Source organism: Uloborus diversus, chromosome 3 (genome assembly GCF_026930045.1).
Source record: "Uloborus diversus isolate 005 chromosome 3, Udiv.v.3.1, whole genome shotgun sequence".
Lineage (NCBI taxonomy): Eukaryota > Metazoa > Arthropoda > Arachnida > Araneae > Uloboridae > Uloborus > Uloborus diversus.
Window position 1 is genome coordinate 78,592,711 of NC_072733.1, and position 288,358 is coordinate 78,881,068.

Consider the following 288,358-nt stretch of genomic DNA (forward strand, 5'->3'; position numbering starts at 1 on the left):
TTTATCCTCATCAGAAGCTGATTATTGACCTTCAGGTAATTTGCATTTTTAAAAAGTCTGCTCGATAAGTGACTTTTTTTTATTTGATTGAAAGATTTCATGATATTTATACAAAAAATCTTCATGTGATATATTCTGTCAAATTAAAAATCTTCGTAGGAGAGAGAGAAATCTTAAAAATGACAACTAAAGATGACGATGGCGGGATTACTCCTGTAAATGCTGATGATGCAACATGGATCCTTACAGCATCATTCGTGATTTTTACAATGCAAACAGGTAAGCAATCCGTGCTGCAAGCATCTGCGACAGTCCTGGTCCGACACAGATTTTTTTTTATTTTGCTCTAGCTGCTGCATTCTGCTCTGCTCAGGTTTAACTTTAGAATGTCAACCAGAAGAGATGAACAAAAAATGAAAAAAAAAGTCGTTTATGCTTGTAGTTCTGCCTTAGCCCCAACTTGAGGGAGATAACGTAGTGCTTATAGGCCAGAAACTGTTTCAGAGGGTGTAATTTTCATTGTTATACATTTATTATGGACAATTTATTTCACAACTTTTTGTTTAAATCAAGCCCAATACAGGGTTTACAACTGGGACTGCTTTCTTAATTTGTAACTTTTAACAAAAAATCAATTTAGAGCCCCCAGAAAATGATATTTTTAGGCAATAATTTATATTTCTCGTTTCTTCCAAAATTACAAATGTAGGGCGCTGGTATCATTTGAATTGCTATAGAAATACGTTAAAAACAAAATTATTTTTAAGAACAAATTGGTTAAGCTCCTGAGTCTGTGTCTTCTAGTTTCAATAGTTTAATTTTCAATGAAATGATCCGGAGTAAAAAAATCCAATCAAGCTCTACAATTCTCCTCAACTAATTTTTAAAGTAATTTCTGTATTACTAATAGGTTTTGCACCTGTGAAATGTTTTAAACTATTTGTTTAAATTCTTGAATGTATTCATTATATCTTAACAGTTGTGATACCTCAATGTGTCACGTCCTATACTTCATTTAACGAAGTTTGAATGCCATAACTAAAAGTGAAAATATAAACTGCAAAATATTTTTCAGGTTTTGGCCTTCTAGAATCTGGAGCAGTTTCCAAAAAGAATGAGGTAAACATATTGATGAAAAATGCAATTGATGTCGTTCTCGGTGGATTGTCTTATTGGATGTTCGGGTACGGTCTGCAATACGGACGAGGCCCTGGAACATCTGCCTTTTGCGGAATTGGATCTTTTCTAGTTGATGCTGATGATGACGATGAGGGAGTTTTCGCAACCTTTATCTTCCAATTGTCTTTTGCAACAACGGCAACAACTATTGTCTCTGGAGCTATGGCAGAAAGAGCCAACTTCAACGCATACATTATATTTTCCTTTCTGAATACAATAACCTATTGTATTCCAGCAGGATGGATGTGGGGAGAGCATGGATTTCTAAAAAAACTGGGTGCTATTGACTTTGCTGGCTCTTGTGCGGTTCATTTGACCGGCGGTGCTTCTGCGCTTGTAGCAGCATGCTTGCTGAAACCTAGGCTACATAGATATGATAAAGGTATCAGCTCATTGGCTTTGGGGGGTCCTGGAAATGCCATTATTGGAACGTTCACATTATGGTAAGTGAATTTGGAATTTAAAAATAATGAACGTGTTCTGACCAGATGTTTAACATTAATTATTTTTGACTTTCATGAGCAGTCAAATGGTGAGTAATTAATCGAAAGAGTAATTGCATCGTTATAGACTATAGCAGTAGTAAACAACTTAAGCGTTCAGGACAACAGCACCAGTACATTATTATCATAGTTTGACCTTTTTTATTCTGTATTTGCTGCTGCGTCCAGCTCTGCTTGAGGAAATTGTTCCGGTTTTTTGAACTTTTGCAGTTTTCAAAACTTTTATTATTAGCTTGATTGCATTTAGATGTACGAAAAGTAATTTAGTTTTTAAAATACTCATTGCAACTAATACTGAATTAATCAAAAGAAGTAAATAAATTAAAAATAAATTAAAAAATGAATGAATAAAAAATATTTTCTTTTTGCGGAAGTGGAGGGGGATGTAAATAGTGCACAATGAATCTGACTTCTTCGGAAATTAATGCGATTTTTTTGGAATGTTACACTAGTTAGAGACTTCCTAGGAAAATAATCTAAGTTCTAATTTATTTCATTCTAGTTTGAGCATTTCTCGTTTGAAGCCACTTTCACCAAAGCGCTGCTAAAAATATTTTCAATTAATTTTCTTCTGTATTGTTTACCGTCGAATTATTACTATTATTATTGCTATTACTTTTTCGTTATTATAACAGTTATGTTATTATTTTTATTATTATTGCTTTTCCTTTTTTTTTGCGCGTAACTATAAACTTATGTAGTTGTTATTGCTTCTCTTCAGATTTAACACACCTGATATGATATTCACATTGTATTTTATGAAATATTTGATGAACTAACTTGCACCACTTAAATGGAAAGAAGACAAATTAAATAGTATGAATTTTACGCGATGCAATTTCTCATGTATAATTTAGAATATATAGTGTGCAAAAAATGTGTATTGAATGTGCAAATGACTTTTGATTTGTGAAAAACTGTCAATTTGATTTTTATTTTAACAGGTGGGGATGGCTAGTATTTAATACAGGAAGTAGTTTTGGAATAACTGGTAACAAATGGCAATATTCTGGAAGGTAACATTTTTTAATCTCATAAATACTTAAACTTCAATTCATATTATTTTCCATTTATATGTTAACTCTCTATTTTTCGGACAATGAATTGAAGTACCATATATCATGCAAAATGTTAAATTAAATAAAAATTAATCATTTAACAATGAGATAAGCAGATATCTTCTCGTTGAAGCTGAAATTACCTTCATACTAGTAGCTAAAAAAAATTTAGTGCACCAGCAAGAATCCGCAAGTCACACCATCCGTTTTTTCCCTCAACGAAGCAAATAAATAACAGTTAGAATTTATGATAAAGTTAATGCAATTGATTTTGAAATTTGTTGCGCTTACAAAGACGAATTGACTACACGCACTTCTAAATAAAGTGCTCTATAGATTCAGTTGAGTATTTAAAATTCGAGTAAAGGCTGTGCATGAATTAGTTTTACAATAGGAAAAAATAAAGAAAAATTGTAAACAAATGTTTAAAAATTTATTGTTTTTCAGAGCAGCGATTAACACAATTAATGCATCACTTGGTGGAGGGGCATCAGCTTTAATAATTACGTAAGTTTTCAAAATTATCTTTATTTAAACGATTCAAAACTTGGATTATCAATTCATAAACAAACAAATAAATAAGTGTTGTGTGTGTGAAAATTTTGCTTGATTTGTGCATTACACCTAAAGGAACAGACTGTTTGTGAAGTTTGAAGCTCTAACGCAAGAATTGAAAGATATTCGTAAAATATTTTATGCCCTTTTATAGTTAGCCGAAAAACACAAAGAAACTGTATTTTCATAAACGGTTCAGAGAGTCATACATTTTTAAATAGCTAGCTGCGTCGCCCGGCGTTGCACGGTCTGTCTGGAAACTAACAGCGACGCCAGGTGACGCATGTTCAATCCTGATGGTGTGAATACAAGAGAAGAAATTTAAGGTGAAATTTCCATTTACACAATTACGACAACAGTTCCTAAAAAATCTCATTGTAGTAAAGACATTACTCCCGCAAAACTGCCCTTTGAATAAGGACATTAGTTCCTAAAAGAATGAGGACAACAGTTCTAAAATAAAGTCAGCGCTGCCTTTAAAAATCCCAACGCTATCAAAATGTGCTCTGCAGTGCTACCTCAACTGTTTCACCATTACTTGAAGGGGAAAGGAACTGAGCTGACTGACGACGCATGCCTAAAATTTTCTCTTGAATAAAAAAGGAGAAATATAACCAACACATTGTGATACAGTCGGACCCTGATTTAACGAATTCAACGGGACCAACACTTTTATGCGTTAAATCGGGGTTATTCGTAATATCGGGGGGCGAAAAAAGTGTATAAAAAGTGCACTTAGGGGAAGACCGCTTATATTGGACCATTGCTTAAATTGGATCGGGTTCTTAAAATCTAGCGTTCAGTTCTGCGCTACACTGTACCGGTAGAAATACTAAGATTTGTGTCTTTAACCTTTGAAGATGAAGTTTCGTCACATTTCGATCTGCATAGCTTGAGTTACAATGTGATTTGTGTTGAAAACGTGTTTGATCTAATTTTGAGAACTTGTATCCAGTAGAATACTACTAAAATTTGTGAACTGAAAAAATTTCTTTTATAATATTATAAGCAGTATTTGATGGGGGTTACAGCAATGTATTTACATGCACGATTGGGAAACTTGTTGACAAAGAATAAATAAAAGAATAAAAAATGGCGTGTTATCCTTTATTGGACAGTAAAAGTTTTCCTATATCGGACCGATGCACAGTGGGGCGAAAATGCCGAAAAGCGCTTAAAAGTGTTTTTAAACCTCTCTCGCTTGTTTCTTTACACAGGCATGTTATTATGGAGTTTTTCCGATTTGTTTGGGTTATGGATCCAAAGTTCGCAGGCTTACGCAGCTAATTCCTTTTCAGGGTCTTTCTACAGACCATTTATGACTCATTTATATTAATTTCTAAGAGGACATAGGAGGACATTTTTTTGTAGAGTGTTTTGAAAAAAATAACTTTGAATTCCAAAGTTTTCGGTGCTAATCAAAACCGATTTTCGGTTTGAGAATTCGATAACTCATTTTCTTCGTCCTATTACTATCGTTGAATACGAGAGAAATTAAATATACCCGCCTTTAACAAGAAAATATATATACGACTGCTTAAAATCAATTTTTGTAGATTCCCGTACTCATGGTTTCCTTCAGCTTTATAGTGACAAAGGGCGCTAATATTCCAGTTTTGATTGCCTAAGAGGTAGGCCTGTGCAAATTTATTAATCCTCAATTGTTTTGATATAAGAAAAAAAAAAACTCATTTATAAGAGCTTTTTGGCATTTTCGCCCCACTGTGCGATGGTCTAATTTAAGAATATGTAATTAAGCAAGCCTTTTTACTTATCACGTTATAACATAAGTTATTAGTGTAACTTAATAACGTAGTAGGGTTTATTTTGAAATTATTTTAACACTAAATAAGGAAATTCATTTTCAATTTTTGTTTTTTTCATGCACACTTTCTAGAAGCTCCCATCCATAAAACTAGGTGTTTATCCAATAAGATTCAATTTCAGTTTTGTTAAATATAGTTTTGCAATTTGACTGAAATTTGTGCTTGTTCACGATGCTTGTTGACTGGTTATTTTATTAATTACAAGGACCGGTAGTCCAGTTTAAGAAGATGAAATTCAAACAAACTTTTAAACTTTTTATAGAAAATAATTTAGTGGTGACATTTATATGCGCATTTAGGATTACTTAAAGTATAAATTATAAGGCTTATTAAAGCATTCACCCTGGTTTTTATTAAGTAAGTTGCTTAGAACCTTCAACCTCATAAAATAGATTTTTTGTCTATTTTTTTTAGCCAGAAGCTTCAATTTCAGTTCTGTTAGATAACATTCCTTAAATTTTTTTTTTTAATTTGACTGAAATTTGTGCTCATTAACCTTTTTTTAATCTAATTTCTTTATTAATTACAAGATACGTTAAATTCCATCATTCTTGGTTTTAGAAGATGTCTAAAAGGGGAAATGTGGTTAATTGGCGGGAAAAATAATGGAAACAGCCTTAGCTGTTCATAGGCATGATGATATGGGGCTATGCTATAAACTTGGCTAACGATAACGGTGCAATAATACTTTCTCTTCCAGCACACACTAAGCATCGTTTACAGCCCTTTAACGTGGCCTTTTTCAAGCCTCTGTCCATATATTTCAATCGAACCTGTGATACGTGGATGCGAGAACATCCAAATTAATGTATTACCCAGTATAAAACGAGAGAACGGTTAGGTGACTCTTATGAACAAACTGCCAGCGTGGCCAATATTTTGTGAATGGATTCTCTAGAACAAGAGTTTGACCTATTAGTTATTATTGTGTTTAATGACAGCAACTTTGTAGCAACCGAGTCAGAAGTTTGTAGTCCAGATGAGACTACCAAAATAAGCATGCTACATGTTCGGTGTCAGCTGTTCAAGATGCACAAGAACAATGTACGGATAAAATTAACACAAGTTCCGAGGAATCAGTGGTTAGTTTTTATCAAGTTATGATCGTCGGATCTATTGATGATTTTGTTAAGATGACACACACATTACCTTTGCATAAAAAATGGAAGGCAGAAGAACGAAACCTACTTCGGCAAAACGTTCTAACGTCATCGCCACAGAAAAAGGATACATAACAAAAAAGACCGCAAAAAAAGGAGCAAAAAGCCGCACAAAACAACTGGACATGAAATATTTGCCATAGAGATGAAGTGCGAAGCATGGTTTAGTGTATGAAATGTCGTCAGTGAGTTCATCAACATTGTGCCAAGTTAGCCCAAAGCAAAGAAAGAAATTCTATTGAAAATCCTGTAAAAATACTGTACAGTTCAAATGCAAGTTATTTTATCATTTACAATGATTACATTTTTCATCAATTTAGGAAGCGCATGATTCAGTATAGGCGCATATATTCCTAAATTGTTTTTCTGCAACTTTGTCAAAAAAAATTTTTTTTTTTTTAATTATCGTCATATTTACAGAAAACGGAAGTATCTATGGCTGTACCTAATTAAATTTAGCTTCAAATGTCCTATTTTTAATTTTTGTATAGTATATAAAAGTCTTAATAAGCAACTGCACAAACATATTCATAATTAGAAGGTACACTCTTTTTATTCAACGTTCCGGGACTTATTACACACTAGTTAATTTGAAATTTTAAAGTACTGACAATTTCCTTGGTATCTACCTCGAAATAGTTCTCTTTCGACTTTATGGAGAGAAGAAAATACTGTGTCATTTACATTCTGCAGCATGAGATATGTTTTTAGTTTCCAGGTCATGTAAACATTAGAAAAAATATGTTTTAATGGGATTTCAATTATCGCTTTCTGCATCAGAATCGCTGTTCATTAGCTGCCCCCTAACCCGTCTCATTCCAAGAAAAGTCTTTTTCTGCTTCGGACAAAATCGATGTATCATTTGGAAAACAATTCAAAATTTTTTAATCATATTAACAAAAAAAAAAAAAAAAAAAAAAAATGCTGCTAAAATAATTCGTTAATTCGGGGTTTATTTTTCGGTAAATAGGAGTTTTGCCTTCATTGTTGTCGGGGAACAAGAAAAATTCGCTAAATCGCGGAATTCGTTAAATAGAGGTTCTTTAAATCGGGGTCCGACTGCACTAGTAAGTAAAAACAACAGTCTTGAAATATCGTCAACTGAGCCTATGAATATTTTTTGGGAAGATGAAGTACAGCAGTCACCAATAAGGAAACTCCCAAAAATTCTCGTTACTGAACCAACATTAGTCTGAAAAAAAAAACCTCATTAGCGTGAGACAATAAATCCTAAAAATTCTAATTGGATTGAGGGCAATTATTCATAAATATAATCGACGGAAAGAATAATAGAATCTGATAAAATAAGAGTAAGTTTTCCAATAAAGTCAACCATCGCTTCAAAAATCTCTACCGAGATAGGGAAAATAGATCCAAAAATGAAATTTAGAATTTAAAGAAAAATCCGAAATAGCATCAACAGTATATCTAAACGAAAAGAAGAAAAAACATTAGGATTGGAAAAACAGCAATAAAAATTCCCTTTTGAATGAGGACAATATTTCACAAAACACTCCATTGGAGTGAAGACATCAGTACCTCAAAATCCACATCAGCTTAGACTATTTTTTAATAACATTCAATTTTAGGTCCCGATTAGATTAAATACAGCATTAAAAAACATTTCAACCGCAAAATCAAAATAAAATTTTTAACGATCGTCTCTAGACTGCACACCCAAATAAATGGACTTTAAATGACAAAAAAATAATCAAAAGAAAAATTTCTCCCCCTCCTCCCCCTATAACCAGAAGCACCTAAAAACAGTTGAAGAATTTAATTATCCCACTCTTGAGCAAAAATAGCAACACAACATGGCATTTATTCAGATAAAGTCACGCGGAGATAAAGTCGAACTTTGATTTTCCCTTACTTAAAAACGGTTCTAACTTTTTTGCTGATTAATTTAGATCCTCCTTTCCTTAGGACCGTAGGTAGAAATTTTTCGAAAGGGGTATTTTTTCTGGACGCTCTAATGATATTAAAATCGAAGTAATGAGATAATAATTTCTTGTGGAAAGATACATTTTTGTGTCCTAAAAGGAAATTTCGAATAAAAAATGAGCTATTCATTGATTTTTGTTTTCAAAACGGTCTATAAACTTTCCCAGCATTTATCAACACAAAGTTAGTGTTTTATTTATATAAAGAAAATTTATATTTTATGATGTTTACGAAGATTTTGTTTGAAAATTGTAATTCAAATTGCAATAAAAGCCATTTTTTTAAATTGCCGGAATAAGAATTGCATACTGTTGGTTTTTACGACTGCTTATTACTTCGTCCTTTAATATTCGAATGATGACTTTGTATCCCTGTGATACACATTGACTCCTTAATCTATTTTCAAGCGCATCTGTAGACACCTACTTATTTTTCTTAGTAAGATTTTTCTTCTCATTTTGATTTTTTTTTTGCAAATAAGAATATAAAAGGAGATTCACTTTTAGTTACCAATAAAGTTAGATTACCTACCAGCAAAGGATTAAATACAGGTCGCACGTTAAGCTAAATGCTTTTTATGTTTTCAGGTATTGGAAGAATCGTTACTTTGCTGTTAGTGATACAGTTAACGGGATACTTGGAGCTTTAGTAGGCGTTACAGGTAAGAACACTTGAAGACCATCAATTTCATTGCTTTTTTAGTTTTTCCCATCCATCCCGAAATATGTATGTACTTACGTAAATAATCTGTATAGATTCAGTTTAACATGTTTCTTCTTTTCGACAAATTTTTATTTCGACAGAGCTCAGCTTACGACCAAACGGCACGACTTTGAGGGTCACAGATTTGGACAAAATTGTAGATATAAGTTCATCCCCACTAGATATAAGCCCAGGTAAAGCGGTTTGACTGCATAGGACCTAGTTTGGATGAAACGTGGATCCAAAGTCGCTAGTTTGGTCCCAGAAATGCAATGGAGTTTCCATTGGAATTTCAGATTTCGACACTAAACTGGTGTGCAAAAATTAAGGACGAAGTCGAAAAATTAGCATATCAGCTGAACGAAGAGGCAGAGTGGACAAAAAGACCAATCAGGAGACTAAGTAAGGTGATGTACCGTAGCACATGCGCAGATATGCAGGCAGACGTAATGGGGGAGTGTCTGAGTAGTATAAAGCATGTTGTCGGTGTAAGATCAGTATTTCTGGCAAAGAGATTGCACGCCGTATAGCAGTTAAAATCACACCGAGTTGCTGTCTCAGCGAAAAATGGCGAATAATCAATCTGTTAGACGACATCTGGATGCTTTTACCCGAGGTCGAATCATTGGGAAGTTGGAGGAAGGCCGCAGTGTGACAAGTGTGGCTGCAGAGTTCGGAATTACTCACAGCATCGTTTCACGACTTTGGAGACAATTTCAAGTTACAGGAACAGCTATCCGGGGGTTCAGTAGTGGTCGTCCACGAGGAACCACACCCGCAGATGACGGGTATATTGTCTTACAGGCCAGAAGAAACAGGCGGCAGACAGCGGGAGAAATCGCTAGACACACGACACAGGCGACTGGACAACCGATATCGCGTTTTACCGTGGCCAGAAGACTGCACGGTGGTGGTCTGTTTGCACGACGCCCTATACGGTGTATACCTCTAACGCCTGCCCATCAGAGAAGGCGTTCTCTGTGGTGCCGGGAACACCGGAATTGGAGAGACAATGAATGGGGACGAGTACTCTTTACAGATGAGAGCAGATTCAGTCTGAGTAGCGACTTTCATCGCATACTCATCTGGAGAGAGCGGGGAAGCCGCAATCATCCCTCGAATATCATTGAAAGGGACAGGTATGGAGGTCGCGGTGTTCTCGTTTGGGGAGGCATCATGCTTGGTAGTCGTACAGACCTTCACATCTTCGACGCAGGTTCAGTCAACGGGACTCGTTATTGTAACGAGATTCTTCTTCCATATGTGCGTCTTTTTAGAGGCGCTATGGGTCCGCAGTTCCTTTTCATGGACGACAATGCACCATGTCATCGCACAGTAGCTGCCGAACAGCTTTTAGAGAGTGAGGATATTGAACGTATGGATTGGCCGGCACGATCTCCGGATCTCAATCCCATCGAGCATGTATGGGATTTTCTAGGCAGACGCTTGGCAGTTCGTACCTTACCACCAGTAACGATTCGGGAGCTTCGATTGGCGCTGCAAGACGAATGGGCAGCAATGCCTCAACAACTCATTGACACCCTCATTCTTAGCATGGGCAGACGCTATGAAACCTGCCTAGCAGTCGGGGGAGATCATATCCCCTACTAAAGACCGGATGTTTCTTGCTGGACACTCATCACAGGAATGTTTCGGCCTTCAGTCGCATTGCGCTCCATGCTACTTTTTCAATAAAGCTTCTTTTTATCCCTCTGATTTCTCTTTTAGTAAGTGTTGCTTACATTACACATGTCCTTACGTATTGGGGATCTTACGGTATTAAATGTGTTGATTTGGAAAGCTTTTGTACAAAGTTATATTGAAAAAAACCGTCTCGTCCTTAATTTTTGCACACCAGTGTATGTTCGATGTCCCAACACATTTGGCATCTTTTGTTAGTACAACGAGTGGAAGGGAGAACAACTATTTATTTATAGGCATTATTGAAGTTACTTGAAAAGTCAAACCGATCTTTTTTTTTAATGGGCAATAAATTAAAGCTTTTTCTCCTCTCCCACTTTTTGCTTATCATTGTGGAATATCTTTGATAGCAGACGATAAATATCCAGTTAAATTAAATGTTTTCATTAGCAAACGATAAATACTTGTTGCTAGCAAAGAATTAATATAAGACGAAAATAATTAGTTTCATTTGCAAACGATAAATAACCTATAACTATGTTATTTTGGCATTCAAGTTACTGAAATTGAAAGTAGTCTCCAATTTAAATTTGAGAACCACTTATTAAAAATTATTATTCAACGTAATTAATTCAAAGGTATGTGCATGCAAATGTCTCATACTGCAGTACAATAGCAGAAAAGAAGGTAAAAATGGAAATTCAAAAGAAACTCCATTGCAATTCTTGGTTCAAATGGTTAACTTTGGACCCCGTTGCAGCCGAACTAGGGCCTGTGCAGTCAAACCGCTTTATCTGGGCTCATACCTAGTGGGAATTGACTTATATCTAGGATTTTGTCTAAATCCGTGACCCTCAAGGTCACGCCGCTTGGTAGTTAGGTGAACTCCAAATGGGGGGGGGGGGATAAATTGTTTTCAAAAATTATGAGAATCGGCAAAATACTTATGGAGTTTGGTGACATCGCCTCTGATAATAACGACTCGTATTTTCAGTTGAATAATTTCCTAATTTTTAGTTAATTATTTGTGCTATTTTATTCATTTGAAATCAATATTTCAATTCAATATTTGTAGTTCGAAGCAAAAATTTTAAAAGAAGTTGAATCTATGAAAAAGCTTTTGAGCGTTCTTGGAGTGAGAAATCTTGAAAGTTGTATCACATGCAGTGTTAAAAATCTAAAATGTTCATAACTTTCAACAGCTTTGTTTTATTGTCAAGCAGCTGCTTCAAATTTCACTACTTTCTAAAAATGTTATGTAACTTTTTTCAGCTGGTTCTGCCTTTCTTCGTCCATGGGAATCAGTCCTTGTTGGTGTTATTTGCGCCGTTGTAGTGAATGAATCTGCTCCTTTCCTGGACAGACTAAAGATTGATGATCCGGTAGGAGCAGTAGCTGTTCATGGAGTTGGGGGAATTCTAGGAATGATTGCGGTGGGATTGTTTGTTGAAAATGATCCTCTGCTTAACATGACAAATGGAAAGAATGGTCTTTTTAAAGGAGGTGGATTCTATTTTCTTCTTGTACAACTGTTATCTTGCTTGTGCACCGCATTGTGGAGTATGTCCTCGACATTCTTACTTCTAAAAGTAAGTCCAAAAAATAATAACTATAATAACTATCCCTACAAATCACAATTAAATTGAGGACAATTATTCATTAATGAAATCAATGGTTTTGTTAAAAACTTTCGTCTGAATAAGAACAAGTCTCAGAAAAGTCCAATTAGAATAAGAACGATAGTCCTTAATACTCTCTACTAGAGCAACTTTCCTGAACGTCTCCATTAGAACTAAAGTTGGAACTAAAATTTCTCCCTTAATGTCCCCATTGGAAACTAAATTTTGAACTAAATTTCAAATTAGAAAGTAAATTTGATAACCCAACTCGATATAAAATAGACCGATCAGTGAATGAACACACCCCAGTGGTTGAATAGCTCCTAATTTATAAAGAAAATAAGGTTTCAATATTTTTCTATAGATGAATTGGCAGTAGTAACTTTCAAAATCCTGAAAGAATACGACTTGAAAACGCTGCGCTTGTCCACTGGTTATATATGAGCCAAATGGTAGTTTAAAACAGCCTTATAATTTTTGAAATTGATATTACGCTAAAGTGTTAATTCACTAGTGGGTCTAACCTACTACCTACCAAATGTATTCTGAAACTCTGCTGAAGAAATGGACCAGGCATTTGACACAGTGTTCTCTTATAACAGGAATTAGTCCAATCAATGACTCAGAAAATCCTGAAGCAAAGATCTCAAGTCACATGGTTTACACTGGTGTAAGAAATTAAGAGAATTTTCAGATTTGATCAATTATCTCCAGAACTACTGGACCGATTTTAATGAAATTTGGCATGTACGTACATTGAAACAATACAAAACAAATAACCATCTAAAATTTAAAATACACAAGCATGATCATAAATAACGCTCGTTAGAGTCGGATGGTATGAAACAGGAATTGCAAAATTTAAAAAACACTGGGGTTAGTAGGGGGTACGGTTCACTTCTAACAGACATATAGGCCTCGCAGTGTGACTCCATACTTGAAATAAATCAGTTCATGGGATCCTTAAGCAATTATTTCCACTCGTTCCTCAACGCCATTATTAGGCTATGGATGGTCACCGGAGGGGTGTTGCGAGTTGCTATTGCCCTCTTGAGAGCGTCCCTGACATGCTCTACAGGATTGGAGTCTAGAGATCTACTTGGCCAATATATCGAGTGAATATCCTCCCCTTCCAGAAATTCGTCGACCAGAAGAGCTGTATGTGGTCTTGTGTTAACATCCATTAAAACTAACTCGGGGCTAACAGTGCCCCTCAAGAGGGAATATTATTGCTCCAAGATCACATCCCTATGTCGCGCAACTGTCACAGAGTCTCTCTCAAAGACATGGAGGGTTGTGCGGCCATCCAACATGATGTTATCCCAGACCGTCAAACCACCATTGCCAAAATGGTCGATTTCGCGGATATTGGAAGGCAAATAGCAAGTCGTTTCAGCTTAAACGACTATTCTTGTCCTACGTTTACATGGATAGACGCAGGGACCTGCTACCTGCCCTCCAATATCGGCGAAATCAACCATTATGGCGGTGGTGGTTTGGCGGTCTGGGCAGGCATCATGTTGGATGGCCGCACAACCCTCCATGTCTTTGAGAGAAGCTCTGACAGTTGGAGGACATAGGGATGTGGTCTTGGAGCAATAAGATCCCCTCTTGAGGGGCGCTGTTAGCCCCGAGTTAGTTTTAATGGATGTTAACACAAGACAGGGGTGATTGTGAGTTCATCAAAAAATACCTGAAAGTTTCAAAGCGAGACCATGGGGGGGGGGGGGTAATCTTTGACCCTTATTACTTAAGTGCACATTTGCCATAGTATTAAATAGTTCTGAGTCAAAATATTACAAAGTTACTTTTGAGCTGGTGTTATACAAATTATCTTGACATTTATTTGTCCATCTTAAGGGATAGGTGTCCGTCTTAAGGCTCTTGCAGGTATATTTGATGAGTATTATATAATTTTAAAAAATTGCGGAGGTAGGGAGATAAAAGCATAACAAAAAAAACATAATTCCGGTATTTTCGGACATAAAAATACCGGAAATGCGTCCGAAAATACCGGAAATTCGGTAAAATACCGGAACACAATCACGCCTGACAAGACCACATACAGCTCTTCTGGTCGACGAATTTCTGGAAGGGGAGGATATTCACTCGATGGATTGGCCAAGTAGATCTCTAGATTCCAATCCTGTAGAGCATGTCTGGGACGCTCTCAGGAGGGCAATAGCAACTCGCGACACCCCTCCGGGGACCATCCATAGCCTGAGAACGGCGTTGTGGAACGAGTGGAAATAATTGCTTAAGGATCCCATGAACTGCTTTATTTCAAGTATGGAGTCACACTGCGAGGCCTACATGTCTGTTAGAGAGGACCGTACCCCCTATTAACCCCCCTTTTTTTCTATTTTGCAATTCCTGTTTCATACCATCCGACTCTAACGAGTGTTATTTATGATCATGCTTGTGTATTTTAAATTTTAGATAGTTATTTGTTTTCTATTATTTCAATGTATGTACATACCAAATTTCATTAAAATCGGTCCAGTAGTTCTGGAGATAATTGACCAAATCTGAAAATTCTCTTAATTTCTTACACCAGTGTATTTCGACGAATGGGAGACACGTTATAAGTGAAACTAGTGGAGGAAGCCTGATGTTTTCCAATACTTTACTTTCAAATGTATCACGTGACTTGGAATCTTTGGTTCGACAATAGAAGGCTTCACTCTCTCCACCTTTTATTCTTTCTCAATAGGTATGCTACATGATCTAAAGAGAAATGCACTGATGAACGCTTGGAATAACTTCACGTACGGTCGTGAGCGAGTATTAAATGGATGCCTCACTTGCCAAATCGATTAACTCTATTAAACAAAAAGTCGAGAAAATTTATGAAGAAAACATTGTTGTCCATAGGAGTGAATAGGCTCTCGTGTTACATTTCCTGCCATCACATGGTCAGAAATGAACTGAACCAAAACTTTAATATAAATTCACGTGCTAAGCACCATTAAAGCAGAAATGAGGATTTTTTTTTAAGTGGAGTTAATCGATTCATAAAAATAATTCAAAATTTAATGTTGGAAAAATAAAAAATTTTTCTTTTTTTTTTCTTTTTCTCCTTAGTCTAGCAATTTCAGTGACTAAAAGTAGTACTTTTGACTAAAGGAAACATCCTCATTGTAAAAAATTTTGAAAAAAAAGCGAAAACGAATAACAGAAATAACAAGGTCAAATTTAGTCTTCAATTTTAAACCATAGGGCTAGTAAAAAGCAAGCACAAACCTCTCCTACTCAAGAGAAAATGATGTTAGTATTTTAAAAGTACTGTCTTTCAGAAAGAAATTACAACCAGCTATAAATTTGAAAAAATAATAATATTCGCAAGTACAAAAGATACACACATACAACGATTTATCAAAAAAATAACACGCAAGAGACGGAATTACTTGAAGATGAAGGACTTCTAGACAATTAGAGAAGGTGTATCGCGCATTGTTAACAGTACCACCGACCTGCTTGAATTCAGAAAGATTATTTTCAACAGTAGGAAAGTTGAGCACTAAAATGAGTTCCAGGCTTAGAGACAATTCAACAGATTCATTAAGTTTTTCACTATCATCAATTTTTTATTATGACATTTGCTCCTCCATTTTACGTTCGTTCACATGACGTTTTCGTAAGTAATACAATTTTTGTACAAAATTATTAAATGTGGCAACGAAACAATATGTTTTCATGCATTTTTTGAGAAATTTCGAATACCGATATTAATACCGGTATTCCGGTATCTCGTTTTAAAAATACCGAATACCGGGATTGAATTTTTGGTCCGGTATTGCAATCCCTATTAACATAGCCTATGCTTATTGTTGTGTGCTACATTACATGTTATGTACTTCGTTACAGCTCATATTTTTATATGTAATGGTGGAAACAAGAATTTAATACATATTTACACTTTAACAACATCACTATCAGCAAGAATTATTTAAGCAAAAATGTCCTTCTAAAGCATTCAAAACATTTAACAAAATGAATTTGTAAGATGATAAGACTCTGAAAACATTAGACTGTTGTTGTAACTAAGTCAAAAAAGAAAACAGAACAATGACTATGTGTTCGCAGTAGCTTATCTTTTATTGAAATACAAGAGATTCTGACGCATTTCATAAACTACAGGTATCCGTCATATAACACGGTTATTTCGTTTCGTGTAGTAACGAAACCGTGTTACACGAGAGTCTTTTATAAAAAATTTTTTAAACCTAATTAATCATGTACATATCATAAATCATGTCAATGTGTACCGTGTTATATCGAAACCATATTCCGTGTTATATCGAAACCATGTTATACGAGACCTTGAGATAATGTTAATCAAGGAATGTGCACCGTTTTGCATCGAAACCAAATCATAAGGTGCAAATTTCATAATAGCTGAAATTTCGGCTCAATAGAACATACAAACGAAAACTGGCCACCAGAACATACAAACACCCACTGATTTAAAAATAAGAGTTGTTATAAACGATAAAACTTAATTATTTTACATACCTCAAATTAAAACTGTTATGCACAACAAGAAAAAACTTTATCCGCTTTTCTTTCTGAACTAAGAACAAAACGCATTCCATAAGGAAAAAAAAAAATCTGAGCTTTTCTGTAACAATAAAGTTCGTCTGAGCAACAACAGCAAAACAAAATTTAAAATAAAATAAATAGAATCATTCTATTTATTTTATTTCATATTTTGTTTCGACTACATTTTTTATTTATCGTTTGCCAAATTTAGCTTATGTTTAATCCTAATGTTATTTTCTTACAATGTATTGGAAACATAATAATATCCACCTTTTTACTTTTAGAACACTGATGAGAAAAACCAAACTTTTGAGCCCAAGACAGACAATTTTTCGTAAAAGTTTCATAAAAACAAAGTAAAAAAACTTATTACAGTTGTTATACATTTTTTAGCAGTGTAAGGAACAAAAATTAAATTTCTTCTTTTAAAAGTCGAGTTACATCAAAACCGTGTAGTTATAGATTAAAGTTTCGTACCGTGTAATATCGAAACCGTGTTATACTAATCGCAAATTTGGTACAGTGTAATATCAAAACCGTGTTGTAGAAGTACCTGTTATACGAGGGACGCCTGTACATCTGTGCAGTGAGAAGCAAAGGGATGTTAGTAGACTTTTTAAAGTTTTGAGAATAAGGCATTTGAAGTTCAGATCCTTGACAGCTTTCATTGATTTTTTTAAAAAAATCCTGCTGTATAGCAGCATCTACCAGGGATACTAATTAGATCTCTTGCACCGACTGAAAACAGAGGTTCTCCTACCATTTATACATGTTACCTCCAAATGTTTAGTTTTGGCATTTACATCCCTTTCTCACTGCCTCATATTGACTTTTAATTAAAATTCTTATTCCTGCATACTTTTAATAATTAATTGCTTGAAATTCTTTCAGGTAATCAATTTTGTTATTCCAATTCGAATGAGCAAGGCTGAAGAAATCCTGGGAGCTGATTTCACTGAACACGATATAAATCATGAGGGATATGATTATAAAGGAATGATATCAATTCTTAATCAGCAAGGAATCTATTTGCACGCCTCACGGCCCTTTGCTCCTCCAAGAAGTGACTGGGACGATTATTTGATGGGGAAATATATCAGCAATCGAAATATACGAAACAGGAATGGTTGGATTGATAACATTCCTGATGAACGGAAAAATAAAATTATCGTTAGTATTACAAATGTAGAAAAACAATTAAAGAGATTGTTTGAAAAATGGACTGCTTGTTAAACATTTTATTAGAGAGTGTGCTATTTATGAATTTCGAAAGAATGGTATTTTGTAAATAAAAAACAAACTTTAGAAGTGCAACGCCATTGGAATTTAGCATTGCTTGCCTTAAGAATGAAAAATGTTTCTACTCATTTAAAACTCTTAACCTTGTTATTCACCTTCTTTGTTTTGCAGTGTTAAAATGTTATATGATGCTACCTTTGAACGAAAATATAAATCAACAAAGACATTAAATGTGATAAACATCAATTTATTTGTAAAGTTTGCGTTGGTGTTTCTTACGTCTCGTTTTCTTAAAAATTATTTATTGCATATTTTGCTTTACAAATAGCGTTTTCATAATGCAATTTTCTTTCCTTTTTTCTCTTCCCTTTATACGAGTATAACTAGACATGTGCTTTCTTTACAACATTCTAGGTAAACGTATTGTAAGTAATGTTACTAATAATAGTAAAATTAAAAATTTCTATAGTTTTATTAACGTTTTCTAATAGTCAGTTCATTATTTTCATATAAATTATGATAACGAGCGAATTTTTTATCACATAGTTTGTAAGTTAAATAGTTTTTTATTTTAGGTTTAGATTCAATGAGCGATTTAGATGCATATGACTCCAAAAAAAAGATTATACAATTTTTGAACATTGATGTAAAATACTGTTTCTCTTGCCAAATCATTCATATGAATCAAATACACTCAAACCTGTTTTTTTTTTGTGCGGTACATGAAAATTATTTATAAAACGAGCGGAAATTATTCCTAAAACAAGTGCGAGGTAGTATCTTCAAGTGACGATGGGGCATCCCGATGAGAAGTCACTGTGACCTCTCCTTATTCGGGAAATTTTTCTGGAGTCGGCAACATTTTCATCACTTGATTTATTTTTATTTCGTTTTAAGAGAATTGTTTGAGTTATTTTCTACGTGAGACTTTTTTTTTTTTGTGTGCGGTCCCTATCCACTGCATTAAAAAATATTTTTAACTGTGTTGCGAAAACAACTCGTGAAGTTTCAAACATTTTTTTTAATACGATTTATATTCAAATTATAAAAACAGGTTTGGGTGTATAGTAAGAGCATAAAAAATGCCTATAAATCATTCTTCTGGATTTTTTTTTTATATCCCATTTTTGCCACTTCCAAAATATTACGTTTCCTTACCAATTGATTTGTGTTTTTTTATGAATTAGGAGTTGTATCAAAAGCATATTTCTCATAAAAAATGTATTTAAGGAAATTAAAACGCATTTCATTGAGTAACATTTTTATCGAATTAAATGAATAGAAAGTTAAGTTATAAAAGTCCTCTTACTCTTGTAACTTATTTTTTTATTTTAATCGAAAATACCCATATAAGCAAAATATTACCACACTTAATGTTAGTGTTATGAATAACTAATAGGTTGGTTCGAAAAAATCAATTTTTTTGTTTCGGAATCGCGTTACCTCTCAAAAATTGTTTAGTATCCTCAATTGGGGAAAAATAAAAAAAAAATAAAAAATTCTAAGTTTTAGTTCGCACATAAGGCTGAAAGTTTAAAAAATGTGTAAAAAATTTAAATTTTCAGAAAATAATAAAATTAGTTTTTTTGTATTTTTTCAAAATTCAACAGCCATAAATTGTCAGTATATAGCGTAGTTTGAACCTAAAAAATATTTTATAGCTTTTACATAAGGCCTTTAGTTCGTGCATACGCCTTAAATTGGGCATTTTATTTGGGCAGGAGATTTTATCTCAATTTAAGGCGCATGCGCAAACGAAAGATCTTATGCAAAAGCTATAAAATATTTTTTTAGGTTCACACTACGCTATATACTGACAATTTATGGCTGTTGCGTTACAAAAACATAAAAAATCTAATTTTATTATTTTTTGAAAAACTCAATTTTTTAGCATATTTTCCCAAACTTTCAACCTTCTGCGCAAACTGAAGATGACGACTTAGAATTCTTTTTATTGTTTTTCCCTAATTGAAGATACAAAACTATAACTTTTGAGAGGTAACGCGATTCCGAAATAAAGGAAAATGCTCATGATGCGCTATTAAGGCAACTTCCGAAAATATTATTAAAGTGAAAATCATGTAGACATGCCATGGAAACATGGCAAATTATTAAAAAGAAGTTTTAATTTTATGATAACTACCTAAGAGTAATAAATTAACAGATTAGCTGCGTAATAATTGATCTTTCTGGCGGGATGACCATAATCACTCACCGTTAGACTCCTAATACTATTACGAAAATATTAGAAATTCAAGCTCATTACCAGAAGGACAAAAAATACGGTTTAAGTAAATTAAGTAAAATTGAACATCTGAATTCACAACCAACAAACTTCTAAACTCTTAATTCAGTAAAAAATAAATAAAATGCACGGAAGTAAGACACAAAATGTTACTATTTAATCTTCATTTTACTATTTTTGTGCATTGAAAACTATTAAGATTATAGGGTCTGGTGGGGTAAAGTGGTCATAAAATCGTATGTTTTCAACTTAGGTGGATAATAAATGCAACAAATTCTTTAAACACTTCAACTTTTTTTGTTGTTATTTTACATTGCATTATTAAAGAACACGGTACATTAAATTTTAGGAAGAAAAATATTGATTTTAGTAGTTTTATAGAACTTTCTTTTCCCTATGTTTTTATGACCACTTTACCCCATGGGGTGGGGGAAAGTGGTCATAGCATGGGGTAAAGTGGTCATAGTTAAAAATAGTAGCAAAACCATTATAAAAAACCCTAATACTTGTATATTTCAGTTGTTTTTATAATTACAAGTATATTCACGAGTACATGTGTACACGAATATATACGTGTTGTGTTATACACGAGTAAACACGTTCCTATATGAGTAGATACATGTATACATCAGATACATGCATGCACGTGCCTACTCCAGTATATACGTATAAATACGAGTATATAAGCATGTATACTTGATTACCTACAGGAGTCTATACGTGTCTACATAAGTACATACGTATCACATGTATATACGTGTCACGTATATGTACGTGTCACGTGTATATACGAGTATATACGCGTATAAACGAACATCATATGCGCGTATGCACTTGTATCTCGAGAAAATACGTGAATACTTGAGTATATATGTGTATATTAGAAGTATATACGCATATATAAGTGTACGTACATACATATACGGGTGTACACGAGTTAATTCGTGGATACATCCAGTGCGTCTGTGTGTCTACTCACGTATATATAATATGGAAGCACGAGTATATACACATGTACACGTGTACACACGATTATATACCTGTATAGACGTATATACGTACATTATCGTGTATATACAAGTATATGTATGTGTACACGAGAATATACGCTTATATACATGTCGGCCTACAGAGTGAATCTAAGCTCTTGGGCAAAAATCAAAGGGGTGTGAGAGGGGAGGATAGAAAGATAAGAAGCAAAGAATCATAAGGAAGTTATAATCACTGACGGGCTACATGCACACAAAGCCAGGAGGCAAAGCAGGGCACAAATTTGTTGCACACAGATGATTTTACCTAACATTTTAGTTTTTAAGAAATATTTAGAGCAGTTGTTGAAAGTTACGGTCCGTAGTAGCTCTAATACACGCATCGCAACAAAAGCGCAGCGGCTGATGAAAAATTTTCAAAAGTCTCGTTTTTGCAACAGAGAGGGATCTGTAAATGCGACGCATGATGTTTTTCAGCTAAAGGCCGTAAATTTCATCAATCGGTTTAAAACTTTCTTAAGTCCTAAAATGTTGTGTAAAATTGCATTTGTGTAATATATATATATATATATATATATATATATATATATATATATATATAGAAATTTGTGACTTTTTTTGCATCCATCAATTTCTCACTTTGCGTGCATGTAGCACGTCAGCATTGTGTTTGTGACCATATGTTCCTTATTAACTCTTGCTTCTTCTCCTCTCCTCTAACACCTTTTATTAATTTGCTCAAGAATGCAAACTCAACCTGTACACTTTTATATCATATGCTTGTATGTAAGTGTCTACTCGAGTACGTACGCGTATATACGTGTCTACCTGAGTATATAAGTGTTCTTATATATACGAGTATAAGCAAGCATATACGTGTATAGTAGAATGTATAGCTGTGTGGATAAAAAATATTTGCAGATACCCATATATGTATTCATTGGCGCATTTATGTGAATACGTCTATGTACATGTCTACACGAGTATATATGCGTATATATATACGCATATACTCGTATATTTAACCCCGTTTACTGTAAAAACAATACATATTGAGTAAAATTAATATTTAATTTGTATCTGCCTTATACCTAAAGATTAAGTGACATTAGAAGAACAATATTCGTTAAGCCTAATATTATGACCACTTTACCCCATCTTACTTAAATTGTTCTAAAAAATTATCTAAAATAGATTCAGCTAACTGCTAATGAGTAAGAGTTCTTGAGAATTGTAGGAAGCTTCTTGTACAGTCAATCTGTTCCTAATTCTAACAAACAAAATTTCCCAAGGATGTTAAAATAGGTGTTTAGATTTTAAAATTTTTCATGTTCACGCAAAATATTTTTTTTTACCAAATAAAATTTTTCCAGTTGTAAAATTTTGTATTCAAAATGTAGTTTCTAACTGCTTTACTCTAAAATAAAAGTTTCACATTCATTCGAACGTTTATTTCCAAGCTATAGCCATTTATTTGACGTATGACCACTTTACCCCATTGACCACTTTCCCCCACCAGACCCTACATTTCTTAGAAAAAACTTTCATTTTTCAAAAGAAGAATTATGATATTTTTAACAAAGTAATGTTTTTATCAGAACATTCTATAGAATTACACAAGCTTATAATTGGGAACAACAGTTGAGGGTGATTTTGCACCACGCTATGTGTGAGATATTCTTCCTGTGCTATGACATCAGAAATTGGTTTCTTTAACCATTGACTGAACGTAGTATTACCATTATGAATTGTGCCTTAACTATTCATTTGTATTCGATGAAATGCATGAATCACTGAATTATTCGATTATTCAAGATATCGATGGTTTTTGGTTGATGTCTTAGTAACATCGATGTTTTTGCCGTTGGTGTCATAACTCTGTAAGAACAAAGATGAACAATTTAGGAGTTGAACATATATTTAAAGCCCAAAAAATGAACTTGTGAAGTGAGAGTATTTTAAGTGACCAACAGAAAAAAATAATACTATAGTTAGTGCAGAGATAACTTGTCAGCATTGTGAAAGCTACACGAATTATCACACTATTACGTAAGCTGCCAGGTTATGTTTGCCACAACCATTGAATATACAATATGGTCAGGACCGTCCAAAGAGCTGATGGCGCGTGGGGTGAAAGTTTCCGGGCGCCCCCCCCCCCTTTACGCACAGAAAAAAAACAAATTATTTATACCACAAGTGCATCATAACCGTAAACGCGTCACACTTGCATTTTTTAAATATTAAATGAACAAAACAATCAGAAGGCTATGGATAATACCGATTAAAACACAAGTAATGAATCTGTTTCTGATATTTATTACTAGCAGTAGCCGCACGGCGATGCCCGCGCTGAAAACTTAAAGGAAGTTCGTTGATTAAAAATATACACGATCCCTTCTATCCTTTTTGATGTAAAATTATCATTTTTCTTCAACTAAAATGCGTACACACATTTTCAAAAACCTATTAGAGTAGCTTTGGAATTTAAAACTATTTGCCAAAACACATAAAAAGATTAACAGTAGTTTAAAACTCAAAATAATCCTTCACCTGAATAGTTCATCGCTTAACGCGCCAAGCAACCACGTTACCGTAACCCCGCCCTTTAGCGAGTGAAGCGGTTTTTTCTGCAATTAAAAATGTTTCGCCAAATAAACAATACTATAATAAAAACGTTACAAACAAAAATACAATTGAATAATAGGACAATTCAAATTACTTACTTAGATAAGTAACTATCTTCAACTACAACAACAAAAACAAATGTTGAAAAACAAAACCCCATAGAAAAATCCTACAAAATCAAATTATGTACCTGAATATCGAAAAAAAAAATGCATTCAAAAATCAGTTCGCTGACCACAACAGTTCCACAATAGCGAAGCTATCAACACTGTCGGCCAGCGCCCACTCGAGTTAACTTACCCCACCATCTATTAGGAATTCTTAGAGCAAAATTTATCTTGTAAAATGTTACCCCACAAAATAAAAAATGTTTTTTAAACGTCACTTAAAAAACATTTAAGGGGAATAGCCCCTGAATATAAAACATTGCTTAAGTTGTTTGAATCATAATTTTGAACAATTTTCCAGGGAAGCGCTCCAGATCCTCCTTCCTGCAAAATCTTCAAAGTTTGTCTAAAATTTTGGAGGTTTGAAACCTCAATTTCGAAAACTTGCAGAGGGGAGGAGGAATCGCTTCCAATCTATTTTTTTTAAATCGATCGGGGGTAACGTCAATAAACATGAACTTATTTTTTCTTTATTTATTTATTTATTTATTTATTTATTTTTTTTTGAATATGCCCCCCTAAAACTTTTTCCTGTTTACTTCAGTAAATGCAGGGGCAGAATTCCAAGAAATTTGGTGGTAACGAGACAAAGGAGAACTGCCTTTTGTTTGATTTTAAACAGTTATATTCTCAGAATTTTTATCTGCTTCAGTGATACAAAGGGAAACGAATGTTTTGGAGACTGAGAGAGAGGAATATTTTCGTACTCTAGGAAAAAATAGAGAATCATCGCAATAATTCTCTATTTTGTGTGTGACTGTGCATCTATATGATACACGAAAGAAGGGGACGCCGCAAGGCTCCCCCTCACTTCGTGAAGCCCGGGGCGATTGCCTCGCTTGCCCCCCCCCCCTCTCCTTCGGAGAGCCCTGAGTATGGTAAGGGGTAGAAGACTTATAGTACACACAACCAAAGTACAATAATCGGAAAACCTGAACATTAAGTGCTTTGAGATGAAGTAAACTAAGTACTACTTTTTCTTATGTTTTTTTTTTTTTTTTTTAATTTTTTAAAGGTCCATGCGATCGCAAAATAAAAACTAGCTTTAAAATCCGATTGGCGCAGCAACTAGTATACCCGCCTACCACGTCAGGTTGCAGTTGTCAGCTCTGAGCTGTTGCAGTGAGTACGCAAACACACTTCGAACAATAGAATCTCCCACGAAGTGCAAATTTCATGCTGTTTGTTGCCATTCGATTTCTGCATGTTGAGGGATTCAATGGTGAAAAAATTCATCAATAAATGCGTAATATGTACGTGAAAACTTTAATGAGTAAGAACAATGCGTGGAAGTTGTGTTGAAACTTTGAAGAAGAACGTACAAAGATGTTCATCATGCATTATGTCCGTCCATCACAGCCTGGAATAGGCTCTTTCAGATTTCCATTTTTTTTTTCCTGTCATAAAAATTTGGCTCGGAGGACAAAATTTTGGCTCAGACCAGTGAAGAGAATTTGTTGCAATTCCAGCCCGCTTTCGTCTATGACGAGGGTTCGGAAAAGTGGGAAGAACGCCATGCCAATTGCGGCGTACGTCAGAGAGCACATAACCTAACTTTACCACCGAATCTTGAGCTCCTTTTGGTGCAATGGTTAATCATCATAAAGGTCCGTGGTTCAAATCCCGACCCGGACAATCATCGTCCACGTAATGATGATCTGTACGCCTCATATTGAGGGACATTTCAATAGTTTACAGGTAAAAAATATCCGAATTTAGTATTTTCTTTCTTGGGGCAGATTAAAAAGATCTAGAAAAATACACCCTATAACAAAAAAAAAAATCGACGAACCAAGAAGAAATTATCAGAATGAAATGAAATTTTATATACGTGAGGACAAAATTCATTTAGGAAAGTGATTTTAAAATGAAACCAAAATAATCATATACTACATTAAAAACCTCAGATGAATCAAGGTTCTAGGGTTCTGTTATGCCACCTCTAACATTAATGCACAATGCGATACTGACGAAGATCTGACTTTGAAGTATCGTAAGAAAAGATGTAGTACGTCATTTCGTTCCCTATTTACTGTAAAAACGCCACTAATTCGATCAGGCACATAGACTATTCAACTTTAAAATGAATTCCAGATGTGCTCGAGCTGTGACAAATCAAGAGATCTAGCAGGCCAGAAAAGGTGATAATGTAGAAGAGACCCTTGTGCTGACACCCTTGCTGTGTGTGACTGAGCAATGTCCTGTGCAAAAATGGTTCTTGGGAGACGTGCCATGATTGCCACAGTCGTCCGCTGTGTGCCACACTGTCGTCGGCTGTATGCCACAAGCGTGCTGTTAGGCTGTCGTGTTAGGGAATAATATTATGGGATGCTTTGTATACGATAGCACCCCATAACATCGTCCTAGCTCTAGTGCAATGTGCAGCTGAAAAGCAAGGCACTATAAAGATGTTCACGGTGGGATCTCTGCATGTGTATTAGATTGTCATTATTGCCCTAATTAGATCTGGATTCCCCTAATATTAATTCACAACACCAGAACTGGCAAACGGCACTTTTATAAAATGCTTCAATCACATGTGTTGGGCTATAGCAGGGCTTGTAAAAGCCATTTTTTAACAGAACAATGCTCAGTCAACAAAGGGGAATCAAGAAAGGGTGTCAGGGACTTCCGTTTAAACATTATCACCTTCTCTGGGCTTCTCGATCCTCAGATTTGTCACAGATCGAACATATCTGGGATCACTTTGAACGGTAAACAGGACGACCTACGAGTTTGATCGAACTAGTAGAGCATTTACAGATCAAGATGACGTAAGACATTGTACAATACTTTTAAGCCTCAATCCTCACCAGTGTCGCAACGTATATTTATACTAGACGTGTAGACGTGACCCAACGCCAAATTCCCTCGCACTAAAGAAACGGAATGCTTGCTGGCTGACCTTCAGTTCTGCTTCGAGTGGAAAAGTTGACCTTTGGTGAAAAATTCTTGGTTCGAGCAAAAGGGGATCATAAGCGACGCATGGTTTTATGTTGCGGTGCGACGAGAAATAAGGTACTGCTTATTAATTAATGTACCGTCGCAGGCTGTAACAGGGGGAGGGCGAAGCCCTCGAAGCACACCACCGAAGCAAATTTCACCAACCCACCGTAGAGTGCTAATCAAGCTGCTCTGACGTCTAGTCTGTGCTATTAAAACCTGTGCATACCTGTCCGTCCGAAACCTCATCTCCGCAAGAACCACTGAGAGTTGAGAGTAGGACGAGGTTCCGATTATTTAAAAGTTTTAAGAGGATCTCATCTCGCTTGATCTCATCTTCGTCTAACTTTAATTAGCAGAGGTATTAATTAAAACGTCAGTTCTTTTTTTGCTTACTTACGAGTTTTTAGTGGCACGAAATACACCACAGAAGGCGGTGTACACCAACCCGCCGAAGAGAGGACCTGATCGGGGGTGAGCTGTCGTAGGTGGCGAGATAGTCATCACTGGCGGCGAACGGGTGCTGGTGACTGAGGTGGGCAGGGGTGGAGCCATTAGCCTCTGCTACTAAAATATGTGCACGTCTGTCTGTCTGAAGCCTCATCTCCTTGAGAGCCGCTATAAGTTGAGAATCAAACTAGGCACCAAAAAGTTCAAAATTTTATGAGGAACCCATTTCACCCGGTCTCCTCTTTGTACGACTTTAATAAGCAGAGACAGTAATTAAAACATCAATTAAAATTCTTTCAGCTGAGTTGGTCACCAAAGTTAGGAAGAAGAAATTCGTGTTTTGTCCTGATAGGCGGGTCGCCGTAGAGGCGAGTTAGCAGCAGCAGGCTGCAAAAGGGGGTTGGCGAGTGAGGTGAGCACGGGATAGAACTCCAACGTTATTGATCATAATATGGTTAATAAATCCTTTCTGAGTTTCAGTTAAGACCTCAAAAGTCTTCTCCAAAGCCTTCTTAACAAGCAGCTGATGTTAAAAGTGTCATTTCACTAAATAGCCGCCTTTTTCTGCAAGTGACAGCACTTATATTTCATTAAAAAGTAATAATTTTAAAAGGTAATGAAAAACATTTTGTTTAAGAAATCACAGTTACGTTTGTGATTTTTTAAGCTACAAAGTTTTGACAATCTATCTAAATTTTTATTTTTAACGATATATTCGAGCCGTCACGTGTGGAACAAAATGTCCTTTTTTCCGCAGAATGTACTAAAAGGGTTTGATATAAAATTCAATATTATCATTATATTTAAATCAAGTAAGTTTATATTTAATTTTAGTTAGTTAATTTAGTAAGTTAATATTTAAATCAAGTAACAGTCACAAAAAAAAAAAAAAAAAAAAAAGATTTTCGGTGACTTTTTCTATCCGTTTGGAATAAAATATAGTTTAAACCAAGCTATTCTTATGTGAGAATGGATATCAGAGATGTATTATAATGCAGATGAACTCAAAAAAAAAAAAAATATTTTACGAGTGATGAGGATTTGAGATTTTCTTTTTTAATGCCCATTTTTGAAAGTCCTATCAAAAACAATTTTTCTATTTTTGAATCATTTCAAACTGTTCAAAGCATATTGTACTTAATTAGGTCACTATGTCAATACCTTTTCTATTTTTAAGCAGCATTGAAAAAAGGAATCTCCCTTACGACATCCTTTCAATTTTCTCATTTTGCGTCACAGCCATTTCAGGAGTAATTACAAAATGGATGAGATCGAACCAAGCAATACCTGGTACCAGATATAAAAACGAAGAACTGTGCATGTACTAGAATACCTCTAACAACGTTCAGATTTACAGAGCATGGAAAAATCTAAATCATTTGCGTGAGCAAAACATCTGGTCAGTGGAACAGATAAAAGATCAATAGCATGAATATTGAATTACAGATGCTCGTTAAGAACAACAGATGGTAAAGAGTTGCTTTTCTTTATCTTTCAATGCCTTGTTTGAAGAACCGATATTTTGAAGTAGCAAGAATGGAATTTATATTATTATTCTTGACACAGAAATATCAGCGACATTTTTACTAACAAACAATATCCATCGAATTAAATTCCAAATTCATACCGAATTTAGGTAATACGTTTCAACGAATATGAAGCCCTCAATCTTTTTAAAGAGTTATTAAATATTTATGACTGTGTGTGCAAGTGTTCTACAAGAGGTGGTGAAAAGGTGGAAAAGTTGACTGTTCTCATTAAAGAGTGCACGAAGATAAATGTCTTACAAACCAAATCTGCCAGTGTGCAACGGAACTGTTGGAGTCTGCCTTAAAGTTACTAATGGAACTGAAAGAAAAATTACATATGACGACGCGACTTGGGTAATGACGAGCTCTTTTATAATCTTTACTATGCAATCAGGTAAGTGTCTTAGGTAGCTTGAACAAGTATATTTCTCTCTACTGATACCTGAAATTTTCAAAACTAGAATTACGATGTTCTTCAAAAGCAATGCAATCAAATTCTGTTTTTTTTTTTTTTTAACGAGGTAGTGTAGGTCGACCAGAAACGAACACACCCCAATGAATGAAGAGTTCGTTTTTTTTTTTGTTGATAAAAAATAAAGTTTTTTTTTTTGCTTAGATGAGTTCATATCAATAACTGCCTTCCAAAAAGCCAATTCCTTGCAACTCCAAAAAGGAAATAACTAGAAAATGGTTACTTTGTCTACGGGTTACTTTTCTCCCCCTTTACCCACATTTTAACAAGAAGATTTAAGTCGTGACCAAAATGTACTGGACGTTGTCATTTACTGTATGCCGCAACATTTTTCATTTAAACATTCAAACCCATCTTTCATGGTTCATCTGAAGCAAAGGCTTAAAAATTCTCAAATGTTTTTAAAAGTAGTTACACACACAAATGAAAACATTTTTAATTTCGTGAACGAAATATTCTTGAAGTTAAAAACCAAATGTTTAACGATATTATAAATTTCTGAAGATCAAGTTGTGCTTAAGTGTTCAGTTACTGATAAAACTCCCATACTCAGTAATAACAAAAGTAATGTTTCATACTTTAGCCAAATAAAGGAACTGCTCGAGATTCATATAATACGCATGCATTCGCTTGTGTAAAATGACGGGTGCCTGTACCCTAATAGTATTGTTTTAAACATTTCATTAGGTAATTTTAGATTACCAAAATTTATTTTGGAAACGCTTCAAAACGTTTTTTCACTAACGTCCCAATCCTTTTGCCTTAATTTTTACTTAATCAAAATAGAAGTAAGTTACATAAAAATGAATTGTAGTATAGAAAGTATGTGATACAGTGAGTAAGTAGAATCGCTCAACAAATTACTCTCATTGAAAAAAATTCTATTAAAAAATTATGTTAGACTTCCCTCTGCATCTTTCAATTTCACATAAAAAAAAATCTAACGTATGCTCTTTAAGGTTTTGCTGTATGTGAGCTCAATCATTATACTTCTGATGCATGAAAAAGCTCTTTGCTCTGATACAAATAAAGTAAATAAAAAGGAGTTTGAAACTGAAGCACAGAACAGAGAATAACAAAATAGAATCAGTGAAATTAAGGCATGCCTTTACATAAATACTCGCTCAATTAGGCATCTCACTCAGTTTACTATCGATTTAGGTTTAAAAATTTAATAAATAAAAAAATTAAACGCAACTGATAACCAAAATATATAAACTAAAAATAACTGCATGTTAACGATACTGTTACAAATTCTGTAAATAGTAATTATTGTAGGAACGTAACCTGTAAATAGTTTCCCGTAATGAATATACAACCCCTTTTTCATTCGGCTAAAGTATACGCCCCCTATTTTCTTTCTTTTCATTGATAACGGTCTACTACTTTACAGAAGCGTGTGGAATATTTGAGAAATTTCTTTTCGGTGTTTATAAAAGCCGTTGGCAATGGATAAACATTTTAGTTTCGATTGAGATTTCGAACTGAGTGCATTTTTGCTCTGCTTATTGCGAGGCATTTCGCTGTGTTGTTTTCGTATTTGGAAGTAAATACGTGTGTAAACGTTGAGTTTACGGTGTTGTGTGATAATTGCTTAATTGCTGATGAATAATTTAGCAGTTGTTGAAGATCTTTCCTGTACATAGTGTAAATAAATTTCCTGTGTTTTTATCAAGAACTGTGTCTTCATTTCAAGAAAGTGGAAGTCGCACCGAATCCGTTACAATTTGGCGCCCAACGTGGGGCCACTTCAGGACTTTCTTGCAGTAAGTGTGACTTTGGACATTTTTTCATAAAGACTTTTTAAATTTGGACTTTAATTTTATGGTGATTACTCGCGCAATGGATGAACAATTAAAACAACTGCTTGATGCAATCAACTCTGTGAAGAGTGATATGGCGGCTAATCAAGAACAATTAAAAAATGATATGGCGGCTAATCAAGAACAATTAAAAAATGATATGGCGGCTAATCAAGAACAATGGAAAAGTGATTTAATGGTGCTGAAAAAGGATTTAGCTTCTAACAAAGAGGAAATTAAAAACGATCTTACTTCGGTAAAGACTGTGATGGAAAATAAATTTAATGAGATAGAGCATCGAGTTGATGCTATTGAAGGAAAGTTTGAGGCAGTTGAAGGCCGATTCATCGCAGTGGAAAATAAAATCGAAGAGAAATTTGAAGAAAAATTAAGTTCCGTTGAAGACCGATGCAATGCTGTAGAAAATAAACTGGAAGAAGAAGATAGAAAATTTCATCAACTTAAAGAAGACATCTTTAAAGACCTGGAAAGGAGATTTGCGACCGCGGAAAGCAGCTCTGTACAGTTTGGCGCTCCCACATCGGTTGCTCGACCGTCCATTAAACTTGCCACCTTTGATGGGAAAACTTCGTGGCAGGTTTACAAAACTCAGTTCATGATAGTGGCGGAAGCGAACGGATGGGACTCTGCTACCAAGGCCTGCCATCTTGCAGCATCCCTGAGAGGTGACGCAGCGGACATTCTTCAGACCCTTCCGGACAGCCAGCGCCTGGATTTCGCCGCCCTCACATCTGCGTTGGAGCTTCGCTTCGGTGAGAAGTGCCAGAAAGACTTCAGCCGACTCCAGTTGAAGTCCCGTTTCCAGAAAACCGGGGAAACCCTGCAAGAGCTAGCGGCGGACGTCGAGAGACTGTCTCATCTTGCTTTTTGCGACTGTCCTGCGGATGTTCGAGACAACCTGGCACTCAACTACTACATCGACGGGGTTCGAGATCCGGAAATCCAGAAAGCTCTACGGATGGCGGATGTCAAAGACCTGAGTTCTGCTGTTGTGTATGCGATGAGATACGAGGCCGCCCAAGAAGCAACCCGTGTGGATCGCCATCTAATCCGGACTCAGGAAGCTGATGAGTCTGATTCCAGGTCGTCCCACCTCGCTGAACTTGAGCGACAACTCGGTGACTTGACAAGACATTTGAGCAGCATAACAGCCCAAAAGAAACAAGAGCAGAAGTGCTGGAAATGCGGTAGTGAAGGACACCTGCGAAGGAGTTGTCCGGCTCGCCAAGCTACGCGAGGGAAGGAAATCACCACCACTAAAGCTCTGCAGATTTCCTCTTCTGGTAGTGGCAGTGATGGACTTTTCACTTACGCACATGTAAATGGGAACCCCTGCAGACTGATTGTTGACACTGGAGCCAATGTGACAATCATTAGGACAGATGTGGCTCGTGAATTTGGATTGAAACTGCTGTGGACATCGCCACGCGTAAGTCTCCAGACTGTGACAGGTGACAAAATTGAGATTGACGGTAAAGTGGACTTGGAAATAGTGTTTGGGAATGCCACCTACCATCATACGGCATTCGTCGCTAATATCACGGACCCCTTCATTCTCGGATTGGACTTTTTGAAGAAATATGACTTCACTCTCGACTTCAAGACTAATGAGCTGCACTCGATGAGAGAAGACATAGCCGTTTTCCCTGCAGAGAGTGATGTAAAATCCGCTCATCAAATAATAGCTCAAACAGATTTATCGATTCCCTCAAGGTCAGAATCATTAATACCTGGCTCCCTTGAAGAAAGCAACAGTTTTCGATTTGGACTCATTGAATACCCTAACCTAAGCAATAACCTAAAAGGAGAGCTGGTAGCATCTACGCTTGTGAACCTTTCCAAGGATGTAATTCCTGTAAGAGTCGCCAACGTGAGTGAAAGGCCAAGGAATATTCGGAAAGGTGAAGTGTTAGCAACTTGTACTCCAGTAAACTGCATCATTAGAAGAATCAATTCCCCCGAAACTGTGTCTTCTGAGTCCTTGACATCGAAGTTAATTGGGAGTGCACCCTTATCGAAAGATCAAAGAACTGCTGCGGAACAATTGGTGGACGACTTCAAGCATCTGTTTTCATCTACATCGGAGGATGTTGGCCGTACGAATTTAACGCAGCATAGGATCTACACTGGAGAACACCCCCCTATTAAACAGCATCCAAGACGACTACCGTTCGCCAAGAAGGAAGAGGTTGAGACCCTCCTGAAAGAGATGAAGGAGAACGATGTAATCGAACCCTCATCCAGTCCTTGGGCGTCTCCCATCGTCTTAGTCCGAAAGAAAGATGGCTCCACCAGATTTTGTGTCGATTACCGACGACTGAATGAAATCACCAAGAAAGACAGTTACCCTCTTCCACGGATAGACGATACCTTGGACACTCTTTCCGGACACAAGTGGTTTTCGACCCTGGACTTGAAGAGCGGCTACTGGCAGGTTGAGATACACCCTGAGGACCGAGAGAAGACAGCGTTTACAACTGGACAAGGCTTATGGCAGTTTAAAGTGATGCCCTTCGGCCTCTGCAATGCACCAGCTACGTTCGAGCGTCTTATGGAGACAGTGTTAAGAGGACTCTCTTACGAATCCTGTCTGGTCTACTTAGACGATATCATCATCGTGGGACGCAGCTTCGAAGAACATCTGGCAAATCTTAGGAAGGTGCTGCAAAAGCTTAAGGAAGCCAATCTGAAGTTAAGCCCGTCCAAATGTAATTTGTTCCGCCGGGAAGTGAACTACCTTGGTCACATCATCTCTTCTGAGGGTGTACAAACCGATCCAGAGAAGGTATCTGCGGTCAGGAGTTGGAGTCGTCCCGAAAACATCCATCAGTTGCGAAGTTTCCTGGGGCTCTGCACGTACTACAGGAAGTTTGTGAAGGGTTTTTCCAACATTGCACGACCTTTGCATAAGCTGACGGAGAGCAAGCAAAAGTTTGAATGGACCAAAGAATGCGAAGCTGCATTTCTACGACTGAAGGAGGCTTTAACATCAACGCCTATCCTCGCCTATCCTCAGCCTGAAATATCCTTCATTCCGGACACTGATGCGAGCAACGAGGGCATCGGAGCTGTTTTATCCCAAGAAATTGACGGAAATGAACATGTCATCGCTTACTGGAGCAAATGCTTATCAAAGTCGGAGCGAAATTACTGCGTCACCAGAAAGGAGTTACTGGCCATAGTGAAAGCTGTAGAACACTTCCATCATTACCTCTACGGCCGAAAATTTCTGCTTCGGACAGATCATGCCTCATTAACTTGGCTTTTGAACTTCAAGAATCCGGAAGGCCAGATAGCCAGATGGATACAGCGGCTCCAGGAATATGACATGGAGATCAAGCATCGAAAAGGGTTATCTCACGGTAATGCTGACGCTTTATCAAGGAGACCCTGTCCTGAGAACTGCCACTATTGTTCCCGAATCGAGAAACAGTATGGAACGACTATTCCTACCGCCTATCAGGTGACAGTGACTCCAACATTATCAGAACCTGATCCATGGAGTGACGACCAAGTTCGAAAAGATCAACTTGAAGACCCCGACATAAAACCAATTTTGGAGTTCATGGAAAGTGACAGTCGACGCCCTAGCTGGCAGGACGTTTCCATCTTCAGTCCTGCAACAAAAAGATACTGGGCTTTATGGAACTCACTCCATTTACGGAACGGCGTGCTACACCGGAAATGGGAATCTGACGACGGCAAGACATCTAGGTGGCAGTTACTACTTCCTCGATCCAGGATTTCAGATGTTCTGAAAGAAATACATAGTAGTGCGACTGGAGGACATTTTGGTGTCTTGAAAACTCTCAATAAAGTTCGGGAGCGCTTCTTCTGGAGCAAGGCGAAGGATGACGTGGAGAAGTGGTGCCATTCTTGTGACGCCTGTGCTGCTCGTAAAGGACCGAAGAAGAGAAGCAGAGGGAAGCTACATCTGTACAACGTTGGAGCTCCTTTCGAACAAATTGGGATCGACATCCTGGGTCCTCTACCAAGAACTGCTGATGGGAACAAATACATTCTTGTTTCCATCGACTACTTCACCAAATGGCCGGAAGCCTATCCCATTCCAGATCAAGAAGCTACCACCGTAGCAGAGACTCTAGTCCAACATTGGATCTCGAGATACGGAACACCTTTGCAGATTCATTCCGATCAAGGGAGGAATTTCATCTCTGCTGTGTTTAAGGGCCTATGTAAAATTTTCGGAATTGAGAAAACTAGGACAACACCACTACACCCACAATCGGACGGCATGGTGGAGAGATTTAACCGCACAATCCTAAATAATCTCTCGCTTATGGTATCCAGAAATCAACAGGATTGGGACAAGAAGCTACCTTTGTTCCTGCTGGCCTACCGCAGTGCTGTCCACGAGACTACCGGATATGCCCCATCTCAGATGCTCTTCGGACGAGAGCTTCGGCTACCTTGTGATCTCGTCTTCGGTCGTCCTCCGGATGCGCCTTCATCGCCTGAGGAGTACATCCAGGATCTCCAGGCCCGGTTGGAAGACGTTCATAACTTCGCACGAGAGCGAATCAACATCGCGGCGGAGAAGATGAAGACCCGATACGACACAAGGTCTACTGGACATGAATTCAACGAAGGCGACAAGGTTTGGTTATGGAATCCCATCCGACGGAAAGGTCTTTCACCCAAATTGCAGTCGCATTGGGATGGACCCTACAAAGTCGTTAACCGACTAAATGACGTCGTAGTGAGGATCCAAAAGTCACCTAATGCAAAACCTAGGGTTGTACATTATGATCGGTTAGCCCCATACTATGGCCATAGTTCACGAGTATTACGTAAACAACCATGGTTGATAACATAAAAGTTGTAGATAATTTTTGCTTTTAATGTTTAGTAATATTTCTTGTTATTATTGTGTTTTCTGTATCTGTTAGTTATTAATTAATGTGTATATTTGTAAACTTTTGATAGAAGTTTGGCACCCTTTCTGGGGATTGTACTGCCCGGGACGTGCAGTACTTAGGAAGGGGGCAATGTTACAAATTCTGTAAATAGTAATTATTGTAGGAACGTAACCTGTAAATAGTTTTCCGTAATGAATATACAACCCCTTTTTCATTCGGCTAAAGTATACGCCCCCTATTTTCTTTCTTTTCATTGATAACGGTCTACTACTTTACAGAAGCGTGTGGAATATTTGAGAAATTTCTTTTCGGTGTTTATAAAAGCCGTTGGCAATGGATAAACATTTTAGTTTCGATTGAGATTTCGAACTGAGTGCATTTTTGCTCTGCTTATTGCGAGGCATTTCGCTGTGTTGTTTTCGTATTTGGAAGTAAATACGTGTGTAAACGTTGAGTTTACGGTGTTGTGTGATAATTGCTTAATTGCTGATGAATAATTTAGCAGTTGTTGAAGATCTTTCCTGTACATAGTGTAAATAAATTTCCTGTGTTTTTATCAAGAACTGTGTCTTCATTTCAAGAAAGTGGAAGTCGCACCGAATCCGTTACAATACAATCGATTAACCGATAGCTATATTCAAGCCTATCAATCATTATCGGTTTCTTGAACTATGAATCGTTCAAGAGTAACTAGTAACACATTTACCGAAAATATGCCTGACTAATTTAGTTTTCTCACATATTACAAATATAAATACAAATACAAATGTGACAACCAGCAACAGGTTCTTAGCATTGCTAGGCTGGTCCTAGTCAATTTATTAGTCCCCAATGAAGATCAATGGCCCTCTTAAAACTATCCACCTCCTTGCTCATTACCACCGCTTCCGGGAAGCTGTTCCAAGTGCCCACAACCCTACTAAACTAGTAGTTTTTCCTTATTTCCAGGGTAGCTTGAGATTTGAATAGCTTAGAACAATGACCACTCGTCCTGCTTTCGGTGCAAAAATTTAATCCATTAACATTCATTTGGATAAATTTAAACAACTGAACCATGTCCCCTCTGATCCTCCTTTGCTCCAGGCTATACATATTAAGCCTTGTATCATAATCTAAATCTGAAAGTCCCCTTACTAGTCTAGTTACCTTTCTTTGGACCCTTTCCAATACACAAATATCTTTCCTTAGATAAGGCGACCAAAACTGCACAGCATATTCCGAATGGGGTCTTACTAAACTCCTATATAAAGGCAGAAGAACCTTCTCAGATTTGTTTGAAATAGCTCTATTGATAAACCCAAGCATTTTGTTGACTTTGGTACTTGCAATGCTGCACTGTTGACTAAACTTGAAGTCCTGATTTATTGAGATACCCAGATCAATAACATTTTCTGCCTGACAAATGATTGAACCCTGTAAACGATAACTTGTACGCTTATTTCCATGACCTAAGTGTAGCACTTGACATTTCCCTACATCAACTGCCATACCCCACTTATCCGCCCACTTAGTAATATAATCTAAATCTTCTTGAAGCTTTTTTATCTGTTCCTCATTTTCTACAATCCCCATAACTTTTACATCATCCGCAAAACAATTCATGCTTCCAAAAATATTCTCATTGATGTCATTCATAAAAATAATAAACAAGAGAGGCCCTAAAACGTAACCCTGAGGAACCCCGCTTAAAACAGCACTCCATTTAGAATGATTTACCCTCACAATTACTCCTCGTTTCCTTCCAGTCAGCCAATTTCTAACCCAAAGTAAAGTTTTTCCTCCTATTCCTATATCAGCTAATTTGCCTAGAAGAACAACATGCGATACCTTATCAAAAGCTTTTTGAAAATCAATATAAACAACATCCACACACTTTTTGTAATCTAAAGCCAAGGTAACCTTGTCGTAGAAATGTAATAAATTAGTAGCACACAATTTACCTTTCCTGAACCCATACTGCAAACTAGTCAACAGACTATTAGTTTCTAAGAAATTCATATTTTTTTTTTGATCAAAGTTTCGAAAATCTTACAAACCACTGAAATCAGACTTACAGGTCTATAATTTCCAGCAGTACCTTTAGTTATGTTAGCCAGTTTCCAGTCCTCTGGCATTGTCCCTGAGTTATAAAAAGCATTGAAAATATTTAAAATAACATCCACTAATTCCTCTGCACATTCAACTAAAAGTTTTGTATAAATATTATCTGGTCCCGGAGCTTTAGTTGCGTTTTATAGTTACTAATGAAATAGAACCTCCTCTCTTGAAAACAGCAAAATCCTCAAACTGCATAATAGCTTGTGTCTTACTAGTGTCAACTGTTAAGATACAGTTATCGTTAAACACACTGAAAAAAAAGTTATTAAGAACATTTGCAATATCCCTATCGTTTTGGATTAAATTTCGATGCTCATCAACCAATGGTCCAACTTGACAATTTCGAGCTTTCATAGAATTAGGGTAAGCAAAAAATCTTTTAGGATTCCCATCTATGTTATCTGCTAGCTTTTGCTCCAATTCCCTTTTCCAAAAATCCGTACCAAATACTTAAAATTTCGTCTTGCCTTACAATACTGGAGCCTATCTACACTCTGACCAATTTCCTTAAACTGACGAAAAGCCGCTTGCTTATAATTTAGAGCTTCTTTAATCTCCCTGGAGAACCACATGGGCCCAATTTTAGTACTAACACCTTTTCTCCCAAACAGAACATAATTCCTAACCGTTTTTGCCAGTTTTTCCTTATATCCCGTCCACTGCTGATATACGTTTCTATTTTCCAATCATGACGAAAAAAACCTCTTTCAAGCTCTGCCTACGTGCAACTAAATCAGTGTTTCGGAAATTGAGAACAAGCATAAAATTTTCATCTTTGTGCACTTCAAATTCAATCCAGAACCTAATGCTGTTATGATCACTATCTCCAATATGGTCCCCTACACACAACTCCTGAACAGAACTTCCTACGTCACAGAAAACTAGATCCAAAATCGCCTCCTCTCGAGTACCCTGAGTTACAGTTTGATCTAAGAAACAGTCACCAATTACTTTTAAAAATTCATCTTCTCTGCCATTACTAGGATAAAAATTATTCCAATCAATACCCGGAAAATTAATATTTTCTGGGTATTGATAGGAATAATTCCCCCCATTATGATAACGGATCCCTTACTGCACATGTCACAAATAATACAAAACATCTGTTCATCTTGTCCCTGGCTTGAATTAGGTGGCCTATAAATGTTTCCAAAGCGCAATTTTTTGCCCTTATTGCTCATCAACTCTAGCCAAACCATATCAATATCAGTAGGTTTATCATTTATGACCAATTCATTGCAAATGAAATTGTCGCTAACATAAAAGAAAACCCCACCACCTCTTTTGCCTACTCTATCTTGTCTAAACAAATTATACCCAGCAATATGTAATAAATCTACATCAAATTCGGTAGCCCATGTCTCTAATTCCAACAACATCCAACTTCTCATTTATAATTGTGCTTTTCAATTCTTCCGTCTTGTTCCTAATGCTGCGAGCATTGGTATAGTAAACTTTAAGCATGCCCAAGTTGCTTTTATGTAACACCCTGAAATTTCCTAATTCACAATTGTTAAAATTACTACTCTTGTTCGACACTTTATTTCCATTTCTAGCAATACTCAAAAAAAATTCTTGCTCTCGATACCTGATGCTGGAACCATGCCCCCCTTCAAATTTAGTTTTTTTTTTTGACTTCGAAGCTCCTAAAATTAAAATACTAACCATTTTGACCCCTGTAGAGCTCAGATGCAGGCCATCCCTAGTAATCTAATTCCGTTTACAATGACGTCAATGAACCTGAATCTACGCTTTTCGCAAATTGATTTAAGTAGCAGATTCATACACCTAGCACGTTAATTTAGCCAGCTCCTATGCACTCCACATCTGGAAAGCAAACCAACCACTTGGACATTGGTCAAACAGTTGTTAGCTTTGGCCAACAGGGACTCCCATTCCTTTGAAAACTCCTCATTTTTACTGTGGCCTACATCATTAGTTCCCACCCACAAAGTAACCATATCCTCCTTATTTAATACCCTCTTCTTTTCAGCAATCTTATTAACGTCTTTCACCCGAGCCCCTGGTAAACAACACCTAGCCACCTTACGCTTAACTCTCCCAATTGTATTATCCACCTCCCTTACCATCGAGTCCCCCAAAATTACGCCCTTAGTTTCTCAGTCTGGCTCCTTATTTGAAATTTCCCCCTTTATCTCTGGAATATTTTACAGTACCCTTTACAACTCGCCTACAACCTAATGCTAACTGGGCTTCCAAAGTTGGCATCCTAACTCTTAAGTCTGAGAGTTCAGCACATTTAGTGCAAATATGATCCTCCTCAAAAACAGACTTATCCTCCCCCTTATACAGGCAGAACATATGACATAAATCACAAGAGATTCACTTGTCCCCCTTCCCACTCTTTAACTTTTTCATAATACATATAACACCCATTTCTACTCAGTGAATACTCCAAAAGACACACCAGAATGATAAAAATGCAAAAGAAACACAGAATAACAATACAAACAGCAACTATAGCATTAAATAAATAGAGTTACTACACCCAAAAAAGCACACAAATCAAAAAACTAGATCACCTCATCACACTATTGAGCTCCGAATTGACTAAGAGGCATTCAGAACTGCGAAACTGTGTTTACCCTAAAACAGAATTCAAAAATTTCTACTTATGCACTGCTCATTTAGTTCTTACTTGCATTTGATTCCAGTTCAAGGAATATTTGATTCCGTTTATTTGTTTAGTTGAATTTCATTTAAAAAGCTTGTGTATTAGATAATTTATGTTTTCCTTTCCTTTAAATTTGAAATTAGACGCATTAACAATGCTATAAGATAGATTGTTGCTTGAAACTTCAGTAATTAATAATCAAACTAAGATATTTATTTCTTTTTTAACATCATAGTCTGAAAAACAAAAAACAATAATAGAAGGTTTACATTCTCTAAACCTGTTTCAAATACTTTACCTGATTTGAATAAAGAAAAAAGGTTCAATAAATCGCAGAAAATATCTTGTTGATATGATGTCTCAGTATTAATTAAGAGCAGTGCATGGGGTCTGGGTAAGATGATGTTTAAAGATACGGGGTGGCGGACGCAAAGTAGAAAGTTAGTGTTTGGGGGGGGGGGGGAGACAACAAATAAGTTTATCCTATCAAAAATTAGTTGAATTAAAAGATTCCCTACATTTTTCTCTCTCAAACAAACAAACTGGAAGTTTGTTAGTATGAGAGAGTTAGTTAGTTTGAGAGAGTTGTTAGTTTGTTAGTTGCGCTACAAACTGGAAGTTTGAGAAAAGTATTCATTTATATATATATATATATATATATATATATATTGTTACATATTCTACATTTAAGTACTTATTTAAGTGCATTTTTTCCAAACATTTTTTGTAAAAATATTTTTTTTTTACCAATATAGGGTCGGTTACTAGATCATACACTAATAAATCAATTCGTGTACTGAAAATGTATGCTGAAAAAATATTTAAGTTGAAAATATTCTGTGCATGTTTTATAAAATTCATCTTTTAACTAATAGCTATTTCCTTTTGGGTTCATGCAATGGAATGATAAACTTAGGAGAGGTTTTCCAGCAATATCATTGACATAAAATTTAGTTGATACGTCTGTTTTAAGTCACCATAAGGTTGTTTTTGTATGATCAAAAAATCTTTACATAAAAATCATTAAAAAATCAAATATAAAAAGCTTGTAATATCGAACGAATTTGGAAGGAAAATGCATTTTTGAATGAATATGAGTTTTTGGAACGTACAAATCTTTACATTTTAAATAAAATTAGTCATTACTTCTACGTTCGATAGTACAATTGATAGTCAAAACAACTCTCAATGAAGCTCAATAATCGGAAACTGTTGATAAATTTACAGTGATATCTACAAATGGATACCATCATACTAAGTTCTCTCATTGGATTGTAGTCCCAGTTCCTCCTTCAACTTACAATTTGCGCCAAAAAGAAAGTGAAAAAGGAAAATGTATTATTTTTTCTAGTTTTCAGAAAAGCATTTGCTAATAATTTAAAATCAGACGCATTTCATTACAATAAAAAAGGTAAATTTTTTTATACATCATTGTGTTGAATGACAAAACTTATGGAACTGAGAGAATTATTTTTTCAGGATTTGCTCTACTGGAATCTGGAAGTGTGAATCGAAAGAATGAAGTAAATGTAATGATGAAAAACATTGTGGATATGGTCTTCGGCGGACTGAGTTACTGGATGTTTGGATATGGAATGAGTTACGGAACAGAAAAAGGAACAAATCCATTTTTTGCTGTTGGTAGTTATTTTGTAGATACCTACGAAATTAATATGGGCTATCTGTATGCCACGTACATTTTTCAGTTATCTTTCGCATCAACTGCCACAACAATAGTCTCCGGAGCAGTTGCTGAAAGATTCAACTTCATCGCATACTGTTTATACTCTTTTCTGAACACATTTGTGTACTGTTTACCTGCTGGCTGGGTATGGGGTGAGCATGGATTTCTCAATCATCTAGGTGTTGTCGATATTGCTGGTTGTGGTCCTGTCCATCTAGTAGGAGGTTCATCAGCATTAGTAGCCGTTGCTATGGTAGGTCCAAGGAGTCATAGATTTGAGGAAAATTACTCGCATACTATTAGCTCTCCGATTAATGCAATGCTTGGGATGTTCATGCTTTGGTAAGATTTTTAATTTTTTCAATATTTTTCAAAATGTATGCATAATACATTCTATAATAAAACTATGAAGTTTGCATTGCAAAGATACATAAAGATATACCTCTATATAATATTTAAAAATGTCTAACACTACAGAATTATTTACCTTTGTATGCTATGATCTATCCAGTATATTTCTCACCAACGTTTTGCTTGACATGCTTCAGACTCCTTCAGAAAAAAATTGAGCAATAAAAAAGGCTGAGGGACCTTAATTGAAATGCTGGACAAAATTATCTTCAATATATCACGTTCTATAAGTCTGTAAAATAAATAACAGTATTTACAAGTTTTCTCTGTTTTGCTTACTGGGCGTAATTGAAAGTGGGGGTAGGGGAAATAGCTCAAAGTGGATTAAAGTGATTTATTATAATTTTTCCAAATCCAAGATAATTGACACCAACAATATCATATATGGTTTGTCAGCAGTTGATGATGCTTTAATTTTTGTATGAACAAGTTTGCAAAAGTATTGTAAACAAAAACTCGTGCAAGTAAAGAACGTGTGTTCGATTTTCTTTCTTTTTTTAATTTTTACTATCATAGTATATTAATGAAATATTCTGTAATAGAAACGTTAATGATAGATATGAGTTCTTTTTAGGATTAGTAAGGAACAAGTACATAAAACAGCCAAAAAGCATGATAGATCATCTGTCGGCAGTAACAGGTTTGCAAAAGTATTGCAGACAAAAAAATAACAAAAGTAAAGACAATTTGATACATTTTATATAGGAATTATTGTTTTTAACTCAGATAATACTTATAAAATATATCGTAATGGTAGTATATGAATTATTGCTATTATGGGTAAGTGTATTAAAACACTCAAATGTGTGATAGGTCGCTTTCTGATGAATCTAAGTTCATTTATTGTAAATTTAGATGACACTTTAGTCGTCACGTTCGAGCAAAATGTATCATTGCACCTCTTTGCTCAACAAAGTATAACATTTATTTCATAAAATTACACATTGTAAACTGTTCGTGCTTGCTGAAGTTATGAAAATATTACCACATTAATGTTAATATATGTGCTAGGTCAAGCACACTATAACCAAGCAAACTGTAAAATTTTGTACTTATGACATAATGAGATTAATATATATATATATATATATATATATATATATATATAAAGAAAAAAAGGTAACTTAACTTTAAAAACATAAAGCTATGTGAAAAAAGGATGGAATGCAAAACTGAACTAAAAATGATTTATTTGCTATTTATGTCAGCATATGGCATTGTTGATTGAAAGCAGTGTAACCAAAGATGACCAATGATTTATAATGTCCAGTTGGATTGCTGAATTACTTCTAAAAGAGGTGCAGGAATCTTCAAGGCACAATCCGAAAGGCTACTAAAGACTACATTGGCGACTTTCAAAGCAAGATCTTAGCAGGATATTAAAGCAAACATATCTTCCAGAAACCATGTTATACTGAATTTTTCTAAACTCTGAAAAATGCCTGGTGCTTAAAATTATTTCCTGGTTTTTAAGATTTTACGATTTCTTTCGTCATATTATATATATATAGTTTATAGAGTTTAGAAAAATTCAGTATAACATGGTCCCTGGAAGATATGTTTGCTTTAATATCCTGCTAAGATCTTGCTTTGAAAGTCGCCAATGTAGTCTTTAGTAGCCTTTCGGATTGTGCCTTGAAGATTCCTGCACCTCTTTTAGAAGTAATTCAGCAATCCAACTGGACATTATAAATCATTGGTCATCTTTGGTTACACTGCTTTCAATCAACAATGCCATATGCTGACATAAATAGCAAATAAATCATTTTTAGTTCAGTTTTGCATTCCATCCTTTTTTCACATAGCTTTATGTTTTTAAAGTTGTTACCTTTTTTTCTTTTTTTTTTTGGTAGGATCTTATAACTTTTATTTCATTTAATCGAACTAAACGATCTCAGATTACATATTTGAAGCAGTCTTTACAGCGTCAAAATGCTATGCCGCTTTCAAAATTTATGTAATAAAATAAAATATTAGAAAAAAAAAAAAAAAGCTGGTAAAGGATCATTTTTTTTACAAGGAGCATTGTTCCAAGTTTGAAGGAGACTTGATCCTGGGAGGAAAAGTCCCTAAAAAGTGTTTTAAATACGAGATAAACATATATTAGTGTGTCATGGTTACTATGTACTACTCACAAACAACCAAAACTGATTATGTCAAATTAAAAAATGAAACAATCAAAACACTAGCTATTAATGTTAATCTATAGCTATCAAATTCAACTCTCTGATTGGAAATAGGTGGCACTGCTAAAGAAACTCATTTTCACCAGTCTTAATTAGGTATGCAGGGAAAATGAATAAATAAATATTTTTTAAAAAAATATTTAACCTTTAACGCTTATACTCGCACTATTAGTGACGAGCAAAATTGGTGTTTTAACGTCATAAACTATAAACATATTTAGAAAAATTTGACCCCAATAACCAGCTGAAATCAATGGTTCAAAAAAAAAATATAGATATATATTAATTTTTGAATTTCAGAGAGATTTTGGAAACTTAAAGCATCCGATAAGCTTAATGGTAGATTTAAAATTATTGTGGGCACTTTTTATGATGTGGTAACGAGTCTCCCTAGTCAGCTTTCTTTCTAGGCTGCCGTTATTAATAGGGGATTTACTTCAGCTCTAGGCTATATTTTTTAAGGCAACGGCATTTATGTTAAACCACAAGTAAAATAAATAGCATATACTTAAGTGTATGTTCATATTAATGGAAACTTCCTCTCGAATCATGTTACATTGGCTCGAAAGGATCAAGTATCCTCAGGTATACTTTTCAAACATACAGTCGAGTCTCGACTTACGCGAGGGATGCGTTCCAAGACTCCTCGCGTAAGTCGAAATTTCGCGTTGTGAAAAAATTTAGGGATACATTTTTTAGGAGCATACCAAATTATTTTAGACACTTATAAACACCCCTCAAACTGCTTTGTAGCATTCCTCAACTGTAAATTAGTTTCTTACTTAAAGAACTAAACTTTTACTATATTTGAAAATAAAAATAAGCTGTTTTATTCAACATGAAATACTTAAAAAGTGCACAATATGAATGATCAAAGACTTAAATGATGAAAAATGCTCTCATGATCAGATTAATATCTAATACATTTTAAAATACGGTTGCTTTGCCTTTTCTTTAAAACGTTTGATGACAACAGTTCATCTTCCTATTATCTTTAAATCACAATACAAGAGCAATTTCCATTTTCATAATCTTTACTTTGCTTAGACATTACTTTGCAAACTTCAATATTGAAACTAAGTTCTGAACTTTTACGGGTATCTTTTTGTTTCGACTTTTTAATTGTATGCAAGGTAGATTCACTCATATTTGGGTCGTGCTATCGTTGAAGTTTGGTAGTTGTTCAAGCATATCGATAATCTAAACCCTTTTTTTTTTGTCACAGAAACTTTGTTTTTCATCCCATCTTCAAAAACTTTAGATGCAACAGCTCACTTCCACCAACTTTAAAATTTAGAATGAAAAAAAGATAAATGAAAAATACTGAGCAGTTATTTGATGCACTAAAAGCGCGATGTGTAGACTAGTTTGGTGTGGGAACTTTCGCTGTCAATGACACTAAACGTATGTAATAATATTCACGAAATTTGTATTTAGTAGCCAATAACTCGAAGCCGATACTTCCTTCAAAATTAATTCGTGTTGTGGACGATGAATTTGCGTTAGCTATAAATTCCAAAAATTCGCGTTATAGCCATTTCGCGTAAGTCGACTGTAGTTCCAAATTACAAATTGGCGCAAATTGGTACTTCTCACACTTGTAACATTAATTCGGATCTTCTGCCGTACCACAACAGCAATGTATTGCTTATTTTCTTCAAGAAAGATAGAGATCTCTGATCCACAATCCAAAAAATAATAACAATCTCACCTTTAAAAACTGACAATGAAACATAACCTTATGAGCATGTGCAAAACAGATCACCTGACACTTGGAGATATAAACCTATCATGGCTGATCTGTAATATTGCCAATATAAAATTTTGTATTGTTGCAGTTTCGAGGTTTGAGAGGATGAATAAGACTTCTAAAGGATCAAGTGTCCCCACTCTCCCCTATGTCTCTAATATTGAAATTTGTAATGAATAGGCATGATGTTAATAATTTCATTTCTCTTTATACACATAGCTTAATCTAAATTAATAGTGCATTTTCTTACTATGTTCTAATTAATAAATATTTCTTTAAGGTGGGGATGGCTTGGATTTAATTGCGGTAGTACATTTGGGGTTACAGGAGCCAAGTGGAAATATGCTTCCAGGTAATCAAAAGTGAAACACCTAGATGGTCAAGTTTATTTTAATTCTTTTTAATCCTACTATCAATACATAGAAATGTAGATAGTTAATAAGCCGAAAATAACAAATATATATGAAATACCCAAAGGAAGGTTTAGCAGTTACTCTTTTTGATAATAAAATGCCTTTTACTGAGTTTCTAGTCAGCCTCACTACATTAAACTAGTGGATCGTCTGTATGTAATGTACGAAACAAACGGAAAGATGGTTGTTTAAAATAGGACACTTATTTTCGAAAAAAAAAATCCCGTTTCTGACGTAATCAGTTTTTTATTTGTCCAAAATACCTTTAAAACAGAATTAGAATAGCAAGCACGCAATTCCTTCGCAACACATAAACATTCATAGGGAAGAAAATGTCCTTGTAGATTTATGAAATAGCATTTAGTATTTATTTGAAACATAGTTGTTCACTACACATGATGAAGTTTGTTCGTTATGTGAAGTTCAGCATGTGAAGTTTTTCATTACACATGACAGAATTTTAATAAATATGATTACTTTGAGAAAAATTTTTATTTTAGTACTTACAATTTTAAAAAGATCTTCATTGCAGACTAACATAAACTACCATGTTTTTGGTATTTTTAAAATTTTTAATTACTAAAATAAAATAATTTCTTCAAAGTTACCATATTTATATAGTTTTTTAAAACTATTTTAAATGTCAAAAACATGATAATTTATTTTAGTCTGTAATAGAGATGTTTTTAAATAGCTACTAAAATAAAATATTTTCCTCAAAGTAACCATATTTACCAAATTCACGTCTTCACATGCAATGTACACGTACAGCCACATTTCAGATAAATATTTTAAGGCTGCCAAGACTTTTTCTTCTCTATAAATGTTAGTTTGTTACGATGAAATTGTCCATAAGTAAAGAAAATATTAATATGATGTTAAACAAATTCAAAACCTTAGAAATATTCTTTTAAATGCACACGGTCCTTTTAAACTAATGTGAAATTTTACTTTAAGTACTAAAGTTTGGAAAACGAAGAATCTTTTGAGGTAATTATTTTAACGGTTAGAATATATCTACTCTACTGAACTAGTTTTGGCACATTTATCTTCCGGATCAAAAAATGTCCTTAAAATAAACAAAATACAAAAAAGTTGTTTTTACATAATTTGTGTCAAAAGTTTTTTCCAATAAAGATTGCTCAAAGTAAATACATATCACTTTAATTTAGGATTTAGAAAATATTTTTTTTTCTTTCTTAAATTTTTTCTTACGCACTAACAGTAATTCTTTTGAACTCTTCGCAAAAATTCCTGATAAAAAATCAAATCAACAATATCTTTCGTCTACATTCTACGACAAACGTCCTGTCCAATTTCAAACAAATTCGCCTTTCAGTTTGAAATTTATGTATGCATTAAATTTCCCCATAAGCGCAAATATAAAATTAATAAGAACTGTTCAAAATTGAACAAAAAATTCTTAGAATAAAAAAATAAGCATGAGATTGATGTCTAGGCTGACATATTTTAAAGAAAAAATTATATTCAAATTCAATAGTCCCTCAAAAGTTATTAGGGAAGGGCAAGGGGAATAGACAGACCGAGCAACAAACATATTTATCCCTACTTTCACACTCTATTTCTCAATATTTAGTAAATCATTTTGTTCATGTTTTGTCTTTTAACAAGACTTTTATGTTAACTTAAGCCTTCTTTCATATTTTTATATTTTCTTTAACTTTTACTGGAAAATAGGCTAAAATGTACCAAATTGCAACTGCGTAATCTGTTCATCATAAAACAACTATCTAGAAGATAATTTCTATTTTAATGAATCCCACAAATAGAATGAATTCCAATGAATCAAACGCATCGACAGTCACTGCATGAGACTCAGAAGTGCCAAAGCACTAGAACAATCTGAATAAAAATTGCCACATCTCCGCAACAGAGAAGCCACGAAGGAGAAAACATATGTACAGAAAACTGCGTCGAGCAAATGAGGAACCTGGAAGCTGCTTGGGTTGGGTAATGAGTAATCGCGGAATGTGGATAACTTTGGAAATGAATATAGAAGGCTGTTTGAGCACTAGGGTGGGCAAAAAAAACTCATTTTTTTGTTTCGAAGTTGTAATAGCGCGGAAAAGTTGCGAATTACTAAGACAAACAAAGGAAAAAAAGGAATTATGGAAATTGATAGACATCTTCCGTTCGCGCATGGGGCCTAAACTTTGACAAAATATGAAAAAAAAACATCATTTTTGAGATTTTTTTTTAAAAAAAAAGATGTTTTCTTAATGTAATAGTTTGTAACGTCTTTAAACAGAGCCTTAAAACATTGTGTTTAAATTTGGTTTCGATCAGCTAATATCCTTCGGCCGCGCATGGGCTTCAACATTTTAAAATAATGAAAAAGTTACATTTTTATGGGTTTTCGGTATTTCATGAATAATCAGTATTTAAATATGATAGACGAAGTGTTTTTTCAGTCGAACTGAAAATGAGATAGAAAAAAACTGTAAGGTTCAGTCAGTGTTTTCCGGTAGCGCAAAGCCTTAGAAACTCTCCTGCGCAAACGTCGGACAGCAATCCAGACAACGTCACTTGCCTGGCTGGGGGCGCTCCCCTCCTCGACATCCCCGCCATCCTAGAACCACGTTAGCGCTCTCCCAACATTGTTTTTTCAGTCTGCATCTGTCAGTAGTGATCTCAGTAAACTATTATTTAGTTCAATCCTTCTGCTTTAGTTCTGCAACTCTTTTAGTTTTCTGCCATGATATATGACTGTGCATTGAACAGTTTGTCTCTTACATCTCAATCAGTTGCCATTCCACCACATGTTTCAGCTCTTGGATGGCAAGACAACGGAGTCTAGCGCCTCTAAAGGGCCAATCGGGGAAAAGTTAGTTGACTGCCAGAATCTTCCGGTAGTTAACTTTCAGAGTATTGATACCCTGGTCCCAGATATTGACCAAAATGCGTTCAGCCAAGATCAGCATCATTAACTTGATATTTCAAAGGCAATTAATTGAATTCTCCGCGTTTATCGCAACAGGTTGGTGGTGGACCAACCTGTTGTTGTGAGCTGCTGTGGTTGGAGGTGGTTGACAAAGGCAAATAGAACTCTCAGATTGTGTATATAAGTGAAGAAAGCATCGCATCTGAACCTCAAGAATTAATATAGTTTATATTGAAATCATTCATGCCAATGTGATTTTCTATCAAACCATCTTAAGACGACCCAAAACTTGTTTGCCAAGCAATACAGTATATCAAGTACTTGCCAAAACCTTTGCTTTATGTTTTCAACCCTGCGATTGAACGGAATGGTTTTTTCGCTCACCCAGAAAACTTACTGTTTACCCATGACTCAAGATGACAATAAATACATAAATGTTCGGGATTAGAAGAATTCTGAAGTCAAGACAGATATATCCAAGAAGGAAAACAGTTCGAACATTTACGCAAAAGTCTATTTCTATGTGGAAAAATACTCAGAAATCGTCAACTGGATGTACTGTGAATGATCTTCTTCCCCATTGTTGGTACAAATCAGTTACGACGACGACCCCCGTCGAATCACACACCGACTCAATCCCTGACTTTGAAGACCTATTTGCTGGTGTAGTTAGGCATGAATTATCTGGACAGTAGGGTGGTTCTTATAAATCCGTCTCGAGATTCAGCTCCACAAACTTTCCTGAGACTACCGTGACGAGTTTTAAGCAGCTTTCAATACTTTGCGTGTGCACTGGGGATTGCTTGAAAGTAATGTTCCAGACAGCCAATAAACTTTTTCACCAAGACCAGTTGGCTCTTTAGAGGTACTGGACTCCGTTGTCTTGCCATCCAGGAGCTTAAACTTGCGGCGAAATGGCAACTGACTGAAGTGGAGGAAACAAACTGCCCATTGCACAGGCATATCATAACAGAAAACTACAAGAGTTGCAGAATGAAAACAGCTAAACCGAACTAAATAATAGTTTTCTGAGATCACTACTGACATATGCAGACTGAAAAAACAATGTTGGGAGACCGCTAACGTGGTTCTGGGATGGCGAGGAAGGGAGCTCCCCCAGCCAGGCAAGTGACGTTGTCTGGATTGCTGTCCGACGTCTGCGCAGGAGAGTTTCTAAGGCTTTGCGCTACCGGAAAACACTGACTGAACCTGACAGGTTTTTTTTTTCTATCTCATTTTCAGTTCGACTGAAAAAATACTTCGTCTATTATATTTAAATACAGATTATTCATCAAATACCAAAAACCCATAAAAATATAACTTTTTCATTATTTTGTGAAATTCTGGGGCCCATGCGCGATCGAAAGATATTAGTTGATCGAAACCAGAATTAAACACAATGTTTTGAGGCTCTTTTTAAAGACATTACAAATTATTACATTAAGAAAACATCTAATTAAAAAAAAAATTTTAATCTCAAAAATGATGTTTTTTTAATATTTTGTCAAACTTTAGGCCCTATGCGCGAACGGAAGATGTCAATCGATTTCCATAATTCTTTTCTCCTTTTGTTTGTCTTTATAATTCGCAACTTTTCCGCGCTCTCACAACTTCGAAGTTAAAAGATGAGTTTTTTCGGCCCACCCTATTGAGCACCTAAATAAGTCATAGGTGTGGGGTTTATTGAGACACAACCTCTTTCCCGCCCCCCCCCCCCCCGGAAAATACTACAAATCTAAAAAAATGTTGTTAAATGTCTTATTTTTTATCTTGTACAGGGAAATTTTACTAGATAAATAAAATTTAGTTTTTTAGCATTACTCCACTTTTCTAAAATTGTTTTTGAAAAGTTAACAATCAATAAATAATAATAAAAGTTTTGTTTACTTATTTTTTAACAAGTACTATCCGTATCTTTCAGGTCTGATTTATTAATAATTAAATTACAAGTAATTTCACCTATTGTGCATTGAAGTTACAACCAACTTCATTTCTCTGTGTGTATTGAAGAGGGGGGGGGGAGGAGGAGGCATCTCATTATCGTTCGGCCCTGGTTTTGGACGCAGAAGTTAAATCAGAATAAAGTAAAACAAATTAATAAATGAAGAATAGATTAATTTATATTGTAGCTACTTTCAAAGTTTGTAATTTTTTAAATATTTTTTGAAGCAAAATGGAAATATGATGTATAATTTCAAATTTTTGGGAAGTAATTGTTTTTTTAATGCGCTTCCTTCTCATTTTTTTATTATTTCATTCTCAAGTATTTTATTCATTTATTATTATTTTAATTCATTCATTTTTGTTTACTAGAGATGCAAATAATTCAAAACTCCTTCAATTTTAAAATTTTATTTTTTAAAAATTACTCAAAATTGAAGTCTAGAATTTTGATTTCACTTAATGTTTTGAATGCAGAAATTTCAGCAGAACAAAATTAAATAGATTAATACATGAAAAGAAAATATTAATGAAACAATGTATTGATAATAGTAATAACCTATATACGATTATCTTCAAAGAAAATGAAATAGTTTCAATTCGAAGAATGAAAATAGAAAGAAGAGTGATCTAAGATGCCTTTCATAAGCATTGTAATTAAACATAATGAAGAATTCTTGCAGGGAAAGCTTTAGTAAAAATCAAAACAATCTTATGTAAATAATATACAATAAAGTAAATTACCCTAAAATAGTTTTCGCAGTAGAAGAGTGAAAAGGACAGCTTTCAGTTTCTTTTCATCACACTTGATGGTTTTGCAACATTTTCATCCTCTTCTTTAGGTGCACTAAAATATATTTAATTTGGTGTATTACAACGAGTTACACTATAGCACTTGCAGTCCGTGTTCAGAGTCATCTTGAGAATACTAGCATTGAGAGTGATAGCAGCAAATTAGGGAGTGGCCTTATCGGGCGATGTTAAATATTAATTACAAAATGACTAGAAACCCAATTGAACTGAAATTGGTGTCTCTCGCCATAAAATGGGAGGAAATTTCATTAAAAAATATTTTCAACCAGGCATGCTGGTTCCTTGTTTAAAAACTCAGAAAGAAAAATGTACCAAAATAACTATTCTAAAGGGAGAAAAAAAAAACGCGTAAAATAAATACATTTAATATTATTTTTTAGATTTCCATGTTCCTAATCTAATTCTTAGATTAGAATTTTACATCAATTTTAGGGACCACTTCTTGCGATACTTATACAGGGTGTCCTAGAATTCTTTGTACAAACTTGCTGGAGGTGTAACGGTGTAAGGGACCTGCTGACGATTCGGAATCGCATAGTAGTACGGGATAGACAAAAAGACAATAGCTCTTTCATATTGAGTCCGTTGAGGGTTTTCTGCGAAAGTTCGAAAACACAAAAAATGTCCCCTAAGGTACTAAATGGTTAAAACAGCGGTTCTCTACCTGGGAGGCGTGGAAGAATTTCAATTGAGGCGGGAAATTCAAAAAATAAATAAAAAGAAAAAAAAAGCAAAGCCATCTATAATTTGCTCAAATTAGTGTTCACATTAAATGTTTCCGACAGTATCACTTTTCTTTTTAGATTTTTATTCCAGTTTTGATATTCAACATTAGCATACTTTAAATTAAAATATCGAGCAAGGCATTTCTCCACTGCGGTACTCTTTATTACAGTTACAAGCTAATGTCCAAAAACTTATTCAGGACAAAATTTTGGCAGCCCTCCCATTAATACAATGTATAATGTCTCATTGCATATAAGGGAGTGTGCTTTTCGGACACAAACAGAGGTTGTGGGCAAATGTTTCGAAATATAAGTCTCAAAAAGACAATTTTGGGCTATATTTCGTCGCTTAAGGGAGTATGTCATCCATGACCTATCCCGCTCAGGTTCTGCGTCTCTATTAATACATGTGTTTTATGAAAGTGAGTGGCACTATATGCTAATCTCCCCTGATCCTATATTACCCCGAATTAATGTATTTAGTTTTTTTTTTTTTTACTCTTCCAGATCTGTTCTATTAGTAATATGTTCAAAAAAAAAAGCGTTGTAATATTAGAATTTGTATACGAACTAATCTACATTTTCATTTAATAATCAGGATACTGTTTTTCCGATCGTACTACTTGCATTGACCGCATGTGAAGGGGGAAGGGGGGGGGGGAGAGGCGTGACCTCAAACTACTGTTGAAAGGGGGGCGTAGAGCCTGAAAAGTTGAGAGTTGCTGCTTTAAAAGAAATTTCTAACGTTGTTAAACACAAAATTACAAAATTGGTGCACATGCATACAGTAGACCCTCGTTTTACGCGGGGGTTATGTTCCACGGAAATGCCGCGTAAATTGAGACATAATAGTAGTGTCAAAATAGGGGTTTGGTTCCGTAGATAACAAAATACTTTATTCTAGTGATGACTAATTGTATAATAAGTTTAATGTGTACTTATATCGACTTTTATGCACAACATGTATAAAGAAAACAAATTAATTTCGTGTCCTGTTTATAAAGAAGAGCTGGCGGCTATGATAGTCTTCTGGCAATCATTAAGAATTTTTCTCTGTAGTTCTTTGCAGAGCATTAACGCATCCATGATCACTTGCATCATTTCCATGATAGAATCTTCCTTCACTAAAAAATCATAAAGATAATTTCTTTTGTCTACGAATGCCTCAAAATTTTCAATGTGAACGTTTTTGGTTGTGTGTCCCCGATGTCGATATCCTCGTTGGTTTTGTCCTCATTTGTCACTCCTGAAAGCTCTTCTTGCAGTGAGTTCTGAACTATGTGAGTGTAACAACTTTACTTTCGGAAAGAGCTCTGGAACCAATCACATAAAATGTCTCCAGTGGCCTAAGCTCGATTATTAGATCGCCAAAATGCAGTTCATAACGCGTAATCAGCAATCTTTATGAATTTGGATTTTGAAAGAGGGGAAAATTTTATCAGTTTGCATTGCCGCATCCGTGTAAAACCGAAACACATCCGCGTAAAATAAAATAAAGGTGTCAAATCTTAAACCGCGTATAATCGAAACCTTGTACAATAAACCAGCGTAAAACGATGGTCTACTGTACTTTTTTTTTACCAATGGAGAACTATTTTCTCATTGAAAAAACAAAAATCATGAGCTTACGACTCTTAGCGGCTTTTACCAAAGAAGAATGCTTGTTTTCAAACATAAAGAAAGATTTTACAGCCTTTGTATTATTTAGCAAAAAAGCTACAAATGGATTAAATCAAACTTTTTACACGCTTTCAGTATCAGGAGAGAATCTTTTTGTTTTTCGAACTCCCGTAGAATACCCTATACTGCATGAAGGAGCTATTTCCCACCCTGCAATGCTATTTGGTTCCAAATCGCCAATAGTTCTAATGGATACCTAAAAGCACAGTGTTTAAAATCTAAATGTTTATTCGTTGCAAAGTTTCCTTCTTTCTTTAACTTTTGTCCTAAAGAAATGTTCTTCATGAACGCTGTATGTCTATTTAATGTACGATCTACTCTACAGCCTCTACATGGTCTTACTTGGATATAAACCTAAACTTAATTCATATATTTTTTTTTCAATGCAGAAGCAAGCAAAAGCGTTAGATAATAAAAAAGAATATATAGTTCGGGTAGACTATACCATTCTCATTCGAACTATTTCTCATTCTAACTAATCCTATTGACCCTGAACATTCCTTATAAACAATTGAAAGTCACGCAATTTAGTAAAATGTTATTGCAGCGTTTCAAGCATTTAAAACAAGTTTAAATATTTTCAAAAAAAAAAAAAAAAAAAAACAAACAAACAAACAAACAAATATGGTAGACCGATCAGTGAATGAACTCCCCTCCTCTCTCCCCAGTGAATCAACAGTTAGTAATTTCTTTTAGTAATAAGTTTTAAAAGTTTTTTCTTGAATGAATGAACTGTAGAAATTTCCACACTATTAATTCTCAAAAAGAAAACGACTAAACAACTAGAAAATGCTGTATTTAGGGGTGTTTATTCACTATGTTGGTGCACTTTTTTTTTACTTCAATCGCCCCCCCCCCCGCAAAAAATAAATAAATACATAAAATGAAGCAAAATCGTTAACGTTGATCCCATATTTAAAAGTAACTATATATATATATATATATATATATATATATATATATATATATATATATATATATATATTTTACTGTCGCGTGCCAAATGCTAGTTATAAACTTACTAAGTGAAGAAATTTTGAAATTAAATTGTACTTTAGTGTCCATTCATTGGTTGTCTACCCAATACTATAAAATTACTTAAAATAAAATTAACTCCAATTTTGAAACAAATTAAATTGCAAAGTATTTATGTGATTATAAAATAATAAATAACATCTGTTGCAATCATACATACAGTTCAGTTTCATTCAAAAATAACATTTATCATTTCAAAATAAGAATTTTTGTTTTTCATTTTTTTTTCCAGATCTGCAATCACGACAATAAATGCTTCATTAGGAGGAGGACTGATATCGTTGCTATACTGGTTGGAAAACCTTTTCTTGTCATTAATATTTTTATTTAAATTCTATTTGCTTATTATAATAAATTCTTATTTATTTGTTTTCAGTACCGTTTTTCACCGAAAGAAGTTTCTTATTTCAAATCTAATCAATGGAATTCTATCATCATTAGTTGCTATAACAGGTAAGAAATTCATGCTGTTTACATTATAACCACTGTAGAAATAATGTAATTTTATAACTAAATTGATCACTAAAAAATTTTATTGTATCTCAACACCAAAAATGATGGCAACTACTTTACACCAAGTGTAGTGTTGTGAAACACCACAGATAATTCTTGGGGTTATCAAACTCCAAGAAGAATTCTTGGTGTCTGATAAGACCCAAAATTCGTCTTGGCGTTTGCTTACACCAAAAATTACCTGTAGTATTTCACTACACGACACTTGGTGTAAAGTAGTTGCCACCATTTTTGGTGTTGAGATAAACTAAAAGTTTTTTTACAGTGAGCTTATTATACAAGTTTTAATTTCCCAATTGATTATTAACAACAAAAACATGGATAATTGTTTTGTATATGAGGATTCAACTTTTATTTTTAATACGAGGAATGGACATTTATGCCTATAAAATGTTCAAAAAAGTAACTTTTAAAATACGTAAAGAAACTAAAATTATCTGTATATTAGAACAATAAAAATAACACTTTTCAAAAGGCAACGTAAAAATGGAACAGTTTAACATTTCAATCAAATTTATTCAAGATTTCTGAATCAGTCTTAAAAGTCTGGTATATATAAACACAAACCAGTAGAATATAAAATTTTCAAAAATCACGATAAAATAACGATAAAGTTTCTCGCTCCCCAAAAAATTTTTATATTATAAAAAAAAAAATGTTTACTAGGCTTTGCCGTTTTCCCGGGAAGCGCGCCACACACACACACAACATAATACATATTTATATTTACATACCATAAATCTTTCCGTAAATCTGCCATGTTGAAAATGGCTGCTAAAGTTGTAACGATCATTCATAAAAGAATATATTCATCAGTTTATCTTTAGGATGGACTGAAGATTTTTCCAACAATGGTGCAAAGCAGCTTTGGTTTACGGTACTTAACATTTCTCATTACAAATAAAATTTAACATACCTTTTTAAAACTTAAATTCCATGCACACGACGATTATTTGCTGACGACGTTGCAACGTGCTTGAGCCTGATTAATGTTTTGTTGCCACCGACTGATTTCTAATCGTACTCCAAAATAGGTGTTAACGGGGTCGAAAATATTCCTCAAATGGTGTTTGCGCATGTGACGTTAGTGTAAGAATTCACCAATATCGGTGTTCGGTTTCAATTACACCACTTTTAGTGTATGGATAAGCTAGATATGGTGTTGACTTGAAATAAAACGTTAATTTGCACAATTTTTTGAATTGCTTAACACCAAACTCGGAGAATTATTACGCCTCAGTTTTTACAGTGTAGTGTATTCGTTCATCCAGAAGTACTTCAAAATAATTTTAATATCTTAAGAAAAATTTAAGGGGCATTTCCACTAGTTTACATAAATTTGCTTCTAATATATTTATTAAAGTTAATAAGCTTCCTTCTAATAATAAATGATCATTTTGTTGTTAATTTCTTATATCAATGCTATCCTTATGAATGTAAATTTTCATTTCATTCTGACAACTCCTTCTAGGTGCGTCAATTTTTTTGTTATAGAGTGTAGCTCTAATAATTTAGCTGTATGTATTGTAATGTTTTCTGTTGGTACATTATTGAAAATATTTAAATGAACATCAGTCTTTATAAGAATAACGAAGCTATAAGTAAGTATTTATAATACAATAGGATGCAAGTACGGGTAAGAAACAAGGTGCTTAACTTTGTACAGAAAAAAATCTGATAAAGTTGATTTATAACAATGCAAAATTATTGCAATCATGTGTATCGAAGTTAGAAAGAATCTTTTTTTCAATGCAAACAGGATTATTAGCTTTTATTACTTGACTAGCAGTACCCGCAAGGCAATGCCTATGCTAAGAATTTAAAGGAAGTTCGTTAAATAAAAAAATCCATGTCTCCCCCTCCCCTTTCTGATGTGAAATGATCATTTTTTTCAACTAAAATGTGTATACTTGTTTTCAAAAAACCTCTTAAAGTCTCTTTGGAATTTAAAACTATTCGCCAAAACACATAAAAAGATAAACAGTAGCTTTAAACATCAAAATAATCCTTCAACTGTATAGTTCATCGCTTAACGCGATAAGCAACCACGCTACCGTAACCCCGCCCTTTAGCGAGTGAAGCGGGTTTTTTTTCTGCAATTTAAAATGTTTTGCCAAATAAACAATACTATAATAAAAACGTTACAGTGAGAAATACAATTCTATAATAGGACAATTCAAATTTACTTAGATAAATAACTATCTTCAACTGCAATAACAAAAACAAATGTTGAAGAAATAAAGAAAACAAAACCCAATAGAAAAATATTAAAAAATCAAATAAGTACCTGAATATAAAAAAAACGCATTCAAAAATCAGTTTGCTGACCACAACAGTCCCACAATAGCGTAGCCGACCGCGCGTCTGAGCCAGGCAGCATGGACCCTCGCAGCTATCGACACTGTCGGCCCCTCTCGAGGAGCTAACTGACCCCACCATCTATTAGGATTTCATAGAACTAAACTTACCCCTCTATCTATTATGGAATTCATAGAACTAAAATTTATTAAACATTAAATTCGCATTAAATATAAATTAAATATAAACATTAAATTTAAATTAAATATATATATATATATATATATATATATATATATATATATATTAAAAAAAACTATAGCCATCCTCAATTAATGGAATATTCAACACAAAAATAATTTTTCAATTTAATAATTTTTCTGAGATTAGCGCGTTCAAACAAACGAACTCTTCAGCCTTATATACGAGTAATTAAAATAGATATAATTTTCAAAAATAAAGTTTTGTTTAAAAAAAAAACTTTTTTCTGCTTCTGACTTAAGAGCTTTTGAAAACTGAAATCTCCTTTACAAAAAAATGAAATATTAGTACAGTATGTTGGTATTTAATAATTCTATACTTGTCAACTTTACAGTAACCGTAATGTCAAATATGTACCTGAATATCAAAAAAAAAAACGCATTCAAAAATCAGTTCGCTGACCACAACAGTCCCACAATAGCGTAGCCGACCGCGCGGCCGAGCCAGGCAGCATGGATCCTCGCAGCTAACGACGCTGTTGGTGCTTTCGGAGTTCATACCATTAGATTTGACTTAAATGAAACAATAAAGTGTTAGTAGGTTCATGAAAAAATTTTCAATTAAGAAACAAAAAATATTTGTCTTTCTTGTTTTCATCCATAGCTGGATGCGTTTTATTCCATCCCTGGGAAGCGCTACTAATAGGTATTATCAGTTCTTTGACGACAAATGTTGCAATGCCAACACTTGATAAGCTGAAAATAGATGATCCTGTTGGAGCTATTCCTGTACACTTAGTTGGATCTGTTTGGGGCATGATTGCTGTCGGTCTTTTTGTAGAAAAAGATGCATTGCTACATTTAAGTAAAGGGCAGGCTGGAATACTTAGAAGAGGAGGATTTCATCTACTTGGAGTTCAAACGCTTTCAATTATTGTTCTAGCTGCGTGGAGTGTTGTCACAACATATGTTCTCCTATGGGTAAGTAAAATCCAACTTACGATTTATTACTTTAAGTAAAAACTTCGAATGTAGTAAGAAAAATAGGAGTAGTTATAGAGTTAATAAAATAATACTTGATTTTTTTTTTCGATGTTGAAATAAATACCCTAATTTACTAACACATATATCGGCGATACTCTAAAAAAGTGCTATTTCTTGTCCGGGCTCTTAGAAACCTCAGAAAAGTGTTTTCCATTTCTTTCTGTTTTATTTTTCACCTTCTTAAGAACAAAAAGAAAAAAAACGGCATTTAACAGTGCTAAATTATATTTGTTTACGTGGGGGCTGAAAATTAGTACTAAAGTATGATTACCGTTCGCTGTCCCTGATAAAAAATTTGTCTTTTGTGGTTTGCCTAGAGAGCAAAAAAAAAAAAAACTAAAATATTAGGGTAAATGTCTAGTTATGGGCACCCAACAGGTAAGGAGCAGTTTTGTCTTGTATTGCCTATTTCAAGTTAATAATGAATATTCCATTAACACCATCAGTGGATTCTCAAAATAATATCTTTTACGAAAAAAAACCCAACTACATTTTTTCCAAACATTAGTGTTTATCTACAGTGTGATGAATTATTTTAATGCTTCTCAAGCACCTATAGTGGGTTTTCTTTGCATTTAAGTTTTTGAAGGACTTTTTTCTTATGGACTGACAGGATTAAGGCTTTTTTTCATCAGATTGCAGTTCTATTGCTACGTACTCATTCTTTAGCTTTTCCTCTTCCAAATACGTATATTTTTGCTATTAATTAAGATAATTAGATCTTTTCAAGCTAATATACCCATAACTAGAGATCCTAAATACGGAGAGATTGAACAACTTCAGAGCGCGGCCATCGTATGTCCAAAGATGCTCACTGCCCGTAGACCGTAATGCATCTTCTGCCCCAAATATCACTGTACATTGTATCGAAAAAATTAGAGGCTAGTTTTGATATTATGAAATGAAATGTGCAGATTACAAATATATCTTTGTTTTCTATCTTTATGAACAAATTTTTTTTCTTTGTAAGCGCTATGACGATACGAAACGATTGGCGACGGATTTCCAGACTTTGAACTCACTTAGTTAAATGAAAATACGAGGAGAAAAAAAATAAATCTTTACTTAAAAGATTTAATGTCCTATTTTCCGTGGGAAAGCTAAAAAATCACACAGCGCAGCATTTCGAGGAACTGACAACACTTGAACTAAACATGGCGGATAGCTGCGCGCCGTTGTCCAATCTCTCCGTATATAGGATCTCTAACCATAACTAGTCAATTAAAAGTGAGTACTATAGTTATGGACATATATGACGATTAATTGCACTCCACTCAAGTTGAATAAATAATAGATTGAAAATGCAACGTAAAAACGGTAAACTAACAAGTAGTAAAAATATAAAACTAAAAACAAATATATAACAAATAAGGGCTAAAAGTTATAGAAGTAGAAGAAACAAGTCACACAAAACAAGAATGCACGACGTGGTAAAAAAGAAACTATATATGAATCATAGAACAAAGGAGTAACTTAAATTAATAATTGAAAACAAATAAATACATAAATATAAACTATTCAAAACAGCAACGAAAGGAATGAATAAAGAAATGAAAAGTTCAGTAGAAAGAGCATCAACATTACGAAATTTACATACCTATTTGTTTTTCAATATACAGTGGCTCCCAAAAGTCTTCGTACACCTACGACTTTCAACGAAATAGGCCCCAATCCATTGGTTAGAATTAATATTTCGGAACAGGTATTTAATTATAAGATCTATGATTAATTTTTACCAAAACTACATGAAGAGTTTTTAAAAAATATTAAAACTTAATTTTTAAAAAATCAAAAACCAAAGAGTGCCGGAAATTCTATGTCACAAAAGTCTTCGTACACTTTATAAAATGTCTATTTATTATTGAATAATCTAACTTTTTATTAAATTATTAATTAGTAGAATATCATACAGTATTCATAACACCTTTTAAACGTCTGGGAATAGATTTCATTCTTTTTCCTTCTTTTCTTTGCGTAATTTCTGAGTAAGTGTTCAATCACACTTCGAGTCTTACTGTTTCTAGCTCTATTTTCATTTTAAAGCCGTATTTTCGTAATCTAGCCTATAGATATTTCTAAATACGTTACATTAAGTTCAAATCTGGAGATTGAGGGGCTTTTTTCTGAATTTTAGGACGATTTTTGAGGCACTAGACGCAAACGTTGAAAACCGAGTGCTTCATATCGTTATCTTGATAAAAAAACAAAGTTGTTTCCAATAACCAAATTTTTGGTTAAGAGTTCAAAATTGGTTTTTAAAATATTTAAAGGAACAGTATGATTCATTATTTCATCAAAAAATTCCAAACTACCAAGTCCTGATGCTAATATGCACCCTCACACTAGAACACCTTTACCGTAGTGATTAACTGATCCAACTAAGTTCTTAAGATTAAGTTCCTAATTTTTTCTTCTACTTACAATTATGCAACAATTTAACCAAAAATGTTAAATTCATTTTTATCTGTAAATAACACGTAATTCTAAAACGTTTTTAGCTTATTTATCCTTGATTTTGTGACGAAAAGCATAAGCTTTGTGTTTTTCGTGCAAACAAGAAAATTTCTGCGGGAAGAGGCCCCATTTAATCCAGCTAATCAGAGAATTTGGCGAAGAATTTTAGGAGAAAATTAAACGTAAAATTTTTCTTTTAACTCTGTAGAAACTTTTACATCACTCAAATGTGTATTTTTTATAATTTTTTCAACCTTAAATCTCCGATCACGTTTTGTCAACTTTGCCGGTTGACCTTTTCTTACCTTGTTTTCGGTTCGATTCCTTTGTTTAAAGCATTTTATCAAGCAATCTACTAAACAAACAAATAAATTAACTAATTTAGAGTCATTTCAAACCAATTTAACGCAACTGTGGGAAACAAATTTCAATTTTGAATGGTGTTTGCGGTTTTTTTACGAATACCAGCGATTTTATAGCAATAAGCACAATATTAAGAAATAAATAAACAAAAAATTAAAGCCAAATGACTTATAAGGCTCAACACAATGCAAAATTAATAATAAAACGGCATATGATAATTTTAATCATGAATTTATTCGAAAATATTTGAGTGTACGATGACTTTTGTGGCGTGTTATTTCTTTGTCTCTTCGTTTTCTGACCCATTTCAAAAAGTAGATCCGTTAATATTTTGAAAAAAACCAATGGGTTGTATTTAGAATGACATAGGAATGATGTGAAAAAATATTGGACTCCATATTTGAATTCAGTTTCGAGTTATTTTGGTTTTACTAAAAAATTTCAAAGTGTACGAACACTTTTGGGAGCCACTGTACGTATAGTTCAAATTACGAAAGGCTGATGTAGGTTTAGTTTTGTACCACCAGCACATCCAAGTGAGATTTTCTGTTGTGGAGGTGATATGATTTGTTTTTTTTTTTTTTTTTTTTTTCTGTTCATATTAGTCGTTATTTTTCCTCAATTTACAAAACAATTCTTTTTTTTTAAAAATGTTCTACCTGTATTTTGCAAAGCCTTTGTAAGTCTCTGCTTACATCGCTCAACTGTTTTGAAACTGTTTCCATGTAAATACTTATATTTAGTGTATTTTTATGAGTACAAATAAAATCAGTATAGTGAAATACTTTAATAGCAAAAGGAGATGCATTCAAGAAGCAAAAACCATAGAGCAGCTCTTTCGAAATGAAAACAAGATTCAAAATATGTCACTTTTATTCACAGGTGTTTCCATTATTTTGAAAACTACCTGTATATATATATATATATATATATATATATATATATATATATATATATATATATATATATACGAGGTATTAGGGTCAAAAAGTTCCCGGAATTGGTTAATACAATTTAATTGAAAATATATATTACATTCTTACATTATTTTCCTTCAAAATACTCTCCTCCTGCATCCACACACTTATTCCAGCGTTCGTACAATTGTTGGGAACACTCCTGAAAGTCGGTTTTTGAAAGTTCTTTCAGCTGCTTCGTCGCATTTTCAATCACCTCCGATGAATTAGCAAAACGACGTCCCTTCAATGCTAATTTCAGCAGTGGAAACAGGTAAAAATCTGGTGGTGCAAGATCGGGAGAATATGGTGAGTGTTTCAGAGTGGTAACATTGTTCTTAGCTAAGTACTGTTTCACCAATAGAGAGCGATGTGAAGGGGCATTGTCATGCAACAAAAACCAATCATTTTCTGCCCATTTTTCAGGTCTTTTTCGTCAAATTGAATCTCGTAACCGTTTTAAGATCTCTCTGTACATTTCTTTATTTACTGTTCTCCCTTCAGGAATAAATTCATAATGAATCAAGCCACGGTAATCAAAAAATACCTCCAACATTACTTTACCCCGGCTTCTGTCCAAGCGAAATTTTTGTTTTCTGGGTAAACTTTTTGACTTCTATTCAGCAGACTGCCGTTTCGTCTGAGAGTCGTAAAGAAAGCACCAAGTCTCATCACCTGTTATAATTTTGCGCAGGAAGCTGTCGTCTGCATCAGCCATTTCAATCAAGTCCCTAGACATGGTCACTCTCATTTCCTTTTGCTCAGGGGATAACATTTTCGGAACCATGTGTAAGCAAACACGATGCATGTTCAAGTCATTATGAAGAATGCTGTGAACACTCCCATGTGAAATACCAAGTTCGGAGGTAATAGTATCGATGTTTGTTCGCTTGTCCGCAGGCACAAGTTTTCGAACGCGCTCAACATTGTCATCTGTAGTGGAAGTGGAAGGCCGCCCAGTCCGAACAGTATCTTCAATTGTTGTGCGACCGCCAAGGAAACGCTTGTGCCACTCGTAAACTGCCGATTTCTTCATCGCAGAGTTTCCGTATGCTTTTCTCAGCATCTCAAGAGTCTCTGAGGGTGATTTCTCCAGCAACACACAGAATTTAATATTGCTACGTTGCTCTAATGACGACATTACACAATTCGACGAAAGAGAAATCAGAGACTACAATATTAATACACCGCATGCACGAGACTAACAACATCTGCCTGTTGAACCTCATGTGACCTTCACTAGCAGTGATGCCAACCTCCTAAACACAAATTTCCCTTCCAGCGAACAAATACTTGACTGTAAGCGACTATTCCGGGAACTTTTTGACCCTACTACGTATATATATATATATATATATATATATATATATATATATATATATATATATATATATATATATATATATATATATATATATATATATATATACATACACTGGTGTGCAAAAATTAAGGACGAGACGGTTTTTTCAATATAACTTTGTACAAAAGCTTTCCAAATCAACACATTTAATACCGTAAGATCCCCAATACGTAAGCACATGTGTAATGTAAACAACACTTACTAAAAGAGAAATCAGAGGGATAAAAAGAAGCTTTATTGAAAAAGTTTCATGGAGCGTAATGCGACTGAAGGCCGAAACATCCCTGTGATGGGTGTCCAGCAAGAAACATCCGGTCTTTAGTAGGGGATATGATCTCCCCCGACTGCTAGGCATGTTTCACAGCGTCTGCCCATGCTGAGAATGAGGGTGTCAATGAGTTGTTGAGGCATTGCTCCCCATTCGTCTTGCAGCGCCAATCGAAGCTCCCGAATCGTTACTGGTGGTAAGGTACGAGCTGCCAAGCGTCTGCCTAGAAAATCTCATACATGCTCCATGGGATTGAAATCCAGAGATCGTGCCGGCCAATCCATACGTTCAATATCCTCACACTCTAAAAGCTGTTCGGCAGCTACTGTGCGATGACATGGTGCATTGTCGTCCATGAAAAGGAACTGCGGACCCATAGCGCCTCTAAAAAGACGCACATATGGAAGAAGAATCTCGTTACAATAACGGGTCCCTTTGACTGAACCTGCGTCGAAGATGTGAAGGTCTACCAAGCATGATGACTCCCCAAACGAGAACACCGCGACCTCCATACCTGTCCCTTTCAATGATGTTCGAGGGATGATTGCGGCTTCCCCGCTCTCTCCAGATGAGTATGCGATGAGAATCGCTACTCAGACTGAATCTGCTCTCATCTATAAAGAGTACTCGTCCCCATTCATTGTCTCTCCAATTCCGGTGTTCCCGGCACCACAGAGAACGCCTTATCCGATGGGCAGGCGTCAGAGCTACACACCGTATAGGGCGTCGTGCAAACAGATCACCACCGTGCAATCTTCTGGCCACGGTAAAACGCGATATCGGTCGTCCAGTCGCGTGTCTAGCGATTTCTCCCGTTGTCTGCCGCCTGTTTCTTCTGGCCTGTAAGACAATGTACCGGTCATCTGTGGGTGTGGTTCCTCGTGGACGACCACTACTGAACCCCCGGATAGCTGTTCCTGTAGTTTGAAATTGCCTCCAAAGTCGTGAAACGATGCTGTGAGCAATTCCGAACTCTGCAGCCACACTTGTCACACTGCGGCCTTCCTCCAACTTCCCAATGATTCGACCTCGGGTAAAAGCATCCAGATGTCGTCTAACAGATTGATTATTCGCCATTTCTCGCTGAGGCAGCAACTCGGTGTGATTTTACTGCTATACGGCGTGCAATCTCTTTGCCAGAAATACTGATCTTACACCGAAAACATGCTTTATACTACTCAGACACTCCCCCATTACGTCTGCCTGCATATCTGCGCATGTGCTACCGTACATCACCTTACTTAATCTCCTGATTGTCTTTCTGTCCGCTCTGCCGCTTCGTTCAGCTGATATGCTAATTTTTCGACTTCGTCCTTAATTTTTGCACACATATATATATATATATATATATATATATATATATATATATATATATATATATATATATATATATATATATATATATATATATATATATAATTTGAATTCAAATTATGTTTTTCGCAATCACGAGTTCTGACAGGATCCTACTGATTGGGGGCTATTGTTTCTAGAAACGGCTCATGTCCTCCCAAGCCTGCCCCTCCTTCTGGGCGGTTACGTGTGTGTATGTGTGTAAGGACGTGTTTGTGTATAGACGTGTGTGCATGTAGGAGTGTGTGTATGCAGGACATGGACGCCACCGCCTAGGAGGAGGGGATTCCTGTGGACAGTGCTGCTAGTGGAGCAGCTCCGTCCCCCGTGGACGGCGGTGCTGCAGAGGCCCCTGATCCATTCTGAAAAAGGAACCGGACATCAAGGACGGTCAAATGAAAACAATAAGCAATCGTGATTGCTCAATAAAAAATATATATTACTTTCAGTTTTTGATCTCACAAATATTCTGTTAAAGTTTCAATGAAATGTTTCATGTAATCAACAGGTGATAAATCTCTTGGTACCGTTACGGATGAAACCAGATGAAGAAGAAGCAGGAGCTGATGTAGTCGAACATAACGTAGAACATTACCTGTATGAAAAAGATAGACAATTTTCAGCTGCTACGACTACAAGATTATCTTCTACATCATAATCCAATTATTTCATTTACTTATAAGTACTAAAACTGCTCAAAGAAGCGCTCAAACTCATCTACCTAATTGAGACTTTTAAATAAACATATTTCATTGTCATTCTATTAGTAATCTTTAATACAAGAACATGAAATGCTTGAAGAATGTTATTTATTGTCAGACACATAAAGTATGCCAAATGAGCAGAAGTGTTGTGTGACACAAAAAATAGATACAAATATTTTGTTGAAGTGTCCTCTCCATACTACATAAAAACAAACTTAAAAAACTCATAGCTTAAAAATATACTAAACATTTCTATATAATTGACTACCTGACCAGTGCGAAGCATTCGCGCTCGACAGCAAGTATTCAGGCCCGACGAGAGGCCACGTCAGCCTAGTTCGAAGCTGGGGGGCCGGGCCTTGTGTGGTGGGGGGGGGGGGCGACGACGCAGTGACGCAAGAAAAACCAGCTGATGTATGCATCACATGACTTCCTTTTACTCCAATTTAATGTCATTTTCTCATTATTGGCTGTTTTAATGTGATTCAATAGTTTAATATCTAAATATCAACAACAGTGCCCAAATTGAAACCAGATTTAAGATTTTTTTTATTTAAATCGAAAAAATTTGTCGCCAAGTTGACGACAAAACTTGGCGAACAAAAGACTGGCGATATACCGCCAAATTATAACACCACTTGAGTTTACATCGAAATTAATAATGATTTCCCCCAAAAAAGAGGCAAAAGATCCCCTTTGGGGCATTCGAATGCAACCAAAAAGGGAGGTGCACAACTAGACCCCACTAGGAGTCTACGTACCAAATTTCAACTTTCTAGGACATTCAGTTCTTGAGTTATGCGGCATACGTACATACAGACGTCACGAGAAAACTCGTTGTAATTAACTCAGGGATCGTCAAAATGGATATTTCGGGTGCCTGTACGTTCCTAGACATATAGTCACGTGTGGTTGGGTTGAAAAAAAAAACTCAACATTAACTCGGGGGTGATTAAAATGGAAATTAAGGCCGATTTTTGAGTGAAAATTTTTTCGCGAATAGAATACTTCCTTTTTTGTAAAAGGAAGTAAAAAGAAATAAAAAAAGGAATGAAATAAAAAAAAGGAAAAAAGAAAGAAAGGAAGAAAGAAAGGGGGCGCGCTCCGAATAAGAGAAAACGTAATGATTAAGTAAAATTTAATTTTTGGTATTTACTGTTGTGGCACTTAAAATAGAGTTAATTGTTTTTTAGTAAGCAGTTTTGATTTTTTTCTCCTCCCCCCTCTTCTTCTTTTCCCCTTTATTCTTCTTTTCCCTTTTTTCTTCCTTTCTTTTCTTCTTTTGTTGGGGGGAGCTAGGCGGGAAGGGCCCGACGACATACCTGACAAGGGACCTGCTTGGCTTTCTGCGGCTTTGCGAGTATTCACAACTGAAGTTTTCGTGAGTGTATTTTTTTAAAAGGTTTTCGACGCTTATTTTTCGCCAACAGCAGAGAAAAAAAATCTTTAAACTGATGCCTTACTTTTGAAGTTTGATGAAGTATAGTAAGTAAAATGGTGCGCACTCAAAAAACGTTAAAAAGCACCCCTTAGAAATACAATACATGATTCTTCGATTTACCATCTCAAAACAAATGATTCTTTCCTGATTTTAATGCAACACCAGAACGAAGCCCGGATCTATAAATTTTATCCCCTCCCCCGCCCCCTGCAAAAAGTCAGCCGAGCTTCTAAACGCCCTCTATAACGCATTCTCTTTCCTAGACTAACGAAGTTTTTTAACGAGTGATTTTAGTCTCTTTTGAAATGATTTAAGATTTCTACATAAATTTTGACTTCGTTTGCTGAAATGCTTTTATTTATTAATTTTTGTTATTAACTTAAGATTTTTTACTTACTTGTCTAAGCGCTTTTAGGCTAATTGTTTTCATACAATTCAGCAAGTTTGTGATAACTTTACATTGCCCGAATTTCAACCAATCTTTTAATTCAAATCCAAGTTTTAACTGTTCTCCCATGTAGATCTTGGTTTTGAAAGGATTTTCATTTCATATGAAATCAACTTCATTTGTTAAATGATTCAGCATTCACTCCACATTTCTTACGTGTTTTTGCGAATTGCAGGTTTTCTTTTTAACATTTTCTTCGTTGTTGCCCGCTTTTTAACTGCTTGAATTTTTCTGCGGATTCATTTTTGTGTTTTTAATTAATTTTATTTCATTTGTTTCAATGTTAAAGTCTTTTTAGATTTTTGTTTTGTGACGAACCGAAATTTATAGGATATTTGTTCATTCGAACTGGTCAAAATCTTTTTTTGGAAAACACTTTTCTACCTGTTTTCTAGACATTTCTGGGGAATTTTGTGAATAATTTGAATCAGTTTTTCGAATTTCATGTTATTCCTTAACTTAAAGTTATTTTTTACGTGTGTTCTGAGGTTTTATATTTTGTCTTGTTATTCAGTGTGCTGTATTGTACTTTGAAAGATTTGTTCCCATATGTTTAGTTTTTATTATTTAAATAGTTTTTATCCTAATTGTTCAGTCTCGGAATTACAGGAAATATTTTACTTCCCTTGTTACTGATAGATCAAACCAAGGATTTTGCATGAATGAAATTTTTAACTTTTTTTTAGAATTTCATGATTTTAATAATGGGGATTTTATGTTTGTAAGAAAAGCGCATTTGTTACATTTTTAATCATTTTCCTTTTCCTGATTTTATTTAATGTGCTCTTTTTCTGTCAAAGTCATTAAATCAGGTAAAAATTCCTTCGGACTGCGGAGGCGACTTCACTACGACTTTTTTAAAAATTCGACTTCGTTCCTTTATTTCATTTGTTAGTTGTTTCGCAGAAGTTTCCCTATTTGTAAATGAAAAAAGAAATCTTCTCACGTTTTAAAATTGTACGTTGATCGAAACCCTGGTTTAAAAGTATAGGCCTACATTTCTGACTAAAAGTAAACAGAAAATATGTTTTGAATAAGTCTTCAAGAAGAACGAAATCGGGTCGGGTTGAAACGCAGATAGGGAGAGACATTAAACGCGTAATTTGTGGAATTTTGACTACAATCGGGACTAGTATTAATTATTTTGCAGCATTTCATTGATTGCTTGTCTGAATTACCAAACAGATTATGAGTTATATTAACTAAAAGCTATGAGCAAAAATAGCAGGGTTGCGGAGTCGGAGTCGAACTGATTTTGTGGAAAAGGAGTCGGAATTAAAGGAGTCAAAGTTTTAAGTGTCGGAATCGGTCATTTTCCCTCAAAATCGGCAACTCTACCAGTGGTTGCGGAGTCGGAGTCAGGGTCCGACTAGTTTTGAAGTAAAGGAGTCGGAGCCGGTCATTTTCCCTCTGATTCCGTAGTCCTGGAAAATAGTGTCCTGATTTTCACTAAATACCCGAATTTATGCTACAAAAATGGATGGCTGCTTTGTAACGGCACAGCACTACATCTGACATTCTTTTTTTTAATAAAGGGAAAATATTTGTCTTATTTGCTTTAAAATTTTCAGAAACGTAACATACTATTTTGGAAGCAATAGTGTGACCTTTTGAAAGAGTTCAAAGGGAAAAAAACACTGATTCAAGCTTGAAAAATACCAAAAATTACGTTAGAAAATCAAAACAAACATCGATTTAATGAGCTCTTTCTGATATATATGGTGCATTAGCGCTTATTCTGCTCTCAACAGATGCTAAACAAATAAGAGAGGAAAATGTGCAGAATAATGAGAAAGAAATAAAATATGTTTTTGAACGATCTTCAAGGCGCAGCGTTTTCAACTCAAACCTTTCAGAATTCGGACTACCCGTTTATCAAAGTTCCTGACTAAATTCTCAGGAACATTGAAAATAGCGCCCCAAGAAGGAAGCATTGGATTGAAGTGAAATTTAATGTACAGAGTAATACAGATGAGAGGTACACTTGATCCCAAAATTATAGACAATTAACCAAACACAGGCTAAGAAATGAGATAAATACAGTGCTATTTTAATAGCGCGTTGGATCACTTTTTTCCTGCAATACATGCAGCAATACGGTCCGACATTGAGCTAATTAAACTTCTGATGTTGTCCTGAAGCAGATGGACCCCCAAATTTTGCACAGCCACTTTTAAATCTTGCACAGAGTAGCACGGAGACATCTGGCGTTTCAACTGATCCCATACATGCTCTTTTGGGGACAAGTCTGGGGAACGGGCTGGCCATGGAAGAGTCTCAAAAGGACGTAACAAGTCTTGAGCAGGGCCGGATTAGCCATAGAGCAGAAGTAGCAAATGCTACGGGCCCCGCGCCATGAGAAAAATATTCCAGAAAAAAACTACTTTTCCTACCCGTTTACATTTTTCTATTTAGATCTAACTTTTCTAAATGTTCAGGCAAATTAAAAATTTTATATTTTTCATTAAAGCGCAGACTCATTATGGAATAATACCATGCTGATCAGTATCATCGGTGCAGAGAGGAAAGCGGGAGGGGGGAGGTGGGGCTTTTTGCGTCATTTTGAGACGGTAGGTAACACTCTTTAATCACGTCAGAGGAAGCACGAAGGGGATGTGGGGGATCGCTGATTGCTTTCCAGAAATTTCTCTTAATTGAAGTTTTAAAACGCAATTTTAGTTACTCTTTCTTAGAACTAGGAGAAAAAGCTCAGTTGGGTCAGAAAATTTTAAAAACTGACCAAAAAATTACAATTTTAGGCAATGTTTGGTAGTTTTAGGAGAACGGATAATAGGGTTTTCTCTTAGATTTTTTTTTTCCAAAAAGGTATTTCATTAAATTCAAGGGATTTAGGGATCCTTCCTGAAATTTTCAGCTGTTCAAGCCTAAAAAATGCAAATTTAGGCTGTTTGATTAGAGTAGAGGAAAGGGGATGGGGTTCTTTCCTGAAATTGTGTTCAAAACTGAAGTCAATTTCAAGTTATCTTTGGGAAGAAAGGGTTTGAGGGACCTACCTATTATATAGCTCAAAACAAAGTTTCAAGCTATGTGAGAAATTTAGAGAAAGAGATGAGGAGCCGGAAAAAAATCTGACTTAAATTTTCAAATCGCGATTTTGGATTATCACTGGAAATGTTATCGGGCTATCTTTGGGAGGGGGGGGGGATACGGATTTACTTCTCAGAATTTTGGAAACTGGAATCTTCAAGACGCATGTTATCTTTCGTTCTAACTTGAGGTAAAGAGTTATGGTTTGGATCATTTCCTCCGAATGGTGATAAGCTAGGGAAATAGGTGGCTATAATTTTTTTTTTAAATCGAGACGGTTCTAGGATTCTCTTTGAAATTTAGTGCCTAAAATGCAATTTTAAGCAATTTTTTGGGGGGAACGCAGGAGGAAGAGGATTTTGAAATTCCCCAAGCACAAATCCTAAAAACAGTCTTTGGGACAATATTAGACAAGGAGGAAAGAGTTACCATCCAGAAAATGTTTGAAAGTGTCTTTCGTCTTAAAGCTTTCGAAATTGGTGTCCTCAAAAGGTAATAATTAGTCATCCTAAACTCTTTGGTCGCTTAACTTCATGTCAGTTTGTCGCCCTCAAAAATTGCCGCCCGCGACACTACAAGGAGCAAAATGAAGAGATCATGACATAAGAGAAGAAAAGATTCTTTGACTGTTCACACGTATGCTGAGCAAAATAAATAAATTGTTAATAGAGTATAATTTGTTGAAGAACTAAAATAATTGTGTGTAGAAGAAAGACTTTAAATCTCGTTTTTAATTTTTTTCCTCTGAGTGGGAGGGAACTAAAAAGCTGTCGCCAATGCCCCGAACCAAACCTATTTCTTTTGAATCACCAAAGGTAGCTGAAAACTTTTTTATTCGAACTTAAATTTCAGATAATTTCAGGGATAAAATTATTTAACATAATCGAAAACCGCTAAAACTGCTTTCTGGAACTTCAAGTTTTGAAAAATGTCCATGGGTGAAATCCCAAGCTCGATCCCTTCCTATAACATCATCTAAGGTGGTCTAAAACTGCGTATTTTGGACTATAATTTCAAAAACTTTCTTTGGGACTGTACCTCTCCCATTCCAACATTGTTCACGATGGGCTAAAATGTAATTTTAAGGCTTCAATTCTGTAAATTTTCCGGGTTGCGTTGGAGAGTGCCTGAACTCCATCCCATACTAAACGTAACCAGCGATGGCCTACAATGACGTTTTCAACACTTCGATTTCAAGAAATCTCCAGGGGATGACTTTCGTGAACTCCCCACCCCGCCCCAAACTCAGCAAAAATCGTATAAAATTACCATTTTAGAGTCTAAAAATGTTCTACCTAAAACTGTGTTTTTAGATTAATAATAGGTTATAAATTTGAAAATTTTCCAATGGGGCTTCCTTGAACACCCCTCTCTCTCTACAACATCATTAAAGATAATCAACAGTTTTCTTTAAGATTTCAATTTTAAAAATTGCATGGGGGTGTCGCTGTAAATCCAAATTTTTCCGTTTAATTTTACCTAAGATGGGATGCAATCGCTTTTTTTAACTTCAGTTTCAAAAAATCTCCGAATAAAGAACTCTGAACCTTCTCTCTTCCAAATGTCATCAGAAGTCGTTAGAAATGAGTTTTCAGAATTGAAATATCGAAAATTTTTCGGGGGCAAGCCTACGAACCTCCCCCCCCCCCTTTTTTTATATATCGTCCAAAAATTGCGTTTTTGGAATTTAAAGCTAAAAACATGTAGTGATGGGAAAGACGAGGGGCAATATAAGTCGAAAAAGGGTTATAACAGTCGTAAAGCTCAAAAATCATATCCATATTTATGTATTCATGCGTGTTATAAATCCACCTCCCGTATCCATGAAGAAGTGCACAATTTTTACTATATCATGTAAAAACGAGGGCCCCTTGAAAACATTTGCTACGGGCCCCGCGCTGGCTTAATCCGGCACTGGTCTTGAGCAACTCTAGATGTATGCAGATGTATGCGGGCGAGCATTATCTTGTTAAAAAATTGCTCCTGGGAGGCCATTTAGAAACGGTCCTAGATGTGGTTGTAGAATGTCATTAACATAACGCTGGCCCGTTAAGGTTCCACGTAACACAACTAGAGTGGACCGGTTATCATAGGCTATAATACCCTCCCAGACCTCTATGCCCGCTTTGCGGGCAGTGTGTCGTGCGACAGAATTGGTGGAGTGGCAGCTTTCTCCAGGGCGCGGATCGGATACTATCTGACCCTAAAACGAATCGGGATTCATCACTGAGCACCACCTTTTGCCAATCAGTGGCATCCCACATCGCTCTGGCATCGCACCATTGCAGACGGGGTTACCATGTTTTGGTGTTAAAGGGAGTACTCTAAAAAGGCGCTTGGATGGAAGATTTACTTCTGCAATACATTTAGAAATGCTTCGGGGAACAACTGCTACCTCTACGTTTGCTGGTATGGTGAAACGAGTCACTGTGGGATCCACGAGCGCTTGCCATACGATCCTTCCATCCTCTCTCTGCGTGGTCTTCTTGGTCGCTCCAGACCCGGTTTTTTGCACGTGGGTACCATCTTGTGTCTAATGCCTCCAACAGTTTCTAACGGAAAACTCTGAACGGTTCACCTAGGCAGTAACACGGCTTGTCGACCAGCCTGCAGTTTTCATGCCGATTATCAAACCTCTCTCAAACTCGCTTAACTGTGAGAAACGCTTACTAACTTCGTCTACCTGGCATCCTTCACTCATTAAGGTTCTCTGACAATCCGGATGTAATTGTAACATTTATAAATCTTAAATTATGCACTGGTTTTTATAGCACTTTTTTCCCGATTTCACCGATACTGTAGGGTAAACGGTCATGCGCATTGACACCAAACTTGTATCATTTGCATATCAGATGTCACTCTTCCTATATGCAAAATTTCGCAATTGTATCTTTCGTTTTTCTTGAAGCACTATTTTCAATGTTTCTGAGTGTACATTCAACATTCACCTGGACATGGACTCACACCGAGACCTGGACAAAGGCATACAGGGCATTTTATATCCATAGAGATGCAACGCATGACCTTCAATTCAATTCAATTTTTTGATCAAGTTAAATTTTTGTTTTCACCCTTCAAATTTTTAGAACTGAAGTGACTTTCATTACGATACTTTCAAACTTTGAGGATTCTTAATGCTTTCTGCACATAAAACTATTTTTCTTTCTTCAAAAAATTTGTTTGAAAGTCTTATTCTGGTAAGTTATTTCTATCAATTAAGACTCTCAAATGTTCTTCAGTAATATTTGTTGAGTTATTTTTTCTCAAATTTTTACTTTTATATTACAAAAATATTTTCATTTTTTTTAAATTTGAGATTAAGTTTTATATACATTCTAAAAAAAGTTTTTTTTTTGTTTTGTTTCTCTGCATTGCGGGATCAGCGGGTACGTAGATCCGGGCCTGTCTTTCAGAATCCTATAATGAATTTAGATCAGTGGTCGGAAACACTACTTTTTTTTGTAGCCAGCTATAACTACAACTACTTGATTACAAATGTAGTTAACTACAACTACCTTTTTTCAAATGTTGCGACTACAAACTACGTTTGAAATGTCGTCACTAATTCGCTACTTTAAAAAATAAATAAATAAAAAGCATACACACGCGCGTGCCTTTTGAGGATTGAACGAAAAAATTCGAAATGTGGTTTCAATAAATAAATTAGCTGATTTGAACAATGGAATATTACAAAGCATTATCGATTCTTTGAGGCCAATTTGTCATTCTAAACCAGTTTTCACGAGTTTTACGAATATTCGCTGCAAAAAAAGGATTGAAAAGTTTAAGGTTGACTGAATGCAAACTTCAAATTTTTAATGATATCATGACAGTGAAAGAAGTGCTAGAAACTTATCAAATATTTATCATTTTCTAAAGTACAGTCGAACTTGCTTATAACGAGCCCTGATTTAACAAGAACTCGGCTTTAACGAGGAAATCAGAAATATTTGGTTGGTGCAATGGTTAAATCTATGGGAGCAAAACTCGCTTTTTAACGAGCAAAATTGGCTTAAAACAAGCATTTTTTTTTTTTGTGATTCATAAAATTTCCATTGATTTCCAGCGAAATGATGAGTATTAAATCCTTAAAACAAGTCATTTAAAAAAAATGCAGTAAGAGAAGCATTGAAAAATTATATTTGCTCACATCAATGCAATCACTTCCGATTATATTGTAGCTCAAATTCAAGATAATACAAATGAAAAAATCAATGAAAGCGACGACGATAGCAAAAATAGTGAAGAATTTGAAACTGAACTACCATCAACATACTCAATGTCTTTTGATATGCAGAAAAACTTAAACCATTTAAGTCCGGGGTGAAAATGACGATGTTTTGGTCAATGAACATTCCTCGAAAGATCAATAGGAATTAACCAACTTTGCCAGTGTAAAGAAATTGAAAACAAGCAAAACCAAGTGTAAAAATTTTTAATGATTTTTTTTCACGAGCTTGTTTTTTTACAAGCACTCGCCTATAACGAGCAGATATCATGGTCTCTTCTCTCTCGTTATAAGCGAGTTCGACTGTATTTAAAGCTCGTTAATTCCCTTTAAGTAATCTGCATCGAGAGTAACAGACCTAAATATGTTCCTCTGAATTACAATTACAGTCGAACCTCTATTATATCGAACTTCCATACATCAAACTTCCACATATCGAAATTTTCTAGTATGTATCGAAATCCCAGCAAGTTTCTATGTTCATTACATAGAAAAATTGTTTCTATGTATCAAAAAAATCTCTATATATCGAAAAAAAATTCTAAACATTCGTAGATTTTTTTTCCATTTTAGACTGTTTGTCTCATGAAAAATGAAGCTTAGGGGAGATAATTATGTCCACTAAAGGTTGATATGAAACTCATAAGGAATCTGGGGGTTGAGGGTGTGTAGATAGGTCGTTATTCCCTTCTGGAGTTCTTAAACTCCCACAAGTTTATTTTAAATCTTAGTTGTAACCAGTAACGCTGTAAAATCGGTTTCAAGTTATCCCTTTTGTCAGTTGATTATCATTCCTAGTCTTTTTAGATTCAGTAAAAATCATTCAAGTTAAGTAGATTGATTTTTTACTTTTCTGATTTTTTACTTTTCTCTCGATTACATTGTCAAAACAAAAATCCCCTAATGTTGCGGATCAAGTTGAATTACTGAAGAATGAAGATGTATGAAGGATGTATGAAGATGAATTCAAAAATATCCTTCTTTTTTTTTTTTGCATTTTTGGGGCGATTTTGGAACTCAAAGATATTATCCTAGGAGGCTAAAAGTTTAGGGGTGATCTACTGATGCTAAAGGCAACTTTTGAGACCCCAGGTGTTTCGAAAATGGAAAAAAAAAAGTTTTTCACTCCACCCTAATGAGCAAGCGGTCAAGGTTTACTGCACATGTGAACTTGCTGATTATACCTATTACAAAATGAAATGTACCATTTCCGTTTCAGTTCATCTGCGAGCTTTCCGTGGTGAAACTTCAAAATTAAGGATGTTCAGAAAAAAATCGGGAATGCTTTGTCTCTATTTTTGGAAATAAAGTTTTTAAAAAGAAGGAAAATGAAATTTTAAAGAAACAGCTGAACATAATAACGGTTAAATAAACATCAAACAATAGTAAGCTGATTCAGCACATTTCAATTTCATAAAACTTTTTCCAATATGTTGGAAAACCTTAAGGGCTAAAACATGATCAAATGCATTTACTTAGAAGAGATTTTTATCACATTTCAAAATACCCTAAAGCTTTAATCATTTTTCACACTGAATTATAAACCATCACTTATTTCCAAGCAACCTTCCATACCACAGCATTGCTATTGAACAGGCTAACAACGTTATGTTAGAGAGCATGCAAAAGGTTGAGTTACACTTAAAGTGACTAAATTTTTCAATTGCAAAGTGGGGACAAATCTGTACAATGTCCTCACTTTTGAAATGAGAAATGGGGACAAAAGTTCTAATGAGCAGGCTCACCTACAACCACTGGCAGTGGCACATCAAGAATGTTTTCAAGGAAAGGTAATTTGCAGGGTTAACATAGGAAGTGGGGGGGGGGGGGGGGAGTTTTCACCATGACAAAAATGTAAAGTGGGACTCTTGTAGGAATTCCCTGAAAATCGATTTTTGTTTATTGCGATTTGGAAAACAAAGTTAATTGCACAATGCTGTATCTTAATGCAAGCCCTATGGATGGGGCAAAGGTGTGGGAGGCGGGGGTGAGCGTATGAAACAAATATTTGCATACAGGCATGCACATATACATGAATTAAATAGTAGTAGATAAAGATACAGTGCATCATGAATCTGGTTCGCTTCCTCCCCCTCCCCCCGGATTGCAGAAGGTGTGTCCCGTCAGGACAGTGCTACTTGAAATATTAGACTAGGACTTATGAACCAAATCTTCAAGCAGAGCATAAAACATTGAAACTTAAATATTTAGCTATCTTTGGATTCAATAGAAAAGGGGGGGGGGGTGATCTTGTGAGAAATACATATGCAGTACTTTATTTTCCAGTTTTTTCAAAATCCGCATGGTATTTCAAAATACACATGGTAAATCTTTCAAAGCCAGCTGGAATTTGGCTATTAATGCATTATTTGAACCAAAAGGATTTCAGTATACAGTTTTGTTTTCAGTAAGACATAAAAAATAAGTGTAATGTGGCTTACAGAATATACTTCAGAAACAAAGTGGTTTGTTTGTGTCAAATGGAGTTACCACACCCAATTTAAAAAAAGCATCGACACAGTATTATGTTTAAATAGTTCTTTAATTTCAGTTTATTAAGTAAAAATAAAAGTACTATTGCAATGTTGTTTTTCTGCATTATTGTTCACATAAATTATTTACTGATGGGAAAACTCATACAATCAATAAGCTCATATAATGCTTGTTACATATAATGTAAAATATAATGAATCATGCAAATTTAACAAAATATTTGTCTATTATCATTATAAGTTATACAATAATTATTGGCTGTTATGCAAAATTTCAAGAGACATAAAATTAATTATAATTTTGCATAATCATATGCATTAATATTGCACATTATACTGCTTGCATAAAGTGTTAACACAATTACATATTTCGTTCCATTTCATATTTAACACATAAAATAAAATTTTAGTATTATTTATGTGTAAACTGAAAGTAAAATATAAGCAATATTAAAATGTAACAATAAAATATGATGGGCAAAGAATTCTTTTTTTAAATTGTCACTTATTAGTCATATGAACAATTTATATTGACTGTCCTGATTATTCACCCAAGTCATACAACATTGTCTGAACTGCAAAAGATAACAATATTAAAGTTCATTAATAACAAATTATATTTCAATTTTTTCACCACATTTAATGTTATTTCTTTTATATTAGAAACAGCACTTTTTCATATCACTGAATGTATCTGCATGGGAGAGCGGGGATGGAAACAAAACAATGAAACACTGTAGAAGCAAAATTACTTCACAACAATTCTTCCCAGGAATAATTTAACAGACTTACTAAATTGATACTAAACTCTTTTGAATTTATCCCATTGGGCTCCCCCCTCCCTCCTGTAAGAAATACATATGCAATATTTTATTTATTAGTTTATTCAAAAATTGCATGGTAAAACTTTTAAAGATATCTGAAATTTGGCCAACAGTGCGTTATTTCAACCAAAAGGATTTCAATATTTAGTATTGTTTTCAGTAAGACAGTTGCCAAGAGTTGCTTACAGAATATAATTCAGAAACCAAGTGGTTTGTTTGTATGTCAAATGGATTTACGATACCCAATTTCTAAAAAAAACATTGGTAGAATATTACACTTAAATAGTTCTTTAATTTCAGTTCATTAAATAAAATTAAAAATATTGTTGCACTGATTTTATAAATTATTGTTTATATAAATTATTTCCAACAGAAAAATTCGTACAATCAATAAGTTTGTGTAATGCGTGTTACATATAATGTAAAATAGAATGAGACATGCAAATTTTACATTAACAAAATAATTGTCTATTCTCATTATAAGCCAAACAATAGTTATTGGCTGTTATGCAAAACTAAATGGACATGAAACAAATAATTATTTAATTACTCGTATATCATATGAATTCATATTGCATGTTATACAGTTTGTATAAAATGTTAACACATTGTTAAATTATACATTTAGTTCCACTTCATGTTTCACACATAAATTAGAATTAAATAATTAGTCATGAGCAAAAAATAAAATAGTGTAAAATAAGTACAATATTAAAATGCAACAATAAAATGTGAGGAGAAAAAACTATTTTGCTCATAAAATAGTCACTTATTATTCATGTGAACAATACTTATTGACTGTCTTGCTTATTCACATAAGTCATACACCATTGACTGAACTGCAAAATCTAAGTATTGTAGAAGGAATGTGAAGAAAAAGGTAATAATATTAAATTTCAATGATATCACATTGTGTTTAATTTTTTTTAACCACATTTGATGCATTTCTAGTATATTAAAAACAGCACTTTTTACTAACATTGAATGTATTGGGGGGAGGGGGTGAAAACTAAGCAATGAAACACTATAAGAACAAAATTACTTCACACAATTCTACTGATGAAATATTTAACTGACTAAGTAAATTGGTACCAAACTCTTTTGAGTTTATTTAATTGGTATATGTTTATATTCAAATTGGGCATTACGGAAGCACTATCATGTGGGCAAATGAAAACATAAAATGGAAGGCATATGTAATTTACACATATACTATATTAGTAGTATATTTTACGATAGACAAATTAGCATTTGTAACTAAAATTAGTTTTACAATAATACTTTTATAGACAATATAAGATATAAGTTTATAATCAAAGGCATACTTTTGTAGCTTGAATAGCATTTTGCAGTACAAAAATCAAGGCACATATAAAAAGCAATCATAAAACTTAATGAGGCACATTTATTGAGCTAAAAATACCTAAAATATTATGTAAAATACTGTTCCAAATGAGCATTACAGGAAAGGTACACAAGAAAAATTATAGTGAAAATCTGGAAAAATTTGTTTACAAACAAATTACTAAGCTAATTCAAAGATAAAACAATTTTGCAAATCGAAAACAAACTAAATAATAACTACAAAAACCACTAAATAAATTTAGCTCAACCTGCTGAAATCAAATTAGTATCTAAGATTCCAGTTCACAGTATTTTTTATTTCATCACCATCAATGTAATCTTTAACTTTTTTGAAGAATTCTTTTGCTACCTACATTAAAAATGAAAGGAAAAACATTGAGAATCAGAAAAGAAGTTTTAGATGGTACATAAGTTAAAACCATAAACTGATTTTAAAAGCCAACAGAAAGAGTATTATAATACAACATTTTTGCAAAATTTTAGAGATTAAGAATTACTATGTGTCCAACTGGTTTTAGTAAAATACAGCTGAAGAAAAAGAAATAAACAGTAAACCAAAAATTTTGTGCTCAAGCATATTAAAAATTTTAACAAACTATAACATAAAGGATTCACACTTGAGGGAAAAAGTAAGGAGATACTTCTATTTTTTAAAATTTGCTTGAATATTTGACAAAAATATGTATTTGAACAAAATACTTGCAATTCATGTAGCACAAAATTTATTCAATGCGCAGAGCATCGAAAGAGAACGTTTCACTTATTTAGCGATATCAACTTTTTTTTTTTTTTAAAGAAAGATTAACATTAAAGATTCTCATGTCTGTTACATAGGTAAGATTTATTTTTTTAAATAAAGTATTTACTAAACTTTATGCTAACCAAGCATTCTCAAGTGTTTAAAAAATGAATCAATACCTGCAATACAAAAATAAAAAGCGGAGAAATTGATGATCTTGCTAATGAAAGCAGTTTGGGGCAGCTTTGCACAATATGGCTTTAAAAATACAGTTTGTATGGTGCAACTAAAAGCAGAAGATAAATTCTAAGTTGTTAAGGTGTTTGAGAATTCAGTAAACCAAAAGAATAAAGCTCTTATCAATTTTTTCTTCCGCTTTCCTTATGGCTAATTACACTAGATCTCTCTATTCAGTTATAATTAGATGGCTGTTAAAAACTATTGTAAGTCATTCCACTCATTCTGGCAGCCTTCTCAAAATAAAATAGCAATGTAAAATGAAAAACTTCGGAACCAACGCATGTACAACAATTGTGAACAGCGAGTGAAGGAATTTTTATTGAGTGTGGTCTTGGGGAAAAGTTTCGGGAATCCCATAATCTCATGCTGTATTCTGCTGTAGTAAGCACAAAAGTTGTATCTGCACTTTTTTATCCAAATTGAGTTATGGTTGAGTTGAGTTTTTTCAAATATTTCACCTAAATGCAATGTTTTATGGTCATTTGTGAATACGAAATATTTTTTTTTTAATTCTGAAAAAGTTGCCATTAGTATCAAATACATGGAAGCACACAACTTTAAACGGCAGTTTCTCATTTTGAACTCAGATGCAGATACAACTTTTGTGCTTAGCATGACTGTATTGCTAGTGCTGATCTTAAATAAAATCAAGGACTTAAAAATATATTTAACCTTCAGAATTAGAATTCAAAGTCCAACCTTTTCAATATCTGTTCAGCTACAGCTGAGTAGTTATAGTATCTTTTCTTGCTACTTCTGCAGTTCAATTTTAAAAGTTATATATCACCCTCTTTTACAAGAAATACAAAGAAAACTTATCATGCTTCTCTCGTGCTCAACTAAAGCTGAGAACTTCAAAGAAAACCACAACACAACTTTACATTCTTTTCAATTGTCCCTGAAATCAAAAGCTCAGATGTGTCACTTTCAGAATTTATGTACATTAACCCTGGCATTAGTTCTTGATGTGTGCCATGCATGAGTTATAACATGAGTACCTTATTGCTTGTCAAAAATTCCTACAATAAACTTTTGCAGATATTTTCATTAATGTATGAAAAATATTACAGTTGAAATGAAAATTTTGGTCTCTTCTTTTCTGCCCAAAGGGTAAAGCTAATCAGAGTTTCACAATAAAAGACTGATAAAAAACGAAGTCATGTAATATTAAGATTAGTAACCAAAAATTTTGGACTTCGAAAAAATGATGTGACTTCTGGAGTGTTGTAATATGTGGATGTCAGGAAATGAGGTTTGAATGTATATAAGCATAAACAAAATAAATAAAAAAATAAATAAACACTAACATGTTCCGGCTTAGATACTGCAGCAACATGAGGAGTAATTGTAACCTAAAAAATGAGAAAAATGTTAGTTTTAAAATTAGTTCTTGTGAAACACTTCCTCATCAACAATCAAAGAGATTGCCAGCAAAGAATTGTTTAATGTGTAGCAAAGATTAAATTGCTCACGGTTTTCAAAATTATAATTGGCAGTAAAAATGAACTACACTGGTGGATGGCAATAGCAGGGTTAGAAACCACAAAATGGAAGGCAAGGAAATATGGAAATAAGCATAAGTTCAGGACACAGTAAAACATGTTGTGAGTTTGCAAATTTTAGATTCACGACGTTGCTGGTCACCTGATAGCGCTGATAAGCAATATAAATGATCTGGCGCCTGATGAACATTGTTGTTCAAAGGCAAAGTTTGACGGGAAGGAATCAATTGACGAACTTGCATTTTTAAGGAATGTTTCCCGACATCCCTTAGATGATTTTATAGGTCACCGTGTGGTTGGCAACATTGAAGAAGGGCAGAAAAATTTAGATGTTGCTAGGGAATTCGACGTCAGCCGCAGGGTTGGAAATCATTTCAAACAATGGAATTTGTAGCAAAGGTATGTAGTTGTCACGGGGGAAGTCGTGCACTCAATAGGACGTCAGCAGAAGATTGATACTTAGTGCTAGCAACGAAAAGGAACCAGCTCAGCACAGTTACTGAGGTAGCAAAGCAGTTTCCTGCTGCTACTAGCAAGCAAATATCCTGAAAAATCAGCCAGACCTTTGCACACAGTAAGACTATATACCCGTCAGCTTGTTTTGTACATCCCATTGTCTACAAGTCAATGTTTTGCTTCTTTGTAATGATGTCTTCAGCATCGCAATTGGAGAGAAGTCGACTGTGCTTGTATACTATTCTCAGATGAAAGCAGGTTCAATCTCTCATCTAATTGTGGACGACAACTAACCTGGCATGAGAGTAGTACAACATACAAACCGGCAAACATAAAAGAAAAGGATCATAAAAGGATCATCCTACAAGTTGTGTCGTGGTATGAGTAGTGTTATGATCAATGGCGGTATGTCGCTCATGTGTTTCCAAACAAGGCTATGAGGGCTGCCAATACATTTATGTTGTTCTGCTGCTTCATGTTCACATGTTCCATGGTGCTGTGATCGATAAATTCATTTTCATGGATGACAACGCAATATTTCATCTAACAATTGCTGTCCAGGAGTGCCTACCTCACTCAAAATATGCAACCCATCAGATGGCCAGCACGTTCTATAGATCTGAATCATATTGAAAATGTTTGTGATGCTTTGGGGAGCAGTCTTGCTGGTCGACAATGCCCTCCAATAAGCAAGGACACCCTTATCCGTGACTGACAGAAGAATGGGATAAATTGTCCACTGCTGCTGGATAATGTTGTGTAAAGCATCACATGATGTGTAGAAGCTTGCATTGCTCTTCATGGTAGCCATATCCCATATTGACATCTTACAGTAAAACGCCTGGGGGTGGTAATTACATTTTTTCACTTTTACATAGTCATCCCAAAATGACCGTTTTATTCTCTGAACACTTTTCAACGCCTCTTGGATTTCAGAGCACAAACAATTATCATCATTGCAATGTTCTTGAGTTCTGGTATTAGTTTATTTCACTCGGCATCAAATTACACTTACTCTTTTACGCGTTACATAACAAATTGGGACCCGTCCTTAGCAATAGTCCACTAGTGTATATCGAGGCTATATCTAAATCTATTTTTCAGTATGTAATACTATTTTTCTACAAAATTTTAATACTTTAAAAATAATATTCATAAAACAGTAGCTGATGCTAATTTTCTTCTATCAGCAGATAATGAAATTTTTAATAAATCAATTCATAAGTCTTCAATAACTAATCAGTAATATTTTTCTGCTCTGAAGTGCCTTATTTAAACTTTGAATATAAATTAAGATATTTATATCCAACTTAGAACTATGATCTTGATCGGCTATATTAAAAGCATTGTTAACCAGACAAAAAGTGATACTTAAGCATTTTTTCAAATTAAAGATGAAGATTATTTTCTTTAAAAGGTGCCGTTGACAAAAGTAATTGTTTTATGACTGGTTGTGTTTCTTGTATTCATAATTTTTGTAAAACAAAATTTTGGATTTGGATCAATGGCATTATTGCTCCAGAAAAATTTGCATCAACAAGAAATTCTAAAAAAGGTTATTTTCTGTAGTTACCACTAAAATGCTTATGTGGCATCTTTGTTAGATTTTCACTTGAAATATTTTTAGATTACAAAAAGTGACCTTTATGTAAAAAAGTTCATACTTTCTTCTAAACAGATCAAAAGCAACAATCACACACACAATAATTTCTAATAATCTTTTGCACGTTGATTCATTTGGAACTCTGTATATTTTAAATATATTTTCTCAACAGTTTCATTGACAGGGACATATTTGTGTTTAAAATTGTCTTGGGCTGGTGAAACTGGTCACCCTCTTATCTATTACCATACACAATAACACATGTAATATGCATATGATTGCTCAAACAAAAAACGCTTTCATCCTTTTAGTTGAAAATAGCAGAAATCCACTAATTAGTGGAAAATGCTTTATTTTGCTTATAATTCAACAGTAAGGAAACTAACATATTTTAAACGAATATCATTTTTCTAACACCAGATTAGGAGCGGCTTACTCTAGGTTTAATTTTATTATTAATGGTTAAAATAATTTTCAAATTTTGGTTGACTCATAGTGCATCTACATTTTTAACCTAAAATTTAAATGAAAATTTAAAAAAAAAATGTAACAAAACTTGGAAAAATGCTGAAACAAAAAAATAAATAAATACAAAAGTGACGACCAGCAACAGGCTCTGGGCCCAGCTAGACTGGTCCTAGTCAATTTACAATCCCCAGTGAAGATCAATGGCCCTCTTCAAACTGTCTACTCCTTTGCTCATTACCACCTCTTCCGGTAAGCTGTTCCAAGGTTCCACTACCCTGCTAAAATAATAATTTTTCCTAATATCCATGTTAGCCTGAGATTTAAATAGCTTAAAACAATGACCCCTTGTCCTGTTTTCAGTGCTAAACTTTAGCCCCGTAACATCTTTCGTTTTAATAAATTTAAACAGCTGAATCATGTCCCCTCGGTCTCTTCTTTGCTCAAGACTGTACATTTTTAGCCTTCTAAGCCTGGAATCATAATCTAAGTGGGAAAGTCCACTTATTAGCCTTGTAGCCCGCCTTTGAACCCTTTCCAATACATTAATGTCTTTCTTAAGATAAGGAGACCAAAACTGAACAGCATACTCCAAATGGGGTCTTACCAAACTTCTATATAAGGGCAGAAGAACTTCTTTGGATTTATTTGAAATAGATCTATTGATAAACCCAAGCATCTTATTGGCTTTGTTGCTAGCAATGCTGCACTGTTGGCTAAACTTTAAATCCTGACTTATTAGGACCCCCAGATCAGTAACTTTGTCTGCCTGACTAATGACTGAACCTTGCAAATAATAACTTGTACACTTATTTCTATGCCCTAAATGTAGCACTTGACATTTCCCAACATTAACAGCCATACCCCATTTATCAGCCCACTCCGTTATATGATCTAGATCCTCTTGCAGCTGATTTGCTTGTTCTTCATTTTCTACAGTCCCCATAACTTTGACATCATCAGCAAAACAATTCATGTTCCCAGAAATATTTTTGTGAATATCGTTCATAAAGACAATGAACAAAACAGGCCCTAACACTGATCCTTGAGGAACCCCGCTTAAGACCTCACTCCAATTAGAATAATTTCCCCTTACAACTACTCTTTGTTTCCTTCCGGTCAGCCAATTTTTTACCCAAATGAAAGTTTTCCCTCTTATTCCTATATCAGCTAATTTGCTAAGTAGAGCAACATGCGGTACCTTATCGAAAGCTTTTTGAAAATCAATGTAAACAACATCTACAGGCTTCTTATTGTCCAAAGCCATGGTAACTTTGTCATAAAAAAGTAATAAATTAGTTGCACAAGATTTACCTTTCCTGAAACCGTACTGAAAACTAGTCAATAGATTATTAGTCTCTAGAAAATTTACTATCTTAATTTTCATCAATGTTTCAAAAATTTTGCAAACCACCGAAGTTAGACTCTGTTGGGTAATGTGTATTTACCTTAAGTTCATAGAACTAAATAAAAGGTTAACAGAACCCCATCATCAAAAAGCCGTGCAGTCTGCCAGTAAGAAATAAAACATACTCAAAATAATTTAAATAAATAACATTTATTAAAAATATCACAATATACAACAAGAAAAATTTGTTAAATACCAAAATTAATTTAGATTGTAAAACCCCCCAATTATCACAGAAATTTCAAAGTTAAATTGTTAAACAAACACTTTTAGAAAAACGCGAAACATTTTAGAAAAATTGTAAAATGTCACCTTCCTGCGCTAAATGCGCATGTTTACATTGCTGAAGAATTCTGGACAAAGCGTAATCGAATTGTAGATTCATCAAACTGTTCCATCATTCACCGGCCGATAGGCTTGCTTGGTTCTAGAAGAACCTTTTCATATACCGGAACACCAACTTGTGCACACACTGGAATACCACCGGAACCTTCAGGGAATATAGTTGGAACATCCAGGAAATCCAATCGGGAAGGTCACTCTGTAGGACATCGATGATTTCAAACTGATGACAGTTCCATTCCACCATAAGAGCACCGGTAAGTCAATCCAGGTATAGGCCAAGTTATGAATTAGGCCTAGTTGCAATGAGCTACATCTTTTGATAATCTCCCGCGAACACTTTCAGCAATGGTGACATTTTCCCTCCACAAAAAGGAGTAATTTAAAACATTTTAAACAACAATTAACACTGAGTAAAACTTATCACAAGCCCTGCTTGAATTCAAAACGTTGCTTCAACAGCGGCTCGAGCACGCCGCAACTTCCATCAACGACAACCAAGTACTGTTGCCAAACCGTCAAAGACCAATCCCTGATTGGTCAACAAAAATGGCAAGATGCCAATGGGGAGTAAACACAAACAATCAAGTGAGCCCTGAAAATATTTCGATCAATCTATTTATACGTTCCATGACCGCGATACGTCATCCCATGACACACCCTACTTTGCATTGGAGATATAAATCTCAACTATTCCTGATTAATTGATTTAACAATCTTTCTATTCATTCTTTCGGCTCAAAGTAGCCAAAAACATCTCAACCATCGGGTGTTACGTAATAGGATGATTCCGATGTTGCACGATCATGCCCGAATCAATTTCAGTTATCCGCCGCTGGGACACAGGACGCGGAGTGGCAAAAACATATCGGAGGTAAGTTTCAAAAAATACTTTAACATTTGTAATTAAATTAAAAGCGCTCCAAGATACTGAATAAAGGCTTTTAAGCCCAACATGTTCCCCCCTCTTGGAGACCTTTTATTAATTACATACATGATACAATTTAAATACTATATACAATATAAACATACACATGAGCTTACAATTTGAAAAAAAAAAATTTAACTTTTACATTCCACCCCCCAATTAAAAATAATTCTTCATAAGGAGTTTAGACTATATTTAGATAATGGCTTCGTGAAAATGTCAGCTATGTTTACATTAGTCCTAACATATTCAATAGAAAACAATTTTTGTTCAATTAAATTTCTCAGAAAATGATATCTGACATCTATGTGTTTAGTTCTCGAGTTTTCAATTGGGGATTTCGAAAAATCAATAGTTGCAATGTTATCACAAAAGATTACAGTTTCTTCGAGTTGAAAACCTTCAATTCCTAAGTTGTTGATCTCATCAATTATTCTTTTCAACCAGACTATTTCTTTAGCCGTTTCTCCCAATGAGATGTATTCGGCTTCCATGGTTGATAATGAGACACATTTGTGTTTAAAGGTTATCCAACTTATCGGAACTTTATCAATGCAAACTATTGAACCCCCCATTGTTACTCTATCCTCACGATTTGCAGCATAATCAGAATCTGAAAAACCTTTAATTCTAATACTGTTAATAGCACTTAAATTAAATTTATAGTTACAGGTGTATTTCAAATAGCCTAATAGTCTTAAAAGAAAATCCCAATGTTTCTTACCTGGATTAGCCTGGAATTGTGAAAATATATTAACTGCATATGAAATGTCAGGACGAGTTTTTCCGGCAATGTAAGCCAAGCACCCTAGCAAATTCCTGTACGGGAGTTTCTCCATCTCTTTGATTTCGTACTCGGTCTTAGGACAATCATCCTTGGACATAAAAAAATTTTGAAAAAAAAAATAGAACCGACTTCAAAATTGCTCTAAAAAGTGAAAAATAATTTTATTCTTTAAACACCATCGATAATACTTTTAAACATAATTTTTGAAGTTGGCGCAAACACGATAGATAAAATCATTCACAGCCATAACTCAACTACAAGTATAAATCTAACCAGGTCCAGTTTCTTCACTACCACATGCATTACGCATTGATGACAGCATATTTGAGTAACGATATAAATGTTTCGTTCCTAACTTTGGATGATTTTTTGATAAAAATATGAACGAAGCATGGTTACAATGGATTTTACTTTTTGTCTTTGCGCCAACTTCAAAAATTATGTTTAAAAGTATTATCGATGGTGTTTAAAGAATAAAATTATTTTTCACTTTTTAGAGCAATTTTGAAGTCGGTTCTATTTTTTTTTTCAAAATTTTTTTATTTCATTCTTTTTAGTGTAAATGCAGATATTTCAGTAAAAGTAAGAAGTTACCTAGTACGAAGTTCGGCTCTATATCACTGTATTGCTTTAGAAAAGCCTTTATTCAAAATCATCATTACAATTACTATTAATGTTACCTACTGTTATATGGCACCAAACTTTTATAACAATGAGTTTCATATTGTCGCGTAGATGAAGATAGCGAAGACAATGTGAAAGCCAAATGAAGCGAGTACTCGTTAGTCTCAACTCGAGATCTTTATTCAGAACCACGAATGAGCATTGCATCTCCTTATATACAACTTGAGAAAGTGCTGGAACTTTCCAGACTTGGAAAGATACAGAAATTAACTAGTCCACCCGTGCGGAACTCCGCACTGTACTTCAAATCGTTTCATAAGGCATTTCGCTCTTTAAGAATAGGGAAGTATTCGATTTTCTAATTTTATTTTTATTTGATAGAGTAACATACATGAACATCATCTGCGAAAAAATTTTTACGATACGACTAATACTTTTTTTTTAAATAATTTTTTAAAGTTCACGCGCGAGTGACGTCATTTGCTTGTAAGTCCTTTGACTGACGTCACTGCCGCGCTGCGAGGCGGCGGGGTTGGCTAGGACAAAGAAGTGCTTGGCGATCTTTGGGGGAAGGCGCGGGAAAACAAGAGCCTTCTAACAGCAGCGCGCATAAAAGGCTAGTGAAAATCCTTTGCTGTCTGTAGGGTTTAATGCATTCTGCGATTGTTTTTAATTTGATTTTCTTTGTCATGGCTAGTAGAATAAATTACAAGTATTGCTTCGTTCCTGGATGCGTATCTACATCTAAAAAAACTCCTCACAAGCGATTTGCATTTGTTATTGTTCCGTCCCATCAGGATCTTCGAAAGAAGTGTTTTCAAGTGTGTTTATTAATTAAAATTTGAAAATGAAAATTTGCACTTCATTTTAATTAAAAACTATGTCAAGTGAGAAATACAGTTTGAAATATATGTTCACAACTGTTCATAAATAAATGTTTAATAAGCATATGAGATATTTTTAAAAAAATGCAAGTAAACCAAGGAATTTAAACCCTGCACAATAAACTTAAATAGAAAGTAATAGATGCATTACTATTTCCATTTTGATAACAATGCAAAAACTATTAATACTTTCTTTTTAACATTCAAACTATCTTCAAATTTTAACTATTACAAATTGATAATTTAAAAATACATTTTCAGTTTATCACCAGAAGCGTTTCTATACATACAAGACCTTTCTCACCTGCAAAAAGGTACTTATTTTATGAAATGAACACCATTTTCAAATTTATTATTTTTATCAAAAGAGCAAAAAAATATATTTTTCCTTTTTTTGCTAAGTTGCACAAAAACTCAAGGATAATTAACATGTATTAGTGGATTTAAAACAATTTTCCACAAAAAAAAGCAGATCAACTTTTATTGCCAACAAAGCGAAAAATTTTCATGCAAAAACTGCTCTAAAACTTAGTACTGGAATCACTTGCAGTAGGGTTGTTACAAAATGCGCGCCTCATTAAAAGCCGCCAAGTGAGAACTGGAATAGCGCTCTTACATTGTAATTTATATATTCAGATAAAAAAACCATCGACACACAAATGGAAATGATCAATCTTGATAAGGGAAACTAATGCGAATAATATGAACTGCAAACATAGACGGATATGTACGTACAATTTTAAAGAATAACAATGGTGAAACTTTGTTAACTCACTCCCCGTACTTCTAGGACATTAAATATCTCGTCCTTTCGAAAAAAGTCAAACACCATGAATGACTTTACTTAAGGAAGGTTATTGGATTAACCTTTCGTGAATCCTAGCCCCATGATGGAAAAAATGCTGGTTAAATGCTTTAAAAAGGCTGAAAAAGACAGTGCTATTCACCTCCTGGTAGGCGCAACACGGCATGGAAATAAAGCTCTGATCGGAACAGGGAAATGACGTCAGCTGCTGACGTTTTAGGCCACACCTCTTTTTTGCGCATCGCTCTTTAAAAAATTCATAAAAAATCAATCGTTGGTTTTAAAAATCCGGCCATGGTGAATTTTTGTGTTTTGTAAGCCTGTCAACATTGTGCAATAGTTAAAATTGGAATATTTGATAGGTTGATACTTCCCTATTTCAAAGGAAGAACATTATGAAGAAGAACCGAAAAAAAAGTAAGCGCAGAAGAGAAGGCATGTAATTTAAAGACATCAGTAACAAAACCTCGTTAAATACAACGTTGTGATAATTTGATCATAGCTCCCCTTTTAATCGTACATACTTTCAATGCAAACATAAATGTCATTAAAAGTGTGGCTGAGTGGTGGCTCGTGAAAAAGCAATAATTGTGCATGTGAAAAAACAGGTTGTGGCAAATACAGTCCTGCACATGTCAGCATCTGACGGGAAAAAAAGAAACATTAAAGAGATATTTATTGGCACGTATTCGAATTGGCGCCATTCTGACTAACAGCCCGACACCCCAACAAACCTAGCAATTGCGCCATCCTTTTCGAAAGCTATTCATTGAAGGAATGCGTAGTAAAAAACAGCAAAAAAGCTTTTTGCCAAAAAAAAAAATAATAATAATAATAAGATCATGCATCTGTGTTTTGTCATTAACCAGCATGATACGATTTAAAATTATTCGCAAAGCATGGAATTTGATTAAAGAATGACGAAGATCTCACGTAGCGATTGAAACAAACATTCTAGAGAAGTAATAAATTTGATTGAAAATAAGTGTTTTTATCTTTGAATATTGAACTATTTCACATAGAAGGTTGCTTTAACCGTTACGGCTTAAATGCCCTCACATGTTTCTCTTTTAATCGAACACTTAAAATTCAAAACCAAAACCAGTTGAACTGAGTCCGTTCTTCAGTGTAATTTTTCGAACGTAGACAAAATGTATTTTTTTTTTCAGCAGAAAGCACAGGAGTAGAAAATAATTTCTTGCTAATGAAGTTGATAATACTTTTAATGCTTTATATCGTATTCGCGCGAATAAAAAATTAAAGGTTTACTGAGTGAAACTCGTAGTTTTAATCGGGCGTAGTATTTTTTCATTTGTACAAAAGGTCGAACACTGCTATTAGAAACATCTACATTTTAGCATAAAATAAAAATGTTTTTCTGCACAAAAGGATTTCTTTAGGTAAATCTAATACTTTTTTATGCTTACATTATGTTCAGTGGTCTGGATGTAGACAAAGAACACAGTTCGATTAACAATCAACTTATCCGAATGATAACTGTAGCCTGCATAAAGGAGTCGAAACACCAAGTAGCATTCCCACTGCATTTATTTTATTAGGTGTGTATGTTATGAGCACATGTAATGCGTAATACTTATATAAATTTGATATTATGTCGGACAGCCCAAGCTTGCCCGAAGTTCAGATAGTTTATAGCCGAACGCTCTACCGAAAAAAACTTATCAATTAAACCGAACAACTAAGTCCAGTGCTGTTAAGCTTTATTAAAATATAAACACACACAAGGGCTTTTTTTTATTTTTGCCGAAAGCGACGTAAAAAATGGAAAACTGTATTAGAGTTTTGCTTTTAAAAAATGCATAAGAACTACAGGCAGCATCAAAAATTTGAAACAGCAAGGGGCGTTTTCGAAAAGTTGATTTTTCGACCGTAAGTCTATTTTTCTTCATTAGCCAGCCTGATACGTTTTAAAAGAAGAGGGGATTAATATATAAGATAAGATATTGAAGAAAAATGTTTTTATTTTTGAAAATTTTTACAATTTGTTATCGCAGGCGGCTTAAACCGTTATAACTTAGATGGCAGCACTTGTTCATCATTTAACAGCACGGTTAAAATACAAAATAAATTGAACTATGCTCTTTTTTAAGCGTAGCTTTTCGAATGTAGTAAAAATGTGATAAGCTATTTGTTTTTTAGCAAAAAGAAGAAAAAATATATATTTTACCCTTCAAATTGAGGTAGTATTTTATTTATTTGTACAAAGAGTCAAAAACTCATTAGAAGAATATATATTTCAATATACGATTTATTACTTTTTTTTCTGAACAAAAAACAATTCTATTGTGTAGTCTGAAATCTTAAACCTGTTACTTATATTTTCGCTTACATTATGCTTTAATTTTCTTTCCAGAGCCAAAGCTTCAAAAAAAAAAAAAAAAACAAACACACGTGCAATTTCGAAGTAATTTAGCACAAATTCACTGAATGTTTTCATATCAGCAAGGAGCATTTCCTTCTCATTTATTCTATTCCCTCATAGTTTTTATTCATTTAATTCAGTGTTCATGTAATGCGCGATATTTCTCTAATTGTTTTTGTTGCAGATTGTCCGGACGTGGGCCCGAACACGTAATCTCCTGGTTACGAAGAGAACGCTCTGCCGATCAAGCTACACAGCTCTGTCGGTCATAGCGCAAATTAAAGTTATAAGTTTGACCGAAAACCTTATTCTGGTTCTTTAAAACAGGTTTTTCGGCTAAAAGAAACAATTTTTAGACCTTGGGTCTATTTTTCGTCAGTAGCCAGCACCATAAGCTATAAAATTAGCCGTAAATCAAAGAAATCGATCAAGAATTGAGGGAAATTTGGCGTAGAAACCAAAAACAGGCTACAGAAATAATATATAAGGATAGAACATTCGAGAAAATACGGGAAACAGTAGAAACAAAATTTAAGTAAAATTCACTTTGTCCTAGTCGGGATTTAAACCCGGGTCGCCCGGGTGGAAGGCGAGAATTCTACCACTGAGCCACCGTTATCCACGGATAAAAAGTGCGAACTACAATATCATTTTGATCATTTAATAGGGAAGTTTACTGTTTTTTGCCCATAACTTTTTTCCTAAAGAACAAATATGGTCAAACAAAGTAATGGGACCAAGTTGAGCCATCCCCTATCCATTAAAAAAAGAATCATCAAAATCGGTTCACTAGGTGAGACGCTATGAGTGGACAAAAAAAAAAAAAAAAAAAAAAAACATACATACGGTATGAATTGATAACCGCCTCCTTTTTGAAGTCGGTTAAAAACCGTACCTCTTGAAATTGGAAGGGTAGATATAGGCACATTATACTCAGAAAAAAGGTTTAAAATTTTGGAAATATAAAAAATCTGGTGAATGAAAATTTTACCATCATTCTCAATAAATTCAATTCCCAACAATTTTCTTGTTTTCCCCAGTTCTTTAATATCATATACAGTTTTAATTTCATCAATTACATTTTTAACTAAATTTTTATTCTTGGCAAATATCAAAATATCATCCACATATATTAATAGGAAAATTTCACTGTTCCTCACGTAAACACAATTACATCCTATTATTCTTTTAAATTGGAATTGCTGGAGAACACTATCAATTTCATGAAACCAATTTCTCCCGGACTGGTGTAGTCCATATAAGGATTTCTTAAGTTTACATACACAGTTAGGATGAATTTTACTTATGAAGCCTTCTGTTTGCCTCATAAAAATATTTTCTTCCAGGTCAGCATATAAATATGCATTCTTGATATCAATTTGAAAATGACACCATTTTAATAAAGACACAAAAATTGTGAAAAATAGTCTTACTAAAGAAAATTCCACCACCGGGCTGAAGACCTCAGAATAGGACTCGCCAGGGATCTGGCGATTTCCGCCTGCAACAAATCTTGCCTTATATCTTACAATCTCATCACGATCATTTTTCCTCAAATCATACACCCACCGGTTTCCCAGAATGGGCTGATTCTTAGGTGGAGGTACAAGTTCCCACACACCTCTCTGTTCGATGACTTCTAGTTCATCTTCCATAGCAAGTCTCCAGTTCTTCAGCTCGGGGGTGGATAAACATTGTTTATAGGAATTGGGAATTAATACTTCAACCAAACTAGTCTCAGGGACTTCTTCCTCACTTTCATCAGAAGTAACAATTTCTTCCTGGGGTTGATCCCCATTAGAAACTTCCCCACTTACAGGATTTTTGGAAGAAAAGTCAAAAAATTTGGGGTCATATTCTATTTTGTGGTCATCACAATATTTTAGTACTTCCTTTGGGGATCTCAATCGAACTTTCTTATTCCCCGCAATTGTGTAATAATAGATATCTTTTTTCTTCCCCGTTTTTCTCTTCTTCACTTCCCTAATCTATTTAACCTTATTACAAGGAGTTCCCTGAGTAATTTCCTTAATTCTTTGATCCAACTCAATTTCACTTAAAGGTTTGATAAAATTAAAATTTCTTTCTGCTTTGGATCTATTTAACGATCCCCCCCCCCATTTGACATTCTCATTAAAGTTAACATTCATGGTTTCTGTTATAGTTCTGGTGTTAGGATCCCAAATCCGGTATCCTCGGGTCCGAATGGCATATCCCACCATTATCCCCTTTTTAGCTCTCATATCTAATTTCCTTAAATTAGACTTTGGCAATCCTATGTTGGCTAAACAGCCAAATACTTTTAAATGTCTAACAGAAGGCTTATTCCCACAAAAAAGCTCAAAAGGGGTTTTCTTTTCATTTCCGACTACGGTCCTGTTTCTTACGTAATTAAAGCACATAGCTGCTTCCTCTCCTAGCCCGGAATCTCTTAACATTGCTCTAACACCATTCATAATCGTGAGATTATACCTTTCTACAACGCCATTTTGCTGAGGCGTATAAGTGTTAGTCCTCTCAATTTTTATTCCCTGGCTAGTGAGATAACTTTCAAATTTATCATTAACGAATTATCTCCCGTTGTCGGAACGAACAGCTTTAATTTTCCTATCAAGAAACCTCTCATTTCTTTTCTGAAAATTCAAAAAAAAAAACATTGAATGCCTCGTCTTTACTCTTTAAGAAAAATACGAAAGATTTACGAGAAAAATCATCAATTAAACAATAAATGTATCTTTTCCCCCCTAAGGATTCAGTCTGAAAAGGACCGGCCAGATCCATGTGAATTAGATCAAGAGGAACTTGTGACCGACGCTCAGGAACAGACCTAAAAGAGCATTTTCTCTTTTTACCCAATTTACAAGGTTCACATTCAAATCTGGGCCCCCTTTTAATTTCAAGACCTTGGGTGGCTCCTAACTTACTTGTTAAATTAATAGTGTCCATATTTGTATGAGCAAAACGTTTATGACACAGCTCCATATCTACATTCACAGCATTGGCCCTTTCAAAGTGATTCTTAATAGTAGGGGTATCAACATAATTGGTATTTTCACAATTTACATAAAAACTTGGTTAAACATAATAAAGTTTATTAATTAAGACTGCAGTAAACAATTTAACATTTTCTTTATTAAAGACACAAATTTTACCCGGATACCATCTTATTTTAAAACCTTGTCGGTCAATACATGATCCGGAAAGTAAATTGCGGCGCAATGTTGGAGCATAGAATACATTATTTAAAGTTATTGTTATCAGCTTCCTATCTGACTCTATTTTGAAAATTACCCTACCTATTCCTTCTACTTTACTTTTAATATTACCAACTGCCACCTCCATTTGGGTATTTTGAACAGGCTTTAATTCTGTGAACAAACTTTTGTCCCGGCAAAAATGTGCCGTACTCAGGGCCCGATCAAGACAAACTGGTGCCCAGGTCCTGAGAAGAAGATGGTGCCCCCCCCCCTCCCCCATGAGAAAATCAGCACAATTTTAAAGTCAATGTTTTATACTATAAATCTAATATACTAGAAACCTACACATTACGACAGAAATCTAGGATTTGAATACCAAACACTTGATAGTCACCATACTAATCATAGTTGGTGAAAATGAGTTAAAAAACAATCAAACACTGCAAAAATAGCAAAAAAAAAAAAAAAATCTAACTAATTCTGACATCAAGCTTTAAAAAGGCTTCTTTCTGGCTTTAACAGAGGCAAATGTGTCGATCACATCATCGAAATCTAATTTTGATGTCATTGAATTTTCAATAGTCACACACACAATAAGGAAAACGCTTAAATTATCCTGAGAAACGCAGCTTCGCAAATGATTTTTGATTCTTTTCAAAGCTGAAAAGGAACGTTCACTGGAACAGAAAAAAAAGGAAAGAAGTTAATTTAGGCTATTTTAGTGCCCCTAAATTTGTGGTGCCCAGGTCCGCGGACCCGCCGGACCGTGCGTTAATCAGGCCCTGGCCGTACTTCCTGAATCAAAAAGCCAGGAATTTTCACATTTTGGAATAGTAGAGTTAGCCGAGATTTCGTCAGATTCTTCCACTGAACAAAACATGCCAGCAGCTTGAGCGTCTGATTTAGATTTATTATTTACATTTTTATTTTGACTATCTTTATTCCTGCTCCAACACCGCGAGGCAATATGACCCTTTTTCTTACAATAATGACAAATTTTGTTTTTAAAAAAAGGTTTACTCCTTTCATTTGCCACTCCGTGTCTGTTGGGTTTTGAAAAAACATTCATTGCCGAATTTGATGTATCAGGTTCTTTAGTCAAATATTTGATTCTACCCTCCTCGGCTAATAACTCATCTTTTACTTTGGAGAAGGTAAACATGCTTCCATCCCACCGGTAAATAGCCTGGACAATACTGTCAAAGTTGGAGGGCAGATACCGAATCAATTGAAAAGTCCGAATCTTTTCTTCCATGACATAACCATTATCAACAAGTTGTTTATGGATTCCCCTCAACCTTGCAGCGAATAACCCAATTGATTCGTTTTCATTTAGTTTACATGAAAAGTAGGACTCCCATAATGTCGCCATCCTGGCCAGAGATGGCGGTTCAAAATTACCTTTCAGTGTATTCCAAGCTTCGCTTGGGTCTCCTATGTCATCTATCAGTCTTTTTACGTCGCCTTCTAAATTTAAATAGATTATTGCCAAAGCTGGACCACATCTCTTCCGGTCAAGTGCAGGAATATTTTCCCCCTCTAATTTCTTTTGGGTTACTTCCCATAAGTCTCCTTCAATAAGGACCATCTTCATATCTCTGGACCAGGTAGCCCAATTATGGGATCGCAACTTTTCTATATTTCTATAATCTTTATCCATTATCAAAAAATATTTTATTTCCCACGGGCAGACCAAACCACGCACTCTGCTACCACTTGTTGGGTAATGTGTCTTTACCTTAAGTTCATAGAACTAAATAAAAGGTTAACAGAACCCCAACATCAAAAAGCCGTGCAGTCTGCCAGTAAGAAATAAAACATACTCAAAATAATTTAAATAAATAACATTTATTAAAAATATCACAATATACAACAAGAAAAATTTGTTAAATACCAAAATTAATTAAGATTTAAAAACCCCCCAATTATCACAGAAATTTCAAAGTTAAATTGTTAAACAAACACTTTTAGAAAAACGCGAAACATTTTAGAAAAATTGTAAAATGTCACCTTCCTGCGCTAACTGCGCATGTTTACATTGCTGAAGAATTCTGGACAAAGCGTAATCGAATTGCAGATTCATCAAACTGTTCCATCATTCACCGGCCGATAGGCTTGCTTGGTTCTAGAAGAACCTTTTCATATACCGGAACACCAACTTGTGCACACACTGGAATACCACCGGAACCTTCAGGGAATATAGTTGGAACATCCAGGAAATCCAATCGGGAAGGTCACTCTGTAGGACATCGAAGATTTCAAACTGATGACAGTTCCATTCCACCATAAGAGCACCGGTAAGTCAGTCCAGGTATAGGCCAAGTTTAAGAATTAGGCCTAGTTGCAATGAGCTACATCTTTTGATAATCTCCCGCGAACACCTTCAGCAATGGTGACAGTTTCCCTCCACAAAAAGGAGTAATTTAAAACATTTTAAACAACAATTAACACTGAGTAAAACTTATCACAAGCCCTGCTTGAATTCAAAACGTTGCTTCAACAACGGCTCGAGCACGCCGCAACTTCCATCAACGACAACCAAGTACTGTTGCCAAACCGTCAAAGACCAATCCCTGATTGGTCAACAAAAATGGCAAGATGCCAATGGGGAGTAAACACAAACAATCAAGTGAGCCCTGAAAATATTTCGATCAATCTATTTATACGTTCCATGACCGCGATACGTCATCCCATGACACACCCTACTTTGCATTGGAGATATACATCTCAACTATTCCTGATTAAGTGATTTAACAATCTTTCTATTCGTTCTTTCGGCTCAAAGTAGCCAAAAACATCTCAACCATCGGGTGTTACGTCATAGAATGATTCCGATGTTGCACGATCATGCCCGAATCAATTTCAGTTATCCGCCGCTGGGACACAGGACGCGGAGTGGCAAAAACATATCGGAGGTAAGTTTCAAAAAATACTTTAACATTTGTAATTAAATTAAAAGCGCTCCAAGATACTGAATAAAGGCTTTTAAGCCCAACAGACTCACAGGTCTATAATTTCCCGCACTCCCTTTAGACCCTTTCTTGCAGAGCAGTGTAATGTTAGCTAGCTTCCAGTCCTCTGGCACTGTCCCCGAATTATAAGAAGCATTGAAAATGTTTGCGATTACATCTGCTAATTCCTCTGCACATTCAACCAAAATTTTCTGATAAATATTATCTGGTCCCGGAGCCTTAGTCTCTTTAATTTTTTTCAAATGAAGTAAGACGTCATCCATGGAAAAGAAAAAGTCCTCAAGCTGTACTATAGCTTGTGTCTTGTTGGTGTCAACTGTTGAGATACAGTTATCGTTAAAAACACTCGAAAAAAGTTATTAAGAACATTAGCAATATCACTATCGTCCTGAATTAAAATTCCGTGCTCATCAACCAGTGGCCCAATATGACTATTTCGAACTTTCCCCAAATTAGCGTATGCAAAAAACCTCTTGGGATTCCTGTTTATGTTATCTGCCAGTCTTTGCTCCAACTCTCTTTTCTGAATCCGTACCAAATACTTAAATTTACGCCTTGCCTTACAATATCGGAGCCTATCTGCACTGTGACCTGTTTCTCTAAACCTATGAAAAGCAGCTTGCTTGTAATTTAGAGCGTCTTTAGTTTCCCTGGAGAACCACATTGGCCAAATTTTAGTGTTGACACCCTTTCTCCTAAAAGGAACATGATCCCTAACCGTATTCGCTAGATTTTCCTTAAACTCTGCCCACTGAAGATTCACATCGCTATTGACCAATCCAGAAGAAAAAACTGCTTTCAAACTCTGCCGAAGTGATACAAAGTCAGTATTTCTGAAATTGGGCACAAACCTAAAATTCTCTACTTTGTGCATATCAAATTTAATCCCAAACCTAATCAACAGAGCCTTCCATGTCGCAGAAAACTAGATCTAAAATCGCGTCCTGTCGAGTACCCTGAGTTACAATATAAATAAATTGATTCTTGAGCGGGATCTAGAAAGATTACACTTGCCTGCAGGTATATATGTTTTTTTAACAGCATTTCTGAAACTCAGTAGCTACTCTAAACATCTGCTTCTGGCTTTCTAGATTAATTATTATTTCCCTTCAGGGAACAACATAAAATATGCTGAACAAAAATATAAAGCAATATTTCATGAGCACTGGCCTTTTGTTATCTACCTGAGAGGTGTACCCTACTAGATGGGTGAGATAGATTGAAAGAGGGGGGAAGAGCATAAGTTTCAGTGAATTTAAATACATAATTAACTTAAACCTTACTATTTATTTCATACTGAAGGAAGAACTTCACGCCATGCAATTTTCTTGCATCATATAGCCAAATTTAGTTTCATCAAGATAACCAAGCAATGATAAACAGAGTTCCTTGGCACCCAAATCACCTATATTTTTTGCTTGTAACCAGGGATTAATTTGCATGGGAGCCCAGCGCCAGTACTTAATTTTACATCTGAAATAACATGTCAGTTCAATGCATCTGCTAAAATAAAGTGTTTAGTTCTGCTTCTGCTCCATCCTTTTGAACGATACCATTAGAAAAGGACTCAAGAGTGTTGAATACAAGGGGGGTCTGATTTAAGAAAAGAACTTTACATGCTTCTTCTCACACACTATTACAAGTCTGACTTAATGGTTCGAGTGTTAAGTACTGTAGGCAAAATTACAATAAAAACAAATTCTACCTCTGTACCGAAACTGTGAAACAAAACTTAAATGCTCTGCAAGAGTATCCAAGATAAATAGATTCAAAAGAGGACACTCAAGGAATCTTCAACACCAATTGGAGCTGGGTTGGAACCCACAACCTTGGGTTCAAGAGACTTATGCGTAACCACAATACAGTCCTATTCGTTTAGGTTATGTACATAATCAAAAGCAATAGTATCCGTCAATAAATCAGTTTTCTTGTCTTTCCAAGCAAGATGTTTTAAGATAAAGCAATCTTGATCACAATAAAAATAGTTTAATCACGTAAAAAACATTTCAGCTTACAGTACTAAATGTAGTTAACATTCATTTTTGTTGAGATCCATCTTTCAAAGAATTTTTGTTTGAATCTCCTATGAAGTTTGGAGATGTAGTGGCCACAGCTAATATTTTTTTCTATATAAATTTGATATTGAAAAATATCAGCTAGTAACTTCACTATAAACTTGTAGCTAAAATAAGTAGTGCAACCAATACTGAAAAACAGCTACTATACTTAAAGCTCTTCATTTTATTTGCACATTAGAAAGTGTGAGATAAAATAATTTAACTTCAGTTATAATTAAAAAACACTCATAGCTAATTTTTGAAGTTTTAAATGCACAGTATTTAACATATTGATCTAAATTTCATACGCAATTAATGCAAGTAACTTTGAATACTCATCTAATAAACAATGAAAATAAATTATACACTTAAGAGTGATTTTCCAATAAAGGAGCTATAAAAATAACCTGGGGTATTTTCCATAATTGACTAGACTCTGGTAATGGTTCTTCTTCAAATACATCTAGCACTGCTGCAGAAATCCATTCATTGCTGAAACAATGAAAATTGGTATTTTTATGTAAGAAACAAATTGAAAAAAAAATTTAATTAATAGCAATAATTTCGTATACCTAAGAGCATGTACCAATTCATATTCAGATATCACATCTCCTCTACCAACATTGATGAAAACTGGTTTCTAAAATTATAAATGCATATAAATCTAACTAAATAATAAAACTTTAGTAGTGGCAAAAGAATTTCATATGCATTCACAATTGAGTTGATTGTTGCAGAAAGGGCATAATTACATTTTTTTCAAATTTAAGTTAGCTATGGTTTTCCCATATTTGTATGTAGAGACACGGACTTGTGTAGCAGGGAAGTCCCAGACTTATGCCCTTTTTGCACTAAACGCAAAGGTCGAAATAGTAAGGCGCAATGGCAAGATCATAGAAGAACTAGATTTTTTAGCAGTGAAGTAAAAACAAATAACTCCTTTGATCTGGCATAATTTCAGTAATGGTAGGTTCGTCAGTTCGGAGGATTAGGTAGGGGATTTGAAATGTACGAATCCAAATGACATTCACTAATTTCTCAGGGGTTTTATTGACATAACTCTAGGAACTGCAAAAAAACCATATGCTTTCAGGGAGATATATGCTGATCAAAATAAAAACAACACACTGCAGGAGCCTTTTTCTAGAAATAACACTGAAGAAATTTAAGAAGATTGTTGATGAAAATCCTCTGAGAGGACATTTGTTTGTCCTTTGCGACTGGGATGTTCGGACAGTAAAGAGAATGTTAAACAGATATGACAGAAAATAATCATGTGAAATTCAATCTCTTATGAGTAAAATCCTGAAATTACATCAAGACTCACCGTCAAGAGAATGAAACCTGTAACTGCTAAAATAGTACTCTTCATTTTTTAAGAGGACTTATCTCTCAAACTGAGATTTTGAGAAAATATTCTACTGGGCAACAAATGTTTTCAATTATCAACATTAATGATGTTTATATATTCGATAGAACGTCAAAGGAACGATTTCAGGCTAGCTATTTTATAGACAGTTTTCAAGAGAATACCTCAAAGTAACGCTTGTCGGCTAAACTACCTTTGCCAATGTTGAGTATAAAGGGAAAATTTTCATATTGTTGGAAGAAATAAAAAATATCAAGATGATTATTCAGAGCAATTTTGAGCACAGTCATACTAATATGTACATTGAACTTGGACACAAAACTAGACAAGAGAAGGATAAAAAAATATTTCAATGGAGGATGTATTTGATGAATATGAATATAGTTTTATACACATGCAAAACTTTTGCTTTTTGCCTCAGTTTGATAGTTTTTGTGTGTGTTTTTTTAAAAATTTTTTTACACCAGACTTGATTATTTCAGTAAGTTAAGACAAGAGAAAAAGGAAAATACACGATTTATTATCTTAAGATAGTGAATTTATGAATACAGACTTCACTAATTATTTTTGTCACTTTGTTATATTATTTTTTATTATCATAAATCAGTTTGAAACAAATCTGTTTCACTTGATTTACATTTTCATCGCTCTAAACTAGTCTTTCAGGATATTTATTGCAGAAAGGGCATAAGTCCAAATCAAAAAAAAAAAAAATAATAATAATTAATTTCAGTGATGAAATGAAACGTAATTTAAGGTGAAGTAATGATCCTACTTGTGGCTAGATTAGTCATAAATTTTTTTATAGAAATTAGTTCATTTCTGAATGAAATACAGTCAAACCTTGCTTTCTCGAACCTCCTTATCTCGAAACCCTTGATATTTTGAAAAAAAGTTTTCCCCCTGAATTTTGCATAAACTCTCAAGTGCTTTCTATAACAATAACTTTTTTTTAAACAATAAAATCCTACACTGTTTGAAAAATGTTATTTTCTTAAGTTTAAAAAAAAAATGCGTCTCTCGAAAAAAGTATTTGTTTCAACTATTAATAACATGTTTGGTTCAAAACATTCAAAAAGAGTGATGGCAATATGCAGGGTTTTCAGATAATGTATAGCCAAATTTCAGAGGGCTCGGAAGTAGAAGTGCAAGAATGGGACATCAATGTCAAAGTTTTCGAAACATTGATGTTTTTACCATCAATGTTTTAAAATCGATGTTTTTTCTAACATCAATGTTTTGTTCGATGTGTTGTTATGATGAAAGCTTTATCATTAATTATTAATTGCAAGATCTATCCCCCAGGAAAAAAGTTTCTTATTATTAGTCAACAGAGGTCGACTTAAACTGCTGAAAAGTTACCAATCATTTTTCCAACCCACTGTTGGAAAGAATATTGAGTGTTTCTATGGTTTTCCCCCAAATATAAAATTGAGTTTTTTATTTTATATTTGGCTGTAATATAATAGGGCTAAAGCACATAATTTTATTGATATTTAATCAAAATAAAAGCAACAAGTAACAGAAATCGTAACAGCGGAATCAAACCCTTTACAAAAATCGCGATTGCAGAAGTGAACCTTTTTCGAGCAAAAGAATCATAATCGGACGTTTTTTAACATAAAAATGTTAATTACATTTCAATTTCCTCCTTTTTATAATGTTTACATTCAAAATTAATGGCAAAACGTTCCCGATTTTTTCAGAAAGTAGAGGTTTGACTTATACACCGGTTTTCGATTTTTTCCGATTTTCCTCCTAAAAGTAGGGGGTTGACTTATACGCGAGATCGACTAATACAGTATATATGGCAGACAGGATCAAAGTCTCACATTAAAAATTAGAAACAAGAGCTTGAAAAGGTAAGGAAACACGATACAAACAGCTGTAATAAATAATACAAACCACAGCAAGCAGAAGAAAAAATTGTACACCTCCTTTTTTTACTTAGACCCAAGTAGGATAAAAAAAATTGTGATAAAAACTTATCTGTTACTTTGGCGGCATTGAAACTTTGTGAGATACTACAGAGGGAGAAGATGCACCTGATAAGCCCCCCCCCCCCCACCTAATCTTTCTAGACAATATTCAGAGTTTCAGGACCAACATCTGTAGCACAACCGTGTATGGGTAAAACAGCTTCCCCTATATATAAACTCGCTTGTTACAGGTAAAATTTAAAAAATATCCAATTATAGCAGCCACAGTCAATAACATAACGAAATCTTTCACAAATCAGTCCCGAAGAATTTCAATCAAATGACTACATTCATGTTTCTTCCAATTGCCTATTTTGTTAACTTTCCTCAAAACGTCTGTATTTCAATAAAACCTCATATTAATACACATTTAAAACTATATTTTCAAGAAAATGAATTTTTTAGTGAAGAAAAAAAAAACATATGCATCAATGCAGTTTAAATTGAAAATTTAAAAATATATGTATATAAATGAAATAAAGAAACATTCCATGTAATTCACAAAAGAAATTTACCTTAGAGCAGTGTTTAAGCATACACTTATTTAGAATCCCTTTGGTAGAAGGAGTACTTGGGAGAGTATTAATAATATAATCACAGTGTGGAAGTATTTCCTCTAGATGGATTGATATACTGAAGAGATACAAAACATGTGGTTAAACTTTATAAAAATTTATTGAAAACAACACATTATTCTTAAAAATAATTTAATACAACATAAAATATTAACAAAATTACAATAAAACAATTTGAATGAAAATAGCTCATATACATTTTCCTCCTAAGTGCCTAAAAATTTAAATATAAAAGAGTAAAACTTCAAATTAGCGTCTCTATAAAAAAAAAAGAAACAATATTTGAAAATCAATTTGAAGAATATTAATGTATGGGACCATAAATCCTGAATGCTCAAGATCGGAACCTTTTTGGATTTTGGAATGTTGTCATTTCGGATTCTGACTCAAAAAATAGTGGAACTCTCTTGCTTTGCGGGTATTAGTCATGTTTTTCATGGTTCGGCTAATGTTTGCCCCAAATTTTTCTTTTTTTTTAATCAATCTGGATGAAAGTATACTTCACTATTCTAAAACAAAAGGGCCATTGCATGAAAAAGTCAACCTTTTGTCCCACAAATGATGGTTCACATATTTCGTTAAAAAGTAACAATTTTGAAGGGTAATGATCAAATATTTTGCTAAAGAGACACATAAATTTGTAATTTGTCAAGTAGAAAAAATTGTTCATTAATATTTTAAAGTATTATTTTTAATGACAGATATGAGGTCTCACATGCGGGACAAAATGACCCTCTTCCATGGAATGGTGCAAAAGTCAGAGATAATTTGCAGCGGCATATTATCTGCAGACAATGTGCCAATCAATTCAATAAATAAATCATATTTTTACGAAAAATGATTTTGTACTTACGTACAATAGGCTTTGTATTGCAAACTTATGTAAAGAAATTGAGAATTATCCTAACCGAAAGTCAGCAGCGGATTGGGAGAGGGGGGGGGGGGGGGTTCTTAAAAGTTATAAATTAACTATTTTATTTATTAGTTTTTAATTGATTTTTCTATAAGATTTATATTTTTTTACAGTTATTTAAAAAGAATGCAACACAAACAAGCATATTTGAATACAAGCATTTTGGATTGCTAAAGAAGTAATACTGGAGTGGAAGAAAACAATAGTAACTTTAGTAATATTGCAATTCGTTCATGTATTCTTCTTTGGTGGAATCAATAATTAACATTTAAAAAAAAAACGTAGGCATCCTAGAAGAGGCAATTCGATCTAAGAAGCTATTTGCGAAAGAATAATTCTTTTTCAGCTTATAAATAATGCAGAGTGAAAGACATCACACAGTAGTTTTTTTGGTAAAAAAATAATATTAATGGAAACGGTATTTCATATCAAAATGTTTTCTCAACCGTATCATGGCTTTAAGAACAAATTAGCAACTGTTTTGAAATTCACAAAGAAATAGTTTATGAATTCTTATATGAAGCTAATATGTTATGAAGTTATGATATTCTGAATAAAATAACATTTTATAGGTAAAATATAAATTAATTTATAAAACTCAAAAGTGGCTTAATTACCTTACCCTCGTGTTATTATCATTATGACAATATTCCTTATAAAAAACGCTAATTTTATAGCATATTAGAGAAATGATAAAGAGCTTAGTATTCAATTGGCTTTAAATGTTAAAGATATTATGCTTCCACATTCAAAGTATATAAATGCATAGTATTTACATACTTAAAGTAGATTACCTTAAAGGATGCAAAAAAAAAAAAAAAAAAAAAAAAAAAAAAAAAAAAAACATTTTTTAAAAAAGTCATGAAGACATATAAACCATTGTATGGGGGCAGGAGTGCGCTTTTCAATTTCCGGTCCCCTCCAAAGATTATTTATGTATTCGCCCCTGCCAAAAGTGAATGTTAAAAGATTGCTGCACAATTATATAAAAACACTTATTTATGCACAACACGTGGCATCTAAAAAACGTTTTAAAAGAAAGTTGGAACTGAAAGTACTATGTTTTCAACAAGTACTTTTAAACTTTTGAAACTGGAAAAAAAGCATCTTTATATACATAATTTTTTAAAAAGATTTAAAGGAAAAAGTTCCAGATTACAGGTTTTCCGAATTTCAGGATTCCAAAAATCAGGGTTTGTGCTGTATATATACATTTTTATATAAGAATTAAATAAATACTGTTGTACTGAAAAGTAAGAGAAAATAAAACAATGTTAAAAAGCACAAATTTGTAGGAAACTACAGACATGCATTTAGGTGCAAGGAACCTTTTTTTTCAATCAAAAGAAGGAGTTTCGTGTATTTCTGAAGCAGGTATCTGCAGTTTCCTGCAACTTTGTGCCTATTAAGGTAGCAGTACTTTCTTTTACAGAACTCTTCTTTTTCTTCTTGGATTGTTTTTTTTTTTTTTGTTGACAAATGGACTGAAAATTATCAGATGGACACTGGTTTAGTTTTTGCTTCAGTCATAACAAGTAAGTGCTTTTTCTTGGATAGTGAGGTGGTGTGTGGTTTATTGGAAGCTTTGCTACATTTTTGCTTTTGGATGTAGCAAAGCGGACAAAACCCCCCACTAACTAAAAATGAATGCAGATTTTCGGAACTAAAACCTGCATTCATTTTTCACATGTGGTGCTTTTGCCCAATGTAATCCTGAATGTTGACTTTTTCGGAATTGGACATCCTATTCGTAGTTTTAGTATTCAAATTTTTGGTCTTTCAACCATAGGATGAAGTTTCCACTGCTGAAGAGTACTGGCTTCATCTCTGTCATTTATCTGTGTTGTAACCTTGTCTGTTTATTGTTCTATTGATATATATATATATATATATATATATATATATATATATATATATATATATATATATTGTTACAAATTCTGTAAATAGTAATTATTGTAGTAACGTAACCTGTAAATAGTTTCCCGTAATGAATATACAACCCTTTTTCATTCGGCTGAAGTATACGACTCCCTATTTCCTTTTCTTTTCATTGATAAAATTCGATAACGGTCTACGCATTTTGAGAAGCAGTAAGAATGTTGTGGAAACTTTTTCGATGTTTATTAAAGTGTCCCGCGTGATAAAATTTTAGTTTCGATTGAGAATTTGTACTGAGAGTGTGTATTAGCTCTGTTTATAGCGAGGCATTTCGCTGTGTTGTTTTTGTATTTGGAAGTAAATACGACTGTAACCATTGAGTTTACGGTGTTGAGTGATATTTGCTTAATTGCTTAATTTGGGTGATTATTTTAGCAGTTGTTAACGATTTCTCCTGTACATAGTGTAAATAAAGCTCCTGTGTTTTTATCAAGAACTGTGTCTTCATTTCAAGAAAGTGGAAGTCGCACCGAATCCGTTACAATTTGGCGCCCAACGTGGGGCTTCTTCTGGACTTTCTTGGAGTAAGTGTGACTTTGGACATTTTTTCATAAAGACTGTTTGAATTTATAGACTTTGTTTTTATGGTGATTACTCGCGCAATGGATGACCAATTAAAACAACTTCTGGAAGCAATTAATGCTATGAAAAGCGACTTGACTGAAAGTTTGGCGGCTAATCAAGAACAATTAAAAAATGATATGGCGGCTAATCAAGAACAATTAAAAAACGATATGGCGGCTAATCAAGAACAATTAAAAATTAATATGGCGGCTAATCAAGAACAATTGAAAAATGAATTGGCGGCTAATCAAGAACAATGGAAAAGTGATTTAATAGTGCTGAAAAATGATTTAGCTTCTAACCAAGAGGAAATTAAAAACAACCTTACTTCGGTAAAGACTGTGATGGAAAATAAATTTAATGAGATAGAGCATCGAGCTGATGCTTTTGATGAAAAACTTGACACAGTAGAAAACCATATCGCAACAGTTGAAAATCATGTGGATGAGAAAAATAAAAACATGGAAAGGAGATTGGCGACCGCCGAAAGCAGTTCTGTACAGTTTGGCGCTCCCACATCTGTTGCTCAACCGTCCATTAAACTGGCCACATTTGATGGGAAAAGTTCGTGGCAGGTGTACAAGACCCAATTCATGATAGTGGCGGAAGCGAACGGATGGGACTCTGCTACCAAGGCCTGTCATCTTGCAGCATCCCTGAGAGGTGATGCAGCGGACATTCTCCAGACCCTTCCGGACAGCCAGCGCCTGGATTTCGCCGCCCTCACATCTGCGTTGGAGCTTCGCTTCTGTGAGAAGTGCCAGAAAGATTTCAGCTGACTCCAGTTGAAGTCCCGTTTCCAGAAAACCGGGAAAACCCTGCAAGAGCTAGCGGCGGACGTCGAGAGACTGTCTCATCTTGCTTTTTGCGACTGTCCTGCGGATGTTCGGGACAACCTGGCACTCAACTACTACATCGACGGGGTTCGAGATCCGGAAATCCAGAAAGCTCTACGGATGGCGGATGTCAAAGACCTGAATTCTGCTGTTGTGTATGCGATGAAGTTGGAGGTCGCCCAGCAAGCAACCCGCAAGGATCGTCATTCAATCCGCGGCGTGAAAACTGATGAGCCTGATCCGGTTTCGTCAAGCTTTGCTGAACTGGAAAAGCAAATAAAAGAAATTGCAGGAATCCTCAAAAGGACTTTGGCTCCCAAGGACCAAAATGGACAATCACTTAAGTGCTGGAAATGTGGTGGCGAGGGTCACTTACGAAGAAACTGTGAAGCTCGCCAAGAAACCAGAGGGAAGAGCACCTCTCCCTCGCAGGTCCAGGAAAACTAAGCCATGGCAATCTCGCGGGGCGGAGGTCGCCAAATTGGAATGAGCCCCATCTTAAAGTTTTTCAGATTTCATCGACGAGTGGCGGCAGTAATGGACTGTTTGTTTACGCATATGTAAACGGGTTTCCCTGCGAACTGATTATTGACACTGGAGACAATGTTACAATCATTAGAACAGATGTGGCTCGTCAATTTGGACTCAACATTCTATGGACGCCGCCCTGCGTTACCCTCCAAACTGTGACAGGTGACAAGATCGAGATTGAAGGTAAAGTGAACTTAGAAATTGTGTTTGGAAATGCCACTTACCATCATACGGCATTTGTTGCTGCTATCACAGACCCCTTCATTCTCGGATTGGACTTTTTAAAGAAGTATGACTTCAACCTCGACTTCAAGACTAATGAGCTGCACTCGATGAGAGAAGACATAGCCATCTTCAACGCTGAAAATGATGTAAAATCCGCTCATCAAATAATAGCCCAAACAGATTTTTCGATTCCCTCAAGGTCAGAATCATTAATACCTGGCTCCATTAAAGAAAGCAATAGTTTTTGATTTGGACTCATTGAATACCCTAACCTAAGCAATAACTTAAAAGGAGTGCTGGTAGCATCTACGCTTGTGGACCTTTCTAAGGATGTAATTCCTGTGAGAGTCGCCAACGTGAGTGAAAGGCCAAGGAATATCCGGAAAGGTGAAGTGTTAGCAACCTGTACTCCAGTAAACAGCATCATTAGAAGAATCAATTCCCCCGAAGCTGTGTCTTCTGAGTCCTTGAAATCGAAGTTAATTGGGAGTGCGCCATTATCGAAAGATCAAAGAACTGCTGCGGGACAATTGGTGGACGATTTCAAGCATCTGTTTTCAGCTACATCGGAGGATGTTGGCCGTACGAATTTAACGCAGCATAGGATCTACACTGGAGAACACCCCCCTATTAAACAGCATCCAAGACGACTACCGTTCGCCAAGAAGGAAGAGGTTGAGACCCTCCTGAAAGAGATGCAGGAGAATGATGTCATCGAACCCTCGTCCAGTCCTTGGGCCTCTTCCATCGTCTTGGTCCGAAAGAAAGATGGCTCCACCGGATTTTGTGTCGATTACCGGCGGCTGAATGAAATCACCAAGAAAGACAGTTACCCTCTTCCACGGATAGACGACACCTTGGACACTCTTTCTGGACACAAGTGGTTTTCGACCTTGGACTTGAAGAGCGGCTACTGGCAGGTTGAGACACACCCTGATGACCGAGAGAAGACAGCGTTTACGACTGGACAAGGCTTATGGCAGTTTAAAGTGATGCCCTTCGGCCTCTGCAATGCACCAGCTACGTTCGAGCGTCTTATGGAGACAGTGTTAAAAGGACTTTCCTACGAATCCTGTCTGGTCAACTTAGACGATATCATCATCGTGGGACGCAGTTTCCAAGAACATCTGGCAAATTTTAGGAAGGTGCTGCAGAAGCTTCAGGAAGCCAATCTGAAGTTAAGCCCGTCCAAATGTAATTTGTTCCGCCGGGAAGTGAACTATCTTGGTCACATCATCTCTTCTGAGGGTGTACAAACCGATCCAGAACAGGTATCCGCGGTCAAGAGTTGTAGTCGTCCCGAAAACATCCATCAGCTGCGAAGTTTCCTGGGGCTCTGCACGTACTACAGGAAGTTTGTGAAGGGTTTTTCCAACACTGCACGACCTTTGCATAAGCTGACGGAGAGCAAGCAAAAGTTTGAATGGTCCAAAGAATGCGAAGATGCATTTCTACGACTGAAGGAGGCTTTAACATCAACGCCTATCCTCGCCTATCCTCAGGTTGAAAAATCCTTCATCCTGGACACTGATGCGAGCAACGAGGGCATCGGAGCTGTTTTATACCAAGAAATTGACGGAAATGAACATGTCATCGCTTACTGGAGCAAATGCTTATCAAAGTCGGAGCGAAATTACTGCGTCACCAGAAAGGAGTTACTGGCCATAGTGAAAGCTGTAGAACACTTCCATCATTACCTCTACGGCCGAAAGTTTCTGCTTCGGACAGATCATGCATCGTTAACTTGGCTTTTGAACTTCAGGAATCCAGAAGGCCAGATAGCCAGGTGGATACAGCGGCTCCAGGAACATGACATGGAGATCAAGCACCGAAAAGGGTTGTCTCACGGTAATGCAGACGCTTTATCAAGGAGACCCTGTCCTGAGAAATGCAATTATTGTTCCCGAATCGAGAAACAGTATGGAATGACTAGCCCTACTGCCTATCAGGTGACAGTGACTCCAACATCTTCAGAACCTGATCCATGGAGTGACGACCAAGTTCGAAAAGATCAACTTGAAGACCCCGACATAAAACCAATTTTGGAGTTCATGGAGAGTGACAGTCGGCGACCTAGCTGGCAGGACGTTTCCATCTTTAGTCCTGCAACAAAAAGATACTGGGCTTTATGGAATTCACTCCATTTACGGAACGGCGTACTGTACCGAAAATGGGAATCTGATGACGGCAAAACGTCTAGGTGGCAGTTACTACTTCCCCGATCAAGGATTTCAGATGTCCTGAAAGAAATACATAGTAGTGCGACTGGAGGACATTTTGGTGTGTTGAAAACCCTCAATAAAGTTCGGGAGCGCTTCTTCTGGAGCAAGGCGAAGGATGACGTGGAGAAGTGGTGCCATTCTTGTGACGCCTGTTCTGCTCGTAAAGGACCGAAGAAAAGAAGCAGAGGGAAGCTACATCTGTACAACGTTGGAGCTCCTTTCGAACGAATTGGGATCGACATCCTGGGTCCTCTACCAAGAACTGCTGATGGGAACAAATACATTCTTGTTTCCATCGACTACTTCACCAAATGGCCGGAAGCATATCCCATTCCAGATCAAGAGGCTACCACCGTAGCAGAGACTCTAGTCCAACATTGGATCTCGAGATATCGAACACCTTTGCAGATTCATTCCGATCAAGGGAGGAATTTCATCTCTGCTGTGTTTAAGGGCCTATGTCAAATTTTCGGAGTTGAGAAAACTAGGACAACACCACTACACCCACAATCGGACGGCAAGGTGGAGAGATTTAACCGCACAATCCTGAATAATCTCTCGCTTATGGTATCCAGAAACCAACAGGATTGGGACAAGAAGCTACCTTTGTTCCTGCTGGCCTACCGCAGTGCTGTCCACGAGACTACCGGATATGCCCCATCTCAGATGCTCTTCGGACGAGAGCTTCGGCTACCTTGTGATCTCGTCTTCGGTCGTCCTCAGGATGCGCCTGCATCGCCTGAGGAGTACATCCAGGATCTCCAGGTCCAGTTGGAAGACGTTCAAAACTTTGCACGAGAGCGAATCAACATCGCGGCGGAGAAGATGAAGACGCGATACGACACAAGGTCTACTGGACATGAATTCAACGAAGGCGACAAGGTTTGGTTATGGAATCCCATCCGACGGAAAGGTCTGTCACCCAAATTGCAGTCGCATTGGGATGGACCCTACAAAGTCCTTAACCGACTAAATGACGTCGTAGTGAGGATCGAAAAATCACCGAATGCAAAACCTAGGGTTGTACATTATGATCGGTTAGCCCCATACTATGGCCATAGTTCATGAGTATTACGTAAACAACCATAGTTGATAACATAAAAAGTTGTAGATAATTTTTTTGCTTTTAATGTTTAGTAATATTTCTTGTTATTATTGTGTCTCCTATGCATTATTGGTTATTATTTAATGTGTGTATTTGTGAACTTGTGATAGACTTGTGTTTTGCACCATTTCTGGGAATTGTACTGCCCGAGACGTGCATTCCTTGGGAAGGGGGCAATGTTACAAATTCTGTAAATAGTAATTATTGTAGTAACGTAACCTGTAAATAGTTTCTTGTAATGAATATACAACCCTTTTTCATTCGGCTGAAGTATACGACCCCCTATTTCCTTTTCTTTTCATTGATAAAATTCGATAACGGTCTACCCATTTCGAGAAGCAGTAAGAATGTTGTGGAAACTTTTTCGATGTTTATTAAAGTGTTCCGCGTGATAAAAAGTTTAGTTTCGATTGAGAATTTGTACTGAGAGTGTGTATTAGCTCTGTTTATAGCGAGGCATTTCGCTGTGTTGTTTTCGTATTTGGAAGTAAATATGAGTGTAACCGTTGAGTTTACGGTGTTGAGTGATATTTGCTTAATTGCGGGTGATTATTTTAGCAGTTGTTAACGATTTCTCCAGTACATAGTGTAAATAAAGCTCCTGTGTTTTTATCAAGAACTGTGTCTTCATTTCAAGAAAGTGGAAGTCGCACCGAATCTGTTACAATATATATATATGTATATCCATTTATGTGTCCATAAACACCTGTTTCTGTTCATTTTATCTGTTCTGCCACCACTAACACAATTGGAAAAAAATTCAGTGTTTAACTTGAATTTTATCTTAAAAAGATTTTAAACCAACTTAAGCTCTGTCAAGAAAAATGGTATTGGATAATTGATAACAGCAATGATGTGATCAAATTACATAATATGCTCCACATCTTTCATCAAGAAACTTTTGATTTTGAAAATCTGTTTACCAACATTCTACACAATGAACTGCAATTTATAGTTACTGAACTTTTTTAAAACTGTCAATACTTCACTCAATATTAATGAGGATTTTTTCTCAAACTTTTTAAATTTTGCATCTTCAACAACTGTTTCAAAAATGGCAATTCTTGCTTTCACCAAATGGGTGCTAATTTGAGTTCTACCCTAGCTAACCTTTTTCTTTTGTTTTTTGAAAGAAAATTTTCTATTGATAATTCTAGTACTACACTTTTTTGTTGCAGATATATTGATGATTTATTATGTATCAACTACTCCAACTTTTCTGAACTCAGCAAAAATATTTATCATAACTCCTTCACATTAGAAAAGACTAGTTTTAATAGTAAAATTTTTAACTTCCTTGACATTAAAATTAATATTGACTTCAACTGTGAAACCACTATTTATGATAAAAGATGCGAATTTCAATTCAAAGTTAACTGTCTGCAAAGTTTTTCTTTCTGCCTGTGTAAAAAAGTTTTTATTGGCATCATTGTTTCGCAAGCCATCAGAATTAAACGAATCCGCAACACGGTTACAGCATTCAACCATGAAATTAATCTACTTAAAAATAAACTACTTGAAAACCATATTTCCCAAATAATCTCGTATATAATATTTTCTCTAGTATTGCCTTTAATCGACACTTCGCTTCACTGTAAACATCTTACTTGTCACATGTATGATTTTTTCTAGAGTAAACCAAATGTTTGGACTCCAGTTTATGTGAATTAGGTTTTTCGGTCGACCCGGAATGTCTTTGGAACTGTTTTTATGGATGACACACTTATTTATTTAGTTTTTATATTTATTGGATTGATTTTGCTTTTATTTTGATTGACTGGCATGGAAATGGCCCCGATGGACGCAGATTTTACTTTTACACCCGGACACATAGGTAAGACTTTTTATTTTTGCATGGCGGTACAGTGGAGGGACATTATTGATAGCCTTGGATTCTAATGTCTGAGACGAAACCCCAGTGCTTAGTTTTAGGTCTTAGTTCCAAAAATCTGCATTCATTTTTCACATGTGGTGCTTTTGCCCAATGTAATCCTGAATGTTGACTTTTTCGGAATTGGACATCCTATTCTTAGTTTTAGTATTGAAATTTTTGGTCTTTCGACCATAGGATGAAGTTTCCACTGCTGAAGAGTAATGGCTTCATCTCTGTCATTTATCTGTGTTGTAACCTTGTCTGTTTATTGTTCTATTGATGTTTATATTTATCTGGCTTATTTGTTTAGCTGCTTTGTGCATCTTTGTGCTTCTGGTTTATGGTATTCTAATTTTTTCTTATTTAATACGTTTTCAATATATATATATATATATATATATATATACATACATATATATGTACACACACAGGGTGTTCCGTTTTAAAATGCAAGACCTTTATTTTCACAACCGTTAGTCGTAGATGTCTAGATGCATACTTCCAATTTCAAAAATGTTCAAAATCAGATGCAAAGTTAAGATATTGAAAGTTTGAAGCGAAAATAAAATATGTCAAAAAATACGAAATTTTACTTTATTATGCAGGCCCCAGGTCTCTATTTTATATGTAAGGGAAATAATCTCCATTGAAAAATAATTCCAACACTTAAAAGTTTGAAATTAGTACGACCAATATTCACTGAGAAATGAAACACAGCGTTTTGTACACCACTTTTCACTCGCTGTCAATAACGCCTTTTGGGGGGAAAATACAGTGGTTAACAAGTGTTTTTGAAATTATACGTGTGCATTGAGTGTGGTTTTTTAAAAATTGTTTGAGGTTTTGTAGTGTGTTTTTGTATATCACGGCATAACATTTGCAGTTATTTTTGAATAACAATGAAAAATATAAATACCTTACTTTTCGTACTTTGACGACCTGTCATAGTGACTGGACGATAAGTTCCAATCTCGTCTTCTGTATGGCCTTTTTAAAATTTTGAACTGGAATATCTCCTTGAGTTTTGGTCGCACAAGTGTCAAGTTTTTTGTGTCAGTAATGGTTTTCAATGGAGAATATATCTCTAAATATTAGTTAGGGGACCTAGGGCCCATATAAAAAGTTAAATTTTGTATTTTTGACTCATTTTTATTTTCGCTTCGAACTTTCAATATCTTAACTCTGCATCTAATTTTGAACATTTTTCAAATTGGAAGTATGCACCTAGGACTAAAGGTTGTAAAAATAAAGGTCTTGCTGGTTAAAGCTGAACACCCTATATATATATATTTATATATATATATATATATATATATATATATATATATATATATATATATATATATATATATATATATATATATTTATATATATATATATATATATATATATATATTTATTTATATATATATATATATATTTATATATATATATATATATATATATATATATATATATTTATATATATATATATATATATATATATATATATATATTTATATATATATATATATATATATATATATATATATATATATATATATATATATATATATACACAATACATAAAACAAACAAACAAAATAAATATATATACACTGGCGGGAAAACAATCCCAACACCAAAAAAGACTTGTGCTAGATAGAAGTAATTTGGTACAAGTGTTTATAGATCTGGAATAAGAGATGGATTGAAATTTTGGGCTTCCCGCGTAAGTGTGGAGTTAGTAGCACCCCTCAGATATCTAAAATTAGTGTTGCTTTGAATGTGCGCTGCAAAGTTCGTGAGCGTTATTTTTCTGTGAAATTCGACGTATTGAGTTGATGTTAGACAAGAATGCCTTTAAGAAGCTGAAGAAGTCATTACTGCCGTGTGCAGGTAAAGGGCAGTAACTGCAAATTTTTCATTTTTTTGCATTTTTGTCATCTACTGTACGTTATCTTTATTCTACAAGCTCGCTTATTTGGTTTCCGCTGAAAAAAGGCGTGAAAAAGACGTCTAATTCCAACATTTCCCTATTAGTATTAAATCCAAAACGCGTTTCTTCAAATGTCTCGAAAACTCCTTTCTGCAGATACTGCCGTTTACCTGCACATGGCAGATTATCAACAGCTCACCAAATTTGATTGAGGTCCTGTATTAGGGCTATGAGATGGTGGATTTTAATTCTGCAATATTGCATAAAGAATTTGCCGGAATGTACCCATTGTGCACGATTGTTAAGAGCAGTGGTCCAGGAATGGTACTGACTCAAAAAGATTTAGTTCTGGGCGGCCATGTGGCCCTTACCAGGGCCGGATTAGCCATAGAGCAGAAGTAACAAATGCTACGGGCCCCGCGCCATGAGAAAAAAATTCCAGAAAAAAACTACTTTTCCTACCCGTTTACATTTTTCTATTTAGATCTAACTTTTCTAAATGTTCAGGCAAATTAAAAATTTTATATTTTTCATTAAAGCGCAGACTCGTTATGGAATAATACCATGCTGATCAGTATCATCGGTGCAGAGAGGAAAGCGGGAGGGGGGAGGTGGGGCTTTTTGCGTCATTTTGAGACGGTAGGTAACTCTTTAATCACGTCAGAGGAAGCACGAAGGGGATGTGGGGGATCGCTGATTGCTTTCCAGAAATTTCTCTTAATTGAAGTTTTAAAACGCAATTTTAGTTACTCTTTCTTAGTACTAGGAGAAAAAGCTCAGTTGGGTCAGAAAATTTTAAAAACTGACCAAAAAATTACAATTTTAGGGTATTTTTTGTAGTTTTAGGGGAACGGATAATAGGGTTTTCTCTTAGATTTTTTTTTTCCAAAAAGGTATTTCATTAAATTTAAGGGATTTAGGGATCCTTCCTGAAATTTTCAGCTGTTCAAGCCTAAAAAAAGCAAATTTAGGCTGTTTGATTAGAGTAGAGGAAAGGGGATGGGGTTCTTTCCTGAAATTGTGTTCAAAACTGAAGTCAATTTCAAGTTATCTTTGGGAAGAAAGGGTTTGAGGGACCTACCTATTATATAGCTCAAAAAAAAGTTTCAAGCTATGTGAGAAATTTAGAGAAAGAGATGAGGAGCCGGAAAAAATTCTGACTTAAATTTTCAAATCGCGATTTTGGATTATCACTGGAAATGTTATCGGGCTATCTTTGGGAGGGGGGGGGGGATACGGATTTACTTCTCAGAATTTTGGAAACTGGAATCTTCAAGACGCATGTTATCTTTAGTTCTAACTTGAGGTAAAGAGTTATGGTTTGGATCATTTCCTCCGAATGGTGATAAGCTAGGGAAATAGGTGGCTATAATTTTTTTTTAAAATCGAGACGGTTCTAGGATTCTCTTCGAAATTTAGTGCCTAAAATGCACCTTTAAGCAATTTTTTGGGGGGAACGCAGGAGGAAGAGGATTTTGAAATTCCCCAAGCACAAATCCTAAAAACAGTCTTTGGGCCAATATTAGACAAGGAGGAAAGAGTTACCATCCAGAAAATGTTTGAAAGTGTCTTTCGTCTTAAAGCTTTCGAAATTGGTGTCCTCAAAAGGTAATAATTAGTCATCCTTAACTCTTTGGTCACTTAACTTCATGTCAGTTTGTCTCCCTCAAAAATTGCCGCCCGCGACACTACAAGGAGCAAAATGAAGAGATCATGACATAAGAGAAGAAAAGATTCTTTGACTGTTCACACGTATGCTGAGCAAAATAAATAAATTGTTAATAGAGTATAATTTGTTGAAGAACTAAAATAATTGTGTGTAGAAGAAAGACTTTAAATCTCGTTTTTTAATTTTTTCCTCTGAGTGGGAGGGAACTAAAAAGCTGTCGCCAATGCCCCGAACCAAACCTATTTCTTTTGAATCACCAAAGGTAGCTGAAAACTTTTTTATTCGAACTTAAATTTCAGATAATTTCAGGGATAAAATTATTTAACATAATTGAAAACCGCTAAAACTGCTTTCTGGAACTTCAAGTTTTGAAAAATGTCCATGGGTGAAATCCCAAGCTCGATCCCTTCCTATAACATCATCTAAGGTGGTCCAAAACTGCCTATTTTGGACTATAATTTCAAAAACTTTCTTTGGGACTGTACCTCTCCCCCTCCAACATTGTTCACGATGGGCTAAAATGTAATTTTAAGGCTTCAATTTTGTAACTTTTCCGGGTTGCGTTGGAGAGTGCCTGAACTCCATCCCATACTAAACGTAACCAGCGATGGCCTACAATGACGTTTTCAACACTTCGATTTCAAGAAATCTCCAGGGGATGACTTTCGTGAACTCCCCACCCCGCCCCAAACTCAGCAAAAATCGTATAAAATTACCATTTTAGAGTCTAAAAATGTTCTACCTAAAACTGTGTTTTTAGATTAATAATAGGTTATAAATTTGAAAATTTTCCAATGGGGCTTCCTTGAACACCCCTCTCTCTCTACAACATCATTAAAGATAATCAACAGTTTTCTTTAAGATTTCAATTTTAAAAATTGCATGGGGGTGTCGCTGTAAATCCAAATTTTTCCGTTTAATTTTACCTAAGATGGGATGCAATCGCTTTTTTTAACTTCAGTTTCAAAAAATCTCCGAATAAAGAACTCTGAACCTTCTCTCTTCCAAATGTCATCAGAAGTCGTTAGAAATGAGTTTTCAGAATTGAAATATCGAAAATTTTCCGGGAACAAGCCTACGAACCTCCCCCCCCCCTTTTTTTTATATATCGTCCAAAAATTGCGTTTTTGGAATTTAAAGCTAAAAACATGTAGTGATGGGAAAGACGAGGGGCAATATAAGTCGAAAAAGGGTTATAACAGTCGTAAAGCTCAAAAATCATATCCATATTTATGTATTCATGCGTGTTATAAATCCACCGCCCGTATCCATGAAGAAGTGCACAATTTTTACTATATCATGTAAAAACGAGGGCCCCTTGAAAACATTTGCTACGGGCCCCGCGCTGGCTTAATCCGGCACTGGCCCTTACTGAGAGGGAAGGTGGTCGTATTCGGCGTACCGTTGTGATGCATCATACTGAGTCTATGGCAGAAATTCCAGATGCAGTTGGTACCACAGTGACACAAGGAACTGTCAGAAATCGGTTCCTTCATGGACAGTGCCAAGTGAGGTGCCCTGTAGCGTGTATTACACTGATGCTAAGACAGTGTCGTTTGTGACACCAGCTGGTTGATTGGTTTATTTTATTTTTATGGCGAAAGAGGCCTTGAGGGCTATACTGCGCCAAACGAAATTTTATTACATACTATTAATTTTTCATTCAAGAATAAAGTCAAGTAAGTAAAAGTAAGCATGTTTTGAAGAAGAAAGCATAAAACTTCAAGTACTAGTATTAAAAAAGGGCAGCCGATAAAAACATATAAACGTTAAAAACATTTAAACAAATTGAAGATAAAGAAAAAATGGAAGGAACAAGATCTTGAAAAATATGGAAAGGAAGAAATCACATAATGACGAGACAAACACTAAATTAAAAAGGAGAATCTCCTGGAGGAAGGAGTACAAATTGCAATGGGGTGGCTCCCCCAGCAGCTCCCTCAAAGATGGGTTAGAATTAATAAAATATTTAAAATGTATTTGATTAAAAATTGGGCAGTTGCATAAAATATGCAACACTGTCTGATTTAAATAACATGAAATGCATGTTGGAACTGGTTCACGACACAAGAGGTATTTATTGCTGAATCTAGTATGTCCAATGCGAAGTCTAGCTAATAAGACTTGTTCTCTCCTGGTGATTTGCAATGATTCAAAACCTCTAGTCAAGGGCTGAATCAAATGCAATTTATTTTCGATTTCTGATTTCCAAGTCTGCTGCCAATACGTGTTAAGGCTTACAACAATGGCCTTTTTAATATCATCAAAAGGGACACTATTATTGACCAGGATACTTGCAGCTCTGGCAGCTGAATTGGCTGCCTCATTGCCTGCAATGCCCACATGACCAGGGATCCAACAAAAGTTAACATGGAAATTATTTTGCATAAGGTTTTTGTATAAAAGATATGACTGGATGACTATAGGATGGCTATTATTATTGCAGTGAGTGATGGCTTCCCCTGAACTCTTTGAGTCGGCGTAAATCACCCACTTTTTGTAAATGGATAGGGCTATTGATTGTAGAGATGAAAACATAGCTTTTATTTCTGAAGTAAATACCAAGCACATTTTTCTGCTGTAACTTGATCATTAATTATTGTGGAAAAGCCGACGTGATCGCTCGCTTTTGATCCATCAGTGAAAATGTGTTTATAACCAGAATAAATGCTTTTGATCTCATAAAAGACTTGTTGATAAACTGTATCGGCAGTAGTTTGTTTGGGAAATTTTGAGAAGTCATTGATTATAGAAGGTATTACTTCGCACCATGGTTCAATTTCATTTATTGTGATGACAGTTTTGAAATCTGATAGCTGCAGGTCTGAGAGTACCCGACGCATTCAGATCCCAAATGTTGGGGTCATCGAAAGACTATGTAGAAATAAAACAACATTAGATGGATTAAAAACATGGAGATGTAGTGGGTGATTAGTGCAAGGTTTTGTTCTGAAATAAAAATTTAAAGAAAGTTTAAGATGTCTATTGTTTAAAGATTGTTCATGTGCAAGAACATACAAACTTTTGATAGGAGAAGTTCGGAAGGCTCCTGTGCAGATGTGCAGTGCCTGATTATGTATTGAATCCAGGGCTTTTAGATAGTTTTTCGATGCAGAGTCATAAATTTGATATCCATAATCAAGTTTTGAGCGTATAAGAACCCTGTAAATTCTCAACAGAGACTCTGTATCAGCACCCCAAGAAGTGTTTGCTAAGACTTTAAGGATATTTAATTTCAATAAACATTTTTTTTCTCAGCTCTTGTATGTGCGGTATAAATTTAAGTTTTTTATCAAGTGTGAGGCCAAGGAATTTTCCTTGATCTTTTAGTTAAAGGTTGATAGTTAAGGAGAAGATTTGGATCAGGATGAAGACCACTTTTACGGAAGAAATGAATGCAGAATGTTTTTTGAGCAGAGAAAGTGAAGCCATTTTCCTCTGCCCATTGTGATACTTTATTGACAGCAATTTGGAGTTGTCTTTCAATGATACTCATGTTCGATGAAGAGAAAGAAATTTGAAAATCATCAACGAACATGGTACCTTTTACAGTGGGGGGCAATTGATCAATTAAGCTATTGATTGCTATTATAGATAGAGTTACGCTTAGTACACTTCCCTGGGGTACTCCCCTCTTGAACGCCTTCTTGAATGAAGGTATCCGACAGAACAGACTTGACACGTACATGAAAAGAAAGATGTCTCAGAAAATTGGAGAGAAAGATGGGTAGATTACCTTGCAACCAGAGGCGTAGCTAGACCCGACTTTCGGGGGGGGGGGGGGGGTTACTTTTCTTTTATATAAAATATATATATATATATATATATATATATATATATATATATATATATATATATATATATATATATATATATATATATATATATAAATTTTTTTAGTATTAAAAAAAAATAAGAGGGAGATGAATCTTACATACTTTGGAATGGGGTGCCCCAATTCCGATACTTGTGTCAAACAAAACAAAAGCAAAGAATTTTTTATTTTTTATTTTTTTAATGTTATGGAAAATTCAACTTTTTTTTTCTTTTCCCTCCATTTAATTTAAAGTAAAATTTTCTAGCAACGTCTTGTCAAAACCAGTCTATCCAAATCAGGGGGAAATCAAATATCTCATGAGCGTGTTCCATTCATTTCAGTGTGACTGCTTAATTTAGAGGCTAACACACATCTACAAAAGCTGACATCGCTGAAAGGTAATAAATACTTCCATTTCCGCCTGTAAACTGGATGTTTGACTTTCAATCTCATCGGTGGTCAGACTATAAAGACTATTTTTACTAACTTGGTTTGCACTAAAAGTATGAAATAAAATAAAAAAAGACTTCTTGAATTATAACCCGCAAAAAATGAAATTGCTTTTCATATCGTTATATTTATATGTTGCTTTTTATGTTTTTACATTTATGCTAATTCTAAAATTTGAATAAAAATAGTCAGGAAAGAAATATTGGCGGTGGAAAGTTATTCGCTCAAATGCGTACCATCTGTTCTCCTCTCAAGCCTTTTTTTTTTTAAATTTTATTAGCTGCTTTAGAATTTACATAAATATCTATTTGAGAGAGCAACAGCAATTTTCTAGTATTATAAACAGAAGTATTTTTTATTTTCTACTTTTTAATGCGAACCAAGCTAATAGAAATAATCTAGATTCATTTCGTTTTTAAACATTTTATTCATGTAATGCTATGCAGTTTTTCTTTTAAATTAAAATAAAATTACCTTCAGAAGGATCCGATGGGACTAATGCTGCTTTGCAGACTGTACTTCGATTTCTTCAGATAACGTTAACTTTCCATTTTTAGAGCAATCCTTTTCGTCGTTTTAATTTTTTTCTTTGGGTTTAAAAAAGCTTGTTATCGGTTTTGCTCGCTTCATTTTGCAACAACTTTCACTTAGAATGTACTATTTTAAACAGACTGCACGTTTCCAAAAGAATACGAAGTAAATACTGGCTGAAAAATCAATGTGATTGCAATGGATACTCTGGTTAGCAAAGGTCGTTTTGACTATGACCACCTATGACACACACGAGAAGGCTTTCCAGGAAGATTAACCAAAGGACAGTCATTTCGCGCACTTTCTTGGAAGAAGAGTAAAGGGGTGAAATTCACAGCTTTGACATGTAAGATGAACATTTCAAGTTCATGGTTAAAGGTCATTCAAGTCACTCTGTTATCGGGATTAGTACTGTTCTTTGGTTGCTCTCTTTCTTAAAATTGTGATTCCTTAGAAAACATAAATGATAGAAATGAAAAGAAAGTTAGATTTGCAGCAATTGCTAAACTCAAGAGGATAAATAATGAACCCAAAAAAAAAAAAAAATCAGGGACCAAAAAGCAATAAAAGACTTTTTCTTGAAAAAGATATGCTTAAAGTTTCTTTTACTGTCAAAATGATTCCTTAAACTCGCAATAAAGCACTTAATAATGTAATAATAGAATAAATACCTAACAAAACTAATAAAGAGGAATTTTAATCAGGAGCCCATATTGTCTTTAGTATCAATTTCAAATTTTCCCCATCATATTTCAAATTTCTATAAAAAGTTTCTTAAAGCCCCCGTATCTCAAAACCTCTTTATCGCGATTTTTTTTCTTTAATGTGAAACTCGAAACATACAGATTCTACTGTATGCAATATTCCCACTGCGGGGCTCATAAAATTAAACATATTTAACAATTTGCAGAATCTATGACAAAGATAGGCTGCATATACGTGGATTTAACAAATCAATCTTTTTTCTAAAGCGAAGTGTTAAATGTCACTCAATTAACAAAAAATTGTCGCAGCAGAGGGAGGCGTCTTTATGCTTGAGGGTCACACATGGAGTAAATTTCAATGGCATTTGGGGGGGGGGAGCGAAGTGAATTTTTGATCTTTGTTACTTAGAAAGAAGTCGTTTTGATTTTTCTTTTTCTTTCTCTTCTCTCTTTTTTTTTGAGACTAACGTTTGGGGGGGGGGGGTTGTCCCCAAACCCTCCCCTTAGCTATGCCCCTGCTTGCAACCCATCTCGTGCAGGGTTTTGAGGATCCCATACCTCCAGGTACGGTGGTATGCTTTTTCAACATCGAAAAATATGCTCACAAGATGTTTTCGTTTGACAAATGCTTCCCTTATTGATGTTTCGAGAAGCAGTAGGTTGTCTATGTTGCATCTGCCATGCCTGAGTCTATTTTGATATGAAGATAGCAGATGGTGCGACTCCAAAATATACATGAGTCTGGCGTTGACCATCCGCTCAATAACTTTACATAGGCAGCTTGTGAGAGCTATAGGTCTATAACTCTTGGGATTATCAGATTGTTTGTTTGGTTTGGGAATAGTAATTACTATTGCTTGGCTCCAGAATTTGGGGAATCTGTGTTCAGAATAGATTCTATTAAATAATCTCAGAATATTTTCTAATGAAGACCTGCTTAGATTTTTCAACATGCTATTGTGCATTTCTTCAGGCCCAGGCGATGTGTTTTTTGATTTTTGTAAAGAAATATTTAGTTCTTGAAAGATAAATTTTGTGTTGTATTGATTAAAAATGTTTGAAATAAAATCTAGAACTCTTTGTTCCTTGCGTGATTTGGTAGTTAAAAATTTTGGGCGATAGTTATTTGCACTGGAGACTTCTGCCAAGTGAGTCCCCATGCACTCAGCCACTTCTTTGTGGTCAGATAAAATTTAGCCATTTTTGTCCAGAATGGGAGCACAAGATGAACTGTAGTTAACAGTGATTTTTAAAATTTTACCCCATAATGTCTTAGATGGGGTGGACATCGTGACTGCGTTGACATAGGCCTGCCATAAGTCCCACTGGCTTTTGCGTCAAATCCTCCAAGCTTCAGCACAAGGGCGTTTAAGTGCCACAAGATTTGGTGTGGTTGGATGTGGACAAAATGTGTTCCATGCTTTTTTTTCCCTTCTGAGCTTCCTGGCAAGCAAAGTTCTACCAAGGCTTAGGAAATTTGATCCTACCTTTGGTGGTTCTTGAAATTGCAATGTTCGCTACCGTCAAGATAATGTGGGTTACTCAGCTTACCGCTACATCGATATCAATATCAATCACATCTTCTGATTTAATTTCTGCCAACTGGGTAAATGCTGCTCAATCAGCTTGATCAATGTGAAGTCATGCTTGATGATGCTGCTGATGGCCACAGTGTCCAGTAGAGGTTATCCTGATCGGAAAGTGGCCACTGGTGTAGAGACCACTCTCCACCTGGAAATCCCAACGTGGCAGAAAAGAAGGTGAGCATATTACAAGATCAATGGCATAGTAAGTCTGGGTAGAAAGATGAAAATAAGTGTTTTGACCGTTATTAAGAACGCAAAGGTCACTGTCTTCAATAAAATTTTCTATTATTAAACCTCTACTGTTGGAGTCTGGACTCCAACAGAGAAGATTATGGTCATTGAAATTCCCCAAGATGACAAATGGGGGAGGAAGTTGATCAACCAGTGTTGGTATGTCTCAGGTAGCTACTATAGGTAAACAGTGAATTGACAGTTACAGTTAGCTATAACAGTGAATCATTTGAAAATTTAGAAATTAGAGTATTATTTGACCTCTTTTAAGTCTTTAATTAGTTTGTGCTGTAGGAAATTGTTCTTAAAATTATATTTTGCTATACAACTTGTGGGATTTACTGAAATCAAACTCTAGCATATCTTTCCCCATCCACTCTCTTCAACTCAACTCTGCACTTGTTGGTCTGGGGGTGATATTTTTGGAAAGGGGTTTTCTTTGGTGGCTTGGCAACAGAAGTAAGGAGGAAAAAGAGAAAGTGAAGGGGAGGCTGGAAAAAGTAGAGAAGAAACGAGGCAGCCATGTGGAGAGTGAGATGAAAATCCCAAGGTTTGCAAAGGAAGTGTCCTACCAAGAAAAATATGGAAGAGCCTAGCATATACAAGGCATTAGAAGGTTGAATAAGAACCAGAAAGGCTCCCTTGAATTAGTATTATCCTGATGCAGTCAGATTACAGAGTGGAACGTGGAGCTAGGGTGGCCATTGTGTGGAAAGTCACACAGGAAAGTATTCTGGTGTAACCTGCCAAGTTGCCTCCTTACCCAAGCAGAACCCTCTTCATAAGGTATGTCATTTACAAATCATAACCATAAGAACAACATGAACTGCCAAAATGACTGAACTGCTATAGATGTGAATCATAATTTATGTACCCCCTTGTAAATTTGTGTAGGGTTGAGACCTCTTTGTCACTTTTTTTTTATTGAAATCAATGTATGCTGGATAATAAATGTTTGATGGATTCCCTCACCTTGCTGAACCTGTTCTTTTTTTTAATAGTGGAAACACAACACAGTTTTTTTTTTAAATTCTAATATACATTGCTTAGAATTAGAACAAAATGGTGCCGTGTGACCAGGATATGGTGAGTGAGTTCATCAAATGTTTTGTATAATTGGTGGTAGAAGGTGACCAAATTTTGATAATTATTTTTATGCATACAAATTGTAATAATTTTCTTGAATCATGTCTGTAAATAACACTGAAGATAATAATTCTGTAATTGAGACGCCTGGGAATGACCAGGTACTGCAAAATCCTGGGCTGATAGCCTTGTTGCCTGATCTTACCTAACAGAATGTATCAGATTTTTTCTCTAAGCTTGATATTTTCAAAAATTTAGCCAAATGGAATGAAGTACATCTAGTAAATATACTAAGATTGAAAGCTGACATAAATGTGAGGCTGGTACTAAATTCAAATGAATTGTGGCTAAGTTTAGTCAATTATGAGGAGTTAAAGAGCAAACTAATTGCTCATTTTAGTACAGATAAGTCTGGTGCGGATATCCTAAATGAGTTTACATCTGCATGCCAGGTGCCGGCTGAATCGGTACAGGATTTTGTAACTCGGGTGGAGAGTTTGGCTTTAAAATGCTTCAAGAAAGAGGACGGGGAGGATGTAGTCACACCGAGCTTTAAAAGCAAACTGCTTCTAAATCAGATAATTAACGGGGTGAGGCATGACATAAAGGCAGAATTAATAGTGCATAACCCAAAAGATTTCACACAGGCCAAAGAACAGGCCTTGCTAATCGAGAAATCCCTAAAGTTGCAAAACTCTCACATTAATGTGGTTCAGGGAGCAGAGATTGGGCTTACACATGCACTTGTCGAGCACACATCTAAGTATGCTCAAATTGTTGAAAATCTTGGTAAGCAAGTTGAAGCACTGCAGAAGCAGTTTCAAGAATTTTCTGTGGGTAACCAAGGTGCTGGACAACAGCAGAGTTTTTGCCCAACACATGGAGGGGATAACCGTAGATTCTATCATAAACATGAAGGTCAACGAAGGCCCATAGTTTGTTACCGATGTAACCAGGAGGGGCACATTGCTCGTTATTGTAATCAACAGCATAACTTCAGGAGGGATCAGGAAATGGATAGGGAATTAGAAAGAAATAAACCAAATTTAAAACATGTAAAGGGGCAAAGTGGTGGAAGACAGCCAGTTTTGGAAGAAACCCCATATGTCTTCGGTCTTTTCGACGAAATAAGTTTTTCATTGCCAATAACTGAGTTAGAAATAAATAAGTATAGTACCAGAATTTTATTGGATAGTGGGGCAAGCAGAAGACTAATTGATATGGAAACATGTTCTTTTTTAAAATTAGAAATTCAGAGAAGTGGCACAAATAATTTGACTGCAATTGGGGGTATGAATATTAAGGTTTGTGGAAAGGCCAGTTTAAAGATGTACTTACAAAAGAAATCTTTTGAAATAGAAGTGTATGTCTTAGAAAATAAATTCTCCCGTTCGTTCAATGTGTTGCTAGGCATTGATTTTCTAACAAAATTCCATTTCGTACTGGATTTTGAAAGACGGGTGATGACGGACGGGGATACTGAAATTTCCTGGTCAGATGAAAATAGAAGCCCTCGGTTACATGACCTAGTAAATTCTAATTCTCATCAATATAATACTGATATTTTTGGCATATTGTTTAATAAGGTTGAAATACCACCTAACTCAGAAAAGGTGTTTTCGGTTAGAATCTCAAGTCCGAATATTTACAACAACAAAAAAGAAATCTTTATAGAGCCAAATGATAATTTTGTTAATAAAAATATCTTGGTCGCTAATTCCCTGTCAGTCATAACCCCCGACAACACATGTTTAGTGCAAGTTATAAATGTCTCAGATGAAATGGTGGTCTTAAATAAAAATTTAAAATTGGTGAAGGTAATACCTGATATAAATGAGTCGGTTATTAATCATATACTTGAAAATGATGATAGTTTAGAGCCTGATTTTACGGCTTCGGGAGGCAGTATAGATTTATCTCATCTTTCCTTATCCCAACAACAAGATATAAATAACCTTTTGGGGAAGTACACCGATATATTTGCGAAAAATGTTTCAGAGCTTGGTTGTTGTGACTTAATCAAACATAGAATTAGACTCACTGACGACATTCCCATCAGGCAAAAGCCATATCGTGTTCCGCACCATTTACAAACTGAAATGGCTCGTCAGGTCAATGAACTATTAGAGGCGGGTGTTATTGAGCCCTGGACGACCCCTTATGCCGCGCCTATATTAATGGTGAAAAAGCCAGATTCATCGTATCGACTTGTGGTAGACTTAAGAAAACTAAACGAGAAAACCTTGCCTGAAAATTTTCCCTTACCAAATGTGAGTGAAATGTTAGATATGTTAGGAGGGGCAAATTTTTTTTCAACACTTGATCTCACTTCTGGGTTTTTTCAAATGAAACTTCATGAGGATGATGCTCATAAGGCAGGGATTGTGGTACAAAACATGGGCAGCTTTCATTTCTGCCGACTTCCCTTTGGTTTAAGGAATGCAAGTTCGAGCTTTCAGCGCCTGATGTCCCTTATTTTGGCAGGCCTTTCCCCTTTTTCTACTGCTGTGTACATTGATGACATAGTAATTGCTTCAAAAACCTTTACTGAACACGTAGAAAGGCTTGAGATGGTTTTCCGCAGACTGCAAACCCATAACCTTAAATTAAAGCCACAGAAGTGTTCTATTGCAAAGTCGGAAATATCCTTTTTGGGGCACAAAATTAAAGAGGGAAAAGTTTTACCTGACAGGAAAAATGTGCAAGTGGTACTTGATTTTCGAACACCCACCACCAAGAAGCAAGTAAGGGCATTTTTGGGTTTAATGGGTTTTTACAGAAAATTTATTAAGAATTTTGCTGAAATAGCCCTACCTTGACTAAGCTGATTAAAAGTGATGTTAAATTCCACTGGTCTAGTGAAGCTGAGGAGTCCTATCGTACTTTGAAACAAGCCTTGATATCTGAACCTTGTTTAAAACTGCCCAATTTTGAGAAACCCTTTTCAATTGCAACTGATGCTAGTGCTTATGCTCTTGGTTGTGTACTTTTGCAGGAAGATGATTCGGGATTTCAGCATCCCATTGCATGTGCCTTTTGTAAGTTAGCCCAGGCAGAAATTAACTATTCTGTTTATGAAAAAGAAGCCTTGGGGGTAATCTTTGGTGTCCATCACTTTAAACACTACTTAGTGGGAAGGCCATTTACTATTTATTGTGATCAAAAATCCTTGTCGTATGTATTTAGTTTAAAGGATTCCTCTTCCAGAATAGCACGTTGGGTACTTTCTCTGCAGGAACATTCATATATCATAGTTCATAAACCGGGGAGGTTGAATCAATTTGCAGACCATTTATCAAGAGAGGTTGTCAATAGTAATCCTGATGAAATTATTTCGGTCGTAAATGCTATCTGGGAAACAGATTTTGGTTCTATCGATAATGACGAAATTCGTAAGCATCAAGAATGCGATGAGTATTGCAAGAACATTTTGGAAAACTAGAAAATAAGGAAGACACGAGTGATTTGAACCCTAAATTTAAATTTTTCAAGAACCACGACAATATTTTAATGTGTCTTCCCAAAGGTGCTAGGTATGATACGTACTACAATAGAAAACCCAAGTTGGTTGTACCTGCATCCTTAAGATATGAAATTTTCTTTTTATGTCATGACAGCAAATGTGTAGCTTATCCGGGGTTATCTAGAACCTTAGGCCGGATTAGACAGTCTTTTTATTGGCCAGGCTCCTTCAATGAAGTCAAGAGCTATGTGGCATCATGCCATTCTTGCATTTGTCGGCGGGGATTTAAGCGGAACCAAAAGGCTCCCCTGCAGCATATTCCTGTGCCAAATTGTCCATTTCAGAAGGTCTCAATGGATGTGGTTGGTCCCCTAGTGACTTCTAGCCAGGGTAATAAGTGGATTTTAGTGTTAACTGACTATTTTACGCGTTGGCCAGAGGCTTACCATGCACCTGACATAAAGAGTAGCACTGTGGCTAAGGTTCTTATTGATTTCATATCACGTCATGGGATAATGGACGTGCTTTATATGGATAGGGGACAGAATTTTATTTCTGAAGCAATGTTAGAAGTGTGTAAGGTGTTGGGAATTCAAAAGAGACAGACTGTTAGTTACAACCCGCAGGGAAATGGGGTGGTTGAAAAGCTAAATGCAACGTTAATTAATAACCTTTCTCATTTAGTGGAGAAAAATCAGGCGGACTGGTGTCAGTGTCTTCCACTTGCACCTTTTGCTCACAGAACAAGTAGACACAGTGCACTTTCAGATAGTCCGGCATTTGTAACCTATGGTCGGGATCTGAGAACTCCATCGCATCTGTTGTTAAATTCACCGATTAGGTCTTATTCTGATGTTCAGACGTACTCGCAGGTTCTAAGTAATAGATTGTATTCTGTGTATGGTAATATTAAAGAAAATTTGGAAAATGCTGCCAAAAAGTAGGAGGAGATATCAAATGCAAAGGGTTCCTTTAAGAATATAGCAGTAGGCAAATTAGTGTATCTTCACTCTGAGGTAATTCCGGTGGGTCTTTCGAAGAAATTGGTAAAACAAAATGTAGGTCCTTATCGGGTAATTTCTCAAAAGTCTCCCGTTTTATTTGAAATTGCCCTACTTGACAATTTAAAGAAAGTCCAAACAGCTCACATGAATCGACTCATTCCATATGCAAGTCGTAACAGTTATGACACGACAGCACCTTTAGTTGTAGATGCTAATCAAAATTTGTTTGAAAGGAAAAGTCCTGTCGAGTCTGACAAGTCAAGTATAGTGTCCAAGCATACTGTACAAACTGGACCTTCTGTAGATCTTTTTCACCCAATTTGGTCAAATGATAACTGTGCTCTACCTTCATCGCAGACTGTTACAAACTATCAAACTGGTGAAAGTCAAATAGACGATGACTTAAATGTAGGAGCAAATGTAGAGGTATCTACCTCTTCTGACAATGACATGTCACAAGTACGTAACATGCGATACAATTTGAGGCAGCGAAACAATCAAGGATTCGTTGCACACTCTTGAACTGTCCTAATTGTATAGTTTCTCTGTTTATTCGAGAATTATGTTGCATTCTATTTGGTAATCCATATGTATTATTCATCTTACTATGTAAACTCTTAGTGTTTATCCTTATGATATTGTCTATTTGTATGTATATTTGCTTGTTTGGTAATTTTGGAAATTGGTTCTGGCTGGTAATATTTTTGTGTATTTCAACAAAGCTCAGAGTAATAGAAGTGCATCTTATAAATTGTTGTGTTCACAAAATAGAAATATGTGACCATGCTGTACACGGTTGTCATGTGAGGTTATTACTTAATAATTAAAATGTTTGTTGGTCACTTTTGCCACTGATCATACTATTTCAATCAATGCCACATTTGTGCCATCTTTCTTGTGTTTTTCATTTTTCGTAGCAGGTTAATTTCTCTTGCTAATGTATTCCATTTTGACGTAGCGTGTTTAATTATGTTCCGCGACGGTGTTTATCATGGGGCCCTGATTTTCACTTTGTGGTGTTAACGGCAGTGTGAATACATGCTTGGTGTTCCATGTTGGGCTGGTGTTTAGCTTGCTTGGAATCCTGGGTATGTGCTTACTTTGTGTTTGATACTTCCGCGGTTAAATTTGGTTATCTGTTTCTTTTTTTTTTGGAATTTTATTCAATGGGGAAAAGATTTTGTGTCGAATTTAGTACTAATTTTCTTTACTGGCTTTTAAAATTTTTGCACAATGAAAGACAAATTCTAGCATATCTTTCCCCATCCACTCTCTTCAACTCAACTCTGCACTTGTTGGTCTGGGGGTGATATTTTTGGAAAGGGGTTTTCTTTGGTGGTTTGGCAACAGAAGTAAGGAGGAAAAAGAGAAAGTGAAGGGGAGGCTGGAAAATGTAGAGAAGAAACGAGGCAGCCATGTGGAGAGTGAGATGAAAATCCCAAGGTTTGCAAAGGAAGTGTCCTACCAAGAAAAATATGGAAGAGCCTAGCATATACAAGGCATTAGAAGGTTGAATAAGAACCAGAAAGGCCCCCTTGAATTAGTATTATCCTGATGCAGTCAGATTACAGAGTGGAACGTGGAGCTAGGGTGGCCATTGTGTGGAAAGTCACACAGGAAAGTATTCTGGTGTAACCTGCCAAGTTGCCTCCTTACCCAAGCAGAACCCTCTTCATAAGGTATGTCATTTGCAAATCATAACCATAAGAACAACATGAACTGCCAAAATGACTGAACTGCCATAGATGTGAATCATAATTTATGTACCCCCTTGTAAATTTGTGTAGGGTTGAGACCTCTTTGTCCCTTTTTTTTATTGAAATCAATGTATGCTGGAAAATAAATGTTTGATGGATTCCCTCACCTTGCTGAACCTGTTCTTTTTTTTAATAGTGGAAACACAACGCAGTTTTTTTTTTTTTAAATTGTAATATACATTGCTTAGAATTAGAACACCAGTGTCTGTAACTCCACACTTCTCAAGTTGTAAGAAGGTGGAATATATACAGAACAAACTGAACAGGGAGTGAAGGTGAACGCACACAGTTACTGCTTACAGGGATGTGTTGATAATGAACTGGCTAGCTGCATAATCATTAGAGATTAGCAATGTCACTCCTCCACAACGACGGTCACCTGATAAGCAGTCCTTGCGGTATATGTCAAAACCAATTCAACTTTGGTTTATCAACGGGTGATAGGAATGTTTCCTGCAGACAAAATATGGCCGGTTGATGATATTCAACAAGATCTTTGACATCCCTGACATTACCCGAGTAACTCTGACAATTCCAAGAAAGAATGCTCACGGTCATGGAGAGAAAAGGAAGGAGAAACGGCCGGAAGAAGAGAGAGCACCTCATGAAGGAGGATGGTCCATCCACACTTCAACGTCCGGTGGCGGAAGATCTTCAAATTCAACATCCTTGTCCTTCTCTTGGTAAGGAAGTTGTTGGGAATTTGTTAATTTAACTTTCTTGTTTGAAAGCAAACAATTCTCTTTTTTAAAATTATAATATTTTGGGGGCCTCTGTTTAGTGGTCACCCCAATTTTAGCACGCGTTTGCATGATTTTATTTTTTTCGACAATTTTTTTGTATTTTATGTGATAAATTTGTTTTCATTTACACTACCCGCTGCAGTATTAGTTTTTTTCACTTGTTGATTTAGATTAGCTTTTTTAAGAGAAAAGTTGGGGCTATTGATTTGTTTATTTGATTTGGGTGTGTTGACAGTTTTGGTATTAGTTGAAGTTTCAGTTTGGGTATCTGTTTGTGTGCTTGCAGCCTTAAATACTTTTTTAACGGCTGTTGCATATGAAAGACCTGTTGTAGGTGTGCGAGATTCAACTAATTTTCTTGCAACTGGATAAGATATTTTTTGTGTTGTTTTAATTACCTGAATTTCTCTTTCTGTGAGCCATTTTGAGCATAATTTGGAGTATGAAGAATGATCCCCTTTGCAGTTTACGCATTTGTAGGTCTTGATACATGCACTACTATCATGACCGAGTTCTGCACACCTGGCACAGGTGTCAGTACCAAGGCACGAAAACTTCGAATGTCCAAACCGCTGGCATTTGAAACACCGGAGCAGATTTGGAATATAGGGGCAAACTGGACACGAGAGATAGACGGCTTTAACAAGTTGAGGTGGGACGGGTGTATTAAATGTCAGAATGACATGTTTGGTGTTCATCATTTCCCCATCACGTTTTATGGTGATCCTTTTTACTGCACTTACGTTTTGGTCCTTCATACCCTCCAAGATTTCCTCCTCGGGTGTAAAGAGAAGGTCAGCTACAGAAATGATTCCCTGTGAAAAATTAAGAGTTTCATGTTCTGAAACAGTTACAAGAGATGACCCAATTTGTTTAATAGCCATTATAGATTAAATTTGTTTTGTATCTTTAATTTCAACTGATAGTTCACCGCTGCATAGTTTTTTACCAGACTGGTATTCTCCTATTAAATGAGTTAGTGCTTTATTAATCAAAAAGGGGGAGACTTTGCTTAAATTTAGGTTTGGGTCATTGCGCTTAATTATAAAAAACTAGCAGTACTTGACAAAATGTTCTGACGCTCCCTACAAGGGGGAGAAGGGTTATTTATGTTATCTTCCATAAATGAACCTGGGAACTAGGGTGAAAAGTGGGGTCTAGCCCCTGTGTAGCCCCCCTACACAGAGGTAAGACTGCGTACCACAGGGTTTGCCTGCTATCCCTGAAGACTCCCATTTGAGGCACCGACTACCCCCGGTACCACGCAGCCATCGGTGGTCGACACACTTTGGCTTAGGTTTTTTTTTTCCAAATTTGGTAAGTGTGATGAGGGAAGAAAGGGAACAAAAGTCCTTTCCCACCAATATTCTGTTTGAGCCCAAATGGGGGTCACTACTCCGCCCAAGAGCTTGCCCTGAACTCACCACACCGCTAGTCCCCCACCACTGTTGGCATAAAATATTATTTTATTTTTATTCTCGGTCCACAGCCGATAATTTAATGAATATATTTTAAAGTTAATTGTTACCTACTTTAAGCCCAGTCTGGTAAAAGTAGAATTCAACTAGTTGGTGCTAACACTTCAATCGACAATTCCCCCACGCCATAATTAATGGCGACTGTTTACTAAAATCATTGAAGATTGTATGTCTCGATGTGTCGATTCAGAAAAAGTTGAGTGTCACCTGATTGATTCAAATTAATTCCACTTGTTGTCCGCATGTGCCATGGAGAGGAGTACGAATATTCGTGGCAGTGGAATAAACAAATGAGTGATGGTTGAAGTAGAAGTTAGTGTGGTGACGTCATCGAGGCATGCAATCTCATTGGCTGATGAAACATATATATTGAGGCGAGTGGCAGCACTCTCTCTCTCTTCACTTTTCAACGATCCCCAGTTTTGTTTTGATCGTGAAGCCTAGTTCGGCTCACATGTGGGGGGGTTTTCCCCGCGGTGCTAGCGGGGTTTTTAGTGGCGTATAACCGGTGATGAAGATTCACCTTGCTTTACAAGTATTGAAATTTTCCAAGTCCTGGAATTAGAATGAGTCCAGGTGAAGAAACACTTGTGTTGTGTCCGGTCAATTGATATTGCCGGGGAAGTGAGTTCCGAGAATACTACCGGATATGCTCGCCGAATCTTCGAACTGTCTAATGTTGCCTACCTGCTAAGGGCGTTCCTGAAGAGTGACCCGGGAGACTTTTTGCGTTCCTAGATGTCAATCCTTCGGACTGTCCAGTGACTACATCGACAGATTGGTGACATTTTTCTTTTACTTATTGGAACCGCTTTTGTTGTGATATTTTGGGGGTGTTCTTTTATGGGTATATTGTATTACAGTTCTAGTCATATTTAATAAATGTATTTTTCTGAAACATGTTTTTTGCTTGTCTCCAACTTGACATTACACGACCAGTTAATGTTGGCTTAGTTTAAATCTCTTAAACTTTGGATTTTTAAACTTAACTTTAATTTGCCAACAACCACGACAAGGAAAACGGACATGGGGGGGGGGGGGGTGACACCAGCAGTGTCAAGCCAGTCCTCATTGGAAGATGGAGTGGAGATCTATTGTGTTTTTTGATGAAAGCAGATTCTGCCTTGGTGCCAGTGGTGCCCGTGGGTTTTCAGAAGGAGGCCAGGGGTACGGGTGTAACCAAACTGTCTGCAGCCTCGACTCACTGGATATATACCTGCAGTCATGGCCTGAAGAGCAATTTCCCATGACAGTAGGGGAACTCTCCTGGTTATTCCAAACACACTGACTGCAAATTTGTACTTAGTATTGCCATTCAGGGACCACACTCAAAGGCAGAGTTTTCCAACAGGATAATGCTCACTCTCACACCGCTGCTGCAAAGAAACATGCTCTACACATTCTCACACTGCTGTTGCAATGTCACATGCTGTACACAGTTGACATGTTACCTTGGCCTGCAAGATCAAAAGAACTGTCTCCAATTGAGCGTGTATGGGATATCATTGGGTGACAACACAAGCAACACCTGCAGTCAGCTTTGACCTTCCCAGTATTGACGTAACAAGTGCAACAAGCATGACTTCATATCGAAAGTAACATTCGGCACCTGTATGACACAATGTATGCAAGCTTGCAGGTTTGCATTCAAAATTGTGGAGGTTATACTGGCTATTAATGTAACAACATTTCACATTTGAAATGCATTTTTTTGAGCTTAAACTAACCCTGATCTTGAAAATTTAATCAATTAAACATGTTAACTAGACAAATGCATTGCCCAAATTTCATTGCTCTACAGTAAACTTTTCTTGGTGTTGGGATTTTTTTTCCTTAGTGTATTTTAACTTCTATCAGTCAGTGGCATGGCTGCCATAAGCATTAGATAGGCTGCCTACAATTCAGACACATAATAAAAATAATTGGAAGCACATCAACAAATCCTGTGCATGAGTTCACATGACCCCACTGCCACTACCACAGATCTTGGTAGGTCAGCTGAAATGGAGCTTTTTAAAAGGGTTTCGCAGAACTTTCCTTTAACAGTGGTCTAAATGATGCTACGGTGGTAGGTCCTGGCTCTTGGTTTAATGATTTTTTAAAATTTGGGGTGCGGAGCAGGAAGATTATAGTAAGAAGAACTAATTCTCTACCACCCATGGTTTTGAAGCAAAATGTGAGAAAAAAGGATGACATATTTCGTGAAAAAAAAAGAGTGCAATCAGTCATTTTACAATATACATTCATGCCTCTATATGAGAAATGGATATTTTGAACATCTTCCAATGTAAACTTTTACAAATACACATGTTCATGTTTCTAGTAAAAGCTTTTTACTCATATATTGAACATGAAGTCATACTTTCTCTTGAGTTTTTCTTGAAAACCATGGGTTGAAAATATGAATTTCAAAAAATGTTAAAGAATCTTTCCAAACTAAATTAAGAGAAATTAAAAGTCAGTGCATGCATGAATAGAGGGAATCATGCTTTTTTAAAACTATAAAACAAATGAAAAAATTTCCTATGCAAGTAAAGAAAGACAAAGATTTAAAAATAATTTGAATAATTTATTTTGTTTTTTGCTGACAAAATGTTTTAAAAACAGTTTTAAAAATAACACAAGGGTACATTTCACTAATTTAAAAATATGTCTTAACTAACTGAACTTTTATAAATTTTAACATTAAAAGAATAGAGCCAACTAAAACAATACCTTTTAAAATAGTGATCAAATGAGGCACGTTGTGTTCTGCAAAATCCAAGCAAAGTAGTCCCACGAGGTTCTAGAAACATGGCAACTAAAAAAGCCCTAAATTTTAATAATATGTATTTGGATGTAAAAAATATCATGATTTTTTAAACTTAAAATCTGTATTTTAAAAAATTTAATTAGATTTTACAAAAATATATCAGACATTTTAAATTTTAAAAAAAATTTAAGAGTTTATACTAGGGTCCCTTATTTTTCACTTTGTTTAATGAAGCAAAATGCTGCCATAAGTGGCAACTCTCAATGGACATTTTTTTTTCTCAAATAAAATATTACCTTCTGTAAGTATGGTATCAAAACTTCAAAACTTTGAGCAAAAACACTAAAATGTTAACAAATTTTAGCTGGAGGAAAATAGTCACATTTTTGCATCAGGAGATGTCAATTGTGATGAAATTTGATGATCAAACCTCAAAAAAGCAGTTAAATAGTCTTAAAGAGGTTAAAAAAAAATGCATCTTTTGGAGCTTGAAATGTGTTAGTTAAGTACAAAAAGCATTTTTTTTTAGATTATCCATACGAGAATTTTCAGACGATTCCTATTTGAGTTATAAGTGTAATCAGAGTCACACATACAATGGTTAGTTAAGTGAATGATACATGACTTAACTGACCTTTTGAAGCTTGAGCGTCAAATTTGATCATTGTAGATATCTCCTAACGAAAAAATATGACTTTTTTTACAGAAACTTTAAGTAGTAAATAGCTTAGTGCTTTGGCTCAAAATTTGAACTTTAGAGGTCATACTTCTCAGACAAGACATTATTTGATGCAAAAGCAAAGTACATCTATAGTGTCAATGGGTATTGGCCACTTTTTTCAACCACTATATTGTGCTCTAGAAAAAAATTGCTAAGCAAGGCACCTTAGTGCATAGGTTGAGGTATATCCGTCTTGTCTCTTCTTGCCAGGCTTTGAAGGATGTGTGTGTGGGGGGGGGGGGGTGCTTTGCCAGTATAGCTATTGAGAGATAGAGGAGTTGAAGCTGCAATGAAATGTGATCTGCTTTCACTAATAATCCATACAGAAAACAAATGAAAACTTTTATATCACAAATCTAAACCATTGCATATTGTACTGAATTTCCACCCTAATTCTGGCATCAAAGGAAGTATTTTTACTCTCGAAGAATACTCAACAGAGCTTTTGAGGTTTTAGCTTCAAATTTCATCACAGTTGACATTTCCCATTGCTAAAGTATGATCACTTTACAGTAACAAAAATTATTGAACGTTTTAGTGTTTTTGCACAAAATTTTGAGGCCATACTTTTAACAGGATTAGAAAATATTTTTTTATAACTGTAACTTCCATGAAAATTGGCCACTTTTGGCATGTATTACATTTTGCTCCTTATACTAAACTTGTGATCCAAAATAAAAGTATATTTCCAATATGAAACTGTTCATTTAATATTTGAAGGCATTTTTTAAGCTGCAACGGCCAGCAAATGCTTTCTTTATTTCTTTATACAACATACTTGTTTATACAATTAACCAGTTCAGGACCAGCGGAAAGAGGAAGAAGCACTTTCCCAGGCCCACATGCTCTACAGGGATCCGTGAGCACGGGACTAGGCAGTTCTCATAAATAATTATAAGTAGTAGTATTTTTGATTCACTATCATCAATATTCTCTGAATACATTCCAGCAAAATTTTCATCATATTAAAGGAAAAAAACTGAATTTTGAAGGAAAATGTTTTTTTTTCCAATAAAACAAAAGACTATGTATGTACGTGGGTTTTAAAAAGTTATAAGTTTGCATACAAGCATTCAAAATACAGACAAAACATTAGAATATATATATATCTTTACTAATATTATAACCAGAGAGGACGAATTTTTGTGTGTTTATATGTTCGAGGTAATTTTCGGAACCACTGCACCTATTTGAAAAATTCTTTCACTGTATGAAAGGTGCCTTCTCACTGAGGAACATAGGCTATAATTCGAAAAAAATCCTATAGTTCTTTTTTTATTCCAATTTAGACCCAAATTTCACGTAAATTGCCCATTATTGGCTATTAAAGGGTAAAAAATTACTTGCACATATTAATATTATATATCGTTGAAAAGGGTAGAATTTTCCGCGTTCTAAGCAATTTGCTTCGATGCTCTAACTTCATTACGACAGGAGTAATTTGCGTTTTCAGCTCGAACTTTTTTAGGCTTAGCTTAAATTTAAGCACTACTTTCTTCAATAAAACTATCTATAAAAAGTGAAGGAATCGTCCCACAGTTTTCTTTTTGACACCATTGAAAAGAACGACATTTTTTACTCCAGAAATATCTCGACCTATGGTCGAAAAAAAAATTAGCTTCTATCTTCAAAGGAAAAAAAGTTACAAGCGTTTTCAAATCAATTTCGAAATACAGTGAAACCTCAATAAGTAGTCGACCGGTTAAGTGGTCACTCGGTTTAAGTGGTCGTTTTTCTTTGGTGCCAAAAAGGTCTCATTCACAGTAATGTAAAATGATCCTCCTTTACTGGTCACCACATTTCATTTTACCCGGTTAACTAGTCACTCAAAAATTGTTTTCTAAAATTCCTTTTCCTTATCGGATCTTCAAAAATAGTGTCGAACTTAGTGGAAAGGCTGTTTGATAGTCATTTTTCCATTAAATCTCGATCCTCCATTCTGGTCGTTCAAAGCATACTTCTTGCTGTGACTCTACCGAGTGCCAAGAGTATGAATCAGACTCCTTTCAGCAAGACATACGAAATCTAACACCTGGAGAAAGTAAGCCAGTATTTAACATCCGTTCAAGGAACTACAAACACAGAATTTAAAGCTTGATGTATGTTAGAAGAGATCATTCTTTTCCGTAAGAACAACTTCATGAGTCAACATTGAACGATTGTATTAATGTACCGTAACTACATTAAAATAAGTTGTTGTTATTTAGTAATGTGTAAGTAAGAGAAAATAAAACAAAGTAACTGTCATTAGTATTTTTCCCCCTTTTTAATATTTCCACTAATTTATAGACATCTACTGCCATTCATGAATACTATTTGTAAGGCTTTTTTTTTTCTTCCTTAATTTCCCACTCCACATAAGTAGTCACTCCGCATAGGTGGTCAAAAATTTTTGGTCCCTTGAGTGATGACTTAACGAGGTTTTACTGTATGTCATTTTGATTCAGGTTGTCAACTATTTTATTTTCACGTTTCCACGGTTACGCTTTTTGAATCCATTGTTTATTTATTTCAGGTTTTATTTCATGTTTCCATGGTTACGCTTTCAAAATCCATCTTTCGCATTTTAATTTCTTAAAAGTATTTTAACATCTGTCGTCAATGTTTGGAAGGGTAATTTTGCATGGTGTTTTTTTTTCCTTTTATTTAAGCCTGATTGTTGAATATATGTCACTCGACACAATTTTTATTCTCAAGGTAGACCGGGCAAAGCAGGGAAATGTAGCTCTTAACATGTAAAGATGTGAAAGCTACTGTTAATGTGATCATATACCTTTTTGTTTATTTGGCGAAACATTTATTATTGCCAAAGTAAAAACATCCGCTTCACTCGCAAAAGGACTGGCTTCCAGTAGCGTGATAGTTTGGCACGTTAGGCCGTGAGCAGTTCAATCTACGATTATTGTTTTAAGGCAACCGTTAATGAAATTCATTGTTTTGGCAATTTGTTTTGAAATAGAAGAAACTTTTGATTTGTTTATATCTGAGTGAAATGCACGACATTTTCTTTTTTTTCTGACGATTTTTAAATGGTCCACGGCATGTTTTTTTTTTCGTTAGACGTATGGATTATGATAGTGTGGTTGCTGAGCAAGTTTGGCGATAAACAATAGAGCTATGGAATTATTTTTACATTTGAAAAGAAATAATTTGATGTCTTTTTTTGTTTATTTGGCGAAATATTTTATATTGCAGTAAAAAGCGCTTCACTCGCTAAATAGAGTTTTAAAGCAAATGTAAATCTAATTTAATCATTTGACGAAAAGTTTTAAATTCCAAAGAAACTTAAATAGTTTTTTTTTTTTGAAAAGGTGAGTACGCATTTTATACAGAGAAAAATGATCATTTCACATCAGAGGGGGAGGGGGCGTCAATTTTTTTTGATTCAACGGACCTTCATTACATTTTTAGCACAGGCATTGCTGTGCAGGTACTGCTAGTATATATATATATATATATATATATATATATATATATATATATATATATATATATATATATACTATATATATATATATATTTGATAGCAATATAAGGATTGAACAAGAACGAAAAAATCTTTTAAAAGAAGGAAAAAATGAAAAAAATCCCAAAATACCCTGGGGCCTCATCAGGGGGTACTCCCCAAGGGTAGGGAAAAACCATAAGATGTTTCGTGAGTGCTGCTGGCAAAATCCGCCTAAAAAAGCAGCACTAGTCCCCGACATATCACAAAACAAGAAAGTGGGTTACTGAAAGTTCAGAATATCAGCATGACATGAAGTACAAACATTGAACGTTTTAAAACGAAAAATACAAGTTTTATCTTAAGAAAATAGAATAATATTTAAGCTACAAGATTTATATAAAGAAAATAGAACAACATTTAAACCACAAGAGAAAAAAAATTCATACCTGAACTCAAAATCAAAAGAAAGAACGGGCAACCATCAAATTCATGGAACAGAAAAATTAAGGAACAAACAATTGATTATGAAATTGCAGATGAAACTGCAAATGAATGAAATGAAATGAAATGAAACTGCATATATATATATATATATATATATATATATATATATATATATATATATATATATATATATATATATATATATATATATATATATATAAATATAAATATATATATATATATAAATATATAAATATTACTAGCTGACCCAGCCACGCGTTGCTGTGGCAAAGAAGTTGAATTAAAATAAACTTGAACTCATTATTTTGATAGAATCAAATAAATATTTTTAATACAGCTTAAAATAGTATAGCCGATTTTATAACATATGAGATTGATAATGGGTGTTATTCAATGTAAAAACGATTCCTAAATGTTCCTGGAAAATTATGGGCAGCTGATGTGGCCAATTTCTGCCAGTATCATGTCAAGCCAAAATCCGGAAAGTTTTCCGATAAAAGTTAATAACCTTCCTGAAATCATCTCGGAAGCCTCTTGAAAAATTCGAAGATCTTCCCGTTTGAAGTTAGTCGTGTTTCTGGAACTTTAGTGTAAACTTAGGAAGGGATACAAAAAAAAGCTTAGCACCTTTCTGATTTATTAAGGAACTTCTATAAGCAGTAATGCAAACATAGCCAAAGCTTAGCCAGAACTGCAAGCAATTATCGAAAATTTTTACTCAGTAACGTTTCGGATTTGTTTGTTTTTTTTTTTACCGTGCAGGCTGAAGTTAGTACTTATTGAGTTCAATAAGTACTAACTTCATATATACTTACTAATAAGTACTTACGCTTAGTAAATTTTGTAAGTATAACTTCCTCAAAAAAAAAGTAACTTGAAAGTGATAGTAAATATCGAAACTGATTGTAAAATAACCGAATGTAGAAACTAAGGGTAAACCACCATACACTTTTAGATTCTACACTACATTTTATTCACATTAGCTTTCTCTATAAATTGTAATCAATAACTTCTTTACAAAATACACTAACTTAATTAAAAACTTATAAAAATTAAATTTTTTCAATGAAGTAGATAACATTGACTTCGAACTATTGTTTCTATTATTTGAAAACTGAAAACTGTCTAAGCACTAAGTTGTGCACAATGTTCTTGATCAACCAGTCTTTTGCTAATACGAAAAGTATGATAACTTTCCACGTGTGAGTAGGCAATATTTCGTTGGCCATAAGAGAAATATTTATGTTTCAAGTACAAACCGAAAGAAGACATTTTTTGTTCTTTAAATCTATTTATGGTCTTTGCAAAAGTTAAACGAATCAAAAATTAAAGCCTTTCAAATGTGTTTGAAAATTATGACGCTAATAATGGATTACGTGGCAACACAAACATTTCTCATTTAAACTTTTCCGACAAATATTGTTGACTTTTAATGTAGAAACGTGTACCGTTGCGTAATTTAGGTGGGTTTAAATCGCGAAAAAGAATAAATTGTTGAGCCAATTTTCAACCGGAAATCGTGTAGACGCATTCCTGGTGTATCCAGGGAATTTAAAAATTCATTTGGAGTGTTTACTGCTTTGTTTTCATCGACAACTGTATAGGCTTGTTCAGCATCAATGGGGAGCTTTTTTTTTTAAAGCCGTCAGTAATGGCTCATTATTCGCAATAATTGTAGCTAAGACAGAGTCATTGCTCTGTTGTTATACGTTGCAAATCAGTGTTAACTATGTCGGTGGCCCAACTATCAAGTGACGGCATATCATAATAACTAAGTGGCAAATTTGAAATTGAAACGCAAAAACCTTCAGTTAAAACTAAAGCTTCATATTCATCTCTGGTGTAAAATCTGGATTTGGACATTTGTGTGTTTGTTAAACTTTATGAAATACGTCTTCAAACGTGAAAGTAATATAGTTTCTCCTTAAAAAATAATGATTGTGTTGGATAGTATATCGTCAAAATTGTTTTAAACAGTTGACGAATACTGTTTCTCCTTATGTCATACCTGCATTAGAAAGTGTCAACTCCCAATGACTTTGTGCTACCAATAAATACAATTTGCGACATGCATCAGGATATGTATTTGACAGTCGACAATTGACGATCCACAAATATTCCTGTCTGTTCGGGAATGTTTACCGAAAACAAAACTGCTAAAAAACCAGCGCAATTACAGAGGCAATTATGATTTTTAAAAAATTAAATTTATCTGGAAATGGACTCTCAATTAGTTCACTTTTCGTCTCAACGGCAGTGCAGAAATTGTCTGGCTATTTGTTGTACTGTATATTTTGATACAGTTCAATTTCACCGTTTCCAATACTCTGCAATTGCTTAGAAAATACTTATGCGATTAGATTATTTTGCGTTTATACTCGCATGTTCATGGCCAATCGCATTATCTCGTCATTACGCTATAAAAAACGTTTTTTTTTAACATGCGTTGATTTCATCGGAATAACTGGTAATGTCTGCCGGAATTCCCCAGACAGTATTCAGACAATTTCGCCTAAAAGTTTATCGTTGCCATTCAAATCTTGCATAATCCTATGATGTGCTTCGAATGAATGCTTTTACTCATGAGCCATAGTACACTTATCCCAAATTATAATTTCACTCTCTTGCAACACTACAGCCATACCACGTCTTTTTTTTCTTTTTTGTACACATTGCGTTTTGTTTGTTATGAATATCTAATAGGCAACTTTAAAGCTAAATGTGCTGTTCGTGTACCATCTAAAAAAAGTAGCAGCAATGCCTGACGATGCAATTGTCACTGCAATTTTCTGTTGCGAATGTATCTTTGCAAGAATTAATGATATTAAAAATTTCCTGGGGAACAAAGTAAAGAAAATAATTGTTTTCCGCTTAAATTCATTAACTTTCCTGAAATAAACCTGGAATATTTTTGAAGAATTCAGAAGTCTTCTTGGTTAAAAAGGCAGTTATGATTCTGGCACCTGCAGAGAAGCCTAACGCAAGATTAATATAATAGCCCGGAACCTGCCTGCTTTTCTAAGAAAGCTCTCAAAGCATTAATACACGCATTGCCAACGCGAAGACAGACTCTCAAGCAAGTAGCTCGAATGTCGTTCCTCTGCAACTCTTGCCAAGCTTCGTGATCCAGATAACTTTTCGCACTCATTGGGTGTTGAGTCAATCTGGACAAACCGCAATCACTCCGAAACCGATACACCTATTAAATACGTTTAGTTAATCTTGATACTGGTGGAGAAAAATACTTTCCACAACGGTGTGAAATCTGCAATTTGTAGCAATTCAAGGAAACGTTTTGAAAAATATAGTTGATTTTCTCAGGAAGTAAATAATAACCTGTAATATCCCGAAACGTTATATGGAAAATCTAAGCAACATCTCTGAGTTTTTTTTATCATGGTGTTTTTAGCAGTAAGTCATACGATGTTAGAGTTATATCGATTAATTAACTTACACTGCCATCTATTAAGAATTTTTAGAACTAAACAATTAATTCACACTATTATTGCATAATTAATATGAAATTTGCAGTAAAAAATTATAAAAACTATCCTATCTTTTAAGTTGGACCAAATGACACATAGATATGAAATTTGAGAAAAATCGGTTGAGTAGTTTCGGAGTTTACCCCGAATAAACATCGTGACACGAGATTTTTATATATATATATATATATATATATATATATATATATATATATATATATATAAATATATATATATATTTTTTACACGTGCGAAACAGGCGACCTGGTACGTCTTTGGACTGATTTCCGGATTTGGTTTTTATATTTTTAATGTTTTGTTGACGAATGGATAGGCTTTTTTATCAGGCTGAACAACGGACAGGATATGTTTACTTGGATTTCAAGATAGGCCAATTTTGTTATTGGCAGGTACTGTCCCTAATTATCGGAACTTGTTTTCCTAATTAGTCGAGGCGAAACCCCCTGCTTTTAGTTTTAGGTTTGAGCTCTAGTATATTGTTTTTAGCTTAGCAAATGGTGCGTTTGCCCATTGTTACTCTATATTACATGTACTGGAGCTTAAGCATTCTCCTCTAGTTTATAGTTAAAATTTTGGTCTTTTGACCATAATTAATGAATCCTCCACGGCTGATGAGCTCTGGATTCACTCTTTTTCTATTCCTACTTAATAGCTGTTTGCATTTTTCCTTTTTATCATCATTTGTTATTTATAATTTGTTTAATATTTGTAATTCTGTTTGCTTAATTTTATATTTACTTGGCTTTTTAGTTTTGCTGCGTTGCGCATCTATGGGCTCTTGGTGTGGTCTTTTCAATATTTTTCACTATTATTATTATTTTATAAATATATATATATATATATATATATGTATATATATATATATATATATATATATATATATATAAATATATATATATATAAATATATATATATATAAATATATTTATATATATATATATATATATATATATATATATATATATATATATATAATATATATATATATATATATATATATATATATATATAATAATATATATATATATATATATATATATATATATGTAGGAGCCCAGACCGGGGCGCCCAGACTACCTTGAGATGGCTAGAAGAGCCGGCGCCACCGAGTATCCACGACATAACATATCCCACGAGTCTGCGGGACGAGCGGGAAAAAAGAGCCAAGGAAACGAGAATGGACGGACGCTCTAAAAGGCCGCCCGAATAGTTCGCTGTGAAAATGCCGTAGTTGTAGATGTAGAATTGATATTTGATTTCATAAATGTAAATAGCTGTTGTACATAGGTTCTAGTATTAATTAAAATTTCATTATGAGTGTTAATGCGAATCGTTCGTTGAGTGACAGTGTCAAGATCAGAACCCATCGAATCCCACAATGGTGTCAGAAGTGGTGCTAAAAAGGAAAGAAGATAAGTACATTTTGCAATTTTGATGTCATTTTAGTTAAAATTGAAAATTTTATTCGTAGAAAATATGAGATATGTTCAATATAGTATTGAAGATAAAGCATTTTATTTACATTACGTAACCGAAGCTTTTGGTTTTGAAATATTTTATTGATAGAATATTTATGATGTGTGGTTCAACATTGAACTTTTAAAGAAAAGTACATTTCGTTTTGATGTGGTTAAAATTGAAGTATTTTGTTTAGAGAAGATATTAGATATGTCCAATATCAGTGTTGAAGATTTAAAAAAAAAAATGTTTACATTTTGTTACTGAAGATTTTGGTTTTGAAATATTTTATTTATAGAATGTATGATATGTGTTCAACATTGAACAAAAACATCCCGGAAATCATATATATATATATATTTTTCATTTTATCGCAAAGATAATTTACATTGTTCTTAGTTAACGAAAAATTTCAAAAGCGAAACAAAAGCCATGTCTTTCTTGTCCAAGGGTAAAAAGGCTGATCTGCAAATTTTACCCAGAGAATTACGCGTCAACGTAAATGCCGATGACAAAATAATTGATTTACGGGACAAAATTACTAAATGTAAATTATTTACTGATGACCTTGATTTTGTAAAGAACACTTTAAACACAATTATTGACGAACGGAAAGAAATGGAAGAAGCGGAAAAAGTGGAAAAACAATTAGAAAATGAACGCATCGATAGGGAAACGCGTCGTCTTGCCGACGAACGTGCAATTGAACTAGAAAGACTAAAATTAGAGTCACAGAACCGCCCTAGGGATGTTGTAACACACAATCCCATAGACTTTGACCGGATGCGGATTGATTTTAAAAATGTCTTACCATTATTCAACCCTGAAAAAGACGATATGTCATTATTTTTAACAATTGTGGAGAGACAAATGAAGTTTTTCAATGTTCCAGAAAATTTGTGGGTCTCACATTTAATCGGAGTACTTCCAACCGATATAGCAAAATTAATTGCTCGAGAACCGGAAGCCCTGTTTAAAAATTATTCACATATTCGGAACATTTTATTGCAACGATTCAAATTAACTGCCGACAAATTTCGAACTCTGTTCAGAAAACATCAAAAATGGGATAACAGTACGTGGAAAGATTTTTATTTTGAAATCAGAAACTACTTTGAAGGCTGGTTAGATGAATTACAAATAAACGATTTCGAAGGTTTGCAGGAACTCATTATCTCAGATGAGATTAAGAAAAAATGCCCCCCAGATTGTAAAGAACATTTTCTTGATGATTGGGAAAATTTGACGAATCCCCTCAAACTTGCAGAAAAACTTGATGCATATGAAAATATACTGCCACCCCGAACAAAACCCAATTCATCTTCCACAAACTACAAAACGAATAAACTGATGCATAAAATTAATCAACATAACCAAAGTTACCCTCAGAGACCCAAAATCGCCAGAAAAACGATGTTTTTTTTGTGGGAAAAATAACCACATAAGTACAGACTGTTATCATAAACAAAAAGGAATACGTTGTTTTCGTTGCGGTGAATTAGGGCACAAATCACGTAATTGTGCGAAACCTAAGGAAACAATCGCTACAAACGGACAATCGGTTGTAAATACAATTAATTCTCAGAACTTACTCTCGAAAAATGCTAAAATTTGTTCTCTTAACCCGTTCGCACCCAGCGTCACGCGGACGCTACACAACAATTCCTCTCTTATCAGCCCAGCGGCACGTATCCGCTACGCGCTCTGATCGACGCTGACGTCCCAGTGTCACATATACGCTTTCTCGAAATGGAACGATTGAATTGAATATTTAAACGATAATAGATGGCGCTAAATGGCTATAACTTTGATGATATTCGAGTCACATGGTATTTGACCTTCATGTACACGCTTTAGTTTCTTATTTGGACCTCTCAATGGGATATATTTTTTTTTATGTAAACAACAGTGAATCACTGCTCTGCGCATACGATTTATGAGGTCTCAATTGCTCTTGTTTATATCTTTGCTTCTCTTTTTTTTGTTACGAGTAATTGAAAGAGATATACATCTAGCTGAATAAATTATGGGGGAGGGGAGGAAGGTTAAAATATTTTTGCGTATGTGTTCCAGACTTTTGGGATTCCCCGTTCGATGAGAGTACAGGAAGGATTTCAAGCGGTACTGAAGTTTATGATTATTTTTGAATACTTTCTGATATTGTTCTTCTTTCTTTATTCTTTTTTATTTGGAGACTGGAACATTGCAATAAAAATGGTTAGCGAAGTGAATGAAAGGGAATGTTTTCGAGAGAATTATGAAGCAATTTTGAGACTTGTTGAGTGGGAATTTAACTAGTTTAAATTCGTTGACCTAAGTTGTTTTAATTAAAATTACATAAGGAACATATTTTTTTGCTACATTTCTTTTTCTTTGATTGCACACTCACGATGTCTAACTCTAACTTTGTTTTTGTGCACATATTATTTAACTTTGTGCACATAGTTAAAGTTTTAGTATTCTACTTATTTCACTCCCTTCTAATAATGTAATAGTCTTTATATTAATAATTAGTAATCAGTAGTATATTGTTTAAGCAAATTTAAAATTTCAAGTCATTATTTTGAAATGCTGATTTTATATGAATATTTTTGTTCAGTTAGGCTTAATTGCTGTAAATGCTCGGGCCGATGGCGGCGTTCCATTTCGGAACGTTCGGTCCCGTAGCTGCGCTTCGTTTTCCATGCACTGGTCCTCAAGGGGTTAATTTAATTTCATTAGTGGACACAGGTAGTCAAAGAACACTTTTGAAAAGAAGCCAGTATGAAAAAATAAAAAAATTGGTAAAATTAGACCCAACAAGCATATCTTTGACCGGTTTGGGAAAAATGTCTATCAAACCATTAGGATATTTTAGAGCGCACATTGAAATTGACAATTTCAGATGTACCACAGATATTTTTGTCATAGAAGACAATTCCATTTGCTTCGACTTAATTATCGGCATTGATGTTATCCAGAAGGGAGTTCTAAACATTTCACCAAATGAAGTATCATTTTCAGAGCTGAAGAGTGAACCCGAAAATTTTTTGATTAATATGGTTAATGTTTTGGATGATTCGGAAATTGATTTAAGTCACTTGACCGAAGAAAAATTGCGTTTTGAATTACTGTCCTTAATAAAGACGTATGTTCCCAACAAAACTAAATCCATCGATGTGAAAATGAAAATTAATTTAACTGATGAAACCCCAATTTTCTCTTCCCCTCAACGGCTACCACCCGTTGAAAAAAAGGTCGTGGAAGCACAAGTCGAAGAATGGTTAGCAAAGGGAATCATTTGCGAGAGCTGTTCGGACTTTTCTTCTGCTGTAGTTCTGGTGAAAAAAAAAGATAACACGTCTAGACTTTGTGTCGACTACAGACGCCTAAATAAGAAAACAGTACGAGAACATTTTCCGTTGCCCGTAATAGATGATCGGTCTAATCGACAAATTACATTCTGCAGAGGTATTCACAACGTTAGATCTTAAAAACGGTTTCTTTCATGTAGATGTAGAAGAAAGTTCTAGGAAATACACATCTTTTGTAACTCATGAAGGGCAATACGAATTTTTAAAATGCCCATTTGGTCTCACAAATTGTCCCAGCGTCTTTTCTAAATATGTTTATAATGTTTTTCGTCAATTATTAAAAGATGATATCGTTATAATATATATGGATGATCTCATAATTCCTTCCAAAACTGAAGCTGAAGGCATAGAAAAATTGAAACTTGTTCTGAAAACCGCGTCAGAATATGGTCTAGAGTTAAATATCAAAAAATGTAATTTTTTGAAGAGAGAAATCGAATTCTTAGGGTATAGGATTGCAAATGGTGTGTTGCGTCCTTCAACGCTTAAAACTAAAGCTGTAATGAATTTTCCAGAGCCAAAATGCACTAAAAATGTTTTAAGTTTTCTAGGCTTGACTGGATATTTCAGAAAAATTCATTCGACATTATAGTATAATTGCCAAACCATTGAGCGATTTACTAAAATAAGATACTGCGTTCAAATTTGACATTAATGAACAAAATTCTTTTAATGAACTTAAAAGAAATTTATCTTCTGAACCTGTTCTGTCTATTTACAACCCAAAAAGTGAAACTGAAATTCATTGCGATGCTTGTATAGATGGCTACGGTGCTGTTTTAATGCAAAAATCAATAGTAGATAATCAGTAACACCCAGTGTATTTTATGAGTAAGAAAACAACAGATACCGAACGCAATTACTCAAGTTATGAATTAGAAGTTTTAGCTGTCATTGAAGCATTGACAAAATTTAGGATTTATGTTTTGGGCATTCCATTTAAAATCATAACCGATTGCAACGCATTTAAAATGACTATGGAGAAAAAAGAAATTAGCGCGAAAATCGCTAGATGGGCTTTAATGCTATCCGATTTCGACTACGAAATTGAACACAGAAAAGGTACAAGAATGCGTCACGTTGACAGTTTAAGCAGAAACCCTATTTGCATGATTACAAAAGATACTGTAACTCTGAAAATAATCCAAGCTCAAGAAACTGATGAACATATATTTAGTGAAAAATAATATTCTTTATAAATATATCAATGGTAATGATTTAATCGTAGTACCAGAAGAAATGCAAATGAGTTTAATTAAAACCGCTCATGAAAAGGGACACTTCTCGGTAAAACGCACTAAAGAAAACTTAAAAAATGAATTTTACATTGATAAAATTAAGGAAAAAATAGAAAAATGCATATTGAATTGTATTCCGTGCATATTAAGTAACCGTAAACGTGGCAAACAAGAGGGATTATTGCATCCGATAGAAAAAGAGGACTCTCCTCTGCACACTTACCATATCGATCACCTTGACCCGTTAGAAAGTACGCACAAAAACTACAAACATATTTTCGTTGTCATAGATGCCTTCACAAAATTTGTTTGGTTGTATCCAACAAAATCTACTGATGCAGCGGAGGTAATTGCAAAATTAGAATTACAAAAGTTTACTTTTGGAAGCCCTTCTCAAATAATATCTGACAAAGGCCTGGCTTTCACTTCAAAAGACTTTAAGAACTATTGCGGTCAAGAAAATATCAATCACATTTTCAATACCACAGGCTTACCAAGAGCCAATGGACAAGTTGATCGCCTGAACTCCGTTATAATTTCTGTTTTATCCAAACTATCAATTGAAAATCCTGCCAAATGGTATTTACATGTCAACCCTGTTCAGCAAGTTATAAATTCTACTTTTCAAAGAAGCATAAACACAACCCCTTTCGAGTTACTATTTGGAACTAAAATGAAGCACAAAAGTGACGTCAAAATTTCAGAACTTTTAAATTCCGAATCACAGATTGATTTTGTTAACAGTCGCGACGACCTAAGAAAAGAAGCGAAGAAGCAAATCTTAAAAGTTTAAAATGAAAATTGTCATACTTATAATTTAAGACGAAAAAGTGCTAAAAAATTCAAGCTTGACGACATAGTCGCCATTAAACGTACACAGCAAGGTCCCGGTTTGAAACTAAAAGCAAAATTTCTAGGACCTTACAAGATTATTAAAGTGAAGAAAAACGAAACGTACGATGTTCAAAAAATTGGTTTCACTGACGGTCCAATGTATACAAGCTCATGTGCTGAATACATGAAAGCTTGGACGGAAGAAATCTAGCTCAATCCGAATTGAAGAACCACAAATTGAAAGAAGAAAAAAAGGGTGTCACCATGACACTGAAGGAGAAAAAAGGGTGTCACCACGACACTGAAGAAGAATAAAGAGTGTCATCTCGACACTGAAGAAGTACAAAGAGTGTCACCACGACACTGAAGAAGAATAAAGAGTGTCATCTCGACACTGAAGAAGAACAAAGAGTGTCATCTCGACACGGAAGAAGAAAAAAGAGTGTCATCTCGACACTGAAGAATAAAAAAAGAGTGTCACCACGACACTGAAGAGGAAAAAAGAGTGTCATCTCGACACTGAAGAAGAAAAAAGAGTGTCATCTCGACACTGAAGAAGAGAAACGAGTGGCACCACGACACTGAAGAAGAAAAAAAGAGTGTCAACATGACACTGAAGAGCAAAAAAAGAGTGTCACCATGACACTGAAGATAAAGGAGATTATCATCTTACAGAAAAGATGAGGAAGCGTGTTATCTCGACATGGAGGATTTAAAAAAAAAAAAAAAAGTCACCCAAACAGCCAAGAAAATTAGATAAGCCAATCTAACAGACGAGAGCATCTGTCATGAGATGCATCATCAGAGACTCAAGTTTCTTGCAACAACAACAAAAAAAAATCCTTGTTTTTTTTGTTCTCTTGTTTTTTTTTCTTTCTATTTTGTTCTTTCAGATTATCCTGACGTATGGGCCCTGTCGTAGGAAGCTCATTGCGAGGGCGCAATGCCTGTCAGCACGGCCGAGTGTAGGAGCCCAGACCGGGGCGCCCAGACTACCTTGAGATGGCTGGAAGAGCCGGCGCCACCGAGTATCCACGACATAACATATCCCACGAGTCTGCGGGACGAGCGGGAAAAAAGAGCCAAGGAAACGAGAATGGATGGATGCGCTAAAAGGCCGCCCGAATAGTTCGCTGTGAAAATGTCGTAGTTGTAGATGTACAATTGATATTTGATTTCATAAATGTAAATAGCTGTTGTACATAGGTTCTAGTATTAATTAAAATTTCATTATGAGTGTTAATGCGAATCGTTCGTTGAGTGACAGTGTCAAGATCAGAACCCATTGAATCCCACATATATATATATATATATATATATATATATATATATATATATATATATATAAATATATATATATATATATATATATATATATATATAAATATATATATATATATATATATATATATATATATATATATATATATATATATATATATATAAATATATATATATATAAATATATAAAAACGTAAAGGATAATAATCGGAAAATAAAAATCAGAGCAGTAGTGATTGATTGCATTACATTGGCACATATTAAAATTCCTTCTCAATGGGCAAAGAACACCGCTTTGACAAAAGGCATTGAGTTAGCGGATATTAGTAGTTATCCAAATGACAAAATTCATGTTTTGATCGGTTCGGATTACATCGCTGAAATTTTGGGGGAAAGGAACATAAGAATTAGTAGGAGGTTGATTGCGGTTGATAGCATTTTTGGATTTTTGCTTCAGGGAAAAGATGAGGAATCAAATCGTCAGATATCCATGGTGAATCATTTATTCGCGAAAAATGAGGAGTTGGATAGTGATAGAATTGAAAAATTATGGTCAATGGAAGCAATTGGGATAAATATGCAAAAGGAGGCAAGTCTGTCCGATAAAGACATTTTAGAATCATTTGAGCAAAATACGACTTATACAAACAAAAGATATGAAACTTGGCTGTTATGGAAAGGGAACTGTACACAATTAAGCAGTAATTTTGAAATTGCTAAACGTCGTTTGTTTAGTTTAGGAAACACATTAAGAAAAAATGAGGAACTGTGTTCCAGGTACAATGAAATTATTGAAGAACACATAAGGGACGGTATCGTTGAACGCGTAGAAAAGAACTTAGATCAAAGTACAAGCACATGATATTTTCTTCCGCATCACGCAGTAGTACGCGAACAGAAGGATACTTCGAAGGTTAGGATAGTATTTGACGCTTCGTCTAAACGCAAGGGAGAATTATCGTTGAATGATTGTCTAGAAAGCGGGCCGGATTTAAATTCCGATTTGCTTAGTATTATAGTAAGATTTAGATTACACAAGATAGCATTTTGTGCGGACATTCAGCGCCCATTTTTAGAGATAGGAATAGCTGAGGAAGATAGGGAGTTCTTAAAGTTTTTATGGGTAAAGAAAAATGGTCCTATCCTCGATCTCAGCTCTAGTAATATCGAGGTTCTGAAATATGCAAGAGTAACCTTTGGTGTAAAGTGCAGTTCATCTTTGTTGGCAGGAATTTTGCGGCTGCACTTGCGTAAATATGAAGAAGAGTACCCACGCGCGTGTGAGATGCTCCGCAATCTTTACGTAGACGATCTCATCAACGGATCTTCAGACCCAGAGGATGCTTTGAAATTAAGTAAAGATATGATATTTATACTAAGCCAAGCTATCATGAACTTACGAAGATGGGTTTCCAATTCGTCAATTCTCAATGAAGCGTGGAAAAACGACCACATAGACTTTCGAAATACTTCCGAAGAACGAGGAGTACCTCTTAAAATTCTGGGTCTAATATGGGACAACATAGAAGATAATTTGAAATTAGACATTCATCAATTTGAGAAATTTAAAGACACTAAATGGATAACAAAACGAGTCATTTTAGCAGCATGTGGTATGCTTTTTGATCCTATAGGCATGTTGAATCAGTTTACAGTACGAATAAAGCTGTTATTGCAAGCGATATGGGAAAGTGGTATATCATGGGATGAAAGCGTTCCTTTTGAAATAAAGTGTACGTTTATGGAATGGCTAAGTGAAATAGACGAAATAGAAAACATAAAAATTCCCCGGTTATATGTCACTGATTTTGAGTGGGGAGCATCAGAAGTTCATATATTTTCAGACGCAAGCCCAAAGTGCTATGGATGCGTGGCTTACTGTCGAATGAAACACGGGGATGGATATTTAACAAAATTTATGATAGCGAAATCTCAAGTAGCCCCATTAAAAGGGTTGACTCTCCCACGATTGGAATTAATGGGTGCATTAATTTCTTCAAGGTTGGGATCTTACTTGCAAGATACGTTCCACAAGCTAGAGAAACAGAAGATTTTCTATTGGACTGATTCGCAGATATGTCTCCATTGGATCAAGGGAAATGCTGATGAGTGGAAGCAGTTTGTTAGAAACCGTGTAAAGAAGATTCAAACGAAAACAAATCCATCGAATTGGTTTTTTTTGCAACGGAAAAGATAATCCATCTGACAAACTTACGAGAGGAATCAAAGTTCAAGCCTTAGTCAATGATAAAGTGTGGTTCTATGGACCGGCTTGGCTCAGTGAGCTAGACATGTCATGTAACATGGAAAGTGCTAATGTTGACATTGATGTTCATTGTGCTGAAGAGAGGAAGCGAAGCGTTGTAACCTTACAAACGAACATTGAATCCTCTCAACCTTTGCTGAATCTGGAAAATTACAGTGACTTAAATAAAGTATTAAGAATAACAAGTTACGTCATGAGATTCATCAAAAACTGTAGAGCTACTAACGAAATGAAAACGGGAAGTATTACGGTCAACGAAATGACGGACGCAGAAAGGTATTGGATTCGAACTGTTCAGCAAAGTGAATTTGAGAAAGAATATTCTCAGCTAAAGAATAAAGAACCGATTAGTCCTAGTTCCAAGCTATATAGTTTTAATCCGATTTTGACGTCAGATGATTTAATCGCTGTCAGAGGTAGGCTTCAGAACTCTGACATTGATTTTCAGTCAAGACATCCCACAATTATTCCCAACAAAACCAAATTTACGGAACTTTTGATATTTAATGAGCACAAAAACTTGTTTCACTCTGGTGTTTCAGATACACTCACACAGATAAGAGAGCGATTCTGGATTTTACGTCGAAGGCAATCTGTGAAATCAACCTTGAATAAATGCATGAAGTGTAAACGGTTTAAAGTCAAACCAGGTAACAGCTCCATTGCCACTTAATCGAACAATTGCCTCAAATGCCTTCGAAATCGTGGGAATAGATTTCGCGGGACCACTGTATACAAAGGACCATGATAAAAATTACATTGCCTTATTCACGTGCGATGTTACGCGAGCAATACACCTAGTAGTGTCTAGCTTAAGCACGGAACATTTTCTACTCGCATTCAGACGGTTCATATCCCGAAGAGGTGTATGTAGAATTGTGAACTCGGACAATGCACTAACTTTCAAGAGTGCAGAAATAGAGCTGAAAAAACTGTATTCGAACATTACTGATCCTATGGTGCAAAATTATTTTGGAAAAAAGGGAATCGCATGGCAATATATAGTTGAACGGGCTGCATGGTGGGGGGGATACTGGCAGAGAATGGTTCGTATCACTAAGATCACGTTGAGAAAAATTTTGGGAAGAGCGTTGGTTTTATTCGAGGAATTGCAAACTATTTTAGCAGAAATCGAATCTATAATTAATTCGAGACCATTAACATATGTTTATAACGAACCTCATGAACCATTCCCTCTCACTCCTGCTAACTTCTTAACTGGAAGAAGATTGACTGCATTGCCAGATTGGTCCGGCAATGCAAAATTTGAATTAGTTAAAGGTAAAAAGGAGCGAATCAAAAGATTCTATATAGAGAAAAAATACTAAATAACTTTTGGAAAAGATTTCAAAGGGAATATCTTCTTCAGTTAAGGGGTGCAAATGTTTGTAAACCAATAAATGTTAAAACTGAATTTAATATTGATGATGTAGTGTTAATAGGGGAAGAGAAAACACCCAGGCAGTTATGGAAGCTTGGAAGAGTCATTGAAGTTCACAAGGGGCGTGACAGGAAGGTAAGATCAGTGACTTTAAAAACATCTTCTGGGATAATCAGACGCCCAATTCAACTGTTGTATAATTTGGAAATCGAAGCCAATGAATGAATACATTGTGAGTAAATGGTTGTGTGGTTGTGTTAAATTTAATATTGTTGTTGTTTAATAAATAATGGTTTAATGTTAAATAGTTAGTGTTGTATTTTCAAAATGGTAATATATATTAAGTGATTTAATTTGAAATTTATGTTCAAGGTTTTGAAATTTTAAGTACAACATGTATTGTTTAATGGCTGGATTCCTCATTTCGGGGCGGGAGGATGTGGCAACTTAAGCCACAGGAAAAGGGATAATCCCTACGCAGGGGATTTGAAGGGCATCTTCCCTATCCGAAGGGGAATTCCAATCAGATGAAACGGACACTGCGTGTAGTTAAGACCAGGGCTGTGGAGTCGGAGTCGGAGTCGGACTGATTTTGGGGTAAAAGAGTCGGAGTCGGAGTCGTTATAAAACATGCCGACTCCGACTCCCGACTCCGGGCTTCTTTTTTTCTTTTATTTTCACTGACTCTCCTTGCATTTTTTAAAAACTGACTACCAATTGAAATGTTAGGCAATAAAATATGTATAAAAAGCTACTAATGAGAAAATAACTGTCATTATGGCAATCATCTAGCTTGAACTTTCTGTAGCCGTCCCTCAGTTTGCTTGCTTTAACTCTGAAATTAACTTTTGGTGTCACCTACCCGATGAGTATCACACGGACCAAACCACTCCCTCTCAAGAACTTGAACTTTGAAAAAAAGCTTTTTTTCTCTCAAGTTACAGCTTTCAAAAATTGAAAGCACAAGATTTGATCAATTTATTTTTGTTAAACATTAAAGGGGGGGGGGGCAAATTATAGCTAATCCTTTTCAATTTTTTTAAAGGGATTTTTAAGTCATCTCACATTTAAACTCGTAACTATTGGAAAATTAGATTTTTGAATTGAATTTATAACGTTGTATGCGTCTTGGGTTTACAATAAAAAACAAAATGCGAAATTTTCTTAAAAAAGAAATGATATTTCAATCTCTGTTTAAAGGTTTTCCCCCTTCCCCTGAAGGGAGAGAGGGAAATGAAAAAATACAATTAAAAAAATATTTTTTAATCTGGAGTCGGAGTCGGAGTTGGAGTCGGGCGTTTCAAAAATCCAGGAGTCGGAGTCGGGGTTGGAGTCGGTCATTTTCCTTCCGACTCCGCAGCCCTGGTTAAGACGCGTATGTGTTGGCTCGGATCAAATAAGGATCCGAGTTTAATTATGGAAACTAAACCCAACATTTGTAAATAGTTGTATATATGTGTTAGTAGTATTGTTTATTGTGGTATATAATAGTAGTGTTGTGATTGTGAATAAAATGGAAAAAATGAAATTGTTGAAGTTATTGGACTTGTAAGAAAACACGCAACAAGTCGTAACATAAGTGTTGCGACAATAACAATTGGAAGCTAAAAATATCTCCATTTGATAAAAAACAAAAATATTGATTGCAGTCAAGATGATGGTAGATTCGAGTGTATTTTACCCTCAGGTTCACACCAATTGTACATATTCCATTCAAATGTTTCACATTTTCCTGAACTTCAATAACAAATTTAGGATAGTTCCGGTATGTACTAAGTATGTCTAAATCTACATACAAACCCATAAATGAAATAATTAAGTGCTTCTAATTTAATTATTATTCTTTACTAAGATCAGGTTATCTTAAACTATGAATAGTGATAAAGAGTATTACCTCGAAAACGTTTCTGCTTTATTTTAAATTTATATTCTTATTATTTTATGTATATTTACATTTCACAGATATAAATAGTTAAAAAGAATCTCACTAATCCAAGGATTTTAAATATTTCAGGCTCTTGCGCCCCTCTTTAAATACGGTCATGAGGTCACGCCCTCTTTCTCTCATACGTAGTTAATACAAGCAGTACATTAGGAAACTGGAGTTAATTAGGATAGCTAAAACTACTTAATAAGTAAAAATTGAGATTTTTTACACAGAAACTTTAACGCTACTGCACAAAACTTTATTTTGAACATATAATTCCTAGAACACATAAAATCCAAGAAGCAAAGAAATAAATGTAATTTTGTTGAGATAATTTTAGATCTAGGTGATTTTGGCATGCACAATAGTCATTTTCACAACATTAATGAGTGGACTGACATTTAATATGTTCATGTTCACAAAACTGAATAAACCATCTTTTGGTTATACTGCCCTGCGAAGTGCAAAAGTCGTATCTGCAACCAAGTTCAAAATGAGAAATTGCAATTTAAAGTTCAACGCCTCCATGTATTTGATGCAGATGCAACTTTTTTAGTATATGTTTAAAAATATTTACCATTGAAAATGACTATAAAACATTGTATTTATATGAAATGTGTTATAAAGAAATACGTGGTGACCATAACTCAATTTTGATAAAAAGTCCAGATACGACTTTTGTACTTAGCACAGCAGTATACCCTAATGCCCCCTTAAATTTTTCTCCCCCCTCACAAGTTGAAAACTCCTGCACTAGTCAATATATGAGTTTTTACTATACAATATTATACTTCAAAAATTAATAATTACCAATTGGTTTTACATAACATTATATATATGACATAAACTCCTGCTTGTGAAAATTGCAACACCAGGAAGGAAGCATCATAGTTGAATGAAATTTAGTACACAGTTAAGTGGTAATGGTACAAATAAATGATTACATTTTCAAACCAAACAAACAATAAAGAGATAGAAATTAGTATTCTGTGTGACCACCATGTGCCGCAATAAGAGCTGCTACACGACTCACCATGGTGTGAAACAAAGTTTAAATATCTGCTTGCGGAAGAGTATTCCATATTGTTTGTATGCCCAACCAAAGTTTGTTTGTCGAAGCAACAGGATGAGGATCACGAGCGAGACGCCGCCCAACGAACTCCCACACATGTTCAATTGGTGACATATACAGAGAATATGCAGACTAAGGAAGAAGCTGTACCTGCTGTGAATCAAGGTAGGATTTGACAGTTCTGGCAACACGTGAATGGACATTATCCTGCTGGAATACAGCACCTGGCATTCCTTGCAGGAAAGGAAGAGCTTGGGGCTGTAAAACTTCATTTATGTATCGGGTACTGTTCAAATTGCCCACAATTCATAGCAATTGTGATCGTTCATGATATGCTATGGCACCCCAGACCATAACTCCGGGTGTACATCCACTGTGACGTTCGTTAATGCACTCTGGAATGTGCCGTTCAACGGCATAGCGCCTGACACGAATTCGGCCATCATGGTGCTACAAATTGAAGTGGGATTTGTCAGAAAAGACGACCTGCTGCCAATCAGCATGCCAGCTCCTATGCACATTAGCGCATTGTAGCCGTGGGCGGCTATGGTTTTGCGTGAGAGGAATCCTTGCGTGCAGCCCACGTAGAAGCAGATGTCTCCGAATTGATGAAGCACACAATGAAACACCTGTAGCTGTTGACCACTGTGCTGCCAATTGTCTAGAAGAAGCTGTGCAGTCGGTCAGCGCCATACACACCAAGTGTCCGTCATCGAGAGCTGACGTCGCATTTTGGGGACCACTCCCGGATTTCCAAGCTTTCCAACCCTCGTCCATCCACTGCTTCCAAACACGCATGATTGTGCTGCTGTTACGCTGCACACAAGCGGCTACTGCATGAGAAGACAATCCAGCTTCATGAAGGCTGACGATTCTGCTTTGTTCAAACTCCGAAATTTGCTCAAATTACGCTTTCTTTCGTTGAAGAGGCATAGTAAAGATTCAGTTAACATTTACACTAGCATATAACCACCAATAATCATACACCTCTCCCTACAGCCATCTATTTATATTCGGTTCGATCCACCATTCAGAGGGTGCTGCTCAGCATACGCATGTGCTACCAGTCTGTAATTCTAATCATCTGCATATCATGCCCAACTTTACATTTCCTGGAATTTTCAGCTCACTCGCGTAAGTTCTTTGTGGTGTTGCAATTTTCACAAACAGGAGTGTATTAAGAAGCATGTGACTGAAACAATAAAGATTACCTCCAGTTCCCATGCTTCCCACACCTAGAATTCCGACTGTCAATTCATCGAGGGAACGGTAAGTCTCGAATCTGTCCACTCTTTGCCTATAAAATTCACTATTCATTAAAAAATAATTCTACTGACTGAAATCGAGTTTCAGAACATAAATATTTCAAAAACTTTGCAGCATTTAATTAGTTTTTGGAATACTGATACTGGATTTTAATACAACACATAAAGAAGGACATTTGAGCAAGTCATGAGCACATGTGAAAACATTTCATAAAAAGATAACTTTCTTGTTAGTCACTGCTTATTCCAAGTTTCTGCTTTATTTCATCATTAAGTTCAAGATATAGATCATAAAAACATTCTGAAATGAAAATGCTTGGTGAAAATTCAAAGGTATTGCATCACATTAACCACTGATTCACTAGAGTTTGAAATTTTATTATAAAATACACTTCTTTTTTAACACAGGAAAGAAAAATAGAACAAAGTTTAAATTTTGCTATACAACATTGAGTAGAATAGCCGATTTATGTTAAATTTAGCCTGCTAAACATAAATATATTAACTTAATTCTAGTAACAGGCAGCATTTTAAAGTTATGATTAATTTCAAAGGGGCAGTATTTAATTAGAGGCAGTAATTAAAACCTCAGCACTATTGTCAAAAATTAAACAAATAGGTGAAAAGCAATTATCAAGGAATGTTATGAAGTGCCCATATTACTTTAGGAAGTCTCTTTAATAAAGAAAATTGTCCTACAGAGTTTTTAATAATGTTTGCGGCCTGCTGATTTCAATTAAGTGCTGTGTCCAGGTAATGCCTACATAATTAGCACAATCAGTTATTTGTAGACACTTATTTCTATAGCTATTGGTGATGTTTGGTACTCAAAGTAAAAAGCTAGAAATTAGTCTTGTCTATGTACACAGAAAATTCATTATCTTTAGTCCAGTTTGATAAAAGGTCCAAGGCAGCATTTAGTGTTTCTAATAGTCTGAAAGTTATAGCCAGTATTTGAAATAACTAGATCATCAGCATACTGTAGAGCCTATACATCCGGGTAAGCATCTGAGATGGTGCAAATAAAGCCGGTAATTATAAAATAGAATACGACTAGGACTCGACCGATGCATCGGCCTGGCCGATGCATCAGCGCCGATGGTTCAACAATTTAGCCATCGGCATCGGCGGCCGATGCTAACTTGCAGGAAACATCGGCCCATCGGCCTTAAAAACATCGAAAAGAGGATGGAATTGGCCGATGTTTTTGAAGAAAAAGGACCTTTGTTGTTTTACTTTTTAATACAAAGTAAAAAGAGTTATTGTTTTCATACAAAATTGTTTACTTAAATTTCAGTATGAATTTCTATTTTAGTCACCCCTGAAAGAGATTTTAATACTGCATTCAGGTACCACACATGTTAATTAATGCGTTGTTTCTTGCGGCTGGATGTACGTATGTGTCTCTCATAAGTCATAACTCAAAAATAGTAAGCTGTAGAAGGCTAAATTTTCGCACGTTGGATGTGCGCCCGCTCCAGTTGTGCACTTCCCTTTTTGTTTTCGATCGGGTGTTCTAAAAAGCCTATTAACTGATTTTTTGTGGCTATTAATTACTTATTTCAATGCAAAACTAACATAGCGTCTCAGACTGACGATCATTTGGTGATGTATTGCAGAAATGGAGACCATGGAAACAAATATGAGATGGCGAAACCGGTTTTGTTTCATTTTGTTAGATTCCCGTTGAACCGACGATAATTTTTAATATTTCGATATTTGTAATATGAACCACAGTAATGCAGTCTTTTCTGTATCGCTTCGGCGGAGCTACAAGTTTGGGGCCCATCGAAATACATTTTGGGGCCCTATTTCTTTATCCCAGAAGTTGTAAACATTTACCATAAGCATTTATTTGCAACTCCTGTGGTGCCCCTATGGTTATGGGGCCTCTCGCGCAATTGCAACTTATGCTTTATTTTAAATCTGCCACTGCACGTCAAAACAAACTCGGGTGCAAGTTTTAAAAGGGTTTTTCTGCTGAATGTTTATGATTATTTTGAACTCTATTTTTTGCGACTATTTTTTGTATTTCCGAGAACACTTGCGTGCCCCTCCTCCCACTCCCTCAATTTCTGAAATTAAACTCCAGTTGTACTTCTGAGTTGTTTAAAACTAACACCATTCATAAAATTAGAGATTTTTTTTTTCAAGCTTTGTCTATTGTTTAGGAAGAATTTAGAGCATTAATGTAAGAAATTGATTAAAGACGTTTTGAATAGTGACATAATTCGGAAAACAAAGGGAGTTTTGAATTTTTTTCTTCGGAAATGCTGAAGTAGATTCAGAAACTCTTCCGAGGCGTTGGTGGTAGCGGTTCTGTACTAAAAAAATTAAGCCGAAGTTGGGGCCGAAGTTTAACGTTGTGAGTTATTCCAAAATCAGAGGGTGACCCCCCTAACCCACCCTCGTCATTTCAAGCATTTCTTAAATATTTAGCAATTCTTTAGTTTAGTCAAAAAATGTCATTTTGCGTTTTTCTTATACTTGTTTCACCTATATTTTGTAATGCGCCATATTTTTTGCATCATTAATAGCGATTGATTTTTTTTCTGTTGTAAGTAACTATTTTTATGTATTTATTTAAAATCAATGAATAAGTTATTTTCGTTTTCATCATATGTTAAATAATATGTTATATAAAAGTTTCAAGGATTTTCTATTATGCAATTTTTTAAATTTCAGAAAATTATTGTTAAATTGAAAAACTTAATTTGAACTTGTTTGTAGTGCTTCATAAAAGATTAAACAATCCAATTGTTCAATATTACGTGTGCAAACATCAGATCAAGTAGTATATGTATTCAGTTATTAACTTGGTGGTGTAAATATTGAGTTTGTTTATTGTAGCTGCGTTTTAAAAATCTCGCTGTTTTCATGGCTATTTCTTTTTTCCGCAAAATTAATGTCACTGTTATACATTTTATGAAAAATGCAAACTTTTCTACTCATAAATTTTCAATAAGTATAAAAATATTCCTATTATGATTTAATATTGTACTTTATCTGTTACCTTTTTTGTTTAATTTGATGACTAAAAAATGTCTATGTGCAATCTTTCCACTTTAATTGCATAATTTGTTGACGGTTTCATAATTTTATTCTTAATTATTTTTTTTTGAATGATTAAACAACATAATTTAATAATTTTTAACTATGTTTAGTTTACCTAAATCCATACATTATTACAATATTACTGAAATCTTAGTTATATGTTCAATTAAAAAAAATCAATTGTCTACTAAACAGTTTCTTTTTCTTCCTTTTTTTTTTTTTTTGGCTGTTGTTCTTTGTCTTCCATCATACAGCAGTCAAAAAAGGAGAAGGATAACTACACCCTATATATATTTTACCTAGTACGATTCAAAAGTTCGGGGGATAAGCTGTATAAAACCTTTCCCAGAATAGTTCACATTACCGAAGCACATCCACCTTCAAAAGGTCATCTTGAGGGACTATGTACTTCTGCCAGTGTTCGTATAACTTTTGGAAACATTCCTGGAAGCCATTTTTTGCTAACTTCTGTTATGCAGCTTTATCTTCTCCTGACGGAAGAAAGCGGCGTCCATGCAAATGTTTTTTTTTGCTCGGAACAGGTAAAAGTCACACGGAGCTAAGTCCGACGAAACGTTATGTTATTTGTTTGTCTAATCAGAGTATTGACCAATCGAACCGTGCATTATCAACATGAAAGTCGCCTTCTTCTTCACGATGAAGTTAAAGCAGCAGCGCAAGAGGCCTTACAGGAGGTTGCGATAAATGTCTTCCAGGAGTCCTTCTAAAAGCTATACGAACGTTGGCAGAAGTGCATAGTCATTCCCGGTGACTATTTTGTAGATAGATGCACTTCGGTAATGTGAACTATTCACGGTAAATTATTATACAACTTGTCCTCAAACTTTTAGATCATACTAAGTACATATGAGTTTTCAATTTACTATTTCATAACGTTTTTGAGTGACGTAAGTTGGTGCGCATGAAGACATCACAAGAGAATTTGCGATAATTTACTAAGGAGACGCTCAAAATGGATATTTCGGTCATCTATGTGTTCTTAGGTACATATGCATGTACATGTGCGCCGAAAAAAACTTGTGAAGTTTAACTTGGATGATCGTGAAATAAAAATTTAGGTCGAAATCTGATTTGTGGGGGATGATTACAATTCCTTATTCGTTGAAAGGAAGTAAAGTGAAATGAATCAATGATCCTTTAAATCCCTGACAATCTCATCAATTTTTTCTGTTAGATTTTTTTTTTTTTGCCATCAGCCAACAGCATCGGCCATCGGCAATCGGTCATTCGGAGGAAAACAATCGGCCATCGGCCACCTTTGAACAATCGGCCAACAATCGCCATCGGCCCATCGGCCAAAAAATGCCATTGGTCGAGCCCTAAATACGACAGGACTTGAAACATATCCTTAGAGAAATTCTTGAGCAGTAAGCTGAAAACTGCATATAGTATTTCTGAATTGAACACTAGTACATCCTTGGAAAAGGAAGTTAAAAATTCATTAGTAAAAGTAGCCAGAAACACCAGTTTGACAGAGTTTTTTTTTTTTTTTTTTTGCAGCCTTTGTTCTCAAAACATGGTCAAAAGCTGACTTAAAGTCAACAAACACTGCCAGAGTAATCTGCTTCCAATAAAAGCCATCTTTAATCTGTTGACTTAGCCTGGTAATTTGTTCTGTAAAGCATATTTAATTTTTTCTTGAACTCAGCACTTTCATTAGTGTGATATTGAAAGAAATGAGCTGCAAAATTTTACTTCAGACCCGTTTAAAAATATTTTCATTTCTAGTTTGTCACAGGTTTTCCCTCCAAGGTTTCAAAATAGCAGTCAAAATATTAATTGATTTTGACACTTACACATCTGAGTAATAAAACTTAAGACTAAGAAGTGTTCAAACAAAATGGGGTGATTGAAGGTCACACTTAAGGTGGATTCAAATACATTTATTAGCTAGTGCTACCATACTTTTCAATAGTTACACAAGAAAATAAAAATACAGAAAAAAATGGGTAGCATTTTGAAGTAAAATTAATTATATAGAACTCTAAAATAGTTTTCTTCTTCAGAGACAGAAAGCTTATTTCGCTTTTACAATTGATATCCCAATTTAGAGCTCATCTATACAAAACGTCTGATGACAACTCTGTCAACACAATAAAAGTCAGAAAAAGACTTCAAACTACTAAATTGTAAAATACCATGTTTTGGCTTCTTGATTCTTCCAGTGAGTTTTGTTACTTCGCTCATGATTTAGAATCTGACACATCACATATTCAGCCATAATAGCACTAAATGCTTCTCCAGCATGTCTGGTAATCATAAATTTAGGCTGTAATAATCAAACCATGAAATACTTGTTAATTCATATGTATACAATTAAGAATTACATATAGGGTAAGGTCACCAGTAACAGATATGGTCCAGTAACAAACATAAGTTTGGAGTTAAATAATGAGCCTTTTAAGTGGGTAAAACTGATTTTGCTGTGGGCCATCCATGCAACCGTCTAGGGTTATTCGATTGAATTTTATGAGCCAGTTAGTATTTACAGGGCAGTGGTGGAAGGTTATGAACAGCTACCACAAGATCAGCTGGTGTTTCATGTTCATTTGAATTTAATAAGGCTTTTTAGTTCTAAAGATAAAGAACTTTTACACATTTTGAAGAGAAAAGGGAATTTGGTATATTACTCTTCCTTTCCTCATCCTGTCTATTGCAGTGTGTCATCATATTAGTGCATGATCTCCATCTAATTTTCCTGTGTCTGTTACTGTTGGTTTGGACCTTTTTTTCAAAACTGAGCATATAAAATATAAATAATAGTGTTGATCTATTCGCATGTTAAAAGAAAAAAGAATCGACTTAATAAGTGCTTGATTTATAATTTTCTTCTGTTATTATTGCATAAGAACTAAACTAAAATGGAGCTCTGATTTGGTAGGAGAGAGTCTACTATTTCCATTTGTCTTAAGTTTTTAATTCAATTCTTGAATTTTTGAAAGAGGGTAACTTTTCAATAATGATGTAAAGATGTATCAATAAACCTGTAAATTGCCCAATTTATATTTTTAAAAAATGATAGATTTAAGGGCACCATTAATCAAACCTGCCCCCCCCCCCCCCTCCCCCGCTGACACTTCTTTTTTGTTGTACCAGTAGCTTATGAATGAAAGCTATCGTTTAGAATAAGAAAAACAAGTCTCCCAGTTGTTCATTTTAAATTCCAATGTAACATTTACCTTGAGTAATAATTATTCCTGTATCCCCCTAATCTATTTGGAAATATTTCTAAACAATCAGCATTAAAAAATACTTCACTGACTTCCTTATTTTTCCTTGAGTAATTTTTTAATGAATGAATTTAATATTATCTTTTGTGTGTACTATATTTTAAGTCATTATTATTTAAGATGTTAAATTTCAGTATAAATGTTTTAACGTATTATTTCTATGATGTCATTTAATTCGCAAATTTGATGAACACTTATTTTTATTTGGAACAAATTTGCATTTTGTATGTTTGTTAGTTTAGTGTCAGTAAAAATAGTTTTTTTTAATAAGATCTCCTACATTCAAAAAATACAAAAATCCTAAATTGCTGAGCTTTTGGTCAATTCAGGATTTTTGAATGATTTTTAAAAAATAGTATTATGCTTTATACGATTGAAAACATTTCCTCTAGGAATGCACTGAAAAGAAAATTGGTAAAAAGTAATTGGTTGATGAAGATACATAAGTTGCTGATTAATTTTACCGTAATACTATAACTTTTCCGTTTGCCTTTTTTTTTTTTTTTTTTTTTTTTTTGCAATTTTGGCACTACAGAATTAGTAATAGTTTATTTCTTTAAGCAATGATTTATTTCTCTCCATTTTATAATTTCCCTCATGAATAATGTTATAAATTTTTATTCAAGTTCTACAAACCAATTTTCTTATTATTGTTAATAAAATTATAGTCTTTTGTTTACCAGACATGAAAATGCAAATATTTAGTAAGTAGACCATTGTCCATAAACACTTTTAGTTTTGCATCAACTGTGATACAGGCCTTTTATCGTTACAAAAATTATAAGGCAATCTTGAAGCACAATGCTCAAGGTAGGGTAAGGAAAAATGTATTGACCCTTGAGATATGTGCAACATTTTATACATGATAAAAAAGCAAATCAATATAAAATAGCAATTAAATTATAAAAAATGACATTGCTACCAGTGTTCATTAAATAAAAAAAATAATATAATATAAAAACATATTAAACAGTAGTAAAATTTCTATTAAATGGAAATGGTAATGATTTTAAAAGACAATTATAAAATGCACACTGTAATTGCATGCATACAGTGAATATACTAACTGAACAACAACAAAAAAAAAGTTTAAATCAGAGTATTCCCTCAAATGTTTTGGGGGAGAAGTTTAACTGACATACACACACATATAAAGAATCATTTCATAACCTCTTATGTAAAATAAATGTACATTAATTCAAAAATAATTTTGAAAATGAATGTTTTAAACCTTTCAAATTCCATATTTTTCTTCTTATTATTTTTATTAATAATATTAACTAATAATGATATGTAACCTTTTGTTGCAGGAAATTATATTTATTGACAGTTCATGAACTCATCCAGCATAATTTTTAGTTCTGGGCATAATAACTTACTGAAAGTAGTTTTAATTTGCAAAAAAGTTCAGCTAATTAATTAGTGAAAACTAGTCAGTTTAAAATAAATGTCAAAGTGGTCAATTACTGCCACAAATCTGGTGTATATATCCATTGTGTCTTCTTTCATTCTAAAGACTCATAAACAATGGAGAAAAACAATTTCTTTGTAATAAGCAGTAAGTTACCCTCCTTAAGCCATGGTTAATGCAGAACTACATGCAAAATTTTGACAGCCTGGTTATGACACTCAGAGATTGCAGTTTTGTCCTTGTTATAGACTCATTGATCTGGAATAGCCAATAACTCTGGTTGCAGAAGTTCTCATTTAAGCTGAGATTACCAACAAGCTGGTACCTAAAATTAATTTAGCACACCAGTGAAAGTTCTCAAGCAATGGTCAATTTAACTCACAAATTAAAGGTAAAAGCGTAGGTTGTAAGCAGTAAGTTAAGTGCAGTGAAACTTCTAAAAGCGACCACGTCCATTAACAACCAATTTTCCAAAGTACTGGTTTTTTTCCTCCTATCTACTCAATGTTAAAAGTCTTCTAGAAGCACCAACCAACCCTAATCAAACCTCTCTGAACGACCCCTGGCCTGCTCTTTGTCCAAAATTTTTCTTGCACACTTTTCCCCACAAAACAAAATCCACATTCTGAACTGGTCAGTCGACCTAGACTCATTGTTTACTGATAGGCAACAGGTGCAAGGAAGGGGTGACAAGTGAAAAGTCAAATTACTTATAATCCCTAGGGTCTCTCTATCCCTCGGTAATCACGTTGAACGTGAATTTAAGGGGCATAAAAGAAGAAGGGTAGTGCACTTCAGCTAAAATTCTTGTCTAAGCTAGTGCTTAAAACATGCCTAATAAATGAGTTACTTTAATGATAGAGCAACTAATAGAAGTGATTGAATCTTTCAAAAAAGGAAATTTGGAACAGAAGTTAGCAGACATTTTAGGTTGTGGGAAAACTCTAATTAATAAAATTTTGAATGATAAAATTAAAATTTGTAAGGAATGGAAAATTTTACTAGAGACAAGTATTGTCACAAAAAGCAAAATATATGAAAAAATCTGAAATTTCTTCATATTTTCAGAAAGTTTAAAAAATGTGTATGTAGTTATGATTATATGATGTAATATTCAATAAACAGCAAAGAAATTCTTTTATTTTATGAAATTTGCGAATTTGCAGTACTATTTTGGGTGAAATTCTTTTGGCAATGTTAAGTTCACGCTTCTTAAATGATCACTTCTCCTAACGACCGCTTTTTAGTGGGACGGAGGGTGGTTGCTCTAGAGAAGTTTCACGACCAGGTTTTATGCTCATGACATCCAGAAAACCAAGCTGTTGGTATATTGCATGTAGTTCTACCTCAACCTCGACTTAAGGGTGAAAACCTACTGCTCAGAACTGAAGCTTTTTTGAGTTGAACCGTACTATTGCTTGCAGATTCTTGGGGGTGCGCTAAATTTAATTCTGCTAGCAGTTTGTTGGAAATCTTGGTTTCAATGAGAGAAAGTCTGCCTCCAGCAGTTAGTGACTATTCCAGACGGACGATTCCATGACAAAGACAAAATTGCAGTCTCTGGATGTCATAACCAGGTTGTTGGTATTTCGCATATAATTTCTTTGAAAGTTCATTTTCTACATGAATTGTTAGGAATCTTGAATGAAGCCATCATTATATCATTAAGATCTGTTTCATCTGTAGATTATTAAATAAAATGTTTTTGTTAAGGTCCCTTGATTCATGTGTCTAAATTCATAATTTTCTAGAAAAGTGTCTAATGAAAGGCAAGGATAACTAACCTTCCAATGTTTTACTTCATTTATTAAGCATTTGTTCTCATTATTTTTCCTCACAGATTTTTGATTTTCTTTTCCTTTTCTTTTTTTGCAAATTTAGAAAGTTGGGTTTTGCAGAAAATCCCTGAATAATGAGCAAACTGAAGGTCATCAATGGATTTAGTAACTAAAAATTGCTTGAGAATTAACTAATGAAAACTAAGAAACACAAGTGTAGCAGGCTTAGTTTACAGAGCTTCATGCGGTTTAAACAAATTTTTGCACAAAATTTTATCAAAAGTTTCATTGAAATATTTTACATTTTATGAATATCTTTTATTGTATTTTTTACAGCAATAAATTAAAAGACTTAATTTGTTAAGTTTAATTACTGTACATTTTTATGCACATTTTACATAACACAGAAGCACATCACACAGCACACCATTTCAATAAAATCAAAAATTAATTTATGCTTTTAATACTACACAATTGTGGAGATTCTATTTATAAGGTACAAAAAATTGGAATTCAGCTACCTTTAGGGGTGTGCACAGGGGGGGGAGAAGGGACACCTGTTGACTGGGTTCGCCTGAGCCTGAAGGTGGCTCGAGATTTTTAAAATGAGGGGAGAAAAAAAAGGGATCTAGGGGTTAACAATATGGAGGGAGCAGTAAAAGTAATTTATTGCGGCCTCTAAATTTCTGTGCATGCCCCTGACTATCATGATTTTACAACACAGATACATAATCATTGCAAAAAAAAAAGTAAATATTTTAGTTCATTTATGAGAAAAAAATTAAATTTCGAAAACTGAACCTGTTCAGGAATTGCATCAAATAGATCTTCAAGACCTAGAAAATGAGCAGAGTTCATTGTCATTCAGAGAGCAATACATTTTTAATACAACATAAAACTACACACATATTCACAATAAAGGCTTTGTAGCTTCGTGCATAGGTCTTTTTCACTGATTATTAGCTAATCAATATACAAGATGATTTATTGAGAGGTTCTTTTTAAAAAAATTGTTTGGATTCAGCAGAATTTGGCACACAGGTGCCAGAAACAAGAACTGATTTTTTTTTTCCCTTGACATCAATTGCTCCTAAGAGCTTTTTTGTCATTTTCTGCACCAGTAGCAATCAGCTTAATTAAATAATCAACCTACGAGAGGAATTAAATGTAAATATTTTAACTAACAATTACCTCAAGAACAGCCAAGAACTGAGTGGTTGATCAAGGTATAAAAAAATATATATTCCAAAGATCATGTTAAACCTGGTCTCATTTTCGTGGGATTTTAATTAACAGAGACGTTAATTAAAAACTGAATTAACATTACTTTGCATAATACGTAGTAATGTATCTTCAAATATGAAGAAAACAGTTTGGAGAGGCTTTTAAACTTTGAAATATTGAAAAATATTAAATGGAAGAACCATTTAAAAGCCAAAAAACTTAAAACATTTACCAAAGTATCAAAAAAAAAAAAAAAAAGGGATAGGCAAATAAATAAAATTGACTGCATTCAATAATGTTTTTAAAAGAAAGAAAATGAAGGGTAAGATACGTGTTTGTGAATGAAAGTATGCAATTTTTTTTACTAAGGCATGAAAAGAGTCGTTTTTTTCTCTTATAAAGGTTTTGTTTTGGCAAATTAGGGTAGTAGTTAATTGTTGCTTTTGAATTGAGTTATTATCAACCAAAATTTGCATTTTAATATTTTGATGTTGGGTTAGTCTTTGGTTTATGAATCTGTATATTCCACAATATCAACTTTTCGAAAAATTCTCGAATCTGGTATTTGACATCTTCTGCACTTTCGGTGTAGTTACTTATGTACTAGATGGCTTTAATTAGTGGCTATTTAATAAAAGATTGCCTTAGAAAGCTTCAGAATGTGTTTCTTTAGTTTTCAGTTGGAACAAAATAGGGAAAATGTCAGATTTTCGAGTATCCTTTTAAAATTTCGTTCCAGAAAATATTTTCATAGTTTTACCCTATGTTTAAGAAAAATTTTCAACTTTAAGTTTGTTTTCGTACTTAATTTCAGAAATTACGCACGAGTAATACCGTACTTATAAAGAAATCATTCATATTCTTTTTGGTATGTTGAAAAAATGCTCACTTTTTCAAAAATTGGCAAAAATGCTTATTTTTAAAAAATGGCGGGAAAAACAAGCAATTTTCCAGTTTTTCCTGGATAAAAAGTTCTGTACTGTAAATACTTTTAGCAATTTTCGAAAACAAACAGAATTCTACAACATTAAACATATTTGTACAAAAATTTAACATACCAGCCCATGTGCAATGAGCCCATTTCAAATTTGGCAAATGCTTGTAGGTGTTTGCAAGTATGAATTTGTCACACACAACTATTTCAGCCAGTTCTACCTCCTTTAACTGCTCCTCAGTCAGTTGTACATTCTTATTGAATTCCACTAAAACATATTTTTAAAGTATTTTAAGAAGCTACTCACAAAAGAACTCATAAAATTGAAGGGCTTGGAGCAAGAAGGTGATATGCCGCATGATGTAAATTCTTCGGTAGATCAATTTCAACTTATAAAAAATATTTTTAGAATTTTTCAAAGTCATTATACATTCTATATTTTGCAATGGTAAAACCAGATATGTTTTTCTTGCAATGACATAATCTATTGTCATGTGTATTTCAATTTTAGTTATTAGAAACAAAAATTTTGATTGAAAAGTCACTCCTTGTCGCTTGTCACATTTCTGCCCCCTGAGCTCTTCAATTACATAATTAAGGAAATGAACATATAATGCAATAACTTATTAAAAATTCAAGACATTATCACAATACATTTTCCTCAAAATTAAGTCATATCTTTCTTTGTATTGCTACCTACGGAAGCAACAAAAAAAAAAAGGTTCTGGTACAGTTAAAATAAGATCCTAACTGATATGGCAATCAAATGATAGTTCTCTTGAAAAATCCTTCAGGATATAACAAACCAGATAATATTCAAGATTGTATACTGCATCTTACAACCTTTTCTCTATAACAGTCTTGCAATGTTACAAAATGAAAACACAACAGAAATTTTCGTACTCTTCTTCTACACTTTCAAATTAGGAATCTGCACAAGGGCGCCCATATAGGGGGGCAAGTGTGGGCTCAAGTCCCCCCTTAAAAATTAAAACTTCCTTGCATTTAGTATTTTTTTCTTTAATAAAGTGTAAAAACATTTCTTCTGCAGCCATTAATGAATAAGTTAATAAAAATGTCAAATTTTAATGACTCTAAGCTGTCCTGAAATAGGTTTGCATGGGGAAAATATCCGGCTAAACCATGAGGAAAATATCTGAGCCCCTCCCCCGTCCTTACAATTTTCAGTATGGGCGCCCATGAATCTGCACCTTTCTGAACAACTAAATTAAAAATATGGCATTTCAAACATAAATATTATTACCAGTCAGCTTTTACTTCAGCTATCCTTGAAATGAAGACTCAGTTCTTGTGAAAAAACAGGAGAATTATTTACAGTATTAACAAATAAGTCATCCCAATTGATAAAATATCTACTTAATTAACATAAATAACATAAAAGACCATAACCACAATGGCAAACACATTTTTATATGCAAATACGATAAAACACTAAGACAATTACAGCTCAAAAAGTACATAGGCAACAGTGCTAAACAGAATAAAAACTCCCTCAGGGCCAAGTGAAATTAGACTAACCGACAGTTTAACATTGAGCTGCTAATTATAAACCTTTGGAGGATAACACTACAATATTCCAGTAAATTCAGTTGTACACTGCCTTAGATGATGCTAGGGGAGGGAGGGGTTTTGGTTAACTGTTTTGTAAAATTTAAAAAATCGAAGTCTTTAACACTAGAAACCTTGATTGGGTCAATTTGACCCAAAACAGTGTTTAATTTATCCCCACGCAAATAGTATCGATCGAAGAAAAAAAATTATGATTTTTAATTATTTAAGCTGTACAACAATTTGCCAGATTTAAAAACTCTTAAAACAATTAATTTCCGAATATTAGCACTTATGCGTAGAACTGCAGTCCGAGTTAACTTGACCATAAAAAAATTTAATGCACAAAAAACAGAAAATATGTTTTTCTTAGAGGTAATTGTGGAGCACTTCTTTCTTACTCTCAAATTCCTGAAATGGACTGCATTAGTAAAGATAATGAACGTTATACGTAATGATTGGCGTGAAAGGCAAACTACAATTGAATACAAATACAAATGTGACGACCAGCGACTAGCTCTGGGTCCAGCGCTTCTGTTCCTAGTCAGTTATAATATCAATGGTCCTCTTGAAGCTATCCACCCCCTTGCTCATTACCGCCTCTTCCAATAAGTTGTTCCAAGTGGCCACGACACATTTTACTAAAGCAGTAATTTTTCCCAATTTCCAGGTTAGCCAAAGATATGAATAACTTAAAACAATGACCCCTCGTCCTGCTTTCCATACAAAAATTTAATCCATTATCATCTTTCATTTTGATAAATTTAAACAACTGAATCATGTCCCCTCTGACTCTCCTTTGCTCCAGGCTAAACATATTAAGCCTATTAAGTCTGGTATCATAATCTAAGTCTGAAAGTCCTTTTACTAGTCTAGTTACCCTTCTTTTTGAACCCTTTCCTATACAGAAATATCTTTCCTCAGATATGGCGACCAAAATTGAACAGCATACTCCAAATGAGGTCATACTAAACTCCTATATAAAGGCAGAAGAACCATCTTAGATTTGTTTGAAATAGATTTATTGATAAACCCAAGCATTCTGTTGACTTTGATACTTGCAATGCCGAACTACTGTGGACTAAGATTGAAATCCTTATTTATTAAGATACCCAGATCAATAACACTTTCTGCCTGACTAAAAACTGAACCCTATAAACGATAACTCGTACGCCTATTTCCATGACCTAAGTGTAGCACTTGACATTTCCCTACACTAACTGCCATACCTTACCTATCCGCCCACTTAGTAATCTGATCTAAATGTTCTTGAAGCTGTTTTACTTGTTCTTCATTTTCTACAATCCCCATAACTTTTACATCATTAACAAAACAATTCATGTTTCCAGAAATATTTTCATTAATGTCATTCATAAAAAAATAAACAAAAGAGGCATTAAAACTGATCCCTGAGGAACCCCACTTAAAACATCACTCTATTTAAAATGATTCCTTATGATTTTAACTACTCTTTGTTTCCTTCCAGTCAGCCAATTGCTAACCCAAATTTAAGTTTTTCCTCTTATTCCTATATCAGCTAGTTTGCTGAGATGAGCAACATGCCGAAGCTTTTTGAAAATCAATATAAACAACATCCACTCTTTTTGTTGTCTAAAGCCAAGGTAACCTTGTCATAGAAGTGCAATAAATTAGTAGCACACGATTTACCTTTCCTGAAACCATACTGTAAGCTAGTCAACAGACTATTAAGTCGCTAAGAAATTCAAAATCTTAATTTTGATCAAAGTTTCCAAAATCCTACCTACCACTGAAGTCAGACTTGCAGGTCTATAGATCCCAGCATTAACTTTAGACTAATTCTTGAAGAGAGCTGTGTTATGTTAGACGCACTGTCCCTGAGTTATAAGAAGCATAAAAAATATTTAAAATAACATTCACTAATTCCTTTGCATATTCATCTAAAGTTTTTGGATAAATATTATCTGGTCCCAGAGCTTTAGTTGCAAATGAAATAGAACTTCTTCCCCGGAAAATTCAAACTCCTCAAGCTTGTGTCTTGCTAGTGTCAACTGTTGACATACAGTTATAGGACACACTGGACACACTGGAAAAAAAAAATTATTAAGAACATATGCAATATTTTGGGTTAAATTTCCATGCTCATCAACTAATGGTCCAATTTGATTATTTCGAGCTTTCCCAGAATTAGCGTTTGCAAAAAAATCTTTTCGGATTCCCATCAATGTTGCTGTTAACCTTTGCTCCAATTCCTTTTTCTGAAATCCGTTCCAAATACTTAAACTTTTGCCCTGCTTTACAATACTGGAGCCTATCTGCACTTTGACCAATTTTGTTAAACTGACAAAAAGGGGCTTAAACTGACAAAAAGTGGCTTGCTTCAAATTTAGAGCTTCTTTAATCTCCCTGGAGAACCACATGGGCCAAATTTTAGTTTAAACACCCTTTCTCCTGAACAGAACATAATTCCTAACCATTTTTGCTAGTTTTTCCTTGAATACTGCCCACTGCAGTTCTACGTAGCTATTTTCCTAATTCTGACGAAAATACTTCTTTCAAGCTCTGCCTAAGTGCAACAAAATCAGTGTGTCTGAAATGGAGCACAAACCTAAAATTTTCATCTTTGTACACATCAAATTTAATCTAGAACCTAAAACTATATAATCACTATCTCCAATATGATCCCCTTAACAGAATTTCCTACGGCACAGAAAACTAGATCCAAAATCGCATCCACTCGAGTTCCCTGAATTACAACTTGATCCAAGACACAATCACCAATTACATTTTAAAATTCCTCTTCTCTACCATTACCAGGATAAAAATTATTCTAATCAATACCCAGAAAATTGAAATCCCACATTGTTATCATGGATCCCTTACTGGACATGTGACTTATAATACGATTTATCTGTTCCCGTTTAAAGAATGATATCGAAAAATTAGAAGACTTTTTGAAGTTGAAAATACTGTGTATGAATAAAAAAGACGTTACGACTCCACAATTTATGGTCCACAAAGCTATTGAATATTCAAAACAGTTATCTGAAGATGATTTAGAAAGTGATGATAATGATGAAGGATTATAATTTTCAGCAGTTGAAAGTAAACATTGCTGGTAATACTCTAACATTGACTGATCCTTCTCATTGCAAAAATGATAAATTATCTAGTAAAAAAAATTATATTCCAAGGAAAGAAATACATACAAAAGGAAATCTTAGAAAGTAATCAAAGAAAACATAAAAGTGGGAATACATGAAGTTAGCAAACAGGAGAGAATCTTAAATGTTGCTCGAATAGGAACAAACCATGCAATTTTTGAGAGATGTGGGGGCCCAACACCACATACTAAATTTAGTGTTATCCACAACAGACCTTCAAGTGCTTGGAGACTTGTTGTAAATGAATTGACATTGAAGCTGATAAGGAAATGTACTGAAGATGAAAGATATCAGCAGGTTCAAGAAAGAGAATGGCATTCTAAGAAATACCTGCTTTTATATTAGCTTTTTATGCACAGAAAATACATTCTGCAAAAGGATTTCAACTGTATAGCTAGTGGTCAAAGGACTAAATACCATCACTTTTCCAGAATTCAACAATGCTAACCGGTCAAGTCCGTGAACTAATGACGTTTTTATGCTTTGATATAAAATTGGCACTGGTTTTACATAGTATTTTGGACCTTGTTCTCAATCAATGCTTGGGTTTTATGCAAAATTGTAACTGGAAAATCTATTAGTAGGCAACAGTTCATTCAAGACTTGGTTGAACAATTATGAGAAAAGTCTCTCCCCGCAAAAGAAAAAAAACAATTGCAAAGGAATAGATGATGCAAGAAATTAAAATGACGGACAATCAAATTGAACGTAAATGGGTCCGATAACACAGTTCAAAATGTGGAAAGAAAAATATAAATATCTGTTCAAAATATAAAGCACTCATTTTTGCAAAATGCACAAAACTAAGTAATTTGTTTTATGCTCAATGTTTTCTGTAAATTGGATTGTATAATTTGTTAAATTAGAAACTAATTGATAAAATTTTATTTTTTCAAAATGTGTCAAAACATATTGAATGAGATAGTCTGTTTTTTATTTGAAATTAGGATACTTATGTCAAATTTTGTTGGGGACATGTTACTATACTCTAGGGTATAGAAATATTTCAAGTAATATGATTTGGTAACAATTAAATTGGCTTCTATTGTTTTTATACCAATTTTTGATGTAATGATGATTGATTTGTATTATTCTTTTTGAATATTTTAGTTTACTAATTCAAGCACTTATGGATATTTTATTGGTTTACACTCTGGGGTCAAAATGACCCGCCCTTCGGTGCTAGGTATATCTAAAGTCCCACAGTTTTAGTGTTAAAACCCGATGTTAGGCTGTGTTTTTAAATGATGAAAAAAAAAGAAGAGGGTTTCACTCCCGCTCATTTATTTATTTATTGTTGTTGACTGCAGTCAAAACTTTAGGCTATCTTTAGAGAAGAGAAAAGGGTTTACATGTCTTTCCAGAGAAAATGTTAAAAATGAAATTTTAAGCTATTTTTGGTGACAATAGAGATAGGGATGAGGGTTTGGACTATGATCATTGCTTAATTTCTGCAAAAAGTGTATGGTTTCTTCTCCATTAAGTTCTATTTAAAATTACCAAACTGAAACTGATAACCAACAACATTTAAAAAATTTTAATATTTTTCAGCAGTCCCAGATACAGACAAAAACCTTACAAATAGTCTGCAAGATATATTAACATTAAATTCATCATGAAATCTAAATTACCACTATAAAGTCTTTAAAATAAGATGCTAATACGTACTTACATTGTGGTTCACATAGATGCCAACATGCCAACTTAGAAAATCTTACAATGTATGCAGTGGCTATATTTCTACGCTTTTTTGACCATTATAAAGCAAAGTATTAAAATTTAAAGTATTATAATATTTTCAAATCATTACCTTTACTTAATCTGTGCTTTTATAAGCAAAAAATAAATAAATAAATTTAAAAATAAGTAAATAAATAAACTTTTATTTCTTTGAACTTAAACTTTGAAAAGTTGTTGACTTTGCAGCTTTCAAAAATTGTCTATCAAAAACTTGTTCAAAACGATAGCTTTTCTGTAAGTTCTTGCAGATTAAAATGTTCTCCATGCTGTTACCTGATAAAGAAGTGCGCAGTTCCCGTACCAATTGTACAAATCTGTCATAAGACCGTACAAAATGTCCAAAAATCTTACAATGTATGTCTAAATTGTACAAGTTGGCAGCTATGGGTTCATATCAAAATAAAAACTGCAGCAGTACTTCTGTAAGAATACTGAAACATAAAGCTACTCTGAACAATATGGAATTTCTCCAAATAACAACGACTGAAAAGGAATTACATAAAAACACCCTTCAGACCTGGGATGTACGTTTTTTCTATACTGAAAGAGAAAAAAAAACGCTCCAGGACAAAATATCATTTTGTGTATTTTTCTTTCAGTACAATAAAAGTGTTGAACTTAAAATTAATAAATAAAAATAGTGATTTTTTTAATATTTAATTAACATCTTTTGGAATACTTTTGAAAACTTGTACTAAAGCAACCAAATCAACTGAGAGCCAATCACCTTTCCCAGCTACCGCAAAAGGGAATAAGCAAAAGAGAATAAGCAAAAGGGAATAAGCATAAAGGTCAAACTTCAACCTGTCAGAGCCACATTATACACTGCTTGATATTGAAAATGCAACACCAAGAAGGAGTGGTCAGAAAGTGATGAAATTTGAAAAAAAGACAGACAGCAAGGAATAATAAATGATCTTAATTTCAAAATGATAGGCAGAATACAGAGAGAGAATGGCGTCGGCTCAGTAGGATGTAGGACCACCAAGGACAGAGATACTCGAAGAAACACGTCTAGGCATGGAGTCAATAAGGGTGCGAATGGTGTCCAGAGAGATGGTTCTCCATTCCCTTTCAACCATTTGCCACAGTTCGTCTTCTGAACGAGGCAGGGACAGAGTCTGCAAACGGCGTCCAATCACATCCCACACATGTTCGATTGGTGACAGGTCAGGAAGCATCTGTGTGCCTTGGAGAGAATGTTGGCAGATGTGAGCACTCTGTGGTCGGGCGTTATCCTGCTGAAAAATTGCATTAGGTAGCCCTTGAAGGTAAGGCATTGCCACCGGCAGCAGCACATTATCCAATTATCGTTGGGCCGTCATAGTGCCCTGAATACGAACTAGAGGTGATATGGAATTGTACGCAATTGTGCCCCAAACCATGATGCCACGTTGTCATGCGGTGGGACGTTCCACAGCTACTGCCGGATTTGATCTGTCTGCACTTCGACGCCACAGACGTATGCGGCGACAATCACTGGATAAACAGAAGCGGGATTCATCTGAGAACACGACATTTCGCCATGCTGTCATCCATGTTGCTCTAGTCCGGCACCATACTAAATGTTGCTGTCTATGTTGTGGGGTCTGTGAGTCTTAGCGGATGCCGTGATTGCAGACCACGTGCGACCAAACAACGGGAAATGGTTCTGGTTGACACGGGAACATTCAGAGTATCTTGCACCTGCTGCAGAATCGAGGAACAAGTGACTTGTGGGTCTGCTACAGCTTGTCGGTGGATGCATCGATCTACGCGTTCTGACGTCACTCTGGCTGCCCCTGCACCCTTCAATCTTGCTACATTTCGTTGTTCCAACCATCTTCGGCACAGCCGATGCACAAAGCTCGCATCCATGTGGGTATCAGCTGCGATTTGACGTACGGACCAACCTCCCCTTCTCAGTCCGATCACCATACCCCTCGTAAAATCGTCTATCTTCTGGAAGTGCCTTCATTGACGACGGCCTGGCATTCTCTCGTGTTTCATGTATCCTCCAAGACAAAAACAAAATTTCTTCGATAATTCTCTAGTGAGAAATAATGACACGAATATTGCCCATTCCGCAAGTTCCCTCCCTTATATCGTACTTCATGTGTGTCGGAGAGCTGCCCATTTCACATCATTTACATAACTCAGTGATGTACGTCCACTCTAAAATTTGCATAAATTTCTGAACACTCCTTCTTGGTGTTGCATTTTCAATGTCGAGCAGTGTATATTGAAATTAAACCTGTACCTGTTATGATATTAATGTAAATTTAAAGATGAGCTGGTCATTTTGGTTCAAATTTTAATTTAATGTACAGTCAAACCTATCTATGTCGAACTTCATGGGACAGAAGAAAAATTCGAGATAAGGAGATTTTGAGATACATAGGTGTTTTTTAAAGAAATGAAAACAGGCAATTGAATCAAAGTCAAAGAATTAACAGAGTCCTCTGCATTTATATTGCTGAAAACTTTATTGTTTGACCTATTGTGATTACACGTTTAACTAATTAGTGACGATATCAGGGTTGTAAGAGTTTCGGCCAGTGATGGTTTTAACTATGGATAAAACCGGCTAAAACCAGCTTGTATAAAATCAGTTTTGTCCAGTTTCGGCCATTGGATGTGGATATAGGAAATAATAAAATTTTTAATCAAAATAAATGAGTACACAATTAAAAGACAAATGAAGCACCAATCTCATAATCAGTCACTATTCGATATAAATGAAAACAGTTAATTTTACACCCTAGGCAAGTAATAAATGGCGGAATATTTAAAAAGGTTAGTCACATCATAGGTGAAAAGTGTCATAATTCTTTTAAAATATGTTTGGAACAGTGTAAATACTTGTTTTTACAGTTTTATGTGCACAAAATAAATTTAAATTAAATCAAAGTTATAATTTTTTTTCTAATTCATTGAATACATGTTACAAGTTTTGTGAAGAATAGCTATTAGTTTATAATGCATGCTGTTTCGTATTCTTAATAAAAGAGTGTCTTTTGTCTTTGCTGTGAACAATTTTTAATGTTAAGAAGAAAAGTTGCATTTAAATAAATAAATTAGTTTTAAAAATTATTTCAATTATGATAAACAGACATCCTATCTATTTGAATTTTGCATCAAAATTTGCAACATTATGCATACTAACTGCATGTATATACATATTAGTATGCTTTTATACAATACAGTTTTGGCCAGCTCTATGGTGGTTAATCCAGTTTTGGCTTTAACTGGTTTTTGCCAACGGCATGGCCAAAAAATAGGTTTTTTCCGGCCACAACTACAACCCTGGATGATATTGATAGAAAAATGTATACAGACCTTTAAGGTCAAACATTATCTTTCAATGATTGTTCTTTTGTTTAACAATGCTAAAATCTTAATTTCTTCATTCAAAATAATTTAAACGTTAGAACAACATATATATCCACAGAATGCAACAAAATTACAATTTAATTGAAATGTGTAATAGTTCTATTACATCTTGCAATAAATTTACATATTAAACATATGGAAAATCAGAGAAATATACAGAGTAAATTTTGTTCAGTTTTTCTACCGTCCCGGGCTTTTTACAAAAAAGTGGAGAAAATACAGCTCCAATAGTTTGAGCCCTGCTTCAAACTGCAGAGTTTATTTTCCTCTTTAATTAAACTTAGAACTGAACAGCTAGAAAGCAGTCCATTACTTTATTTTACAAATAATTTTTTACCTACCAGATAAAAAAGAATTTAAAGAGAAAAATAACTTACTAGGTAAATCAACAGATTTGACTTGCATTCCTGGTAATGCAAATTCTTTCATACACTCCTTAAGTCTTGGTATTTGTGACAAAACATAGATAGGGGCAATTGCATAAAGGCGAGGCATTGATAGGCATGCCGTCATCTTTAAGGTTGAATGCTGAAAAGGATATAAATCTATTAATAACAATATTAAAAGAGCTTAAAAACATAGTGAACTCAGCTATAGTGGACCATCAAGGGCTGGCCATTTTTTCTCTGCACTGATATCTGCTTTTTTCGGCGCTAGAGGGCGCTACAGTTGCTGGGGAGTGTTTTTGCTGCTCCTGAGATAAGTGATTTTTTACTGTAATTGTTTATTTTACTACTTTAGTTTCAGTATTTTTATTGTATTTTATCATATAATTAAGTATTCTTGTGCTTTTAAGTCTTATTTTTGATTTACTTGCTTTCTTAAAGTGTTTTTCTATTCTGTGTAGCTAAGCCTAAATTGTGCTGATTTCTTGTTAAGCCTGACTGCTCTGTTTAAGGTGTAACTTGTTTATTTTAATTTACGGCTTGTCTTAGGATTTAGTAATATTTGTATCTTTTACTTCCAATGCTTTCTAATTCTAATAATTAGCATTATTTCTCCAATTTTGTATTTTTGTATTGACTTTTTAAGTGTACCATTTTGAGCTAGAATGAGAGTTATATGCATAATGAAGGAGGTTAAAAGTGGTAAAGGGGACAAGTGGATTTCTTGTGACCTATGTCAGATGTTCTGCTTGTTTAAGGGGAAGGATGAGTCTGAGAAGGATTTCATTTGCACAAATTGTGTTGAACTCTCAGAAATCAGAGTTAGGATGCTTACTTTGGAGGGTGAGTTAGCATTAGGCTGTTAGCGTGTAGGTGGGGTAAACACTCCAGAGGGAAAGGGGGGAAGTTAGCAAAAAGGAGGTTGGCATTAGCTGTGTGTTAGATAGTGGGAATATTCCAGAATTAAAGGAGGAAGTTAGTAAAAAGGATGTGGGAATTAGCTGTGTGTTAGATAGTGGGAAAATTCCAGAGGTAAAGGGGAAAGCTATTGCTGAGGCGACTGACTGGGAAACAAAGGGTATAATTTTGGGAGATTCAATGGTGCGTGAGGTGGGAAACTCAATAGGCAGAGTTAGACGTAAGGTGGCCAGATGTTGTTTGCCAGGGGCTCGGGTGAGAGATGTAAATAGGGTTGCTGAAAAGAAGGGGGTATTTAATAAAGAGGATGTAGTTACTTTGTGGGTGGGAACTAACGATGTAGGCCATAGTAACAATGATGAGTTTACAAAGGAATGGGATTCCCTGTTGGACAAAGCAACCAACTGTTCAGCAAATGTCCAAGTGGTTGGTTTGCTTCCCAGGTATGGAGTGCATAGGAGTTGGTTAAACCAACGGGCTAGGTGTATGAACCTGGTACTCAAGGAAATTTGCGTTAAGCGTAGTATCAGGTATATTGATGTGTGGAGTAGATGTAAACGAGATTGGATTGCTAGGGATGGCCTACATCTGAGCTCTACAGGGGTCAAAATGGTTAGTAGTTTGGTTTTAGAGGCTTCAGAATCAAAAAACTAAGTTTCAGGAGCAGAATTCGAAAGGATACTAACTATCGGGATTTTAGTAGAAACGGAAATAGGGTGGCTAATAAGAGAAAAGATTTTAACACTTGGGATTCAAACAATCGTGCAGCATTAAATAAAAGTAAGATGGGCTTACTTAAGGTTTTTTATACAAATGCTCGTAGTATTAGGAACAAGATGGAAGAATTGAAAAGCATAATTATAGACAAGAGGTTGGATATTATTGGAGTTACTGAGACATGGGCTACCGAAAGTGATGATTTATTATCTATTGCTGGGTATAATTTGTTTAGACAAGATAGAGTAGGTAAAAGAGGTGGTGGGGTTTTATTTTATGTCAGAGACACTTTAATTTGCAATGAATTGGTAATTAATGATAAACCTAATCAGATTGATATGATTTGGCTGGAGTTGATTAGTAATAAGGGCAAAAAACTATGTTTGGGGAATATTTATAGGCCACCCAACTTAAGCCAGGGTCAAGACGAACAGATGTTTAGTATTATTAGTGACATTTCTAGCAAGGGGTCAGTCATCATAATGGGAGATTTTAATTTTCCAGGAATTGATTGGAATAATTTGTACCATAGTAATAGCAGAGAAGAGGATTTTTTGAAAGTAATTGGTGACTGTTTCTTAGATCAAATTGTAACTCAGGGTACTCGACAGGACGCGATTTTAGATCTATTTTTTTGCGACATGGAAGGCTCTGTTCAGGGGTTATGTGTAGGGGAACACATTGGAGATAGTGACCACAACAGTATTAGGTTTGGAATTAAATTTGATATGCACAAAGTAGAGAATTTTAGGTTTGTGCCCAATTTCAGAAATACTGACTTTGTGGCACTTCGGCAGAGTTTGAAAGCAGTTTTTTCTTCTGGATTGGACAATAGCGATGTGAATCTTCAGTGGGCAGAGTTTAAGGAAAATCTAGCGAATACGGTTAGGGATCATGTTCCTTTTAGGAGAAAGGGTGTCAACACTAAAATTTGGCCAATGTGGTTCTCCAGGGAAACTAAAGACGCTCTAAATTACAAGCAAGCTGCTTTTCATAGGTTTAGAGAAACAGGTCACAGTGCAGATAGGCTCCAATATTGTAAGGCAAGGCGTAATTTTAAGTATTTGGTACGGATTCAGAAAAGAGAGTTGGAGCAAAGACTGGCAGATAACATAAACAGGAATCCCAAGAGGTTTTTTTGCATACGCTAATTCGGGGAAAGTTCGAAATAGTCATATTGGGTCACTGGTTGATGAGCACGGAATTTTAATTCAGGACGATAATGATATTGCTAATGTTCTTAATAACTTTTTTCGAGTGTTTTTAACGATAACTGTATCTCAACAGTTGACACCAACAAGACACAAGCTATAGTACAGCTTGAGGACTTTTTATTTTCCAGGGATGACGTTTTACTTCATTTGAAAAAAATTAAAGAGACTAAGGCTCTGGGGCCAGATAATATTTATCCGAAAATTTTAGTTGAATGTGCAGAGGAATTAGCAGATGTAATCGCAAACATTTTCAATGCTTCTTATAATTCGGGGACAGTGCCAGAGGACTGGAAGCTGGCTAACATTACACTGCTCTTCAAGAAAGGGTCTAAAGGGAGTGCGGGAAATTATAGACCTGTGAGTCTAACTTCGGTGATTTGCAAAATTTTTGAAACATTGATGAAAATTAAGATAGTAAATTTTCTAGAGACTAATAATCTATTGACTAGTTTTCAGTACGGTTTCAGGAAAGGTAAATCTTGTGCAACTAATTTATTACATTTCTATGACAAAGTTACCATGGCTTTGGACAATAAGAAGCCTGTAGATGTTGTTTACATTGATTTTCAAAAAGCTTTCGATAAGGTACCGCATGTTGCTCTACTTAGCAAATTAGCTGATATAGGAATAGGAGGGAAAACTTTCATTTGGGTAAAAAATTGGCTGACCGGAAGGAAACAAAGAGTAGTTGTAAGGGGAAATTATTTTAATTGGAGTGAGGTCTTAAGCGGGGTTCCTCAAGGATCAGTGTTAGGGCCTGTTTTGTTCATTGTCTTTATGAACGATATTCACAAAAATATTTTTGGGAACATGAATTGTTTTGCTGATGATGTCAAAGTTATGGGGACTGTAGAAAATGAAGAACAAGCAAATCAGCTGCAAGAGGATCTAGATCATATTATGGAGTGGGCTGATAAATGGGGTATGGCTGTTAATGTTGGGAAATGTCAAGTGCTACATTTAGGGCATGGAAATAAGTGTACAAGTTATTATTTGCAAGGTTCAGTCATTAGTCAGGCAGACAAAGTTACTGATCTGGGGGTCCTAATAAGTCAGGATTTAAAGTTTAGCCAACAGTGCAGCATTGCTAGCAACAAAGCCAATAAGATGATTGGGTTTATCAATAGATCTATTTCAAATAAATGTAAAGAAGTTCTTCTGCCCTTATATAGAAGTTTGGTAAGACCCCATTTGGAGTATGCTGTTCAGTTTTGGTCTCCTTATCTTAAGAAAGACATTAATGTATTGGAAAGGGTTCAAAGGCGGGCTACAAGGCTAATAAGTGGACTTTCCCACTTAGATTATGATTCCAGGCTTAGAAGGCTAAAAATGTACAGTCTTGAGCAAAGAAGAGACCGAGGGGACATGATTCAGCTGTTTAAATTTATTAAAATGAAAGATGTTACGGGGCTAAAGTTTAGCACTGAAAACAGGACAAGGGGTCATTGTTTTAAGCTATTTAAATCTCAGGCTAACATGGATATTAGGAAAAATTATTATTTTAGCAGGGTAGTGGAACCTTGGAACAGCTTACCGGAAGAGGTGGTAATGAGCAAAGGAGTAGACAGTTTTAAGAGGGCCATTGATCTTCACTGGGGATTGTAAATTGACTAGGACCAGTCTAGCTGGGCCCAGAGCCTGTTGCTGGTCGTCACTTTTGTATTTGTATAAATGATGCCAACACTATTTCAATAGTTAAAAAATACAATTTACAGCATTTAATTTCATCAGACCTTATATTTGCACAAGATAAAACAAAATTGAACTTGAAAATGTATCATATTAAGTTCAATGATAGTTAATAATGTTAGTAATTTAAGTTTACACCTTAAAGTAACAAAAAAATAAAATCCTCAATTAATGAAGTAGTTACTGTAAAAACCCTTATTTTCTAAAGCCATAAAATTGATAGAAATTAAGATATTGGGGATTTCACAAGCTTAAAATTTAACTAAATTTATAAGAACAGAACCATAGTTTTTTTATAAATATTTCCTTAATATTAAACTCTTTCAATTAAAACTAGCTACTGGTAAACCACTGGTACATTTAAAAAAATCATTTATCGTAAAGTTGGTGATACTGCAGAGCTGTATAACTTGCTTGGAAATATGGATATTTTATCCTTAAAAATTGCAATGCCCAGTACTGATAATTTTGCATCATGGTGACCTGATGCACTTTTGATTCAGCCAGGCCTATCATTTAGGGGGGGGGGGGGGTCAATTGATCCTCCTGGCTTTGAAAAATGAATGTTTTTACATATAAGGGTGTGTGGTTTTTTGTTGTTTTCTGATAAAATTTACATTTAGTATGCACTCTGTGCCCTCTCAATAAAAATTCAAAATGACAGGCCTGCATTTAACACTGGGTTCAATGTTCTATCTTTTCCTTTTTTAAAGCAAAAACTGAAGGTTAAATTTTTATTATTAAAAAAGATCCTTACTTTTGTAGTTTCTATATGTACAAATGAAATATGCTTTTTTTTTTTTTTTTTTTTTTAATGATAAATTTGTGAAAATACACTTCCATTTCAAAAATAAATCATGTTATTATTTTAAATATTCATAGAAATTATGTTGCATTAAAAATATTTTGCATAAACTTTGCAAAACCTGTTCACTGAATAAAGGATTATGAGCATGGCACAAGTACTTTGTGATAGAAAAGTCCACATAATAAAAAGTCCTACATACATTGGGAATAAAAAATGTATCACTGTGATACAACATTACACAGCATGCTATATTTCGCCCATTTGTAACATTGCAGTTGATTTGTATCTCCCCAAAGAAGGGGGAGGGGCAGAATACAGGATTCATACCCTTAAGGGAGAAAAAAATTCAAGCACTTTTCAAGGCAAAAAAAAACAAAAAAAATTTCAAGGCAATATCATAAATTTCTACTAAAAATACAGTATGCAGATTTCATTTAATGCAAACATATAAATAATAGGCAATAATATAAAAAAGTAAAGGGAAACAAAATTGTCTTTTCTACAAGAGACACTTTGAAAAAAAGATCTACTGTGACAAAAGTTTTTTTGCAAATGTCCAAAAAGCTTGGTTATAAAAAGGAGCAGATCCCATGAGGTTTAATTTTGAAATCTACATTCAACGAAGTATATTATTTAATAGAATCTGCAAGTGAAAAATAAGAATTAAAAAAAAAAAAAAACTTTTGTGAATGCTTTTAACTGCTATGGGGAGAAACCAAAATACCTAAGTTCAATGGAATAGCCAGAGAGGAGGTTTTGAAGTCCCCCCCCCCCCCCAGTTTCAACATTTAGTTCTAATATTGATAGTGTATAAGGGTTGTTACACACATGAGGGCAGTTATAAACAAAAAAACAACCAGAAATTAATTTCCGGTTGCACTATAAAGTAAATAGAAAAATATTAGAGGTTCGCAAATTATTTATAAATAAGCAAAATATGCAAATCAACTATTCATATGTATGTAATACATGTTAAGTTAGTAAGGCATTTCAACTGTCCTCAAGTAAATTTAAAAATTAGTAAGAAAAAAAACATTTTATAAAAGTCCCCAGTCCAGTCTCCATACCTCAAAATTTGCAAAAGCTGCTTAAGTGATAAATACTCTGAATGTAAACTTGAGCCTGCTTTTACTGAATAACTTGTAATAGTCAATAAGTGGAAGTTCCGATTCATAGAGTCATTCTTCCAAATTGAAAAGCTTCACAAGAAGTTGACATACCCTATTATAACAAAAGAAGTTTTATTTTGAGAACAAATGGGTTCTTGTTGAAATTAGAATTTAAATTTAGAAAAGCAATAATATTCAGGTATGATTGTGAGTTCATAAAAAATCACCTGAAAGTTTCAAAGAGCAATTCGGGGGGAGCGGGGGAGTAATTTTTAAAACTAAGACCCCTATTACTTAAACATACATGTGTACAACAATTACTTTTGATATACATTTCTTATGTTAAGGTAATTTATTAAATCAAAACATTGTGCATATAAGTACCAGGTCCAATCCCTGTTGATAACCAGCAACAAGCACTGAGCCTAGCTAAGCTGGTGATAGTCAATTAATTAGACCTCAATGAAGATCAATGACCTTCCTTAAGCTATCTACCCCTGCGCTGATTACAGCCTCTTCTGGTAAGCTGTTCAAGTGCTCATAGCCCAACAAAAGTAATAATTTTAAAAAATTTAAGTAAAGGAGGAAAATTGGAAGTAGGGAGATGAAAGCATAACACTACTGGATTTCCGGCGAATAACCAAAACCCAATCACCCATTTATTTTAGCAGACATGAAAATGTTGTACTTATAAATTCAACTTTATAAAGTTATATAATTCAACTTGATATTTAAAATACAAACTTAAGTTAAAATTTTAGGTGCTCAATTGATTAAATTTAAGATTTTTTCAAAAAAATGTGTTATAACCAAAAATTAGCTAATGATAACTAAACTCAAAATTGCAAAATTAAATAAGTATGTGTGATTAAACAAAACAAAAGAAATTATTTTTAGTTATTAAAAAATAATATAAAAGAAGCTCATCTGATATAGCATGTGTCAAAATAATTTCTAATTGCTAAAAATATAAAAATATTTACAAGATGCAAAAGGGTTGAAACCTCAAACAAAGGAAGCAAATTTTCGCAAATTAAGTTCAATGTTGGCATGTTTCCCATAAAATAAATTTGTTTATTTTTTACTAAAATTAAACATAAAATATGATAATCTAAGGTGACATTTATGTAAAAAACATCTGATTAGCCATAATATTTAAATATTTGCAATATGCAAAAAGATTGAAATTTCAGACACAAGAAGCAATTTTTTGCAAAGTCTGAGTAAGTTCAACATTGGCATGTTTTACAAAAAATAAATATATTTATTTTTTACTAAAACGAAGCAAAAAATATGCTAATCTGAGGTAGCATGCGCGAAAATAACATTCAATTAGTCAAAATATTTAAATATTTGCAGGATGCAAAAAGATTGAAATTTCAAAAGCAAGAGCAATTTTGAGCAAAATCCGAGCAAGTTCAATGTTGTCACGGTTTTCAAAATAATTCCTTTGTAAAATACTGAAATTAAACAAAATATAAACTAACCTCAGGTACCATATGTAAAAATAGCTTTCGATCGTAAAAAACTTCAAAATATTTACAAGATGCAAAAGGATTGAAATCCAAACACAGAAGCAATTTTCGCGATGTTGCAAATCGAACACATGTTAAGAAAAGTGCATTGGTGAAATACTTTTTAAAAAAAATCTAAGCACAATCCAATGATTTTTGAAGAAATTTAAGCACTAAGGAACTTTTTCAAGGTTTGCAAGCACCTGAACATGAATTTTTTTTTTCAAGCACTTTTCAAGGTTTTTCAAGGGCGTACGAACTTTGAGAAAAATAACCCATTTATTTATTTTATTTTACTGCATACCGAAACAGTTTATGAAAAAGTGTGCTCTAAAATTCGAAACCAAACAAAACAATTCTGATTGTATCTGAAGTACAGTGGCTCCCAAAAGTGTTCGTACAATTTGAAATTTTTTAGTAAAACCAAAATAACCCCAAACTGAATTTGAATATGAAGTCCAATATTTTTTTCACATCTCATTCCTATGTCATTCTAAATACAACCCAGTAGATTTTTCAAAATATTGACGGATCTTCTTTTTGAAATGGGTCAAAAAACGAAGAGGCAGAAATAACCCGCCACAAAAGTCATCGTACACTCAAATGTTTTTTTTTTTTTTTTGAATAAATTCATGATGAAAATTATCCTATGTCGTTTTTTTTTTTATTTTTGCATTGTGTTGACTAGGGCTGGGCGATATACCATCATACATCGATATATATCTAATACCGCGATAACGATATTTAGATTTCTATCTGTCCGATATATCATTTGGAAAGAAAATACAGGACTTAATTACGAAGAAATTAAAATATTGACTTAAAAATACATAATCTTTCATAGCTCTGTGTGATGAGCGAGTGTTTGAAATTTCAAGATATTTCTGCTTTCTTCAAACAGTTATTTAATTTTTAATTATAGTAAAAGGGAAAAATGCACAAGGCTGCCGAAGGTAAATGTGGGCCCCTTTTTCAGTTAGGTCTCCGGATCCTCTCCCCCTATCAAGTTTTCAAAACTTATACTACTACCATTCAGAGCGGGGGCCTTCCAAGGACCCCCGCACTCTTTCTGACAAAGCTGACATGGCCACTCGTAGGCACATAAAAGTGAATGTGCATTGGTTAAGAAAGCATCCTAATGCAACAATTAAAAATTAACCAACTGAGGTATCAACACAATTCATAGTTCAAATTAAACATTAACTATTGATATTGAGCTGAATAAAATGTTTAAGAAAAATACTGAACAGAAATATCTTTATTTTTAAAAAAAACGAAAAATCCTAATAAGAATACTTTATGTTGCACATTTATCACACAAGAAGGAATACAACTCAATTTTTTTCAGTTCTGAACGAATATACAAATAACTTTAGATCTGAAATTAGGAGGAAATATATTAGCGCCATTCATAACACACGGCAAATGTACTGCTCCTTTACCATTAAATGAGGTCAGTTATGCTGCAAATTTCTCTTTTTTTTAAGGCCCTAGATCAGCAGTTCTCAACCCATGAGCGACAGCCCACAAGTGGGTCATGAAAAGCATGTTGCCGGGGTCATGGACACTGGTCGAAAATCTGAACCAAGATGAATCTTAGGGTACTAATTTCCGGTTTTTGCGAAAATTCACTTATTAGATATACTGTCACTCAGAAACTCTCCCTTGCTCATCGCCAATAAGGAACTTTAGGATTAAAATTTTTCATATTTCTTAGGAACTTTCCCCTATAACTGAAGATGAAATCTAATTAATCAGAAACTGCTTTAATGAAAATTACAGAAGAAACTAGTGTTAGCTTCAAGCTTCAAATTAAAAATGCTCCTCCTTTCCTGAAATGGCATGATGACTAACTAGTGAATTGAGGCACTCGAGGGGCTTTTCGACAACCTACTTGTTTAAATGAGACTTTTCGTTGCAGTTTGAAAAAATAATAATATAGAAATACATTGAATGTTATGAATTCTTTGAGACTAAAACTATCCAGTTTCAATCCAGACATCAACTCCCTCATAGAGAAAAGAACAACGTCAAAAATCCCATGGAGTTTTAACTTTGATGACTTGTTTTTGAGTTTATTTTCAGCTATGCCAGTTAAATGAATGCAATAAAGATATTTTTCTTCCCCAAAAATTATTTTGAAAATTGTTCTTGTACAGAATATTTATATCTGTGGTGCAACATAAGGGGAGAAGGGGATTAACACCTACAGAACTCGTTTTTAACGCACTTTCAGTTCTAATATACGGTATTATTTACACTTAAGGACAGTTATGACCAGGTGCTCCCCCCCCCCCCCCAGAAAGTAAATTTTGGCGGTGCAAATAATATATATAGTAGTTAGTGGGCCTCAGTCATGTCTTCTACAAAATTGGTGGGCAGCACAATCCAAAAGGTTGGGAACTGCTGCTTTTAGATAAACGCGATATAATAAAGGGCCTGACAACACAGAACTGACATTTCGAAATTTTCCATGGGAAGGGGAGTTGTACAGCATATTTCTATAAATTATACCAAAAAAAACCGCATTAAACCATTCACTTACAGGTAAATACATTAATTATCTAAGCTTAGGGGGAACAATCGACACTTCCCCCTCCCTGACGAGCCTGAGTTGTAATACATAAGTTGAATTTTGAGGTGACAAATTAGAGAGTGCAAAAACGGGGGAAATTCCTTTCTCCCATGACAGAATAAAACTTTTCAGAAGAAGGGATAATTCCCCTTACCCCGAGGCATTGAAAGAAAAAGAAAGATCAGTGAAGACTAAGAAAAAGGTAACAGTTTTTAAAGTATGCTAAAATATACCTCTTCCTACAACTAGATGACACCGACTGTTTCACAGCAAGATGCGGTGCACGCTTTAATCACGCGCGATCGTCTGCTGGGTAAATAAAAACAAACAGCGATGAGTTGAGCTGTTTTTAATGTTCAGCAATCTCATAAACATTCGCGATCAAAATCAAGGCGAAACTAATCACGGAAGTAGAGGAAGGGGGAATTTTGTTAGGGAAAGAATATTTAAATTTGTTCAAAAAGAAATAGATATTAAGAACACTTTTAGACGTGCTGCAACTAAATTTAGTAGCAATGCCTTTCTTCCAATGACGACTATCTCAGAGGTGATATGACGCCAGAATGTCTGAATCAAAAACTGTTAAGAAAGAATTCAAGCGGTTTGATTTCTTTTATTTTCGGCGGTTTTTTGAACTTATTTTTTCTCACTTATGACATGAAATGATAAATATCTAACCCTATTTCAAATGAAAACAATCTTACTTAAAGTTACATGCAATATGGTCTCATATCAAAGATCAAAAATTATAACCTTTTTATAGCAGTATTTTCTTCCTTTCTTTCCCTTTTTTTTTCTTTTTTTTTTTTGAGGAATCATGAATTGCTTATATTGTTTTCACTTGACTGATGAATGACGTTCGTCCTTTGATTTTATTTTTCTATGCTTATAATGCAGACGTACATGTGCCTGGGAATCGAATTATTAATAAAAACAACCCTTTACGCAATCTTTTTCACGCAAAAACAGTATCCAGCATCTATCTCCTGGCATTTGTTTTGACTTTTGAAGTCTTGAATTCAATTCAGGGTTGCAATAAAAGCCATTAGTAGAAACAAGAAACCTATTGTAAGGGTCCTATTGCAATTCGTGCTTCCGAAAAAGCATAATTTGAATTCAAGATTTTAAGATTCAAACCTTTTTTTTGATTTCAAATTGTCTCAGTTTGATGATATGCCTATTTTTTTTTTTAATTTTATTTGAAAAAATTGTATAGTTTCATAAGCAAGCGATGCTGCCTGGCGTTCCAACGGTCGTTGACCTCGAAAATAAAAGTTGTGTCAAGTGACGCACGTTCAACAATCAGGGTAAAATAAAAAGAACAAAATATTGTGTGTCTATACACGAACCATACGGACTCGTCCTAGAACCCGTCTGAGGGATTCTAGTAAAAATAAACCGATGAAAAGTAAAGCACGACACACTTTACAGCAAATCTAGCAAGGTAAGAAAAATTCTTCAGTAATAACTCCTCGGATAATATTCCCCGCTAAGAACCCAATTTTCATATCTAACTTGTTTAAGAGTGATCAAATGGAATCTTTTCCTTTCATTAACTGAAACAGTCTGAAGTTTAGACACCAGTTTTCTTCAAGCGGTTTTCGTACATATAATAATAGTGCCGCATAGTGCATGCTGATTGGTAGTAACAGTGGCTAAATCGGCAGAGCGCTAAGCTTCGAACCCGGGACCCTGGATCGAGTCCCGACTAAGATTTTTCAGGCATATTTACAACAAATTGCATATTTTAACGAGGAAAATAGATAATAAACATCCTCGAGAACCCTAAACATTAATCGAAATGCGTGGGTTATACGAACGAGTTTCAGCAAATTCTCTGTTGATAACCAACAGCTTACTACCTGCAACCACAGACAATGAAAGAGAAAGAAAGCGAGAAGATCGCATGTATAACTTTTCGTCACACAAAATACAGCTATGTCACTTGTTACTTAAAAGTTTGACGATCGGAGTTTCAAAGTCTTCGCATAAAAGGTTTAACTTAAAAAATAGTGTAAAAAATCCCGCCAACGTTTAGAAAAGAGCAATTTTATGACTCAAAATTTAAATTTAGATCTTTTTGGATTTTTTTGAAATTTAAAAAATTTGGTCAGGCGCAAACATTCCGTTTCACAGATTTTCTGGAAATCCCCTTAAGGGGAGTAACCCATTAGTGGTGAATTCGTCCCCCTCCCTCCCCGCAGGGAGTTGAAAAAAACCCAAAGGTGAATTCCTGAGTGTCGAAGGACTTCTGTGCCAAACTCGGCCGAAATCCGACTTAAACGGTATTTTTGCATTTGGATGATTATACCTCCATATGACCATTCCTGAGCATCATATAACCTCTGTGCCGAATTTGGCAAACATCTGACTCAAACGGAGGGGGGGGGGGCAACGAAAGCTTCCCTATGTGAGCTCCTGAGCATCAAAGGACCACTGCCAAATATGGCAAAAATCCGTCGCAAACTGTGGATTTGTACAAGGAGCATACACACGCAAATAAACATTCATTTTTAAGCATGACTTTTTTTTGGAACTAATACAATTCTGTATGATAAGTAAGTGTGACATCTATGATTGGGAGGACATCAAAATAGACTAAAATACTAGTTTTTATGAAAATATCTTCCTTTTTTTATTGATTGTAAAAATTTAAACAGTGCTCCAGCCTTTCATGGATTCATTTGCAACAGGAAAACTCGATACGAAAACGAGGTATGAAGTTTTCCGATAGCAAGTAATTCAGTTCTTTATTCAGCAATTAATAATTTTCTTTATATATTTATCTTGAGTTTTCGTAGACTTTTTTATTGCACTTCAATCCCATCTTTTCTACGACTTTTAAATTGACCGTTCTTTCAATTAATCATTAAATGATTACTCTCAAACTATCAACGATGGTTAATTACACTGATAAAACTATAACCGTTTGCTCTTGGTATCGAAATTAATTTTTTAAAATCAATTTTACGAACTTCTATAATTAATGTATGGAAAGAAGTATTGGGTTTGTGAACATGCTCGAATATCGAAATTTGCTATGTGCTGAATAGATGAATCCTTTTTGGCCGTTTTCGAAAAATATTTGTCACTGTGCCCGTGATACCGATTCTTCGTAATTATGCTTACTAGTTGGCACTAAAATGAAAGCATCATGTAGAGCAAAATGGATGAACGAAAGCAAACCAAGCATTTTGAAAATCCATGTTCCTCCACTAAAGGGTAGAGGGAAATTACTATATAAGAAATAAACGAAAATAAACCAATAAATTGTAACAAAATCATAGCTAGCCACCTTGAATATAGAAATATCAATTACCATCTAGATATTAACGACTTGGGAAAGAAAAATATCCCTGACACTGACCAATTTTGAAAACAAATTCACACAGGACAGCTATGGCGACGGTGTACACTGCAGACTCTTTCCCTAATGTGCCCCTGTTGTAAAATTCATTTAAAATTTTGATGCTGAGATCCCTGCAATCTCATTATAGCTCTGGGGAATCTAAAGCAAACGATCAATTGTTTCTCAAAGGCAGTTATTCCAGTGTATTCCAAAACAGCCATCAAATCTATAGTTTAAAGTCACGACACAGAAACTGTCCTGCCTCTAGCACGCCTGAACTAACATGAACTCTCTGAAAAGTCTACCTTTCCTATGTTCCTTTTATTGTTGTTTAGTTCTCTACTTCTTTATCTTATGTTCTTTTCTTGATTTTTTCTATTTTTAATTTTAATTGCTATTGTATTCTGTAATTATACTTACTCTTATGTGATACTCGAGCTGTCTTAATTGTATGAATTGATTATTCCAATTAATACATATGTAACAACAATACTACTTAAAGTGTTGGCACAAATAACTAACAATTATAATTTCTTGACGGGGAGAATTCAACTCTTAACATTAAATAATATTGTAAAAGGCATAATAAACTGTATTATGATTTATTTTCTGTTCGTGGAACTGATGTATTTTCTAGAGCGTCTTTGTCTATAAAATCAGGATTTGCTTTCTTACTCTGCAATGGGAGAACGGTGCGGGGGAGGGTAGCAAATCACTCAGAGTGAGGGACGCGCAAGAATTTAAATTCGGGCCTGTATACATTTTCTTCAACGCACTGCTTACCCTGATTTACTGATTATAACGTATTTTTCTTAAAATTCGTTAAAACGACGGGTTAAAAACTACAGTTTTCTTCTTCTTTTGACCAAGCTGATGAGAACAAAGAAAAGAAAAAGGCTTCCTCCACAGCTTAAATTGTTTTTTGATCTAAAGAATATACTATATCACCTTCTGAAGTATTTTCCAAGAAGTTTGAAACACATTGTACATTCTTCTTTTCTGTAAATGGAATCTACAGTTTTGTCTTTTAATGATCTTTCTTGAACTTACTTGTGCTCAGGCCAGAAATTGACCAGATGAAAAGGCTCTATGTATCCTCGAAGTAGTTGTATGTGAATTTACATCACGCAGTTTAGCCTTATTGAGGTTTCAGCTCTGTGAATATAGCATTTCATTTTCTCTGATATTGTTGAAAAATTCAGTTATTATTTTGAAAGTGTATGAGAAGTTGTCTGCGAAGAGAAGCAATGATTCCCACAAATTATGAGATTTTTTTCACTTTTCTTTTTTCAATTCTTATTTTGTGCCTTGCCTTGCAAAGATATTTTACTCCTTTTTTACTGTCAAAACCTTTTTTTAGAATTTCAGCTACAAGAACATGTGTTCATTGTGAAATTATTGTTTACACAAAGTAATAAGTATTATATTTTAGAAATCAAAGGAACGAAGCAAGAACTGAAATTATTGCCTTTACGAATTGAGTACAACTTATCCTAAAAAAGCAGCCAGTGTTTCGTAAACTGAAATGCGAATTAATATTTCATGCAGCTTTTTTTCCTTTAAACGTTGCACGTATTACTTCGATAACTTGCTACTTTTACAAACCTAAATTCTTGGCATTAAAGTGCAAAATCAATATTTTTCTGTACGTGTTTTCCGTACTTTTCGTGAATGGTTGTACTTTGCTGTCTTTAAAATGGTGTTAAAGAAATTGAAAAAATAAGAATTTTTCTGATTCCTTTCTAGAGAATTGGTGTAAAAATTCCACTTGTATTACACATAAAAAGAAGTATGTATCGGGATATCGGGAAATCTTGTTTTCTGTCTTGTTTTCGAAAAATTTATTCAAATCCGCTATACCATGCTCCAGTGGTTTTTTTTTTTGGATCTAAGTTCATGAATATTAGTCGAATAATCCAATAGCGAACTATACATACATGCATAAATGCTAATAATTTTAAGGTAAGAAAAACTAAATATATACCTATAAATGACTCGTGTATAGCAAGTTTAAATTATAATATTAGTGAATTGTACTTAATTTTGGTTTAATCTCTTCTATTTGGAAAAAAAAATAATAAATACAAAAACTGTTCAATTCACAAAAATTCTTTGAAATTGGGGCACGTGGAAGTTTATGTAATTACAAGCGCTGAACTCCATGGATATTGGATATCCTACTGAATTTCAAATTGTCTTTCAAACGTTTTGAAGAATTTCTTGTGAAACTAGGAGAAACAAACATTTAAGTTGAAAAAGTTACCGGAAACATATAAAAGCTTGGTTTAACAGTTGTTTTCAAAAACAATAAAAATAAAGATCAATGTTCCACGAAGAAATTGAATTAATCTAGCAAACATTTACAGTCTTATTGGTGATAAGCTTTCTCATTTTGAGGGTGCTTTTACAAATACCTGTTTATCAGTGAATTTTTGGACTAATTTCTTGGTGCAAGGTGGAATCACCTTTAAATTATTTTCTCAGCGAAAATAAATTTGAGAATCAAGCTACGACAAGTGGAAATCTAACTCGAAATTTCAGGATACCCGAAAAACGAGCTGCAGATAGAGCTAACTTGTCGGCAGCAGCAGAACACTTATTTATTTTCTAAAATGCTTCAGAAAAAACTGTATTGAAAAATATATATTTATTTCCCTTTTCAAATTCGTCAGTGCTAGTCGTCATTGGAAAAATGTTTTATAATTAATTTGTCATTTATATTTCATTATCTTAATTTGGATTCATTTCTAGGAGTCAGATAATTTTATTTTAAGAAATGGTCGGTCTTAGTTGAAATTCTGCAAGCAAGTAATTTTTCACTTTTCTTTTTCTCTCTTTCTTTAGTTAAATTAATAGAAGAGTTACATTAAGCTACATGGTTTTAAACTGCAGTAAACTAAACTAAGTTAATGGACTTATTATTTTAATGTTGCATTTAGAAATATGCACATTTCTTAGATTTTACGTAAATCGCTATAAAACTTTTTACATGATTTTGAACTTTTACTCATGAAAGCTTTTGAAGACTTCTAAAGAGTTTAGGACAATAAGATTTAGAAACAAACTATCACGTCGAAAATAACAAAAATATTTTGTCATGGCACTTTTTGAAGAAGAGAAAGACAAACTGCAACGTTTTGATTGGAATTCAAGTAATTCAAGCATTACGTTTGTAATACTAATGTAGTTATCCACAAAAAAATAAATAAATAAATAAAATAAAATAAATAAATAATTAAAAAAAAATAAATAAAGCAAGTTATGAAATGGGGATCCCCTTCACCTTGTAAAGTGCTAGACGAAATCTCTTCTTGTGACGACATACGGTTTGCCGGTTCGCCATTTACACTCTAAATTGATCCAAGAATTTGTTAAAAGTAGGAATACTTCGATTAAAATAATTTTAACTGAACCCAGAAAATCGCGTATCCCCCTAATCTAGATGAATCACTGAAACTTTATTTCTAACAGTGCAGCTGCACTCTTCAGAAAACTTTGAAACGATAAGTCGCAATTTCCTTGACAATTGTTTATAAAAACTACTAAATGTAACTGAAGCCAAATAAATCGAAAATATATTTTTAAAAAAAGAAAAAAAAAGCCGAACTGCTATTTTTTAATGAAAATTTCATGCATTTCATAACAACTTATATGACAGGAGAAATCAAATTTTGTTTCAACGTAACACTTTACTAGCGATGTAAAATTTCCGTAAATTTTGAAATGGGGAAAAAAAAAACGGTTTTTTTCGGGAAAAATTGGAAAAAATGGAAAATTTGATTTTTTATGAATAAAATTAGGGTTTCTTAATAGATCTGTGTTTCTTGGAACATATGAAGTGTTAAGCATTAAGAAATATAAGCTATCCACACATCTGCTTGTCAGAAATATACATAAAGGTAAGATTAATCAGAACAAAAAAAAAAAAAAAACTTTTTGTTTTATAACTGATAGCTTCCATGATCAAACACCAGAAATAAGTCGTGATTCAACCAATAATCTAACAGTTACATTTTCTATTTTAGATTGCCTTTGAAACTTGAAGTATTAATTGAAATTTTCGACTTTCAAACATGATTGATTTTTTTTTTTTTTTTTTGAAAGAAAAATAATACAATGCAACTTTACTGTCTGAAAATGAAAGCTATTGAGTTTTGATTTTTTCCAATCCAGTCTCAGACCAAATCAAAACTAAATTGGTGTTTCTTAAAAGCTGAATCAATACTTAAACTACAGTTTCATCTTATTCATACGGCCGTGCTAAGCACAGTAGTAAAAGTAGTCATACCTGCTCTTTTGAACAAATTTGAGTTATTATAACCAAGTTGTTCTCTGTTTAGTACTTTACTTAATCAATAAAATGTTTTAGGGTCATTTGATCAAGAACTATTGTTTTGAAAAATTCTTTAAATAAAAGACATCTGAATCAAATATATAGAAGAGCCACACTTTAAAATACAATATCTCAGCTTGAGCCCAACTGCAAATTCCCCTTTTTTGCTTAGCACGGCAGTATACAAGGTGCGGCAAAAAAAAAAAAAAAAAAAAAAAAAAAAAAAAAAAAAAAAACGGACAAAAATTGTATCATCGAATGGAAGAAAGGTAATTTCATTTTAATGAGTGCCTAATTTATTTTGTCTCTCACTTTATTAGAAAATAATTTACAATATATTACCTAGTTTATGTACTGTTTTCGGCTTTCTTACAATTTTAAGCAAAATACCTGTTATTTTAAGTTGTTTAACCAAGTAGAACGACAGCTCGTTTGCTTGTTGTCCCTCGACAAGCAGTATTTGAAACGGCATGCCGTTTCAAGTGGCTTGGAAATGATAGTCGGAAATGTGTACAAAAATGAACAGTGAACATTTCAGTTAATCGTCAGGTCATCCAAAAGTGAGTTCAATGAAATCCTTGGGTTTTTATTTGTCGCACCCTGTACATTTGGTTCACACAGTCAGCAGAAACATAGTTTTATGATTAAAGTTATTCTTGTTTGTTTTATGAAGAAGGAAAATAAATAAATATTTCTTCACTAAGGTTATTGGTTTAAGCTTTTTTGCAGAATGTATTATTAAACATTTTTTGATCTATATGCGAATTATATTGTCATACAACTACTTACATTAATGTTAGACAGTATTTCAACATAAAACGGGGGGGGGGGAGGCAATTGCATCAGAATTTAAGCGTTAGAAATGTCTAATCACTTTTTGCTGAAAATTTCTATTAAAACCTCGAAAAGTTGAAAACATTCATTTTTTTTTTTCAATTTTTCCGAAGTGGAAATTTACTCCTTCGGAAAAAAACGTTTTTTTTTCCGTTTTTTTCGGAAATAAAACCGTTTTTTCCGACTGTTTTCATCTCTACTCTTAACAGAAAATGTTGTGTTGAAAACTAGTTCCCTTTTTGTAAAGTTCCTAGAAAAATGTCATGTTTTGTCTAGCAAAATAAGTGCGGGAGCCCTATAGTCATTGAAACTTATTTCCATGCATAAAAAGCTTAAATTCTGTTTAATAAGTTAAACTTCGTATAAATTTGAAAATAAGTGGTGGGGCTGACCTTTTTCTGTGAGCTCAAACGCAAATTAAACCCTGTTGCTAAGCAACAACGTTCTTGGTGCTTGAAACTTAAATTATCAGTTGTTCTACATAATCAAAAATAATAATAATAATAATAATACATAAATAAAAAAAAATAAATAAATAAAAGGAAGTGAGAGAGAGTTATTGAACAAGAGTTAATTCAATGATCTTATGGAGATACGGCACAAAAAGCTATAATTAAAGATGAGTCCTTTCATTAGTTAAAATTTCTTTTCTACCAAATGAAAATTTAATGACCCTGAAATACATACGGTACAGAACTAGTCGACGCTGAATTGAGTAAATCGTTGCAAATTTTATTGAAATTACATTTCGTAGAATACTTTAGTAAAGTGCATAAAACTCAAAATGCACGAAAAATAACAATAATAATAGTCTAAATACAATAGAAACTCAGACTCGAGGAGAAACAGGGCTCGTTTTCCTGAAACATACACATCTTGGAATGTAAATGTCGATATCACACATAAAAATGCTTGGATGTGTGAGACTATATAAACTTCTGGCATGAAAGAGGAAAGGACTTTTAAATATTTTTCTTTGATAAACGGAAGACATGATGATATAAACGATTCTGCGGTAAACCAAGACTAGGTAGAACGGATTTACATTTTTTTCAAGATATGTTCTTACAAATATTTCCATGATATCGTGCATAATTTTGCAACAGTTTTAAGCTAGAAGATTGGCTTTTATTTTATCACTGTTGAACTAAAAGATCATTACGTGTGCTACAGATATGAATCTACATGCATCGGAGTATTCAGCTGCTTTAGTTAAATATTTCGTGCCGATGAAGGACATAAGAAGCTAACGACAACACTTGTTTAAAAATAATAACATGTTTTATAGCTTATTGTAATTATTCGAATCGTAATAACCTTTGGTGCAAAGCGCACGTTCTAATTTTTGAAACGATGCAATATTTGATTGCCATTACTGTTATTGCAACTTACTTCACTTTAAAAACCAAGGGAAAAAAAAAAGCAGTTCAGACATACTATCAGGATGGAAAATTAATTTGCAAGTTATGGAGGAAGTAAACGCTGAAAATAAACTTTGCTTCAAATAATGTGTTTCATTGAAGACTATTTCATGTATGTTCCTTGTATATCATGCGTGTACTTGCTTCACGGTTTTAAAATAATCTCTGAAATTTTTCCTTCAAAAGAATATCTGCTTAGCATTTTGTTTTAGAAGAGTAACCAGAGTACTAGAGAGATATACGTGTGAAAATATATCAAGTTTTGCATATAAACACATACAGTGTTTTTAGTTCCAATTTTTACTTCCTTTTACAAAAGAAGGAAGTATTGTATTCGCGAAAAAAAATTCACCCAAAAATCGGCCTTAATTTCCATTTTGCTCACCCCCAAATGAATATTGAGTTTTTTTTTTTTTGCAACCCGACCACACGTGGATATGTGCCTAGGAACGTACAGACACCCGAAGTATCCAGTTTGACGATCCCCGAGTTAATTACAACGAGTTTTCTCGTGACGTCTGTATGTACGTACGTATGTGCGTATGTGAGTATTTATGTCGCATAACTTAAGAACGGAATGTCCTAGAAAGTTGAAATTTGGTACGTAGACTCCTAGTGGGGTCTAGTTGTGCATCTTCCTTTTTGGTTGCATTCGTATTCTCCGAAGAGGGTCGTTTGCCCCTTTTTGGTGGGAAATCATTGTTAATTTCGATGTAAACTCAAGTGGTGTTATAATTTGACGGAAACTTGGCAATATATCGCCAGTCTTTTGGTCGTCAAGTTTTGTCGCCAACTTGGCAACAAATTTGGCGATTTAAATTTTTTTTTAAAATCTGGTTTCAATTTGGCCATTGTTGGTGATATTTAGAGAGTAAACTATTGAATCATATTAAAACTGACAACAATGAGAAAATGACATTAAATTGGAGTAAAAGGAAGTCATGTGATGCACACATCAGCTCGTTTTATGAAAATTTCATGAACGTGTTTCAAAGTAACAATAAGTTTTAAAAAATTTTGAAAAAAAAATAGAACCGACTTCAAAATTGCTCTAAAAAGTGAAAAATAATTTTATTCTTTAAACACCATCGATAATGCTTTTAAACATAATTTTTGAAGTTGGCGCAAAAACAAAACGTAAAATCCAGTGTAACCATGCTTCGTTCATATTTTTTTTCAGAAAAGCATCCAAAGTTACGAACGAAACATTTATATCGCTATTCAAATATGCCGTCATCAATGCATAATGTATGTGATAATGAAGAAACTGGTCCTGGTTAAATTTATAGTTGTATTTGAGTTATGGCTGTGAATGATTTTATCTATCGTTTTTGCGCCAACTTCAAAAATTATGTTTAAAAGCATTATCGATGGTGTTTAAAGAATAAAATTATTTTTCACTTTTTAGAGCAATTTTGAAGTCGGTTCTATTTTTTTTTCAAATTTTTTTTATTTCATTCTTTTTAGTGTAAATGTAGGTATTTTAGAAATAATAAGAAGTTACCATCACGATAATTCACATTTTTTCTTAAAAATGCTCCATACTAAAAAAAAAAAAAAAAACTATTGACACGCGTTAAACTTTAAGCGATTGGCACTAAAAACTTATCTTTGTTCCTCTCTGGAAATCATGCGTAGTTAATTTAATTATAACCATTTAAGTATTACGTTTTTCCTAACTAATTTACATTCCACAGCATCTAAGTTGCTCATGATGCAATTCTGTATTTTCTTACTTAGCCCCGATCATCTGTTATCGGCCTAGATGATAACGATAAAAATACTACAGAGTAGTTGAGTCAAACCTAATGCTTGCATTGTTAAGGCTAAGCAGATCCTAATCACTGCATCACCTCGCTTCCAGGTTAGGTTTACCCCTACTATGGAGCAATAACACTGAAGAAAGGAAGATTTTGATAATTCACATAGGGTTACTATAAATCAGCAGGGTTACTAAAATAAAATTATTTACGCCAAAAATGAGACGACAGCGTCAGATTCCCCATTATCGAAATATCCCTTGAAGAAATTTGATGCTTGCTTCAGAGAAGCCTTCATTCAAAATTATCATTACAATTACTATTAATGTTATAGGGCACCAAAGTTTTATAACAATGAGTTTCCTATTGTCGCGTAGATGAAGAAAGCGAAGACAATGTGAAAGCCAAATGAAGCGAATACTCGTTAGTCTCAACTCGAGATCTTTATTCAGAACCACGAATGAACGTTACATCTCCTTATATACAACTTGAGAAAGTGCTGGAACTTTCCGGACTTGGAAAGATACAGAAATTAATAGAAGATTCGAGAAAATACGGGAAACAGTAGAAACGAAATTTTAGTAAAATACACGTTGTCCTAGTCGGGATTTGAACCCGGGTTGCTCGTGTGGGAGGCGAGAATTCTACCACTGAGCCACCGTTGTCCACGGATGAAAAGTGCGAACTTCGCTACAAAATCATTTAATAGGGAAATTGCATAAAATTTACTGTTTTTTGCCCATAACTTTTTTTCTAAAGAACAAATATGGTCAAACGAAATAATGGGACCTAAGTTGAGCCATCCCCTATCCATTAAAAAAAGAATCATCAAAATCGGTTCACTAGGTGAGACGCTATGAGTGGACAAACAAAAAAAAAAAAACATACATACGGTATGAATTGATAACCGCCTCCTTTTTGAAGTCGGTTAAAAATTCATATCTGAGAACTTTTTGCAATCAAAACAAAATGCAATTTCAAATTTCTCAAATTTGCAATTTGTTATTAAGTCGAGAAACATTTATTAAAACAAATATTATCACAGAAATGAGTATGCTCCTTAATTACTTTTATTGAAATAAATCCCGATATGTTTTGCTTCAGTTAAACATTGCCTTCATTATAAAGTGTCATTTTTAAAGATGAAAATGCCATTGCAACCTCTAGAGATGTTATTGGGCATTTTTTGAAGTAACTAACTTTATCTCGTGACCGTGAGACACCAGTTGGAAGACCATTTAGAAAGCTGTCGATCTCTTTTAATTTAGGATATCTCTTGTCTTTCTTCAAAATATTGCTAAATTTTTCGTCATTTTTTATCCTTATTTACACATAAATTAAATGCCCATCTATAATTAATTCTTTTCCATGATTGGTAGTGATTATACTTAGCGTATGAGAAAGATCATTACCATTCTAAACTAACAAAAATTCTAACAAGTAAACTAATGCATTATAAAACGCATTTTGCTGAAAAGGAATGAAAACTCTGAAAGTTTTCTGGCAATAATTGCCGGAAGTAGAAGCGCTAGTTGCTAGCCAGTTGAACTAAGGGAAAAAAATGGCGACTGAAGATTGGAAAATGCAGTGCGTATTATGATCAGCACCCCGATAATTGAACAAAAAAAAAAAAAAAAAAAAAAAAAAAAACCACCAGACGTACTATAAAGTTCCATCAAATGTCCCATTTGGTGGATCATCATGATCAAAAATTTCTTATTGGTGATTTTATTTTCTATAATCACAACAAATAGTGCGTATTGTCTCGTGCAGTCACCATTTTCTTTTTTTGCCAGAAAATCATATGAGGCAGTGAGAAGCAAAAGGGATGTAAGTGGACTTTCAAAGTTTCGAGTAAATCGCGTTTAAAGTTGGACCTAAGGTAGGCTTTCATTGATTTTTCCCCTAAATCATGCTGTAAAGCAGCACCTACCAGTGCTACTAGTACCATATCTTGCCCCAAAGCATAGGAGAGGTTCATCTGCCATTTGTACTGGTTACCTCCAAATTTTTAATTTCTCCACTTACATCCCTTTGCATCTCACTGCCTCATATGTCGATGTAACAATGAAAAAAATTAAATGGGTGACAGTTGAAAGAGCATTTTTTGTTGAATAAATCACTTGCTCTCGTGCCCTCATTATTGAAATTTTAGGTTTTAAATTTGAGTGATATTAAAAAAGTAGCCAAATTTACCTAGAAATGGACTCTTAAACAGTCGTTGCAGCTTCGTTAGCATTCAAAGAATTCGCCATAATGAAAACTGTTTCCATAACTTTCAATTTCTCGCTAAATTGGGCAACTTTTCTTCAAATGTTGTCGACTTTAAGACTTCATATTTCGATAACGGGGGACAAGGGAAAGGATTTATGCAGCAAAAAACATTTTTCACTACGTTCCTTCCTGTTAATTTTTTTTTTCGTTTTTACTCTTTTCGTATGGTTTCCTGAATAGCTCAATTGCCTAGGAACCCTCTACTTCAGGCAACTAATACCAGAAAAAACTTTCAGAGCTATTTATTCCTTGCAGTAAACTATGTTTCATTTTTTTCTGCAAGAAGTTTTGTTATTGAAGTTTAGAATGGTTAAGATCTGTCATGGGACACGCTGTACTTTTACTGCTTTAGACAAAGGCATATTTGAAAATTGCAAAAAGCGTCATTATTGTTTTGCATCTCTACAATTTCAGTTTCTCTGTCACACTACACGTGTCCTAGACAAATTCAATATGTGTCGTTAGCAAAACATTTGAATTTAATCTTTTTTAAATTTAATTTGAAAAATTAAAAAAAAATCAAATTAGTTTTGATTACTTATAATTTTTTTTAAGTAATTGTATTCTAAATTAAATACTAGTAACCTTAAATTAATTTTTTAAATTAATAAAATTAATCTTTGATTAATTAAAAAAAAGCGAGTGAGAAACTCAGCTATACGCATTTATTTAAATAAGTTGTCATTTTTATACATCTGTATGCACCTATAGTCAAAAGAAACAAAAATTTGTAATTGCATATCTCAGGACGTCAACGATTTGACATTTAAATCTGTAATTTTAATCATAATTTTGATCGATTTTTTAAAAATCTTTGATTTTAATCATCGTTTACTTAAAAATCCTAGAAATCCTCTTGAAGGTTCTGAATTTCACTAGTTCATGCTCCATTCCTTAGGTTCTACAACTTTCTTCCTTGGTTTTGATTTTGTCCTTAGGATTCATCGTCGCTTTATCATTTTCAGCTTTTCAGTTTTTCTCCTTAAGGCCATATCACACGTAGCGAAATTCGTTCAACCTGACGATCAACTTCGGTTCGACTCAACCGCGAGAGCGAATTCCGACCGGAAAATCCCCGTGTGCTATGCTTTCCGAGTTTGAACGTATTCCATTCAACTTTTTATCTTCTCGGCAAAAAAGTTGGATCAACCTCAACTTTCAGCCAATCAGGAGGAAGCAATCCTCTGACCTGTTACGTCAAAATACAACATGGCCGCCTGTAACAACATCAACAGCGTGTGCAAGGAATGGAATAAACTGCTAGAATAACTTCAGGTGAGTTATTAGTACTATATTTTCGTCAAAAACAAATATAAAACGTAATATTTTATAAATCTCCACCTTATTATTGTGTTAAAAGGTTAATTTCTAGTTCAAAGTCGTCGTAAGAATTTCCTTGCCAAATTCGCCAATCTCGTAGTGTGCAATCTTGCCAAATCAATGAATGTTTATAAACAATCTGAAGCAAGAGCAACGGTAATGGGTCAATCCGTAGAAATCACCCAGGCCGTGTTGCTCGACATTTTTGATTTTCCTAATTTTTTTACTAGTAAATTCTCACTACTAGGTGAGTTCAAAAGTGTTAAAAGAAAATTTTTTAAGCTCATACTTTTTTTTAACCCACCACTTTAAGTTTGCTTAGTTGCCGTTTTTGGACCAAAAACAAGTTTTACGTAAATGCATCTAACTCGGTCAATTTTACAGTTATCAGGACAAAACAAAATCCATCACCAGAAGGATGCCCCAGATAAGATTTGCTTGCAAAATATTATTTAAATGGTGAGAAAGGTGAAGAAAAAAAATAACAATTACAAACTGAAAATTAGCATAAAATACGAGTTTTAGTGCAACAAAATTAGTAAAAGGAGGAGAGTCTCAGCTATATTTTTTTTCTTCTGTAGATATAATATAGGACTACTTGTTGTAGGAATTTTAAACTTAAGAACTTAGTCCTTTTTTTTTTGCAAACTTTTTCAAAAATGGAAAAAATCGAATTTTGACTAAGTTTAAAGTAAAATATCTCAAAAGGGACTAGTGAAAAATTATTGAATTGATACAGGTAACACCTTTTTTATGACATGAAAATATGATTACAATTTGATGACTGAGACTCAACTGGTACTAGAGTTATAGAGCATTAAAGTTGGCCAAATATTGCATTTTCGCAAAGTTTAAAGCAAATTATTTCAAGTGGGAACGAGTGAAAAACAATGAAATTGATACAGGTAGCAGGTAGCACCGTTTTATTATATGAACCTATGATTACAATTTGGTGACTGAGATTCAACTGGTGTCAGAGTTATAGTGCATCAAAATTGGCCAAATATTGCATTACACATACACAAAGTTAAATATTAATTCATAGATAAGCTTCACTTTCCAGACATTTAATAGCAACAAAAGTTCATCTTCTTTTATAAATTAAATTCATGCAATATAATTATGCACAAAAAATAAACAAATGAATAAATGAAATGTTTAGCTCCTTTGTCCTAAACATTTAAGTATATATACATCATAAATCAATTGTTATTAATAACAACACATTTTTTTTTGCTACAATTTATCATCTTTTACTTAAGTTTTCTTCTGCATATAAAATACCAGACACCCGGTTATCACATTCAGAGGCTGGAGGCAGATGTTATCGCTGAGATGACATCTGCCTCCAGCTCGGTTATTCGCTCTTCCGGACTGATGAGTTCCAATAAAAACGAAACTGTAGTCTCTGGATATGATAATCGGGCTGTCTGGTATAACATGTGGATTGTTTAAAAACAGCACACACACCATGCCTATACTTTACGAAATACATTGATTTTACATTTCATAAAAGCTAGGGGGTACTTTGCCTGTCCTCCTCCCTGTATAATATTCATGTTATATATACTTGTCTAATTTGTTTTCTTAATTTTAGATTATGTGAGAAAGAATTTCAAGTTATTGTTTACAGATGCAGTTATAGAGGTTGCAGTCAAAAACTGTTTGTTCCAGGGCGAAGTTAATTATTGTTGAACTTTGAAATGTAATTGAAATTATGTATTAATACATATGAGTGTGTGTGTGTGTATGGAATTTATTGTAAATAAAGTTTATGTATAAATTTTATGTGTCAGTTTCTCTAAAGAATACTAGAAAAAAATGAACTTTTTTAATTTTTTTTTCTTTCTTGGTATATATTATAAAAGATAATGTTCCTTCAGTATGCTTTGTAAAAACATCTATGAAGCATTGTTCTTCTCAGAGAACAAAAGTAAAACAACTCACAATTTCTTACTTAATTGAATGTACCTGCATGACTCAATTAAATCAATAGAACCATTTTAAGTCCAATTTTTCAAACTATGAAAAGTAGTACAAACCTGCCTAAATCAGTAAAAAAGTTGGTATTCTTGCGTTCTATGTAACTTGTAAACTATGCAATAAGTACTTTATACTCTTCACTATTTAAAAATTTAAGTTTTGATTTTTTTTAAAAGTAATAAATTTTATGTGCATGTGTTGGAAAGATAAAATAGAATGGGTCATGTACAGAGGTTTCATATAAAAACAGTAGCATGTATATATAAAAGTAGAAAATTTTGTTATTCCACTTTTTGTGCATTGCTAAAAAGATTTCTATTTAAACAACTAAACTTGGTGTACATTCAATAGCAAAATAATAATACTTAGACGAGGTTGGGTTTTTGACAAAAAAAAAAAAAAACCTGTTTTTGAAATGACCTGTTAAAAACTCCAATACTGACATTGATAGTTTTTATAAACACATATGGTTTCCTGATGCTGAAAAATTATTTCACATTATATCATTAAAATTAATATTTTAATTAATAAGTTTGATTAAAATTAATTGATAAATTTTCTTGTAAATTTGTTACACTGTAAAAGTAGTTATGGATAACAGTTACAGCTTGTTTTCAAAGTAGTTTTGTTTTAAACTTTTTAATAACTTAATTCATTTGTAACAATTAGATACAATTAATTTTATCAATCAAAAAGGCTTTCTGGGAAAGGATTTATGCAATGTCTCTTTTCTTTTGAGTAAAAATGAAACTAAGTTGATCAGAACTCAATAGTTAAGTATAATAGTATCTAAATATTTTGAATGGTGATATTTACTTTTTTTTATGTTATTAATTTTTTCTCTAATATAAATATTCTCTGTTTATAGAGGAACTAATAGTTGCTTGATACAACCAAAGACATAAATGTCAAAAACTTAAATACCAACTCTAATAGCTTTTGTAGCGGTTATCTCTCAATTCAGGATGTCCCAGCAAAAGTATGATGGGAAAGTTTTAGACAAAACAATATACCCCTGTTCAGCATCAATAGAGAGGATATTCTCCAGTTTTGAATTGATCCATTCCAAACTTAGAAATAGACATGGTGTGCAAAAGGATTTGAAATTAGTATTTTATCACTGCATGGTTTGAGGAGAAAAGATTTAGAGTGGGAATAAATGTAAATGTTGACTAAAGATCCAAATTTTATTAAAGTTTGAAAATTAAACTAGACAAATGTATGCATTGCCTTTCACTTTCAGCTTTAAAAAAAATTAAGGAATAAATAGTCATTATTATTGTTACTATTCAATATACTGCTATTTCCATTACTTGTTATCCTATACTAATAGTAGCTCTTTTATTCATCTCTCTCATTCTACAGACAAGCAGCTTGTTGAATCAACATTCTGTTTGGGATTTTTTACTAAACATATATTTTTTTTAATCCAAAAGAGTCGAAAAGTTTCCTCTAGTGTATGAAATCAAAATACTTTAAACTGAGAATCATTTGTTGTAGCAATTTCATACTAAATACAAATTTTTTAGTCAGGTTTTGGGCAGATAAGTGTTTAAAAGTAATAACTCAGAAATGTCCATTTACTTGATTTATAATTGCTGTTATTAAATTTTGTCACATATTTTAAAGTGGTAGACAAGTTTACTGGTTTAAAAATCACAGCTTTTACATAATTAGACAAGTTATTTATAAATATCGACTCTTACTCAGGTCCAGATCTACATGCCCGCAGTTGGGGGGTCAGGGCAACGACCCAAAAAATTGGAAAACTTTTTAGATAAACGAATACACTTAAACCTTCAACGTTGCAAACACATTTGGGAATTTCTGTAAAGTATCAGGATAATTAAAAGATTTTATTTGGGAAAATCAGCAAATGTGAAATAAATACATAGAATTACCTTAATATGAGCCACGAAAATGTCCGTTTCAAATAAAATTATTAAAAAAAACCTTTAAATATATTATGAAAAGCAGCAAGACTAATCAAAGTGTAAAAAACGTAATAGTTACATAAGAGTTACCTACATTTGCAAAAAAAAAAAAAAAAAACTTGCTAGACCCAGAAAGATGGATAAAACAAAATTTTTTATTGTAAAAAGTTTCTTATGGTCCATTGATTTTGTAATGAACTTATACGTAAAATGAGAGGAAAAAAAATCAGGAGTTAAGAATTTCAAACTCCCTCAAAAACAAAATAAGTCAAAAAAAAAAAAAAAAAAAAAACTTTGTCTGATAATTAAAATAGCCGTTTAAAACATAAACAAATAATAATATTGAATTTAAAAAAAAATAGTGAAGAAAAGCTTCCATGGTTTTAATCAATTCTTATCGGGGAAGGGGGGATCAAAACTTACAGATCCAGGCCTGCTTTTACTCATTGTTTTTAGGTAAAAGGGCTGTTATCGCTGTATTGAGCTAGTAAAATTAACATGTTTATAAATCACTTTTTCATAATTTCGAATGATTGCAACTTTCAAAACTGAAATTTATTTACAGTTTTGAAATAAATTGAGAAAAAAAAACCCATTAAATCCAAAAAACATCGCTCAGAGTACATTGTGCTAAGTCGCCTAAAGTGGTAGACAGAAGCCACGTTTAGGATCAACCCTTCATTTGAGAGCCTGGAAACCCTGTTCAACTTCTCCAAGAGAAAGTTGAATGAAAGCTTGAAGTTGAACGGGTAGGTTGAGCGAATTTCGTTACGTGTGATATGGCCTTTACTCAACTTGAAAACTCAAATTTTTAGTTAGTAGCCAGTAGATACTTTTAAGTTAGTCTACAGGATTTTTTCTGTAATTGAAACAAATAAAATAAGTATAAGTAAAAGAAAAGTAATTACTATTAATGATTCTGAAAATTAGCTCAAAGTCAAGTCATAACTTTCGAATGAATAAAAATTTTCCATCTTGATAGTTGTATTGTTAAGTAAACATTTCAAGATTCAAAACAGAAAATATCTTCAGATTTTTTTTACTGCTTACTTTTTTACATTGAGTATTGATTTCTATAAACTAAAGTTTCTGTTTTTAATAATAATTATTATTTTAATAATGCGAAAACAAATTACAAGATGTCAAAAAAACAAAAAAAAAAACTTCATTTCTTGAAATTATTTACTTTTCCCTATACATAAACTATAAAACCATAATTACTACGTAACTAAAGTGCAATTAACCCAAAGTTGAAACAAGTCCTAGCGCTTTATTGCTTTTTTTCGTATTCTTGATTAAGATTTATGGTTCGTTTGATCATTTCTTTTTAATGGCACAGGGGTCAAATTTTTTTTTCCTTCATAACGTTTCTCAAGTTATTTACATCCTTTACCTATACTCAAGAGACAAATCCTGCATTTTCCTCTAAAAATTTAGCGCTTTAAATCCGTTAAAACAGTGATTGATTTTAAATCGAGATATTTTACGCATCAATAAACTGAGCATAATACGCCAACTTCTCTAATGGAACTGACTAAACTGGGACCCTTACACTCACCTCTCATCAGGGACGTATAGGTCATTTTCGAGCAGGGGCAAGACCTCGTTTTGGCGCCCCCCCCCCCACATAAAAAATAAATATCAAAAAATTATTATTTTAAAAATATAAATTACGCAGTGATAAGGAGGCCGCGTGTGTTGATAAGCCTATAAATGCGACTTTTACGTAGTTATAAGTTTTTATACAGTTTTATCACTGGATTGCATTTTTTAAAATTTCGATAGTGGGTAAAAATAGTTAAATATTTTATTTATTTTTGGCATGCGAATTTTTTTAACTGAAACTATTTTGTATTTTCACAAGGGAGTAATTAACAACTTGTTGCATTATTTTTTTTATCAGGTTGGCTCTGCCCCCTGCTCGCTGACTCATATCAACCCCCGAAGATTGCTTCGCAACCTTATTTGATTCACGAAGATTTTAATCGTCTGTGAGAAAGAATCAGATTGAAAAACACGTTACGAGTTCCGTTTCGAACAAAGTGAAAATTCCCCTCTCCCTCCCATAGAAAATAGAGTTTAAGTGAAGAGCTAATTTTTTGAAGGGATGTGAGAAATCTTTCATCCCTTTAAAAACAATTTATGTGAAATTTTAGCCTAAAAAATTAATTACAAAAAAAACTAATTAGAAATTTAAAGTAAATAACCCCAGATTCAAATCCTTGGGGATCGAAGTAATTTTGTACAAAATTTTAAGGCTGCAGGTGCTCTGAGGTCTCCTGAACGCAGGCCCACCACAGGCATCTTTTCACAATTTCTTTGACGTTACTTTTTTTTAAATGTATCGCGATGCGAATTTAAAATTATCACTTCAAATGAAAACAATAAAACAGAAATGTGTTCAACTATTTATTTTGAAGTATTCATATTATACTACTATGAAAACATTTGTAAGAAAAATAACAGTATTCAACAATATGTCGCAATAACGTGTGAAATAATTTTAACTCCGATGAAAAATTTAGTGGGCTACGTGTTTTTGTTTCTCACGTGAAATCAATTGAATATTGCTTCTACTTAGTATATAAACTTTAATCCGACAACATGCAATAGCTCGAATCGAACAGATTTTCTTATTTGAACATTACCTTGAAAATTTTTCATGCAACACATTTTAAATTGCCGTATAATCTTTATAGTTAAATATTAATTATTAAAAGAGCTTTTTTTTTTTTATAGGAACGCACATTCCTCACCTCTGGTATTTAGCATACATATGAAAAACAGTTTTTAGAACAACAGATACCTAATGTGCTTGATATCAAAACTCTTTCTATTAACCTTTTTTAAAAAACACAAATCTTAAACATATTAACATTACATGTTTTCAGTGAGTTTCTTTTCAGCTTATTTCCATTTACAGTACAACCTTATTTATTTAGACTAACTTGGACCAAAGACTATTTGAATAAACGAAAATCCGGATAGTACGGATAATAAGCAGTAATTAATTCGCAAATAAGAAGACTTATCTTTTCAGTGGCGGATGGGACAGTATGCACCGGCCCTGGCATTTAGAGGCCAGCCGGCCTCTTAAGAGTTACTCCTTGAGGAGGACCCCCCCTCCTCCTCTTGTTTTTTTCAAACGTAAAATAAAGAGCTTTCTAGTTTTGGAAGGAAGTCATCATGACTCTCTCCCAAAACTAGAAAGTTCTCTCTTTTAGCAGTCATCCCAAGAATTTGAGGACTGAAATTATGAGATTTTGCGCTTTAACCAATGTGGAGAAAATTAATTAGTAATACGAACACCTACATAGTAAAAAGTGTAACATTCGTGCTGATGGGGGTAGGGGGGGGGGGGGTCCGGGAGCACTCCCCCGGAAAATTTTCGAAATTATTGCTCCAAAAACGCATTGTTAGACAATTTTTAATAATCTTGAACGATGTTTGTGGGATGGTCTTTGGAGAGAATTCCTCAAGAATTGTTTTGAAATTAGAGTCGTAAAAACTCATATGTAAGCTATCTTTGGATACTGTAGGAGAAGGGATGGGTTTCAGGAATTCTTAGGCAAAATGTCTCAGTTGAAGTTCCCAAAGCGCAAATTTAGACGAGAATTGACGCTCTTTTGCAAAGAGGGACGTTTCTTGAAATTGAAGTCCTTTAACAAGTTTATTACCGGTAAATCGATCCCCCCTCCCCCCCTCCCCAAGTTGATCTTTGGTGGCAAACCTGACATGCAATAACGAAAGAAGAGGGGGAACTTTTCGCGCAACGTCGCACGAAAACAGATGTATAATTGTAATGAAAGTGCAAAGCGAAAATTCAGACGATCCTTTATGATGTTAAGAAGGAGAATTAGGAAGCGATCTCCCAGAAAATGTTGAAATTTAAGTTCTAAGAACACACATGCATAGGCTATCCTTGATGCCGGGGAGGAGGGAAACGGATAAGGTAAGCAATCTTCCGCGGAGCAGATGGGGCATTAGTCAGAAAAGAAGGTACATATACAATCTCAAAGGACTTCAGAAGGACGACATGTGTCAAGCCATCATGGATTTATGGAAACATTAGTGCAGAGTCCAGTGTTAACATGAGGAGATGTCTCCTGGACTTAGGCACGTCGCGAGGCCAAAAAAGTACCTTCTATGTTTCTTACACTTTCCGTGTATGAAATGGGCTGTCGTTTAAATAATTGAGACGTATCTTAAATACAGAGGTAGAAAATGGGTTCAGCAAGTAATTAGCTGATCTAACTGTTGACAATCTGAACCTAATCGCAAGTATAATATTCTCCTCGGAAATGGTTTCGAGTTTGTAATGTTGAAAATGAACTTGAGGCGATCTTTGGTAATGTTAAGGGGAGAAGAGGTTTGGGGGGCTCTCTCGGAGAATTTTTGCGGAATTGTAGCTGTAAAAACGCAGTTTTAAACGTTATTTCGTGATGTTAAAAGGAAAGAAGAAATTCAGGCGCCGGCGCGACATCCGAATTTCTTCTGATTTGTATAGACTTAATGCCTTTCAAGCGGTTTTTACATAAGTTAGCGCAGGGGGGGGGGGGGCTTACCCAGCCATTTTTCGAAATTGAAACTTTAAAAACGCTATTGGTTTTTTATTAATTATGTCGAGGATTGGAAAGCTATCTCTAGAAATTCCAGAAAATAATAAGTCTAAAAACGCTGATTTAGGCTATCTTTGACAATGATAATGAAGACAAAGATCCGGTGCCCTCCCTCCCCCGTTTTTTTTTTTTTTTTTCATTTGCTGATTCATTTCAGATGATATTAGGTAATGTTAGGGAGTAAAGAGGTTCGGCGGTGCTCCCCAGGAAATTTTTCGAAATTGAAACCTAAAAAATAGGATTGTAGGTCTTCTTTGATAGCGTAAAAGCGAACAGACAATTTTTTGAAATTGAAGCTTAAAAAACGTTATTTTAGTCGACTTTCAATGACGTGAGGCGGAGGAGTTTTCAGAAGATTTCCCCCGCAAATTTTTCGAAATTAAAGTCCATAAAACAAAATTTAAGACGACCTTTATTGATGCTGGCGAGAGTGTTGAAGACGATCCAACAAAAAATGCTCCAAGTTATCTTTTAAAACGCAATTTTACGATTTTTGGTAATGTTAGTGGGTGAAGCTGTTCGGCTACCCTACTTCTGTAATTTTACGAAGTTTGAATTCTAAAACGCAGTTGTAGATGATCTGTGCTGATGTTATCAAGGGTTCGAGGGCTCTTGCCAGGAACCTTTTCGAAATTGAAGCCCTAAAAACGAAATTTCATGTTTGGTGATATCATTGGGAGGAGAAGTTCGGTGACCTCTGAAATTTGTCTTGTTAATGGAAGTCCTAAAAATGAAATTTCAGATGATCTTTAAGGATGGTGTTGAGACGTCTCTGCAAGCTTTGGCTGGTTAATCTCCTGGAAGCTTTTCGAATTTTAAATCCTAAATATGAACTGTAGACCATCTTTGATGACGGTAGGCAACATTAGAAGGGACGGGTTCCGATTTTAAAACTCTTCCCCGGCACTCTTTCAAAGTAAAAGTTTTAAAATGCGTTTTTAGGCTACCTTGGTAAAATGAAGGAAACAAGTTCGAAGACATCCCCTCTCTTCCGCATTCTTGGCTAAGTCCGAATCTTCTTTTCTTAAATTATTGATAGAGATGTTGTGGAGAAACCTTCCCCAGTATTTCTTTTCCAAGACCATTTCAGCTCTTCGATTTTTCCATAGCGAAATTTTCACTTTTCAGCCTGATATTTGTACTTGTTTGAAATTAAAGTGTTTAGGATTCATTAAAATAATCTTTTAACATTTTGGACTGATGTAGCACTTTTCAGTGACACCATAGGTCTCCTTTTCCCAACTTTATTTTATTTTAAATACCATGCTTCCAGAATCTATTACTAAAGTTTTGGTTTGCTTTCGTTTTGTACATATAGAACTACTGATATGAACATTCATTAGAATATTTTAAATCTCCCTTACTACATTTAAACTTTTTTTCTACTTAAAACATGCTTCGGCGGCCCCTATGAAACTGTCATGATTATTTATCTATTCATTTTTTGTATTAAGCTGAAACTTGTCATGGGTTTGTACTATGTACTGAATACTTTTTCTTTTTTGTTAAAACAGAAGTTCAAAACATACATTTCAGCGGCCTCTAATAAAGAACCGTGAATGTTCTTAAATAATATTCAAAGGTTGCATTTTCTTTTAAAATTTTGCTAAAAAACCTTTTATCACTGGAATTTCAGTTGGTATTTTATTATTATTATTTCAATTTTTTAATGCTCTGAGAACTTTTTTCTTCCCCCTTTTTTTTTATTTTCTGTTCATCACTAAATTAAAATCGGCTGCCTCGGTTCGGTAGTCTCCCATGGCGACGGCCCAGCATAGACATAACGTCTTCATATTGTCCCCTACTAATTACAGGCAGCTTTTATGGCCTTAGAAGGTCTTGAGCAGTCATGAATCTAAATTATCTTACAAACCGATGAATTTAACGACACACAGAAAAACATCTTATTACTCAAAGCATGAGTTTGTAGTTTTTTTTTTTTTTAATTTTTTCCAATTTTTGTAACCATTACTTTTTTTGCAGCGATTTTCTTGTAAGTCATTGAGAAATGTTCTGGATTATTATGATATTGCCATAGATATTTAAATATTTTCTTTAAAAAAAGGAAGGAAGAAGGAAAAGAAAAAAAAATATCATGGATTAAAATAAAAAAAAATGTGTTATTCAATTGTAAAATTCTATGCGGCCCAAACAGAGACGGCCCACCGGGCAAATGCCCGGCTGCCCGCCGGCCCCATCCGCCCCTGTATCTTTTATTAGCAGCGAAAAACGATCTTTTGCAGAAAAATGACATAGGATTGTTACTCGCAAATACTTAGTCATTAATAGTTCAGCTGCAGTGGTGTCAGGTCAGACTCAGACTGACGCTCCAAATACGTCACGTAGTTCATTAGAGGACTATAATTTATTGCACGACCAATATACATGTTATAGCAGTTGTGTATTTAATCAAAATAAGTGAATATTTGGCACATTTATAGTTTCGTTCTTACTATCATTAATTTAGAATTATCAGTTTATAGTGAATATATTTTTTAACTCTACGAATTTGATCCGGAGAAGCCGGAGATCTGGATAAACGGGAGCCAGATAAATGAGTTTCTACTGTAAATATGAATATGCATCAAAAGTACCAAAGCAAAATTTGAGAGGTGTAAAAAATTGTTGATTTCTGGCACATTAATTGAAGTAGATGATTTAAGCATATTTAAAATATTGTGTGGGTGGCAAAAATGTGTCGAAACTAAATCTAAACTTTCTCATTTCAGCTGAATTTATCTCAAAAAACCTTAGTATTTTCTAAAGAAAAATGGAAAGCCTCTCGCACTTTAAATTGAATCTCCATTATTATAGTGCGAGATTTTTCACCAAGAATGAGAAAAATTGTAAACTAAACTAGGTCAATGGAACAGTGTAACGATTTTCTCTTACGACCAGTGGGGTAGACAAGCTCTCGTCATTGTAAATGAGAGGAAGACATCATATTGGCAACTTTATGACGTTTAATTGTAGAAAAATGACATTTGAGCATTTCCGCTGTTTTGTACTTCCCATAGCTTTGTTCTTATATTCCTCCTCCGAGAGGCAGGTTCTTTAAATAAGATATAACAAGTACTACACTGCAAAAAATAATTGTTGTTTTTGCAGTAATATACTGCTTTTTCCTACAGTTTAATACTGCTGTGCTAAATAACAGAGAAAAACTGTAAAAATATTTTAGATTGCGCAAAACGATGCGCAAAAGGTGTTTCTTTCATACGGGAACAGAAACTAATGAATTCAAGATATTGGGAGCCATGTTTTTTGATGATTCGGATGTGCTGAGGCAGAACTGTTCAACTGTAATTCAAGTTAAAGGTAAGTGCTGGTTATATTATATTCATTCCCTTTTCCTCAAAATATAGTTTTCTTTATCATCGAAAATGTATGTAAAATAACAGTTTATTTTGAAATCGCAATTCGTATCCTAATATTCGTTGATGCTGACTTTGCAATTTCTTATAGTTGCTAAGTTGTAGCGATTGCTTTCTAACAAAAATCCGAGTAGTTGTTGTGATTCTGAATATTTTATTGCACGTGTGATAGTTTTTAAACATTTTCTGAAACTCAAATTTTATTTAAAAATAAATCAATTCCTTTTTTGATCGTATTTAAAGTTATTAGAACATTAAACTTTGTGTACGATTACATTTTGTGTTATATACTATGTCAGTGCTTAAAATTTAAATTTTTATTTTCTCTAGTGAATTTTTAACATATCGCGATTGACTTCTTTCTTCTGTTTTTTTTTTTCTTATGTTCAGTTTTAAATTCTTTAACATTTTGCATTTAACCATTTTATTGAAAAACTTTACGTTATAGCATCAGTAGCTTTTATACATAATTCGATGAATAAAATGAAAATAAATAAAATAACAACGTGACAGAGAGACATGCAAACAGTATACAATTTACTGATATTTTTTGCTGAAGAATTTGTCACTGTGGAAATACAATACTCTGATGTCTGAACGACTCAAAATTCTCTGAAATCTGGAGCCAGCTTTCATACTTAACGGTCGAAAGTAAAATAATAATAATTGAAAAAATCATCAATAAAGAACTCAAAAAAAAAAAAAAAAAATCTCAAAAAATAAGCATTTTAAAAATACAAACACGAAACCCTTGTGTTTTAAAAGTTTTATATTTGCGTCAGCAGGAAATTAAAGTTTTACTTCAGGAAAATTGCACTAGTACCATTGAAACTTGGGAACGTAAAAATAATTTTAGAAACTATATTCAAAGGCACTCGATTGGAGGTCACGGGAAGTCTCTATGACCTCCCCAAAAATGCCATACTGGGAAAATTTTGTCTGGCTATTCGGCAAATTTGGGGACATAATTGTAATGTTGCAATTTTTAAATTTTCGAATGACCAAATTTCATTAGATATTGTACTTAATTGTGCGTACTTAATGTGTGCATTCACCAGTATTTTATTAATCGGCAAATATTTAAGTTCCATTTGGCAAATTGAGATTATACGCCTTCCCAACATATTTAAGTTCAGGCCATGCCTGGCTATATTTTAAAATTTTCAGCTTTTCATTTCTGATCTGGCAGTGTTTCGTTCTCGTCAAAATTACAGCTTTTAAATTTAAAGTAGAATATTTACATTATTATGCATTGTTTGTCATATTTTATTCGCTTTGAAGGGCATGCTCATTTAGAAAAGTAGATGCTCGAGAAACTACAGTAGAATTTGAAACTCTTACAACCTTGAAACTCATCAGTTTCCTTACATTTTAACTTTTAGAACACTTCGAGTCTTAAATTTTGGCATCAACATGTTCAGGATGAAGACAAAAAGTATATTATAAATAACGAAAAGTGTGATTCTGTACTTCACTGTCTTTCACTGCTTATCAAAAGTAAAAATATGTCAGATTGTTATCCGTGTAAAATGAAAAAATCGGAGAATTTCGTTTAAACCTGTAACGGAGATTCAAGCCAACACCCGGTAAGACCTTTTGCATTTGAATACGATGGGTTCCTTAGCAGTTGAGTTCTTTAAAGCGGGGGGGGGGGGCGATTATTTTCACAATAATAGACGATTTTTCAAGAAACTCTCCAGTTTATTTCTTTAAGAAGAAAAGTGAGGTTTAAGAACATTTTGTCAGGTTTCAAAAGATAAGAGAGATTTGTGGCAAAGCTCCGATAACGGAAAGGAATTTCTGAACTCCTGGTTTGAAATTTACCTTAGCGACCAAAGCATAATAATCGAAAAAACCAACAAATCCTCTAGTTAACAAAGTAGCGTCATAGAACACTATAAGTCAACATTAATTGAATGGAAACTTTGAAATGAATCGGGTTTGCCTCAGCAGTTCTGAGCCGAAGCAGCTATGTACTTCCACTGCTTACGGACTAGAGCGGCTTTAAAAGGAAAAACCAAACCCTTTTTTGAGCTTTTTGGGGGAAGAAAGCCATCTATTAAACAAAACCTATTTTGAGCTATTTTGGGGTAAGAAAGCCATCTATTAAACACTCCCGGGGTTTTTTTGGATGCATTTCGTATATTGGACTTCCAAAACAGAAAATAAACAAATTGGATATGAGAACTCAACAAGGAGTCATGGTAGGATATGCGTTTCATACGAAAGGTTACAGAATTTGGGATCTCAAAAATCGCGAAGTGACAGAAACGCTGAATGTTAAATTCGATGAAAATAAATTCTGGACGACCCCCCCCCCCCCTCAGGAACGAGAAACAGAGGGACACAGTTTTATTTCACTACTGAGTAAATCTGAAGTAGCAGAAGAATATCCTGAAAATCATAAAATAGCATGTTGAGAATTAAATGGGTTAAAGCAAGTCCAAGGCAAAATAAAGAATACAGGGATAAGTATTATTCTATTGTCACGACGGTTCTAAAGTCCGAATCGTGGAGCCGAGGTTTATTGTTCTGAAAATAACATTGAATATGACACAAAATATTTTAATTTCACTTGTGATGATAATTCAAGAAAAGTATAGGATTTTTATGAAGATAGGGGGGATAATTCAAGTATGCTAGAAGCTAACATTTCCGAGATTTAAATTTGGCAAAACGGAATGGCTCAAGAAATTCAGGTGATATGAGAAAGAAACGTTTACGTATTGGTTCCACTGAATGAAAGTTTTAGAAAGAAAAAAGGGTACAGATGTTTTTTTTTATTTAAAAACAAATGAGCAGAATGAAATAATGCGCTTCAAGACCAGACTATTAATTTTAAATACCCACCAGGTGGGGGGGGGGTACTTTTCGAAAGTGTTTTCTCCAGTAATTTCCTTTCCTTTGATTGAGGCTTTCTTTTCAATTTTTGTGTATAAGCTACATTGAGTCCATTTCCATGTAGATGTTTGCAATGCGTATCTATATGCGGATGTAAAAGAGGAGATTTGTGAGACAACCTGAAAGGTTTGTTCGTCCCTGAAATCTAAATTTTGTCTGTAAATTGAATAAATCGTTGTCATTCTGATACAGATTACGCCTCGAATCACGACGACCGGATTTCAATGGGGGGGGGGAGGGGGGTTTGTAGTGTTTTTGGATAGGGTACGAATAACATGGTGGTACATTCAAACAAAAATGCGTACAACTGTCAACGATGGAAGCGGAGTATATTTCAATTAGTGAATAATCTAAGGATGTGGGTTAAAGGAATTTTAAATCAATTGGCTACGAAAAGAGTTCAGAACTTTAGATTGTCACAGTACAGAGTACTATTAATCAATCTAGTTGCAATCGATTTTTCTAGTTCTGCAATAGAAAATTGCAGAACTAAGCAGATTGATGTGGGGTACTATTTCCTAAGGAATTTGATTGATAAAAATGAATTTGGAATACAATTTGATGAAACTAAAAATAATGTAGCTGATTGTTTTACAAAACCTTTCTCTAGGGAAAACTTACATAAAGCTTGAATTGCAATGACATATTTTTCTAGGTTTTTTTTTTCTTTTTTTTGAAATGTTTCAATTATTCCATTATGTTTAAGTTATAATTTGTGCATACAAACGGATGGCCTGTAATATATTTCTATTTTTTTTTATTCATGTCTTAAAGTATTTCATTCCAGCCGCCTGAATTTCCTTCATCTAAATTTATTCACTGATGCAATATTATTTCTATGAGTTTAGTGGTACCAGAATTGAATGGGTGGTCTCATTTTATCAAGATGGCAATTCGTGGTTGTGTTCCGCTTGGAATTTCAAAGAAGCCTCTAGTCTGAACGATGTTGCAATGATTCACTTAGTGACATGAATGCCGGTAATGGAAGTTTATAAGTACCTTTTTCATTTATATTTTTATATTTTAGGATGTAATTTGTAATCAAAAATGCTTTTGAGCTTTAGAGCGTTCTTAGCCACTAAAGCCTATCCTACGGTCTGTGTGCCATATTGGGCCCCTGAAGCTGATTTTTGTGTACCGGTTTTCAGGTTTTATGTTACAATCAAGAACTATGTATTGGAACAAGATAAAATAAATTTTGTTTTGATTTAAATGTGATGGATCATACAATTTATTTACGTCTGGGTTTTTTAAACTTGTAATTCAATATTGGTTTTTATGGGTAGTTGAAAAATATCATTTCAAGAATCACCGGAATATAGAAATTTCTGTTAGTGCTAAATTAAACGTAATTTATTTCATTATTTATTTATTTTTTTATTTTTATTTTCCAGTAAATTTTGGAGCACTGATTCTTTGTTTTTACATGTTAGTAAAATTGAAGGAACCAAATCAGAATGTTAAGTTCTTTATTATTTATTGTACGTATGTTTGTAAAAATTTAAAGGAACAAAATTTAAAGTCAACTTTATAATGAGAGCAACAATAAAGATTAGAGTTTAAAGTACGATGTATTACAGCGTATGAAACTTTCTTCGTATATTCAGACTTGTGACACTTATCAAACAAAATTATAGATTATTTTTAATTGTAATGTAAATAAAAAGCAGTTATTTTGCAAATGTGAGCATATTTAAATTTACAGTTAAAAGAGGTGCGGTCTTCTGGCAAGCATTTCCAAGAAGGGAAGCATTGTTTACAGCAAGGACGGCGGGCCAAATGTGGACTTACAATTTCTTAATGATTAGAACTGGCAGTATCAGATTTAATCTATTTCATGACATGTTTGTCGATTTATTCTTTTGTTTAAAACTTTCAACTTTTCTGATCGATTTTCACTTTTTACTGAATTGACTTTAACTAAGTCATCTTGATTTTGGGAATATAGAATTGTTTCTTCCGAGTTTCAGGTAAATTCTGAAAAACTTAAAGATAAATTGTCTAAATCCTATCAAAAGAAGTAGCACTTAAAAAAAAAGCCGCCGGCGGATTAAATGGGGATATCGATAGCTGTTCAAAACGGGGGGGGGGGGCGTCCACATTTTAAAAGACATAAAATATAAATGAAACATCTTAAATTATGCTTAAATATTAAGACAGATATAAGATAGAATGCTCTTACAGTATTATTTTATTCCAACTCAAATGATTTTTTTATGCAGTTCCTTAGTACTTAGAAAAAAAGCTCCAAAAAATTAAATTTAAACAATATAATAACACAATTGTAGAATAAAATATATGAAACAAAAATATTTTAAAAAATTACAAGTAAAATATTTCATATTAAGTACAGAAATCTAAATTATTTTACATCACACATTGTTTCATATTCAGATTTCTAATAATGGGCAGCTGTCGAAGAAAAAGAATATGAAGCTGGTATCAGTTGAACATAGCTCGAGCTGTTAACAAGTGTTGGAATGGAATATGAGTTAAAGAAAAAGAAAGAAAAAACATCTACGGTTTTCAGTGCTACTATAGCAACTCGGGGAGGGGGGGGGGGCTAAAAGAGGCTAGATATAGTATTCATTATTTTAAATGAATACCTCAATATTTCCCAATTGGTTGTCCTAAACGTCGACCTTGCTCCATTTTCTAAAAAAATAATTCTCTACCGCATCCTAATTATTGCTTTGAAGTAAACATATTGCAATCCAATAATCTGGAGCCTATTATAAGAAGAAACTAGTTTCAAGTTTTATTATCCTTAAGATATATATTCTCCCGATCACCAATCACTTCAGTTATCCGATCGAAAAAAATAAATATTACTCTTAATCAACGGTCTCCTATGTATTACAAAATCCTTCAAAACTACCGAAAGTTAGAAGGATTTTTTTAAATTGTATTTCAGAAACCAGTATAAGTCTATTTCTTGACATGGAAGATAAAATGTAAGATTATGTTCTTTCTTTTTTCTTTTTTGAGTTCTGATGTAAAGTATTCAGATTAGGTCTATTTCAATTAGACACTAATAAACCACCGTTTCAATTGCGTAGTTTCCAAATTGCTGCACAGCAGTTTTTTTTTCTCCTTAAAACAACATATTTCGCGCTTACTTGTTCCTGAAATAAACGATTCAATTACAATTTAGGTATATGTTAAGCGGTTTCAAAATAAAAGCAACTCCCAAGGCAATCTTAATTTCAGATCATTCAGAGTCATAATTTTAATTATTTTAGTGCGTATTTTTATACCTACGTAATTTGATTTTTCCATGAATGTTTTTTGGTGTCCACAAGTTTTATGAGATCCTAACAATTTTTATTTTGACAGATGCTTTCATGATATAAGGCCTAGTGATGGCACCTAAGTTGGCAAAGATGTCACAAAGAAGAATCAAGTTTGTAATGGAAAAATATTGGCCTTGAAAAAATTAGCATTCGGTTTTAAATGAATTTCTGCAATTTCACTGTAAAAACTACTAATCGATATTTATAGGTGATGTATACGAAATAAAATAATTTGGCAATTTTTAATGGCGTGAATGTTTTATTTTTTCTCATGAAAACAGTATAACATAATATAAAGTTATATAATTTTTGGAGTAGTAAAACCAATTTTTAACTTTAATACTAGTACTCATAAACCTGCAGATTTTATTATACCGAGTGAAAAATTGTTTCTGTTTAGTAGCTCTGGAATTTTAAACCGTCACATATTTATAGTTTTCATCTATGTAAACTTTAAAAGGTTAATAGGATAAAGTATTATTTAATCTATAATAATCAGTTTAGAATAAAAACCATTCTGTGCAGTCTAAATGCTGTATACTGCACATATGGTGTGAAATAAAATTAGTTTGTTACTAGTATTTCTCAAATAAAGTAGATCCAAATGCAACTTATAACATTAAAAAAAGAAGAAAACCATGAAAATATTCTGTTTTACCATAAAAGAAAAATAAATGCATATAATTGCATGCATCAAGTTAAAATAAACTTAAAGGTTTAATGGATTGCATATTGCAAAACATTTCTCACGTTATGCTGCACATTTTAGCATTACAATAATGCTGGAAGTGAAAAAAGTACTTTTAGTGAAGATATGATGTAGTATTTTCAGTTATATATAAAAAACCTTTCTCATTTTTACTACCTCCATGGATCAAAAAGTTTTGTATTATGAAAAAGCTATAACTGTTCTTAAAATAAAGCTTCAGACCATATTTTGCAATTTCCTTCAATTTGAAAACTTTTAAGTCTGCAATAGAGCTAAAAGTTTTTTGTAGAAATGAAAATGCACCACTTTTTCTTCTTTAACATGTGTTTATAAAATATTGAGATGGGGCATTGATTTATTTTGTGTACAAGGAAATTAATATCAATAAAACATATATTTAGCAGCAGTTAACTATTTCTATGGAAAAGTGTTTTATATTTCTTTATTTGTCGCTTTTCATAGCCTAAAACATTATTTTTGTTGTTGAAAAACTTAAGAAAAGGAACAGATTTCGTATGTAGGCTGATTTATACAACGTACATACTGACTCAATTGCTTTACTTTTCGATATTGTTCTTCAGCTGTAAAAGCAGTGATTTCGGCTATGAAAAGAAACGATACGGTGAAAAAACCCTTTTGCATAAGAATTGATAACTTCATTTTATGGTTTACTGCTGTTAATTTTACTGTACAAATCATTTATAAAACCGTATACTACTGCTGCTTTTATGGCACAATTCAGTTGATTCCGCAGCATAATACTGCGAACTTTACAGTTTGATACTGTTGATTTTGCAGGGCAATTCTGTTACAAAACAGTATATAACTGTTAATTTTACATATTATCTCTGTTAAATTTACAGGTCAAGTCATTCCTAAAACAGTATATTACTGCTGATTTTACAGTTTGATACTGTAAGTTTTACAGGGCAGTTTTATTAAAAAGCAGTATATTACTGCTAATTTTACAGTTTGATACTGTAAGTTTTACAGGGCAGTTCTATTAAAAAGCAGTATATTACTGCTAATTTTACAGTTTATCGCTGTAAATTTCACAGTAAAAGTCTGCTATAAAACAGTATATTACTGCAAATTTTACAGTTTAGAATTGTAATTTTTGCAGTTTTTCTTTGGAATGCGAGCTGCCAGTATTTTACTGTAAAAACAACAGCTTTTTTTTTGCAGTGTAGTCACTCTAAGAAAATACTTTCATGCTGTTTACTGCGCCCTCCTCGCTCTATTTCGGTCTATTAATACCATTCTTTAACCACATTAAACCATGCAAGCTTTTTGCCTGCGCCCGCACGGAAAGTTTTTTTTTCTTTTTTTTTTTTTGTGGACTTCTCTCATAATTTTTTCTTTTTTCTTTTTTTTTTGCAAAAATTAATCTGAGCATTAGCTTTGTCAGCTTAGCGCCCCTAAAATCTGGCGCCCGGAGCACAAGCCCCGTCTGCCCCCCTCTAGTTACGTCCCTGCCTCTCATTATGGTCACTTAAGGTTCCCTGTCACGTGACTGTCAGGAAATGTCGCTGTAAATTTATCGACTGCAGGGGCGATTTTCAGAGGAGGCCATTTGGAAAAATACGATGCTTTGGAACATTTTTAAATTTTACGAATATCAATGTAGCCCACCTTTTAACTAGAGCATTTTTTAAGGAATTTTGACTAGGCAACGCAAGTTTAAACATAAAGGCTGTAACCTTTCCAATAATTTCCCGCTTTTCTTAACAAATGTGTGCATATATCGTCGCCTCAAAGTGATATTCCTGTAATCAGTACTGTTTGTTCTGAGGTGACTGTATAGGAGTTCTGACTAAAGAAGAAGCCGATATGAACCAACCGTAAGTATAATATTAACTCCGAAGTAAAGGGGGTCCGAGGGTTTCTCCTCGGAAAATTTTCGAATTTGTAGTCTTAAAAATGCCTTTTTGGCAATCTTTGGTAATGTTAGGAGAGAAGAGGTTCGGTGGCGCTCCCCTGTCTATTTTTCGAAATTGTAGCTATAAGAATGCAGTTTTAGACGATCTTTGATGATGTTAGAGGGAGGAGAGATTTGAGGGCCTATCCAAGGAAATTTTTCAGATTTGTAATCTTAGAAATGCATTTTAACTGCCTTTAGTAATAGTAAGGGCTCGAGCGCGACCCCCCCCCCCCACTCGCCCAGTTTTTGAAATTGAAACCTTAAAAACGCAAACATTATCTGCAATGATGTTAAGAAGAGGGAGGTTCGGGGTTTCTCCGGCGGATTTTTTTTTTTTTGCAATTGTAGAGTCAAAAACGTAGTAGGGTGGTTCAAAAAATTTTTTTGCGAGCTTAAAGTCCAGTACACCCCTTACTTTTTAGACTTATTAATAGTAGTATGCTGTAAAAGTTTTAGCTTCTTACTTAAATTGTAAGAAGGTGCTCAGTGACCCCTTAATTAAACACTAGCCGTAGTATAGAAAATGCTACAAGTTTAGAAACATTTAATTTCCCCAGCTGTTTTTTGGTAAATAATTATTTTAATGCAATGTAAATGCATATTACTAGTGTATATTACAATATGTAGCATTGTTTTGGCAGTTCAATGTACTTTTAAACTCCCCTCCCCATGCTTATGAAGTTTGGAGGAGGGGGTTGAGCACCCTCTTTCAGTTGAAATAGGAAGCTAAAATTCTTCCAATATATTACGATCCACAACTCTAAAAATATTGAAGGGTGTCCGGTTAAGTAGGATAAACTTTTTTTTTACATGTATTTTTGAACCACCTTAAAACGCTTATATTTGCGGTTTTAAAGATGCTTTCTAATTATCTTTGGTAATGGTAGGGCGAAGAGTTTTGGAGCGCTCCTTTCCCCGAAATTGTAGCTCTTAAAAGGCTGTTTTAGACGATTTTTGGTGATGATGTTAAGAGGAGGAGAGATTAAAAGGCCCATCCCAGGAAATTTTACTAATTTATAGATTTAAAAACGCATTCTAAACTATCTTTGGTAAGGTTAGGGGTTTAAGAGATTATGAGGTGCACTCCCAAATTTTTTTCAAAATTGAACTCTTTAAACTGCAAATGTATGTAATCATGAGTAACTGATTCATGAGTAACTTTTAGAGGACCAGCAATTTTTCGAAATTGAAGCTCCAGAAACTTAATTCTTGAAGACCTTCAAAGATGTTAAGCCGTGGTAGACTCCGTGGTGTGGAATCGTGTGAAAAAGAGACTTGGGGTACGAGTGCGAGCGTGTCGCTGTACGAAAAACAGATGACCAAAAATATCGGTGGATGGCAAAGTCTTTGGAAGCAAGCGTTTGTTACATCTATTCCTCAAAGTACCACATTTTTATATCGAACTACATATGAAACTAGACAGAAATTTTCTCTAGATTTCAATATCATGGTTATTTTTTATTTGCCTTAACAGCAAAAAATATGCGCACCAAGTGTGAATTTAAACCAGGTGTAAGTTGAAAGTTTCACCACTTGTTTCTGTAAACGAAGTAACACTTATTATTATTGCAATCTTACATGGAACATATCCTATTTGGGTAAGGAAATCAAACTTTCAAACTCAATCCGGAGGCAAAAAGACTTATCAGAATGGAATAAAATTTCACACATGTTAGTTTGAGACCATTTAGCACCTTTTTAATCCTCTGCCCCTTAACATTTCGAAAAAAAAATTTTTTTTTTTGACCCACCCTATTGGGCATATTTGAGACATATTTCATGTGATCTCACTGGGACGTCAATATAACCGTTAATTTGTGACTTTGCGAAGACGTCACTTTTCACGTCGCCGTAGACTGGCATTCGTAAGTTGCTGCAACCAGTCGATCAAGGGCGGATCCAGAGAGGAGACCGTGGGGACCATGCCCCCGCCCCGAAAAAATTTCAAGAATAATCAAAATCCCCTTTTTTGAGCAAAAATGAAGTTTTTTCCTTAACAGGGGTGCCCAAGGGCAAAGACGCACCCAATCAATATCGCGCAGACCCCCTCCCCCCAAAAAAGAGAAATATACCCCTTAAAACAACCGCCTAAAAATTTTATTGGTTCAGCCGATGCCATGCCCCCCCCCCCCTAGATGGGCACCCCTGCTTATAATACATACAAAGCCTATCAATAAGGAAAACAATGAGAGGAGGCCATGGCCACCCTGAGAAAGTTTCAAAAATAATTTAAAACCTTTTTTAGAATTAAATATAAAAAAAATCCTTATTATTCCTCGAAGTCTAACAAGAATAAACATAACGCCGGGGAACCATAAAACCACACTGAGGAAGTTTCAAGTATAGTTTTTTAAACTCTCTTTCCTAGCTTAAATTGGAACAAAAAAAAAAAAAATACTTCATTGTAATTTATTTGAAGTTTAACAAGAATGGAAACAATGCCAGAGGGAGGGGATGGCCACCCCAAGAAGCATTTCAAAAATATCAAGGGTATACCAAATATTTGTTTTCATTTAGCATAATGAGTTCGTTCGGTTAGATGTGTTTACTTCCCTCACGGGGGAAAGAAAAGGGATTTTTGTTGTTGTCTGAAAGATTTATGACCGCGGTGTCTGAACACAACCGAGCAAGAATAGCTGGATGTAGTTTCCGTTCTCTTTCGTTCCTTACCCATATAGGATATGTTCCATGTAAGATTGCAATAATAAAATAAATGTTACTTCGTTTACAGAAACAAGTGATGAAACTTTCAATTTACACCTGGTTTAAATTCACACATGGTGCGCATATTTTTTGCTGTTAAGGCAAATAAAAAATAACCATGAATTTGAAATCTAGAGAAAAATTCTGTCTAGTTTTATATGTAGTTCGATATAAAAATGTGGTATTTTGAGGAATAGATGTAGCAAACGCTTGCTTCCAAACACTTTGCCATCCACCGATATTTTTGGTACTCGGTTTTTCGTACAGCGACACGCTCGTACTCGTACCCCAAGTCTCTTTTTCACAAGACTCCACACCACGGAGTCTACCACGGCCCACAGCCTAACATCGTTGAAAGTCTTAAAGAATTACGTTTCTGGAGCTTCAATTTCGAAAAATTACTGGTCCTCTAAAAGTTACTCATGAATCAGGGATTACCTTCATTTGCAATTAAAAGAGTTCAATTTTGAAAAAAATTTGGGAGTGGACCTCATAATCTCTTAAACCCCTAACCTTACCAAAGATAGTCTAGAATGCGTTTTTAGATCTATAAATTAGTGAAATTTCCTGGGATGGGCCTTTTAATCTCTCCTCCTCTTAACATCACCAAAAATCGTCTAAAACAGCCTTTTAAGAGCTACAATTTCGGGGAAGGGAGCGCTCCAAAACTCTTCGCCCTACCATTACCAAAGATAATTAGAAAGCATCTTTAAAACCGCAAATTTAAGCGTTTTAGGATGGCTCACAAATACATGTAAAAAAATGTTTCTCCTACGTAACGGGACACCCTTCAATATTTTTAGAGTTGTGGATAGTAATATATTGGAAGAATTTTGCAGGTGAGGGAAGGTGATAGGATTGAGTTTGAAGTTTGGAGTTCCTTACCCAAATAGGATGTGTTCCATGTAAGATTGCAATATTAATAAATGTTGCTTCGTTTACAGAAACAAGTGATGAAACTTTCAATTTACACCTGGTTTAAATTCACACTTGCTGTTTTTAGTGTTAGAATTGACTGAAATGTGTGAATTAGGTCAAATGTTCCCTGCTTACTGTGCAACGTAAATGAGTAAGAGATGCTAAAAATCTACCTCTTGAACTGCAGCAGTAACCTTTTGATACTCTATCCGAAAATAACTAAGAAAATAATCAGAATCATTTTACCAAGATAGTAAATTGCTATTTGACTCTTCATCTTGCAAATGCAAAGATATTAACGACTACATTTGTCCGAAAAAAGAAAAAAGAAAAAAAAAATGAGAGAGGGAGAGAAATTGCAGCTTCAGCCTCAAGAAGAAAGTGTAGACAGTTTTAGTATCATTACGTCATCGTATCCCTTTTATTGGATACGGACAGTGAGGATCAATTCAAGGGACCTTTACAAGCTTCAAACTAGAAACGCTTATATCGATAAATTTACTATTACAAGCAATACAGTGGACTTTAATTTGCTTTCACGGACATGTGATAGAAACAAAGTATCCGAGAGGGCTGGACTAGCTATTCCTTTTGCAGTACTTTACCCCACCACTTCAGAAATTATAGAGAAAAACATGCTTCGTCGGAAGCGCAAAATAGCACGAAAATCTGCTTTGGCAAGAGCCAAGCGTAGCAAAATGTCTCATGTTCTATGGTTAACTTGTGCTAATCAAATACTACGTTTGCGTGTTTCAGTGCAATGTCCTTCTGAAAATTTAATAATTTTTGCAATATAAGACGTCAACGTTTATGCTCCAATCTGGTTTGCTATCAAAAGTTACCCTTTATGTGCAGATTGGCTCGGCAGTTGTTCAAAATCACTGCAACTAGATATTTATCCACTGAGTTGAAGTGCAAAATAGATCCAGCAATCCAAAGAAACAGTGTTTTCCTATGTCCTAAAAATTAGTTTATTACAATGTTGACAGACTTGGAACAGCCAATCCGTGAATTGGCAGCCTGTTGGATTTTAGAAGCTCGTAGTGTTCATCAAAATAGACTCCCAAAAGACAAATTTTTCACATTCTTATTGTTAAGTTTGATGCAGAATCTTACATTGATCTCAATGACTGGTAAAATGTATCTGATCCACTAATATTGAAAGCAATCTCTGAAGAAGATATTCAATTGTTTTCTTTAGGCAAAAAAGAACTGTTTACTATGCCTGTCATACCATACACACAGGCTATTGAAAGACAGGGGTGCCCACCAGAGGGATTCATGGCGCAAACTGCGGCATTAAAATTTTTAAGAAGGTTGATTTTACAGATTTTTGACCTTTTTTTGGGGGGGGGGGGCTCTCGCTCTGGGGGGTACTTCCCAGCATGTGGGGGGGGGCATCACCTCATGGGAATGGGCACACCTGTGGAAGGGCAATTAAAATTGACGTAAGTTTCAACTACATTGTGCAAAAAGAGAAGCTTTTATAAAGAACCAACTGGAGTCCCGGAAATTTTGTACCAAAACTAGATAGTATGGAATTTCAAGCTATTTTAAGATGAATATTTTTAATTTTAAAAATTAATGATTATCATAAACGTTTTTGTAAATAAATGATTAATACTTGGACAACCTTAAGTTGTGATATATGATATTGTAATTCTCTTTTTCAGTTTTTTTTCATAATAATCAGGGGTGCCCACAGGGGGGGATTATGGCGCAAGTTGCGCCATCAAAATTTTTGGGGGGGATTTTTTTTTTCCGGAAGGTTTTTTTTATTTAGAACATGAAATTTTTGAAGTTTGGAAAAAAAAAATATTTAAACTCATTCAACAAGAAATAGAAGCATTAATAATACTTTTTCCGCGTACTTTTCTGGGCCGTCGCCGTAGCAAGCCCCCCCCCCCCCCGTTTTTCAGAAATGTGGCCGACAATTTCATTTTAGCGATGCAATTAACGAAGAAAAAGGAAAACTCTTCGTTGTTTAAAAAAATTAAAATAGTAATTATAAATGAACAAGTGAAATAATAGTGACAAAAAGTTTTTTTTTCTGTCAAATTTGAATAGAAAATGTAATCTTAAAATAGAATTTAGGAACATCCTTGATTCTCTTTTATCAAGAGTAAGTAACGGCAGCGGAAATGTACACTTCAAGCATTTTTATTAACGCAAAAAAAAAAAAAGTATTTTTTACAGTACACTTTTCACTAGACTACACAGTGCGTATGTCTGCCAAGTCGGAAACTATGGGTTCGGCTCGAATTAAAAACATTGTGCATAGAGTAAAATTTGAATAATGGGAGGGAGGACAGGCGACCAAACTAACATGTTGCACGCCTTGTCTCTCGGCGGCCCTGGTTATACAAAACCATACTTCATGGTTCTGAAGTTAAAAAAATAATAAAATAAAAATAAAAATACATAAATAAATAGAACAGCCCATAGGATAGGGGTCGCCGAAATATTCCCATATGTATATACTTTTTTTTTTGATGAAAAATGTTTTCCTGAAAATCATTGCTAAGTGGAGAAAAATGTGTTGGTCGCCGAAATAAATTTGAAATAAAGAGATGGAGGGGGGAGGGGAAAGTTAAATGCAAAGAGAGATTCAAAGTATCATAATGAATACTCACGCCAAAAGTTCTAAATGTTTGAATGTAAAAATCGTAAGTAAATCAAAGTTTGATCAAGAGATGCAGGTGGCATATTTAAAATAAAATGAAGTGGAGTAGAGACCTAAGGTATCGCAGAAAATTACCACATCCGTTCAAAATGTTAAAAGTCCTTTTTCTATAAGGCCGCAAATACTTGTATTGCAAGAAAACAAAAATATTGTGCAGGAAATTGAAAATTTTACTATGGAAAATCCAAGCAAATAATCGTGTTTGGCAGAGGAAAATTGGAAAAAAATATTACCACAATATGTTTATCAATCATTGAAATTTACAATGAAGATAGGAGGAACGTAGGCAAACTGAAAGGAAGAGTACACTGTTAAAAAAATTTCCTGAAAATAACGGATAAAGTACCGGCAGCAAAGTTGCCGTAAATATTACGTTTCCGTTAAATTATTTTCCGTGACTTAACAGAAGTTCCATTTCTCATTTCTCCGTTTAGTTCTGTTCTTCCATTTATAAATTTTCCGTGATTTAACGAAAATTCCATTTCTCTTCTTTCCGTTGATCTATTTTTCCGTTTTTAAATTTTCTGTATCTTTACAGAACTTTCGGTTCTTGATTTTTCGTTGCGCTATTTTTTCGTTTCTCATTTTTACATATTTTACTGAAATTTCATTCTCGTTTTTCTATCCTATGTTTAAAATAATATATATTATAAAAATAGTTAACCATTCAAAAACTATTATTTTTTGAATTTTTATTTATTACTTAATTATATTTTAAGTGAAATTTTTGCTTGATAACTTACCTTTCAAGCATCTATCTTGAAATTTGCACCTTCAGCTGAATAAAAATAATCGAAAAGTATTAGCAAGGAAATTAGTGGATTTGAATATAACACCAATTTTTGATGCTGATACTGCTCGATATTTCCTTCCACATCTCCTCGTACATATTCTGGCATGGCATGGAAAAGCATACATGAAAAATAGATTTTTTTTTTTTTTTTTTTTGCAGAATGAGTCAAATAAAATACCATTAAAAACCGGTTGACTTTGTCTTAGAATAATATACCTGATGGAGGGTACCGCCTACACATTTACTGTGTTTAAAAACAGAATCATTGACATACACGTGAAGAATTTTTTGCTCAGATGATGCATACCCCCCCCCCCCGGTGATTTCCGCATTTTTCACTCATTGGAATAGCAACATAGATTTTTAGTGCATAAGCATTATACTTAGGCTAAACATATCAATCAGTTCGTTTTACCCGAAATGTTTTAACAAGAAACTTGCAATAATCTCAAATAAGTTGTTGGATGAGATCCTAAGGAAATAAATTAAATAATTTATATTTTTTATTATAAATGAAATCCCGAAAGGAGTAATGAATGTTTCCAGATTTCTAAGTAGTCAAGAAAACTTATTCTTGTCAAAATTGTAATTGTATTTTCAAAGATTAACAATCTGCTATGCCTTTTCGCAAAAAATATAACAGCAAGACATACTTTTATTTAGAGATTCAAAATGTTTACTTTCAATCTGTCAAAAAAAAAAAAAAAAACTGAGTGACTTTTTTCTGTCTTGCTCGCACACCACGATAATCTCCGGTTGATACGAAATGTTGGCATTTAACGTTTTAATGACTTTCAAGAATACAACGCGTTAGAGCAAAAACAGTAACTTTATAATAGTTCTATAAATTCGAAATCAGCTACCATCGGAATTCTATCAAATGCATATTAACAAGAAAAATACATTTGTATATTAACATGTACAAAGATATTCTACAATACTTACATGTGACCAGCGGTGCTAAGTTTAAGTGTCTCCATTGCGTCTGTACTCGAATAATCCAATAGCCTTTATTTTAAATGGATAACACGAGATTCTAAAACTATTCTCACCGCTAGAACACACAATATGACTAACGAACAGAATTGTTCGAAGTATTGAGCAAAATAATACACCGCAATAATATTCTATTACTGACTCAGTAAAACTCACATCAAATCACCAGGGCGATCAAAAGACAGCTGCCTGTCTGAAAATGGCGCAAACATTTTTCCAAACTTACAAAGTCCAAAGGCGTAAAAACAATTTCGACATACGAGTATATTACTTTCCAGACATGAAATAGCAAGCTATCTATTTTGTCTTCGACATCCGAGTTGTTATTCTAAATAAGCTTTTAATTAAAAAATGTAACAGTGCGATTTAATAAGCACTATCAAAAAGCGATGTTTATCATAACTTGAAGGCTAATCAGGATACTAACAAAGTACAGCACAGCGGCAACCCTAGAAATGGAAAAATTCTGTTTTCGTTACTTCCTTTCGTGATATTTCTGTTTTTGGAAGGAAAAAATACGTTTTGAAGCATTACAGAAATATTCTGTTAAAATCAGTCAGAAAACTACCTGAACTTTCAGGTTTTTTTTAACAGTGTAGAGAACTCCAAACCCTTCTTTTTACGTCCCCAAAGCTGGCCTGGAAATGAGTTTTTAAAACTTAGGTTTTGAAAAAAATCCTGCGAAAACGTTTTCAAACCCCATCCCTTATCCTAATGTCATTAAAGATGGCATACACCTAAGTATTTAGGACTGCAATTTCGAAAAGCTGTGAGAGTGCTCCCGACGTAACCTCCGAGAAACACCCTCTCAATTAATGATTCATCATCATTCAAGGTCGAATAAATTTCGCCTTTCGGACTTTAATTTTTAAAAAACTCCCAGAGGTGTCCCGAAACTGTCGTTCTCCAAATATTACCGAAGATCCTCAAAAATTTCATCGTTAAGGCTCTTCTAACAGCATTTAAAATCGTCTACGTTTGCGTTAATTGAATTGAATTTTGAAAATTTGCCATGGAAGGACTCCGAATCTCTCCACCCATTAACATTACCGAAAATCTTCTAAAACTGCGGTTTAAACAGACTGAAATTTTTTCGAGAGAATGCCCCCCCCCCCTCCTTTTCTCTCTCTCGCCAACATCATCGAAAAATGTCTTAAATCTCCCTTTTAGAGCTTCAATTATGAAACATTTCTGGTCTCGAGCCCCTTTAAAACTCCCCCTTCCCCCTTCCATTGAAGGTTGGCTTAAATTACGTTTTCGGAGCTTTAATTTCAAGAAACTGGCGGAGCACTAAATTTTAACAAAAAAAAAAAAAAAAAAAAAGTCTACAATCGTGTTTTTAAGGCTTCAAAATTTGAAAAAGTTTCGGGTGGGGGGCGCATCTCTTTTCCCCTTAATATCACCATAGATCATCTAAAACTGCATTTTTCAAACTACAAATTTCAGATTTTTCCCGGGGGAGAGCCCCCAGACCCCCCTTTCCTTGTCACAATCACAAATAATTCACAATTGGGAATGCGTGCTTGAAGTTTGCATTTTGAGAAATTATAGAAGGATGACCTCGAGTCTCTTCCTCCCTTAACATCACCATAAGTCGTCTGTGTTTTTCAAATAACAATCTTGAAAATTCCCGGGGGTGAGCCCCAGACCCCCTCTTCTGAACATAATTAAATACAACGTACGATTGTGTTGAGAACTTAAATTTGGAAAAATTATCTGGAGAGGCTATCCTGAACTCCCCCCCCCCTTTCTCCCAAACTTAAAATATAGTCTAAAACTGCGTTTTTATGTCTTCAATTTCGAAGTAATGCAAGAAGGTAGCCCTCCGGACACTTCCTAATTCTGACTGAATATTATCCTTACCATTAAATTTATATTACTAGTACTAAGGTCTAGTAATATGACTATCCCTGCTAAACCAGAAGCCAAATCTTCTCTCTCTCTCTCTCTGCATATTGGAACATGCCGTTTGAAACAATAAATGGGCCGCCAAAAGCGTTCCCCCTCCCCAGTTTTTTTTTTTTGACCTAGTGACGGCCTTGGTAACTCTTTCCAAAATTGGATGACCGTGTCTCTTTTTCATTGAAGGGAACATCACAGACGGCATGGAGTTTGTGTCCGTTTCAAAGCTGGATCAGATGATTTGATTTTTTTTTCAAATTTTTATAAATTTTCTGGAAGTAACACAATTCTGCATGATGAATGCATGTGTAAAAATGATGAGAGGGAGAGAGGTCAAAAATGTTTTATTGTTTGTAATAATTCTGACTAGTATGCTCTAGTCTTCCATTAATTCATTTGCGCCTCGACCATCGTTAAGAACTAGTTTTGAAGTTTGCGAATAACCTATTTTTTATCCCTCCAATTGACAATTTATATATTTTCTTCATTAACGAGCTCAAGCTTGAGAAGAATTTTTCGTTTCACTTTACTTCCATCGTCTCTACCATTTTTAAATTGATTGTTTCAATTTATCATTAGATGATTTTTATTAAAACTTTCAGTGATGTTGGTTTTCGCTGATGGAGGTAGGACAGTCTGTTCTTAAGGTGTTTAAATTATGTTTCGTATATCATATTTACTTTCCTCTATATCTAATATGTATAGAAAGGATATTTGATTCATTAAAATTCTCGAGTTCTTATTTTCGATGTGTGCTGAATAGCTGAATCCATTTTTTAGGATTTCCGAAACATATCTGTCACGGTGTCGTCTGATCCATATTTTTTGGATATGCAACTTCAATTTTGGAAAACTTCCAGGAGAACGCCCCTCACTGTAGTGCCAGAATAACACCCTCTTTATCATCAAGAGTTATCTAAAACTGCGTTTGTCGAACTGCAATTTTGAAAAATTTATACTAGAAACCCTGATTCCCCCCCTCTTTCCTTAACATGATCAAAGACAAGCCTAGAATTGCGTTTTTTGGAGTATCAATTTCAAACAATTCGCGGGGGAATGGTACCGGAATTCACCTTCCACTAACATTATCAAGATCTATCAAAACTGTTGTTTTTTAAGCTACAAGTTCGAAATTTTAAGTGGAGCGTCCCTCTCCCTCCCCCCTACTCTCGTCAACATTATTAAAAAATCGTGTTAAATTTCATTTTCGGGGCTTCAATTTCGAGAAATTTCCGGGAGAGCTTCCGAAAACTCGTTTTCTCAACGTCACAAAGGTCGGCTACAATTGCGATTTTAGAGCTTCAATTTCAGAAAACTGCTTTTCCCCCAACCATAGATAGCGTTTTTAAGACTTTAATTTTGAAAATTTTCCTGGGGGATAGGATCTCTTCTTTCCTAACATTACCACAGATAGTCTAAAACTGCGTTTTTAGAACTACAATTTCGAAAACAAAGGAAAAGCCCTCTTTCACACAACGTTAAACTATCTACAATTGCGCTTTTAAAGTTTCAGTATTGAAAAATTACGGGGAAGGGCACACCAAACCTTTTATCCCCCAAACAACACCAGAGATCATCTAAAACTGGTTTTAAAACTACAATTTCGAAAATTTTCCGAAGGAGAAACCCCCGAACCCCCTAGCTAAGTGAAAATAAAATAAGATTCATATTTTATAGATTCATATTATATACATCTAGTATTGACTCCATCCGAAGCCAGAAAGTTGAATCCACTCTTCCTGTAATTGTTCATACGTTTGAAAAAAAAAAAAAAAAAAAAGGTGTAGCAAAATTCAGAGGTACCCATAACTTGTTTATTTAAGGTGCACGTTGTAAAATTTGAAGGCAGTTCAACAATCCAACAATATTTCAGTTCAAGTGCTATTTGTTAGCGCTACCCCCCCCCCCCATGAATTTGACTGGAAATTAAACTCTAAAAAATTATATTTAACACGATTCCAAAGCGAGAAAATTTTTGGGGGGGAATTTGCGCCATTGAGCTTGGGGGGGGATGGGCACCCCTGCATAATAATAGACTTTTTTCCTTAAATACGGGTTTTTCAAACTCAATCCGGAGCCAAAAAATTAACTCCAAATTGAATGAAATTTTATATATAACCTTAAAACGTCATTTGCCACCTTTTTCTTGCCCTGCCCGATGGGATTTTTTTTTTTTTTTTTAATCATAGGACAGATGACCCACCTAATGTCCAAGCGTGACGTCACAATTTTGTCGCTTTGTGGCTGTCACCATTGTGATTTGTAGTGACGTCTCTGTAGCTTTGCTGTGACGTGTTGTGTTGCTAGGTTTTCTATTCCCGTGGTGCGCATAAATAGCAACAAGAATGACAATAGTAATGTATTATTAAGCTGATATTGCTTTATTGCACCATTTTACTGAAATTTTATGTTAGGATAATTTAATATGTGTATTTATTCTTTTATCATACAAATCTTAAAACATCTCCCCTGCAAATTCCCAGTAAGCATTGGAAACACTTTTGGAACACATTATTTCAGAAAAATTGTTCCAGTGTCCCGAACGTGTACTAAAACGTGTTTCGTTTTTGAAAAGAAAGTGCACTGATATCTGCTACGAATCAGTTCTGAATGTGTGCCGCACCGTTAAATTTAAGCTTCGATCCACATTTGAGAACATATTGAGTGAGCCTTTGAGAACAGATTGGGAACACATTTGCCCACATTTGTGAAATCTTCTCCTCCTTCTTTCGTACCACTATATTTCAACAGCTTTCTTTAACTACCAAACAATAGAATCTCTCAATATATATAACTAGAAATTTCGTTGCAATGAATAAGTATCGGTTGGTGTCACGAATGCCGTCAATACGAATGACCTTCCTTGGTGGAAGACCGTCCATTGCCCGCGAGACAACTGCCCCACGAGAAAGCTGAAAAAATTATCAGCAAAAACTATATCAAAGAAGTTTTCCATAAGAGCTGTAAACAGTGTGCTGCAAAGTATTCTAAAAGAAGGAATATGTGTCAGTGTTCAAAAATTGCTTTCAAATGCCTTCCTAAAAGAGTTAAAAAAGTGATGAACCAAATAAGTGGTTTGAAAAGATTTCAGAAGTGTTTTGAAAACTTCCAAAAAGTGTGTTTCAAAGTGTTCTCAAAAGGGTGACAAGTGTCTATGTTAAAAATTTTTTTGATAAATCTCTGATGATTTGCAGTACTGTCATCAGTGGAGGATCCGGGGGGGGGGGGGCTGAAGCCCCCCTCTCGAGGTCCGAACTTACACCAGATAAAATTGATATTTCTGAAACTTTTATTACTGCAATACATTTGCGAATTTAAATATACGCATTGCATTTAAATATAACTGCAATATATAGTGGCATATTAATATATGAGGGGGGAGGCTAGGAGACTGTAGCCCCTCCCATTCTTCCATTTGGTCAGAACTTAAAACAGATTAAATTGTGATCTGCGATGGAATGGAAAGGCTTGGAGGAAACATTTTATCGTTCTGCAGTTATAATTTTCAAATTAAACAAGCCATATATGTTTCACTTCTGTTTAAGTGGGCTATAGCCACCCCCTCCATCCATGAGGTCAGAAATACCTCTAAACAAAACCGAAAATTCTAAGATTTCAAATACTTCAATACTTTTCCGAATTTAAATATGCATTATGTTTAAACAAATATATACACTGTGGCGTATTAATGGTGAGTTGGGGGGGGGGCTAAAGGAACTGTAGCTCCTTCTTCCATTCGGTCAAAACTTACAACAGATTACAATGTGATTTGCAATAGTATGGGAAGGCTTGGAGGAAATAGCTTCGTTCTGATGCTATAAAGGTTTTTTAACCTGAAGTTATCAGTTTCAAATTAGCACAGTCATATATTTTACTTTTTTCTCAGGCTAACGGGGCTATACCCCCCCCCCCCCAATGAGGTCAGAACTCGCACTGGATAAAATCGAATTTTCGGAGATTTTAAATACTGTAATACTTTTACAAAGAGAGCTTAAAACTGATTTTAGGCCTCTAATTTCGGAGCATTTTGTTGAGTGAGCCCCCGTGCTTCCCCCTAATGTCATCAAAGATTACTTAAAATTGCATTTTTAATACCCTATTTTTGAATATTTCTGTAGAAAATTTTCTAGTTTTTTTTTCCAATTAACATAATCTTCCATCCTTATTTGGATAAACATAGAATGAAATTTTATTTTGGCGTTTCAATTTAAGCTACTTTTGGTGTAAAACTACACCTATCTATATTTATCGTCGCCTAAGTAAGCTTTAAAATATGTTTTTAGGACGGAAGGCTCCCGAATCTCCTTCCCCTTACAATATCATAAAAAAAGTTTAATATTGCTTTCTAGCTTTATAGACGAAATTTTGTAGGGAAAGTCCTTAAACAATGCCTGTTCCCTTAACGTGACTAAAAAACGATTCATCTATAGGGCTTCAAGCTTGAAACATTTACTTTGGAGACAACCCATTCCACCAAAATATAAATATATATGTATAAAAAATGTGTTTTCAGATCTTCAATTTCAAAACAGTTCAGAAGACAGTCCCCGAACCCCAAAGCGTCTTCTAGCATCATCCAAGAAAGCCTGAAATGCGTTTTAAAGACTTCGATTTCAAAAACGTTCTGGGGAAGATCTCCGAATACTCACTCTGTTTCTAATATTACTATAAAAGATAGAAGAAATTGTGACTTTAAACTTCAATTTCCAAATTTAGCCGAAGAAGATATATCCAAATTCTTCTCTAAACACAAAACGTCTTTAAACACAGACAAATTTTTACGCTTCTAAGACTTCAACTTTTATAAATTTCCGGAGGTTCCCCCGAGCACCTCCCCCTTGGAATCAGCACAGATAAGCTTTAAAATTCGTTTTAGAAAATTCCTCGGGAGAATCTCCAAACATTTTTCTTCACATACAACCTAAAAATGACTTCTTGAAAGAGATTTCGGGAGGGAAGGAGGCCGATAGAGTCAAGAGGAGGCAGGGAGTCCTGTTTCCTCTATCTTTCCAAAACCTAAACCTTAAGTCACATCTTTAGAATTTCAATTTGGGGAAAAAAAAAAAAACGGGAATAAAGACCTGACGTTACTTTCGTGACGTATAGGAGATCCCCTTAACGTTGACGAAGAAGGCGTACCGTTGAGTTGTTTTCGAACTTTAGGGTCAAAAAACTTCCATAGACAAATCGTGAACTTTTTCAATTTCCCAAACGAAACGCCACCTTTTGAAGACTTAGTTGTTAAAATATTTTTATAAAAAGCCTCCAAAACTTCTCATTTTCTAAACTTAACCAAACATCCACTAAAATTGCATCTTTCAGACTTCACTGACAAAACTTTTCCAGAGAGTGCCTCCCAAACCTCTTCATTTCCCAAACATCACCAGTTACAGCCTAAATTGGAGTGTTCAATGTCGAATGACTTCCGGACGAGAGCGACTTAGCAAACGTAAATTCACCAGAAGTTGCGTGAAACTCCTTCTTAATGACTCCAATTTTGAAAATTTTCAAAGTAAATCACCAAAGAATTCCTCTCCTAACGTCCCCAAAGGTAGTCTATAATCGTGTGTTCCCGAGTTCTACAACGAAAAACTTTGCAGAGAGAGCCCCTTGACCTTCCCCGTCACCTTAACGTTATCACATATAGCATAAAAACGCGTTTTTAACCTTTTATTTGTGCAAATTTCTGGAAAGAGCATCCGATCCCCTAATATCGCCAGCAAAAGCTTGAAATTGACTATAGTAAGGAAAAATACTCGGGAAGAACCCCCAACCCCCTCTCACCTAACTTTACCACCAAAACGCTCCGAAAATTGAGTTTTCGACATCAATTTTTCATATTTCTACGAGAGGGTCCTGACCCCCTTCACACATCCGCTTCTTTTTACTACCTTTCTCCAGCAATAGATACCCTAGCTTTTATCTTTACTTTTTCGATAGGGAGTCATAGCATGTTTGCACACCTCTTTTTGTTATGCGAAAGTACTTTTACTACCAATGTGAAATTCTACTCAGTTTTATATGAGGTTTCTTGCCTGAGCATGGTTTTAGCTACTCCAGACTGATGAGCATAAAGCTAGAGCGCAGCTGCAATCTCTGGATGCTGTAACTGACCTTTCCGGCGTGTACCTGCAGTTCTGTCTTAGCTCTGGTCATGGGGCGGTAATTTGTAGCTTTATATCCAACTGAGGTGCATATAGTATTTTCAGACCTTTAAAATGTTCGCGAAATTTTTTATATTCTTCAATATACTATATAAGTTTATTTCAAGTAAAAAGTCGTATTTAAAGTCCTAAATTTTTCGGGAGATGGACCCCTTATAGAGAAAATTTCATATTGTTTAAACAGGGGTGTCTGTCCTTCCTAAGAACGATGCCCCCCCCCCCAGAGCCCGATTAAGGTATCGGGCGCCTTTGGTCAAACAGTTTTTCGGAGGGCCACCTCCCCCGTAGCTAAACCATACAATTTTGGTCATTGGCCAAATTTTTTTAGTCAATTGGAGGCCTAGAAAAAGTGGGGGCCCAATGCCACGGCCAAGTCAGCCTATTCAGTAATCACCCCCCCCCCCCCGAGATTGAGTACCCTCTTAAACGACGAAAAAGACCCTCTAAAACAGTGACTCCCCACTTGGACCGAGGTTAACCTCCCCCCCTTGCTCGAGTTCTAGATCCGCCACTGACTGTCATTATTATTATTTTTTTTCATTTATCATACAATATCACTGGATATTATATGAACCAGAAAATTTTCTTTTTGAATTCCTATGAGTTTTTGCTGGTACTTTCAAAACCCATATGGAATATTTCTGAGAAATAGTAGGGAAAAAAACGGAAGAAAAAAAAGAAAGAAAAAAAGAAACAGAAGATTTTTGTTACCAAGAGAACAAGAGCACCATCTGCTGCGTAGATAATCCGGCCTTGCAATAAAATGCATTTTTTAAACTGGGAGATCGAAGTTTTTCATTTTAAGATAGCAAAAATATTAAAGCAATCACTGACCGAAAAGACTTTCTAGTAGATCGTATTTATCTCACACATATCATAAAAAGAAGACGGATTGCGGGCATGTTTTCTAATTTCAGCGGAGGCAGGGTTCTCTTGGGTTCTTTTAGGAGTGAGCCGCTCCGGAGAGCCGAGCTCAATAAAGAAAGATGAGATCAGGTCATTAACATATCCGAAAAGCGGTAATAGGAAAAAGAATTTGAAATGAGAGAAGCAGCAGGAAAACAGCAAAACCTTGGAAAGGAGGAAAGTGTGCTGGAGCTGCATCCCCCCCCCTCCTCTTGAGCTTCCTCAAAAGCACTCAACCCTCGGAAAATGACCTCCAACGAATCGGGGAGGGTTGGTGGTTGTTAAGTTGGAGTTCGAGAAAGTAGAGGTTCAAAGAAACAGCTCCGTTTTTGTTCCAGCAGACATAGCCTGCTCAGTATTTTTGTCTTTTTTTTAAATAAAAGTTTAAAAAAAGCAATTTTCCTAATCAGTAGAGAAGAAATAGAATTTCGTGCAAATTCCGGTAATACATAAATTGATTAAAATGTTTCTCAAATTCTATTTAATCTAATGCCGCATAAAAGTGCAGACACGTGTAGTTTGTAATTTTGCAATTTAATGCTAGAATGTTTGACTTTCAATTATTCGCTTTACAGCTGTGTACATAATGACATTTAATTAATTCAGATGTACAAATTTTATGCATTTGTGGATCATTTTAATCGAGTAGATAAGGATACACGGAATAAAATTCTCAGCACAGTAAAATTTTTGATTATCATTTCGTTGTTTTATATTTCGTTATAAGGCCAAGGATAGATTTCTGTTCATGAATTTTATTTTTATAGTCTCAGAGTTAAAGCTGTAGTTTGATTGAGTCTGCTTTAGCATTTATGCAATAAGGTTCCAAATGATATTCTACTTATATTTTTTGGTTGGTGTACGTTGCTGGGTAATTTTTCTCGGCCCTAAAAAGTCGGGGCCTACAGCTTATCATGGTGAGTGAAATAAAAATAAAAGAGCATAATCAAACATTTATCACTAAAATTGAATTAAGAAGTTTTGCTATAGTGGCATACCTTTCATCTGTTTATTAACATACTTTTTACTTTCCTTTGATCTAATTTCGAAACAGTTTAGTTTCTGCTCTAAGTAAGAAAATCTGTGCTTAAAACTAAGCTTAAATTTTAAAGAAGTTAAGTGTACGATTTTTATCTTTAAAAAACTAAATCATGTTAACAAATGATGCTGCGTCCACATTATTCTATTAGTTGTTTTTATTTCTGCAGAAGTAATCAAAAAGACGGCTTAAATCAACAAAAGACGATGAAAAACAGATTCTTTTCGCTCTCTGCAACAAATCATTGCTTTTAAAAGTGATTATTTAGAACGAAGAGTTTTTTTTCTCGGGCAACTATAATTAAAGCTACTGAAGCTGCTTGCAGAGACTTCCCTTAAGTACCACGAAGAGCCATAACGGATGACGAAAGCAAACATTAAATCTGAAGACGGTAAATAATTTCCCCAAAATTTTAATCCTTCATCGTAAAACAAAATTTCATAGCTCATCCCTTTCGTTACAGAACTTCATTGCTTTGAAAAGATGAACACTTTACGTTCAATCCAAACCTTGCCCATTCATAAAATAAATTTTTCGAAATGCTCCAGCAGTTTCCATTAGAAGGACCCGTTCACATTAGCTACATCATCGCTGGGTAAGTTTCGCTCCTAGAGAGGTTTTAATTTCTCACATATAAATGCTCACTGCTTGAAAATTTGTAATAATTTCAGCTCCTATCATAATCCAAAGTGTCAACATCAGGTTCTTACGTCAACGGAATATTTAAAAGAAAGTTTACACATTTTAATAAATTTTTATTAGGAACGCAAGGTAATAGCAGCATCGTAATGACATGGGCGCGTTTATTGGGACATTAAGATGATAAATTATAAATAATTACCGAATCCTTCCGTGAAGTTCATGCGGAAGCAAGTTTTAATCTCGATTATTAGCTTCAATGGTATTCGATAAATTTAACTGTCAAATGTCGAGATTTTTTACCGTGTTTAGAGCAAACAAGTTTAATTGCCACAGTTCTTGTTAATGTTTCCCTCCTCGTTAAAACCTGGAGGTTGGAGGCAAAAAATTTTTACGTTTTGACATGCTTATTGATGTGATACGCAGTACTGGGAATAAATTACAAATATGAGCGATTTCTTTCGTCAATTAAAAGTTCCAACTTTCGAAAATGTGATTTAGTATTTGGAAAGTAGTTTAAATTACTGATTAAATCTGAAATTTTATGATTTTGAGGGCAACTTGGATATATTTTTTTTTGGAAATATTAATAACACTTATACTCTCCTCTCGATTCCACTTTTTTCTTTCTTTTTTTGCAGCCGGAAACATTTTAGCGACGATAATTAATGTTTCTTAAAATAAGAAACGTGAAAACATCCACAAAATCGGCAATGGAATGTCAGTCCAGTTTTAACGCTGTTTCTAGTTTGTTAAAAAATGTGATTCGTGATTGCAATACATGTGTTGAATTGAAAAAATAAAAATACTTTTTTTCCTTAAAAAATGAATATGAGACTGTTTGACTTTGTAAACCAAAAATATATGGAACAACTAAAAGGTTAGTTAGTGAATATTTTTTCACTTTTTTGAATTTATGTTCTTTTTTCCTTCCGTTCTCTTCTAGTGCTTTGAAATTAACTTTTGTGATACAGGGTGGAGAGCAGTAACTTCCTTTTTTGAATTTGGCACGCAAAAGTGGTGGGGAGAGGCTCAATGGAAAGATCCGAATGGGAAGTATTGTTACATCATGCTTTCAGATGTCATCATGCTTTGGCCGAGACAGCATCACGCTTTTACTGTGGAGGCGTATTTTAGGGACTTCAACTGGCCTGCACGCTCACCTAATTTAGCCCCCCGGTACTATTTCCAGTGGGGTTATCTCAAGTCCCGGGTTTACAACCAGGCCCGGACTGGCCATAGACTTGACCGGGACTTTTCCCGGTGCGACCTCTCGAGAGGCGCTCTTCTGTTCTTTTCTTATTTTCCAAAACAATGTTTTAGCAATATGGAAATAAATTATGTGGAACCAAGAACTGATTTTGCATGTGAATATTTTTGGCGCAGTATAGCCCTCAAGGGCTCTTGCGCCATAAAAACCAAACCAACCAACCAACCATGTGAATATTTTCGCATGCAAAAGCAATGTTCTTCTTATTTGTATAAACGTTCCCTTTTATTGCCCCCAATAAAAGCAATTAGTCTCCTCTCGTTTCATAAACGGTCATCATTTGTGCCAGGGCATCATTTGTGACTTATCTTTTGCTTCAAGGTTTAGTTCTGAGGACAAAAGCAGACCCATGGTGCTTCCCCAATAAAAAAGGGATGTGAGGGTGAAAGTGACAGCACATATCTATAGTCAAGTCAGATGCCGCTTCACAAAAAAAAAAACGAGGACAGGACTGTACGTTGATTCCTAGACATTTTGAGTCAAGGCGCCCTTTTCGGAACTAAGATTTTCGCATGGCGCCCATCCCAAAATAAAAGTATGACTTGTAGCTGACAGTCAAAAATAAATTCTATAGTCCTGTATCTACATTGAATAGCCCTTATTTATACTGCAGAGGCTCTGAAAAAAAAAGGAAAAGTTTTATAAATAATAAGTTTAAATTTTTTAGTTGAGAAAAAATACTAAATTTTCGAAGTGGTCCAGGAAGAAAGCTAGGCTCCCCGGAACACATTTGAGGAATTGCTGGACTAAATAATAAAGGTACAGAGCAGTTTTAAAGATAAAACATTTTTCGATTTTAAACTAAGCTTTGTCATTAAAATCATAACTAAAGTTCAAGATCCTTTCGTTGGAAAGCTTTGTGTTCAAAACATATTCCAGTTTTTGTAACTGGTTTTAATTCCTTCACTTCCTTTTTAGCCAGAGGTGTGCACAAAGGAAGGGGGTCATGGCATAACCTTCGCCATTGATTTTTTTTGGGGGGGAGGGTAACTTTAGAGATTTTTTAAACCTCATTTTGGAGGTCACGTTCTCGGGGGGGGGGGGGCACTGCGTAGCATTTATACGAGGGAGTTCGCCGTTGGATTGGTGTTCGCCACCGCCATGCCCTGGCGGTGAGGGGTTGTCGCTCTTGTGTAAGCTACAATAAACCTTAAAAATATTTATATTTGAATTTCTGCATAAAATCATTACATTATTACATTTTATGCTGCCTTTATACTATTTTGGGAACATCTGAAGGAATCTGTGTTTTCCTTCAGATGAAGCTCGATAATCGCCCCCCCCCCCCCTCGCTATCCTGCTGACTTGTAAAGGTTATTATTAATAAATTTTTCATGAATGAAACAATACAATTCATTATCAGCAAAGCGAAGTTTGAGTTTGAAAAAGCGATGTCATTAATAAGTAAAACGCAAAGGTATTACTAGTGACGTTGCTAAGGGGGCCTAAGAGGGGGGGGGGGTAGTCCGCTCCGGGTTTGACCTGTCTGAGGGGTGACACCCAAAGTGAAATTGCAAGTTTTTGAAAAATATGAAGCTGAAATGCATTTTTAAGGCTTCTAATTTAAAAATGATAAAAGGAGTGGGACCGCCCGGAGCCCAAAATTTCACACACCACATTATGGAATTAATACATACTACTATACTCAGAATTAAGTTCATATTGTCAATCTTAGACTTAGTAGTGACCTCTTATACCAGGAAAAAAAAACTGAAAACCCATTATCTTTCCCTGTGTGAGATATACGTTTCAACTTCACTAGCCCTCTTCCTTTGTTGATCTCTCGACGCACACATGTGTTTAGGGAAAGTTATAGCTTTTATTTGTCTTTTGTATATTATCCCCCAGTAAAAATTTTGTTTTCCAGATACTTATTTCTGAAAATTGTAAGATTTTCATGTTCACATAGAATTTATTTTATTTTATTTTTTATTTTATTTTTTGCGTTTTAGAGGAAGAGGGGGGGGGGGGGTGACATCACAAATCACCGCTCCGAGTGTCACCCATGCTAGGTACGCCACTGGTATTACAAATAATAATAAGAGTCAAGAAAGACTACATTAGAAATGTAATGTGAGAATATCGAAATAACCTTATTCATTTTCTATCTGCAGTTAGTTCTACACATATCAGGATAGCATAAAGCCTTAAAAATGAAGAGCACTTTTTCTTTCACAGAATAAAAGCTAAAGATTCTAACCATTAAAGCATTTTATGAAAGTCTTTCGAAGCACTCGTACTGTACAAGAGCTTTTGACTAACTATCTTTTGATAAGCAGAAAAAAGGGAGCATACATGTAGACCACCACACACTCGTTTTATGGCTTTAAATGACGCCTTTTAAGATGCTTTTTTATGGATAAGGATCTGCGATGCTTGAGGATTCGTAGCAACGGATTTTTGTTGGATAAGAGAGGACAATTATCATAAATTTTATGCAGTTAAACGACAGAGGTCCAATTGCTGTTCCTTACATGAATCGAAGAGTCATTTTGGATCAGATTTTAACATTAGTGAACAAGTGATTTTGAAGCGGCAGCCAAATTGGATACGACAAGTCAAGGATCTTTTCAACAGCAGGTTACTCGTTTCAGTTTTCATTGTCTTTTTATTGCGAAAATATTTTTCTTTGTGTGTAATCTTTAATTATAGAATTACGATCTATGATTCATAATTAACTGTAATTTGATCTATGAGTTGCGAAATAACAAATAAATGATATTTCAAAAATTTTCACAATATATATAGTTAAAAATAATAGTTTAAAAAACTAAAAAAACACGCTTTCGTAGCAAAATGAACTAAAAAGTGAAAAATAATCTTTGGATGATAGCTAGTTGACCAATCACTTAATTTTAATGTAATACAAAAAAGCTTGGGGTGCTGTCTATTTACATTTTTGCTTGGACAACAAATGGAAGAAATTCAAGACAACTGATAAGAAGCCCCCCCCCACGCTTTTTTGTATTACATTAAAATTAAATGATTGGTCAACTACTATCATCCAAAGATTATTATTTTTCACTTTTTAGTTCATTTGCTACGAAAGCGTGTTTTTTTTCAAGTTTTTTAAATTATTATTTTATTTTTCTGTTTTTTAGTCCTATGTTGGAGAATTATCAGGGAAAATTGCAATTACTTCCTTTCGTAAAAGTTGAATTGACGAAATTATTCATAAAACGAGTGCGAGGTAATATCTTAAAGTTAAGACTAGGGCAAGTCGATGGGAAGCTACTGTGAGTCGTCGATGTATGTTTGCGGAAATCATATTTATATAACTTTGAAATTTGAGATGCATTTGAATAAAGGTTTTGTTCAACAATGGTCTGATCAGCAATGAATTTCCAATTGAAGGCTCACCTAAATTTTGGCATGAAATTAGTTAAAAACCATTATATTTCATGTTCTAATTACCTTGGAACATTGGAACAAATTTTGTCTGATGCAGAAAAATTAAAGGTTTTTGTAAATATTTTTAAATAATTTTTGCGAGCATTTTTTAATGTATTTTTTTTAATTTTTGCTTTTTCACAGTGTTGAATTTATGCCAAAATATTGATTAAAATTGGAGGAAACTAACAATTAAAAGAGTTAATTAATTAATTTGATTATAGAATATTGCATTGTCATCGTGTCTGAGGTTGCGTGCCAAATTTCAAAAGAATCCGATTGCAGGAAGTGGGCAAAATTTGAGCTGCAAGATTCCGTTACAAGATACATACATACATACTTACATACATACAGGTGAAGCTAATAAAAGCGTGTTAAAAAAATAATAAGTTGAAAGATAAAATTTAAGTGTGTTGTGTTCTCAATTGAAAACTATTATTTTAAACAGTAAAAAGGATTAAGATCAAGCCTGCTAAACTATTTCTTTCATTCTTCCTCTCTTTTTAATATGATTGGTTCATTTTTAGACGGCTCTTTCTAGGTCGCGTCAGTTTTCAAAAACAAAATTTTACACTCAAAAAGTTTTCTAAATTTTAAGGCAACAAAATCATAAAATTGAATAGAAACGTTCAAAATGCTCGTTTGCTATATGCACTTTTAAAGTATAACACTTTACAAAGTATAACACGCGTCACAGAGATCCTGACAGACAGAGATTCGGACAAAGAGACTTTCAGCTTTATTATTAGTAAGGATAAAACGGCTTTTTTTATTTTTTAGAAACAGTAAAAGTTCAGTTCTTTATTAAGAAACTGTAAGTATAGTTGAGGAATACTTTAAATCAGTTTAAGGGGTGTTCAGCAGTGTCTAGAAAAATTTGACATGTTTAAAAAATATATATATGCTTATTATGCAAAATTTCGACCTACACGAGGAGTCTTGGAACGCATCGCTCGCGTAAGTCGGGACTCGACTGTACTATAAGTACAGAACAAATGAGTAAACATAATTCGAATAATCTTTTGATTTTGAGGACTGAAATTATAATTAAGTGTAATGTTTCATGTTATATCCACACTAAATTCTTCATGTTAATTACTCTTTAGTAATTTTCATTTTTGATAAATCATAATATTTCTTGACTTACCCAATTTGTAAAATCATGTTTTCACTTCACGACTGAATGCCTTTTTTGCATTGCTATTCATTCAGAAACATATTTTTTTTTTTTTTTTTTGATGTAGGTATATTTATAGAAACTAGTAATGGCCTGATATGTATTACCACTCGGTTCTACTCTCAAAGTAATTGCATAGCTAAAATGCTTTAAAAAAACACCATGCAGAGATGCAAAGATTTTTAACAGTGCAAAAAAAAAAAACCTTATAATGAAATTATTTTTTTAATTTATTCTTTTTGAGCTTTAGCATGATAAATAAAATGAAAAAAAAAATATTTTAAAGCAATATTTGAAAACGGACAACAGTTTCAAACGCGATGTACACCTCTTTTTAATTTTGAATTGCAGAAGCATTTTGTCGAAAATGACAAACTAGCATATGCAGGAAAAAAACGAAAAAAAAAAAAAAAAAACCTGGGCATGAATTTTGATCGCACGGAGAAAACCTCGTCAACTTAGAGAATCGACAAATTTATGTTACAAAATGACAGCATCATGTTTCAAAACAACAGCAGATACCAGGGAAAAAAATTCAATCGACGACACACACACACACACACACACAAAAAGGTATCACGGCAAGAGGTGTTGTCTCTTAATGCTATTGAATTAGTGAATGATGCATTTCTGTGGAAAGACAAGCAAGCAATGAATTTTCGGAAAAAGTGCCTATTGGGAAAAAATTTAGCAAAACTTCTCATTCCTCGAAACTAGAAAATATTTCATCACAACCGCTTCCCGGCGTTCTTCAAATTTTCAGGGGGTATTTTGGTGGTTCTTGATCTTTATCCTTTTTTTAGGGCGGGTCTCTTTCTGGGGGGCAATCAGTAAAAGAGGATGTGCCAACACTCTTGGGAGGGGGAGGGGGGGAGGTCTCTCCAACTATTTTTGAACTCGCAAAAAATATAACTTCTCGTTTGGACATTTTCTGTAACCAAAAAAAAGGGCTTTATTTACTTCTCAATGCTTTTTTTTCTCCCCTTAAAAAGTCCGAACTAAATTTTAATTTCTTTGATATTATAGAGGCTAAATCGGCGCCCTTCAACACAGCCTTCCCGCGCCCTGTTGACCACCCAGTCCGGCCCTGTTTACAACGATTGTCCACGAGCCCTAAGGACCTGAAGAACCGCATACTAGTCGAAACTGCCAATATGCCGGTTGACATGCTAAAAGAATTTACTGAAACTTCCGAGTTCGACTGAATCAGTGTATTGACAGTGGAGAGCAACACTTACAAGTTATTGTTTTCAAAACAGTGTAAAGCATAATCTCCCATTTTGTGTGACAGGAAAAAATAATAATAATAATAAAGAACTTTGAGGTACGTAATTTTTTTTTATTTCATTTAAAAAAAAAGGAGGCTCCAACGCCCTACCGAGCATTGCTAAATTTTACATTGGATTATCATTCCAAATTACTAGCGTAAATGCGGGCTACTTTGGCCCACATTTTGGAACTTTTCTAATCTTTTCTCAATAATTTTATTCATATTTCCAAGCTGTGGAAACCTGTTTTAAGCATCTATAGTTCTCTTAATTTAATTTTCGCATACTGATTACTTTGTTTCAAAGAATTATTACCCCTTTTAATTGTTTTTTATTTGGGCCAATGTTACCCTTATGTTTGGGTAACTTTGACCCAAAGTGGTTTTTGCTATTTAAAATCATTGTAGAACTAACTTCAGCCAAAGAAATACTTTTGTTCATAATAAAGACCGCTTATTTGAAAGGAAAATATATTTTACAAGAAGTTTGAGTCACACGTATTTGTTTTAAGGAAAATTAAAAAATAAAATAAAAAAGTGTGTGTACCTATTACCGACGGAGAGCAATCATATTTTCATCAGTTTTGGAGGTTCAATATTTTTATTAAGATAACACCATTCGTAAAACAAAGGATCCTAATTTTCGGTCACTTCCAAAATGTTTTGGTGCGTTTCATGCTCTCTACATCAGCTCCTTCTTCTCTCGCAAGAACAGCTGTTTCTGGAAATCTGAGTTCGTTCCATTCTAAAATAACGAATTTTCTTAAACTTTCTAGCAAATTTTACAAAATTTGTGAGAAGTAGATGCAACTGTGTCAACGTTTTCTAAACCTCCTGCAACTTTTAATTACTTTTCATGTTCCATAATAAAAGGCATGTAACTGAGCCCTGAGGATTTGAGTCTGTAATCACTCTCTTAATCTGTTGCTGAGATTTTTTCTTGTGTGTTTTCCTTTTTAGAGTTTAACTTTTAAATTTTATTTTCTTTTCCAAATTACTGACGTATTTTTAAAGTTTTTGTGCTGGGCCAAAGTAGGTCGTACATTTTAGATTAGGAGAAATGTTATTATTGTGAAATTTTTAAATAAAAACTTTAACAAATGAGAAAAACAACTATGCTAGTACGTAAAGCATTGAATAGTGTTCCTAGCTGATATAGAACTGTTTCTACGTGTAAACGTCTGAGAGGCCAGTAGCCATAAAGGCATGTTCCATGTTAGCACAAGGAACACAAAATCAGTAGTGTTGCTCCTTGTGGAGAGCTATCAAACTGTTTGATATACATTACTGAGTTATTGAAGCTGCTTCTCTAACGGATTCTGTCAAAATACGTGTTCAAAAATAGCTTCCTGAAGGTTAGCAAAGAACGTTGTATCTGTTTCTCAATTTGAGCCAAAGAAGGACCCTAGGGCCAAAATAGCTCGCTTTTACGGTACTCTAAACTGTCTATTTTCGGGATAAAAAAATTACAATTTATTACTTTTAGTTACAATTAATGGCTTTTAACTAATAAATTCTGTGATAATTGTTAAATTAGATAAAAATATGTTACCAATTAAAAAGGATAATATTTCTTTGAAACAAAGTGATGAGTATGCGAAAATTAAATTAAGAGAACTATAGATGCTCAAAAAAGGTTTCCACAGCTTGGAAATATGAATAGTTATAAAATTATTGAGAAAATATGGGAAAAATTCCAAAATGTGATCCAAAATAGTCCGCTTTTAGGGTAATACATTACCACAGTATTTAGGCAAGTTTTGTATTTTAGTATGCATTATATCAACCTATAAAAACATTTGCATTAACACCCATCTTTGTTTTTTCAATATGCACTTAATTTGAATTCCTACCCTTAATTTGAAACGAATTTCTAAAACAGTTTTCTCTTCAAATGTTGAAAAATTGAAAATTGTGAATATTAGTGGTATGGTACAAATAAAAGTGCTCGGAATTTTTTCCGTATTTAAATACAATATTTACTCTATTTGAACAGTCTGCAACTCAATTTAATAAGATAATTTTTCCTGCAAACATACTGATCATCGAATTTAAATCACAGATAAAATAGAAATAAAATAAAAAGTACAAATTTCATTTCTACTGCTATTTTGTTTTTTTTGGTAGTTTTTGCTTTTTAATGCCTAATGCAAATTCTGTCACATATATTGCAACGATGAAAATTAATTGGAGCCTTAAGCCTTGGAGGCCCGTGAGCCTGGGCCCAATTGGTCTATTCGTTAATCAGGGCGTGCTTACAAGAAGATGTAGCTTCATGCACCTAAGTTTACACCTATGTTAGATCCAGAGCTATAACTGCTGTGTGCAAGCACAGATCCTGAGGGGGTTAAGATTATGAGGTCTTGACCACCTTTCAAACCCTTTCAACATCACGGGGTCATGTGTTAAGATAAAAAAAACAAAACAAAATGAACAAATAAATTAAAATGACATAGAGTATATTTTCTGTAAATTTTTTTAAATAAAATGCAATTTGAAACTATTATTTCGGAATATCCGACTGTTCAAGATTACCTAACTAAGGGCCACCGAAATGCGGTTTCAAAATTTTATTTAACGAAGAAACATAGAAGTATGCTGTGAGTAGTGATACCCATATATAAATATATATATATATATATATATATATATATATATATATATATATATATATATATATATATTAGGGTGTCCCAAAAAAACGAAAGTCGTTTTTTTAAAACGCATACCCTCTTATTTTTTTCCTTTTATATCAAAACCGTTGGAAAAAAAGTTTCATGCAATTTGAAGCACGGTAACCCGTGCCGACTTGCGCCTAAAGGCCTAAACGTGTAAATAGCACGTGTATTCATATAAGCAAGCGAATGCTGGCGACGCGATACTTTGCAAAGCTCAAAACAGCTGTAAATAGTGCACAGAAAACAAATGAAAACAGAAAAACATATGTTGGGGGGAGGGGGCTTACCCGTAGTAATTTGCAAACCGTCAAACATGTCAGTACGAATACATTCCGGTCAGCGAGCGCAGTATAGTCCTTCCATAGGGAACGAAACATGGCAGTGGAATTGCAAAGTTTGAAAAAAGGGATATTTTTAATAGGAGTCGTAAAACAACGAACTACGGGCTTGAAACTTCCCTCTAACGGACAAGTCTGTCGGTTTTGTTTTATAACATTCGAGAAGTAAATTTAACCATCAGTGAAAGTGCAATCGCTATTCGAGAATGCATCATCTTTTGGGAAAAGACACGCGTTCCCACCAAATCGTTGCTAAATTGTGTGAATAAACTTAAAAACCTGTATCAAATCTAGAGAGACTTACAAAAAAATGCAGAGAAACTGCAAGAAGTATTCAGGCAGCGCCAACAAGAATTTTCAAGTAATTTAAACAATTTATTCAATATTGCACATGCTGATGCACTTCGGTTAATCAAAATAGAGGAAGATGGGACTGTTGCCTGCTTTGAGTGCTCAAAAATCAAAAGAAGATCGCTTATCTATAGTTATTTTATATGGATGTGACGGAACAACTCATTGCTGAGTTTAAACTGGATAATTCCACAGAAAAAGAACAAACAAAGGCTGTTTGAAAGGCAGTTTTAGATTGGAATCTCGAAGACAAAGTTTAGTTGTGATATTACAGCTTCCAGAACAGGTCCTTTAAGTGGTTCTTGCGCTATTCTTGAGCAACAATTTGATAGAGAAATGCTTTCCTTTGCTTGCCGCCATCACATATATGAACTGATCTATCTCACTTAAATACAGTGCTATGGAGAAGTTGTGGAGTTGTTCCAAACTGTACCCTAACTTGGAAAATTTACTTGACTTTTACCGTGCTGAACTTACTAATATTACGCTCAGGGATGACTATCAAGAGTTGACAGAACTGCCTATCATATTTTTAGGTGGAGATACAGAAAATGAATTTAAAATAAGACCACCGGGAGTCATGCACAAAGCTCGATGGATGACTCGAGCGATTTACTCCCTAAAACTATTATATTTAGTTCACAACTAAAATTAGATACGAAGGAAAATCAAGCATTGTTTGATGTCTGCTTTTTTGTAGTGACAATATACGTGAAACCATGGCTTCAATGCATTTTGACAGTCAAAGCACCCAAAAAAGATTTGTGCTTTTTGATAAAAGTGTACGAAAATGTGGACCCAATTATCTCAAAAGCTGCTCTACAAAAATTCATCCAGCTTTTATGGTATGGTCAATAATATTTCATTCCTTTATGTGAAAAAGACTGTCTCAAATATTAGCGCAGTAAACGATGCAGCTGAAAGAGCGGTAAAAATGATGCAGAACTTTCATGGTTTGCTAACAGCTGATGAGGAACAAAAACAATCTGTTACGTTGTGTTCAAGAGCAGAGGACATTCTATTCTGACTGCAAAAAGCAAACATTGAATTAAAAATATGTACAGTAATGTTTCTTTTAGTCTAATATTGTTGTAAATATCTGCTTTAAATAAATTGATGTCGCGTGTAGTAATGAATTATGCAGTTAGAAATTTTTCCACTGTAGTCGCCTTACAGGATTTTAGGTCCAACTTTGACCTCAAGTCGGCACGGGTTCCCGTTATTTAATTGCAATGGAACTTTTTTCTCATCTTTCTGAGGTGAAATGGAAAAAATTTGGAGGGTATGCGTATTCGATTTCACAAATTTTTTTTTCGCCATTATATCTTGGGACACCCTAAATATATATATATATATATATATATATATATATATATATATATATATATATATATATATATATATATATATATATATATACAAACATGGATTTATAGAGGCTGCCAACGTATTTATATCTATCTATCTATACATTCTTTTTTTTTTTTTGAGTCAAAAAAAAAAAAAAAACTTTATCAAGAGATTCAGAAGATATGGTCTAAAAAATAATATAATGTAGAAAAAAAACAGCAAATTTTGCTCTACCTGAATCTAAAATGTATTACAGAAAACCGAAATAGCTAATGGTATTTGGAAAAGAAAAATTGCGGGAGGGATTAGCTAAAGAAAGGGTTACCGGAACCTAATCCTTTTCTTTTACATCACCAAAGTTGCCTATTTAGAACTTCAATTTCAAAAAATGCCACGAGGAAAATTATAATATTCAAAATACCCAAACGTCGACGACGATCGTTTGAAATTTCGTTTTTGGAACCTCAATTTCGAAAAAACTGCCAGTCCACCACTACCTTCATTTCCGATGATGACCTACCCCTACACCAGAAGCTTTATCCGCCCTTGGCTGTGTGAAAGTGAAGATTTGAAAATTATAACTTTAAACCCCGGGGCAAATCTCATTTTTCCTCCGATAATTGTCTTTTATTTTTGTGAGTTATGTGTCTGGCTGAAAATACTTATTTTTATATTCAAAAGAATTTTTGATAAAAGCCATCACTGTAGTGACGCATTCCTGCGTGCATAAATATTTAAAACCTGGGACCGATAAATGCAAAGTAGGTTCAAAACCTTTGCACACTATGTTAGCGCTCCCTTCGCACAACAATTAAAATAGTAAATGAAAATCACTCTATACAGGGTATTCCGTTTTAACCTCCAAGATCTTTATTTTCGCAACCGTTAGTCGTAGATGTATACTTCCAATTGCAAAAATGTTTGAAATCATATGCAGAGTCAAGATTTTGAAAGTTTGAAACAAAAATAAAAATGAGTCAAAAAATACAAAATTTAACTTTTTATACGGGCTCTAGGTCTCCTAACTAATATTTAGAGAAATAATCTCAATTGAAAACTATTCCTGACACAAAAAACTTGACACTCAAAGTTTTAAGGGACCATCTACAGAAAACGAGATTTGAACTTATCGCCCTTTCAGAAGAATGACAGGACGTCAAAGTAAGAAAACAAAGTATTTATATTTTTCATTGCTATTCTAAAATAAATCCAAATGTTGTGCCGTGATACGCAAAAACACACTACAAAACCTCGAGCAATTTATAAAACCACACTCTATGCACACATCTAATTTTAAACACTTGTTAACCGCTATATTTTCCCCCAAAAGATGTCATTGACGGCGAGTGAAAAGTGGTGTAAGTCACAAAACGCTGCGTTTCAAATCTCAGTGAATATTGGTCATACTAATTTCAAACTTTTTGTGTTGGAATTATTTTTCAATGGAGATAATTTCCCTAAATATAAGTTAAGGGACCTGGGGCCCGTATAAAAAGTTTAATTTTGTATCTTTTGACGTATTTTTACTTTTACTTCAAACTTTCAACATCTTAACTCTGCATCTGATTTTGAACACTTTTGCAATAGTTAAGTTTTCGATTTTTCAATTTTATTTTTATATGATAGAGTAACATGTATGAACATCATAGGTGAAAAAAATTTTGCGATACGATAAATAGTTTTTTTTTAATTAATTTTTAAAGTTCAAGCGATTGTGACGTCAAATGGCACAGGAAGTGACGTCATGCGCTCTTCCGCTGCGGGAGAAGCAGAAGGATGTGCAGTTGGTTTCGAAGACGAAACGTAAGGCTTACCTCCTCGCATTTAACTCCTCGCGTTTCTGGAACATTAAACCTCTCACCCTCTCGGAAATATTCGAATACCATCATTGATGTTACTTGAGGAAGATTATTAGATTGTGCTTTAACGAATCCGGCCTTCATAGTGTGTTCAAAAGGATTATTGAATTTCTAAAAAATAAAAATATCAGCGCGCTCAAAATGTCCGTAGCGAAAACAAGGGATCTTCGGCGGAAGACTGCCCATTAGTGCCCTGTGACGTAAGCTCGTGACGTTTCAGAAGAGCGCACTTTTGCGTGTGGATTTTTAAAAATTCGTTAAAAATCAATCGCGGTGTTTTAAAATTCGGCGATGGTGAATTTTTTAGTTTTGAGGGTCAATTAACAATATCCAATAGTCAAAATATGAAGATTTAATAGGTTGCAACTTCCCTATTGGAACTAGGACTAACGGTTGCGAAAATAAAGGTCTTGCAGGTTAAAACGGAACACCCTATATATGTGTTTAAAAAAAAAAAAAAGCACGAGCAAAAAAGTTAGTACTAGTGCTTAAAAAGTAATCAATAAAATACAGTTAATTAATAACATTGTTTACCAAAGGCATTCACTGCATGACATGTAAAACTGACCAGGGATTTTATTAGAAGAGTAAAGAAATTTTTTTGTTACATGGAACTCCGGAAATACTGAGACCTCAGGCCCCAGATCTCTTCGCAATAATCAAGCATGTATATAACGTTTATTCTCATTCGCAAAAAAATAAAAAGGAAAAAATAAGTCTTATCAGAACATTAACAAGTTTTTCCACTATGTATTCAAAAAAGAAGGATGAGTTTTGCTCCGAATAAAACTGTTTTCGAAAAAGGAATACAGATGACAGCACAAGCTAGATCATTAACTTTCCTCCCATTTTCATCTTCGTCTTCCCATTATATCATTTCAATATGGTTTGCAATACGTGTGCGTAAAACTACATTTTTCTAAACACGTTTTTCAATTGGTAGTATTTTTACCGTGACGGAATTATTAAGTGTGTTGAATGCAAAAAAAAAAAAAAAATGTTTTAATACAGAGTTTATTAAGAATTTATCTTGTTGAAAATTTCTGCTGCTTGTTAAGGTTTTCACTGATGAAAAACGTCCTTTGGTTGAAAAGATTTACAGATGCTAAGAGAGCGCTATTTTTAATAAAGTAAGATATACTAATAGGTTACTAAAATTAAAAAAAAAAAAAAAAACACCAAAATACATGAAGTAGAGAGAAAGAAATAGCTATTTAAATTGAACGTGAAAACATATTGAAACAATAAATTCGTTCATCGCTGTAACCTGCAATAAAAAATCTTTTTTCAGTCACAGTTCGAATACAATAATTTGATTACTGACGGATTAGGGAGAAGTAATTTTCCTTTTTTTTTGGGGGGGGGGGGAGGGGAGGGGTTGTTAACAAGAAAATTTGAATTATGATCATCGATAAGCAAAATTACTTGTGCAAATAAAAATTTCCTTTCGTTTCATAATTGAAAATTTTAAAGACAATAATTGGAACGAAATTAAAATTTTCCTTGACTATTGTGTCTGTAGCACTTGTATTTTCAATGCCTTAGAGCAGTGGTGCCCAACCTTTTTTACTCGATTGCCGTACCTCATATATACTACGATAAAATTCGCGAGTAAGAATATATATATATTTTAAATGCATCTAAATCTTTTTGATAATATGGAAAAGAGGTTAAAAAGAAAGACACTTAACTAATCAAAAATTGTTATCATTACTATATTTATTTAATAATTTAGTAATGCAAAATTTCCACCTCTGTCTTAAAAACAAAATCCTGACTATTTGTCTTCAAGTTTAAAACGATCACTCGCAATACCGAATGAAGATGATCAATTGTCTTGGAAAGGCCAAGAATACATTTTTTGGTTCGTAACATTGAACACAACAACGGGCCACATGGATCAGCTTCAAGGGCCACATATGATCCCGGACCGTAGGCTGGGTACCACCGCTAGAGATTTGTTTATACTTACCAAGAAATCACAGGATAGTGTAATAACGAAAAAAAAATAATAATAATAAGTAGAAATCTAAAGAGCGTCGCAGAACATATTTCTGAACGTATAAAATTATTTGCGTTTGTGCCCCTGTTATCGAAATCTAAGGTCTACCAAAGTTTCAAAAAAAAAAAAGCCAAATTTAGCGAGTTTCAGTGAGTAATAGAAGACATCTTTCACACGATATGTAGATTCACCAACTCAAGCGGTGAAATTGCGTGATGAAATTCATGCTAAGTCTTTAAATTTGAAACTTTTAAAATTTCGGCTTTATGTCTCGATAACTGGCAGACGAGAGCAAATAATTTTTACGTCAAAAACATGTCTTAAGATACTCTTTCGCTAGCTTTTCGAATACGCTATTCATGTGGTTCCCTGGTTAGAATAAAAACGTAGTGAAAAATATTCCGCCGTGGTAGATGTTTATAGATTAAGGGGGAAACTGATAACTTTGATTCTTGGTCTACAAAGTGAAATGCAGTCACAATGTATTTTCAGTAAATTGAGAACTATATTATTTCGAAGTTTCACCATGGACAAGTGTTTTTCAAAGATGAGGAATTTGGAAAAACATAAATCGAATAAGAGGAAAATTTTGGACGTAGTCAAATTCCACTGACGTTGCTTAGAGCCTCAAGAACCAAATAAAATGACCGTTCAAGCCACCTCGAAAAATCGAGACAACTTATTTCCAACTGATATTAAGTCATGAAGACATCTGTTATTTTTGTTGTTGTTTTGTGAAGAATTCATCAGTGCCTTCGACTGATACTTTTTCTTTTTTTCTTGAGTTCAATATGTCGAAAAAGTCGGCTGGGCGGCACGGTGATATAGCGTTGACCTCATATGCGATTGATCCCGGTATCTGACCCAAAATCGTCAATACCCGTGTCAAATGTTTCAGATCCTTTAGGTATTCTTTCGACTGTCAGTACTCTCGGCAAAATTAAATCCCCAGTACAGTTTCGCATCGCAGAAAGCCTAAGTGCCTCCACCTGGTTGGAAACTGGGTATCAAAATTATCTGTACTATAGACATTCGGGCCTTAATTGTGGAACATGAAAGATTGCATGCCATATCGGGGGATCGCACTAAATCTGCAGAAGAGACCCTCTTACGCAGACCCATTCGAAAGAATTTTTTTTTTTAAATATAGAACAGTTAAAAATATGAATATTATTTTAAAGAAATTGTGCTGAAAAGGTTAAAAATATATCCTGTTCAAAGTTAGGTGCGTTGTTAACGTTTTTACTTCCTTTTACATAGTAAAGGAAGTATTGTATTCGCGAAAAAAATTTCACTCAAAAATCGGCCTTAATTTCCATTTTTCTCGCCCCCGAATGAATATTGAGTTTTTTTTTTTTCAACCCGACCACGCGTGGATATATGACTAAGAACGTATAGACACCAGAAATATCCATTTTGACGATACCTAATTAATTACAACGAGTTTTCTCGTGACGTCTGTATGTACGATGGGAGGTCGTTTTTAGTGAACCTCCACGCAGAGCCTCGTCGTGGTGTGTATATAGGATGGAGAGAACTATGGAGTAACGCTACGCGATAAAATTTTGCGTCAAACTCCAAAAGACAGCGATGGAAACGTCTGATTTGTTCACTCAGGCCTTCAAAGATGATTGCTTGTCGTACTAGCAGGTCAAAAAGTGGCACAAGTCGTTCAAGGAAGGCCGGGAGGAAGTGGCCGATGAGGCTCCTTCTGGGCGTCCATCATCATCACGATTGAACGATAATGTCACTCATTTGCGAGATTTGCTGAACAAAGGTCGCCAAATAAGTGTCCGTTTGATGTAAGAACAGTTAAATTTGTCGAAAACAGATGTTCATCGAATTGTTACGGAAGACTTGGCCATGCGTGACACTTGAGCGAAACTTGTGCCAAAAGTCTTGTCCGACCGCCTTCGTTGTCAACTCCCATTTCACCCAGATTAGTGTTCTAACGGTGCCAAGGCCGTATCCAGAATTTTTTTTCGGGAGGGGCCCGGATTAGCACATTGCCCTAACACACACACACATATAGTATATATAGACACACCAAACGCATAAAAATGTTAACATAGAAGGCTTTTTGTCTCGATTTTTAATAATTTCACTGCTTGGACTGTTGTTATTTTAATTTTTATTATTTTTCTTATTCACCTTGTAGTGGTAAGGATAACAAGAGAGTGTCCCTTTAAATCGGATGTAGAACATCCATAATTTCAGGGGTTCCGGGGGTTTTTCCCCCGAGAAATTTTCGAAAAAAAAAATCTGTATTTTGAGGCCTTATATTAGGTAATTGAGACTACAGAAATATGAAGAAAAAAGAGGCAAACAAAGCCTTTTAAAAGTTATACATTCTTTTACAAATCAAGATCAAACAAAATAAAAACTGCTTGCTCGACAAATCATGGAACTTCATGGACAGAGAGGAAAAACGAGAGAGGAGAAAAGAGAAGCACTTCGTCATCTGCTCATATCGGCTTTTAGTGAAGTTTGTTTTTGATCACTCCCCCTACCCCCATTTTTTTTTTTTTTTCATTAAATGTTCTACAGTATGAAAATTGTAAAAAAAAGTTTAAAAGAAATGGTGTAGACATTCAGAAAATAAGAACGGAAGAGTAATATTCTGGCCATTTGGACAATTCATACTTTATTTTCTTGATAAGATACAAAATTGAAGAACTTTTCAAGGAATTTCAAAAACTTAAATAATTTTCAATGACTCTCGAACAGTTGAAATTATTTGAAGCTCTTTATTTACACTTTTCAGAAGTTGATTGCACAATCTTACAAAATGATTCTAACTTTGTAAGACACACCCGTTTTAAGTTAAAAATAAATGCAACGAAATATTTCTCGAAACAAACTTTTTTTTTCAATCACAAGTAGTGCAGAAAATGAAAGAGAGTAGAGTAAGTGTTATTTTTTTTCTCATACTAATGGTATTAACAGTATGCAGTAGAAGTAAGAAAAAAAAAAAAAAAAAAACAAGCAATAACAAAAGAACTTCCATGATACTGAATTTGGCATTAAATAAATGCAAGACAAGAAACATATCAGTCACAAAAATGATCTTGAAAATTATGCGACAAAAAAGCGAGAATCGTGATTTTTGCATTTTTTACTCAGGATGTATCAAGGAGCTGAATTTGGCACATCTTGGTAACAAAATACTCGCCTAATCGGAAACTAGGGGCCCAGCCTTTGGGGAATCCCCGACTCGAATCAGTACAGTGCAAGTTTTATAACAGTTTTAGGGGGAGGAGGGCAGGGTCGTGCACAGAGGGGAGAAGGGACACCTGTTGGCACGGGCCCGAGCTTAAATGGGGCCCAATATTTTAAAACCTACGGTTGAAAATATGGGTAAACAATATGGAGAGGGCCCAAAAAAAGCATTTGTGACAGTCCCAAAATTTCTGTGCACGCCCCTGGAGGAGGAAGTGCACATAAGTCAGTTTGGTCGACTTGAAAAATCTACCGAACTGACAAAGGGCTTGCCTTAACCCTGGACTGCCCTGAATTGAATTGGGAAAGAGAGCAGGAAGTCCTAATTAAAGGTCTAAATTTCAAGTGTGCCTTGCAGCTAATGAGAACTAGAACGGCTTTTTCTGTATTTCTTCAAAATATTATAAATTTTGAATAGTAGCAAAATTAAGAATAAAAAAAAACTTTGTTATTTTCCTTTTCTGACATTAGGAATTTAAAAAAAAAACCTTCTTCTGTTTTACGGTACAAAACATTTCGGGTTTCAGGGGGGGGGGGGCCGTCAGGCCCCCCCTCTGGATACGACCCTGAAAGGTGCCACAGTTCCCCTATAGCCCCGGCAGACTTTTTTTTGTTCCCAAGGCTGAAAATGGGTCTGAAAGGAAAGCATCTGGAAACCCTGAACAACATTCAAAAGACTAAGACGAGTTCTCTGCGCAGAGGTTCACAAAAAACGACCTCCTACCAATTCAAGAGTTCGTAGGCGACTGAACCAGGCATCTCTGGAAAGCTTTGAGTCCCCTCCACCATTTCCAACAGGTCGCAAAAGTGTGCGTGGTATATTTGAGTAACAAAAACATGAGGCTCATTACTTTTGGGACAAACCCTGTATCAGGCATAACTCAAAAACGGTACGTCCTAGAAAATTGAAATTTGGTAGATAGACTCTCAGTGGGGTCTAGTTGTGCATCTCCTCTTTTGGTTGCATTCAAATGTTCCTAAAGGGGTCTTTTACAAATTTTTGGGGGAAAATCATTGTTCATTTCAATGCAAACTCAAGTGGTGCTATAATTTGGCAAACACCTGGTGATATATCGAACCAGCTTTTGTTTTCCAAGTTTTGTCGCCAACTTGGCAACAGATGTGGCGTTTTTTTTTTTTTTTTGAGCAATCACGATTGCTTATTGTTCTCACTTGACCGTCTTTGATGCCCGTGCCTTTTTCAGCTTAGACCAGGGGTCTCTGCAGCACCCTCCCCTCCGTAATCTGCAGGCACAGCTCCCAGAAATCCGCTTCTCTTTTTCGAAGGCGTCCATGTCCTACACGCGCGCGCCTTTGCACACACACCTAAGTACATACGCACAGGTCTACGCACACATGCAAACCTACACATGTACGGACGCGCGCCTACACACACACACACACGTAACCGCCCAAGAGGAGGGGCAAGCTTGGGGGAACATGAGCCGTTTCTAGAAACAATAACTCCAATGAGTATGGTGCTGTCGCTACTTGTGATTGCGAAAAACATAATTTGAATTAAATATTGCAGAATTCAAATTATTATTTTAATCTGGTTTTAATTTGGCTATATTTAGAGAATTAACCATTGAATCACAATAAGTATTGCCAATATTGGGAAAATTTATCTGTATAAAACTTTTTTTTTTTTTTTTTGCTTCGGTTCGGAACAAACTTGGGGTGAAAATACAGTCAATTCGCAATAACTCAAATCTAAAGGGATCGACAAAAAACTTCGACTTAACGGAAGTTCGACTTACCGCTAGTTTTGGTTTTTGACATTTTAATATTAAAAACCATCGAATATTTTAATCAATATTTACGTATAGCAAACAAAATTTTCAGAACTTAAAGGCTTTCAAGCACAATATGTACAGTTTAACCAAAAATATTGAGACAAAAAAAATCAAAAGCATGGTTTTGATTTCAATTCTGCTGGAACCACTTGAATAGAGCTGATTCTACTTCAGGAAAGGTACACATCTTTATTCGTTTCAAATACGAATTCATGGATTCTATTGCTTTAGAAGTTGCTCTTTTTTCTTTAATATCAATTTAATAATTATAATAGACAGACATCTTTAATAGTTACAAAAACTCACTCCTTCTCTCAAGAACTTATCAGCAAATGATCGAACTAATAGCCCAGTCAATAAAGGTTTCGTGTCGCAACAAATTTAGGGAAAGCTAAATTTTTGCTGGTTAGTACATAAAGTATACACTAAAAAAATACGAAGTTCCGACCCCCACCCCTCTTGCTTTCTCCCCCACCCCCTCCGAAACATTGCAATAGCAGTACTATGATTATACGCTTTTCGTGTCGCAACTAATTAGGGGAAAACTGAATTTTGATAGGATGTTAGTACATAATGTATTCTTTAAAAAAGTACAAAGTCCCGACCCCCACCACTCTTTCTCCCCCCTCCCTCACCCCCTCCGAAACACTGCAAGAACAGTACTATGTATGCTTTTCGTGTCGCAACTAATTAAGAGAAAGCTGAATTTTGGCAGGATGTTAGTACGTAATGTATTCCTTAAAAAAGTACAAAGCCCCGATCCCCACCTCTCTTGCTTTCCTCCTCACCCCCTCCGAAACATGGCAAGAGCAGTACTATGATTATACGCTTTTCGTGTCCCAACTAATTTGGGGAAAGCGGATGTCTTTCAAGATATTAGTACAAAAAGTATACACTAAAATAAGACAAAGTCCCTACCCGCACCCCTCTTTCTCCCCCCCCCCCTTCCGAAACATTTCAAGAGCAGTACTATGATTGTACGCTTTTCGTGTCCCAACTAAATAGGGGGAAGCTGATTTTTTTTTCTCAAGATGTTGGTATACTAAGTATACACTAAAAAAACACAAAGTCCCTACCCCTATTGCTTTCCCCCCCCGCCCCTTCCGAAACATTGCAAGAGCAGTATTATGATTATACATTTACTGCTCGAAAAATAATGATGATACCGGAGTATTCCTTTTTTTATTTCACTTCTTACAATATTATAAACCAGTGGTGCCCAACCAACGGCCCACGGGTCACATCCGGCCCATGAAACTGATCAGTGTTAACCGTTGTTTTGCGAAATGTTACTACTTGAGGACTGTGTAGCAACTGGTTTCTGAAAAACAGGTTGCATTCAAAAAGAAAAAGGCATCAAGTTATTATAACTACCAATTTTTCTTTTATAAGGGGTCATTTAACAGTTTGTTGGCTTGGTCTGAAATATTCTTACAATGCATTATACTACAGTGTCCACAGACGTACAATCGAACCCAGTTTTACGACAGCTACAGTTTGTAACACAATGTTTTACAGTTGCAAGATATTAGTAGAAGAATTTCACTTGAATCAGAAAGGTAATTGTCATGATCTTAAGAATCAGTCTGTTGCTTGAAATATATTTCCAAACCCGTTCTTCTGCTGGAAGATTAAAACCTAACCAAGTTTGAATAAAAGTTTGTGGAAAGCAAGTAAGCACAAAAATGTCCTTAAAGTCCACTTTTGATTTATCAAAACTTCCACCAACTTCAGACGTCACTCGTCAACATCTTTTTAAGGTTTTCACCAGAGTTTTTAGGGTCAACACCAGATTCAAACTTGGTTAGGTTTTAAACGTTCCCCAGAAGAGTGGGGTTGGCATTATACTTCATGCAACAGACTGATTCCTAAGTTCATTAAGATTAACTCTGCTTCAAGTGAACTTCTCCAATTAGTATCTTGAAATTGAAAAGATTATGTGTTTCAGACAGTATCTGTCGAAAAGCTAGGTTCGATTGCACGCCTACACTGCAAAAAAAAAAGCTGTTGTTTTTACAGTAAAATACTGGCAGCTCGCATTCCAAAGAAAAACTGCAAAAATTACAATTCTAAACTGTAAAATTTGCAGTAATATACTGTTTTATAGCAGACTTTTACTGTGAAATTTACAGCGATAAACTGTAAAATTAGCAGTAATATACTGCTTTTTAATAGAACTGCCCTGTAAAACTTACAGTATCAAACTGTAAAATTAGCAGTAATATACTGCTTTTTAATAAAACTGCCCTGTAAAACTTACAGTATCAAACTGTAAAATCAGCAGTAATATACTGTTTTAGGAATGACTTGACCTGTAAATTTAACAGAGATAATATGTAAAATTAACAGTTATATACTGTTTTGTAACAGAATTGCCCTGCAAAATCAACAGTATAAAAACTGTAAAGTTCGCAGTATTATGCTGCGGAATCAACTGAATTGTGCCATAAAAGCAGCAGTAGTATACGGTTTTATAAATGATTTGTACAGTAAAATTAACAGCAGTAAACCATAAAATGAAGTTATCAATTCTTATGCAAAAGGGTTTTTTCACCGTATCGTTTCTTTTCATAGCCGAAATCACTGCTTTTACAGCTGAAGAACAATATCGAAAAGTAAAGCAATTGAGTCAGTATGTACGTTGTATAAATCAGCCTACATACGAAATCTGTTCCTTTTCTTAAGTTTTTCAACAACAAAAATAATGTTTTAGGCTATGAAAAGCGACAAATAAAGAAATATAAAACACTTTTCCATAGAAATAGTTAACTGCTGCTAAATATATGTTTTATTGATATTAATTTCCTTGTACACAAAATAAATCAATGCCCCATCTCAATATTTTATAAACACATGTTAAAGAAGAAAAAGTGGTGCATTTTCATTTCTACAAAAAACTTTTAGCTCTATTGCAGACTTAAAAGTTTTCAAATTGAAGGAAATTGCAAAATATGGTCTGAAGCTTTATTTTAAGAACAGTTATAGCTTTTTCATAATACAAAACTTTTTGATCCATGGAGGTAGTAAAAATGAGAAAGGTTTTTTATATATAACTGAAAATACTACATCATATCTTCACTAAAAGTACTTTTTTCACTTCCAGCATTATTGTAATGCTAAAATGTGCAGCATAACGTGAGAAATGTTTTGCAATATGCAATCCATTAAACCTTTAAGTTTATTTTAACTTGATGCATGCAATTATATGCATTTATTTTTCTTTTATGGTAAAACAGAATATTTTCATGGTTTTCTTCTTTTTTTAATGTTATGAGTTGCATTTGGATCTACTTTATTTGAGAAATACTAGTAACAAATTAATTTTATTTCACACCACATGTGCAGTATACAGCATTTAGACTGCACAGAATGGTTTTTATTCTAAACTGATTAATATAGATTAAAAAATACTTTATCCTATTAACCTTTTAAAGTTTACATAGATGAAAACTATAAATATGTGACGGTTTAAAATTCCAGAGCTACTAAACAGAAACAATTTTTCACTCGGTATAATAAAATCTGCAGGTTTATGAGTACTAGTATTAAAGTTAAAAATTGGTTTTACTACTCCAAAAATTATATAACTTTATATTATGTTATACTGTTTTCATGAGAAAAAATAAAACATTCACGCCATTAAAAATTGCCAAATTATTTTATTTCGTATACATCACCTATAAATATCGATTAGTAGTTTTTACAGTGAAATTGCAGAAATTCATTTAAAACCGAATGCTAATTTTTTCAAGGCCAATATTTTTCCATTACAAACTTGATTCTTCTTTGTGACATCTTTGCCAACTTAGGTGCCATCACTAGGCCTTATATCATGAAAGCATCTGTCAAAATAAAAATTGTTAGGATCTCATAAAACTTGTGGACACCAAAAAACATTCATGGAAAAATCAAATTACGTAGGTATAAAAATACGCACTAAAATAATTAAAATTATGACTCTGAATGATCTGAAATTAAGATTGCCTTGGGAGTTGCTTTTATTTTGAAACCGCTTAACATATACCTAAATTGTAATTGAATCGTTTATTTCAGGAACAAGTAAGCGCGAAATATGTTGTTTTAAGGAGAAAAAAAAAAAAACTGCTGTGCAGCAATTTGGAAACTACGCAATTGAAACGGTGGTTTATTAGTGTCTAATTGAAATAGACCTAATCTGAATACTTTACATCAGAACTCAAAAAAGAAAAAAGAAAGAACATAATCTTACATTTTATCTTCCATGTCAAGAAATAGACTTATACTGGTTTCTGAAATACAATTTAAAAAAATCCTTCTAACTTTCGGTAGTTTTGAAGGATTTTGTAATACATAGGAGACCGTTGATTAAGAGTAATATTTATTTTTTTCGATCGGATAACTGAAGTGATTGGTGATCGGGAGAATATATATCTTAAGGATAATAAAACTTGAAACTAGTTTCTTCTTATAATAGGCTCCAGATTATTGGATTGCAATATGTTTACTTCAAAGCAATAATTAGGATGCGGTAGAGAATTATTTTTTTAGAAAATGGAGCAAGGTCGACATTTAGGACAACCAATTGGGAAATATTGAGGTATTCATTTAAAATAATGAATACTATATCTAGCCTCTTTTAGCCCCCCCCCCCTCCCCGAGTTGCTATAGTAGCACTGAAAACCGTAGATGTTTTTTCTTTCTTTTTCTTTAACTCATATTCCATTCCAACACTTGTTAACAGCTCGAGCTATGTTCAGCTGATACCAGCTTCATATTCTTTTTCTTCGACAGCTGCCCATTATTAGAAATCTGAATATGAAACAATGTGTGATGTAAAATAATTTAGATTTCTGTACTTAATATGAAATATTTTACTTGTAATTTTTTAAAATATTTTTGTTTCATATATTTTATTCCACAATTGTGTTATTATATTGTTTAAATTTAATTTTTTGGAGCTTTTTTTCTAAGTACTAAGGAACTGCATAAAAAAATCATTTGAGTTGGAATAAAATAATACTGTAAGAGCATTCTATCTTATATCTGTCTTAATATTTAAGCATAATTTAAGATGTTTCATTTATATTTTATGTCTTTTAAAATGTGGACGCCCCCCCCCCCGTTTTGAACAGCTATCGATATCCCCATTTAATCCGCCGGCGGCTTTTTTTTTTAAGTGCTACTTCTTTTCATAGGATTTAGACAATTTATCTTTAAGTTTTTCAGAATTTACCTGAAACTCGGAAGAAACAATTCTATATTCCCAAAATCAAGATGACTTAGTTAAAGTCAATTCAGTAAAAAGTGAAAATCGATCAGAAAAGTTGAAAGTTTTAAACAAAAGAATAAATCGACAAACATGTCATGAAATAGATTAAATCTGATACTGCCAGTTCTAATCATTACGAAATTGTAAGTCCACATTTGGCCCGCCGTCCTTGCTGTAAACAATGCTTCCCTTCTTGGAAATGCTTGCCAGAAGACCGCACCTCTTTTAACTGTAAATTTAAATATGCTCACATTTGCAAAATAACTGCTTTTTATTTACATTACAATTAAAAATAATCTATAATTTTGTTTGATAAGTGTCACAAGTCTGAATATACGAAGAAAGTTTCATACGCTGTAATACATCGTACTTTAAACTCTAATCTTTATTGTTGCTCTCATTATAAAGTTGACTTTAAATTTTGTTCCTTTAAATTTTTACAAACATACGTACAATAAATAATAAAGAACTTAACATTCTGATTTGGTTCCTTCAATTTTACTAACATGTAAAAACAAAGAATCAGTGCTCCAAAATTTACTGGAAAATAAAAATAAAAAAATAAATAAATAATGAAATAAATTACGTTTAATTTAGCACTAACAGAAATTTCTATATTCCGGTGATTCTTGAAATGATATTTTTCAACTACCCATAAAAACCAATATTGAATTACAAGTTTAAAAAACCCAGACGTAAATAAATTGTATGATCCATCACATTTAAATCAAAACAAAATTTATTTTATCTTGTTCCAATACATAGTTCTTGATTGTAACATAAAACCTGAAAACCGGTACACAAAAATCAGCTTCAGGGGCCCAATATGGCACACAGACCGTAGGATAGGCTTTAGTGGCTAAGAACGCTCTAAAGCTCAAAAGCATTTTTGATTACAAATTACATCCTAAAATATAAAAATATAAATGAAAAAGGTACTTATAAACTTCCATTACCGGCATTCATGTCACTAAGTGAATCATTGCAACATCGTTCAGACTAGAGGCTTCTTTGAAATTCCAAGCGGAACACAACCACGAATTGCCATCTTGATAAAATGAGACCACCCATTCAATTCTGGTACCACTAAACTCATAGAAATAATATTGCATCAGTGAATAAATTTAGATGAAGGAAATTCAGGCGGCTGGAATGAAATACTTTAAGACATGAATAAAAAAAAATAGAAATATATTACAGGCCATCCGTTTGTATGCACAAATTATAACTTAAACATAATGGAATAATTGAAACATTTCAAAAAAAAAAGAAAAAAAAACCCTAGAAAAATATGTCATTGCAATTCAAGCTTTATGTAAGTTTTCCCTAGAGAAAGGTTTTGTAAAACAATCAGCTACATTATTTTTAGTTTCATCAAATTGTATTCCAAATTCATTTTTATCAATCAAATTCCTTAGGAAATAGTACCCCACATCAATCTGCTTAGTTCTGCAATTTTCTATTGCAGAACTAGAAAAATCGATTGCAACTAGATTGATTAATAGTACTCTGTACTGTGACAATCTAAAGTTCTGAACTCTTTTCGTAGCCAATTGATTTAAAATTCCTTTAACCCACATCCTTAGATTATTCACTAATTGAAATATACTCCGCTTCCATCGTTGACAGTTGTACGCATTTTTGTTTGAATGTACCACCATGTTATTCGTACCCTATCCAAAAACACTACAAACCCCCCTCCCCCCCCATTGAAATCCGGTCGTCGTGATTCGAGGCGTAATCTGTATCAGAATGACAACGATTTATTCAATTTACAGACAAAATTTAGATTTCAGGGACGAACAAACCTTTCAGGTTGTCTCACAAATCTCCTCTTTTACATCCGCATATAGATACGCATTGCAAACATCTACATGGAAATGGACTCAATGTAGCTTATACACAAAAATTGAAAAGAAAGCCTCAATCAAAGGAAAGGAAATTACTGGAGAAAACACTTTCGAAAAGTACCCCCCCCCCCACCTGGTGGGTATTTAAAATTAATAGTCTGGTCTTGAAGCGCATTATTTCATTCTGCTCATTTGTTTTTAAATAAAAAAAAACATCTGTACCCTTTTTTCTTTCTAAAACTTTCATTCAGTGGAACCAATACGTAAACGTTTCTTTCTCATATCACCTGAATTTCTTGAGCCATTCCGTTTTGCCAAATTTAAATCTCGGAAATGTTAGCTTCTAGCATACTTGAATTATCCCCCCTATCTTCATAAAAATCCTATACTTTTCTTGAATTATCATCACAAGTGAAATTAAAATATTTTGTGTCATATTCAATGTTATTTTCAGAACAATAAACCTCGGCTCCACGATTCGGACTTTAGAACCGTCGTGACAATAGAATAATACTTATCCCTGTATTCTTTATTTTGCCTTGGACTTGCTTTAACCCATTTAATTCTCAACATGCTATTTTATGATTTTCAGGATATTCTTCTGCTACTTCAGATTTACTCAGTAGTGAAATAAAACTGTGTCCCTCTGTTTCTCGTTCCTGAGGGGGGGGGGGGGGTCGTCCAGAATTTATTTTCATCGAATTTAACATTCAGCGTTTCTGTCACTTCGCGATTTTTGAGATCCCAAATTCTGTAACCTTTCGTATGAAACGCATATCCTACCATGACTCCTTGTTGAGTTCTCATATCCAATTTGTTTATTTTCTGTTTTGGAAGTCCAATATACGAAATGCATCCAAAAAAACTCCGGGAGTGTTTAATAGATGGCTTTCTTACCCCAAATAGCTCAAAATAGGTTTTGTTTAATAGATGGCTTTCTTCCCCCAAAAAGCTCAAAAAAGGGTTTGGTTTTTCCTTTTAAAGCCGCTTTAGTCCGTAAGCAGTGGAAGTACATAGCTGCTTCGGCTCAGAACTGCTGAGGCAAACCCGATTCATTTCAAAGTTTCCATTCAATTAATGTTGACTTATAGTGTTCTATGACGCTACTTTGTTAACTAGAGGATTTGTTGGTTTTTTCGATTATTATGCTTTGGTCGCTAAGGTAAATTTCAAACCAGGAGTTCAGAAATTCCTTTCCGTTATCGGAGCTTTGCCACAAATCTCTCTTATCTTTTGAAACCTGACAAAATGTTCTTAAACCTCACTTTTCTTCTTAAAGAAATAAACTGGAGAGTTTCTTGAAAAATCGTCTATTATTGTGAAAATAATCGCCCCCCCCCCCCGCTTTAAAGAACTCAACTGCTAAGGAACCCATCGTATTCAAATGCAAAAGGTTTTACCGGGTGTTGGCTTGAATCTCCGTTACAGGTTTAAACGAAATTCTCCGATTTTTTCATTTTACACGGATGACAATCTGACATATTTTTACTTTTGATAAGCAGTGAAAGACAGTGAAGTACAGAATCACAGTTTTCGTTATTTATAATATACTTTTTGTCTTCATCCTGAACATGTTGATGCCAAAATTTAAGACTCGAAGTGTTCTAAAAGTTAAAATGTAAGGAAACTGATGAGTTTCAAGGTTGTAAGAGTTTCAAATTCTACTGTAGTTTCTCGAGCATCTACTTTTCTAAATGAGCTTGCCCTTCAAAGCGAATAAAATATGACAAACAATGCATAATAATGTAAATATTCTACTTTAAATTTAAAAGCTGTAATTTTGACGAGAACGAAACACTGCCAGATCAGAAATGAAAAGCTGAAAATTTTAAAATATAGCCAGGCATGGCCTGAACTTAAATATGTTGGGAAGGCGTATAATCTCAATTTGCCAAATGGAACTTAAATATTTGCCGATTAATAAAATACTGGTGAATGCACACATTAAGTACGCACAATTAAGTACAATATCTAATGAAATTTGGTCATTCGAAAATTTAAAAATTGCAACATTACAATTATGTCCCCAAATTTTTGCCGAATAGCCAGACAAAATTTTCCCAGTATGGCATTTTTGGGGAGGTCATAGAGACTTCCCGTGACCTCCAATCGAGTGCCTTTGAATATAGTTTCTAAAATTATTTTTACGTTCCCAAGTTTCAATGGTACTAGTGCAATTTTCCTGAAGTAAAACTTTAATTTCCTGCTGACGCAAATATAAAACTTTTAAAACACAAGGGTTTCGTGTTTGTATTTTAAAATGCTTATTTTTTGAGATTTTTTTTTTTTTTTTTGAGTTCTTTATTGATGATTTTTTCAATTATTATTATTTTACTTTCGACCGTTAAGTATGAAAGCTGGCTCCAGATTTCAGAGAATTTTGAGTCGTTCAGACATCAGAGTATTGTATTTCCACAGTGACAAATTCTTCAGCAAAAAATATCAGTAAATTGTATACTGTTTGCATGTCTCTCTGTCACGTTGTTATTTTATTTATTTTCATTTTATTCATCGAATTATGTATAAAAGCTACTGATGCTAAAACGTAAAGTTTTTCAATAAAATGGTTAAATGCAAAATGTTAAAGAATTTAAAACTGAACATAAGAAAAAAAAAAACAGAAGAAAGAAGTCAATCGCGATATGTTAAAAATTCACTAGAGAAAATAAAAATTTAAATTTTAAGCACTGACATAGTATATAACACAAAATGTAATCGTACACAAAGTTTAATGTTCTAATAACTTTAAATACGATCAAAAAAGGAATTGATTTATTTTTAAATAAAATTTGAGTTTCAGAAAATGTTTAAAAACTATCACACGTGCAATAAAATATTCAGAATCACAACAACTACTCGGATTTTTGTTAGAAAGCAATCGCTACAACTTAGCAACTATAAGAAATTGCAAAGTCAGCATCAACGAATATTAGGATACGAATTGCGATTTCAAAATAAACTGTTATTTTACATACATTTTCGATGATAAAGAAAACTATATTTTGAGGAAAAGGGAATGAATATAATATAACCAGCACTTACCTTTAACTTGAATTACAGTTGAACAGTTCTGCCTCAGCACATCCGAATCATCAAAAAACATGGCTCCCAATATCTTGAATTCATTAGTTTCTGTTCCCGTATGAAAGAAACACCTTTTGCGCATCGTTTTGCGCAATCTAAAATATTTTTACAGTTTTTCTCTGTTATTTAGCACAGCAGTATTAAACTGTAGGAAAAAGCAGTATATTACTGCAAAAACAACAATTATTTTTTGCAGTGTATCTGTGGACACTGTAGTGGAATGCACTGTAACAATATTTCGGACCAAACCAACGAAATATTAGAAGATGGCCCCTTATATAAGACTTAAAAATATCACCGAAAGTAATATTAAACGTTAATAAAATCCGCTGCGAGAAAATAATCAGTTCAAATATACTATTCCTGATTTATTTAAAGCTTAAATAGTTAGCCAAGTATAAACATTATTTTGTAGACTATCGCCGACACAAACGAATTATAAACTTTTCTAACAAATAATTCCATTTATGGTAGTAAATACTTTAAGTGAACGTCATTACATTGTTGATCTATTTCATGAAAATGACTATTATCATATTATTATCTATAAATTTTGTTCAAACATTTCTTTCCAAGATGTAATGATAAAATGCTATAATTTGTTGAGGTTACATTTTGGTTTTTGTTGTGATATTTCTGCATATGATTAAGTTGGTAAAATGGTGAAACTGAGCTATCTACATAAAAAGTGTGTTTCATAATTTGTGTATAACAGTGGTCCCCAACAATGTTTTCAGAAACCAATTGCTAAATATTTAGCTAACAATTTGTAACATTGCTATGAATCGTGCTCTTCGAGTTGTAACTTTTCACAAAACAACGGGCAACACGGATCAGCTTTGCGGGCTGGATACAGCACCTGGGCCTTAGGTAGGGCACCACTGGTTTATAATATTGTTAGGAGTGAAATAAAAAAAGGACACCCCGGTAACAGCATAAATTTTCAATCTGTACGCGTATAATCATAGTACTGAACTGATCAGTGTGCAATGTTTTGGAAGGAGGGGGTGGGGGAGCAGCAAGAGGGGTTGGGTTCGGGACTGTCTAGCTTTTAGTGTACACTTTATGTATTAACATAATCGTGCAAAAATTCAGCTTTCTCTTAATTAGCTGCGAAAAGAAAAGCGAATAATCATAGTACTGCTCTTGATGGTTTAAGTGTTTCGGAGAGTGGGGACGGGTGGGGGGAGAGCAGGAAGGGTAGAGGTTGGGACTTTGTTTTTTTAGTGTTTTCTTTATTTACTAACGTCCTGCCAAAATTCAGCTTTCCCCTAATTAGTTGCGACACAAAAAGCGTATAATCATAGTACTGCTATTGCAATGTTTCGGAGGGGGTGGGGAGAAAGCATGAGGGGTGGGGGTCGGGACTTTGTGGTCTTTTAATGTATACTTTATGTACTAACACCCTGCCAAAATTCAGCTTTCCCCTAATTAGTTGCGACACGAAAAACGTTAATCATAGTACTGCTCTTGCAATGTTTCGGAGGGGGTGGGGGTCGGGACTTTGTGGCTTTCAGTGTATACTTTATGTACTAACATCCTGCCAAAATTCAGCTTTCCCCTAATTAGTTGCGACACGAAAAACTTTAATCATAGTACTGCTCTTGCAATGTTTCGGAGGGGGTGGGGGAGAAAGCAAGAGGGGTGGGGGTCAGGACTTTGTGGCTTTTTAGTGTGTACCTTACGAACAAACATCCTGCCAAAATTAAGCTTTCCCCTAATTAGTTGCGACACGAAAAACGTATAATCATAGTACTGCTCTTGCAATGTTTCGGAGGGGGTGGGGGAGAAAGCAAGAGGGGTGGGGGTCGGGACTTTGTATTTTTTTAGTGTGTACTTTATTTGCTAACATCCTGCAAAAATTCAGCTTTCCCTAAATTAGTTGTGACAAAGCCTATTTTTTTACCTTCATTGACTGGGTTATGTACAATCAGTTGACTTGACAGCTTAAAAGCAAGTTCGTGGTCCAGTAACATGTCAAAATGTAAACAGTACAGTACAACAAAAGAAAACAAGCTTACTCACTACTGCACGTAAAACTCCTTTATCGCACATTGGCTCAACAGGTGCTCTTCTTGCTTTAAAGGTCTTGCTTTCCAGGCTTGCTTTAGAGGGGCAGGAATTGCAAGTGAAGGTGAATACATTTTTCTCTCATAGTCACTTGTTTCTTTCTTTCTTTTTTTTTTCGTTTTCTTGAAATAAATTTCAAGATATCTTTGAAAAAACTTCGAGTTAAAGGAAGTTAACTTCGAGATATTGAGAATAATTAGCATGGAATTAAAGACAAAAGGGTCGAGACTTGATAAAAACTTCGAGATATAGTAATATTTGAGTTATTGGACTTCGAGTTATCGCGAATTGACTGTATTAAAGTCTTCTTTTGCTTACTCAGAGGCACTTTTATCATTAAATTGGAGTAAAAAAAAACTCATGTGATGTACACATCAGCTGTTTTTTTTTTTAAATAGAAAGGTTGATACTCAAGAAAGGAAGCGTCGGGAGGAGTGGGACAGATTTGCTTTTTTCTTTTACTATACTAATTTAGACTAACCAGGAGTGCAACATATCCAAATCTAATAGTATATGTTCCTTAAGCTCAGTAAAAACATTAAAAATCAGAAAAATACAAAAACTTGATTTATTTGTATATTTTGAAATTTTAACATTTTTGTTTCATTTTTCTCGCACATGAGGGAGGACTGGGTCGAGATTTGAGAAAATCAAATTTAAAATATTGTTTTTTGATTAGTGAAAGTAGGAAGAAAAGTTGGACTGGGATATAATGGTGCCAGAAAATATTTCGGCTTGGATAAAACTTCATTTTACTTGGCTGGACCAAAGTCGTTTTCTTGTGAAAAGTAAATTTTTTTCTCGCAATCTGATTACTTCATATTACTAGCAATCCATATTTCTGCCGACATAATAAACAATTATCATTTTCGTGACAGTAGAGTTTAAAAGCTTCATTGAGATGGTGCCAAATTTCACATACATTTATTCTTTTACAACCATTCCCACTGCTTGCAAAAGTTTACTATTTGATACGTTTTCTCTTTTTGGATATTTTTTCTTTTATATTTGTGTCCTTTTTATAAAGTGAAAAAGAAAAACACCGGTACTTTTCCTATTTAATTTAAAGCAACAAAAGTTTATTTATTTTTCTTATCATAATATTTATTATATTATTAAGACAATTATTATTTATGTTCGCAGCACAGCATTAATTAATTGAAACTAAGTAATCGATATGGTTTTTGATTGAAGCTTTCCTATATGAAATGATGTTGAAGGCTTCTCGCACTAGTGTTCTTAAGTAGGTTTTTGAAAAAGAGAGGAATTTTATTAAAAAAATCTCTATTTCGGTTGTGTTTGTGACCATACGTTCCTTATGTGATTCTTGCTTATTATTCTCCCCTCTAACACCTTTAAAAATTTGAGCAAGAGTTCATACTTACCCTGTATACTTCTATATCATATGCTTGTATGTAAGTGTAACTCGAGTACGTACGCGTATATACATGTATTATACCTGATATGTAAGTGTCCGTATACATACGAGGATAAGCCAGATTATACGTGTATAGTCGAATGAATATCTGTATAGATTAAAAATACTTTCAGATACCTATATAAGTATTTATTGGTGCATTTATGTGAATACGTCTATATACTTGCCAACACGAGTATATGCACTTGCATATACTCGTATATTTAACCCAATTTACTGTAAAAACAATACATGTCAAGTGAAACAATTATTTAATTTAGATCTGCCTTATACTTAACGATTAAGTGACATTAGAGGAACAGTATTCGTTTAAGCCTAATATTATGACCACTTTACCCCATCTTACTTAAATGGTTCTAAAAAATTATCTAAAATAGATTCAGCTAACTGCTAATGAGTAAGAGTTCTTGAGACATGTAGGAAGCTTCCTGTGCCATCAAACTGATCATAATTCTAACAAACAAAATTTCCCAAGAAAGTTAAAAAAAGGTGTTAAAATTTTAAATTTTTTTAAATTTACACAAAATATTTTTTTTACCAAATAAAATTTTGCCAGTTGTAAAATTTTGTATTCAAAATGTAGTTTCTAACTGCCCTTCTATAAAATAAAATTTTCACATTCATTCGAACGTGTATTTCCTAGTTATAGCCATTTATTTGACGTATGACCACTTTACCCCATTGACCACTTTTCCCCACCAGACCCTATATGATGAAGAACTCAATGTGGTACTTCTAGTTCTCCTATGAATACTTTATCTATTAGAAAAACCACAAATAAATACTAATATTTTATTTAGACATAGACGCAGAAGTCCCATTCCTTCCCCTGTCCCACTCCTTTTGACTCTCCTCCAACTTTTTTCACTCCATAAAAAATAAATAAAAAAGCAATGCATAAACACTATTTTTCTTAGCGAATTTTCAAACATAAAAAACTGAGTGTGGGCAACATTGTGCCGATCGAAAAAAAGATGGTATAATCTTGTACACAATACAGTGCCACATGGGAAAAATTTCTTCCTTCCTTTGATACCTGAATTTCTGCAATCAAGGGAATTACATTTTGGAGATGGGAAAATAAACAGGATGAAAATATTATCCCGTTACCTCAATAAATATGTACTCTGTGCTCAAAATGTGGCTAAGTTGCCGCACTTAACGATAAATAGTATATTTCAATGCTATATTTGTAGGTAAAATCTTGTGGACTGCCATTACCGCAAATTTCAAGGAGATGATATTTGAACTTGGCTAATCTTTTCAATGATTTTAATTTTGTTTCACAAGATGCTGAATTTGTCAGAAAACAATTTTTAGTACATTGAATAAATAATGAGAAGCTAAATTGATATTTATAACAGAAATTATAAGCTCCCTTATTTCGGTGCTACATGTTTGTTTTCGTCTTATTCAATGAGAAAAAATAAAGGTAGGTAAATGAAGCTTTGTTTTGTACTCTTTGAGGAAGTAATGTTGATTGTAGACTGATCAGTGAATGAATACTTGAAAGAAGTTACATTTCCCAAAAAATCATAACATCGTTAAAAACTGCAGCATTGGCCACTTGAAAGGAGAAAAGACTTATATTCGTCTATGCAAATATTTTTATTAAATAGGGAGAAATTTTGCGGCTGTTTGTTAGGTTTTTGGCAGCGTTAAAATCGAAGAAAGTGTACCAACGCAATCAATGAACAGTGAACACCCTTAATCAGAGAAGAAACATAATATTTACTGGTCGTTCTCTTTTTGGAAATATATGAAAGAAAGTTACTGCTACCAACTCAAAGAAACAACTTTTGAAACTTTCGTTTGAAAAAAAAAAGAAAAAACGAAAAAAAAAAAAAAGAAAGAAAGAACGAGCCGTTTATTCATTAGGGTATCATTACCCCAGTGAATAAACAGCTGGCCAAAAGCTACGACCAATGACTGAACCTGGAAAATGGTTCAGTCATTGGTCGGTCTTCTCTGGACTCTAGAGTAGAGTCTCGCTCATGCTAACTTAAAATTTCCGGACAGATTTTAAACCTAAGCATCTTCTCTTATGCTTAACTAAATGCCTGATTAACAGAGACTTTCAAAAGCTATATACTACAGTGAAAAACGGTTACGACGAACTTCAAGGGATTGCAAATTATTTTTC

General features: G+C 34.4%; 3 protein-coding genes across 4 annotated transcripts; 2 read left to right on the forward strand and 1 right to left on the reverse strand.

Annotated features, from left to right (window-relative positions):
- The first annotated feature begins 179 nt into the window (after positions 1 to 179).
- On the forward strand, positions 180 to 17,962 carry LOC129218814 (putative ammonium transporter 3). Its single transcript, XM_054853136.1, has 7 exons — positions 180 to 279; positions 1,076 to 1,622; positions 2,627 to 2,698; positions 3,188 to 3,247; positions 8,813 to 8,886; positions 11,841 to 12,157; positions 17,621 to 17,962. Exons 1-7 carry the CDS (start codon positions 180 to 182, stop codon positions 17,960 to 17,962), a joined length of 1,512 nt encoding a protein of 503 aa, XP_054709111.1.
- An 11,203-nt stretch (positions 17,963 to 29,165) lies between these two features.
- On the forward strand, positions 29,166 to 67,905 carry LOC129218815 (putative ammonium transporter 3). Its single transcript, XM_054853137.1, has 7 exons — positions 29,166 to 29,310; positions 42,303 to 42,849; positions 47,135 to 47,206; positions 56,596 to 56,655; positions 56,740 to 56,816; positions 60,039 to 60,355; positions 67,684 to 67,905. Exons 1-7 carry the CDS (start codon positions 29,166 to 29,168, stop codon positions 67,831 to 67,833), a joined length of 1,368 nt encoding a protein of 455 aa, XP_054709112.1. The 3' UTR covers positions 67,834 to 67,905.
- Positions 67,906 to 79,567: 11,662 nt separating this feature from the next.
- On the reverse strand, positions 79,568 to 197,379 carry LOC129219364 (glyoxylate/hydroxypyruvate reductase A-like). Of its 2 annotated transcripts, none has more exons than XM_054853740.1 (12): positions 197,294 to 197,379; positions 186,508 to 186,658; positions 176,431 to 176,574; positions 174,950 to 174,984; positions 169,868 to 169,998; positions 164,601 to 164,686; positions 140,403 to 140,487; positions 106,981 to 107,098; positions 103,690 to 103,757; positions 103,525 to 103,609; positions 84,012 to 84,056; positions 79,568 to 82,074 (listed from the first exon to the last, which is right to left on the reverse strand). In XM_054853740.1, exons 2-12 carry the CDS (start codon positions 186,641 to 186,643, stop codon positions 81,988 to 81,990), a joined length of 1,020 nt encoding a protein of 339 aa, XP_054709715.1. In that variant the 5' UTR covers positions 186,644 to 186,658; positions 197,294 to 197,379; the 3' UTR covers positions 79,568 to 81,987. The 2 variants fall into 2 exon arrangements, with proteins under 2 accessions (XP_054709715.1, XP_054709713.1); XM_054853738.1 differs by lacking the exon at positions 197,294 to 197,379 and adding an exon at positions 192,930 to 193,062.
- Positions 197,380 to 288,358: the final 90,979 nt, after the last annotated feature.

Bases quoted from the DNA above. Each gene is read 5' to 3' on its own strand.
- LOC129218814 (XM_054853136.1), top strand. From the start codon at position 180: ATGACAACTAAAGATGACGATGGCGGGATTACTCCTGTAAATGCTGAT. The intron at 2,699-3,187 runs GTAACATTTTTT...ATTGTTTTTCAG, and splicing joins AAATGGCAATATTCTGGAAG to AGCAGCGATTAACACAATTA. The intron at 8,887-11,840 runs GTAAGAACACTT...AACTTTTTTCAG, and splicing joins AGCTTTAGTAGGCGTTACAG to CTGGTTCTGCCTTTCTTCGT.
- LOC129218815 (XM_054853137.1), top strand. From the start codon at position 29,166: ATGTCTTACAAACCAAATCTGCCAGTGTGCAACGGAACTGTTGGAGTC. The intron at 42,850-47,134 runs GTAAGATTTTTA...TATTTCTTTAAG, and splicing joins CTTGGGATGTTCATGCTTTG to GTGGGGATGGCTTGGATTTA. The intron at 60,356-67,683 runs GTAAGTAAAATC...TGTAATCAACAG, and splicing joins CAACATATGTTCTCCTATGG to GTGATAAATCTCTTGGTACC.
- LOC129219364 (XM_054853740.1), bottom strand. From the start codon at position 186,643: ATGACGGCATGCCTATCAATGCCTCGCCTTTATGCAATTGCCCCTATC. The intron at 164,687-169,867 runs GTATTTTACAAT...TGAATTTTATAG, and splicing joins AATCAAGAAGCCAAAACATG to GCAAAGAGTGGACAGATTCG. The intron at 103,610-103,689 runs GTATACGAAATT...TCATTGTTTCAG, and splicing joins GAATTGGTACATGCTCTTAG to CAATGAATGGATTTCTGCAG.